The 236,992-nt window shown below is 44.8% G+C and overlaps 3 protein-coding genes across 8 annotated transcripts; all 3 read right to left on the bottom strand.

The window, feature by feature from the left end:
* Nucleotides 1-24,978: 24,978 nt before the first annotated feature.
* On the bottom strand, nucleotides 24,979-59,775 carry IL13RA1 (interleukin 13 receptor subunit alpha 1). 2 transcript variants are annotated; one of them, XM_067548011.1, is made up of 10 exons: nucleotides 59,550-59,775; nucleotides 42,933-43,090; nucleotides 40,891-41,026; nucleotides 38,910-39,030; nucleotides 36,687-36,868; nucleotides 35,098-35,249; nucleotides 30,685-30,820; nucleotides 30,185-30,281; nucleotides 29,482-29,566; nucleotides 24,979-27,478 (listed from the first exon to the last, which is right to left on the bottom strand). In XM_067548011.1, the coding sequence occupies exons 1-10, from the start codon at nucleotides 59,641-59,643 to the stop codon at nucleotides 27,335-27,337; spliced, it is 1,305 nt and encodes a 434-aa protein (XP_067404112.1). In that variant the 5' UTR covers nucleotides 59,644-59,775; the 3' UTR covers nucleotides 24,979-27,334. The 2 variants fall into 2 exon arrangements, with proteins under 2 accessions (XP_067404112.1, XP_067404113.1); XM_067548012.1 differs by lacking the exon at nucleotides 59,550-59,775 and adding an exon at nucleotides 43,261-46,816 and having other exon boundaries at nucleotides 42,890-43,090.
* Nucleotides 59,776-72,721: 12,946 nt separating this feature from the next.
* On the bottom strand, nucleotides 72,722-178,109 carry DOCK11 (dedicator of cytokinesis 11). 4 transcript variants are annotated; one of them, XM_067548009.1, is made up of 53 exons: nucleotides 178,001-178,109; nucleotides 150,544-150,660; nucleotides 150,225-150,314; nucleotides 148,719-148,801; nucleotides 146,387-146,456; nucleotides 144,115-144,210; nucleotides 140,103-140,237; nucleotides 137,516-137,693; nucleotides 137,064-137,143; nucleotides 135,375-135,458; nucleotides 132,825-132,965; nucleotides 131,381-131,596; nucleotides 130,357-130,479; nucleotides 128,805-128,887; nucleotides 126,855-126,977; nucleotides 126,605-126,681; nucleotides 125,350-125,534; nucleotides 125,194-125,259; nucleotides 124,876-124,968; nucleotides 124,349-124,472; nucleotides 123,585-123,706; nucleotides 122,912-122,998; nucleotides 121,208-121,297; nucleotides 118,699-118,817; nucleotides 116,332-116,401; nucleotides 116,118-116,243; nucleotides 115,405-115,476; nucleotides 114,826-114,972; nucleotides 114,304-114,387; nucleotides 113,713-113,824; nucleotides 110,154-110,332; nucleotides 108,825-108,941; nucleotides 107,336-107,411; nucleotides 105,941-106,053; nucleotides 104,320-104,431; nucleotides 103,295-103,361; nucleotides 102,728-102,775; nucleotides 101,975-102,117; nucleotides 101,184-101,299; nucleotides 100,518-100,655; nucleotides 93,384-93,566; nucleotides 92,264-92,377; nucleotides 90,298-90,513; nucleotides 90,147-90,204; nucleotides 87,805-87,911; nucleotides 87,546-87,668; nucleotides 85,721-85,834; nucleotides 84,667-84,813; nucleotides 83,463-83,673; nucleotides 82,760-82,950; nucleotides 81,339-81,439; nucleotides 79,144-79,282; nucleotides 72,722-73,878 (listed from the first exon to the last, which is right to left on the bottom strand). In XM_067548009.1, exons 1-53 carry the CDS (start codon nucleotides 178,100-178,102, stop codon nucleotides 73,756-73,758), a joined length of 6,231 nt encoding a protein of 2,076 aa, XP_067404110.1. In that variant the 5' UTR covers nucleotides 178,103-178,109; the 3' UTR covers nucleotides 72,722-73,755. The 4 variants fall into 4 exon arrangements, with proteins under 4 accessions (XP_067404110.1, XP_067404107.1, XP_067404108.1 ...); XM_067548006.1 differs by lacking the exons at nucleotides 146,387-146,456; nucleotides 148,719-148,801; nucleotides 150,225-150,314; nucleotides 150,544-150,660; nucleotides 178,001-178,109 and having other exon boundaries at nucleotides 122,912-122,995; nucleotides 144,115-144,206; XM_067548007.1 differs by lacking the exons at nucleotides 146,387-146,456; nucleotides 148,719-148,801; nucleotides 150,225-150,314; nucleotides 150,544-150,660; nucleotides 178,001-178,109 and having other exon boundaries at nucleotides 132,858-132,965; nucleotides 144,115-144,206.
* Nucleotides 178,110-182,732: 4,623 nt separating this feature from the next.
* WDR44 (WD repeat domain 44) lies at nucleotides 182,733-234,026 on the bottom strand. Of its 2 annotated transcripts, none has more exons than XM_067548004.1 (20): nucleotides 233,873-234,026; nucleotides 218,682-218,718; nucleotides 212,925-212,999; nucleotides 211,214-211,871; nucleotides 209,641-209,723; nucleotides 208,439-208,534; nucleotides 206,640-206,776; nucleotides 205,470-205,553; nucleotides 204,597-204,703; nucleotides 201,015-201,166; nucleotides 196,606-196,744; nucleotides 196,423-196,487; nucleotides 194,730-194,843; nucleotides 193,195-193,317; nucleotides 192,248-192,439; nucleotides 191,887-191,988; nucleotides 188,163-188,278; nucleotides 185,104-185,231; nucleotides 183,964-184,095; nucleotides 182,733-183,436 (listed from the first exon to the last, which is right to left on the bottom strand). In XM_067548004.1, the coding sequence occupies exons 1-20, from the start codon at nucleotides 233,947-233,949 to the stop codon at nucleotides 183,342-183,344; spliced, it is 2,712 nt and encodes a 903-aa protein (XP_067404105.1). In that variant the 5' UTR covers nucleotides 233,950-234,026; the 3' UTR covers nucleotides 182,733-183,341. The 2 variants fall into 2 exon arrangements, with proteins under 2 accessions (XP_067404105.1, XP_067404106.1); XM_067548005.1 differs by having other exon boundaries at nucleotides 218,682-218,715; nucleotides 233,873-233,996.
* Nucleotides 234,027-236,992: the final 2,966 nt, after the last annotated feature.

The raw sequence follows: 236,992 nt of genomic DNA, 5'->3' as shown, positions 1-236,992 counted from the left end.
TTGTAGAACTTAACATTGCCTGAACTCCACTGTGTCCCCATGCGCAAACACCTGGTCATAGCGACTTTTTTCTTTTTGTAGTTATCCCTTTTATTTATTCCCTAAAATGTAAATTTCTTCTTCCTTAGCAATCATTTCCCCCTCTTGAGGCTGATTTTTCAATTGGTCAGCTCCAGTTACCTCTCTCAGTTGCCACAGAACCTTCTGACCCTACTTTACTTCCATCTTATAAGGGGCTATTCTGCTTCATGTCTGAAGGGATGGAAAAAATAGTACTTCAGATGACATTTCTCTGTACTTAGCACTCTGTGGCCATGTATAGTTATAGGTGAAACCTACTATAGTGCATCCTCAATAGATCTAAAATGCCTTTTTATCCTAAACGGTCATGTCTCCCGTGATGTGTCTGTTGCACTGAAGATTTATTCTGTTGTCTGAAGCCTCCATAATCCAAATGTGCTAAGTGCCTCCTGTGATACAGAGGAATTAAGATTGTTTTGAATTAGACGGTACTTTTTATTTTCAGCTGTGGATCAGGTGTTCTGTTTTTATATAATTACGGGACTGCATAGGATAAAAGTATTAAAATTGGGCCCATCATCCTCATAGAAAGCCCCTATGCAACTGTAGAGACAGAAGGTTAAATCCTGGCCCCGTTGAAGTCAATGGGAATTTAGCCATAGACTTAACTGGGGTCAGGATTATACCCGTAAGAAAACCCTGCATTGAGATGGCAGCCTTTTCACCCATGTAGGCTACCTGGCCTACATTAGGGCAGGGCCATCCCACTCATATGGGAAATCCTTCCCAAAGGGTTTAGATCTCCTCCATGCATCTGTGAAAACTATATGCATTTAAAGTCCTGCTTGCAGAGGAGGCATTTGAACGGTGGTAACGGTTCTCAGGGTCAGTACATTCCCAAGGCCAGGAAACTGTTGACTTCATCCAATGCAAGGGTGTAGGAACCAGGCTGGACTGTTACACACATCAGACCTATCCCAAAATAATTATTTGAAGAGCAGTTCCCTTAGGCAGGATTCATTTGAAGGCAGTTTTTAAAGTGCCTCCCACTTTTTCAACATGAAGCACTGCCAGCTCCATCCACTATGGCACTGAATACAAAACACCTCTGTTTAAGTTAAGGTGGGGCTAAAACCATCTAAAGCCAAGAAATTCACCATTAAGGCAGACATTCCATCCTTAATGAACTGTGGTTTAAAACCAAACAAAACCCCACAATGATGTTAGTTAAGGATAAGACTTGTGACTTAAATTGGAACTTTCTGACTTGTTGGTATGTTAAAATGTTAATGTTAAAATATTTAGATCCCTACCCACCAGTTTAAAAATACATATTTTAAAAGCCCTCTTAGTGGAAGTTATAAAATACATTAGTTACCTGGGAGCCTGTAATGAGTCCAATCTCATGAGTGGATTTCTTAAGGTGGGTAGTTTTTAGGAGGTTGTACTTTATGCCAAGATTCAGAAATTATTTTGGCTGAGTAATGAAACCGTTGAAAAGTGGGAGATTTTGTTAATGAAGGACCTGACCCAACCTTAATAACAGTATACAGCATTTCAATAAATTTTAAAAATGCCCATTTATCAGATGTCTGAATACTGCAGATTCATTCTGCTCATTAATATTTACATTGCCTCTATTTTTATATTTCAGTGGTCCAGTCATAACACATCATGACTTTGGAAAAATCCCAATATTTGTGGTAGGGGTTGAAATTTCTTCAATCTGTTAATTCATTACTGCTCAGCCTCCCTTCTGTTCCTCTTCTAAGTCTGATGTTCACTGCTGATTTTTCTGCACAAGTTGCCCTCCATATTTTCTTTGGAGCCCAAATGGTAGTAGCCCCAGGATGCTTTGGATTTTTCTCCTTTCTCTCACACATTCCCTTCTGAAAGCCACCTTTATATCCCATGCACCCCTTTAATTCAGTGATAATACCAAAATAACCCTTTTACTAAAAAAATTTTTTTTTAAATAAATAAAAATCCACATCTGTTTAGTGGCCACATACTGAGTGAGTCCTTTCGTTTTCTCTTTACACTTAACTACAAATCTTGGAGAAAGCATACAGCTGGACAGAGAGGTTAAGTAAATATCACTACAATATTTGATGCAGGAAGAGAGGAGCTTATTGTGACACTAAAAGAATTACATGCTCTTTGCTATATGAGACTGACACAGAGACAGGAAAGGGTGTCCCTTTTCATTTGGCACAAAACAGGGAAAAGTGACACTCTCATGTCATTTTGAACTTGTCTGCCCTCCCCCCCCCATCTCCACCCCATTTATCTTGTACATGAGAGTAGCAATGCATTAGCTCCGTAGTGCTCAGCACCAAGAACATTGCAGCTATGCAACCTTTCACTAGGAGCTGAGGAATATTGACAAGAAGGGTTTCAAGCGTGGCTATTGAATACTGAAAGAAATAAAGTATGCCAAGTCTTTACACAAAGTGTACATTCTGCATAGAAAGCTGAAATAAAGAGGCAGACTCCATTATATGAGCTGACTGGTTTTCTATGAAGGGAAAACTCAAGTAGCAAAGTATGTTCATAATGATGCACCATCTGGAGATTTTGCCACTTACGATGCCCTGAAAGCTACAGCCTTCGCATCTCCCGTTGCCAATACGTCATTGCAGTCGATGAGTCGTACAGGAATGCACTCTTCACATGTCAAGCTGAAAATCAGTGAAGGTTCACAAAAAATAAATTATAGTGTAGAAACTCACTAAATACTGCTAGTTGGTATGTGATGCCAAAGTCTAAAAACAGGTATTCAGCCTGTATGGTATTACAAGATACAGTGTACCACACTACTATCTGTAGATTCATTGGGAAAGAGCCACTGAAACTTCCAAAGGATGTGGAGTTTGGGTTTTGCAGATGTCAACCCAAAATCTCATTAACAAGGATTAACAAGGATTTTGAACTTCTCTTCTTATATATTCCGGAATATAATATGAAATATTTGGTAACCAACTTCTTGAATGGAAGAATACGAAGTGGAGAAGAGTTAGTTGGGTATGAACGATAAATATATGTTTCATGGTAATTGTATTTGGTCACATGTGGCAGAGTTGTGAGTGTCTGTTGCCGTGACAGGGCTGTAACTAGAAGGTTCGAGCAGAACATAGCAGTAACTCAGTGACATCACATTCAGTTAGAAGACTCCATAACATGAAAGAACTATCCAAGAGGCAGTTGTGTAATGACTGAACTATCAAGCCAGGCTGTGAAGTGAAGGAAGTTTACCAGAAGTATTATTTACCACCCTGTAATTAACTACTACTAGTGCTTTTACTAATTAAGAAGGTTCAGGTGGTCTATTGCTGATGCCACCATATGAAAGGCCTGGTAAGTCTCTATTGTTGTTGTTTCTCCATATGAACTTCTCAAAAACAGGCACTTCACATACAGGACACAATATAAAAAGACCAAGAAAATCCTATAGGAGGATGAGCAGATGAATTTCTGTAAGAGAAGAGCTGCTCTTATGTCCTTGGCCTTAATGAACTTGGCTTTAATTCTCAATCTTTTTCATGCGAGTTTTTTTGTCACACACTATAATCATTTTTAGTAGGAACAAAAAGGTGTGAGTTGACTTTATTCAGGTGTTCTATATTAGATATAAGGAGGAGGGTGGATAGAGAAAAACAGCGGTGAGTCAGTACCATGACTAAGAGTTAGAAACAAACTGAATTACTTGATCAGAAGTTCAAGGTATACTGTTCACCTTCACAAAGATATACGTACTGCAGTGAGTTACATATTTTAATACAGTATCTGGTTTAAACAAGTCAGTCTCCGGTAGATTAAATTCATTATGAAAAGGTCAGAATCGAGATAATCTTGCTGCTGAAAGCACAGTATTAATATCTAGATCTCATTTGCTTCACAGCTTTGGTAAGGAGAGACTGCTCTGAGTGTGATTTGAACAATGAAATAGTCACACCCACTCCGAGCAGAACAGATTGACAAAAGTTTAATCAGTGCTGGCTGGTTTCAAAAGGCTGGTCATAGATGTGAACTGACTACTTTCTTCACAAAATATTGCTGTTAAACAAAACAAAAGAAATTATACAGAAGGTCCAGGATCCAACTTTAACCCACAGAAGTTAACACAACTAGGATTGCTCCACAATAATGGAGTTCTCCAAAATTAATGTGCACCAGGCTATCTGTGCTACCCTTCACTAAAGACGTATCATATCCAAACATCTGAATGAAGTACAAGAGAATGCAAAATATTTACAAAATTCTCAAGGCCTTTTAATATTAAGCCAGAAAAGTCCTTCTTTTTTTTTTTTTTGGCTTATGGTTCCCCTCTGCAATGGTTATACACACAAACTATTTTGCACTGTACTGGAAGCCAAGACGCCATATTTCTGTTCTTGGCTCTACTCCTGACTTGCCATATGGCCTTTGGAAATCACTTAACTTCTCTTTGACACCATATCCTCATCTGTAAAATGAAAAGAATATTTATCTACCTCACAGGGACATTGGAAGTCTTAGTTAATTTAGGCCCAATCCTGTACCATCTACACCAATGGGAGATTAGTTAGTGTTTGTTAGAGAGCTGTCTCGAACGTTTTCATGGATTCACACCTCTGCTAGCACAGTGGTTTATGTTTTTTAAGAGCTCCTTCCCCAGTCTAATTTCTCTTTTAGAAGGAAACTGAAATTTCACTTTAGATGAATAGAATGTAGAATTAGAATATAAAAATAGTGTGAACACAACAGGAGAAGGGGTAAAGGAAGTCAGTGAGAGGCCCTCCCACTGTTCTATCATTCCTCCAGCCCAGTCAGCCTTTTATTTCAGCATATCCATTTCTGTCTTTTATTTTTTTTAATAAAACACATACTGTATTTATAGAATTAAAAAGCATTTCTATATATGGGAGCAAAAACAGGAAGCTGGTCTAAAGAGAATTCCTATGCTAAGAAAGCATCTATTTCAGGAGCATATCAGTACTCAAGTGAATTTTCAAGTGGGATTTGTCCAACATACCATCTCAAGCATACGTCTGGGAGGAGAGAAGTGATGTAATGGCGCTCTGGTCCTTTTTGTGGGCAGATCATCCTTGGCCCACAGAATGGGAATGTTGATCCATACCTGCAAAAAGAAATCAAGAAGACAGATAGGAGCAATTTGGGAAAGAAAGGGTAATGAGAGACAACAGGAGTTAAATGAGAGAGGAAATATAGGAGAAGAGAAAGAAGCAGAAAGGGGAAAAAATGGGAAGAAACTTAGGTAAAAGGAAGGAAGAAAGAAAGATGGAGAAAACTCATCCAGCTATGAGAAACACCTGTTGTCAGGTCCAGATGGGAGACACTCCCTCAAGAAGGGGAGGAAAAAGGGGAGCATGTACCGCCAAATGGTTTAGTATCCTGTTTATATCTCTCTCAATTAGACTAATGCATTTCTGGTCCACCCCAGCTTCAATTCTGTGGTTGCAGCCACAGCAGATTGAGGTATAAGAAAGTGCAAGAGTCCGGGGAAGGGCCAGATTACATGAGCTAAGGCAGGAAAAAGTGTGTGAGGGGTAGGGGAGGCGGGAAGGAAGGCAAAACAAAGAGCTAGGAAAAAGGAAGGGTATTTTTACTTTTCATTAGATATTAAAATGCTGTTAGTTTTTTAAAAAACATTTTGGGTGAGGATCCCCAGATTCCCACCACCCTTACCAAATGTTTGGGCTAAAGAACTTCCCACACCATCAGTTTTCTTTTTCCATTTCTCCGATCTTTTCCACCCCCATTTTCTTCTGATTCCGCTGTAGTGACAGTGCCTACCTCTTGGGCCTTGGCTGTACTTGGCTCCTAGAAAGCAGCATTCACACACGATGGCAGCCTGAGAAAAACGTTGAAAAGGAATTAAGGACATCTCTGTTGAAATAAACATCTGCTCTACGTTCCGTATCGTGGCAACAGTGCTCACAAAAAGTACGGGCAGAACTCCAAGGGCTGCCTGGCAAATCACAGCTATCAGTACCTGTTGAAAACAGGCTGACAAAGCAGTCACTGCATGGGGGGAGTGTGGATAGGGACTCTCAGAAACTAAAACTTTGGCCACACACTAGAAATAAAATTACACTTCACTTGGAAGAAGATTGCTATCCCTTAAGTGATGCAGACAGACCACACAGAGATGACGAGACGACCATAAATAGAATTCTTTCATACTATCGGTGGGGAAGACAAAAGAATACACTTCACACTGAATTGGTGATGGCTATCACCCTTTTAAGATGAGGAAGGGAAATCAGCAGATAGATTAGTTAAGCTGTGCTTCTACTCTGAGAAAGATGGCTAATTACAAATGGGCATCTTCTTACTCAAGTGGTCTGGTCTTTTGGGGCATTCAGTCACCCACTAATAAATCTCTCTCTCTCTCTCTCTCTCTAGTTTGGTGACAAGAGCGTTTCTTGCTTATTATTCCTGTTTCACTATAGAGCCAACATAGCTGAGAGACAGGGAACTAGATTCTATGTCTTCTTGCTCAATAGCAAAAATGCTTATTAAGTTCTGATCAGTTACACCCATTGGAACCAACGTGTTTGCACCAGCATCTCCGAGGGCATCATTTATAAACAGTGGAGTTGCACAGGTATCTCTGAGAGTTTACTTTGTCTTGCATGACTTTTCTTACTGGTGTTGCAGTTCCAGGTGGGAAGAATACAGCTTGGCTTTTAAAGCCCAGCCTAAGTTCACAGGGCTGACCCAGCAAAGGCATCATTTTACGTGCAGTCGGAGCTGAGCATCATTGAGAGACAATAACCATGGAACCTGATAATGCCACTGCTGCAGTCACTTTTCAGAGTAGCACTGCACTTTTCAGAAGGACATTGATACATTCTTGGGATAGGGAGCAGAGAGATTTTGTCCTAGGTGCAATTCACCAATCTTCTTTACAGAGGCGACAATCAAAAGCAGAGCATTCATTCTTCAGGGGTTCAAAAGGAGGCTGCTGTTTTCCCAAAGAACAAATTAAGTTCCCATGGGTGTTAATATGGAACTTGAGCGAAAGACAAACAGAGCAAATCTCAGAAAAATGAGCTGAAGCCTCTGGTTTGTGAGCGTCCTGGTTTAATTTCTGTCCCTCTCAGTCACCAGGCTGGCAGATGGAACGGAGAGCAGCAGATGTACAGATGCTGGCCATGACACAGGGCCTCAAAAGGTGGTGGATGTAGAGCAGTAGACCCTCAAGACTTCATAAAGGGTGAAAAGGTGCTGGAAAGAAATGGGGAAGAATTAAGTGATCCGCAAGAGGGTGAGAAGAGAGGAGTTGACAGACATATTTGCAAATTTGACAACAAAATAGAGAAAACAGAGCAAGCCAGAGGTGGTCAGAGTATTTCAAAATAAGAGATGACAGAGTTAGTACTCCATAAAACACTGCTAGAATACTAGTCTCCACTTGAGCATGTAAGTATTACAACTAACTGACTTCCTTGTCTCCATAAGGACCCAGAGAATAAATCTTCAAAGCAGTGACCTATTCAGGCTGTTAGCAAGAAAGCAACTAGTAAGAGAGAAGTGGGGTCTGAAGAGAGGATCTGCTGTCATAGGCCATATGGGCAGACCCTTGCATGTGCCTGAAGACCCATGGGCTTCAAGGAGACGCCACACATGAGCAAGGTACTACCCTGCCTGGATCAGTATGATTGATGAGCCAATGATTCAGAAGTAAAAGGAAGTACCAAAGTTGGGCATCTGGTCTCTCTTACGCAATGCAAAAGATTTCCTAAATTCACCAGTGAATCAGAGGACAATACAAAGGGCCAAGGCTCCAAGTTTGCTCGCATCTATTTAACGTTATTTTAGCCGTACAGAGTTATCGACATGGAACGCAGAACACGTGTAAGTGGGCACAGTAGGAGGGCCAGGCTAGCATGGAAAGGGGAATCGTTCTGGATGTCAGTCATTTTTCTGTGAATGAAGCTGTACGCTAAAGAGCAGATGATTGTCCCTTTCACATGCTTCACTTCTGACTTTCCTTTGGGAGTTCTCCTCTAGCTGGTCCAGCTGCTACCCGCATTCGAGTCCCTCGCTCTGATGAGGAAGTCAGCCATAAAACCGTGGATCAAGGGCATAAAGCTGCTCGGAAGCCTGTAGCTGCCGGAAAGACGACTACACGGCCTGTGTATTAGAAAACTCTATCAATAAAATATGCAAAGCTTGATGCAACCTCTGTTTGGATTAGTGCCTGAACGTCTTTGTTTCCAGGAAAGGCTGAGCTGTAATTACAATGTATGTAACAATGAGGATGAAATCTAGACAACCACTCTCCTAGGCAGGCAAGTGCTGAGCCCTGAACGCCCAGGCCAGGAACCTGTAATTGCAAAGAGTAAGCTACATGGCAACTATGGAGAGGGGGGCGAGGAAGAGGAGGTAGAGAAAAGAAGACCCCCTATTACAATTCACTGATAATGAGCTGCTGAATACATGGGCCGTTGGTTCCCTCGCTCTGTGTGCGTGAATGAGGAACAGCAGCAAAAACGAATTTACTGGAGAGTGAAAAAGAAAACCCAAGAGATGTATGAAGAGCACACTCCAGAGGCAGCTCTTCATGCTATGACGGAAAAGGCTGCCACAGGGCAACGTTTTTTGCTAGGCTGACTCAGCTATTAATGGGAGTCGAGGGGGAGGTGAGGCAAGTGACAACGAGGCAGCCAGATTAGTGGAGTGGAGTTAAACTTTCACAAAAGGGGAAGTGGGGAAAGCTTGTTTATGAACTCTTATGCCAGGAAGTCCTGAGACTGTTTCACACATGGCAGTTGTGCAGCAGGATTATATTTATTGTTCAGAAGGGAAAACACACAATGAATCCCTCCAAAGATGGGTTTTCCTTTTCTCTGTACGTGTTATAGCAGATTTTTTTAAACTCTCTCTGGCTCCAATCCTGATGTCAGAGTCTTCAGAAGTGCACAGATCCTTCCCTGCAACTGGATTGCGGGCAGGGTGCTAGGATGCCTGTTTCGTAACGCTGATGAAGAAATGAACATAGCCGATCTGGGTGTTCTCGCAAAGGTATATACTCTAGGCTAAAGAAAGAAATTGAATAAACTGTGGTTGCTTCAGCTAGTGCAAGGCTGAATTATGCTATGCGACACAGGACTTAATGAATGCCTTTGCTTTCCCATCCTTTACATACTTTTATTTAAATTGGGCCTCTTGATTTTGAATTTGAGTTGGCGGGGGGGGGGGGGGGGGTAATGATCAGCTTTTTATGGCATCAGACAGCATTTATGGGGCCAACTTATGAAGGAAAGTGGCTCAATTTGCAAAAATGCACATTTTAAAAGGTGCAGTACTTATTTCAGGCTCCCCCCTTCCCCCCCGATCCTGCATAACTTTTCTCAAGCCGCCTATGGAATCCTGCAGCTATAAAAAAACCAGAAGTAGTGTGGGAATTCCAGGTGTCTCAGTTCTCAAGGGAAGGGCGCCTCTCACCACTCTGTGGCCTCTTTGAGGGCACCCCACCCATGTCTTAGGCCTCGAGCTGTCACCTCCTCTCCAAAGTTTTAGGCTGCAGACGCCTGCAATTGGCTGCGATCGCCTTAAAAAGGCTGATGGTAGTTCCAGCCCCTGCAGTCCTCCATTTAGTGGATCAAAAGCCTGGCCTCCTGGAGTGGCGTTTGTGGTGCAGGTCCCGCACCGATTTGGCCATTTGCACCATCTGGCTGTGCAAGCATCCAGCTGAGGGATCAAATGAAGAAGATCTTTATCTGTGGGCAGCAGCCTCATGAACAGAGCATCCTCTCTGCTCCAGCTGGTCAGGCCTGGGCTGGCCTTTTTGGAGATGAGAATCTACGGTGGCTTGTAAGCTCCTTAAGGCAGGACCCAATATCTTCTTTTTATGCCACCCTGAGGATCCTGTTGGGTACAAGGATAAAGAAGTCACTGTCTGTGCTGCCCTGAGATCACCACACAGGGCCTTCCTTCATCCTGGCCTCATTTGCTTAACTGTGAATTCCTCTCTCTGATTTGTGATAAGAGGCACAGTGGACCCATTGTTACGCACAGTGTCTGCTTCAACCTCCAGCAGCGAGTCTACTGATGCAGTTATGAACAAAAAACAAGAGAGCAAGAAACATGCTTGCAAATACAAGGAGGCTCTCTTTGATTATGGCTTCTCCAGAGTTTTGGTCAAGAGTGAAGGAAAGCCAAAAATGCCTGCTATATGACACGGTGTTATCTAGTGGAAGAATGAAATCTAATAAACTTAAAATGACACTTAGAAACCCATCTCAAGGAATGCAGAGGAAAACCATGGTTATTTTTCCAGCACCAGAAAGAAGAACTCTTGCGTCAACAACTGCATTTCAAGAGAGCCATGTCCGTCTCTGAGCAAGCTCAAATGACACCATCCATGGTGAGTTACCACATCCCACAGTCCAAGAAGCCTACACAATTGGAAAGACTTTGTTTTTGCCAGCTGGAATCAACATGGTGAACATAATGTGTGAGGAAACTGAGGCAAACAAGCTCTAGCCATACCACGCTCCCACAACACAGTGAAGTGAAGGATTGAAGTGACAACAGAAGATCAGTAAAACTCATTGGTGGATCATCTGAAAAAACACAGATGCTTTTGTTCTTCAAGTTGAAGTGAGCATTGAGGATCATGATGCACATGTCTTGGCTTGTGAAATATACAAAAGTGCAATTCTCAGAGACATTCTGTTCTGTCTCCCTCTTCCCAGACATGAGGTGGCACAAGGAATGGTCGATGTGCTACATGCAAGACAAAAATATCCTGTGCGATCGCTTGGTGGTCTTTTGCACAGATGGAGCGCCGTCTCTTGCAGACCACAAAGCAGGTCTGTGTGCCTTGCTAAAGAAAGTTCCTCCATCTGCTGTGTGGACTCACTGCGTGATTCACAGAGAACAACCGGCAACTCGAGCTCTGAGTCCAGAGCTAAGTGCAGTTTTGCAGCAGGTCTCATCTACTGTGAACTACGTCAAGAATCAGCCTCCCCACACAGGTCTGTTTGCCAAATGGCGTGAAGAAATGGGGTCTGATGAGGATGTGTTGCTACTGTACCACACTGCAGTTTGCTGGCTCTCGCGAGGAAAAGTACTGGGGTGATTTTTTGGACTGGAAGTTGAGCTGTGTGCCGATGCAATGGACTGCAAAAAGAGTGAATTCATTGGTTTTCTATGGGACCACAGGAAGATGGGCCTTCTTGCCTACGTCACAGACATATCTGGGAAACCGAGGGTATGTACACACTGACGGCGGCTAATTTGCTGCTGTCAGATTGATCTATCCGGATTGATTGAGCGGCAGTGAAGACCCATCAATCGACCCAGAAGTCGATTCAATTAAACCACCTCCTCACAAGGCGTAGCGCTGCGTCGAGAGGAACGCATTTCCCATCGGCGCAGCACAATGGAGATGGTGCGCTACAAGGAAATTAGGAAGTCGACGGGAGTTATGCAGGCTACTCTGCGTAGCTTGCGTAACTCTCATCGACTGCTGCCGAATTTTCTGGTAAGTGTGTACTAAGCCGAAACGAACTGAATACAGGTCTGCAAGGAAAGAACACCCACATCCTTCAGCTGAGTGATCGACGCACAGGATTCATGAAGCAAATTGTTTTCGGGAAGAATAACCTACTGAAGACAAATGATGAATCCTTCCTGCAGCTTTGCAAGTCCCTGGCTGACAATGAAATTGTTCAGCCTCCCACACAAGTGACACTGAGCATCTCGGCTGGCTGGAGGAACAGTTTGCATCTTTTTTTCCCCATGTGGACACGACAAAGTATGATTGTGTGCAAAACCACTTTCCGGGAAAGCCTGATGCCAGCAGCTGAAATTGAATGGCTTATCAAAATCTCCTGCGATGGATTCTTGCAAGGAACATGTGCCCAACTTTCTCCCCCAGAGGTCGGGTTCACGGTCAAGAATGAATCCTGCACTTCTCAATACACGCCTTGGAACTGATGGTGCCATCTGTGAGCATGTATTTGTGCAAAGCTGTATACAGCACACTTGTGTCTGTCAAATCACGGTATCTGTCTACCGTTGATGTCACATCAGAGTGTAGAAGTGCAATTTCTGCCTTGCTGCTAGACTTTGAGAAGCTGTGTCACAACACACAAGCCCATGTGTCACATTAGAGAGCATTAAATAACGTGCTTAATGTGGAAAATCCTTGGATTGCTTGGTTGTTGTCTGGGGTCACAGGAAACAGTAAATTGCAAAATGGTGTCAAGCAAGGAAAAGGTTTGGGAATCCCTGTATTACTGGCGTGCTCCTCTCTGGTTTGGTAGCATCAAGGAAGTAAGGGAATGAAGTGTGAACGACAGAGTTCTTCCAAGTGGCTATCTGCACCATAAGAAGTAATGGAGTGAAATAATTAGAAGACAGAACTTTTCAAGAGAGATTCGAGTTGGTGAATTGAGGCATTTAACTTAGTTAGCTTAACAGATTCTAATCCTACAATAAAAAATATCGCCTCACCCACCTCGTCTCACTAATCCGACAGTGAGGGAGCTATTGTGTAAACCATCTTGTTACTGACTTTCTCTCATCTTGGTTTGCCAGCATAACAAAGTCATCTGATCTAATGAGTTGAAATGCTAGTAGGAAACTCAAAAGTCAATTACCTTTCTGCTAATGTTCGAAATGGACAAAAGAAAAGAAAGAGAGAAACTGTCAGGGCAGATTGGCTTCCCTCTGTTTGCATGTGAGGCAGGTTTGGCAGGATTTTTGGATGCTGACATCAGAGCCTGCGCTGAACAAAAGGCAACATAAACCCAACATGTTAAGTTTGCAGGAAGTGTGGTTTGTGGATGTAAACTTTATTAATAAAATGCAGCTGCTCTCCGCTGAGCGGGGCTTACTGACGGATGCTAAGCACTCTCATTGCTGCATTTACACCCCAAGTTCTGGTCTAAATGTGGTTCTGTCTCTATTTCCCCACCCTATCCTCCTGAAGAGGGCAACTGGCCAAAGTTCACTGCCCAGTTGAGTGTCACTTCTCACCTTTGGCCATTAGATTGCTTGACTGTTTTAATGGAAAAATAACGTCTGTATTTAAAAGTGAGCTGGATCTTCACCTCTGCCTGGGAGACAAGGAGCAAGGGAAGGAGTCAGGGTGGAAATCAAGGGAGATAGCAAAAGCCAGATGTGCAGCAACTGGAGCAATCCTGACTAAAGTTTTGGGGGATTTGTCATAATGTGCTGCAGCTGGTTCAGGCAGCTCAGATACTAGCAGCCAGCAAAGCCACTGGCTTGGCTTTTAACAACCCTTCTACCACAGCTCCCTGTAGCCAGGGCACTGGAATCAGGTGACTCGGGGTCTATGCCCACCTCTGCCACTGACCTGCTGGCAGACCTCCGGCAAGTTGCTTCTCCTCTTTGTGTCTCACCTTCTCCTCCTGCCCTCTGTCTGGCTGGTGTGCTACATCCCTCAGCTCGCTGGCTCCCTCGCTAATCACACACACTGCCCAGCACAAGCGCCACTCTCAGGAGAAAGGAGGGAGCCAACGGGAGGTGCAGGAGATGGCTGGTAACAAGAGCAAAACATCTACAAGTCACAACAATGCCTCGGCAATTGTGAGCAGGATCCTCCTCCTCTCCCCCTGCAGGACCATCTTCCCCACATCCCTTTGCTAGGGGGCAGAGGCCTCCCACTGCTTCCAGAGAGCTGGCCAAGCTCGCCAGGTGATGGCGTTTCTGCGTCGGTAACGCACTGACTTCGGAATGCCGCGCCTGATCAACGCCAGCGCCAGGGGACGTTCAAGAGACGAGGTGCGGGCGGGAATATCTTGCATGGGACCAAGGGCTGCTGGTGAGGGAAACAAGCTTTCGAGCCAGGCGGCGCTCTTCTTCGGGCCGTGGCAAGGCACAGCCCGCGTCACGGCGAAAGGCAACGTTTTAGGCGTTAGGGAGCAAAACCCTGCTGGCTTGGGGGGAAAATCTGAATACATGGATCCTCTGCCCTCTGATTAGCACAGCCACAGCTTCACGCGTCTACAGAACAAACACCTGCTAACGGCACTGGTTAGGCTGGGCCTTCCCATAACAACACGCCTATCTCCACTCTGCCCATCCGCCGAGCAGAGGTTAACTGGTTGACATGCTGAATGACTTTTCCCCAGCTAAACAACGGGAGGGAAAGGGGAACGAGGGGCATGGGGCAAATGGGGAAACACAGAACCCCAGGCAGGGGGAACTGGGGCACCCTGCTATGGGGGGAGACAAAACCCTTAGCAGGGGGAGAGGATGGGAATGGGGCCAGTGGTCCTGTCATGTGATGAAGGGCCAGAAAGAAAGGAAGGGTGCAGGAGGCTCCTGGCATGGGGGAGAAGGGACCCTGGTATAAGCAGAGGGTAGAGGGCACACCCAACTCCTGCAGATTGTTTACCAGTTCAAAGGGCTCCCAAGGACTCTCCCTCCGGCCAGGCATGCTGACTGACGGACGACGGCGTTTTACCGGCTGCGCAAATAATAGTAACTTGAGACATCATGAACGTTATCATCACCGTGCTGTAGAGGTGGACTCCTCAGTAAAAGGGACGTGACAGTTCAGTGCAGTAACCCAGCGCCCCGGCTTGGTGGGAGAATCCTGTCCCCTAGTGTCTCACCGGGACATGTGCAGCTAACACTGTGCAAATCCATTACTTGCTTCCGGCTGCAGCAGCTCATTCCGACCAGTTCACTAGCCTGGAAATTGCCTGCATGGATCAAGGGAAGGTGAGGCTCAGTACACAGTTTAATGGCTCCGCACATACGGCTTTGCGGGTTATTAACACAGCCTCTGATACTATAATTCGTGGTTCTGGGACCTACCTAGAACTGCTGGTTGTGCAGACAGTGCACAGCAAGGAGAGTCAAAACACACGGATGGTTGTCTACAGCCTAACAAATCCCCCTGTATGATCCAAAAATGTGGGCACTTCGTGCACTAATGCCCTCCTTGTCCCACCGCCACACCCTCCTGCTGGCCTCCAGGGGTCGGAAGAATGTAATTATTTTTCCTATTACTCGGTAACACCTGAACCCTTAGATTTCCCTTGAGCACCTGCCCAGAATCTTGCTGTGCCTCAGGCTTCTTAGGGCCAGGTTGCAGCTGGTCCTCAGCTCTCAATTTCCGATGGAATTTTTTGCTGTGACCCCCTCGCTGAAGAGATGCAAACGCAAGGATTCCCAGCTCTCAGTTCGGCTGTGGGCAGCTCCCCCCGTGTTAGCCGCAGCAGACAGAGACGTTCCAATGGCTGCCAGCGTTATCTCCCACTCAGAGCAGGTCTACATACAGGGGCAGGGTTGCCCACTCTTGCATTTTGTTGTACGCCCTGGAGCACAGGATGTTTTTCTGGAAGTACCAGCTCCTGAAGGCAAGTGCTCACAGCAGAATCTTATGTTTTTCTTTTTCAAAAAATGTTTTTAGCCTGCCTGAAAACATGGCCTGAGTGCCCCACAAAGGGTTAGAAAGCTGAAGGCAAAAAAAAAGAATCCAACCTTGGATTTTTTTAAGCCATCTCCTGATTTCTGAATGCCTGGGCTAGGCACTATTGACACAGGGTTAACCATGAAGACGCCAACGTCAGAAGTTTAGGGCTCGCCACAGTGGGAAACTTTTACAACAAGCCCCACTATAGACAGGGCCTTAGAGAATAACCCTTTACCTACGGAAGAACGAATCACAGCACATTCTTTGGGAGGTATTTTTATATTTAGCTAAAATTCTTTACAGATCCTCTGTGTGTCTGCACTGATGTTTCCCGGGTTCCATTAAGGAGCGTACTTCTCTCTCTCCCTTTTTAAATTACATGGAGGCGGCAGCAAGGAGCTGGCTTGTTCTGTTTCACTTTCAGAAGCAGGCTGCAGCGTGAGAGAACGGTTCACAATGGCCTTGTCCCGGCTGAAGGTTCTCAGCCGCTCTCCCCCTTCAATGCCATCGTGATAGACGTGGCCACGTCATTGCTTACCCCAGCCCTTCAACCTCTGCTAGTGCAGGCGCAGCTGAAATGGCACTCGGGTCGGGAGCTGCCGTGAGATTAATCAATCCAGGGAGCATTTCTGGAACCCACTGTATATACACAGCCTTGTGCGGACCTACCAGCTGCGTGCAGTAGCTTATCCTTGAGGAAGTATTGAACACAAACAAAAATATTCATGGTCTGTTAAGTCTTTTCAAGGTACATGCTTCCTCTCTGTGAACAGAAAAAAAAACCACCATCAAGAACAGAAATGGGTGATAAGCCGCTCACCAATTAACTTGCGTTATGGCACTGTTCTCATTCTTTGGGCCGGCAAAGCACATCCGTTGAACGACGGAGGAGACAGAAAAGCAGCATTCAGGGGGAGTTATTTGCCTCGTTAGCTGCATTATTTGAATATGAAAATTCAGAGCCAAATTTTCTGCTGGGGGCAAGTTGGCAAAACTCCACTGCGCCCATTTACACCAGACGAGGGGTCAGCCCTGAGCACATGAAAGCCTCTTTCTCCCACCAAGCTGGCAACATCCCACTTCCCAATGAGCGTAAAGCCGCAGGCAGTAATTCACCAAGACGCCAGAGCTCGCAACCACACGTCTCCCCTGCCCCCCTCCGGTTACAAAAGTCAGGGGTGGCACCATCGGGGCAAAACAAAGCAGGCAAATGTTTTGGCAGGCACAGCTCCCCCCTGTGGTTGTGTGTCCCATGGCCCTAGCAGGAGACAAGTATGAGTTTCAGTCAAACTGGCTACTTTCCATCTCCCTTCCATCACTTCTCTCCTCTACCTTGCTGCCCCACATATGCTTCTCTGCCCCCCGTCTCCTTCTGCTCTGTTCCCCTGTGCACACCCCCTAGTGCTCATCGCTTTCATGCTTTCCAGAGACCCATTCCCTTTCCCCCCAGCCTGCTTCCTTGGACATTTCTCTCCTGCCGGCGGGCTTCTCTTGCACTAGCAGGTGCTGGATGCGGCTGGAGGGCCCACTCCCATGAATGGCTCCGGTTTCCCAACTCCTGGTGCACTCGCCCCAAACAAACGGCCAGCTTGGCTTTGTTTCTCTTTGCTCCCAGCTGCTTACGTTGGGGACCCAGAGAAGCAGCTGGGAAGTGAAAAGAGGAGCTTGTGACCGGGCGATTGATCGGAGTGTAAGAACGTGCACTGTGGTCTAGCTGGCAGCGAGCTGTGTTCTCTGGGTTTGACGGATGGCTGCAGTGCTCTCACCTCTGCACTCGTAGGGACACAGCTCTCAGTGGATTCGCTTTCCAAGCTGCTAGCAGAAAGTGTAAAGGCAGGGAGTTCATTTGGATAAACCTCTCTCTTCTACAGTGAGTTTTAAAACATTCCTAGGTCCCAGGCAGGGTCTCCTCGAGAGAAAGCGAGATTTACTCCAGAACAGCTGAACTAACTCAGGATCATGGACGTCACCTCTGGGGAGACGCCATTTGTTTGTCCTCATTGGCTATCCCTTGATACAAGGATGGTGTTCATAGACTTAAGAAAGCTGAGGAGTCCAATCTGTGCTCTGCGAGTTTTTCTGCATATGTGACAGGGAGTTGCTTGGAGAAAGCCCAGCTGCTGGCCCAGATGCTTCCCTTCCTCCTCGGCCATTTCTCAGCCTCGTGAACAAGACAATTCTCTTCAACACGGGCTAAGGCTTGAGTGTTTAATTGCCAGCCAGCTCTTCCCAATTCATGGGGTCAGTGCCTCCCTCCTTAAGATATACGTTCTTGAAGCGTTTCCTCTGTCCCCCATGGGTCCTCTTACCATGAATACGTTGAGAAAAGAGAATTTGCTTCAGAAGACGAGTATCAGCCGTCCGCAATAGCCAGCCCAGCGAAGTTGATGTTTCATAATCTTTGCCTCAATACTGGTGATGTTCGCTGCTGAGAGAATGATGACATTGGTGCCCGGTCTTCCCTTCTGATACGGAGAGTCTTCTTGAGGCTGCACTGTTGGTACCCTCCCGATGCTTAAGATGGCTTCGATAGGTCCCCCATGTCTCACACCCATAAAGAAGAGTGAGGATGACTACTGCGTTGCAGACCAGGATCTTAGTTTCCAGCTGCAGATCTCTATCAATAAAGACACGACAAAGCAACTTTCTGAAGGATGCGTGCTTGCACAACGGATCTGATATTTGATCTCCCTATCAAGGTTGGCTGTTTGGAAGAGGTGGCTACCGAGGTAAGAGAAATGCCCAATGTTTTCCAGGGGTTTACCGCTGATGACAATTGGTGGGAGAAGTGGGGCAACGTGTGCTGGGGCAGGCTGATGGAGCACCTTAGTCTTCCCAATGTTGTGGGAGAGTCCCAGGCTATGAAAGGTGCCTGAGAAAAGATCCAGGGTGGATTGCACGTCAGCCTGTGTGTGTGTGCGTGAGGATAACACAGTCATCAGCATATTGAAGGTCAGTAATAAACAGTCCTGGTGACCGTAGTTTTAGAATGAAGAGGCCTCAGGTTGAAGAGCTGGTCATCTATGCAATCTCAATCCCAATCCCAGAAGAAAGGTGGTCACAAATAAGAATCAAGATCATGGCAAGATAGATGGAAAAAAGGATTGGAGCGATAATGCAGCTCTCCTTGAACCAGTACAGATGGTGAACAGGTCCATCTCCAACCCAATACAAAGGACAGTGGCAGTCATCCCATCATGAAGTAGCCCAAGAATGCAAATGGCCTTCAACGGAGAATTGAGCCTAGACGGTACCTTCCATAATGCTTCATGATGGATGGAATCAAAGGCCTTAGTTAGATCAATAAATGCCATAAACAATGGCTGGTGTTTTCTCTTGGATCTGTCATGCAACAAAAATCATGTTGATAGCGCCCCAAGACAGCCTGAAGCCACACTGGGATTCCAGAAGGACGTCTTCGACAAGAGGGAGGAGATGGTTCAAAATGATGCAAGCAAGGATCTTCCCAGCAATGGAGATGAGGGGCAATGCCTTGGTAATTCCTGCTCAGTGACTTGTCCCCTTTCTTAAAAGTGGTCACAATATTGGCATTCTTTATGTCAGATGGAATTTCTTCATCATCAACTTCTTGTTAAGATTTAGGTTAAAGTTTTTGCACAAGTGCTATTCCACCAACTTTGAAGACCTCCATGGGGATGCTGTGTAGGCCTGACACCTTGTTGTTCCTAGTCTGAGTGCTGGTACACCAAATTTCTTCAGAAGATGGGTGGTCAGCAAGAGGTTCTATTACTGGATGTTGAGAAAGGGACTTGACTGTGACATCTGAGACTTCAGATTCATAGTTCAGTAGAATCTCAAAGTTCTCCTTCCAGTGTTGCTTGAGGATTACATTATTCTTAAGGAGGGTGGAGCTGTCCAAGGGTCACAGAGGGGTCGTGCCATGTGAACTTGGCCCATAAATGACTTTCATTGCATGAAAAAAGCTTCTCATGCCATGTTGACTGGCAAAGCTCTAGATCTCCACAGCAGATACCTGCTGCCACTGATTCTTGATGTCACATGGCCTCCTTTGAACTACAGCGTTAAGCTGATAAGTCTCTCACTTTTGCTGAATAGAAGGTTCATTTTGCCAAATGCGCTGCTCTTCTGATGAATAAGAGCTAGGATTTCCTCGTTGTTCTTCTCAACCCAATCCTGATGATGGTGAGTGGAGTATCTAATCGATTCAGCACATGCCTTGTGAATAACAGTCTTGAACTCCTCCCAATGTGTTTGGATGTCATTAATGTTGTCAGATAGATCAGAGAGCCTGCTTGGAAGCCTCGCAACTAGCATGATTTTGAAGTGCCTTGATATTAAATCTCTTCCACATTCCTTTCAGTTATTTACAGTGCAAGCCGCATATTCATGATTGAGCTGACTAAATGATGATCTGTCCAGCAATCGTTCATACCTCGTGTGATAGGGACACCATTTACTGTAGTGCCAAAATCACTGACAACCCCGAATCTGCTCAGATGGCACTCTTATAGTAAATTAGAAGCACTGGAAATGCTTAATTTTGAAAAAAAAAGTTACAAAAGTGTTTGTGTGTTAATAGGGTTCTATATGTAGAGTATACATTCTATACCCCTGTTTTGCCCTTCATTTTAGGTCTTAATGGAGTTTAAAGACCACTGTTACTAATCTGAGCCATGTCAGGGTGAGAAATACTTAACACAGACATGGTGTTTTACAATATCCAAACGCTGGTTACGGACATTAATCTGAAAATCTGAGCTCGGTTCTGTAGGTCCCTTGCACACAATTAACTGGCATTAGCCCATCCCCTGTTTTATCTCTCAGTATACACTTCCCATTTTCATCCGGATTCTTGGACAGAAAGAACACCTAGACAACGTGCACTTTCAAGTATCACAGACAGAAGCATCTTTTAAATTATGATGTAAATGTGTGGAAAAGGTAAACAGTACTTTGTAATGTGCTCACTCTTCAGACAAGGCCTTTAAACCATCCTTGAGTGAACTCTAAACAGTTCAGTCCTATCTGTTGTGTATGTACAGAGTGCAGTCTTACCTCTCCCCATATATTCTTGTTCCTAGCACAAGCTTGTTACCATATTTGGTAGAGTAATTTGGACTGAAGACAGGGGAGACAAAAAAACTTGGCTTAGCAGCCACTAGAAAATAAGGCCTGGTTTTGCCGTTACTGTTATATGTGGTCACCGGGCACAGTTACCTGGCTCACTCACCTCTGACCCCTCTCGGCCTCTGAGGTCACCCCCCTCTGAGGTCTCAAGTGGTCCCCTCACTAGGGTGAAATCATGCGACTCTCAGACCAGGCCCCGGGTTGAAGTCCTCCCGGGATTACCCCGGCAGGCCTGACGTCTGTTCAGTGCCGCAGTTCTGTTCCCTCCAGGAGCAAGGGCAGTGCTATCTCGTGACCAGACCGCCTTCTTAAAGCGGTGTGCATTTATTAGCACAGAAGCATTCTGAGAAAACAGACCTAAACCAATAAACCAGTCTTTACAGTGGCCCATCTACCTAGCGCTTACCAGCCCCGACGTTAGCCTGGTAGGCCCAACTTCTTCACGCTCCCTCCTCAGACAGTGCCTCTGGGACTGCCTGCTCCCCAGGACAGCTCCTCAGCGCTCTTGAGAGGGGCTTTTTAACTGTTTAGTGCTCTTTTCATCCCAGCCCTGGCAAAACACCCAGCTGGCTTCAAGACTGAGCTGGGCAAGTTTATGGAGGGGATGTGTAAGCCGGTGGCACGGTCCGGCCGGGGCGTCGCGACCCTTCCTCAGGCCCAGGCTCCAAGGAAGGCCACAGCGCCTTCCTTTAGGGGAATAACCAGTGCCCGTTTACAAGTCATTAGCCCCGCACCCTAGCGGAGCGGGCTAGCAAGTGGTCTGGTGTCCCAGCCCTCAGGTAGGGCGGGGCAGCAAGCAGTCTATAGCCCCCGGCCTTCCCACAGGTGGGGCTAGTAAAATAGTCTGGGGCCCCCGGCCTTGCAGGCAGGCGGGGCAGGTAGAGCTCGGGATCCTCTGTCTGCCGAAGGCAGAGGGTAGCGCTCCCTCCCGGGGTGGCTGGGGAAGGGAGACGCAGGCCCACCCGACTCGCTGCGTCCCAGCCCAGGGCCCTAGCAGTGGCAAGGACGTTTGCCACTGAGTCAGCGGGGCTCCAGCCGCAACACGCTGACGGCCTTGCTACAGGGTGGTATGATGGGATAGCCCAGTTTGGCAATTGACTGACCTTTGACTACTAGCGGTAAACATGCCCAATGCCCTGTGATGGGACGGTTGACAGGGTGGGCTCTGAGTTACTACCGAGAATTCTTTCCGGGTGTCTGGCTGGCGAGTCTTGCCCACATGCTCAGGGTTTAGCTGATCACCATACTTGGGGTCAGGAAGGAATTTTCCCCCAGGGCAGATTGGCAGAGGCCCTGTGGGTTTTCCGCCTTCTTCCACAGCATGGAGCACAAGTCACTTGCTGGTGGATTTTCTGTACGTTGAAGTCTTTAAACCATGATTTGAGGACTTCAGTAACTCAGTCATAGGTTAAAGGTCTATTGCAGAAGTGGGGCGGGTGCAGTTCTGGGGCCTGCATTGTGCAGAAGGTCAGACTAGATGGTCAGAATGGTCCCTTCTGACCTTAAAGTCGATGATTCTATAAAACAGGGCTTGTCACTTCATCGGAGGCAGGATCCCCAAAGCTAACAGCTTTCCCCATTGTCTTCCAAGTGGGTGCTGGGGTGTTCTTGTCTGAGAGCCATTGTGTTGCCTTCCTGCTTGTTTTTCCTCCACCCCCATCATGCTAGAGCAGTGGTTCTCAACCCGTGGGTGGCCTGTGGCCTAATCAGCAGCACACGTCTGTGACCCATGTGACATCCTCACGGCCATACGGACAGTATATATATTGTGTGGATGCAGCCCACAGAATCCAGAGGGAGCTGCATCTGTGGCCCACAATGGTAAATGGTAAATAGGTTGAGAACCCATGGTACCCAATGGTAAATAGGTTGAGAACCCATCTGTGGCCCACAATGGTAAATAGGTTGAGAACCCATTCAGCCAGGGAAGTAATAACTCAGTGTAATTACATAGTAACTTTACTTAACTAAGCGAGGTCTCAGTTACAGATCAGTACTCAGATTACATAGCAGGCCCATATTCACAACAGTCATCACGGCACTGGCCAGCTAACAGGTAGAGGAGTAATTTAACCTAGGTATAGGTAAAATAAGGTCAGCTGGTTAATACCTTACATTCAGATTTGGTGTCATCTAAAAACAAACATGCGAGGATCTCGTTCTCATATGTAACTGACTCTGAAATGGAATTTTGCTTTATCTGCTGGACAGCTATGCGGAGGGGGAAAAATAGCATCCAAAGTGAGACAGAAAAAGGCAGAGACATCTCAGAACGGAAAAACACTAAGTATTAATAAAGGGAAAAATCAATATTGTATTTTAAAATCTTCAACCGAAAAGTTAGAGAGCTGGGTGCCTAAAGTTGGATTCTGCAATAAAATGTCTCAAACTAGAGAGCCCCTGAAGCTTCCACTGACTTCAGATTAAGTGATTTGCCCAGGTGACATAGGAAGCCAACGGCAGTCCAGTCTCCTGGCTTCTAGTCCCATATTGTAGCCCCAGGCCAGTGATTTTTAGCACATCCCTGGTGTGGTTGAACTCACAATACTGTAAAGAATTTTCAAATAAATGATTAAACCTGTATTGTTCAGATTAGGGTTAATTTAAAAAATCACCAACCAACCATCAAGATTTTGGACTTGAGCTAAGCTGAATATAACCTTTTAAAGTCTAGCGCATAAGTGACATACAGTAGGTGCTCAGTTTTCTACTTACTGTTTCTTCAAAGGGAAAAAGACTGCAAAATGAGTGACAGAAATACATTCTTCTGTGGAATTAAAGCTCGTGGAAAACCAGTTATGAATAAACATTAACGAACAGTTCTGTAGTCCTATGCTTTTCAAATTCTCTTCATTCTGGGGGAATGTCTGTACATGAAAGTTATTCTGGAATAAAGTAGGGTGTGAATTTAAAGTAGGATTGCTATTCTGGAATAACTGTGTATGGACCCTCTTAATCCAGGATAAGAATTTCTTTTTTTTTTTTTCCAGTTTATTTTAAATGCACTTCCAAAGTGGATTAAGTTAGTTTGGAAGAAAGGCACTCCTGTTCCACAAGAAAGGGGTCATCAAAAGTCCGGTCATTTAAAGAGCTAAGGAGCACTTTGAAAGAGAGCCTAAATGGCGTTTTCTAAAAGTTCTTGGCACATCTTAACATTTTGCACAAGGAGAAAGGGAGGGTTGGCTGCACTAAAAGTGGGTAGAATGCTCCAGACACAGTATGAATGAAAAATAATTGCACTGCCACCTAGTGCTAGTGTCAAGACGTGACCCTTTTAATCTCAGATCAGAGTAGCATTTCCATGGCTAGACTGCGTCAGAGGGTAAGATGACGACATTTCAAACTGTCCAGGGTTATGTTGCCACATGTGCAGAGAGCTCTAACAGTAACAAAAGCTGATATCTATTTAACCATCTCTAATTATACCTATTATCCAGGATGTCCATTTTATGTACCGATTTCTTTCCAGCCTGCAATATCCAGGTTCTGTCACTTATCATCATAAAAGTTCCAACAACTGCTACATTTATGCTAGTGTCTTTCTTTCTGACCCTTGATTTAAGTCACTCCTAACTTTTGGAAACGTTTCCTTTGCTAGCTTGCAAAAATGTGGCTGAGTTCCAAACAGCGAAGCTAATGTTTCTATTCTCTTCCCCTTGTCTGACAGTGTGCCATACGCAGCCAGGAGAGAAGCTTCCAAATGAGCCAGCGAGGACAAATCGAATCTTGCACCGCTTTGCTATGACCAGTTGGATTTTTTGTGGTGTCAGTTCCTACGCAGCCTGATTTTCTGGCAGAAATTTGCCAGATCCCAGTTGCAGATAATGTCTGTGGTCTAGTTACTGAACTGCAAGCATCAGACTGAGGCTGCATTTTCCTACTTTTCATTATTCTGTTCTCTTCCTCTCACCCCATTGCGTGCTCGCTTGTTTTGCCTAAATAAGAAACATGATCAGACTTTAACAAGTTTGAGACCCAAATTGCTAATATGGGACAATAATAAAACACCCTGTGATTTAAAATTATAGCATCTTAAATCCTACTTGATCCTCTCAACAATGTTACACACGTATTTAGTTTGAAGAAAGCTGTATGATATTCCATTGTATTACTGAGATGCAGCACATGCTGACATAATTACAGACTATTGTAATAGAAACACACGAAAGCTAAGATTCTGTGTGCATCCCCCCTTTGCCTTGTGAAAAATGCCAGCTACTACTGCATTCTCTTAGTTTAGTGTATGAATTAGTTTGTTTACATCAGAAATAGTAAACGGGATTGGCCATTTTGCCTTCTCTCTACCATTCACTATTCTGTATTCCTGCAACATGTCACCTTTAACTTATCTTCTCTCTAAACTTCTCTCATTTTCAATCTCTCGATTTACCCTCTCTCATTAAAATACAAGAGCTATTCAATTAAACTGAAAGGCAATAGTTATTCAAATATATTTTTATTCACCCTTTTAATAAAATTACAATTAAGTCACTGTAATAAAGGAAAACAAACATACATTAGAAGATTCGCATCATTACACAAGCTGAAAAAAAATCCCAAACTTGTCAAGAAGCCTACTAAAAATGGCATACGGACAAAAAAAAAAAAAAATAGCTATTCAAATACAGGATCAAGTGTACACAGAGTGCATCATGGTATGTAAAGTAATAGCCACAAACAATTCATTTACCAGGAAGTATCTCAACTATTCATAGTCTGGAAACAAAACCACAGCATCCTTATCAGGACTTCCATATTCTCCTTCATTAAAAGAGGTTCCTTTTGGCCTATCACTACCCTACTTCTTAAAAACAACAAACCAGAATTATTCACTTTAGTAAGGTTCAGTTTTGCCAGAAACACTATAGAAGTGAACTCAAAAGAAGTTGTGGCAAAGTGCCAATAATTCTCTCTCTTGATTGGTAAGAAATATCCAGCCTTTACAGAAAAGCTATCTATTACCCTCCCTTATACTGCTGTCTTATGTTCCTGGTCACATGGTGATGCCAAAACTAATACCATTCTAGGTGAGGTAGATCATTTTAACTGTGGGAAGATCTGAGAAGTATATGGAATATCTTTAGACTATATAAAGTGAATGTTTGGGGGAAGTGAGGTTTGGAAAGGCAATCAAACAGCCAGGATATTCTTTCAAACTCCTCTCCCTCTGGAAGAACCTAATCTTAATTAGCTGATTTTATATGGTTTTCCAGAGCCTGAGTGTTTTGCTGTACCTTTTATTAAATTCCCTGAGATTGTATCATCATCGATACATGTATGGACAAGATGGCATGACAGGGCTGCCTGGGATAGCAGGGGACTGGATTTAATGACCCAGATGGTCCCTTCCAGTCCTAAGAGCTTCTAATGAAACCTTTGAGGTGGCCTGTTCCAATTTGTTTGGTGCTATGTCCCTTATCCGCTAACTGGAGCGCACTTCGCAGCAGGGGCTGCCGAGGGGCCTGAAAGAAGACAGAAAATCCCTAATCCACCATGTAAGGCCAGCGGATAGGATTTTTTTCTGTAGTTCTTTCTCCACTTTACTCTCCACCATCCTTTAGGAGGCATAATAATGGCCAGGGAGTAATCCTACTTGAAGCATACGAGCACACATTCAAGGTCATGCTTAGAATTTACTGCAGAAAAGCCTTATGCTGAGCTTTGCTGCGGAAAAAACCTTCAAACATAGCTAAGGAGAATATTATGAACAATGAACGAACGATCAAGATGGTCCCTTCTGACCTTGAAGTGGATGATGTACAATTACTACAGATAAATATCAGCAGAGACAGGGTGAAATAAAGTCAGCTCCTACTTCTTTCAAATTGCTTTCAAGTTCTCAGAGGACAAAAACAAGAACAAAATAGCATCACTATATTAAAAGAGCCAGGCTCCCACCCAAGAAACAGGCTTTCACCAGCCTTCTCCCCAGCAATGGAGGGTTAGCTGGAGAGAGCCAGTCCCAGCAGCAGCAGCAGCTGAAAGGAAACACATTTAAACTGAGAAAAGGCAATGTTTTTTAAACAAAGCAAAATTAACCGATGAAACTCACTGTCAACAGATATTAAGAGGCCAACAGCTTTGTATAATGCAAAAAGGATTAAACACTTGTGTGACTAGTGAGAATATCCACTGTCGTGCTAGGAAACTTGTGTATATACATTTATTTTAAAGAAATAAAGGAAGTAAACCTTCCTCCTTGGGTTAAGTAGCCACTAACCCAGACTTCCTTTCTAGACAGATAGTTATTCCATAAATACTCTTGAAGATTTATTGCACCTTCCTCTGAAACATCTGGAACGGTCAGAGACCTGATACCCGACTACATGGTCCATGCTACCTCATGGCAGCTCCTACGTTCCAACAGTGATAAAGACTCTGCTGTAAACAAGTTTGTTTATCATGTTCCTTCTTGCCAAACTGGGCAAGGTGCTTTACAGAAGAACCAGTTCTTGCTCCAAACACCTTACAGCTCCAAACAGCTGACAGCCTAAATGTGAGGCATGACCACAAGCAAGAAGGGCAAGTGGTCAGAAGGGCTGGGCTAAGGCAAGAGGGAAGACCCTGGTGCGGCCAGTCACTTGGTTTATGTACATGCACATCGTGGTGGCTCTGGATAGCATTTTTAGCAGAGGTGGAAGGTGGCAAAGGTTAGTGTCTCATCTTGTGTCACCAGAGAGGTGAGTTTTCAGCAGGGATTTCTTGAATGGAATGTGGGTAATTGCACTGCAGTCCAGTCACGGTCAATATTCAGAAGTCCTCTGAGGTAAACAAAGAGCAACAATGAAGTCTTCCTCACATGGCTTTCACTTGTAAAGCAGGGCATTTCTGGTCCTTGTTTTCTGACGTGGAGCTCTCTGGATTCTCTATGCAAACTAAATAGTGGATTTCTTCCTTATCTGGGATGCAGACGTTCAAAAAGTCATCCCCAGAACAGTTCTGAAAGACAACACAATACATTATCTCACAGCTCTTCAGTGGGTCCTCAGGGCTCAGTCTTACTTTTAGGTTATGGCTACACCGACAGCAGCAAAGTCCCTGCCGTCAGATCGACTTCTCTGGATCGACTGAGTGGTCAGTGAAGGCCCGCTCAGTCGATCCAGAAATCGACATATTAAGACCACCTCCTCCAGTGGTGTAGTGCTGCGTCGACAGTGTAGTGCAGTGCAGCGAAGACGGCGCGCAGAAGAGAAGTCGACGGGAGCTACACAAGTTTTTTGCGTAGCTTGTGTAACTCTGGTCGACTGCCGCCGAATCTCAGAGGTAAGTGAAGACAAGCCCTTAGCTGGCTGTAACAATCCGTTTTACAAGGTACGCTGCAGAGGGGGAAGCAGAGGCAGCTCAGGACTAAGAGCATGTCTCATGGAGGAGTATGTGGGGGTGCAGTTTGGTAGGAGGGGAGCTGCCTCTTCTAGGAAAGTGATGGGGCCTCAGGTGCAACCAAGGGTTGGCCAGAGTCTCAGGAGAGCTCCCCCTGCTGCAGCTGCTTATCTGAGAGGAGCAGGTCTGAGTCCTGGTCCACACTTACTGGCAAATTCGGCGGCAGTCAATGGGAGATAAGCAAGCTACACAGAGTAGCTTCCATATCTCTCGTCGACTTCCTAAAGTCCGTTCTGTGCACCATCTCCACCACACTGCGCCGACCGGAAATGTGTTGATGCAGCGTTACTCTTGTTCTAGAGGTGGTTTTATTAAATCGACTTCCGGATCAAATTGAGCAGGTCTTCACTTCCGCTCAATCGATCTAGATAAATCGATCTGACGGCGGTGAATTTGCTGCCGACAGTGTAGACATACCCTGAGACACCCTTCATCATTCTTTTGTCCTCTATAAAGCTGTCCTGGGTAGCACATTTTCCAGAGGCTGAAGACAGACAATTCACTGCGGTGAGCCGACAGTCCCTCTATAAATTGGGGATGGGCCTCACCAGAAAGGTTCAATGTGCTGTCTCCAACTGCTGGCAGAGAAAAACTATATAGCTAATTGTCTGGACTGGCAAAGAGGACTGAGGAGAGAGAAAGGGATTTGAACACAATTAAATTTAACATAACCAGGACGATAATCCCATAGGTGAAAAGCGCCCCTGACTTCACAGCATCACATAATTAACTCACACACCAATTCACTGTGTGTCTCTAGGACTTGTCAATGAACTTCTCCTCACAGAAGAAATGATAGAAAGTCATATGCATGACATGTGTCAAAAGTTACTGATGGTATTTAGGTCTTTTAGACAAAAATAAAAGCTTAAAAAAGGTTCACAGTGTTAGTACTACATTTACACTCTCGCTGTATTTTCCCTAAGTAAGCCAGCATAATAAGGCTTTAGTTGGCTAAAATAGAAATATGAAGCAGTTAAAGTTAGTGAAGAGGCAAAATATTAGAGTCAGACTGCCAGTCCTTCATCTGTCAAATTTTAATGATCAGATCAGAAGCCAAATTTCATCCTTTGCGACAGAAAGTTAGAAAAATCCAGAGTTCCTGTTCTGACTGCAGTGCAGTAAATCCAAACTTCCCCAAGCCATAGATATAAATTTAGTATTCAAATATATAAATATAATTACATATATATGGTTCTTCAGTCTACAAGAATGTCCCTGAAAAGCAGATTAATTGGGTTGCAAAGAGAACCATTTCATGAAACTGGAAGAGAAAGCACAAGCTCTGTGGAGTTGCATAATGGAATTCAGTAAGCTAGTGAATCAGACAAAGTATATACTGCTTAAGAAAAACTTAACTGAGGACAGAAAACTCTTGGTTTTAGATTGTACTTGGTTTTGTATAATTCTCATTGTCTTAAATGCTTGGTCTACACATAGTGTAAAATTCTCATTAAAATTATTTTCGATTATGTAAAGTAAATACTAATATAGGAGATGGGGATGTAGAGACTTCTTCTAATTCTAAGAGATCACTTGACAGCCATCAGGCAGATACTTACCAGGGAGTCCTCATTTTGCTCTCCAAACATGCGTTTAATAATTTTTCTGGGGTCAGGAATTTGTGGATAAATTAGTATCTTGAGCCTTTAGAACAGAAAAATAAAAGCTTTAGATGAAAACAATTTGTTAATCAAAGGAACAACATTTCAAAGTTGAATTTAGGATGTTATGGTGAAAGTCAGTTGGACTGTCTGTCTTCTCTGACCATCTTTCATCCCCCCAGGCCATGCCCTGTTCTCCCCACCTCCACCTTTGCTTCTCACTTTCATTCAAATTTTGCCTTTGGATCTGTCTAAGCAATTCCCACTGCAGTCAATGGGAGATGCAAGAGTGCACCTGGGGGAAGAGAATGACCCATAATACTATATATACATTTTGGACTGGGACTTCATCTACTTCAAATGCATCTGCAACCTTTGGGCAAGAGAAACTGCCTTGTCTTAGGTAGAAAAACTACATAGCGTTAGTGCAACCAGAGTATATTTGTTCTATAAAAATCATCAACTCAGACTTAACTATAGAGCTTTGACTGGCACCTCCATATTAATGTTGTATATTGAAGTATAAAGGGAAGAAAATCACTGTCAAAAACATACATACCACACCTGAAAGTTAAACTAAAGCAGAGATGGACTGCAACGTAACTCTAAAGATAAGTCAGTAAGTAATAGATTTTAAGATAAAAGTGGTATGGATATTTACCTTTTTAGGTACATTAGTAGAATTACAGTAGCTACTGCTACTATTAATGGAACAGTGAGTATTAAAACAGTGTAGATTGAGAAGTCTGTCTTTTCACCTGGAAAACAAACCAAAAATCACAAAGGACTTGGAAGTGCTTCAAGAATAATGAAAACAAAATTTAATGCAAAGCTTCTTTTCTGGGTGCATGATAGACTCCTAAAAATATTCAACCTCCAAATTCACAAATGCTTTTGTAAGTAATGAAAGTGACCACTAATTTTTCAAAATGTGATAGATGAAATACAACAGCAACAATTATGAAAATTCAAGTAGTAAAGCTAACTATCTTCAAAGAGAAGTTAAGACAGAAGTTGATTTCAGCCTGTATGTAAGTACCTACACAGGAAGAAAGAATCTGACAATTCTGGGGCTCTTTAATCTAGCAGACAAAAGCAGAAGAGGTCTAATGACTGGAAGTTGAAGTTAGAAAAAAATTCTAAAAAAAAGATTGTTCTTACCAATGCTCTTTTCCTCACTCCAGTCACTCCAGAGATTGCTGCTGTAACATACTACTTCAAGCATTGCTCTCACTTTGACGATGTATATAGTGTTAGGATGAACACTGGGAAACTGAAAGTTAGTGGAATGTTTAACCTTAAAATAAAAAAATTAAAGATAGTTACTTTTTACTTTTATCAAGATGCATGACATTGTGTAGCTTTAACATAACCATACTGAAAGTTTTGACTGAAGCCCCATTTGCCTTTTGTATTTTGAACACCATAAAATAAAGTGGTAAAAGATAAGAAATTTAGATTTTCATAGCATGTATTAATTAGCCTTTAACTAAATGATTATCCAAACCGTTGAAGCAAGGACATTCAGAAATCAAGGTTCAAACTAGCTGACCCCAGTGTTCCCCATACACTACTTGACATCGAAGGTTAAACTGAGGCTGAGTGTCCTGGAGAGGTGGTCTACCATCTCCCCAAAATACCTACGAGTTCCACTGCCTTCCCCCTTCATCTATCAAGAGTACAAGTGCTGCTCAAGTACAAGTTCCTGACACAAGAGCCTGTCCCTATCCCACTGAGAAGTGAAATGGAGGCAGATCTGCCTGAGAACCTTCATGCTTATTCTGAGTCCAAAAGACCAATTTCTCCAACGAACATAAGAATGGCCATACTGGGTCAGACCAATGGTTCATCTAGACCAGGATCTTGTCTTCAGACAATGGCCAATGCTGGGGGCTTCAGAGGGAATGAACAGAACAGGTCATCATTGAGTGATCCGTCCCATCGCCCATTCCCAGCCTCTAGCAAACAGCAATCCCTGTCCATCCTGGCTAATAGCCATTGATGAACCTAACATCCATGAACTTATCTAAGATCTTTTTCGAACCTCGTTATAGTCTTGGCCTTCACAACATTCTCTGGCAAGGAGTTCTATAGGTTGACTGTGCCTTGTGTGAAGAAATACTTCCTTTTGTTCATTTTAAACCTTCTGCCTATTAATTTCATTTGGTGACCCCTAGTTCTTGAGTTATGAAAAAGAGTAAACAACACTTCCTTATGTACTTTCTCCACAGCAGTCACGATTTTATAGACCTTTATCATATCCCCCTTAGTCGTCTCTTTTCCAAGCTGAAAAGTCCATTTTATTAATCTCTCCTCATATGGAAGTTTTTCCATACCCCTAATCATTTTTGTTGCCCTTTTCTGTACCCTTCCCAATTCTGATATATCTTTTTTGAGATGGGACAACTGGCTCTGCATGCAGTATTCAAGATTTGGGTATACCATGGATTTATAAAGAGGCAACATGATATTTTCTGTTTTATCTATTCCTTTCCTAATGATTCCTAACATTATTAGCTTCTTTGACTGCTACTGCACATTGAGTGGATATTTTCAGAGAAATATCCACAATGATTCCAAGATCTTTTTCTTGAGTGGTAACAGCTAATTTAGACCCCATCATTTTATATGTATAGTTGGGATTATGTTTTCCAATGTGCATTACTTTGCATTTCTCAATATTGAATTTCATCTGTCAATTTTTTGCCCAGTCACAAAGGAATCTCACAAAACTGGGTAACGCTTCACAGTTTGCTTTGCACTTAACTATCTGGAGTAGTTTTATATCATCTGCAAATTTTGCCACCTCACCGTTTACCCTTTTTTCCAGATCATTTATGAATGTGTTGAACAGTACTGGTCCCAGTACAGAACCCTGGGGGACACCACTATTTACCTCTCTCCATTCTGAAAATTGACCATTTATTCCTATCCTTTGTTTCCTATATTTTAACCAGTTACTGATCCAGGACAAGACCTTCCCTTTTATCCTATGACTGCTTACTTTCCTTAAGAGCCTTTGGGGAGAAACCTTGTGAAAGGCTTTCTGAAAATCTAAGTACACTATATCCGCTAGACCCCCCCTCAAAGAATTCTAGTAGATTGATGAGGCATGATTTCCTTTTACAAAAACCACGTTGCCTCTTCCCTAACAAATCATGTTCATCTGTGTGTCTGATAATTCTGTTCTTTACTACTGTTTCAACCAATTTGCCTGGTACTGAAGTTAGGCTTACCGGCCTGTAATTGCCAGAATCACCTCTGGAGCCTCTCTCAAAAATTGGCATTACATTAGCTATTCTCTAGTCATCTGGGACAGAAGCTGATTTAAATGATAGATTACATACCACAGTTAGTAGTTCTGCAATTTCACATTTGAGTTTCTTCAGAACTCTTGGGTGAATACCATCTGGTCCTGATGACTTATTACTGTTTCATTTATCAATTTGTTCCAAAATCTCCTCTAACACCACCTCAAACTGGGACAGTTCCTCAGATTTGTCACCTAGAAAGAATGGTTCAGGTCTGGGGATCTCCCTTCCACCCTCAGCCATGACGACTGATGCAAAGAATTAATTTAGGGTACATCTACACTGACGTCAGATCGACCTATCTGGATCGCTTGGGCGGTCAGTGTAGACCCGCTCAATTGATCCAGAAGTCGACATTATTAATCCACCCCCTCAAGTGGAGAAAGGGGTCAGAGAGAGAGAGAGACAGGTGAAATCTGGGGCTGTCATAGTTGTCAATTTCACTGTTCAGCTAGGGCGGTGAAATTGAAAAGTTTTATGGGCACTGGGCTTTGAGCCAGGGAGGGGGGTTGCCACCTGGACACCAGCTCAGGAGGTGGGCGACTGCCATCCAATCCGAGCTGGGACAGAGGAGGCTTTCACGCCGGCTGGGACACAGGGATGCAGGCAGGCGGCTGCTACCCGTCTTCAAGCCGGGGCGCTGGAGGCTGTCCCTCAGCTCGGAGCCAGGGCATGGGTGGTTGCCACCCACCTGCAGGCCCAGCTCGCAAGACACAGGAGGCTGCCAGCGGGCTCCCACCTGGCAGCTGGGACTCAGCAGGAAACAGGGGGGCTGCTGCCCACCTCCCCCATAAGCTAGTGGCTGCCGCCTGCCTTCCAGCTGAGAGCTGTGATCGGGTGGGAAGTGGGCTGCTCCTGCCTGCCTCCCCTTCACTCTGTATTTCCCCAGGTACCCCCTGCTTATGTCTCACGTACCCGTTCCACAGGTTGAGAAACTATGATCTAAGGTGTCCAGAAACTTTATTTCTGCATCTCATCCTGAGGTGACATGTATCCAGTCAATATGGGGATAGCTGAAATCCCCCATTATTATTGAGTTTTTTATCTACCTGGTCATTTCACAGTCACTATCACCATCCTGGTCAGGTGGTTGGTAGTATATCCCTACTGCTATATTCTTATTACTCAAGCATGGAATTACTATCCATAGAGATTCGGTGGTACATTTGGTACCATTCCAGTGGTTCATTTAAGATTTTTACTTCATTTGACTCTACGCTTTCTTTCACACATCGTGCCACTCCCCCACCAGTACGATCTATTCTGTCCTTCTGATGTATTTTGTACCCTGGTATTACTGTGTCCCATTGATTATCTTCATTCCACCAAGTTTCTGTGATGTCTATTATGTCAACTTTCCCCCAGCCATTATTTAAAAACTGCTCTACGAAGTTTGATGAAATTGCAGTTTGGGCATTTGTCCTATCCGTTTCTCTCATTTTTCCTAAGAGAGAAATAAAGGGAGGACTGAACAAATTCATCTAGTGCCTTTTTTGGTGTGTGGAGAACTCAATTTTGTTTATAACTTATTGTATACACAGTCCTCAGGAAAAGACTCGTGCTTTGCCAAGTTATAAAGCATTGGAACTACTATATAGCATACTAAGCTGTTTTCCTTACTGATTTGATGGCACACTTAGTTTGGTTACTCAGATATAGGCATGCACAAGCAAGTACATATCTTCACACTGAAATAAATACAGTTGTATTTCTTTCAGTGTGTTATTATTCTCCCCTTTCCCTTAACCTCATCTCCTTGCTTTCTACATGCACACACCCATAAATCAACATGTTCATTTTCTTTGTGATAATCAAGTCACATAACCCAAGTACCCAAGGCAGCAGCAGCAAGCATACATGAATATGAGGATCTGACTGAGAGACAGACAGCATAACTACATTACCCTATGGTATGTTTCTGAAGAGCTATTACTCCGTTCAAAAGTGTACCTGTTTTGCAGAGTACATCACATATGTACCAACACTTTGCTACAGTAAATGGGTAGCATAGGCAAGGTACTCAGAAAATTAGTATTTGTTTCAATGCAGTCTTATTACTTCAACCCATTTCATGAGAGGAAAACCAGTTATGTCCACATATGCAGTTTCAAGTAAGTTAATAAACGTACACATTTCTGTTCTGCATATAATTATAATTCTTAAGTGGTAACACTTGAATTGCTATTAACAATTTGAAGAAGATATTAAAAAACACACATGGCAAATTTCAGTTCCATTGTAAATAATTAATTAAAAAAGTTACTTCATGTTGCTTAGTGGAGTTCGATTTGCTGTCTTTAAGTTCTACTTGGTAAGCTAAGCATGTTGATGGAAAGGTGCTTGGCTTTTGCCATTCTATATTTAGTTCATTATCAATCTTTGATATTGTTACATTCCTTGGAGGGCCAGGTTTTACTGAAATAGAAAAAACATGAGAATTTTTTAACTAAGTTTATTTTTACATTTATAATATGATTAATATATATATATATACAGTTAAAAAAGTCAGTAGATACAGAGGTACTAGGCATAATGCACACACAGCAATTAGGTTATTGAAAAGTGAGGGAAGAGCTGTCTACCAGAACTTGACAGATTCAATATCAGGTGGATCAACAACACTTCTGATAAATCCCCAAATCAAATCTCATGAAAAGTAAGTAGCAGATAAGATGCAATCATTGTATTATTCTGCACTGCATTTTGTATAGCGCACAGAGCAGAAGTTCCAGGTACATGGAAGCATTTGCTGACATGTCAAAGAGAAGTCAACCACTAAAATGATGCATCATTTTTAGGAGATTTTAACATGACTGTAAGATGGCAGTCTTAAAAACTGCATAAGTTTTACAACTACTGAGTAATGTCCAGTCCTTGGTATTTCAAAATACAGTGGGATTTCTCAAGACCTGGAAGTCAAGCTCATGAGAAAATTCTGCCAAGGAACACCATGATGAATGACCTCATTTGCAAAAATGCTTTGCAATAGGATGGAGCCTTTCAGAAGCTAGTCATCACACCCCGAAGGACTCGGATTAGCCACAGTGTTCCAAAATTAGAGAGGGTGCCTGATGATACACCAATGAGTGCCCTTCATTTGTCATCAATAATTGGCAGCTTTACAATAAAATTTACAGGAAGCTGCGTACAAATCCTAGGTCTCGGAGGATTTTCAAATGCCACAGACTGGCAAGAAGGGTGACAGACCAGGTTCCTAAAGGACACGGGGTTGTGTAATTTAAGTGAATGATACCACAAACAAGGGTAAAAACACCCTAAAAACTCCCACTCTTACTGCAAAAATCTGGGACCTGCAACTGAGTCTTAATTGCAAGTTTATAGTTGATTAGATGCATCTGCTGTTCTCTCTAAAGGCCGGCAACTCATACTCAGGGGAATCCAAAACTTTAGGTTCCAGATGGAAGAGAACAGATTTAAATGGCTTCAGTGGTAACCAGATCTACTCTCCCACTCCCAACTCCCAGAAGACCTGAGACAACATGGATAAGTAACAGTGGGGCCAACCCTGTAGATGAAGGGCAAGATCTTTGGCTGGCGTAAAGTGGTTTAGTGCTGAGTTTCATTCAGAGGCATCACTGATACAATTTAATCTTGGTAAGATTATCTGCCTATTACAAGAGAAGCTGGTGTGTTCATACAACACTTTATGAAAGAAAGCTCTTTATTAGAATAGATACAGATCTGTATCCTGGGTTTATACTTGTCAGGTTATACCAGCTGTTCCATTTGCATTGAGCAATACATGGTCAAAACAACTTCCATTCCCTTTTCTTTGACTGATATTTAAATCACACACTTTGCAAAGTTACATAATATGCCTTTTAAACCTACCAATGGTTGTTGGATTTTTATTTATACAGACAGGCCTAATTTCTTCTGAGTTGTCTCTGATCAAAATACTGATACTTGGATACATATATGTGGAATTTGGGATGGAAAAGTTGAAAATACATCCAAAGTCATCTTTATAGATATAATTCTGGCATTGCTGGGGATTTCCCATGCCTTCATACCTAAAAGAATAAAATATAAATATTTTAACTTCGAACACCCTGGCAATGATGATCAAATTTGCTTTTCAACCTGCTTTACAAGATTGTCAAAGCTGGGTTACAGCAATAAGAGACAGGATTAGACTGAATAATATCTATGTCATTTCATTCATACTTCAAGGAATGCCAAAACCTGAAACATGCAGCTTCATACAGAAAAATCAGTAATAGAAGAGAAGCAAGTCATGGGCCCTTTAACTCAAAGCATTAGAGACAACTCTGCTACTGCTATCCTATATTTTAAAATTTTTAAAAGATAAAATATGTGTTCAAAATATTTTTTTCCAGGATGGAGAACATCCCCATGGAAAAATAATTCCACCTCCAATTTGTGCAAAAGGAAAGCATAACCTGTGATTAATTCCTTTTGACTTTCCTCCACCCACGAAAGGGAAGTGAGTCCGCTCGATAATGGGAAGTAGCTAATTCTATTCCTGTAATTTACTAGAAGTTATACAGTCACCCAGATAACCTAATCCAGTCAAGAGTCCCACCCCCACAACCATTTTACTAATCACCACCCTTCCCCAGCTGCCTAAGATAACAGCCATCACTCACAGAGAGGCTACCACGCCTTCCTCCTCCCTGCTTCCATAAGATAAAGAGGGGAAACAATCCCATCAGGGGCCTCCTGGCACTTCCACAGGAGCTGGGGGACTGCTGTGGTAGACGCCTTCCCTCCTGTCCCCCCAGCAGTGCCGGACAGCTAGCACTGCCTCTGGCACCACAACGGAAGTGCTATTTCTGTGCTGCCTGCCCTCATGCATCGGAGGTGGGGAAATTGCTGGCGCATGTGTGAGAGAGGCTGCGTCAGCCCCACGCTCCATACCACACTGCACTATCCACCTCCCTGCTGAGTGCCTCCCACCTACAACCACGGCTGGATTTTCAGGAATTAGCTATATTAATACTGTGCTACTTTCTTCCAGTTGGACTCCATTCTAGCTAGTCACCACTCGGGACTGGTGTGAATTTGTTGCCAGCTAATGGCAACAACCTAGGCAGCTAAGAGGCCTTATATTCACATTCATCCACTACCCCAATATAGGTTGTGCAAGAAAGGATTGCAGGAGCGGGGTGCAAAGTGCTACCCCAAGAAGGTACATAGCCCCTAAAAATATAAATGCTTTTTTCCAGTCAGGCCCAGGGCTAGGTTCCCATTCCTACATGTAAGAGGGGTTGAGATGAATAGTTTTGGACAGGGAAAAGGTCATTTTTCCGTGTGTTTAGGTTAACATGTACCACAACATCCTGCTATTTGCTGTCCAAACACATTTGAAAAAAAAATTGAAGAAAATTTAGGAATCTTAGTAACTACCATTGGCATGTGAAAGAAGACACATTTTATGTAGTCAATAGAAAGTAAGATATAATGTAAATTTAAAACCGAAAAGACATGGAAAGCTTTAAAATAAAACCCTCCCTTTACAACTCTGCAGAAGCAAATGTAGTCTAACATTTCAGGAAAGACATCAATATCGGGGAGTGCGCACTGGTTAGTGTATATAAATATCAGTGCCAAATTCTTCCTCTCTCCACAACTCTGTTGTCTTGTAACAGGAGACTATTTATGGAAGGCAATTGGCAAGTGAGGGGCTGGAGATGCTAAAAAGGTGGCATCTTGCTCCATAATTTTCAGGAATAAATCAATTTCTTAAAGATGGAAGATAAAATCAGATGGTTTTAAAATGGGTTTTTGGGGCAGGCCAAATGCTTCACATAAGCAAATCATCTCCCGAAGAGCCAGCATCAGCAGCCTTCTGAAGCTTCTGCAACTTAGGGTGTGGGTAGTTTTTTTGCTAAATGGGACTCAGTTATAGTCTGTGTATCAGAGCTTTGGGGTCCGTCAAGGCAATGGGTAATAATACAAATAAAAGTAACTGAATGCAAAGTCAGAGGTATACAAAGTGCTTTTAAAGAAGCACAAAAAAAACAACCACCACCAAATAAACAACCCCCACCCCCCAAAAAAACAAAACAAAACCCTCAAATCAATACAAACCAGTAGTACAGAGTGTAGTTAGTACTAGCACTTGCATTCGGTCCAGGAAGCCACGTACAGACTACGTACTCTAAGTTGTGCCAAATGCAATTTATGGCAACAGCATCAGTGCCTGCAGCACCTGGAATATAAGTTTAAAGACACCTTAGAAAGATTTTTTCCATCAGCAAGTGCCTTTCTTTACGAAATATCAGAGCATCCCCCTTTGGTTAGTGAATTTCTTAGCTGTTGCCATTGTTCACCTTCCACTAGCCTGCTTGAAAGGCAGAGCGTGAGCTTCTCAAGCTGCAGTGAATGCCTTTATTACTCAGCAAGTGAAAGTCACTCACGTGTATGCATAGCATGCCTGAAATCCAGGCAAGGCTCCTCCTAAACACAGGTGATCCAGACAGGCATAAACTGTTGTTTTCATTGTGTCTGAACTAGTACTAAGAATAATTTTACATACAGAAAGAGATGGTGAAACAGGAAATACTATTCCATTAAAATGTACGTGCTTTAGAATTAGTTAAAATCCTTGGCAGTTAAAGGAATATTGTTGCAAAGCCATGAAGTGCATTACAGCTGCCGCCATTAGAAACCATCAAGTAACCATGAGAAAATATTGGATATCGCAGTTATTTTCATGTACTTTGAATATGGAAATAACTGGCTCTAAAATACTGTTCAGTGGCAAACATAGGCAAAATGTAAGTTTTAATCATGACTACTTGGAACTTGTTTCTTCTGACAGAGATGACTGAACGGTTTATTACAGGAAAATTAAAATTGTGCTTAGATGCCGAAGTGAGAGGTGCCTATGCAGACAGCTTTTTAAATACAAAAGTCTGTTTAGCCCACTCGGTCCTAATGGTCCACTTTCGTAGTGCATCAGAACAGTCCTTAAACCAAAGGATATGCAGTGCTCCTAGCACACTGAATCACTTTAATCAATGAAAAATTCCAGATCTCAGCTTCTCCCTGCAACCTCACTTTTCTTTTCAGTTAACCTGCAAGCAGCAGTCACCTGCTTTTTTTGCCTTCATTACCGTCACTTGCTTTCTTGTTCACTTCTTCCTGTACCTCTCTACACACCCAACCCTAGCTACTGGACTCTGCCCTTTAGCCTATTATCTGCCAGTCCTCCTTATACCTCTCTTCCCTGACATTACCCAGAAAATGTGTTTCACTCAGCCATTCTCCCCTGACCCAATCACTTGTATTCTCATTTTTTAAAAGATGAATTCAGAGATGAGACGTTTAAGATCCTAATTCACTAGCAGGGCACATAGGGTAGGTTTCACCATTACAGACGCACATGTACTTTAAGGGGGAAAAAAAACAACACATAATAATTATTTCCTAGTTGTATGCAGTACTGTAACTGTGTTGGTCTCAGGATATCAGGGACACAAGGAGGCGGAGGGGATATCTTCTCTTGGACCAACTTCTGTTGGTGAGAGAGACAAGCTTTTGAGCTACACAGTGGGAAATAATTGTGTAATAATTAGTAGTAATAAAAATACTAATAATTGCACGCATCTGTAATTGTAAAACCTACCCTGTGTGCCCTGCTAATGAATTAGGATCTTAAACTTACACAGCGTAAGCACAAAAGCTTCTCTCTCTCACCAACAGATGCTGGTCCACTAAAAGATATTCCCTCTCCCTCCTTGTCTCTAATTATTTGCTAGCTTACTTACCTGCCAGGATTTTGTTTCTCCTGTAAGAGCTAATAATATAAACAATTAACAATCCTGAACGAAGGTCCTGGTAGGCGAGATGTGTACAGTTCACTTTTAAAGTGTAGTGAGGTATGCAAAGATACAGATATTTTCAAATGTATCAGATCCATTTACTTTTCAGATAAGAAAAATAAAACACTTAAAATTTTAAATTTAGATTCAGCTTTCCTGTACGACAACACAGAAAGCAAGATGATAGGTATTTAGTCAGATATAAAGAAGATAACATGCTTAAGGCTAGGTTTTAAAGTGGGTACCTTTTGGTGGAGTAGAAATCTCCACCCAGTCACTTGGTTCACTTATATTTTCAAATGTGCATTCACTTCTCACTTTGAAATGAACCTCCTCATTCAAGGACATGTCTTCCTCACGAAAAAGATTTCTAGTACATTCCTAAATTTAAAGATAAAGAAAACTTTTAAAAGCCCAAATATATTCAACACCTAAAGTACAAGGAGACCACAGTTAATGTAAAAACTTATTGGAACAAATCAAAAGGCTCAAAGCGAGTTCTAGAACTAAAGGAACAATTTGAGGATGCTTAAAAAGTCCAAACCAAAGGCAATGAAATCTGTGTTTCAGCAAAAACAAAAGGTGATGACCTCTCGGCATGCATATACAACACACCATCCAAGAATTTAGTGTCATGGTCTCAATCCAATTCCCTGTGGACATGGACTGACCGGCAACCTACAGAAATCCAGGGTTGTCTGGAGAAGATTTCTTCCTACAGACAGTTTTCCTAGTCTGATAAAGGCAAAGTCAGGTAGTTTATACTGCCCCTGCCTAAACAGGGGACTTAAAAAATATAGGGATGACAATCCAGCACCTTTCACCACTATAGTCACACAAAACATCAGCGAAAAAGGGCACTTAAAGCCCATGTCAGAGAAACAACAGAAGAAAATGTGCATAAAAGCAAACAATCATTGGTAAGGGAACCAAACAGCCATTAATATTCCAAATACAGCAGATAAGAATGCAAAAATTGCAGCCACAAAACACACTTATGAACTGTTTTCCCTTAAAAGGACCAGGATACTCTGGATTTGGCAGGAAGGTCACAGCAGTCACAGCTGGGACCATGCTGTAAACAACAGATCATAAGATCATAACATGTTCAGTAACCACAGAGTGTCTCCATGAGGCATCATCTCAGGCCTGGAGGACTTCCATCACATCAGGTTTGACTGTATCCAAGGAACAGTGACTTGGGGACAGTTCAGGAAAAAGGTAGTTAAGTCATATACTTTAAAATTCTAAAAATCTAAACAAAGATGACCATGGCGGTTTCTCTTCAGGCCTGGAAGCCCTCTTTGAGGGATTCAAAGTCAGGGTACACGGCCCTTGCAGGAAACTCAGTTTTGTGCAGCTTGAAGATGGAGACAGTTGGCACGTATTGGTTAGAGCAGGGGTGGCCAACCCGTGGCTCGTGAGCCTCATGCGGCTCTTTGCATGCGGCTCTTTGCTCTGCGCATCGTGTGGGATGCCAAAGTGAAATTGACAAGCTGCCTCTGAAATGGAGGGATCAGCGCGAATTGGCTCTTTGCAGTATCTATAGCTATTTTTCGGCTCTTCGTCTCTGACTGGTTGGCCACCCCTGGGTTAGAGTATCTTTAAAAAAATACTTCATTTAATGGAGGCAGAAGAGTCTTTTCTCTTGATATTATTATTATGCTGTTTGTGAACTCGAGAGCTAGGTTGGTTGCTGCTTTTGAGCTCTGAATATTCCCCATCCCATCACGGCATCACAACTGCAGTGAGTGAGATTGTTTCAGATCAAAACCGCCTTTTTTCCCCCCCACACCAAAAAAATGCATAGTTGGTCAAACCAAATATTTTATGAATGTGTTTAATTCACCAAACTATTTCAAGGAAAAAATACTCCAAAGAGTCAAAACGTTTCAAATTAAAAAAACAAAACACAACATATTCAGATTCAACTTTTCATTTCCAATTTGCTTCCATTTAATTAAAAAACGAAAAAAACCATAAAAAATTAAGAGTCTGTTCTGGTCAACTGAAATGTTTCGTTCTAAACACTTTCATTTAAAATTGTTTTGTCGAAATTTTGTGTGTGTTTCTAGTCAACTCAAGGTGATTTGGCCACCAAATGGATCCCATTTGGCCACCAAACCTAAACCAGTTCACACAGCCCTGCACATGACATCCAAGAGTGTGGATCCATTATAGTATATACTTTGAGAACAATTACAGGTAATTTTGTTTCCTTTTATTGTAAGAATAAATATTTACTGGATTATTGTGGAAATCAAAGAGCTGGGGGAAAAAAACGTACTCCGTTTCCTCGTGGAATCCCATCAATCAGCATGTCAGTGCAATATTTTAGATCACAGCCACTGCTAATGCCCTCTGGAGGGTTCCATGTCCATTTCAGTTTACAGAGCAGGCCAAATGAATAATGCAGGTTGGATGGAGGTGGCAGAACTTTTCTTCCTATAAAAGCAAAGGAAAAAGTTTTAAATAAATACTTCATGGATGCTGCAAGTATTTTAATTAATGCTCATCAAAAATTTTCCATCAAGACTATTTCAATAGAAAATTAGGTTTTCAACTATATGTAATTTTCCACCGAAAGCAGACACTTTTCTTGAAAAAGTACCCACCTTTTTCGGCCAAAAACGAAAATCAAAAGCTTCCTGCTGAAAATTTCATATTTTGACACCTTCCTCCCCTTCATCAAAATAACGTCTGCTGAAAATAAAACATTTTCTGACCAGCTTTAATTTTTAAGTTTCACGTAGCGAAGCTGAAATCCTAAGAAGCTTATATTACAATGATTTAAAATGATCTTCTTCAGTTTCATTCCTCTACTTAAATAAAGGATAAATAAATAAAACCCAGTATATTTTGTATTTATTTTTTTTTAAACACATTTGATAAAAAGTCCTACCTCCAGAATGATTCAGCCCTGACTGTAAAGCAATGCAACTGAAATATGCGCCTGTTCAATGCTTCCCCTTAACTCCCCAAATCAGAGTACGTCTGATTTTGAGGAGCCAGGGAGTGAGGTGTCACAGAAGACTGACTCACTGGGTGGGCAGGCACACACAAAACCTTCTCCATCAGGAACTAGACTTTTTGTCAGATTTTATCCAGCATCAGAAAAGGGCTTATGGATGGTTGCTGATGCAAGGGTTTGTGCACAGCTGCTGACAGATGAACTATTCTGTCATCATGTGCACTTCTACCACTGCACAGGTCTGCCCATCCCACATAGAAGAATCACAGAAGATTGGAAGGGACCTCAGTTCAAACCCCTGCTCAAAGCAGGACCAACCCCAACTAAATCATCCCAGCCAGGGCTTTGTCAAGACACACCTTAAAAACCTCTAAGGATGGAGATTCCACCACCTCCCTAGGTAACCCATTCCAGTGCTTCACCACATTCCCAGTGAAATTTTTTTTCCTAATATCCAACCTAGACCTCCCCCACTGCAACTTCAGACTATTGCTCCTAGTTCTGTCATCTGCCACCACTGAGAACAGCCTAGCTCCATCCTACCTGGAACCCCGTTTCGAGTAGTTGAAGGCCACTATCAAATCCCATCTCATTCTTCTCTTCTGCAGACTAAACAAGCCTAGTTCCCTCAGCCTCGCCTCATAAGTCATGTGCGCCAGCCCTCTAATCATTTTTGTGGCCCTCTGCTGGACTCTCCAACTTGTCCACATCCTTCCTGTAGTGGGGGGCCCAAAACTGGACACAATACTCCAAATGTGGCCTCATCAGTGCTGAATAGAGGGGAATAATTACTTCCCTCGATCTGCTGGCAATGCTCCTACAAATGCAGCCCAATATGCCATTAGCTTTCTTGGCAACAAGGGCACACTGCTACCACATATACAGCTTCTTATCCACTGTAAACCCCAGGTCCTTTTCTGCAGAACTTCTACTTATCCAGTTGGTCCCCAGTCTGTAGCCGTGCAAGAGATTATTCTGTCCTAAATGCAGGACTCTGCACTTGTCTTGTTAAACCTCATCAGATTTCTTTTGGTCCAATCCTCCAATTTGTCTAGGTCATATTGTATCCTATCCCTACCTCCAGCGTATCTACCACTCCCCCCAGCTTAGTGTCATCTGCAAACTTGCTGAGGGTGCAATCTACCCCATCCTCCAAGATCATTAATGAAGATGTTGAACAAAACTGGCCCCAGCATCGAATCCTGGGGCACTCCTCTTGACACAGCTGTCAACCAGACATCAAGCCGTTGATCACTATCTGTTAAGCCCAACGATCTAGCCAGCTTTCTATCCATCTTATAGTCCATTCATCCAACCCATACTTCTTTAACTAGCTGGCAAAAATACTGTAGGAGACCATATCAAAAACCTTGCTAAAATCAAAGTATATCACGTCCACCACTTTCCCAACATCCACAGAGCCAATTTTCTCATTCTCACCATAGAAGGCAAACAGGTTGGTCGGGCATGACTAGCCCTTGGTGAATCCATGCTGACTGTTCCTGATCACCTTCCTCTCCTCCAACTGCTTCAAAATGGATTCCTTGAGGACCTGCTCCATGATTTTTCTGGGGACTGAGATGAGGCTGACTGATCTGTAATTTCCCAGCTCCTCCTCCTTCCCTTTTTTTAAAGTTGGGCACTATATTTGCTTTTTTCCAATTGTCAGGGATCTCCCCCGATTGCCGTGAGTTTTCAAAGATAATGGCCAATGGTTCTGCAATTACATCAGCCAACTCCCTTAGCATTCTAGGATGCATTGCATCTGGCCTCCTAATTAAGCATTAAACAAAAACAGGAAATTACACAAAGATTTCATTGTGAAGTGTTTACCCTTGCTACATACACATGCCTAACAAGTCTACAAAAGCAAGGAAATGGAAGTTTAAGCCACCTAACAGTATGTACCCTCTTCTACCTTATCCTTCACCTACAAGCACACATCTTTTCATAACCACAACCACCATATGCCACAGCCCACGCTCAGCTACCTTAACTCTATCCCTTAGAGATGCTAACCTGCCATAATCCACTTTGAATGCTCTTCTACAAATAACTCTTGGCCAAATTACCGTCTCCCAACATAACCAACTTCTACACCAAACATCCACAATTACTAGCATGGGACAAAATAATCTGGGAAAGTGCTGTGTACACAGAGGTAAAAGAGCAGCAAAGTTAAGGCTGCAGCGTGCGGCATACAGTAGCTGTCGTAATAAGGGGTGTGCTTGTAGGTGAAGGCAGAGAATGCGTACTGGTAGGTGGCTTATTTTTATTTTGGAGCTTCTGTGAGTTTGTAGCTACCCTAATTGCTTCACTACAAAGCTGTATGTATTAACAGATATCTATCTTGCGTTTACGTTAATCAATACAATTTTTAGAGACATAGCCCAGTTTTTAAAATTTCAAAGAATTAGTCTTTTCAACTACAACCTTTGGGGTGTATAATGGCTTGGACTTCACACCCAACTAAGTGAGTAAGAGTGCATTAAAAACTTCCCCATACATGAACTAATCTGTTCTTTAACTCAAGTGCACACGAAGCAGGATCGAGGTGCGAAACACAGTCATTTACCGCTGGCACAGGCTAGCAGCACATTACCACCCCACAGAAGAACCGTGATACAGAGGACTCTCAAGCCACCTGGGGCTTCTCCTGCCAGGAGCCGGGGTCCAGCCACCTAGGGCTTTTCACTCTGTTTCCAGCTGGTTCTCTTTTCAGTTAAGAATGACATAACTACTGAGGTAAAGAAATGCAGGGTCTACATTGACATTGCGTCGCCCTATCTATGCCGACATAAGCCCTACACCTCTCATTGAAGTGATTATTTTGGCATATCAAGGAAGTTACATCAGTGGGAGGAGCATTTGAATATGTACACCTCCGCTGTTTTGCCAACAAAAGCAGACTTTTGTCAACAAATGTCTCTAGTGTAGACCAGCCCTGAGTGTAAACAGTAACACTAATCTGATCATCGTCTAGTCTTACAGTCAAAGAAACACCCTGGGAAGGAGGAAAGGAAGCAAGAACCAAGAAGAGAAAAACTGGTTTGTTAAGAAAAATGGCTTGGTAGGAGGATAAAGAGTACAAACTATACCAGACCCATGTTCTCAAGTGTTAACAACTCCAGGACTAGCAACTGTCAAAGGGCAAGGAGGTGTTTTTGTTAAAGGCTATTGTTTGTTATATCTAACTGAACAGCCATTAAAAAGGGCCAAATGAGATCAGTTTCTACAATGAGAGTTAGCACTTGTGATGTCCACTGTATAAACAATACCACCACTGAGATGGCTCAGTGGGGAGACACAAACTGGTATCAAAATCAAATGTAAAAAAAAAAAAAAAAAAAAAAAAAGTGACCTTCACCTTTATGCTTTTTGGTGGACGTGCTGCCGAGACTGGAGTTAGGGAAGACAAGAAAGAGGACAGAGTATGAACTGAATGCACAATAGCTATTTTGCACTATACCTCACATGGACAATCTTATTCCACATTGAGAACGCCTTTGTGACGTTTACCATAGAATCATAGACAATGGCTGAAAAGAACCTTGAGAGGTCAGTTAGTCCAGTCTCTGTGCTGAGGAAGGATGAAGAAACCCAGACCATCCCTGACAGGCGTTTGTCCAAAATCCCCGTGAGCCTTTCATGCCTAGAGTAGCCACCTGAAAATGCCAAGGTCAGGGCATGCTTCAAAAGGAGAGCAGATTCTCCCAACGCTGGTGGGTGACACTGAAGTCAGACTTCCCAACCAGCCACAAACAGTGCTTCTGATTCCCCACACTGGTTATCAAGAAGCCAAAATAAAAATATACACAGCCCCCTTTATTGCATTTCAGTCTCTGGCTCCCAATCAGCCACTAGGTCCCGTAAAGAGATCAGTTGTTTAAAACTCTATGCTCTTTACCAAAAAGGTTTCTCCTGACCCCAAAGGGTCAGCCACAGTACCAGATCAATGTAAGTTTAAATCTTACCCAAAATACCACTCTGCCAGCCAATCCTTTAGTAACTAAAACTAAAGGTTTATTATAAAAGGAAAGAAACATACTATAAGAGAAATGTTAAAGGATTAAAGCAATCAGATAAATACAATTGATTTGAAAGTCGATATATATCAGGTTTCTAATAGGTGGTGGAGTTTGCAGGCTTGTATAGTCTCTCTGGTATACTGTTTAATCAGATCTGGATGGGTCTCAGTCCTGTTTCACTGCTTCAGTTCAGTTCAGTTGTAGATGAGTTGATCCAGAGGTAGGTAGATGGCTGAAGACAAAGACTGAAAGACAAAATGGATCTCGGGCAGCTGCCTGTCATGTCCTTTGGTCTTTGCCATGCTGCTTGTGGAATTTTACAGGAATAAGATGGAGTCCAGAGTCACATGAGTAAGTCCTGGTGACTCATCAGGTATATCCCTGGCTTCTCCCCCTGGGCCCCTTGTACCTGTGACTTTCTTAATGGGCCATTAAGCAGTTTAGTACTGCAGCCATCCTGTCTGGGATGTCGCCCAGCCACAGCACAATTTGAAATACAGATATATCAAACATATCCATAACTTCCATTACACATCTAACACATGAACATCATCATCTTACTTAGCACTTTATAGGCTTTCTAACAGTACCTGACACGGCATATCTCACATGAATTATTATGATTTTGACATACTGATGTTAAATATAATAAATGCCCCCCCCCCTCCAATCTAGCCAGCGTGACACCTCCAATGGCAGGGATTCCACAGTCTCCCTTGGAAGCCTATTCCAGTGCATAACCTTAAAGTTTTTCCTAATATCTAACCTAAATCTTCCTTGCGGCAGATTAAGCCCATTACTTCTTGTCCTAACTTCGGAGGATACGAAGAACAATGGATCACCATCCCCTCTTTATAACATCCCTTAACATATTTGAGGACTATTATCAGGTACCACCTCAGTTTTCTTTTCCAGGACTAACCATCCCCAGTTCTTTCCTCATAAATTAGGATTTCTAAATTTATCATTTTTTTGTTCTATTCTGGACTCTCCAATTCATCCACAATTTTCTTAAAATGTGGTGCTCAGAACTAAACATAATACTACAGTGGTGGCCTTACCAGTGCCTTGTACAGTGGGACAATTTCCCCCGCCACGTCTAACATAGGACACTCCTTTTCATACCCTCCAAAATGATATTAGCCTTTTTTTTGCAACTGCATCACATTGTTGACTCTCATTCATGTAGTGATCCACTAGAACCCCCAGATCCTTTTCAGCAGTACTACTGCTTAGTCACTTATTCCCCACTTTGCGTTTGATTTTTTCAGCCTGAGTCTAGTACATGGTGTGATGCTGTCTGGATTAGGAGTGACCATTTAGAATATTATTGATACCAATATTGCAAAATTACAATAATTCGTACGAGATGTACCATGTCAGGTAACACTGGAAAGGTTATAACTGGCTAACTATGATAATTTTGTTTATGTGTATGTGTCATATTTGTATAATAAGTTATGGATATATGTGATATATCTGTATCTAAAAATCTGTGCTGGGTTACTGGGCTATATCCTCCCAGGCAAGTTAGTGTCAGCATTAATGACTCATTGAGGGCCATTTACAATGACCTTTACAATAAACCTAGGGAGAGAACCAGGACAGCACCTGAATCATCAGGACATGTAGGGAGCACACGCCTGTGGGCAGAGGAACTGCAAATACCTTTCCCTGCCCATGCGCTGTGAGCTTGTGTTTGAATTTGAAACAAGCCACACGGCAGACCAGAACTATAAAATGCAAATTCACCATCTCCATCTTGTGTTATTCCTGCTTCCTACCTCTGGATCAACACATCTACAACTGAAGCTGTGAAACAAAGGACTGAGACCCATCCAGAGGAACTGTACAAGCCTGCAAACTCCACAATTCTGCTGAGAATCTGATATATATGGACTTTGAAATCATTTGTCTAGATCTGTTTGCTTTGACCATTTAACATTTCTCTTCTCATTTGTTTCTTTCCTTCTATAATAAACTTTTAGTTTTAGTTACTAAAGGATTGGCTGGCAGAGTGATATTTTGGGTAGAGATGCAAACCTATATGGATTTGATAATGTGGCTGACCCTTGGGGATCAGGAGAACATTTTGGTAAAGGAAATAGAGTTTTAATAACTTATCACTTTACTGGACTCAGTTGCTGACTGGGAACCAGAGACTGAAATGCAATAAAGGGGGCTGTGCATTTCTTGTTGTAGCTTCTTGATAACCAGCGTGGGGGATCAGGAGCACTGTTTGTGATGGGTTGGTGAATTTAACTGCCATGTTAGCCACCATTTTGGGGGAAATCTGCTCTCCTTTTGCAACCTGTCCTGACCTTGGCATTTTCAGAGCTAGCCTAGGCATGACGGGTCACACTTGGCACTTGTCTTTGGAGAATTAGTCTGAAATCAACAAGGTGAAATTCAATCATTTGTCAAGGTTATTTTGAATTCTAATCCTGTCCTCCAAAGTGTTAGCAGCCTCTCCCAGGTTGGTGTCAGCCACAAATTTTATAAGTGAACACCCCATTTCATTATTCAAGTCACCGATTAAAATATTGATGAGTACCAGACTCAGAACAGACCCCTGTATGACCCCACTAGATACAGCCTCCCAGTTTGACACTGAACTGTTGATAACTAATCTTTGAATATGGCCTTTCAACCATTTTTGCACCCACATTTTAGTAATTTAATCTAGACCACATTTCCCTTTGAGTATTATACGGGACTGTATCTAAAGCTTCAAGACAGTTCAAGTCTACAGCTTCTCCCCTATCCTCTAGGCCAGTGTTTTTTCATTTGCGCACCTGTCAAAAATTTCAAATGGAAGCGCGGACCCCTTTGGAAATCTTATACATACTTTGTGGACCCAGCACAGGCTGAAAACCACTGCTCTAGGCCAGTAAATCTGTCCACTTAATCTGTTTATCTTAATCCACTTCCAAAATGGATTAAGCTAAACCTCACAAAGACACTTAGTGCAAAATAAGAGAATGTCCATGCAGACAGGTAGTGAGGAATTGCTACTGAGAAATAGTTATTCTGGGCTAGTTCCCCGTGTACTCAACCCCTCAGCCACTCATTAAATCCTAGGAGATGCCCGAGGCCTTGATTATTGTCACACAATAGCAGCTTTGTTTTGGTTTTTTATCTACTCAGTGAGTACTGCCAATCACATTCACTCCATTGCAAAGAGCATAGTAACACCACCACGCCATTCATTTTTTGTTTAATGTCAATGTGCAGACTCCTACAGTTGAAAAGAAGTGACTAGTATTTTATTTGTTTTTGAACAGTTCTTTTAATATATTCTTATCAGTTTTGAATAAAAAAAACCAAAAAACCCAACTTTCACTATTTGTGCTCTTTTTTCCATTATGCAAAGGTTGTCTTCACCCTGTTGTTTTGAGCACAGCTAAAGTTAAAACAGGACTCTTCTGTTTAACAAGAATACAACCTCCATTTGATACAACAAGGAAGTTACCTGCCTTACTAATGAGCACCACTGCAGGCTTTGGGAATAGTCTTCCTTCACATGTGACAAGTTGATATCTAGATTGCTCAGTCATCTAACTGCTGAATCACTGAGGGTAGCAAAGCATTGCAGTCCATTCTCCAATCTCCTAATTGTGCACTCCCCACCACATTTGACGGACTGCATCGCTGCCCTGCAGTCATGCTGTGAAGACTGGGATAAGCTAAATTTCTGCACTGTGGCAGCTACTCTGGCCATCCACTCAGCAGCCTGTTAACTCTCGTCCAAGATCTGCATCCCAGGTTGCAAACAGGAGGAAGGTAGGACTTCTGAAGTTTGTCAGCATACCCGTCTCTTTCCCCCCAGAGTTGCTGCCACTCTGCAAGGACATAGCTGTCAGTCCTGATAGCCCTTCGTTCATCTGAGACTAGAACTGGACCGGCAACACTGGACATGAATGTATGAATGGCCACCACAAAAGGATTTTGCAAAGTCTTTCATGGCTGTCAGCAGGAACTGCAGGTGTAGGTGTTTTCTTCTGAATGAGGGCAGATCTTCTAGTAGTAACTCTGTATTGCTTATTTACACTTACTGGAACCACCATCTGCTTTGTGTGCAGCATGTTGTTGTCATCCATTATAACCCTACATTCAGTTTTAAGGGTAATGGCATCTTGCTGAAGTTTTGGGGGAGCTATGTAAGCCAACACATATAAATTAGATGTTAATGTGTGGCTAAAGCAACCATTAATGATATAGGTGGCTGTACTCAGCTCCAAATGAATGAGAGGCATATGCTGACTTCTGCCCCAAACTGCTGAACAATATTCTGCTTGAGTGAATACCAGCACCAAGACTGAGGTTTGTAAAACATTTGCTTCTGCTCCCCAGACAGCTTCTGGATCAAGAAAGTGCAGCAGGTGATCTTTTTCTTTAACTATTCTAGATAGGACCAGTATGTTAAACTGCAGTTAAATCTGACTCCTAAGTATGTGAAAACTGGCTGGAAAGGAAGTGGGCGATCCTCACCACAGACTATAAGGGGTTGATTGGCCAGGTGATTGTTCAGCTGGAAGGTTGTGGCCGCCATCTTAGACTCATTTACTGGAAGTCTCCACTGAACAAGGGAAATGGCCAGAGCATTTGTGGTCCTGACTGAGTGACTCTTTGATATGCGGACAGTTACCCATGTCAGCAAAACAGATGGCTTCTACATATACACACTTATGACCAACCAACAGCAAAGGCCAATAAGTATGTAGGTTGAAAAGGAGAGACAGTAGACTGACCCTTGTGAGAGGCTGTTACAGAGATGCCAAAGCCAGTGGTTCTTAGCCCGCGGGCTGCTTGTACAGCTGCAGCCCATGTGACATGCAGGTAGTATATATATTGTGTGGATGTGGCCCACAACATGGAGAGAACTGCATATGCGGCCCACAATGGTAAATAGGCCAGTGCTTCTTCGAAGATGACTGACTTTGTCTCTGGTTTCCAAATTTGTTTCCAAATTGAAGCTCCAATTTGTTACCATTTCCATGACAAACCACACCATGGCCCTACAGGGAATAGTCTACGACAACTTGGTGAATAGCCTCAGATGCCTGGCAGCATCATACAGCTGACTGATCCACCAGAAAGGCACTGCTTTTCTTGTCTTTTTCAAAAGGCATCTTTGCTGTCTTGCATAAGGCAAATGACTTGAGCTTGGGTACCTCCCTCATCTACAGCCAGCCTGAACAGCCAGGGCAGTTGTGGTTCGATAATCTCATTGATTCTGATGCACATCGGTCTCTCCACAAGCTTCTATGTGAGACAAAGGAGAAAGATGGGTTCATCCAGTGGTTCTCCTGGGTTTGTAATAGCTACGGCCTTTGCTCTTACACATTTTAAGGATGCAGTTTTCCTGGAAACATCGGAGGAGGAACCGAAGCAGGCAGTTTTTGGGCCTAGGTGCAGTAGGGACTCCTTTCCTGTTTTTGTAAGTTTCATGGTCTTCTCCAGCTGTCTGAAAAAGGAACCACCACAGAGTCCATCGCTTACCACTGGGCTGGCGCCTCCTCCTGGTCACTCTGTGGATTAGCTCGAGGCAGACACCCCCTTCCAGCTTGCACACGGTTGTTCCAGTTCTCTCTCTCTTCCCTTTCTTGCTCCAGGAACCACAGCATCCTCTTTGTGAGTTAGCCCTCCGGCTAGGTGACTCAGTGTTTTCCCCTTCCAGGGTGCAGTCCTTTGAATCCTTTGTCAGGCAGTCTTCCAGTTCCCTGCCCCACCAGTTTAGGCCACCCCCTTGGTGGCCGATGAGGGCGGGTCTGGGTTCCCCTTTCTCCGGGTTCCAGTTCAGGGATCCTCAATCCAGCAGTTCTAGCTTTCCACTATCTGCTCTCACTGCTCCTTCCTTGGACTGCTTCCTAGCACTCTGCAGCTGCCAAACACTCCTCTCTTTTCCCAAGGAGTGACTGCCTTTACCCAGCAGCCACTCCCTTCTGTTGCCAGCTATCTGGCTTTATAGGCTTTATACGGATGGGACAGCACTGGCAGTGACTTGAAACTCCTCTTTGCTGAGGCTGGAGTCTCCAGAAAGTCTGTTAATGGTCTGCAAGGCTTTCTGACAAGAATGAGCAAGTCTGTCTTTGTAACTCTCTCTCTCTATTGATCATGCCTGGTTGATCCAGCAGTTGAACGACAGCCTTACTCTTTTAGGAATGGATTCCTGTTTGTTACCAGCAGATCTGAATTCCTGGTAAAGCTTAATTGCCTCTGACAAACATCCAGAGATATACTGTCAGTGTCACCCTCGATGGATTATCAGTTGCTTGAACTAGTTTGCAAGAAGTGTGGTAGGAATCGTTTATATTGGCTGGACAACACATCAAGTCCAACTTCAGCTAGTTTGCTTATAGATATATCTACTTCTGCTTGAAAGACCTCTCACTGAGCTTTCAGAAAATTCAACCAGGCCTTCCGTAAGGTGTTTGTTGTTAATATCTGCATGCCTGTGGTGATCAGACAGCAGATGCTGAGACTTCAGAAAAGCTCCAAGTACCTTCTGTTCTGTGACCACTGGAGGCAGCTGCCGGGAAGATGAAAAGGTGATGTCAGGTGAAAGAGCCTGTAGCACATCTGCTACTGTGAGAACTGGGGGCTTGCCTTGGGTCAGAGAGGAGTTGTAGATCAGTGACTGATGCCCACTCCATTAGATTCTCTCCATCTGCGTAGTTTTCAGGGTAGCCCCAACAGACTTGGTGGGAACTGAAGTCTCCATAGTAGATGGAAAGACCTGGAAAGGTGGGCAGACTGGGGGTTGGCCAGTTAACTGATGGAGCTCTATAGATATTAACGAACAAACTCATTCACCTTGATTGCCTGCCATTTATGATGGAATTTGGACCAGATATCGATATAGTGATAGAGGACAGATCTTCTCTAACATAAGGTATCATCCCATACTGCCTGCAATGGTGATGAGCCATGACAGCATAACCCGGAACATCAGTGGTGAAATGCATCTCCTGAAGCAAGATTGTGTGCTTCAAGGTTTGTAAGTAGGTGAAGTTTGTAATTTTGCTGTTCATATCCCCTCGTTACTGAAATGCAGCATCTTGAGAACCGGCCCTAGCACTAGGGTTTGCAATGCTGGCCCTGAAAAGGACTCCTTTGAAATACAGCTCTTTCAGGCTGATTGTTGCTTAGAACATGAGCCTGTATTCCAAATTGTTTGCTTTCACTTCCCTTTCCACTGCTTAAGGGGGATGCCATAAGAAGGTAGTAGATATGCCCTGCTGGGGTCCTATTCTGAAAACACTCACTACTGAGTGCGATCTCACTAAGTCAATTAGTAGTCTCAGTTAAATCTTTCAATACGACTTCCACATTAATATCACGTTTTATAGAAGTATTTGCAGGATTAAGCCCCTAATTATCAGCCACCAGCACATAAAGCATAAGATGTTTTTTGTGGGGCTCCACAAGGTATCTTAAAAAAATGTCAAGCTAAAAACTTTAATAGACACTCCTTTTAAAATTCTACATGCACTTTCCATTTAGTAAACCTTAATTTTAGGTATTTTATGCTCACACAACTATTTCACATTGCATGAAGCGGAAACTGTGTTTGCAAATTATAAACCTTGAATAACTCTTATGAGCATAACAAATTTAACCTAAAATACTTCAAGTAATTTTCAGGTCTCACACTTTTATGTCAACTTCTGGGGATAAAATGGCTTAGATGTAAAAAGCATGTATAGAGTACATCTTCAGTACTCAAGTCCCCCTCAATACTTTTGTTATTAAAATATCAGCCACACAGTGATTTGAACAGCAATTCCCACAATCTTTTCAGCTTTCATGAATTTGGATCCATTCCATGTAAAGTATCGTTAAATACTGATGTAAAATACCTGCATTAACAACAACGTAACTTAGAATTTTCTGACTATGTGCACTTAAACTTCTGGTAGAAGTTGACCAGTGCTCCTTTCCCAAATCTGCATGCTAGTTTGGGATCAGGTACAGTTAGGGCAGTGGCGGAAGGACATAGGGATGGGTGAAAGCTTTACAATCAGTCCCTGGAATTGGGAAGCAAATGTGTTCCTCTCGAATACTAGTATGGTTTTGAAGCTTCCATTTTGGAGCCACATCTCAGAGTTCAGGACATGTGATGGGTGCAAGATTATTGAGAACCCCAGAGACTATGAGTTGTTGGAAAAAACACAGCAGAATGGTTTGCTTAAGAGAAACCTCTGCTTTTAAATTCCGTTCCCATTGCGATGTTTTATTTCTGCATCATTCCAATTAACATAATCAGTCTGATATGCAGATCAGCTATAGCTGAAAGGATCTAAATGGTAAAATAGATATAAATCCATGGCTGGCAACTCTATCCCTTTTTCATGCCCTTTCTGTTCCTATAGATCTCTCTAGCTAAACATCATAATACAAAGTAAAAATAATCACAATCTCTGCAAAACAGTCAGTCAAATTGTTTCTGCTCATAAATTTAATTTGTTCATTTAGAAATAATGATTTAATGAGATTTTGCTTCATTCCTCACTGAAGTGTTAAAAATCAAGTAGAAAATAACCAATCTGATTAAACAGTAATACATATAATTAAATCTATATAGTTAGCACCCAATTTAAGAAGCTTTCTATTTTAATATTAATAAGGTAAGTCATGATTTAAATAAACTTGATAAAATTAAGGTAGTATCTAATTTAAGTAAATTACTATAGCTTTAGAAAAGTTGACAGATAATAGTAGATGAACTGGTAATAGTAGCTCAATACTAATTATGAAAGTGAAAGAGGAAGTAAATCAAAGATAGTACTTATCAATAGCCATGAGGGGATTCCAATTTTTTCTTAAGGAGGACAATACATTACATTTTAAAATATATATTGATTATTCATTATTTCCACTCTTCCAGAGGTGTGTACAGTGATTTAGTGACAATTAAAATGACACTCCTCTGAGCTAAAAAGTTTACAATAATAGGAAAAGAAAATCAATGGTTCAATTCAAAGACCAAGATTTTTTCATTTAAAAAACTTAAAAAGAAAAGTATTTTATTTTTGACCAAGATTTATTATCAGTAAGACCTCCAGAAAGATTAACTGTAGCAGGGATTGATTTACTGATGTACTCTTGTTTACCATTCTTAAATCCCCAATATCAGAAATACTACTATTTATACAAAATACCACATGATTAATTAAATTTCTCCCCTGCACCCCACCAAAATGATCTGTATCTAACATCTAAGGCTCTAATGACTTCAGCTGGGTGCCACTCTAGCATAGGGGTCTGTATTTACAACCAGCTGGCAGAACCGGGACTGGTTAGTACATAGCGTAATCTACATATTAGGCTAACATCCCCCATGGAATACGAGATCTAATTAAGTTATTTAGCACTAAATTATATGACAGAATTTACTCCTGAATTGTATTTCCCAGATATACACACACTTTTCAGACTGGTTTTCCATCTGAATTTTTTTCTTGTTCCTATTAACAAAGATGGGAACGTCACTGAGATTTAACGTAGCCTCTATATACAATTAGGTATGAGATCTTTTGAATCAATATTTACACTCATCCTATATAAACAGGGAAGCCTTTGCTTAATTTTCATTTACATTTAAAATCTAAATTTCAGTCACATTATATTAACAAAGTTTTTCCACTGAATCTTCTTAGTTAAAAAGACAGTCAAAATGAAATCCTAGACACTTAAATAAAAAGCCCCCAACTTAGAAGTCGATTCATACACTTGTTCTCAAGTCTCTTGACAATTTTGTGGGTTTACAGATGTATTTTCCTATTGATTTAAAAAAGAAAAAGCTAAAACAAAAAAAACCCTTGTCTTCGCTGTCACTGTGAGCTCCCCGGCTTCAGAAAAAGCAACGGGAAACTGATTCTACAGAAAGTAATATCAAATGCAAGCAGTAAAGAATAGTGGAGCTGAATATACAGTTTTCAAATCCCCAACTGAAGAAAGTGTTTTTGTTTAATTCTTTAAGTTTTACTAAACTCTGATGGTACTTGCAACAGAACCATGTATGAAATTTTTAGGAAAGTGTGTTTTTTTGTTTTTTAAAAAGGTGGTGGCTGCAGTCACAGGAATTTGAGAAAGATGCAGTTTAAAGCCGCCAGATATGTTTGTGTCCTTTTCAAATGCAATCATAAAGACAGGAAGATCAAAATCTTAAATTGCCCCCCACTAATTTATGATATAGGACAGTGGTTCTCAACCTTTCCAGATTTCTGTACTCCTTTCAGGAGTCTGATTTGTCTTACATACCTGTTTCAGGTCACTTAAAAACTACTTGCTTACAAAATCAGACATAAAAAGTCACAAAAGTGTCACAGAGCACTATTACTGAAAAATGGCTTACTTTCGCATTCTATATGTAAGAATTTTTAGTTAGTACTGACTTCGCTGGTGCTTTTTACGTAGCCTGTAGTAAAACTAGGCAAATATTTAGATGAGCTGATGTACCCTCTGAAAGACCTCTGCGTACCTCCAGGGGTAAGAGTACCCCTGGTTGAGAACCACTGATATAGGAAGCAATGGGTCTGAAATCCTAATTTGAATTGCACATCACTTTCAAATTTTGCACAATCTATAGGCAGTTTAGGCTGAAAAAGTCAAAGTTATATGAACTGAATGTGCAATCTAATGATCACACATTCAAAGAAATAGTTGCTGTTTGCAGGATTAGGCACTATCTTTACAACGGGTTTTTTTTACAAGAGTAAAAATATTTACAGTAGTAAATGTTTGCAGGAGCACACTTGTAGCTGGAAGGATTAAGGGATAAGGAATGGTTGGGCCAGGCTGTACGATTTAAAACACATGCGAATTATGGCCCTGATCCAACCCACATGTGCACTTAATTTAGCTTTATGCACTGTGAAGAATCCCATCAATTTCAGTAGGATTAATCCTGGTGTGTAAAATTAAGCAGGACTGTAAATCCTTGCAGCACCAGCGCGGAAAACAGCCCACAACCCTGAAATGCAGAGGCGAGTGGTGCTACACTTCAGTCCATTGTTAAAGATTTGGGGGGGAGGAATACGGACATATAAAGTGCCAGCGAGTTGATTATTTCAACCCAGCTCTGGGGGGTCTTTTTTGCTGCCATGCCCCGTCTCCTGTTTGCAGAGGGGCAGGGCAGTGGCGTGATGGGGGGCAGCACTTAAAAAAAGACCCACAGTCAAATCGAAATACAGCTTAAAAGTGGGGGGGGAATAGATACAGCAGTGTAGACAAGCGTGAAAGTGTAGACAAGACACATGGGACGCGTCCCCCCCCCCCGTGTGTGTGTGTGTGTGTGTGTGTGTGTCTGTGTGCACAGCAGTGTATACAAGACACATCGAGACGCGTCCCCCCCCCCAGGTGTGTGTGTGTGTGTGTGTGCGCGCACAGCAGTGTAGACGCGACACATGGAGACGCGTCGCCCCCCCGCAGGTGTGTGTGTGTGTGTGTGTGTGTGTGTGTGCGCACAGCAGTGTAGACAAGACACATGGAGACGCGTCCCCCCCCCCCAGGTGTGTGTGTGTGTCTGTGTGCGCACAGCAGTGTAGACAAGACACAGCCCCGACGGCGGGATGTCGGGCACGCTAATGACCGCGATCCCCAGCCACTGGCTCTCCTCAGGGCTGGCACCGCAGCGGGTGAACGGCCCTTGGCCCGGCCGTGGCGGCGGGGCAGAGCGGGGCGGGGAGCCGCTTACCTCTGCCAGAGCCGGTCCGGCCCGGTCCCCCCCAGCTCTGCCCCGCCCCGCCTTCTCCCCTCAGCCGCGGCAGGGAGCCTGGCTGCTACCACCGCCCCGCGGGGCTCCCCCACCGCCTCCCGGGACCGACCTCGGCCCGCTGCAGCCAAAGGAGCCCGCTGCTCAGCGCCGCCCGGCCCCGGCCCGGCCCGGCGCGCTCCGTACCTGGCGCCCGCCCGTCGGGCTGGGCCGCCCCGGCCGCGAGGCAGAGAGTCAGGGCGAGGAGGCGGCGGGCTGCGGCGGGCACAGCGGCGCCCATGGCTCCCGGCTCCGCCACCGGACTCCAGCCGCCGCTCCGGCTCCGGCTGCGGCTCCGACCCCTTCCTGGCGCGGCGGGGCCGGGCCAGACGGGAAGAGGCCCGCCCAGGTAACCCGAGCCGCTTCCCTCCGCCTCCTCAGCCGCGGGTGGGGCCGGGTGGGGCCGGCCGGCGGCGGCCACTGAGCGCCCCTCCCCCGCTACCCCGCCCCCAACCCGAGCCGGGCCCTCGCTCGCCTCAGGGCGTCCCTCAGCCCCACACGCCCGTCCCGTCCCGTCCCGCCCCCTCGGGGCCTCCCGCCCAGGCCACCCTGCCTCGGCCCATCGGGCCCTGGGTCCCCCCCCTGCGAAGCCCCCCGGTTCCCCCCATTTCCCCAGGAGCGGGCGGGTATTAAAAGCTGCCCCGCGCCCTTTGAAAGCGCCCTCAGACGCTGCTCCGCCCTTCGCCGCACCGAGGGGGTGAGCAGTGTCTGGGTCATGGCCTGCTTCCCCCCCGCCCTCTGCTGGGCTCATAGCTGGGGCTGGGGTTGGGGTTCACGGCTGACACCCCCACATCATGACCCTGTGTCTGAGAGAATCCCCCAGCATGCGCCCAATGCTCCGCACCAGCACCCCTGGTCATCTCTGCTTCTACCCGATGGCCACTGTCCTGCCACAGACCCGCTTTTAGACCTCTCCTACCGCAGACCTGTCCAACCAACCTCCCCCAGACCCCAGCATTCGCCTTGGCCACCCACCGGTGCGAATCCAGGTCTGTCCCATAGCCCCATGCCTACTGCTCAGTCACCGTCTACCGCTAACATATCTTCCTTAGACAACAAGCTCTTAGCTCCCGTTTACACAGGGATACTCAGGAAAGGCAAGGAGAATCAACTAACCGTGCAAAGTCAATCCACCTAAATCCAAGCGTCTTAAACCACATGGGTAATCTCCTTCAGAAGTAAATGAGTTAATCGTGCTACTCGTATGACTTCATACCTGTAGCTGATTCCCATTCACTTTCCTGAGTGTCCCTATATAGATGAGGTGTTAGACAGACTTCCTGACTGTCCACCCTCTGCATCAGACCCTACACTACAGCCGCACAGCTACAGCTAATGTGGCTGTAGCACCCTAGCTTAGGTACTTCTTACATCAACAGAAAGGATTTTTCCATCCATGTAATCATCTACCTTTCTGAGGGATGGTCATGGTTCCTAGGCTGACAAGACGACAAAGCCATGACTACATGGTGTTTTAGGTTGACCTAAATGCAGCACTCAAAGCATGTGTAGATTAGGCCATAATTATCGATTTTACAAGCCCCCTGCAATGAGTGGACCCGATTCTATTCTTAGGCATACGGTATGCATACACAACAGTTGCTGCAGCTGTGCCATTGTAGTGCTGTCGTGTAGGTGCTTCCTACACTCAGGGCACGGGTTTTTCCGTTGATGTAGGTAATTCACCTCTCCAAGAGGCAGTAGCTAGGTCGATGGAAGAATCCTTCTATTGATCTAGGAGTGTCTACACTGGAGTGAGGTCAGCCTGTGCTCAGTGCTCAGGGTGCAACATTTTTCACAGCCCTGAGCAATGCAGCTAGGTTGACCTAAGCTTTAGGAATAGCTGAGGCCTTACTTACACCAGTAGCACCAGTATAATTCCACTGACTTCAGCAGAGTTACTCCTGATTTACATCTTGAACATAGATGAGATTGAACTAAGGAGACGATAAACTCGGTGTGGCAAGAATCAATTTTTTTGTGCTGTGTTTGTACAGTAACTAGCACAATGGGCTCCTAGGTGCTACCACAATACAAATAATAATGATAAAAGTCTAGCACATAGAGAACTTTATGTAATACCAGTTTTAAACTGCTGATGGACCTAAGGGTGAATTAGCTAGAATTCATCGTGTTCCTAAACCTATCACACTTTGACATTCTGTAGTCTGATTTACTCAACACTCTGTCTGAAGAGTTTTGCAAGCGTTCGTGATGATTTGTACTTATTTTGGGAAAAGGGAAGCTGACCCTTTTCTGTTAGGGTGGGGAATATCCTGTTTTAAATATTCTATTTTTCCCCCCTCTTTTTGTTTGTTTTTATTGTCGTGGGACGAGAAAAGAAGAGGGTCTAGAGAATTTCCCAGCCTCTGTAAAATAGTATCCAAGACACAAGCAAAACAGAAACACTAGAACTTTAATGTTCCAGTGTGTGTAAACATGAGTCAGGCTTTTACTACTAGGTTTGTGATGGGGGAGTGCCTGCTAGTGCTGAGTTTCTGGAAGTACAGCACAAGGGCTTGATCCTGAGATATAGCGAGTTCTCACAACCACCGTTCTTACTCAGCACTACACTCTATAGTTTCTCACTTTCTGCTTTCTTTTTCATCCTCTCTTTCTCTCAGGAGCAACACCATCACAGATGGATCCAATCCTTGGCACTCTGTGGCTGCCTCCCAGATCTTTGTTGCATCCAGTTTCTCACCCCAGCTCCCAGCCTGTTGCATTCCTCTCTGTTCTAACAACATAACATGCCTTCCTATTCCCCAGTGTATTGGATGAAAGTCACGTCCCTTCCCAAGTTCATTACCCTTTACTATCTGATCCCTGAGACTTCAGATTCCTGGCTCCCTTTGGGTTGAATCCTGTCCAACCTCTTCCTATTCTAATTCCTGGAATAAACCACTTTCCTTCCCAGCCTCCTTCCTTCTCACTGCTGAGTCTTCTTGGACACACGTATAGGCTCTGCTTGAGTCAGAGCTGCTTTTTTGTGAACGGGCAGACTATATTTTTCTTTCGTTTTCTAGCTCTTTTCCCCTCCTCCCTCAGTTTTGACTTTCTGTTGTTAATTTTTCTCTTTTATTTTCTTTGCTCCTGTTTGCTCCTTTGCTTTCCTGCCAGGCACACTGACTTTAATTCATCCCATGTTACTGTATAGTCCTCAGTGGAGTTATACTGGCAATGAATTTGGCTCCATAGTTTCTTTATGTTCTCCTTCCCTGAGGGCCAAAAAGCCCAACAGGTGTTTCAGACCAAGATCAATTGCTGTATTTCATTTCATTATATAGCTATCAACATTGTATGATTGCAAGAACAGGCTGAATTTATAATAATTAGTTTGTAGAATAGAATGTGTGTTACATGGGAAAAAAACATCACCATTCTACTTTAAAAGAATACTATTAAGGTTGCAAAGTCAAGCACCCAAAAGTTAAGAAATGGCAAAGTAAGGTTGCCCATGTAGTCTTAATTCAGCTCCCTTGCTCACATACATTTTGATACAGTCTTCAATTAAGTGATGAGATACTATATTTTCCATAGGACCCTGCCTCATTCAATGAACAGCATGCGCTCTTTCAATGTGCAGCTATTCAATATTTTGTTTCTTCGTTATTCAATGTGTTGTCCCAGGTCTTATTTACTGCATGCTATTCAAATCTTGCTCTGAAGACAGAATTATTAATTTCCTCATGGGTTTCCTGTGGGTCTCATCACTATAGTATTTGAGTGATTCACATCTTGGACTCTTTTGAGGAGTAGTGAGTGAATGCTCTTTGACGTTCTCTGCTCGATGGCCACATCCAGGAACCCTGATTTCAACCTCTGACTCTCACTTCCCTTCTTGTTTGTGTTCGTCTCCCAAATTCAGTTGTGGCCTGGGTTTTGTGGTTCCTCCTCCTCAGATGAAGGGGCAGGCATTTAGCTTGTCACATTACCCACATTAGGTATGCATCTTCCAGCTTCTGCAACTAAAGGAGCAGGGCTCCTATAGGCAATAGTTTTTTACACTACACAACCCTGACCCATCCTCAGAGCAGCTCTGTCTTGTGCACTGAAAGAGGCAGAGGTCCTGCAGGAAAAAAAGATGTGATCCTCTAATTAAAGATTGTATGAAAATGCATACACACACAAAGGGACTGAATTAAATTTGCACAGGCACAAGAAGACAATTCTGGAATCCTAATCCTGCATTGTCTTCAACAGGAGTTTCCCTTTGGTAAGAATGCAGGCCTGGGGGTGTAGGATGTGAGGCATTCACTTATTAAAAAATTAGGATCTGATTGAAGATGTTTAGCCAGTGTTTGCATGCGATACAGGCACACAAAAAATGAATTCGAGCTAATCTCGATAATTTGTTACCGAGTCTGCACATCTCCATTATGACATTTTACTAATTAATGATAATCTCTCACTGCGTCCTTGAGTTGAAGGTAAATACAGATAACTGAATTTCTTAAAATCATAAGAATGGCCATACTGGGTCAGACCAATAATCCATCTAGCCCAGTATCCTGTCTTCCAACAGTGGCCAGATGTTCAAAGGGAATGAACAGAACAGAGTATTCAAGTGATCCATCCCATCATCCATTCCCAGCATCTGGCAGTCAGAGGCTTAGGGACCCCAGAGCATACAGCTGCATCTCTGACCATCTTGGCTAATAGCCAGTGATGGACCTATCCTCCATCAACTTATCTAATTCTCTTGTGAATCCAATTATAGTTTTGTTCTTCATAGCATCCCCTGGCAACAAGTTCCACAGGTTGACAGTTTGTGAAGAAATAATTCCTTCTGTTTATTTTAAACCTGCTGCATATTAATTTCATTGGGTGACCCCTGGTTTGAGTATTATGTGAAGGGATAAATAATATTCCCTTATTCACTTTTTCCACACCAGTCATGATTTTATAGACCACCCCATCATCTTTTTCAAGCTGAATAGTCCCAGTGTTTTTAATCTCTCTTCATATGAAAGCTGTTCCATACCCTTAATGTTTGTTGCCCTTTTCTGTATCTTTTTCTCTTTCTAAGATTTTTTTTTTTTTGAGAAGGGGTGACCAGAACTGCACGCAGTATTCAAGGTGTGAGCATACCATGGATTTATATTGTGACAGTATGAAATTTACTGTCATATCTATTCCTTTCATTTCACAACCTTATTTAAAATGAGTTTTGTTCCCTCTCCCTTCGTATCAGGCAGCTGCCGCCTCCACACTTTCTCAGGGCCAACTCAGGGAGTCATTGAGAGCACATTCCCATGCCAGGTCCTGCCCCAGACAGCAAGCTCTGCTAAGTCCCAGGCTAGGGCATGGCCAGTGCAGATGTAATCACGCGCCCTCCAGTTTCTCTGAGGTGGATATGCGCCGTTGGGATGATACACGTACAGTGTGAGCAGTACAAGGTGCTCTGAGGCGTTGGAGCACAGAATCTTTGGAGATTTTAGCTAAGCCATAGCAAGTCTCTACTGAGAATATAAACCTATGAAAAATTGTAGTTTGCACAACTTGGCCTAATTTGGGTAGATTTTCACACAGCTGACAAAAGGCGTATTCCTGATACAAAAGCCACCTCCTGTCAAATTTTAAATCCCTGCTTCAAAATGGGGGCACTACAACATATAATGGAAAAGATCTCAAGAATATTTTAATGTGTTTTTCACTGGCCCCATTCTCAGGAAGGCCTTAACCATTTTGGTTGAAATTAAATAAGTCAGCCTGAGGCAGACACAGGGGATGGAAAATTTCTCCCCAAATACTTAAAGCTTGACAAAGTTATAAGCAACCCAAACCACGCTCTTATAAGGATAAGCACTGGGCAGCTTTAATAATAGGTGCTGCTACCAGCCCCACCTATAACGTTTCTCCTCATGGTGCCAGGCACATGGTGCAAAGGCAGCATAAATCCTGAAAAGAAAAACTCAGTATGAAAACATTTTGATTTAAATACCCTCATTAAAGTAGCAACACTAAATAGTGTGGCTTTCAGTAAGACTATGATGTTACTGTAGACCAAATTCCACCATTCTGACTCATGCTGAGTAGCACCTTATTTCACTGAAAACAATGTTTTTACATGCAGAGTAAAGTACTACAGCAGGGTGAAGAAGGTAGCAGAATTTGGGGCATGTATGGTTTTGTTTAAGGAAAATCAGGCAGTCTAAGCGGCAGATAGAACAATTTTGTATGCGCCAACTCTATAATTTCACACATTTTCCCCATTGATCTTTCTAGAGGCTCCATCCTGTTCTCCTTACCCAATGAAACAGGAGTTTTGTAAGAGTGCAGAATTATACCGCATGGGTCTTATTCTGTTGCCATGCAATTCAACAGCAAAATTCCTGTGGATTTCAAAGGCATAGATTCATAGATCAAATCTCTGACTCAAGCATTGCATGTGCAGGTTTTGCTGGTGTGGTTTTCAAGTTATGATCCAAGTTTGCATGCACTGAATTACTCAGTAGGGCTATACTCCCCATGTGCTTTGTTGAAGTTTGTAGCCAAGTGGACCCAATCACTAGCCTGGGACAAAAATTCAGCCATGCACAATTCAGTTTGTAGCCCATGTCTCAGGGCTCAGTTGATGCCTCATTACACAAACAAAAAGCAACAATCCTGTTCCTGAGTGAGACTGGGGGGTCCTTCAGTCGCTAAAAGGCCTGATCTTCCCCTAGCCTAACAGGTTTATAGGGGCTGCTTTAGCTTACCCTCTCCCACCCTTCTGCTGTAGCAGTCAGAGACAAGCATCCTATCAGCCCTGTTAGGGAGCTGGGGCTCCTGGATAGTCTACAACTGGCAATCAGTCCCCATCCCTAGATTCTGTACCGCTGAGCTGAGCTGAGCCGACTGATGCGCAACACCTACCTGTTGGGCCTGCTCTCCAGAACGCAGCTGGCTGGCATCTCCCTGGCCCTTAAGGGCATGTCTCTGCTGCCATTAAAAACCCATGGCTGGCCTGTGCAGGGGGCTTCGGCTAAAGGGCTGTTTAATTGTGGGCTAGACATTGAGGTTTGGGCTGGAGCCTGGGCTCTAGGATCCTGCGAGGTGGGGGTCCCAGAGCCGAGGCTACAGCACGAGCTGGAATGTGGACACCATAATTAAGCAGCTCCTTAGCGGAGCCCGCGTCAGCCGGCACGGGCCAGCCACGGGTGTCTAACTGCTGTGTAGACAGACTGCTCTACAACAAAGTTGTAATACACACAGAATTGATTGCACAGTTTAATTCAAGGAAAATTAAGAATACCGTTTAGAGTGTACAAGCTTATAGAATGTCAAACAGTACAAAAACCTGCTAATCTGAGTAAATTGTATTTAAAAATACCAGTTTTACAATTTAAAATGTATCCTGGTAGAAAGCAGCAGAATTTCTGTTCTGGTTGCTACAATAAGTGGTGTGTAAGAGAAAAGAACACAATAGAAACCAGACATGGAATGAGAGTAGAGTTGTTATTATTTAATAGGTTAGGTCCAGATCCTTTAAGGACATGTCTTTGCAGGATAGCGGGAGGGGCTCATAGAGCATATTTCCTACATAGCCTTTTATACTCTATCTAGGTATGGTTTCCAGATGAAAAGTCAATACTATTGAATTCACTAATTTTTCACTAATGCTTGGTAGCTATTATTTGGTACAAATAGCTGGTGCCTTGTCGCGGCCCATGACCATAAACCATACCTAAACAATGGCAGTCTCCTTCCTGAAGAGTTTGCTTGGGTAGGGATCTCGCAAGACTTGGTGAAGTCTCTGTGGAGCCAGTCATAGTCTCTTTCCCTTCTCTGCTGGTGGACAGCAAGAGACCAGACAGGGTGGGAAAGAAAGGAGACAAAGGATAATGGTCTCTCTCCCTTCCTCCCCCCCTTGCTGGTTAAACAGAACTTGAGGAGGTTTATACAGAGGGATGGCATCTGGGGAGCGGTGTGATGACTGTTGGGGCCTAGAGGTCCAGTGGCAATTAGCTGAGGGAATGCCGTTCTTGAGTGCAGGAATGGCACCTAGAGTCCCCCAAACTGACCCAGCTGATGAATGCTCCACAGCAGCTGGAGGCCCAGGAGAGGCAATGTGCTGCCTGAGTGAGGGGTGAAAGAAAGGATTACTGTAGGACGTAAAGTGTTAAATGAGTTTAAACGGGAAAAAAAATACGTTTTTGTGGGTCATGTCAAGTACAGGTTTGTTAGCCATGTGGGGGAAGGCCTTGAAAAAATGTGCCTTATTTGGAAAAACTGGACCAAGGTAATTGATAAAACAGACAGAAGTAGATGCTCCAATTATCAAGGATCATTAATCATAAGAAAGAATGGAGCATTTTAATCAGCAATGACCCCAAACTGGCCAAAAACCTGGTTTTCAGCTGAGTTAGCAACAGGCAGTAAATTCACTTGTTGAATTCAAGTATTCATTGCTAATCCCTGTCTGACCAAGCTGGAGCAGACTACCGTGAGCCTAAATGCCCCTGGGGGTAGCCCGTTTGTAAGTATCTTGGTTATAAATGTTATAAATGCTTATAAATGTTTTGTTACTGTTTGGCTGCAGTATATTGCTTATTATTTAGGCTTCTGAGACATGTTTAGAATGATTGAATAAGTGCCTTTTGGCTTTAGTAAAGGAATTTATGGTTAAATTAGTGTTATGGTTATTCCTTGCAGAAATAATTCCAGCAATTACAGCCAGCAGAACCGTTGCCAGAAGCTTGCTCCAATGGCTGAATGCTGTCCATACTCAGCAAGGCCTGGCAATGTCAGGCTTCCTTTCTTAACCCCATGGCAGCTGGATCTATTTCCCCAGCCACACAGCACAGAAATAGCTATGTCTACATTTTAGCAGCTATTACAAGCTTGCAAGTATCCCACAAGAGTGGGATGTCATTCTGACCTCACCTACACCAAGGTAAAGCCAGGATAACTACGTATGTTTCAGACTTATCCTGGAGTAGCTGAGATCAGAATCTAGCCCCTTAACTTTACAAAACTGAAATGGGCAGTCATGGTAAATCAATTCTGAGACAACAGACTTCTGGGCTCAGAATCTGTAACTTTAAGATGCAGTAAAAATTGGATCACTACCCTACTCAATCTTCTTCAGGAGAAGAGGGATGTCAATTTGCTGTCATCATTTCTTTCTAGGGGAACCAGCCAATATTTCCAGTTAGTCTGGGCTACTGCCTGGTCTTAATCAGGAGGTTTCCTGGTGACTGGTACTTCTGTGATCCTACTAATTGCATGTGTGGCATGCCTGTTCCTTTGGAACTTTCTGAATTAGAGTCAGATTCATCAACCTGCACCCCACAGTAAATGACTTAGTATTATTCATCATTCATTTGGAATGCCTCCACATTGGGGGGCGCGGGCGGGGGGAGGATTGGCATAGTAATCGGGGGTCATGGGCAACGCATTTGGCCTAATTCTGCTCTCACGTTTTACAGTGGTGTAGCTATTAACTTTTAAAAAACAATATTCTGGTTCTACACTGGTATAAACAAGAGCAGAATCAAGCTCAGTATGTAAAAGATTCACTGCCATGTAGAGTGTACCACTGGTTTTTCCTGGCCTCATTCTATAATCCTTTTTGTGAGTCTTAGTGAAATGTCCTCTTTCTGGCTCACCAGAGGTTTGCTCCCAGATCCTGCTCCAAGGAGGAGGAACCAGGAACAGGTAATGTACGTGTTGGAAAGCTAGTTTTTAGAATTCTCTGCCGGTAGCTTTTGTATATTACTAGGCGTCACCATCACATTAGTTAATAATTTAGCTGAACAGGATATGCTATCCCATCATTAAACAGAGAATCAAGATAATAAAATCATAGACATGTCGGGCAAGGAGGGATCTCAAGAGGTCATCTAGTCCAGCCCCAGGACCAAATGAACCTAAACCATCCCTGATGGATGTTTGTTCAACTTGGTCTTAAAAATCTCCAGTGATGGGGATTTTACAACCTCCCTTGGAAGCCTATTCCAGTGTTTAACTACTCTTCTAGTTAGAAGGGTTCTCCTAATATCTAATGTAAATCTTCCTTGCTCTAGATAAAGACCATTACTTTTTGTCCTACCTTCAGTGAACGTGGAGAACAATTGATCGCTGTCCTCTTTAGAGCAGCCCTTAACGTATTCGAAGATTGTGCTGAGCTAGCGTCTGCACAGGTAGGTTTCTGACTGGACCTGGAAATAATGTATGTATGTCTGATGAAGCAGCCACAGCTCATTTTACATTTAATAATGTACTTATATCAAGCTATGGATGAGCCAATGTAATCAATTCTCTAGTGATGTTGGCTGGAGTTTACACTCCTTTTAAAATCAAGATATATCATGTCTACTTCCTCCCCCCATCACCTAGGCCTGTCAGTAATCCTATCAAAGAAAGAAATTAGGTTGGTTTGGCATGATTTCTTCTTCACAACTCCATGTTGGCTATTCCTTATACCCCTGTTATCTTCTAGTTGCGTACAAATTGATAGTTTAATCCTTTGTTCCTAGTCCTGCTGAGACTAACTGGGAGTTACAGGATGTATTACTGAACTGCAAGATCAGTTGGTAGGAGGACTTTTATCAAGGGGTAAGTAGCAGCAGGCGTTAAAGGAGATAGACATCCAGAGCCATACATTTCAAACCCAGCGTACTTGACTCAATAAGTTAGCCTTCCAAAATGGACAAACTCAGTATCATGCCGTTTACTGTATATGGAGAGATCTTTAGAGGTCTGCCCCATGTCATCACCAACATTTTCCTCTTCATGCTTGGGCTTTTTTTTGGGCAGATAATTATCACCTTCTACCTCTGAGATGACTGGTGGTGCTGTATGATAGGGTTGCAGGAGAAGGTCCTTTCTCACGTGGCTTGTCTTACTGAAACCAGTGGGGCTATTTGCACGTGTAAGGATTACAAGAGGTAGGCCCACAGTTTGCAATGTGCCTTGGGATTCTTTGAGATGAAAGGTGCTATGTAGATTATAAAATATATCTGAAACACTGTTATATGCTCCAGAAGCGTCTAGAACAAGGCAAACATCAGAGTGTAGATGTCCTCACTTTCATCCTCTTCCATGTGTCTACATGTCCAATAAACATCTCTCCTACACTTCAAGTGGAAATTTAGGAAACCGCGTAATGTTTGAGAATAAATCTTGGATTCATTGAATCCAGATCAAATAGCTCTTGCTGAAAAGTGTAATTCTGAAGTTAGCTGGCTTGAAAACATTAGTTTCGACACTATCCTCAGACATAGATAGAAAGCCAGTGGTATGTTGCAAGGAGAAGCATGTTGGTATTTGTCTCTTAAGCATCATAATTATAGTCCATGCAGGCATGTAGGAACCTTCTCAAACAAAAGTGCTGGCAGATATGTTTTCTTCCCACATCTCCGTTTTCTTATATGTCTGGCTCACGACACGAAACATGTCTTCGGTTCTGCTGGTTGTTTTTAATGGACAGAAAAGGCCATTTATTGCAGTCACTGATACACATCTTTCTTTTCAAAGCATAATTAGGAAAGGTCCCACTATCTGTCCTTAAATATTCCTCAAAGAAAGCTGATGACCCAGACGGTAGTGACTGTAACTAACCGATCTTCTCTCTCTTCCGCTTTTTGTGAAACTAAATTTGGATCTTGGCTGGAACACAAGCACGTACAACAAGCAGAAACATGATATGTTTGCGAAATAGGCATCTCTATATTTTGCTTACTACTAAAAATAATGGACCTCATAAAATCTCCTTCTCTGGAGACCCTATTAATTTTTGCCATTTGCCACTGTCGTCATTCCAGGCTGACCCGCTGTGCCCCCTTGCAGGTGGACATGAGGGTGTAGGTGAGCCCTTAGTTGATTTTCCCCTCACCCAGAGTATCAACAAGTCCAAACAGACGGTTGAGTGCTAAAGAGCACCTCTTTGTGGAAGGTCTCATTTGTCAACAGCAAAGCCAACAGAGGACATGAACAAAACTTTCACTTCAACATCTCAGCTGGGTGACTAAGTGATTCTTGGTCCATCCATCCCCACCTGCACCCAGTGCTCGCTCTACCCAGGCACATCCCTCGGGGGGGGGGGGGGGGGGCTCGCTCAGTTCCAGTCTCTGCACCTGGTGCTAGGCCTCTGAACTCACTAGCGTGAGATCCGTCTCTGGAGTCAGAGTCCATCCACAGTGACTCTGTTCCAGGGACAGCAGGTGATCCTTGCCAGACTGGGCTTGTGGCCACTGTCCAAGGTCCCCTTGGATGCTGGCTGACTGCAGCCCTCCATAGAGGAGGCGCCCCTCTCTAGGATCATCGCTTACAGAGTCAACATTTTGGTGGGTTCCCCAGAGAGCTCACCCTCCAGGCTCAGCTTCTCCTGGGAGCTCCTCCCCACAGAAGCGTCCTGTTGCCCCTTGGCGCATTCCCTTCTAACTGCGCTTGGAGAACTTTTATTTACTAATCAGCCACTTGGGCCAGTCCTGGGCAGACTAGGCCCTAACTCCCCATAAAGGGCAGCTGCCTCATGACAGTCACCATACATAGCCTGGGGACGATTTGCTATTTAATGGTCACTGATATTCGAGATTTAGCATTTCATAGGGTTGAAGTTGCTTGGCCACCTTGCCCATGTCAAAAACCCGAGCTATAGTCTATCATATATGCATGTTGTTCTGCAGCTGCTGTTATTAATGTCGAAACCCGAGGTAGAGTCTATCGTATATGCATGTTGTTCTGCAGCTGCTGTTATTAATGTCGAAACCCGAGCTGGAGTCTATCGTATATGCATGTTGTTCTGCAGCTGCTGTTATTAATGTCGAAACCCGAGCTAGAGTCTATCGTATATGCATTTTGTTCTGCAGCTGCTGTTATTAATGTCGAAAGTAGGAGCTCTACAGACACGCTTAGACTCATGGAATTGTATTAACAGTAGAAAGGGTTGGAAAATAAAGACATGACATACGTTGTTGGACGAAAGATAACGCATGAAGGAATTGTTGAGTAGTTTGTGACTCCATTTTCCTCTTCCCACATATGAGTAAGTCCCACTGATATGAAAAGGACAGATATGCTGTCTGAGGGTGTGCGGGGTTAAATAAAGAATAAATCCCTTTGTACTTAAATGTCGCCCAACCCCTTGCCAGAAAAAGCAACAGCTTATCTGAAAAATGTTCCGGAAATTGTTTTGAGGGATACAACGCCGGGAGATCAGTCCAGCACATAGGAATGAACAGTGAGGTTTGTCATAAGACGTAAATAAAAGTTATTTCAGTCTGAGAAATTTTCAGTGAAAACCCTTCTTTCTTTAAAATAGATCTTGCACATTAGAATTTTCTGAAGGATGCTAAAGCACTTTAGACTTGCAGACCCGCTTTTAGATGGACCCTAATTATTTATTTATCTCATACATAAAGTGTATAACTCCATCAAACATGGCCTCTCCAGGTGTATTCATGAAGAGGAAGAGGAATACAAACAAAAGATTATATTCTCATAGATCTTGCTTAGTGATAATGAGTCTTTCTCAACCAGACAGTGTAAAATAGGCAAAAATCCAGGTGAGGTAGTCTACCAGAGGCTCAGCCAGGATTCCTTTCAGTTCATTTATCTGAGACAGAGTCTGTCTGTGAACTATGGGGATATATATGAGGAATTTGTTTTGATATATGCAGGATTTAAACTTGGCAAGTCTAGCCACTGTACAGTAATGCCTCTAGGTGCATTGGTAGCATATACAGCCTAAATGGCTTTCTAGCAGGGCAGGATCTTGCATAAGCAGGGACGATTCTGGGGAGGGTGAGCAGGGCTGTTGCTCTGGGCACCAGCTTCCAGGGGATGCTGTACCACTGCACCACTCAGCCTTTGGCTTGGCTGCTGGGGGGGCAGGAGGGAGTGAAAATGTTTTCCACCATGGCCGGCAAAACAGCTAGGGCCTCTCCTGCTCACCAGTGCTCTGCGGGCAGGTTAACTAATACACCGACCTGTAAACCCTATGCCCATGAGAGACTGGGAACATAGCTGCAAATATTGCACAGTGGTAATTTCTAAACCCAGCACTCCACTTTCTACTTACAAAGTAGATTTACACTTTATTCTATTCCAGTTTACAACTTGACATAGTACCATTGCAATTTCAATTCATAATTAAGCAATTCAATACATACTTTGATAAATGCCTTTCAGTGCACTGTATATATTTAACTAAAAAAGTACAAAACAAGCACAGTGGTGCAGTTGTCCGGGCACTTGCAATGTTGCTCAGCAAAATAAGCAAGAACCCTGTTTGAAAGCATGTAAATTTTGGGGGGGAAAAATACTGAATGTATACGAGTCACACATCTGAATTTTAACATCCTTTGCACAGCTCCAAGTATTCCTGAGAAATATCTTAAAGTGTCACTTTTAGTTGTAGATCTCCTTATATTTCGGCAGTGGATCTAAGTGAGCCATAACCTCCGTCACCAGATGTTCCACTGATTGCGCAAAAAACATGTAAGGAGTCGTGCATCCAGGGAGAATGCATTGTGTCTTCTTGGTACATCTAAACAAAAACAAGGTAGTAATTAAGTCACGTTTCAACTCATTCTTCGTTCATGATATTGCTCTTTTAAAAGATACACAAAGCAGAAGTGGCATAGCATTACCCAATCTTGTCTTCAAAGCTGGGTTGCAAAGGCAGCATAACAAAGAAATGAGAAAGAATGGTTATTCAGTAACTACAGTGTGATACATATATATTATCAGGTAGATTGCAGGAGAATAAACAGTACAGCTTAAAGAAAGGCAAGACTCCCTATAAGAATTCCTTACTGCTAAATTTTAACAATAGCTCAGAACAAATGTCCTTCTAGTGGTAATCAGGAGTTTATTACCAAAGAACAGAAAGATGTTGTTCAACCAAAATCAGTATTGTATGGTATGATTTGATGGTAGAAAGATTCCAGGTGCTCAGATCCCATTTTAATAGGTGGGAGTTCTAAGCCTTCCTTACATAACCAAATTGACCATTTGCTGTCAGTGAGGGGTGCTGAATACAGTGTAGTTGCAGGCGCAGAAATGATGAAACTGGTTTTGGTACTCTTCCAGAGAGCATGGCTGTAGAACTCGGCAAATCATTGATTTTTCAGTTTACTGGCAATTTTGAAAAGAAAAAAACTGTTTTGGTCAGACTGAAAATGAAAATTTTGGCAAATTCAAAAGTAAAACAATTTTATTTTGAGTTCAGTGAAATGTTTTGTTTAGATTTTGAGCAGTTTTTTGAATTTTTAAAGGAAGTTTCTGAATGAAAAGTCTGTTTTGAACCAAAAAAAAAGAAAGAAACCGACCAAACAAAACCAGCACAAATTCATAAAATGTTTGTCAACCAATCTGCATTTTTTTGCCAAAACAGTCAGGGCATGATGGGCTCTACAATGTATTACTGTACCTATCTGCTGTGTCTTGATTTCTAAGAGTTCCCCCTGGGGTAGGTAACTGGGTGCTTTACATTCTGTGGTACACTGGTAAACCAAAGGAATTACTCTGGATTTACAGTGATGTAACCGTGCATAGAATCTGGCCCATTTGTGGCCATCCAGCATTCTGCCTCTGCGTCCTTCCAACTGCAGTTCATCTACTTTTGCTCCCACACTTGTCTTCCCCTACTTCTCTCTCCTGCAGCTTCCCTCCCATTACCATCTTAAGTGACCTGAAAGTGGGTCTCAGGGGGCATCTATAAGGTTGCCCTTCTTCCTTCCATATCAAAATAGGATGCAATATTATTTGTTTCTTGGGCTTTTTAAAAACATAGAGCAACCGGTTTGTTTGGGTTTTTTTTAAATTGGGCCCCTAAACTAACCCAGTTTCCTCTTTCTTTAACTAAGGAACTTTGCAGAACAGTTTCCTTATGGTAAAACTGGTAAAGATATTTTGTTGCTATTAAATGCACTCAGGATTCAAAGCCAACCATTATCCACATGTAAAAATCAATACAAACATGAAGATCAGTTCTGTATATATGATGTCTTGGGCCATTCATTTTATACAATGCAAAATGTGGAACCTTCATTAATGAAAAGTGTAATATTCTTAGCTAGCACTTAACCTGAAAACAGCAGATATTGCAGTAATATTTTGCTCCATTCACCAAAAGAGAACAAGGTGGATTTTTAAATGTGTTCAGATATTATGGAGTATATTAACCATGCCTCTCTGTTCTAAGAGCCTCTTTCCTGCTGTAATGCTAAGGTGTGGTGCTAGCTGATTTGCTTTCAATTTGAATATAGCAGAATTTAAAAACCTCAAAAATTCTGGCAGCTGCATGCAAATTAAATGGCTTGGTCAGGTTTACTTGCAAAGAGACTGGAGTAAGCAGGTGCAACTCCTATGAACATCTCTGGGCAAAATTCAGCAGTGAAGTAAACAGGGTTAAGCTGGTAATATGCAGAGAAAACAGCAGAGGGTGGGTGGCAGAAAAAGCAACTAACAAGAAGATGTAAAATAAACTGGGTGCCACCCTTCCTCATTCTCAACATTCCCTGGGCCAAATTCAGCCCCAGCACGAGAGAGGGAAACTCTCATTGACTTGAACCAGTGTTACACCAAGTCAAGGCTCTATTTTGCTCCCACAGATACCAAACTGTTTGCAAATGCCAAATTGGTGCAAGTTATACTTTGCCACTTACACACATTTTCCTGTCAGTTTACACAACCGTTTGAGACCACTGTATCTGACAAAGTATTTTTCAAGAGACCTGACAATGCTGCATATGAATATAAAATGGTACAGTTATAATACAAATGAATTGAACTGTTTAATAAAACAAATATCACTATAGATTGTGTGCGACCTCTTCCCTCATGCTATTTTAAGGTAAAATTGTTTTGATTTACCATGTTGGTTTAAAATTATATTTTGTATTCTAAACTATGAGAGATGAAATTATTGTGGGTAACATGACTAGAAAATTCTGAGATGATCCTTTTCAATCAGAAGTTACAAACACTGAAATACATAGCACAAACACAACTATTCACTTTAGACACCTGACACTGTAGCTTTGTTATATTAACTTTCTTTTATAAATTAAAGATATGATCTCAGAGGTAGAGAGATCACTTCACGGAGCCATCTGGGTTCTGATTCCACACCATGTTAATGGAGGGGTGGAAATTATTTTTCTGCATCTGTTAACACTGTGATCTTATTAATCATAGATTACATCTATACAGCATCTTACACCCAAAAGATTCCCAAAAAATGTGGGCACAGTACATGAATATCTAGTGGTCTCTCTCTCACACACACACACACCCACACACACACTCTTCATTCCCTCCTGGATTTTACATATGCTGTTTAACAGTGCAGACCGTACACTGCTGTTTAGACCAGGAAACAGAGGCCATCTAACAGAAAATGGGCAAGGAATTTATATAGGCAGGATGTAACTAATCAAATTGCCAGCAAGCCAAGACTTATTACTGTACTCTTGCAAAAACTACCGGAGTTTTTCAGGACTATACATGGCCAGGATCCTAGTCATTTGCATCTGCTTAGACTGCACCCTGTGGGCAGTATACTCCGACTCCACAATCAGGCACTGACTCAGAGGTTAGCTTTCTATCTATGTATCACCCACACTTCCATATTCAGGGGCATGGGTTTCCACATGCAGTTAACTAATGAAAGGAAAACTTGAGCCTGTTTCCAAACACAAAGACAAAATCCAGTTCTTTAGGTTCTTGACACACACTATAGCCATGTTGGAGCAGCAGAGTGGGAGCATGTGTAATTCTGTGGCAAAATAAGGATAGGAAGGTAAGGGAGATGTCATTTGATTTGTAAAAGTCTACAGAATCATAATTTCAAAAGGGTCACTCTCTATTGCGTGGCACATACCCTGCTTTCAGCTTGAAGTCCTTTGGTTGGTGGGAATTTTGAAAATATAATGCCACCAGAAACGGGTCGAGTTGGGTGTTATTCGAAGGCCCTTTCTCCCACAAACACAATGGTACCAAACACAGCTTATGAATATAAGCTGACATCATGACTGAAGTGTGTTTCCTAGATAAGTCTGGGGAGTGGCTAAGCCAGTTTCACTAAAACAAAAGGCAAGCTGATGCCTCAGCCAGATGTCAATAAAGCTGATGGGACATCACCTATCAAGTGGCCATTCTTTGGCAAGAAAAGGGAATAGGGACAAAGATCTGCATTTTAGCAAAACACAGCATGAGGTCTCCATCCACCAGGCCCTGTCTCCTGGTTCTCAGCTGGAAAGAGGGGGACTGAAACTATAAATAGAAGAAGCAAACACCCCATGAGACCCCTTCCTCTCTCTCCGTCCACCTCGCTCTTTGCACCTGAGAAGACACAAGAAGCAGCCGTTGAACCCTGGGGAAGGGGTCCTGACCTGAAGGGTTTGGTCAGGAATACTGCTGGAAGCATGTGGTGCGAAACTTTGCTCTGAATCTAATGTAGTTGGTTGAGCTAGGCACTAGAAAGCATTTTATCTTTATTTTTCTTGTAACCATTTCTGACTTTTATGCCTCATTGTTCGTAGACACTTAAAATCTCCCTCTTTCTAGTTAAGGGACTTGTTTCATTGTTTTACCTAATCCAATGTGTTTAAATTGAAATGTCTGGGTAACTCTCTGTGAGGTAACAAGCTAGTATATATTGTTCCCTTAAAGGAATAATGGATTTAACACATTTGAACTGTCCAGGGGAGGGCTGGACAGTACAAGACATACATTTGGGGAAGGAAATCTGGGATTGGCAATTGTTGGGGTTACCCTGCAGAAGCAACCCAAGTGTGACTACACAGACACACCGGGGTGGCTGGCATGCTGGAAGGCTGTTTGTGAGCTGCCCATGGACAACGTGTGGCACCCCAGATTGCAAGGCAAGGGTGACACACCCCTCACTGGTCAGGACTGCACCCCGGTATGTCACAGAGATGCTACCCAAGACTTCTGGAAGAATCTGTTTTTGTGCCTGCTGATGGGAGCAGAATGGCAGCACATCCCTCAGAGATATGCTCCTATCACTCAGACCATTAAAAACTGCCGCTCTGCCCGGTTTCCAAGCCCTTTCAGAATGTGACACTACACAAATGTCCCAGACCAAATTATTTTACTGGAAGGCGTTTGTTTCGGCCTCCAACCCCTCTCTCCCCCCCACTCGCTAATCAAATGCTTGTGTGAAACAACCAGGTGCACACCACCCTGCAAATGTTTGGCCAGCAGCCTTCTTTGTACAGAGAAGTACGAGTGTGATAAGGACAAGGATTAGTGTGACAACATGTCTAGCAGTGATGCCCTAGACGGAGAGGACTTTGATGAATAAATATTTTCAGTCCTACATGTCAAGGATAACTTCCCTAGGATTTCCAAAGATCAATGTCCTTTTTTATGTAAGCAATGCATCCCCGGGTTAGAGTATAATTAAAAAAACAACCCATTGATTTTTCCACATTTTCTCGAATATATAGCTACATAATTGTTCTAGGTTTGCCATGTTTGGTACCATTGTTGAAGAAAGGGTTTGCAAATGATACCCAACTCAACCCATTTCTGAAGAAACACTATTATCAACATTTTCTCCAACCAGAGGATCTGCTGGCAGCTGGGGTGGGGTGGAGGCAGAGAAAAAGGAGAGAGAGTCCTTCCAATGAAAGTCTGACTCTCTATAATTTTTCGAGTCAGACAACAGTTCTCTTACCTTTCCATCACTAACTTCCCCACGGAATGAGATTTTACTGCACTGTGCTCTCACAGACTATAGATAATATTTCAGTGGTGTTTTTGGAGTCTCTTTAATACATGCCTGTTCATGGATGATGTCGGAAAGCTCTTTCACCATGTCTCTGAAGTTTGATTTTAGTCCTTCCTGGTACTCTACTTGGTCTTCCTTAATGAGCTGCTCATTGAGTTCGAGAGCAAGTCCACAGGCCTGTATAAACTTCCTGGGGATGAAAGAAATAGGCACTGGGTATTATGGTTTCTCATTCCGATGTGCAGGTTAGAGCCAAAGAACCAAACAGATGTGTATGACTTTGTTTGCAAAGTCACCCCAGGGGCGAGCACAAGACAACATCTAATCCAAAAAACAACCCGCTCTCTTTGGAGGCACCGAGCAAAGAGAATTTTTGTATTCTTTTCCTGGCTGTTGTTATTACTCCTTGATCAAGTTCTCACTTTCACAGGCCCACTTCTCCCTCTGTTTTAGGCTGCGATGAAATTATAACTGTGAGAGTCTGACTTTCAAAGGCTGTTATGAAAGGGACAGTGTCTGCCGGGACCTCAAGACTGCTCAGCGGAACTAAGGGGTACAAGATGGCTCCCCTCTTTCTTTCGTGGCCAGCATAAGTGTCCGGCAGAGTTGAAAGTGACTCCCTCACAACTTTCCTGGGGTACCCAGCACCCCAAAGGAGACAGAAAAGAAGCGTCTACAACCTGCTCCCCCTGGGCACTGGCCAGCTGTGTGGGGTGTGAGGCAGCCGCAGCCAGTAAAGAGTGCAGCAGCAGCAGCAGCAGGCTGGGTATGCCTTGTTGCTTGAGGAGGAGTTCTAACCACCAAAGGCAGACTAGTGGGAAAGAGGAGAGAGGGAAGGACAAAAGTGGGGGACCTACAATGGCCCTAACTGGAAGCAGGACGGGAAGTTAGGTATTTGGTGTCTTTAATTATCACTCGGGAGGCACTGGGGCACAGAGTCGGGCCCAATTATAAGGATAAGATCGTGTCACAGAGGCCATGGAAGTCACCGATTCTGTGACTTCCAGAGACCTCTGTGACATTTTCTGCTTCAGCCCTGGGGCGGCGGGACCGGGGCGGTCAGCCACTACGGGCGGCAGGGGGGCCAGCAGCTCCGAGCCACCGACCCCGGAGTCGGTCCTGCAAATACGGAGCTCCCAGCTGCTGCGGGAACCCCCTTCAGCTCTGAGCTACCAGCCACACACGGCGGCGGGGGCCCGCAGACCCAGAGCTCCCAGCTGCTGCCCCGCAACAGGGACCCCGGAGCTATCTGTCACAGTAGCAGTAGGTGCAGGACCCTCCAAACCCCAGCAGGGTTTGGGCTCTCATCGTCCAGTCAGCCCCATTTTGTCATGGGTATTTTTTAGTAAAAGTCGGGCAGTTCATGGGTTTCTGTGACCTGTCCCTGACTTCTACTGATAATAACCCTCACAAAATCGTAACCTGAATTGTAAGACCGTGGCGAGAATGACAGGCTGGATAGACAGACACACAGACAAATGCAATTGTTGGAAATCAAGTATCTTTGGAAGTGAGAGCAACGGAATCACATGGACGGTAGATGGAATTGTTTAAATGTTTGAAAGTTCTTTCCAGTTGGGCAGTCACCCTGGAAGAGTCTCTCCTGAAAGATCAGGAAATGAAGCATAATGAACAAACAAAACAAACACACCGAGTCTTTGGTTTTCAGCTAGATTTTTCCCACTGTTAAAGAGGAGATTTGTCTAGATGTGGAGCCACTGAGCTCCCCTCATGTGGCTGGGCACCCGATAGCTTCCAAGAGCTCTAGCTTTAAAAACAGAGTCAGGTTTTGAGTGCACTAACTGCTGGTGTTTATTAATTATTATCAGAGCACCAAGAAGCCCTAGTCATGGACCAGGATCCCACTGTGCCAGGTGCTGTACAAACACAGAACAAAAAGACAGTCCCTGCCCCAAAGAGCTTACAATCTAAGATGAGACACATGGATGGATACAGCCAGACCGAGAGGGAGTATAAAAAACAATGGGACAATATGGGACAGCATGGCGGACAGTGGTCTGAGGCTGAGAAGGCAGACAGGATGTTCTGACTATTGCTAAGCAAGCTAGTCATGGTCAGGATACTTTTGGGCCAGGAAAGTGGAAACCAGTCCCTTTCCAAAATCAGACGCACAGCACCAAATCTTTGAGTTTTTATTTCAAATCTTAACTCTGATCATTAAAAATACAAGAAAAACCACATATCCCATTATGGCCAGCAGGCTAACCACTTACTTAGTAACCTACCTGAACATTTCTTTTAACTCATTCACCTTCTTAGCGGGATATTTGCCGGATTGACTGTCATTCAGGAAAGCCCTCGCATAGGCCAGCGGACCTGCATTGACCTAAAACCCGGAACAGGAGAACTTATTTCCACTGCAGCTCCCAGGTGAATTTCAGAGAGTAATATGTTTGTTTTGCCAGAAACCTTACTTATGATATTACTTCATACCACAGATCTGCATTTCTACATGGTCATGAGATAGCAATGCTACAGTGCTGTTTATGTAAAACGAGGCACCCGTAGTTCAAAATGTTAGGTTTTACTTTTTGGGGGTGGAAACATTTTATTTTCTGATATCCTGGGTCATTTACAAAAAGAGGTTACGATGATATTGTCTTGATGAGTAGATCTTAATACAGAATTAACAGTATTAAGTAACATATTGCATATTGACTATATATTGTTCTATTATTATCATTTCTCTTTTTACTCCAAAATTATTTAAACACATTATATTGTATATATTCCTGGTCTGAATCTCATTTACAGCAGCCAGCAACCCATATACACCTTTCAGTCCCGTTCAAATGCTATTGCTAATATTTGCTTTATTTCTTTTGGGATGTTTATTTATTTATTTATCTATTTAACCATCTAGCAATCCCATATCATGTGTCTGAAAGAGGGACTGGCTGTTTTGCATTTCATGCAGCTATCTGAACTTGCACTTCTTTGTTAATATTAGAGTCTATTCATTGTCTGTATTATCTCATTCCATTATTTTGCTGTTACTTCACATTTACAGTCTCATGAGATTACACATTCCAGACATCATCTTGATTGCTTTCTTTATGAAAAATTACTTTCAGAGACGAAAAGAACCAACAAAACTATTTGAACTAGAAAATTTTACACACAGGTTTGAAGTTTCAGCAATCTATATAAAGTCCTGTTGTGCAGTTTTTTTAGTATATCAGGTACAACGGTTTGATGTAAGGGCTGTGTCACACTTTTCTATTTATGATCTTTACATACAAAAAGATAAATGAAGAAATGGATATTCCTTTATTTTCTTTTCAGGGAGTGATCTCTAACCCACATCGATTCACATGGGCTGTGTCTCGGACTGGGGAGAGGTCAGGATCCATGAAGCTGTTTCTGTCTGTCATTACAGATCAGGCTTTCAAAGGTGTTAAAATAACCAACACCTGTTATAAACAAATAATGGGCAAATACAGATAGGCCTGATCCTGCACACACAACTGGGCATAGTGTACCGAGCCAAACACTACACTCAGTATTGTTGGCAGGACCAAGCCTGTGGTGCTCCAATGAGCTGGTTAATGATTTCTGGAAAGCAAATAAGCTGCTCTGCCAACAGAGTAATGATTTCAAGATGCTGTGTATAAATAAACACCCCTGTGATAATGACAGTCCTTACCTGTACAGAAACACAGCCCTGCAGCTTGAGCTGCAGCTGGATCATGTCAATGTCACCAGAAGAGCAGAGTTTTTGCAGCTCTGCTGTCTTGTCTTTTATCTCATCAGTAGCAACATCAATTGGCTTGAGATTAACCTGGTGTTCGTAATTTACTGGAATTCTCTTCTTCACATATGGAAACGAGTTTGAAGCTATTAAACATATCAAACAGAATGTACAGTCTGAAAAGTCTTCTCACTAGAACAGTTCCAGAGACTCAACAAAGAGATACAGACAGGTTGCTATCCTGAGGATCTCACAAAGCTAAGGGGAAATCCTGGCCGTGCTGAAGCCAATAGTAATTTTGCCACTGAGCTTCAAGAGAGTTCAGGATTTCATCCATATTTTTTAGGCATGACACGATCGCACGCAAGAGGTGGAGGACGGGGTGAGGTTGAATAAATCAGAATTAAAGTCATATAGAGACTCAGCCCAGGTCTCCTAACTAGAGATCCAAGGTTCAATACTGACACTTTAGCTGATGCTTTAAACACTCTGTATGTGGGCATAAAACGTAACCAACCCAAATGAACAATTCTGCATGATTCTAAATAAGTTACAGAGTGTATTCCTGCCATTGTTTGGACTTTAATCAACTGCGTTCTGTGTGTTAAAACAATATTTGCTGATACCGGTTTCCTAACATTTAGAAGGTCATACTCACTAGTTAAAATGGTCCGTCTTTTGCACTGCTCTTCCACACAGCCATGTTTTTTCCCAGATAACGTATAAGGTGTTTCAAATACAAATCTGCTAACGTTCTGATTTCTTTCAAACTCAGTCTTTCTTTCAGAGAGCTCTTTGTCTTCAAAGTAGGGCTTCACGTAAGTCACTTGGATATGAGCATATTTGGGATCAAGATCTTTGACACTGACCTATGATACAAGAGAGTTATTTACTAAAAGAGGAAACGGGCCCAAACTACATTAACAACCAGTTTAGATGTTCGTGTATTGATCCATAATGGGTGTAATTCGCCCTGTGCAGAGAACCAGCATGTATCCTATACACTGCTTTAATCCCACTTAACTCTATTTCAAGGGTTTAAGTGGCACACGGGCTACAAACTGGCCCTGCTGCCTCAAAGAATTCCTTTGGACCTCTGCCAGACAGCATTCAGCTTGTTTATGCACCCAGCGCCTTCACACAGTAGCCCCCGTCCCCACGTAGAGCCGTAAAGATACAGTCACACCCCGGGATGGTGACAGACATTTCAAAGCTACTGCAAGCAGTTACTAACTCTTTTCAGAATACTGGCAGGCTTGTGCTGAGTACACATCACAATTAACTGTTGGAGGGACGTGTGATCACAGCAGAACGTACACGTCCCACGGCGAGGGAGGACCCCCCATGAATTGAAAACATACTAGGGAAATCTCAAGACACCATCCAAGTGAAGGAGAGGAGTTTGCAAAAAGGACAAGGGGCATCTCATCTCAGCCTGGCAGGCGCTGGGGAGCCAAAGGCAATCCTGTCTCCAACCTTCCACTCTGCAACCTGCTCCCTCCCTCTGGCTGCATGGCTGAGTCTGGAGGGGGTGCAGAGCAAGAGTTAATACTTCCTTCACTTTCACTTGGATCCCTCCGGATCCATCTCCCTCCTGGTCTGAGACCAGCCTCCTCCAAACCTCACAGCGCCCCAACTGTGTGATGCTTGCATGGAGAGGGTTCTGTAGGAGTGAGGAGAACCATGTAACCTTGCTGTCCTTCCCTTCTGACAGCCTGACAGAGGGGGTGTTCGAATGGAGTCTCCGTTCCTTTCATCATCCGTGTCCCACAGCCTAGCACACAGCCCAGACTCCCACCGTTCCGAACAGCTGCTTAGCACAGCCATCCTTACTCAGCACACCCCATGCCGTTTAACATCACCTTATTTGAATCCTGGATCATTTTTACATTCTCTGCTCCGAATTTTTCCCCATAAAGTTTAAGAAGCCTCAGGGAGATCTCCGACAGGCCCGTCAGCTTGGGTTCCTTGTAAATGTATTCCTTGCCATCCTCTTCTTCAAAGAAAGTCTAGCATTAATCAGAAAAACACAAGGGGTGAATGGACTGATTTCATGACAGTAAACATTTGATTTTAAACAGCTCCATTTAAAATGGGTTTTAAAAAAGTCTCAGGTCAGATAGGTTTATATCGCAGTAATAGCTAAAAACTTGGTGAAGCTTTCAAAGAGAAAATCTGGGACCTGTACTGGGACTAAGGTTGGATATCATTTAGTCTCACTGCTGGGATCATTCCAACTACATTTACAGTATATAGAAAATGAAAGCCAGTTGTTGCACCTTTTGCATTCTATTAAAAGGGATTCTGTCCTTTCGTTTATAGAAGCCTAAAGTGAGAGACATCAGACTAAGCGCATGGTAGAGATAGCCACTGCCTGAGTGTGTCAAACCCGTAATAACAGTGGGCCATATTGTGCCACCAGTTTTTAAGCAGACCTTCCCACTGAACACACGAGTGCTAATACCCTGAAAAGTCACAATGATTTTCTGCAGAGGAAAATATCCATGGCTCCTATTGGTTCTGTATTGCTTGAGTAATGCAAAGCATTTTTTTTAACTTTATTTGTTAACTCATTACAGTAATACTTACGCAGGGTGGTGTTTTTAAAAGCATCTAAGTCACTTAAGAGGAGAAATTAAAAATCATCAAAAATCAATCAGACTTGTTGTGCTCCTTAACCAGTCAGCTGCTTTTGAGAATCCCAGCCAGTGTCATAAAGCTTTATAACAACACATTAACAAGGCACAGAAGCCCTGTACTGAAGAGTTTAATATATAACAGAGCATGAGTGGGCAAAATACAGAACCACCTTAAAGAAGCAAATGGCCCGTGCAATTACAATGCTTCCTGGATGAGATGCTTTGCGAAGATAGGGTGCTTGGTGCAGGTTACTGGCAGGCTGAACTATGTACTTACTTGTCCATAAAAGGCCACTCGGAAAAAGGTTCCTAGAAGTCTTTTTCTTGTGTGCATCACCTCCAATATTTTAGTGTAAGCTCCATGGAGAGTTCTGTACAACTGAGTCAGTTTCTGGAAAGCATAAAAAGCCATGTGTGTTTCAGCGTTATTGACAAAGAATTATGATAGCAGGAAGTTAGGGTTGATGGTGCAAGGTGCTGAGCACCCTGGCTCTGACTCAGCAAAGCACATAGGCTCCTTTGAAAATCCCAGACTTAAGCACATGCTTACTGCTAAGCACAAGAGCAGTCCAGTTCATTTCAAACGCCCACATGCTTTGCTGGGTTGAGAGCTCAGCACGTTGCAGGACTGAGCCTTTAGAAGCAGAGCTGCTTGAAATCTTTCACACGCTGAGTTTTTCCAGTGAAAACCCACCTTTTTCTGAAAACTGAACTTTTTGTGAAAAACAGATGGCACATTTTAAACTTTCGGTTCTTCCTGAAAGTTTTGGTGACATTTTAATTTCAAATCGGAATATTTATTGAAATAATATTCAAAATCTTTATCCAACATTTTTGTTTACCCAACACCAGGATTCTAGTAAACAAAAATGTTGGATAACCATTCCTAACAAGATTTCAGGAAAAATTTTGGTATGAAAATGTTGATAAAATATTCTAGGATCTTCCAGGAAACGTGGAAAATGGGTCCATTTCAAGCCCTGTGAAAGAGAGCTTTGAAGTCTCCTGAGAAACATTTTTGGATCCACTCGACTTAGAAGCATTCTTTCACTCCTCCACCTTTTCTAAAGTCATAGGAAATGAAAGATGGCCACGCATGTCCCCCGTGACTCACACAAAGAACCAAATTCAGTCCTCAGCCACATAAGGCATTTCTCCCAGTGGGATCATCCTAGGATAGCATGTGGCTCATGGGGTACAGAAAAATTCCTGACATTACTGAAAGCCTGTTGTCAACAATGGCTTCCACAGGCATGCAGGTTCTGATTGTGCACTGCACCTGTTCTCAGGGAAATTAACACGCATAACTGCATGCCGGAATATAGCTCACATTTCTTCTGTTTGGTAACTGATTTTTGGAACGTGCCTGCATGGTACGTTGGGCTGTGAACCAGTAAGATATGCAAGCACTGTGCATTAAACAAGTCAATACACGCTGGAGGTACAGTTTAATTTCTGGTTTCTTACTTGCTTTTAGCGACTCAATTACATAATCTGCAGCGGAGAGTCTGCCGCCGAGCAGCAGACAATTGTATAGGGCATAACTAATTTCTTTTGGCTGGTGTCCTGTTGAGGTGAGCTTGGACACGTTGGGCTGCATTGCATCTTGGAAGAAAGATCAAGGAGCACGGGAGAAACAAGTATCCATCTGGGAACAGAAGGAACTGTCTGCCTAGATGCAACTGAAGCTCTGGTGGAGCTCTGGGCCCCCATTAGTGTCAGTTACCCCCCAGTCAAAGGAAGGAATTCACTCCATTTTAAAAAATCCTAAAAGCTTCAAAGCCTTCCCAAGGGCTTCCCAAGTCTAAGGGCACCCAGAAACAGGGCCTTCTATGGGCATGTGTGATGTGGATGTTGGCTATAATCTTTGCTGAACTGGGTCCCTATTTAAGAGACCTCTGTGTCTGCACCATCTCACGGGAACTAGTAGCCTCCCAGATTCTTGCTTTAACTTGTTTTGTTTAATATTCATCAATAATATAGAGTATACGAAAGAAATGATACAACCAATCACATTTGCTCATCACTCACAAATCAAGAATTTCTTTACTAGGCAATCTGGGGAATTCTCAGCAAGACAAAGCCAAGCACCAAATAGCTACCTCAAACTCACGACGCTTCTCATAGATCGGAATGATCAGTTTGGAAACCTCAGAAATCGTTTCGTAACGTTCTGCCTTCCACAAGCCATCTACACATTGCTCCAACAGCTCCACTAGGACTTCCTGGATGAAGCACAAAGTAATCTTAGGGAGCGGTACTGTTAAAGACATTCGAACATTTCAGCAGCACAACTGCGGGTGACTGATTCTTAAAGAATTATCCTTATTCAATCTGAGCTTCTGCACTTTGGAATCTCACCTCACTGTAGTGAACATCCATCATCCCGGCGTCTTCTTTCATTGCTCCCTCTTCATCAGCATTGGGAGTAATTTTCCTGAAGGCCACGCATCCACTAGGGAACAATTCTGTGGAAGGCAAAAAGAAAAGTCCGTTAGAATTAAAATATTATTGAACAGTTTAACGTGCACAATGGAATACCGTGCTATGGTTACCCAGGCTACATCTTTGTAATGCAGATTCCCCTTGTACTTTAGTGCATTTGTGCTTGAAAAACGAAACTTACTTTCACTTTATCTGGTGTACAGTGGTTTGTGTTTTAGCATAGTTAATATACAACAGCATGACTCAGCATGGGAGGCAGTGTAGCCTAGCAAATAGGGCACGTGTATGAGTGTCAGGAGACCCAGGTTCTATTCCCAGTGCTGCCACTGACCTACTAGGTGACCTTGGGCAAGTCATTTCCCCTCTCTGTACCTCAGTTTCTCCTCCCAACCTTTGTCTGTCTTTTCTCTTTGGACTACTAGATCTTCTGGGCCCAGACGGTTCGTGCATGTACAGCACCTGGCACAAGGCAGCTCCGATCTCAGTTGCGGTCTCTAGGAGCTACTGCAACAAAAATGATAATGTCCAAAAGCACTTCAGGGAAAGAGTCAATTGCAAAGCAAAAGGGACAAGGAAGGTCTCAAGGCTTTGATGACTTTGTATATCAAAAAGCAGGAAAAGAATCAAAATAGATGAACCAGCATGTTAGAGAGCGTGGCCTCCAACCGACCCTTCTGCAGCTGCAAGGAATTAGGGGGAATATCAACTAATCTTTGAGGCATGGACATACATTGCCTCTTGAGTCAGTGATACCATTTAACAAACGCTCAGCCTCCATGTCCTCGGAGAGCCTGGCTTAATCCATCAGCTTGGATCTGTCCGGCAGCAGGGCCAGCTGGCCTGCTTGCCCCACTCCTTCTGATGGAGACCAGCCATTTCCTTCAGGTCCAATTCACTCCTTTCTGTTCCAGAACCTGGCTAGCCTGTTCCATCTGGTTGGGGCCCCACTTCTCGGAACAACACCCTTCTCCACCAACAGCCTTGGCGTGCTCTGCCACAAAGCAATGAATGCACACCCCACTTAGCAATGACTGCCAGACCTGGAACGACTGCCAGCCTGCTGCTCAGAGGTCATCCGAGGGGGCTGCAACGTACAGGAGAAGAGAGAAGGAGCGGAGTGTATTTGTGTTCTGGCTGTGCATGCTGAGTGATGGGCACTGCTGTGTCAGGAGTGCGGGGCAGTGAACATGCAGGGCTCCCTGTTTCTAGTGGCATGGATTCTGAAACTGAGAATGTCTCCTGAGGTGTGGCAAAAGTGTAAGTAATTCTGCTTTCGCTGTCCCGCATCTGTGCTGGATGAGTGAGGCAGCTCAGCGGCGGTGCTAACTCATGCATCGTTTGGAAATTTCCTTTCCTTCTCAGAAGTTCTCCTTTTCCTGCCAGTTTTGGCCTCCCTTTCTCTCAAGTCACGTGAATGGAGAGTATCCAGATTTGCAACGACCCTTCCATTTTAAATCATGTAAGTTTCGTATAAGTAACCAGAAATGTTTCCCATGTACACAAAATACATACTTCTGTGGGACTTCAGCCCGCCAGGGTCTGGCAATATGGAGCCTTCACTCATCTTTGCAAACTATAGCTGAAAACCAGTTTCCTTAGGTATCAGTATCTCTGCTCCCTTCTTCCTAGAGTTGCAGATCAACTGCAGTCAGAGATATTAAAGCTAGTTTCAATTGCATCCTTTTGATTAAAAAGTCTGAGGAAGCTGAGAGGCGGAGTGGAGCACATGAACTGTACGGAGTTATTCAAAAGAAAAAACTTGTTTTTACATGCAAAATGGTGATATTTTAAAACCAACCCGTCTGCCCCGCACTTCCTGTTCTGTAGTTAACCACATTGTCTTCTGTCACCGCTGGCTCTTTATCTAGTTGTACAGTGCGTAGAACAATTCCTCTTTCACTGCACTTAGACGGTACGCCCTTTGCTTACTTTCCTTTAAAAAGGAGCATGCCACTTGAAACTCTATGCAGTGACACCTGTGGTTTGATCAAAATATTGGGGAGCCAGTTTTTAACTTAGTAGGACATTTCAGTCCTGTGTTTGAATACTTAAACAGGCTCTTACATGTGTAAATTCCTAATCTGTAGTTTTCCTTTTAGTTCTATTTTAGAGGACCCCAGTATACCCTAACAGCAATCTTTTACCAAATCAAGTGAATTTTATCTTGAAAACATTTTGATGATCTGTAAATTCAAAGATGAACACAAAAAGGTCTGCAGCATTCCCTCCCCCTTTCCTCCCAGATAGGAAACTCTTACTTTTTCTGTGAAGAAACTCTGCAACAAGGGCTGCTACGTGGACGTAACACATGGCAGCCTGCAAAATACACCAAAACAGGAGCAGTTGAAATGTCAGCTAGAATCTCTGCCTCTCCGCACCACCTGTTTTCAGTTGAATTTGACAGATTACCTCTGAAAAATCTCCATTTTTGACATGGATCTTTGCCATGCTGTCCAGCCAAGTTTTCCTGAGCTCCGGGGTACTGGCATAGGACTTGGCTAAGCTGTACTGTAAATCTATCAACATTTCAGGGTCCTTTTCATGTTCTTTCATTTGAGCAGTAGCCATAAGCACAGTACGGATTCTCTTTGTCAAGTCTTTGACTTCTGAGGGAAAAGCAGTTGCCTGACACAAAACAAATCTAATTAGAAGCAAACAGAGAAATAAAGATGTTCGAGGTTTTGTCAAGATGACAGTCCTTTGACTTACTCAGCATGCAATGGATTGAATCACTCTGAATGCTGGATGTAGTAATTTTCACGTTCAAGATACAGGAGATGATGCTGACTGGGCTTTTGATAACCTATACTGGGGTCATTTTGCTATGCAATCAGTGCACTTCACCTTGGCTCTGCAAATACCCTTCTTCAGGGTCCAATTTTACAACTCTTTCTTGAGTTAGAATCATAGAGTTGGCAGGGACCTCAGGAGGTATCTAGTCCAACCCCCTGCTCAAGGCAGAACTAACCTCAGCTAAATCATCCCAGCCAGGGCTTTGTCAAGCCGCAGCTAAAAACCTCTAAGGATGGAGGTTGAGTAGCATTTGCTCATGTAAACTGTAGCCTAACTGACTTCAGTGGGACTACCTGTGCTTAGGTACCCTACTGGACTGGCCTATGGTTAAGCAAGTGCTACTCATACTGGTACAGAATTGGGCCTTCAATAGTTCCTGAAGTTCTTTTCACTTGAGTCAGCACCTGCCTCACTTCTTCACCCGCTAGTGTGGCTCATCTTTTTCGTAGCTAGTACTAGAAGTGTACACAGTATTATACAGCATGTAAAAACACCAAGTAAAAACTAGGAATAAATAGACAAATGCCCTTCCCTGAAAGGTGAATCATTTAAAGGTCCCCAGCTATAAAATACAGTCAGCAAATAAAGAGTAGCTCTTTGAATCTCAAGGGCAAATAAACATCCCTGTGCAGAACACAGAACCGGATCTTTGTCTGTTACCTACCAATTCCAGAGATCAGTTTCATTCTATCACAAGACATAAGTCTACTTAGGTTCTCCTCCCTCCACCTTTAAATAATATGAACATTATGGTCCTACAAAACATTTCCCAGATTTTTCCTTTCCTAGACTGGCGGTTACACACGGTATAATGTGGCCAGATTGTAAGCATTGTGTATTGATGCTTACTGAAGCAGACAGGATTTATTCATACTTCTTTAGCACTCAGGCAGGCAATTGCTTTCCAAAAAAGGTAAACAGCAAAGCAAAAATAAAATGATGACCATTGCACCTCTTTTACAGAGAAAAAACAACAAGAGTCCTGTAGCACCTTAAAGACTAACACATTTCTGTGGGCATAAGCTTTTGTGCATCTGACGAAGTGGGTTGCAGCCCACGAAAGCTTATGCCCACAGAAATTTGTTGGTCTTTAAGGTGCTACAGGACTCTCCTTGTTTTTGCTGTATCCAGACTAACATGGCTACCCCTCTTTACAAAGAGAGACTGTCTCCATTTTTTATTTTGAATGGCTAGCTTTATTACTTGAGAAATATCAGGTCCTCACTTCCCTCCCTTCACTGGAAGTTCTTGGAAAGATCTTCAGATGATCATAAAGTGATGTTATACAAAGCTGTAACCTCAACTGCAGTTCTCCCTCCTACCCAGCTTCAATAAACATGACAGTTCAACTATTGTCCACTGACACAGCTGTCACAGTAATTGAGAGGCAAAGTTCAAATCGCTGCTGCCATAAAGCTTGTCTGCTCTGACTCTGCAAACACAGTTCAGCAGGTGGTTATAGCAGTAAATAGTATAAATACATTCCATTCGAGCTTTAAATATGATCTCCTTGTGCATTTCCCAGGTCATGTATTTGCGAGTGGTAGTGCCCATTTTTTTTTTTTTAATTAATCAAACTTACCTTCATAGGCCTGTCACTGTTTGCAAAGTTATTAATAATAAATAGCGACTCCTGAAACCTTGATCCTCCACTTAATGCCACATCTGCTATTAGCTGGCTCACTGCAATTATTATCTGTTGGGAAAGAGACGGGTTCTTATACATGTGTTTTGTTGTCACTATTGTATAAAAAGATGTTCATGAATCAAAAAATCTCTCATACGGATTGAATAAATGTAATCATAACCTGTCTCAATTGCCTTCTTTCCTCCATAAAATCTGATGATGATTATTATACCACAGAGCATAGTTCTGCTGTCAGGACAACAAATTCTTAGGACTAGGAACAGAACAATCAGAATGCAAATCCTGGGGCAGGATGTCATGTTATTAGATATCATGTTATAGTTCTCTCTTTTGTGATTTATAACAACTTGCAACCCACCTGCTTCTCTGGCTGCTTTTAACATTACTGAAAAGAGCAATATAACAAAAGCCAGAAGCAAACCCCCCAGAAGAATTCCTCCCCGCAATCCAACAGGCATGTTTTTCCCAGCTGGCCATGGACAATGCCCCCTTTCTCTTCACCCACCTGGGCAAAGAGGCAAGCCCTGCAAGCATCCTCTGAAACTCAATAATCTCTGATTGTTTAACAGCAAACGTATTTCACCCATAAGGACCCTCAGCCAAATCTTGAAATCATGACTTAGACCAAACTCCCTGGGAAATCACTAGAAACAGTGGGATTTCTGACCAAATATGGACTGTAAGATTTAGTTTACTTTAAAAAAAAGAAAAAAACCAACCCCCAAAAAGTCAAATTCCTTCTCAGACTCACTGAAGAATAAATAGGACAGGCGACGGTTGATAAATAGCTAGATCCCATAATACCCAGGACTTCTGTGTTCTTTTCTTGGCCCTGCCGGCTGAGCACCTGTGGGCAAGTCACTGCTCTGCTCAGTGCCTCAGTTTCCCCAGCTGTAAAATGGGTATGATGACACTGACCTCTTTTGTAATGTGCTTTGAGATCTACTGATGACAAGCGCTAGATGACAGCACCATATTGTTGTTAATATTTTAATCTCTCAAAGTTACGCTGGACACAATCCATGTCTTTGCAGGACTGAGACCTTTCACTGACCTGCAGGTGTGTTCTCAGAAAGGTTTTCCTTTTAGTGAACTCAAAGTTGTTCCTCATCAGGAGATACAGGAGGGCAGATGCCTCATTCCTGGTGGAGGCGAGCTTGGAGGTGCAACACTTCAGGACCTCATAGCACAAAGCTGCACACGTGTTCACCCGGCCTTTGAAAAACGCTGAGGGAAACTGAACAAGAAGCGTGCCAATATTAAAAACCACACCTGTAAAACACACCCAGTTCAGCCGTGCATGCGCGGGGCTATGCTGTATACACACGTCTGAATGCAAACTGGCCTCCATTTGGCTACTATAAGCACTTCTGAGAGTGACTTTCAGGGTCTATTTTTTAATTGCTGAATGTTTGTCTGATGCCCAAATTGAGGTGGAGGGGCACAGTGGGGTTTGCGGGAGGATCCGAGCGGAGTAGTTTGCTGAGGGGAGAGCGACTTGTGGGCTCCGTTAAAATTTGTATTCAGTGGCCAGAATTATTGGGCAGAGGTTTGAAAATGTACGCAAATGGCCTGCGGGGCTGCTCTAGAAAGCAACTGATGGGCTGGCCTGGTGGAGCTCCTGGCTTGTTGCTGCTACATGATTCCTGAATAACTTGCCCAGGCTACCAGAGGCTGTTTTGTTAATTTTTAAATTTGATCAAATACATTGTAATCTCAGCTCTATCAGCGACCAGGACTGCATCATGGAATTAACTTGTCAAAGAAGAGCGAACAGCTGAAAGATCATGTATTTCCTTCTCTCCGGACAGACTGAACCATCGGTAGAGGCATTCTCATCTGACTCCTGTGTGTGGGGCAGTTCACTTACGCTGAATTGGTAATACAAATAATAATAAAAATGGCTTGGAATGAGCGAGAAAACAGATAAGCCTTATAATGTATTGTCTTTGGCCAAAATCAACATTTTTAGGAAAAAGAGAAAATAAACATCAGTGGAATAGTAAAAAGCTAACAAAATGTGTACATAGGAAACCAACGATTAAATATTAACTGTTGCTTACTGTAGCATTGTCTTCTTCCAGTAAAAAAGTCAACCACAGTTCAAGCATTTCTATCAAGGCAGTTCCTCTACAATCAAGTTTAGTCAACCGTGGGATGAAACGATTGGTGGGTGATTTATTTATATTCTGTATTTGTTCTGGCACGGAGGCAGAATGTTATTTCACACACAACCCTGAAGCCTGCTGGACTACGCAGTCTTTGTGATTGCCACAAAAAGTTCAGAGATTCTTTCTCACGTCTCTAATACTCATCATTCCTTCAGTGTGTCAGCTGTGGGAGGTCAGCTCTCGGCCATACAAAGAGAAGCCATTCCACAAAAAAGGGATAACTTGGCTGTTCCCATCTATGGGGCAGATCCTCAGTGGGTGCAAATTGTCCTAGAATGATTGTTGAGTCCAGAGGGGCTGCCCCTATGAGTTGTGAGCGTCCATCCAGCTGTTGGCAGAGTGGCGCCTAGATCTTTGTGTCTGGAAGTGCTAACGCAGGGCAAAGGGGCCCCCAGCTCAGCATGCTGTGGGTCCACTGGGGGCCTGCCTTTCAGCACACTGCCCACTGCAGGTTCTTACACCCAGCAATCAGAAGTTCCTTTGATGTGCCCGTCCCTTCACAGCACCCCACTCACAGTTGTTGTCCTTAGTCAGTGCAGACCCAGAGTCCAGAGATGGAGCTACAGAGTTCACTTCCCACCCTGGTTGTGGGAGAGGGGAAGAACGCATCTTGCTCACGCCTCTATCTAGCTGCTCCGCCAGCCACCCTGCTGCCTGCTTTGCCAGTCTCTCTAATCCTCTGGCCGCTCCTGCGACACCTGCTTCTCTCCTCTGCTGGTCATTCTCTTGAGGTTCCTCCCAGTTTCAGCTGACTGCAGACTCTTGACAACTCCCACTGCAAATAGCTCTCACTCTATCTGTAGGAAGCACAGCAATGACCGATCCTGGTGGACGCTAGGAAATGAATCTGCATCTACGTTGCTTCTCCCTGATGGATACCGAATGCTGAACTTGTAGCTAGCCAAGGCAGCCACCCATCTCTGCCCTGTAGCATCCAGCTTAGCACTTGTTAACACATAAGTCAGTGGATTGTTGTCTGTCCATACTTAAAACCGAGCACCAGACAAGTAGTCATAAAACTTCTCAGCGATGGCTCTCTTCAAGACCAAGAACTCCAGCTTGTGGATGGGGTAGCGAGTCTCACTATCAGACAGTCCTCATCTGGCAAAGACCACAGGTTTAAATTAGCCTTCTACTTCCTGGTGTAGGATCACTCCTAAACCCTGTATGTAGGATAAATGGCTAGCTTGGGTCAGCAAAGACTAAGACTGGAGCATGAGTTAGGCAACTAATGATTTCTCGAAAGCCCCTTCACACCCCCCATCCCATTGTGGTCCAAAGGGCTCTTATGGACAACAATGTCTCTGCTCTGGAGGTTTTGGGGACCTCCCCTTATTCTTGGTTTTAGATTTGTTGTTGCTGGACGGGTATCCCCTGGTAAGATTATTCAGAGATTTTACACTGGCAGCATAATTCTTCACAAACCTGTGATAGTAGCCACTAAATCCGAGAAAGGTCTTAATCCCTCTGTAATTACTTGGGCATGGCCATGTAGTGAGTGCTTAGTACTCACACCCTCTTGGGACATGATGTGACCCACATACTTCACTGATATTCTGCAGAATTGGCATTTATCAATTGAAAGCTTCTGTCCATAGGCCTCCAAACGGTCAAGAACTTTAAGAAGTCTTTCTTCATGTTCCTCCAAAGTTTTCCCAAATATAATCAGGTCATCCAAATAAACTAAGACTTGCAGCAAGTTCATGTCTCCCACAACTTTCTCCATGAGATGTTGAAATGTGGCAGGCGCTCCAGTAATCCCTTGAGGCATGTTTTCAAACTGATAAAACCCGAATGGGCAGATGAAGGCTGTCTTCTCCTTATCTTCTGCTCCCAGAGGGATCTGGTAATATCCGCTTTGGAGATCCAATAATGAGAACCAGTGCTCCCCAGCAAACAGTCCAAGGCATCTTGTACTCGAGGCATGGTGTATTGGTCAACTATAGTGTGCCTGTTTAGGGTACAGTAGTCAATACACATCCGGATTTTCCCATACTTTTTACAGATCACCACAATGGGTGAGGTGTACGGTTTGCGGGACTCTGTAATGATGCCAGTCTCAATCGCTCCTGAAGATGATGCCGCACATCTTCCATCTCTGAGAAAGCAATCTTCCGAGACCTCTCCCTAAAGGGTCGGGACTTTTGTAGTCTGATGTTGTGTTCCACTCCTTTTGGACATCTCATGTCCCACTCATGCAGTGAGAATACCTTGGATCTTTCACAAAAAGTTTCTCTCTCAGGCGATCCTTCCATTCCTCAGACAACGGCAAATTTCCAAAGTCAAACTTTACAGGATCTATTGCCAGAACTTCAGTTTCACACTGGGGTCTCACAATGGTTTTGGGCTCAAAGAGGCCCTCTGTCTTCTGCCCTTGCTTCACATCATCATCATGGCTTATTTCATTAGCAATCAGTATAATCCCCTTTTCCTGGGCTTCAGCATGTAGAGTTATAATTCCACTGGAGCCCTCCCTCAGCCAGCTGCTCTACCATGGCTAACATTTCAATACTACCTGTTAGGCAGGTAGTCATGACAATCACCTCCTTTTCCATCAATGCGGCCACCACTAAGGAGGCTGTGCCTGCGTATCTCAGTGTTCCTATTGGTAGATCAGACATCTCCTTCTTAGTGCTCTCAATTTTCCTGTAGGTTTCAGCACAAAGCATATGGATCATTGGGGTGTTTAGGTATTGGTCCCCAGCTCATTGTCTGCAGTAATCAGTGAGTATCTTCAAGAGACTGGAGTTGGTCCCTATCAGCACAGACACATCAGAGATTCCTTTAGGGTCAGGGTATATTGAGGCAGCGGTGTCCACCTCTTCTCTCACCCTGGCAACCTCCTCTGGAAATTCCTGGTGCACTATGACATACCCTTGGTGGGGGTTTCGTCCATGCTGAGACGACACAGGCCAAGCCCTGTCAGTGGCTGTATAGGCAGGTGCCTGAGCATCCGTTGGTAAAATAACTAAATATAATCGTCACTTGAGATCCAGAGTCAAGCACCGCTTTATATTTTGTCCCTTCAATCCTTATCGTGACCTCTGCTCCAGATCCTATCAACCCTAGTGGGATCCCAGCTGGACAGCTCTTTCCAAAGGAGCCTTCACGTCCTGTGGGCCTGGGTGGACCCCTTCCCAAGCCCCTTTGGCAGTTTCTCAATTCCTCCCAACTAGTCCATCAGTTTCCCATACACCAAGGAGGGATTTTCTTCATTACGACACTTGGCAGCACTGTGTCCATCCTGGCCACACCGGTAGCGGATGGATGGTCCTTTCCCCCTTCGCTCGGGTGGGACGGTGACTTTAAATGCTGACTTCTGCATCATCACTGCCAGAGGCTCCTTATGCCTGGAAGTCTTTGCTTGGTCAAAGGTATTGCGTAGCTCAGCTCACTCTTCTCTCAGGTCCTGCATTTGTTGGGCAAACTCCTCTCTGCTGCTCACCATCAGCACACTGGCTGTTCGCAGGATGCTGTGCTGGCTGGCTCAGATGGTTGGGCTTCCCACAACTCACTGGCGGCCTGCCTTTCTTCCTCCTCTCTCACCTCTTATCAGCTGGGAATAACGTGGGGGACGTTCCTGTCGTCCCCTTCACCGGAGATGAAGTAGAGCAGCAACAAGGGCCGGTTCAATATCGAGGCGTTCCTGTCAATGATACAACACCAAACCTGCTCGAGCCTCCAGCCAGTAACCTGGGACAATCACACGCTACCCCTTGGGCATCTCTAGAGGCAACACTTCCCCTCTCGCAAGCACAGAGACTGAATGTAGGAAAAGAACTTTTATTACAAGGGGGAAAGTAACCCGGCATTAACTTGGGAAAATGCCTCAAGCAGGATTCACAAGCATAAACCACAAGCAAAACAGCCACCCCAGAGTACGTTGGGCAGTGTCCTTTCACCTCAGGTTCTTACGTCCAGCAACCAGAAGCTCCTTTGATGTGCCCTTCCCCTCACAGCCCCCACTCACAGCTGTCCTCAGTCAGTGCAGATGCTGAGTTCAGAGATGCAGCTGCAGAGTTCACCTCATACCCTGGCTGAGGGTGAGGAGAAGAAGGCACCTTGCTCACTCTGCTGTCCAGTCACTCCATCAGCAGCCCTGCTGGCCGCTCTGTTCTGCCGGTCGACCCACCTCGCTGACCATTCCGCTCTGCCGGCCACGCTACTCCACTGGCCGCTCCCCCAGCCACCTGCTTCTCTCCTGTGACCTCTGCTGGTGGTTCTCGAGGCTCCTCCCAGCTCCCAGTGACTGTCACCTCTTCCTCGGCAAACCTCAGTGCTGAAGCCGGGCAGGAGCGCTGTCCCACAACAAGTGATTTCAGCTCGAATGATCACTTAACAAAACACCATACTCCTAATGGAGCCTTCATTAGCTCCATCTTTGAACAGTGGGGAGCGGCCGGTTAAACCATGCCTGGGGCTCTGCCTAGGAGTCCCACCGGTCCTCACTCCCTCTGCCATTCGCAGGGCTCTGGCATCTGATCCCCCTGCTTATCAAGTTCAGTTCAGCTGACGGTGACCCGCTCAGTCAGGACAGGCTGAGCACAGTTCTGCTGCCCTTTGCTCACACAATGAGGATAATAACATTTCATTACCACCGTGTTCACGTGAAATGAATTTGTAAAGTCATTTGTAACCCAACACCGGCCAAAGTCGATCACTTTGACAAGACGGCTCTCTCTGCTGGTACCTGTGCAGAGGGGGTGTGTTCATGTAAATACGGTTTGGTCCTTAAGTCTCCCCTGAGGTCGCTCGGCAGGGGGAGCTCATTCAGACCCTGCTTACACACAGGTTTTGACAAAGAAGTTTGGAACTCATGCAGTTACAACTGGCAGAGCAAATCCTTCTTGCAGATACCATCTACTGTATCTCACATTTACAGAAGCAACCTGTTCTATGGGGAAAGGAGAAAACTTAAATAAAATAGTTTTTCAAGTCTGAAAATATATCAGGCCAAATTCAGCACAGCTGTAGATTGTCAGGTGAAGTCAACAAGATGCCCTCATTGACACCTGCAGGGAACTTGGCCCACCATAGTTTTCACTTCGCTTCGGAACCCCCGGGTGTAAGGCCTGAGCTCTGGGGCATGGACTCTTGTAAGGAGAGGCAGCAGGGCCAGCATGGATTTGCCTGTTTGTTTGAACTACATAACAATTGGCTGGGAAGGCGAGGAAGCTGCTGTTTTTAAAACCACTGCCTTGTTGGTTAACTATGGGCCACACTGGGCCTCACTCCTGAGAGGGGCAGGACAGGCACAGGCAGAAAAACCCAGGGATCTGTTTGATTCCGTGGAATAATCACCACACGTTTTTCTAGGTGAATTTTGATGGATTTCAAGTTGTTGCAGCTGTGAAACTGGAGATATCTGATGAAGTTCTGAAGTTGTCCAATGACAATTGACACCAAGTTCTCCCCAGTAACTGGGAACCTGAAAGGTCGTTTTTGTTCAAACAGGAGCTATTTGAATGTTGAAAAAGCTCCAGGAGGAAGTGATAGATACATTCACAGATGCAGCCGGTCCTGAGTTCTAGTCCCACCCCGACAGCTAACTCATTACACAAATGCCTCAAGGAACAGCACCATTTCGGTGGGACTGAAACTGTTTCTCTTACAGGAGCCATGGAATGCCGCTGATGTCAATGGCCTTACTTTGGAGTCACAGCCTTGCACGGTCAGTCAGAGTCGGAACAGTCTCTTTAGCTCCTGGTGATGTCTCTCTTTATTTTACCCAGCCACAACGCGCATTAGTACATTGCTGGCCACTATTTACAGTTAGACGACTTAACTGGGTCTTGCTGTTCGATGATCTACGAATCGCTGTTTTAAAGGCACCTCCAAGCAGTACAGGCCAGCAGTTGTGTGAAGGTTGCAGTGGAGAAGTCCCCGTGTACCCTGCCTGTACAAATTCTAACCAGAACCTTCCCAGAGACGATTCGTAACTGTTGATAGTGGGGTGGGCCATAATTGAAAGCTTGTTGGGAGCATGTGACCACCTCATGCGTCGCCTCTGCACCTACCTTGCTAATGAAAGCTCTCAGCGAAGCGAAGACGTGCTTCAGAGCCGCTTCTGACTGCCCGTTTTTGAGAAAGGCGAGATGAATATCGAATACCTTTTTCATTAGTGGATTATGGCCGTCGTTGTTTAAGAGCTGGTTCTGGAAAGTCAAAAGATATGACCATGTTTGCAGAAGCAATTTCAAAACCTAAGCTTCTTATCTAACTGTTACGACTCTCCTCACAGTTCTTAATTTAAAAAGTTTGTCTCGTTGAGTCCCTTGTACAGTTCTGTAACTCTTTCCACGTGCGGGGATCCGGCCCCAAAGAAGTAGGTGGTAAGGGAGATGTCTTCCCTTATTTGACCAACTGCCCAACGGAAAGGCACTACTGTGCGTGACTTCTTGGCTTTTAGTATGAATTTAGTTTGAATTCTTAAACACACCTCGTAGCTGGAGATATTTATCTATTTTATGAACTAACTGTCAATAAAAGTGCAAGTGATCAAGACTCAGCTTGCAGTTTCTCTGTTTGCGCTATATTTCATCGTGGTGCACCTTTGTGATAATGAGCACAAAGGAAAGGCACATTAACCTGGGAGAGCGTTCAGTCTAACACAGGGTTTGCAAATCGACCTCGTTTTGGGGTTCTGTCGTACCCCAGAGGAAGATGCTGATCTGAGTGCTCACCTTGAAACACTGAGTGAAAAAAGAAATGGTGTCCAGGACCGTTAGGGAAACTTCCGTGGCAGTATTGCCTTCTAGTAAGGCCTGGTGCACAATGTCTGCTTCGGAGGTGCCAGCATCTGGGAACGGGAAGTAAAGGAAAGTGATGGAGCCTTGCCAAACAACGAGCAAGCGTGGAGCTCAGGTACACGCAGGGTTACGATCCCAGCTGTCCTGAGACCTGACGCAGCAGCTGCTCTCCTTGTCCGCCTCTGGACAGGCCAGGGCAGCATCGTCACCACATGGAGGGAAGCTTGTGAGCGTGACTTCCCCGCCCGGTAGCTGCGTCTGCAAGCTGGATTCTTGGAGCCAAAACGCGGCAGACCCTCCCACGGGGGAGGGGTGAAATGCAGCCACATGAAGAGGGGCTAATAAAGCCTATACCCCACTTAAGGCCCGCTGGCATTGGAGATGAGCTGGCAATCTGCCCAGGGGTGAACGCCACCCAGGACGCAGCATTCCTGTCTGCTGCACTCACACACTAAGCCCAGAGCACCGCCCATCCCGACCGGCAGCCAGGAAATGGAGTTAAGACTGGAAGAGGAAAATTCCATCTAAAAACTAACCCGGGGTGATTTTTAACAAATCTGTGGGAATGAAGCCCCTGCACTCCCCTCATTTCTGGGTGCTGCAGGGAAGAGCGGGGATCAGCAAAGCCGTACAGCCTGACGCAATAAATGGGAAGTGACGTCACAAGTGAAAAACGTGCAGTTGTCCAACAGGATACGTTACCGGCCCCATTTCTTGGTACGTACTGTGATTAAGCGTAAATGAACTTTCCAAGCTGCTCAGATGCTGCAGCCGGGCCTGCATCAGGCCAGCTCTGCTGCGAAGGGCAGGCATGGTCTGAGATTTCCTGTCAGCTCCGACGTGCTTTAATAACCAAGCGTCGTGAACCCTGAAACGAGAACCAACATGCACTTTGGGATGGGCCCAGGGCATTGGGCTGGTACCATGCTGTTGGAGAGTCAAGCCGGGAGACCCAACTCTGATCTGCTTGTCAACCTCACGCCAATACCAAGCAGAGCTTAAAGTGGTAACCGGGGCAGACAACAAAGGACAGCCTGGACAGCCAAGGACAGCCTGTGCCTTCTGGTCCAACGAAGCACAATGCCCATTTCCCCCAGCCGCAGGACTGACCGTCAAACTCTAGAATAACCAGCAATGAAGGGGCTTTTTGCAGCGTCTCTGAGAATCAGGCCCCAAGCTGGACTCGTGAACTGAGAGCCACTACAAAATGCGCAGCTTCATGCTAACCGAAAGTTATAGCACTAAATCTCAGTACAGAGCTGGTGGGGTCAGAAAAACGGCTGGGAAATTGAGCTTTATAAGTGAGAGCTGAAGTTGCCCTCTGCTGAGCCGGAGGAAAAGTGTGGCTTCCCCTTCTCTGCTAAAAGCAGAAGGAAGCCCCCCACTTCCTCTCCCCTGGCTGGGTCTGAGTGTTCCCCTCCTTCAGTCTAACTTAACCGCCTTGCGGGAAAAAACCGCTAGCAAGCAGAGTACAATACCTGGCTATATTTCTCTTCCCCACGTATCTGAAGTGGAATAAACAGACTCTAGAAAGAAAAAATGGTAAATGTCAAGCAGGATACAGAGCTGTTTCACTTTAACCAGAACCGGTTTGCAGCCATGCTAGTCTGTGTGCGTGGGTTTGGGTGTCTGTATTTTAACCCTGCACTCAGCCCCTCCTTACACACTCCTATCTACTCAGTCATCTGCTCTACCAGACACAACAGAAAGTGAGACTGCGCTGGTATCTCCGGAGCCTTTGATGTGATCACCGTCTCTCCTATTGCGCAATGGAACTTTCTTTGCCCAGAACCAGTGCCGAGCCCAGTAAACTTGTCAGCGTGGCCTCCCTTACGTAACACTGCTCCTCTGTGGCTACGTGTTACCCGGCAGTCTTCAATGGCTGATCAGAGATTGTCCCTCATAGGACATAATATTATATCAAATCTCTTTTCTACGTCCTGGTGAGCTGCCTGGTATCTTGTGTGTAAAGTGCATGGAATGATGGGTTCATTTTACCTACCTCTATTACATAACACACATAGATGCACTCTCCTGATACTTACTCCAGGAGTACGAGGACATTTATCAGCTCCTGGGGGGATATTTTGTTCCAGTAGGTTAGAAGCGTATCTGAAAATGAAACAAACCCACTAAGAATGTATCGTGGACATTTAAGACCACCAAAGGGCTCTTTGCAGGCTAAATTAGCCGGTGGCCTGTGGAAATCTATCTTTGCAGCCACACAAGCATACGTCCTTTCATACCGGCCACTTGATCCGTCATCTCCCCGGAGACCTTTGCCCCAACCTGCCCTTCCAGGAGCAGCCATGCAGCCCAGCATTTGGCACAGAGCAATGGCGCAGCGACCAGGGGTCAGACGCTCCCCCTTCCCCACTGACGGGTTTTTGAAAGTGCTGAAATAAGACAGAGCTGAGCAAGTCTGGGATCTGTCCGTCTCCGCTCTGATGGGTGCGGTGTACCCATCTGTCCTGTAGTGGGATCTCCTCTCCCTAGCCAGGCTCCCGCGGGGATCCCACCCCTCTCCCCTCAAGGTAGCAGTATGGGAAGGGCAGGGGTTCTAGTCCTAGGCCTCTGCAGCCCCGTTAGCGGTGGGAGACGGATGGGCTTCGCAAGGGGCAGGACAGCCTTCCCCCCACAAATGAGTTCACTTACTGTACCTGTCTGGTAACGCGCGGGCCGGCCCATGAAAACAGAGGGCACGCAACCCGCACCGCCATTTCTGTGACACCCCAACGCAGCCTGCTGCGATATACGGCACGGCCCGCACCTGAGCAGCGGCGCTTTCCCAGACTTTGGGCCCACGCTGGGCTCCGGTGTCCGCGTGGGTGCGAAGGGGGCTTCTAACTCACAGCAGGCTCTCCAGGATCTCTGCAGCACTGGGGACGCCCCTCTCCTGCCCCCCCACACTGCGGCCTGTCAGGGGAGGAAGTGTATGGCTGCTCCTTTCATTGCCCCTGCCGTGAGGGAGATCCCCTCGCCTTTACAGCTGCTATACGCCACGGCATGCGGGGGCCGGTGCGGGAACCAGACCATCCCCCCCCGGCACAGGACGGTATGCATCACTAACCTTCGGAAACCATTTTAATGATGTAGAGGTAGCACATAAGGAGACTCCGGATCTCATGCTGGTCCAGCCTACTGTGGTGGGACACGTTACTCCTCGTGGAGCTTCTCCGGCTCTAACAACCACAAAAATACATGCTAGAAAACCATCACCAAGCAAAGAGAGCCAGGTCCCTGCCTGCAATTCAGCCTAGGCGGCCCCTGGCTTGTGGCTGCTTCCAGCTAGTTGGCGGCGCAGGTGAAATGCTCCCAACATCCCCACATCACCAAAGCCATCGTTGGAATGGGCAGGACCTGACACTTGCCGGGGTCTCAGCTGACTGACTGGGGCTGACGAATGAACGAGCCCACCATGGAGTGAGTGCCGAATGGAAATGCACGCACCCTCTCGACCCCTTGGGCCCTTCAGGCTACACAGGCTGGTTTTTCTAGCTGAGCCCCAAACAGGGCTCATACAGGACAGGCAGACATGTTTACGGCATGATTTATTCTGGAACAGGCTAGGGGTGTGAGTCATCCCACAACGCAGTGACTATTTAAAGTGACCCCTGCACCGTTTGCGTGTGCCTCATCCGAGCGGTTACATCCACACACCACTCAGTTCTGTAAAACAGGAGATGCGCAGGTGGCGTGGGGGAACAACGTACGTCAAGTGGTACATGCGGCTCTGAAGATATGCACCTCTCCTGCTATATAAATGGTCCCAGCATTATCATTAAACCCTTCTCTGGTACACCACATTTATTAACAGAGAACTATTTTCCAGGTCCTGCGAAAAACAACCCTTCTGCCTGGAAGAGGATTTATGGCTAACGAGGGTCCCTTGACAAGAACTGTGCTAAGACCAACAACATTTTCTGCAAAGCACGGTTGGATGTTCTCACCAGTGGGGCTCATGCACGTGTGTAATGCTTGGCTGAACAGGAAAGGTTCAATGCTCAAGTATTTGGCAGAACTGGGGCTTTAGGGCCTTTGCGTGATGAACTGGCTCTTTGTGGGGATCCTGGACCTTCACCAGGCCCCACCTCTCCCACTGAGAAGCTGTGCAGGCTCCCCTTCTGAATCTGCACAGCAGAACTGGGCGCAGCTCTGAGAGGTCACTTCTATTGCCTTTTTAGTCACAGAGGCCCACGTTTGTCAAAGAGCATGGAGCAATTCTGCCTCTGCCCCAGTTACGCGTGCAAAATGCCTGCTGGTCACAGGAAAGCAGGGGCAAATCCCCAATCTCTGTGCGTGCAACTTGGGCCCAGGCAGGGCTCTTAACATTTGGGGCCAGATTTTTCCTGGTTCATTTGACCCTTATGTCCTGCAAACCGAGGTGGTGGCTGCTTATTAAATGGAGCTGCATGTCTTACAGCTATGTCCTCTCAATGTCTTCTCCTCTTAAACTGATGACCACTGGCAGGCAAACGCCATGGTGCTCTGCTTTCAATCCACACACAGAACGCATTATGCCTTGGTCAAATTTGCAGGGACCCATGGAAGGCAATGACAACGTAAGTGAAGACAGGGAATAGAAACATTCCCTATGAATTCTGATTGATCTTTTATAAATAATTCACAGTATTTTAGATGAATAGATTTTAAGGCCAGAAGACACAAGTAGATCAGCTAAGGTGCATTACGTTTTCCCCGGTGTTATGCTGATCGGGAGAACAGGTTGCCCCTTCTGAATTCAGAGATCCTTTCGAATCTTCTCTTTTAATGCTGTGGCCGTTCGGGAGTGCTGTGCTGTAGCCTAAAGAAAAAGAACAAACACAACCACAAAGCCGCAGTTGGCTCCTTCATACCGCAGAGAAGGGGCTTGAGGAAAGATGCCTGAAGGGACGGATGCATGATTTGCAGAGAACAAATGGCAAGTGTATGAGTTCCACTGGAGCAATGACTAATCCAGAAAGAGCTGAGATGGCCATGCAGAGTTTAGACAAAGATGTAAGAGACTGTTTAACCGAACAGAAAGTGTTGTGTTCTGGACGCGATTCTGTTCCCCTTACTTGCACTGAGTAACCCCTGCTTCCACTAGCAGTCCCATTGATTTCAGTCTGAGTAAGGGTACCAGACTCTGCCTTTTGACAATTGATTTGATAACTGGTGTGCTATTTTGCTGCATATTCACAGCGGATCAGTTCCGCCAGCCCTTACTCAGCTCCCACTGAATGTACCTGGGGAAGGACTGCAGAGTTTGGCAGATCACCTATCTCTGGAGTGTAACTAGGGAAATCTATTCTTGTAATACTTGGCACTTCTCATGGCTTCTCCCCAGGTTCCCAAAGTTCTTTATAAACATTTCAGAAAAGTTTTCAACTAGCAATAATCACACCTTGGAATAACGATTGGTTACGATACTGGTGCTTGGGGTCTTGCCCGGCAAACACTGCGGGCACATCTACACTGCAGCTGGAGGAGTGGTCGCAGGTCTGAGAGGCAAAGCTTTAGCTAGCTAGCACAGCTGAAAAGGCCAGAGAAGCTGTGGCAACATTTCAGGGACGGCTGTACAAGCCCGCGGGGACCCTGAGTACACACACACGTTGCTTGCCTCTGCCACCGTTGTCTTCACTGCTATTTTTAGCGGTGCTAGCAAGACTGATGTGCAGGTGGATCTGCATTCCCAAGCAGCATTCACACCTCTCACTGCAGTATAGACAGACCCTTCCTCTACGGAGGGTGGCGCTTGCTACCATGAGCAGTCCTACTGATTTCAAAGAGCTACTCAGCAGAAGAATGGCCAAATTCAGCCCTTGGCAAACTTGAGGACACAAAGCTCCCTCGGATAGGCTGGGCATGCTACTGTGCTGAGCTAGGAATGGAGCAGAATTCTGCCATCTTTAATCATTTAAAACTATGACCCATTGAAGGCCCCCCACAAGCGGACACCCCACATTTGGTTTATTGTTCTCCCGTCTCCTTCCTTCTCTCGCTATGTGTTTTGAATAATAAAAGATAAGTGCTGTCTGGTGCTACCAGCTGCTCTTTCGTTAGCTCTTGTGGTACTTTAATTACAATTTAAATGACTCATTTACCTGTATCTTTCTCCACAATCAGACTCGATCTGTTTGAAGGGGATGTAAAATTACACAAAAACTCATCTCTCGATGCCTGCGAAACAACAGGAGACATGTGTGACTGAAAAGCGTGTCAAAGCGTAACAGAGACTGCCAACATAAAATGCCAACTCGGTCAGCTTTGCAAATTTGGGATGAAAAATATCTAGGGTGAGTAAAAAGAAAAAAAAAATCTGCTCACTCACTTCTGCCAGGATGAGGGTGAATACGCTAGCAGAGTTGTTCAAAGAATGGTAAAACGTTTTTACAAAACATTTTCATATTTTAATCCCCTCCAGGTTTCACCAAGATTTCTGTTGAAATTTTGACCAGCTCTAAAAATCTGGTATTAGACTCGCCAGGCCAAAAAAATTACTTGCCCAGGATAAATGGGCAGGTACAATTTGCAAGGCTGAGCTCAACACTGGGCCAAACTCTGCCCTCAGATATGAATATGCAACTCCCCTGGTAAATCCACGTCTGCCCGAGAGCCTGGTTTGGTCTGACATTAATACACTAGGACACACACACTAATAGGCTCTCCTCAAATGATGATGCTTGCTTAGGTTAGATCTCGAAAGAATATGTTACAAACTGCAAATGAAAGGGCAAAGCAATCTTACCCAGCAGGGCCGAGAGATTTATAGGAGAGGGAAAAAGGCAGGTGAAGTGAATGAAACGAGCAAGATCAAAGTGGGCTATGGAAAAGAGCACACAGATATTTGTTTGTAAAGCAAAACCAAGCCGTCTACTGGCAGGATATACTAAAAACTGCAGGCAGGGTTACAGAGCTAAGGGCACAGGGAGTTGGTCCCTGTGGGTAGACCAAGCCCAGCGCTCCTGCGTCAAAGCAGCTGAGCCAAACTGAGCCACTTCAAGGGGGCAGGGCAACCCCTGGGGCCAGAAAGGCCGTTCAGAGGTCAAGAGGAGAAGAGTGGCTGGGGCAGGTTGTGCCCAGGGAGAGGAACCACGCTGGTGGAGGGTCCCTGGAATAAGAGGCCAGGTGCCCAAGAAGGTAGTGCTAGGGCCAGTCTTCCCGCGGGGAATCAGAGGTGGCTGAGAGCAGAGAACCGGCTCTGGGAAGGGAAATGGGCTAGGACTGGGAAACTGCAAGAGCAGGATTGCCAGAGACGCCTGGAAGGGGAGGCTGTGAAATGCTTGGCCAAAAGGGCAAGCTGAGGAACTGCTTTTGTCTGGACTGAACTTGTGTTTGGACAAATAAACCTACTTCAAGAAGACTGGGTATGGCCGTGAGTGCTTGTGAAGCTGGGGAGAAGCCGTGCTGTCCCCCCTATGGAGGAGAATGGGGGAACCTCACTCGGCCGTGAGTCAAGGGGAAAGTGAGGTAGATCTTTGGTGCCCAGGGAAGAGGGAGAAAACAGGGGCACTCGGATGGTGGCCACTCTATCAGACCTAGAAAGCCCGAGGAAGAGAACTGCAAATCCGAGGTCCACGTAGCGTTACTTACAGAACTAGACATGGCCGTGCAGGAGCATATGGTGTCCCGGCCAGCCACTCGCTGGATATTTTCTAAGAGCAACCCAAGCAGTGGCAGATACAGGTGTGCTATTTTCGCTTGTTGGTTCTGAAAGACAATCAGTGACACAAGTGGTTACGCTAATCACCAAGACTTTCAAACATGAGTGACTGGGTTAAGCTCCTAAACTTCTCAGCGATGATCCCTGCTGATTTCTGTAGCCTAGACAGATTTAGCTACTGTCAGTCACTATCTTTAACATGTTTATTTGCACAACATCCCGGTCAGGTAGGAAATATTAATATCCCTATTTTGTCGAGGGGGAACAGAGGGGCTAAGTGACATGCCCCTCAACACACAGGGCATATGTGGCAGAACACAAAATTGAACTTGGCTCTCCTGAGTCTCCGGCTGCACCTAAGGACTAGGCCATCCTTTTTGTAAATAAATGGTCTGATTTGCAAGAGCGCCGAGTACCCAGTAAGTGCCACTGAACTAACGAATTCTGGCTTTTGCTTCCTTCTCTTGTACTGAGTAGGGACACGGTGCTTTCCTTGATCTCAGTGATTATTACAATATGGCTCGCCAACCACTGAGCACTGTAGCTAAGTGTTTCTAGGTTACAGAAACCAGCAGAGATCAGCGAGAAGCAAAACAAACCCATATACTACTCAGCTATTCAACTGATACCAAATGCTGACTGTCAAATTCTCTATGACAGAGAGAAGAGTTATGCTAGCAGAAATCCAACATCTCAGAAATCCCTGGAAGGAAAGTCCTGGGGAAGCAGAACATTTCCAGCATTTAAAAATGTTTTACCATTGAACTGCTGGAGTAAGAGAGGCGCCATAAACACAACGTGGGCATTTCAAACCAAACCTCCCCCAGAATCCTTTTACCTTAGTGTGAGATTGACTAATTAGAAAAGCATCAAGCTATTTTAGAGTGAGAGAGATTGGTTCTCTCTCCAGATTACAGCATATTAAATACAAGAATATTAAATCAAGTCCTAGTCCTGCAAAGCACGTGCTTAACTTTAAGTAGCCCATTGGCTAAAAACATGTCTAAGTACCTTGTTGGATCAGGGTCTTATTACCTTCATGCTCAGTATGGCTAAAACCAGTGGGAATAACTAACTGAAGATTAAACTATTTGCATCTTGAACTTTTCCCACAACACAGTGACGCTCCTGTCAATTATTCAGAAAGGGCCTTTAAAAAGTAATAAAATACTAACGAACTGTGCAAAACCAAAGGTTTGTTGTGTGTGTTTGCATCAAACTCAAAACCACACTGAACGGCCAATAAAGTCACACCTTACCTTGTGCTGGTATCTATTGTCAAATGCATGCTTTATTAAGAGATTCTTTAAGATAGTGATGGCTGTAAATCTGATATCATGATTGTCCTGCAGGGCAAGAGCTGTTTCCCTCAAGAGCAACCCCACCAAGAAGTGATGCCTGCAATACTCATCGGTTAAATTGTATTCAAGATTTACATCTGCAACAAAGAGCAAAACGCGGAACAGTCCTTGCAATGTTTTGTTTTAGAGAAAGAAAACACAATCGTCATCTATTGGTACTACAGATACCACCCGCCCCCTCTGTAAAGTGTTCTCAGGTTGGTGTGATTCAGTGACTATGAACAACCCCAGGTCTTTTGTAACCATTATTCAATTCAGCAACTTTCTAATGAAGACTGAACTGACCGTAGGTTTTGCCCACCGACTTCAATCACATTCAAGGACGCAGACACCCCCCCGAGCTCTCCCTCTTTTGGTTCAACATTGACATTTGCTTCTCTCTTTCCTCACGATGTTTTGGCAGCCTCTGACCTAACAACCCTCAGAGAGCCCTTGTCAAATTTCCTTCTCTAGGGCCCAGAGTTTTACTGAAGTGCTAGACTCACAGAGAAGGAAGAGACCTGCTAAGACCCAGCATTACTCAGCACTTGGGGACTGGCTTACGTCCCACTGGAGGGGTTCTAACAAGCCATGGCACAACATCTTTCTGGGCCTTTTTATGCCAGTGTGAACTAACAAGCAGTCGAGCAGCTCAAGCCTTGATGTGAATGCAGCAGTCAGGGGGCGATGGCTAATGGGCGGTAGAACGGGAGATGTCTTGGCAGGGATGCCTCATTTCTACAGGCCACGAGGTGCAGCGGCTTGGAAAGGAATCTGCACAGGAAGTCAGGACGCTGGTTGATTTTGCGTCCGCAGTGGAAGTACTGCCTCCTTCAGCCCTGGCCGGACAGCAAGGAAAAGGGGAGAATACTCCAGAGTCCCAATGCGGAGGAGACAGCTTCTTGCCACTCAGTCTAAACAGCACAAGTTCGAGCTGCAGGAAGAGCTAAAACATACGGGCCGCAAATGGGGACACAGCTTCACTGCCCATCTCTTCCCTGCTGCTGCTTTATAACACCCGGCTGCCCAACACGCCCTCGAGGGACGGTGGAGCTAACTGGGCCGGGGTTTTAATGCCCTGCTTGCCAGGAGCTGTCACGGCTTCATCTTTTGCTCTTCTCTGCAGCACAGCCACCAAGGAGCAATGCAGCCCAGCCTTTCACTGCCTAGGTGGTTTAACGTCACCGGGCCCATCTCTTGCTGTGCTCTCCGCACCCACCCAGGGTTTGAATATCCCTGTAAGCGCCCAGCCTCACGGATATGCCACAAGTTGTGTGACCTTTCCCCAGAGCAGACAGCCCCTCTGTTCTCGGCTCAGGTGCCGTTTGGAAATGCACTCAGGTACGTGAGTTTCCCCTTATACTCCCGATTAGGCATGGAGTGTCTAGACAGCTTTGAAAATCCCAGCCTACGGTTTCCAACAGCTTTGCCATGTTGATGACAGAAATAGATATTTGTAAATTCTGCTGATTAACATATTCCAATACAACGTGAATCGAACTGTGAAGTCTTGACTAGGAGAAAACAGAAAGCAAGCAGGAGAAGCAATCTAGCACTGACTGTTAGTTGGTTTAGTAAGTGTCTGTCTCTATACACACAATGGTTATTTCAGTTAGTTGGATGCAAGCTAGTTGATTTGAAGCTGCGTATTTAATTTGACAGAGATGATTCAAGGATCCCAGTCGAACCTACCTACTGAAGTGAACCGTTCCACAGCAAATGAAAAAAAATCTAATTAATATGTAAAAAGAAAAAGGAATAAATAAAAATACAGCAAAACTTAACAGCATTAAATAATCCTGCCCTTGGCCTAGGAGAGGGAGCAGTCTTGATGGTTTTGTTACACGCTGTCAGCACCTCGTAACTTTTGTTTCTACTCATCTATTGTTTAGCTGACAGGCAGCGACCTGCAAAAACCGCCCAGTGTTAGCTCTGATTACAACGACAAATTCTAGCGCCGCTGAAACGCAGACGTCCCCCAGGAAACCTCCAGGGTGGAAACTGACTTCTCAGTATCCCTGCCCCGGAAAGCCGCAAAGAAACAGGGGTGTGGGCTTAACCAGGGATGATCTGCATGCAATGGGTACCTCTTTCCAGCCCTACGCAAACTATTCCTTCTCTAACGGGAACACAGTAGTAAAGGGATGGCGTGAAGGGTCCTTCCCTTGGTTCAGACAACTCCATACATCATGAACTACACCTACGGACTTGCCCACTTCACCCCGGACATGCCCCGTTGTGCTCCTCTTCCCGGGCAGGCAGCAGAGACACGTCAATGCCACATCCCTCACGTGCAGGCGCAATTGTGGAGGGGCTGGGCCAGTTTCTCACATCGGCCAGACCGTGACCCACAGCGCTGATCACGGTGACCCGATTCACACTTGCTAACAGATGGGCATTTTTTTTAAAAGGAAGGAAAACGACTCAAATGGCAGTCACTGGCGGCAGTGAGCTACAGGGCGGCGCTCAGCGGCTTTTAGTTTTTCAGTCTGAATGCTGCAAGTACTGCAAGAGACGTAGGTTAACCAAGGCAAAGCATCCCTGTCCTGTTGTGTTAACAGTAAGCGGTCAGAAGACGTCACAGCGTGTCACATCTCCTCTCTTTCCCAGCCACTTCTAGCAGTGCATGCTGTTACACCTGGCCAGACAGACAGAGGGTGGGACAGAGATTACAGCTCTGGGAAGTAAGTAACGTGAGAAAACAGACAGGGAGATACTTCCAGTGCTCAAGCACTCCGATTTAACGCATTTAGCCTGGGAGTTCCCTGTAAGGTAGGGGAATGCTCCTACCCCATTACAGATGGGGAGTTAAGGGGATAGCTACGCTGCAAAACAAGTCGCAGAGCCACTGACTGGGGCTCGCAGGGCTGACGCCGCAGCGCAACAATGGTGTGCAGCCGTTCCCACGCTGGCTCTGATGTCCAGCAATGGGGGTGGGTCTCAGAACCCAGGCAGGAACGTTTACACGGCTATTTTTTGGGCTGTAGCATTCACTCTGTAGACTGAGCTCTGAGACTCGCTGCCACAGGTCTTTTGGGGTTGGTTTTTTTTTGCGGTGTAGAAATGCTCCCAGGCACAGAGAGACCCCGTCACCCACTGATCCCGCATCACAGCAGGGGATTAAACTAGGTCTCCTGTGTCACCGGCCCTGCCAACGGGAACATCCATCCTCTTTGGGGACGGACTTCGGTGGTTGTGGGAAAGGAGGATTAGATACACTGTATACAAGGTACTTACTGAACATTGTCCATAAAACAGAGCGTTTCTCTAAGGTAGCTCTATGCATCCATTTAAACATGGGAAATATGGGACATGTTGACCAGGAGCCTGTCTGTAGTTACGTGGGCCCAGGAACACAGAGGCATTAAAACTGCATCATTTTCCTGTGGTTAACCGCAGTGGGGCTCACCAGATTCCAGATCCCCTCAAGGCTGATCAATTAGGGCTCTCTAACCAAGTCAGTATGAAAGGGACGTACCTTGAACTCTCTGAAGTTTCGGTTTGGCAAAGGTCATCGGTAAATTTAAAGGAATGTAATGCTCGTGATTGCAAATTGTTTGCAGAAATTCAAACTTGAATTCAACCAGTATCTGGATAAAAAACGTAAGATTTTAGTCTGGCTAGCTCATTGCTAGCTGGTATTCGATGCACTTCTTGTTTACAGCTTGTGGAGTTGGGGCAGGAATGGGGTATGCACTAGAATGGCTTGATCTCAAAATATCTGTAATTGCTCAGGGTTGATTTATACCCCTGCTTTGTTTGTCTCTTCTCCCCAGTCATTCGAAGCCACAGTGGCTTCCTGTCCTCTGCTACCCCGCTTTCTGTCTTCTGTACCCACTCTTGCTACCCTAGGCCTCTGATACTCTCTAGCGCCTCTTGAGTTTGGTTGTTCCAATTCTCTCAGGTAGTACTGGTACTCTTGGAGCACACAGAGATGCTTCTATACTTAGCTGATACTGCAGCAATTGGGTCTATGTGGCAGCCAATTACTGGGCAAAGTAATTATTGCAAAGCTGTGTTTGATGCTGAGAAATATAAGCCCCGCTCCCCCAATAAATCTAACACTCACCTTGGGGTCTTTGCGGCTGAATCCAGATATGTAGTCATTTATCAAGTTAAAAATAAACCCTCTGTCCATAAATGTCAAAGAGCGCTGCAGAAAGCACAGTGAAGTATGTCAGCAATCATTAGAAGGGAACCTAACATCCTAAATCTTCTCTACACCACAAGAGTCAAATCGCCAGTAGCCCAGCCCAGGGTCAAACACTTCCTTTCCAGGGTTACTCACGTCCCATGTGATCTATAAACTTGTTTCTCTGAAACATACTGGATGATCTCACTTCAGTCTCAAGCGGACAAGATAATAAAGTGCACACATTTAATCTCAGTCCTGGCACAGCTGCTAGGCATGATGGCAGGCCCATATTAAATGTTGAGAGTCCTCATGTCTTCTGGTCCACTACAAAAAGCTAACCAGGACAGACAGAGGGACGTGCAGAGATGATGCAGCAAAGCACATCTGTCTGGCTGGTGAATACATGACCTGTTCACAGTATTTATTAAACCTGAGAGGGGGGAGGAAACCACTGACCTTCAGGAAGTTGGCCAAGCTAACGTTGACATTCCTTGACTCCTCGGGGATTTCACTGTAGCGAATAGTCACGTGGGGAATTATAGCAAGAAGCAGTGAGTGTAAAACATGATGGTAGGAGTCAGGAAACCGCTGGGCTCTGGGAAGCTGAAAGCAAACACGCATCACACATCAGGGTGTACAATCAGCTCCGAGAGATGGGAGTCAATGTGCAAGCTCCCTTTCATCGTTCACATAAAGAAATGTTTAGTAACACACTGGAAAATGGTGCATCATGTGCCCCTCAAGAGGCTGGGACACAAGAGGAGAAAAGCCTACTACTGCTACCAACTAATGGAGCTACTCCTTTAGCTCAAGTATTGGAGGTCTGTGTTGCACAGACCATAAGAAAAAGAGTACAAATATTTCCACTAACACAGAATTACACTGGGAAGAGATGAGAAAAAAAAGATATCTGGCTGGGTTTTTTGGGTTTGTTTAGATATTTTTTGAAGATAAATGTTTACAGAATAGCTCTCCTAAAGAGGATTGCATTGTTACATCTCTCTTTTGTGTCGGGTCATGGGCAGTCACGCTTACCTTGATTTTATTTTCATCTAATAGGTACATTGCCATAGACTTCGCCAGAGCTTCGAAGAAAAACCAGGAGTACTAGAACAAACAAATGGAGATCAATTATATCTCCCAGCAAGATTGAATGAGTTGGTCTGAATTAGAAAATGCAATACTGTAATGACTGGAGGAGGAAAATGGATGGTGGTTTTATATTTAAAAGACCGTTTAAACCAAGATCATCCCTTCATGCATGTCTTAAATAAGACTTTCTAAATGAAGCTGAAACACAGTTGTAAGGCACGGCTCCATAAGTAGATTACAGCTTGAAGCTGCAGCTGCAGCCTCCCCCAGCAACCGGATCCAGGCAGGCAAACCTTGAGACTTGGATGGAACCCCCTGAAATCAATGGGTCTCTATCAGGTGCAATGGTCTGCCTGCAGAAGATCCACTTGCAGGACCTAGGGGCTCTCTCGATATACACAGGCACATAGGAAGGGCCAGCTGACGTCACTGGGGTTGGAATGGGGGGTAAATTAGCACATTCCTGGGCCCAAAGAACGTTATGCCCAAGCAGAGGAAGGGCACAGAAAGGGCCGCGTTCCTAGGCCGCAAGAGGCAGAAAGGCCAGGGGAATGCAAAATCAGCACTGTTAGGGATACTCCCCTGGAGCGGAGTCTGGAAAGAAGCGAGCCTTTCTTTTCAGACACTTTACAGCAAATGGTCGGGTACCCCTTTACCTTGAGCAGCTTATTGATGGCTAGAAAATCTGCCGACTGCTTCAATACGGTGGCCATTGCGATGGCCAGGATTTCATGGATCATCTTCGCCTGTGGGGCACTGGGTTTCTCTGCGCGGAAGCCGTACTACAAAGTAACAGAGACAGCATCAGGCCAGTGCTTGCTTGCCCACGGTGAGGAATTTACCAGAGTCAGCGCACCGTCCTTGACTGACCTTTATGAAAGACCGTAAGTAATGATCTAGTCCTTCCTCATGGCACTTGGACACGATGTGCAGAAGAACCCTACAAAAAAACAAGCCCATTGGGGTTCTGCTAAGTACAGCGCATCACCGTGACATGCAAGGGTTAGTTCATCCTGCTCATGAACAGAGAGCAGGCCTGCTCTGTCCTGCTGGCCTCCGCAGCAGCCTGATAGCCAGACGACCACAGCTGGTGTGATCAGACTCGCTTCCTGAAGCACAAGCCCCTTGGCAACGGATGAGGTCCAGTCCAGACACATTCTAGCCTGACTGACCAGTAGGAGGGAGAGACGCCCCTCAAACTCCAGTGCGGGGGGGAGGTGAGAGATAGCGGGGTTAGGGTAGGAGAGAGGCCACTCTCCCCTCTACCCCCAACGTGCGCAAGCTTGAAGTGACACGGTTTGGTTAAAACTCATGGGCCGGATTCTCCTCTCAGGCTGGTGTAAGTCATGAGGCTCTTGTTACACGCAGCGGAGCTGCACCCGTGAAGTTGCACCAGTGGCGTTGTTACGCACAGCGGAGTTGCACCAGCGTGTAACGGTGTGACAAGTGAACCAGGCCCAGAGAGGTTGACCTGTGTTTGGACAGGGCCTCAGATTGCCAGGAGCGAAAGGCGTTTTAAAAATCAATTTGACTATTCACCGCTAGGCCTGGGGGGTCGCCTCTCTGCCTCTGCGGCAAGGGAGAATGGCAGGCTAGCCAGCTGGCCTCTGGCTCCAGCCCCTCGTCCAGTGCTGTAATGTTGGGCTCGCACACACTGCAGGGGAATTTTCAAATGCTAACAAAAGCCAGTTTTCACTGGAGATTTACGAAACCGTGGCAAGATTCCCACTGACGTGGGGGGTTGTCAAACATATTTTTTTCAACATCTAAATCCACCCCGCGGTGTCCCTGGAAGGAGCCAGCCGGCAAGCTAACCAGCACCCACCCTCCTTCCTTTCCCTGCTGCGTCTTCTCCTCCAAGCCCTCCTGCCAGGGATTCTCTCCACTTCTCTACTCCCCAATAATCTCTCCAGACCCTTCCCTCCTTCTGCATCTCGTCCATTTGGATTGGGAGTGCTGCACTAACGGGGAAGGAGGCTTCATACCTGGGCGTGCAGCACCAGGCATGTTCCAGGGGGTCTCGAACCTGGGCCCCCTGGGTGGCCAAGCAACCCTCGTATCCCAGCAACCATCCAGTGGCTTGCTAGCAACGGCTGGACGGAGCAGCTAAGGAAGCCTCGTCCCACCGGAGGCACCGCCCACAGAAGCCCTGATGGAAGGGGCGCCTGGTCCCACCGATTGGCCCAGCTGCATTATTGAAGCCAGAAAAGAGGCGCAGGAAGTTGTCCGTGCCATTGGTGAGCTCCTGGCTGGCTGCTGCATTGGACCCCGCCTTCCAGCCTGGCCTGACTCCTGAGCCCCGCTTCCCTGCATTGTTCCTTCTTCCTGACCGGCTCCCGGTTCCTGCCCCTGTTCTTCTGACTCCAACTCTGACGCTGACCCTCAGCTCGGACTCTGGACTGGCTCTAGCATCCTGCCTTTGACTCTGGTTCTGCCCCTCGGCTCCGTTTCCCCGCTCCTGATTCCTACTCGGACCGCTAGGCCTGACCGCCCACGTCCCAGCCAGGGACGTAGCCAGAACTGATTTTCTGGCAGGGCCTGTGGTTGACACGGGTGGGCACAAGCCTGTGTCACAAAGAAACAGAGGCTGATAAAAACGCAGGATGAATTGCTTAAAATCTGGTTGGGTGGGCGGGCGGGCCATGGCTACGCCTTAGCCTGTAACAATCAGTGCTAGATAAGTGATTTTTAATAATACTAGACAACGACCCAGTTCTAATTCAGGCTAGAGGATATGGCTGGAAGGGACAGTTCAGTGTAGATAAGTGACTCCAGTCTCACTCACACAATGTCAGGATCCCCGAGATTGAAGACAAGTAGGATCAGATTCTGCAACCTTTACTTGCGTTGAGTGACATTTACTCCTGTCCCCAACAGGACGGCTCAGAAGAGCACATCCTACCCGGCAGAGCTCAGGAAGAGCCTGGTCTCCTAACAAAGTTTTGAAGCTGAGAAGTAAAATAACAGAAGAGGGAGAATCGAATTCCCCTGATCTCTGATTTCATCTCCAAACACCTTTAAATAAAGATAGGCTCTTTTGCTAAAGCAAGCCGACTTCCAACTCTGTGGTGGAGATCAGTAAGATCTTTAACAGAAGTATCAGTTGGGGGGATGCTAAGTTTTGGGGGGTTTTTTGGTAATGTAATGTCAGAATTCCTTTGAAAAAAGCACCAGGGAGTTGAATTACAGCTTTATATTTGTAGTGGAAGAAAGCAGCATTGGTTAGCAGACACTTACATGGTGCAGTTCACCGCTACTTCATCCTCTTGGGTCACATTTGTGAGGACTCTGAACAGTTGCATAAGAATTACTGGTAGAAACTGTATCATTACTTGGATCTCCATAGCATGCAAGCACTAAAACAAACATTCAGAAGACACAGCTATGAGTTTGACATGTTACAGATGTCGACCCGTGTTTACTTTGCACAGTAAATTTTGGACCAATGCAGGCATTAAAAAAAAGGCGTGGGCTTCACAGTTCGAAAAAAAGGAGCAGAGCTTGGAATCTCCTCCTATCAGGGAACATAAATCACTCTCTGGACACAAATATTGCTCTCAGATATGCCCCAACAGTTAGTGCTGTCTCGGAATGACTTTCTGAGAAGCCATGTGCTCGCTGCAAAGGTTAAAGCTGAAGTTTTGATCCACCTTCTTTTTATTTGTGATTAGGGGAAATTTTCAAAAGTGACTCTGACACTACAGTGCCTAACTCCCAATGACTCGCAGTGAGACGTAGGAGGCTAAGTGTCTAGGTCCACATTTCCACATGGGACTTCGGTGCTTTTGAAAGTTTGACCCTGTGAGTTTAAATATTAATTCATGGAACACCCTGATTTCATCCGACCATTCCCCAGGGACAAGTCCACATTTAGGGACCTAAATAAAAGTGGCCTGATTTTCAGACGTGCTAAGCCTGGACTCTGACACTGAGCACTGACTCCCTCTATGGCCTTGGCCATGTAACACAACATCCCTGCCTGTTTCCCCACCCGTGAAACAGGGATAACACTCGCTACTTGCCTATCTCAGGGGGCTGAGGCTTCATTAGATTATGTTTGTAAAGTGTTTTGAACATGGAAATGACTATTTAAGTGTTCACCATTATTATTAAAGGCATGATTATTTTTATTCCTTAAAATAATAATTAGATCTATGAAATTTACCCAGTGATTTTTAATGATAAATGATCTATCCCTTTGCTGTAGAATCACACTTGAAGACAAACTGCTATCATGAAGCTGTCAAAAACAGTGAACAGAAAGTTTTTGTCCTGTTCAGAAAATATTATTTAGAAAAACCTGGGGCCTGATCCTGCAACCCACATTCAGATTTCAGCAGGATGTCTCCCTTTAGGATCCTTTTAAAACTAAAATTCAATTCTGAGCTATACTCCTCATGGGCCAAATTTCAGGCTGGCAAAAAAATGCTGTGCCCATATTATACATCCCAGGACATCTAAAGCAGCATGAGAGTATGGGTGTAATATAAAATACCATCACAAGGTTGGAAAATCACTGATGCCAACTAGGATCAACGCCGCAAACCCAGCTGAGATATCAGAAATACTCTGCGATTTATGTGCCAGTCGAGAGAATCACGCCCTTGCTGATGGGAAACCACTGGCGAAGTGTGAACATTTTGATATGAATGGGCACGATTTGTGTCTTCACCACTAGAGGTCGCTCAGAAGCTGCACAAATGCCACTACCGTCCACACCCTCACAAAAACCAGAAGGAAAGCGAAAACAACAGCGAGAATAGCTGAGCAAATCTTGTAACAGGAGAGGAGGGCACACATCAGAAGGAGCAGAACAAGCGGCACGTTAACTCAGGTGATGAAGGGCATTATATTTTAACACACGCTGCTGGGGATCTCCCAAGGAATACAGCAGGTGACCATTTCCTCATTCGAGTCTTTGAGGGTCTGATCCAGTTCCCATTACTGTCCATGTAGTCCCTAAAATGGATGTAAAGAGCAGGGTCCTTTCTAACCGGGGTTCCGCTGGTCCCATGAAAGCCTAAAACCAGACGCTGCTGCAGTGTGTACCAGACAGCTGAGCAAAACCAATTCTCGGTGTCGCACTCCCCCGGCCCCGGCACACGGCTGTCTACAGCTCACAGGTCCCTGCCTGAAGGCGCCTGCCCTATGACGAGACCTGGCAGAGCAGGAAATGACAACAGAAAAGGGGGATTTCCACGAAGTCGGAGAATGACTGGAGGGGTTCGTAACTAACCCAGCACACCACTGCTTTTGGTAAAGATTCTCGCTTTAGCTTCTTTATATTTAATTAAAAAAACCGAGATGCAGTGGCACGTCAGTGCTGGGAAGCAAAGAGAAAGACCAGAAGTTTGCAGCACGCCCAATACACGGTGCTACCAAATAACGCAAACTTCCCAACCGTACGGCGCACATGTGGCAGAATCAGTGCATCGTGTGTTATAGAAACGGGGGAGACATGTTCATGAACTTACAACCATGATATAAATCTCTGACTTTAAACTCCAGTGAGAAGCCGTTTACTTCCTGGGCTATGGTGCTGCTGGCTCATATGTCTCCAGAGGTGTAGATGCACATGCTGTAAAGCATTATTGAGATCAACAGTTCTCTTACTAGACCACACTAACGTTTAAAGCCCCGTTTGCACACTCCACATCGAATACTGAGCTGCAATGGAGTGAGTTGAAAAGGAGTCTGGGCATTCACTGATGGAATGTAAAAAGGGTCAGGGACAAATACTGTTCACCTTTAGATATTTAACAAGCTCTCCTGGAACTTCTTTAGCCCCTGCCTGAACCAGCTGGCAGTACTGGAAGAATTTGTGCAGATGCAAGTCCTGAAAGAGAGATGAAACCAAACAAAATTCAATTAATCAGTCTCAACCTTGCGCAGTCTATCCTACCCCCCATGTCCCATGTCTGCAAATCTACCTGTATCCACCTCTAGAACAGTGCCTGATCTCAGCCCCTGCCAGGAACTCCTGGGGGCACAACGTGGGCATCTGCCCTCCCGCAAAAATCCCAGTCCCCAGTGCAGAGCACTGTTCCCTGACTCTTCAGATGTGCAGAGAAGCACGACTACAGAACCATCCTCTTCAAACTGCTCCTCTGGCTCCCTGTTCATTTCAGGATTAAGCACAAAACTGCTGCCTCAGTAGGTTCATATCAACCTGCATCATGACTGTGTCTTTCTGGCTAGCCCGCCCCTTCCCTCCCCCCACAGAGAGTCTGCTCAGCACTGACCTCCTACGGCCCCTTCTTCCAGTTCCACCACGAGTGGAGCAAAGCTTTCTCCTCCTAGCTCCTGAGATTGAAACAGCCTTGCTGTGTCCCGCTGCCTCACTGATCTGCTCTGAAATCCCTGCCTTTCTCCCTTGCCTAGGTCTCTTCGTTTCTCTCTCCCTCTGATCTGACATTTTATTCCTGGGCTGTTCCCCTCTGAAAAGATTTGGGGGCACAGTTCGTACAAAGGGTGCAGTGCAGGCAGGGCTGTGCTGTTGCTACCAAGACTAGCACACGCCGAAGAGCGAAAAGCATGCTTCAACATTGCTGAAGGCAAGAAACAGCCCAAGCTAAGGTGAGCTAGCTGCACATGTGGGCCTGGTCCAGACTTAAAAACCTTCGATGGACATAGCTACGGCACGCAGGGGTGTGACAGATCTCCACCCCTGACAGCCAGAGCTCTGCTGACCTAACCTCCGGGGTAAACACAGCGAGTCGATGGAAGAAAGCTGCCGCCGCTCGTGGGGAGGTTTTGTCCTACACCGGTGGAAAAGCCCTTTCAACACTAGTCTGCATGCCAGGGTTATGCGGGCACAGCTGTGGTGCTGTAGTCCCAACAATGTAGACGTGGCCTGAGGATGGCCCCACATCCAGCGCAGCTCCGTCAGAACGATGGTCATGCCCTCGGGTATGAAGTACGTTATCACAAATGTGAGCTACTCAGCAGGGCTGGGTGAAAACTCCCCATTTCAACAGCTTCTCTATGGAAAACGGGGCTTTTGACTAACGAAGGTTGGCGCGGAAAGTGCTCTCTGGAGACTCTGTCACAAACCAAAAACTTCTCACTTTGGGATGAAAAGTCAACATTGTCTGCAGGGAAAACCCATTTCCCACCCAGCTCAATGAGTCAGGCTTGGGGAGCAGCTGCAGGTCGTCATGCGACCCGCAAAGGGAAGGCCAGCATGTCTCTGGGCTCTAGCACAGCACCGGCTGCTCATTCTGTTCCCAAGCCAGGAGCAGGGAGATCAGAGCGAACAAGCCGTAACCTGTTATCACACAGCCACTCTCTGTTTTATTCTGCAGAGCACTAATCCCTTTCCCGCTGCACGCACAGGCCAGGAGCAACAGAATAGTTCAAATAAGTGTATTACACACCCTCCACCCTCGTCGTTACAAGACTGTGCGACCACGAACTAGACCCCTGGCGAGGAATGAGACATTCAGCTTACCTGGGTGTAAACCGTTGACTCCAAGTGGATTTTAATCTTGAACAGTGGCTTTGTTCCATCTACCCATTTCACATCGACGCTCGGCTGCTGCGAACAGAAAACATTCAGTGACTTGGCTGCAGCCATTTGCAGATGAGAACAAGCAGCTGGATCTTTACTCAGGCCTGTAGTTAAATGCTCAATGCTTGCACCAAGTCTGATTAAAAGGGCTTTGCATGGGGCAGGAAAATGGAGGCCTCCTCCAACCCTGGGAGCACCCTGCAGCTGCTCTGATCACAGCCAGCAGCAGGGAAAAACGTGGCCTGCTGCATTTCATTAGCCACTAGATCCACATAATACCTGGACTCACTAGCCATGCCCCGTAGCATGCACAACAGCCCCGCCACACTGCAACAGGCAGACACACGGCAATAAAGGCCCAGACAGAGAGAGGGCCACAGCAGCTGGAGTCCCCTGCAAAGCCTTTCCTTGTCTCCCTCCCAGGCAGTAATGCCATGGTGTATTTGGGGTCTTTGACAGCCGCATGAAGGCGGGGTGGCGGGCAGGACTTTCTGAATGGACAGTCGTGGGTCAGAAGAACTGTGGGATGAACACGGCATGGCATGGCGCAGTAACAAACGTAGCTTTCGTCTCCTCTCCCTAGAGGGAAGTGTATTTTAAACACTCTTCCTACCCTTCGCGACTCTGTATCCCCGAGGCTCAGGTAGCCGGGTGGAAGATTGGCTGAAACTGGTAAATGCTGCTCAACGGTGATAATCCGACCATCCTTCAGCAAAGGCAGCCAGGCAAACCCCACTGCAGAAACAGCCAAGGAGCAGAGGTTAACGCACCCGCAGCGGTCTGCGTTCTGCGCCATTTTGCTTAGGCTTAGTGCCCCCTGGCCACAGCTCACTCCCAGGGAAGTGAACCCAGAGGCTGGGAACTGTCCCTTGGCCTCCGCCAGCCTGGGACCCCCCAGTCTAACTCAGACGAAATCCCCACAGCAGAGTCAATGGCTGAAATTCAGCCACAAGCCCATGGCACCAACTGAGACCTTCAGTGGGTCTGACCGGGCAAATAGCCTTTGTGTTGACTTAATGCCCAGGGACAAACTGCCCTCCAGTGAGCTTTGCTTGAGCAAGAACTGCAGGCACAGGGGTGCCCAGTTCAACAGGACTTCAACGTGGAAGGTTACTCAGACGCGTGTGGCAGGATCAGGCTCTAATCCTGCACTAACCTCCCACTTTACTCCCATGGGTTGCCCCGTTGCAGTCAGGGGGCTTCTTATGCAAGCAAAGGTAAGACTCTGCAGAAGAGTTTGCAGGACGGAGGCAGTAGTTTGTACTCTACAAGACTAGTACCTTAAATCGGAGGGCTTTCTGTTTATTCAGGTCTTTACAGTTATTCCCTTCAGAGAGGCTTAGATTTTAATGGCTGTAATTTAAACGGCAAACAAACCTGGAGTTTCAACGGAGTCCTGTTTTTTCATTGTAGCCTTGGTGTTAATCTCACAGCTGACATGACAGAAGGTGAAAAGCAAATGATGCTTTTGATGGAGGTGAATTGGAAGCTCAATTTTAATCTAAAATGATACCAGAACAGATGATGCTGTATTTTTAATTGTCATGTTATATTTTAAGCGCTCTCATTTACTAGAGTTCCATGGTCATTTTCAGAACCACAAATTGCACTGCAGATATTTCTACACATCTTACACCTCGACTGTGTAACATTATCAGCACGTGTGTATTATTTATACACTGTGACTCTAACCTCCCAGTAATCATGCCATGTATTCGGAAAACAAGATACCGGAAAACAAACGGACATTAAAAGCTGAAAATCATTGAGCAGATCAGCCAATGCCTATTTCCCCCCCATTCCATATCCAGCTATACAGAAAGAGGTGCTGAGCATCTCGTTGGCTTTGGTAAACCCCTGAAAGGTTATTATTTCCCACAGCTGTTCGACAGTTGAGTTTTTACCTCATCATAGAATTCTGGACTTTGGTTATGATGCAACACGACGGCATAGGCATTTGGTGTCAGGAGGGGTCCTCCAGGTTTGCCGTAGATACACTGGAATGAAGGCAAGTGACATGTTGGATTAAATGCAGCTGTCACCCAAATTTGCCAACTAGAATAATCAATACATTGGAAATAGAAAATACTGACATTTTTCTAGATTCTCTTCTCCTGCTCGGAGCGACCATCAGACAGGAGATGCTCAGTGTGCTGCCATATTGACCTAATACAGGCCCCAATTCTATACACATTTGTTTCACACATGGATTATAAACCAACCTTTAAAGCCTGGGCATCAGCTTCATCTGAATCCTTGAATTCAATGCAGACAGCAATATTCCTTGCCTGGAATTAGGAAGAATGGGAGAGTAAGCGACAAGTTTTAGATCGGTAACGTAATAAGTGTCTGTATGGCCCATGTTCTGTGCGACTCACCTTTGCAAACGTTTTCTGGCTGTCGTATTTTAAGTGCAAAGGGTACACATAGAGATGATTTTTGTAAATGGTGAAGGGATAACAGTATTTTGCCACTTCTGGGACAAACTCCTCCACTTCAACTGTGATGTTCTCATGGCTCTTTTCAAAAGGCTTTATAGGGATATAAGAGGCAGTAACACAATCTAAAGAGGAATGATATGTTTAGATAAGCAGGTACCTGATAAACATGGGAAAGACAAATACGGAAAAGACAGTAAATGCAACGTGCCCCTTCCCAGTTGAAATTCTGGCTTTGCCATCCCATACTGCGTTCTCACTGCAGTCAGAGAGCCATGCCCCACGGCAGAATTTGGCTCTTCTCTGTCTCATGTTACTGAGCTGATTTCTGTCAATCACATGACAGCAACCCCTGCAATGGATTTGCACCGGTGCGACTGACGGGAATTTGGCCCATCTTTAAGTCAGTATTTTAGGAATCTAACTCATGGAGATATTGACTGATTGAAAATTACGTGCCAGGTAAATAGTGAGTGTAATGCCGGCTTTCACCAAAGCACCTGAGTCCTGATGTGGACAGAAAAGTCATTTTTTATCCTCATAATCAGCTTCAGTAGTATTTCTTGTTCGTTATGTGCCTTCATGTGCAATTCCCACTGATTCCAAGAAGAGTTACACATGTATCTTAGGGGGAGAATTTGTCTCCAATTATCCTTATCTTAGTGTGACTGAGGTGGCTTCTAATACAAACGATACCACCCCCGTGCCCAGAGGCAGCATTGCTTAGTGGCTAGAGCACTGGACTAGGACTCGGAAGACTCATGTCTGTCTACTCCTGGCTTGGCCACTATGCCTGCTGGATGACCTTGGGCAAGTCACATCACTCTCTGCGCCTCAGTTTCCTTATCTGTGAAACAAGGACAATGATACTAACCTCATGAGCAGTGCTACATGTAAGAGCTGCTAGACAGTATCATCAGTATTATACTAAGGCAGACAGAACTGCAGATTTCCTCAAACTTGAAAACAAAAGTGCACCGATGTGTTCCTGAAGAGAAATCTTTGCAGATAGCTCAAGCCTCTCTACAATACCCATAAAAAAGATTTTAAAGTATCAGTTTCACTAAGTAAGTGGCTCATTATTTAACACTTAAATTCTAGATATTCATCATCCATGTTCTAGAGAAACGCACTATAAAATATTAACAGGAAGATCAGCATAGTTAATATTTACTATCAGATTTGCGTCTCTTACTTGAGACTTCCAGAGGGATGCACTCGATGGTAATATTTAAGTGGCCTGGGATAACCTGTAGTTTTGTCTTCTCCGGCCTGTATTAGAAAGCAAGAACAAACTCAGCATTCTTGAAAATTCAAGCACTGAACAAATTAGCCCAAATATTTGATCTCCTCCAGGTGGTTTAGAAGCAATCTCGTGGTCACACGTACTATTTTAAAGAATATTGAATGCCTGCTCGGCCTCTATACCAGTGCCTTACACTCACTTCTTGTACTCTGCTAGCAGCTTCAGCAGATCCTCACTCGAGAGTTTGCTGCTATCTTGTTTATAGAGAGGAGAGAATTTCCCGTTGAGATCCAGGGTGCCCTGAGAGTCTTTGAAAACTGGCCTGCAAAAAAAAAAAAAAAAAAAGTAAGACGCTTTTCCCAAGTATCAGATCCTGGGAGCTGGGCATCAACCCTTGCCAGCCTGAGTCGCACTTAGCTTCTAAGCTCCCAAGTGCGCTTACCGGCAGTGCTGCGCTCGGCATTGCTACTAACAGCGTATGGAGAAGGAAAGGGTCTCATGAAGGAGTCGACCCACAGCCCATCAGTGTCAGACTTCAATGGTCCTGGGACCACGCTCAAAGAGTGAGATTCACTCCCTGTGCAGAGCACACACACAAGGTCTGTGCAACACAAAAACTCAGACCAGGACATAGGTGGTGCCTAGGATTTGTGCTGGCCCTGCACAAGAACGAACAGCATCCTACGAACTGCCTGGAAGCTCTTAGCCTGTCCCTGCAATATGAGAAAACTGCGCAGGGACATACGGGGATGTACCAGCCCCGGCCCAAGCTGACAGTCAAGAATTGTCATTCCCATCTTGTTTCAGGACCAAATAGCAACTTAGCGGTAGGAACTGGAGACGGTGGGATGAATTTACATCAGTGACGTCATCTTCCAGCTTGGCTCGGTGTACTTTACCCTCAACAGAAGAACATCAGGGGAATTAGATCAGGGTCTCCAATCAGCCAAGGAAATATCAATTCAATGGAGATAAAGACAGGCGCTCAGCTAGTCTGCATCGCTTGGGACTCTGCAGCGTTCCAGACTGAACCCCCACCCCCAAAGACCCACCGACTAACGATCCAATCCTGCAGCCCTTGTCACCCGGGCCGAGTCACTGAAGCGGTGAGGACTGCTCATGTGTGTAGAGATGCAGGACTAGACCCTTACGCCCCTTCTTTAAGGGAGAACCTCAGGGACTGCCAGATGGGATCAGGCCAGTGGTCCATCCTATCCAGTGTCCTGACTCTGACAGTGTCCGGGACTAGCTGTTTCACAGGCAAAGGCAAGTCTCTGCCAGAGCAGTTATGGGGTAACTTGCCCAGGGATGATCCCTTCTGACCCCACTAGGCAGAGGTCAGCTCACCCCTAGAAGCAGTCATGTTTATAACTGCAACAGGCTGGAAATGTTTCGCCCGCATGTTTTTGATGAAAAATGCCATTCCTGCTGAAATCCAGACACCTCAACAAACGGGCCGGTTCTGATGAAAATTCCTGTGTGGGAGGGATACACTTTTTTGTTTTGAAATCTTTATTTTGGGGGAAGTTTTGTTTCCGATTTTATTGTACTGGGTTTTTTTTTTCACTTTTTAAAATGATTTTCACATTATTTCATACCATGTCAGCAGCAGTAGTGCATAATACGACATAATCCAAGAGCTGAAATATTCTATTTTATTTTAAGGGCAGACACTACATAGCAGTGATTGAAACATTTTCTTTTCCAGATCAAAGCGTCTACTGTTTGTTACAATGAACAGCCTGACCCTCCTGGTCCTATCACATTATGAAAATGTAAAAATAATAAATATGAAACTGAAAAAAAATTAAATTCAAAACGGAATTTCAGAATTCCAAAATGAAAGTTTTCCAAAACAGAAATTTTACATGAATTCTGTCATGGGAAACGTCAATAGTGTTTGTTCCGATTCAGAACTCCCCAGAACTCTTCTTTATTTTATAATCCCTCCTGTTCTGACTCCAGATATGAGACTCCATCCGATCCAAACACTGGCTCAGCAAAACAATTCGTAGAACCCAAATCTGACCTCCGTTGGGCAGCCTCCCTGTCTTCAGGAATTTGGCCCTTAACCCATCGCCATTTGGCCTGATTTACACAATGCCTAATATTAACGACAACAACTTCTGAAGGACAAGTGAGGACTCACCGGGCAGCCCAAGCAAAGGGCATCCTGTACTGTCCAAGCCGACTACACACCTGCTTGGCCACCTTATGGACCTTCTGAGCAGTCTGGAAAAACAAGAGAAATGATTAACAGGGCGACAATGGGTCCCACCTTCATGGGACAAGAATTAAAATGCGACAGCTCTGGGGAAGGAAAGCTCCCAACCTGCCAGCAACATACAGTCAGGTAACAAGTCAAAGCAGCTAAGCTGACGCCAAGGGCTAAGCCCACGGTCATTGCAACTCACACCCCATCTATTTCCTTGCTGTATGTGATGAGTAGGCCTTTTGGGATGAAGTCACGTTACCAATTAGCTTCTTCCCTCAACAACACATTCACCTGATAGAGATAGGAGGATATCGGTAGGGGAGCGTCCAAATCTGACCTCAGCGATCTTGCACTAACGTATGCTATATGCAAGGAGAGTAGGGAGCCTTTACGCACCCGGGGCCTCACCCAACTCACCCTGAAGTCAACAGGACTCTTTTCACTGAATTCCGGGGAGGGTTCAGGTCCCCGCTGGGATACACACAACTCACAGCAGCTACCACAAGAGGGCCCCCAGATCATACCGCCATTTGCACACGCTGGCCCGCACACTCACTGTGCAACCCACAGAGCCAGCAGAGGAGAAGGAGGTGGAGCTGTGTGCAGAGTGGACGTGGCTAGGAGTGGGCCGTATTCTGCGTGGCTAGCTGGTTGGGAGTGGGGCTGAATCTCTCTTGTGCATAGCAGTTTCCCACCCAGTTGAGACCAATGCGGCATGAGGGCCGCACAGTCCTAATGTGTTGGGGGAAATAATTATCTCATCCTAAAAATCTGCCGCCAATTTCTGAAGAGAATGACCAAGCTCTGTTCCCAGAGCCGAGCTGACGTCAGCCGTGATGCTGGTGCCCAAAGCGAGGCCGGAAACCAGAGGCCACCAGTTAAGTGGCCATCTTAACTGCACAGGGAAAGCCCACGGTTTGCCCAAAAGGACAAGAAACAATGATCCGCGTGTATTTTCATGCGTCTAAGGGCATAGGCGACCGGTAACTGCTGAGATGGGGGGAGGGGGCAGGCACAATGTTGCCCTCACCATGGGCAACTTCCTGGTGACTGCCAAGGCGCCCTCCAGCCACACCCTCTTGATCACGGCGCCCACCGTTGAGGCCGGCCCTGCCATGGTTGCCTTAGGGAAAATGGCACCCTGGGCGAACTTGTATTTTGGTGCCCTGGGCCCTGCTGTCTCCTCCAGCCCCCCAGACCCTGGATGCCTCCCCCGGTCCCCGACTCATCCCCTGCTGCCTCCCTCGGGTGCCTCTAGCCCCCCACCCCTCAGCTCGCTTCCCTGCTCTGGGCCCCCTCTTGTGCGGCTCAGTGGGAGCGCTCGCAGCTCAGTTAGCCCGACTCCCACCCTGGCAGACATCTGGGGGGAATGTGACCCCACATGCCCCTCTCACGCGTGGCCTACACCTAAGAGTATCACAAGCCAACGGAGACTGGCCAGCGTCAGGTTATCAGAGGAGCAGCCAGCAATGCCCTTCTCCTGTACCTTCCCCGGGTCGGAGTTCTTGATGTACGGATCCACACAGTGCGTGATGCTGCCCTGCAACACCTTCTCCACACGGGCGACGAGGAAGATCTCCACATGGGGGTTTGCCACGGAGAAAATTCCCTGAAAGTAAACGAAGAGCAGAGAGTCAGAGGCAATGACTCCTCCCTGGTGACGCAGCCTGGGTAGCCCACAGCTCCAATCTGAGAGGAGCCTGCCACCCTTCATTGCTTCGGTGCCATGCAGACTCGTGGCACGTGTCTGTTTCTGACATGGCTCTGGGGCCACGTGGCGGGTTCCAGCACGGTTTCATGGTCTGAGCGAGGCTGTACCGAAGGCCAACTCCTGAGAGATGCTACTGGGAGGGTGCAGGCGCTCGGTACTTCTCAGGGCTTGGCAGTAGCGGCGGGACTTGGAGGGTTAAATGGCTCATCAGCTCTTTTTTGGAGCCCAAAACGTGGTAAAACTCTGCACATTTGAGCTCACAGCAGAAACGCGGAGCTGGGTGAAAGGGGTTCGATAATGAAATCTTCCCCCTCTCAAAGAAAAACTACAGCGTTTGCTTAAACTATAGCTGGGGAGTGTCAAACAGGGGCCTCCGGGAGTGAGATGCCCAGCTCCCGGGGATGCTCACTGGCTCCTTCGCGAACCCCAGGTGGATACGTTTCAGGCAGAGCCAGGGACATTTCTGGAATTTCAAAATGTTGATTAAAAACAGGAAAAATGTCAAGTAATTTTTTATGCGTGTTTTATCAGCGATCACTTCCGGTAACCAAGGGTCGTGGGCAAGTGAGGGCTGGATAGTCGGGATTGTGCTCTTCAGAGCAGGGACCATCTTTGTGCTGTCTCTGAACACCACCTCGTACACTGGGTCCAGGTCCATGACTAAGGCTCTGAGAGGCTACTGCACTACACATGATAAAGAATGTGCTGCACGTTTGCTGAATAGCTGCAACAACATCAGTGCTTTTGCCTGGCACGCAGAGTTACAGCAAGGAAAGGACGCAGGAAGTCAGTTCTTCACCTGCTTTATGTAGCGCAGATGAGATTCAGCAATTCCGTGAATGAGGCGCTCGCTCGTCGCAGTCCCCTGGGGGTGGCTGTCGCCGGCTGCTTGAGTGGAGCTGTCCAGCAGCATCTCACGTACTGATGGGGGATTCAAGTCCACGTGGAAGTCCGCCGAAATCTTGCAATTGGTTTTCAAGTCAAATAACGCCAGGCTGATGAAAAAAGGCTCAACCTGGGAATTTGAATGAATGTTTTTGTTAAAAAGCATGGTAACATCTACGTGCCCCTGAAATTCACTGCCAGATATGCAAGTGTGATCTCTGTGTCTTTGACTCTCGATTAAACTCTTTGGATGAAATGCACCTAGGCACCACTTACATCCCACTTATGATCTGTGGGGGCCATCTATGCAGGGAATTTCACCATGAAAGGATTATATAAGTAACCAATAGTTTATTTGCTTCTAACTACCTAAAAAGCACTCTCAGACCACAGCTTTGCTGGATCTTCGTGCATTTTTGATTTAGTAAAGACGAGCAGTCCTGTTTTAAAATCACTGCCAAAGTATACAGAAAGAAGTGCAACGGGTTATTTATACAAATAGCGGAATACGAATATCAGGAAGAGGTGAAGACGCTGATCAGTCTGAAGAGCTGTTTGTCCCTTTGGACCAGAAGGGATGTAAGTTTAGTATAAGAATGTGTATTTTTAACATGCTAAAAAAATCACTTCACATCTCAGAAAGCCCCAAATAAACCAGTCCTGAGCTGCCCCACTTCAGCTGTGTTCTAGCAAGAGACTCTAAATATTTCTTGGTCACGACAGGCTGGGTCACACAGAGAAAGCTTCCAGCCTCAACTCACCACCTTTTAATAGCTGTTCTAAGCTGTGCAAAGTGAGTTCCACAATGGGATGTCTACATCAGACCTCGGGCTGGACTTTGTAGCTCCAGGCCTTGACAAGTAGCAACAATTCCATATATTTTTAGTTCAGAAACAGAGCAGAAGACAAAGCTCCCATGTGAAGGTAAGACTGCAGTGTGCCTCCTCCATTACAGCACAATTTGCAGCCTGTACGCCAGCACTGAACAGATCAGTGACTTAAATATCTACTAGCACCAGGCCTGATTCTGCAGTCTAAAATCTTAAACATTCCCAGTAGTCCTGGGTGCTTCAGGACCGAGGTCTCTGTGGACAGCAGTCCCTCCATCCCTCTCTGTTATTGGGGAAATACTGCAATGGTGGTGGATGCAAATTTAGCAGGCCAGGACTGACCTCCGTGCCAGTCGACCCCTGTGTCTGTTCACAGACTACTAGGAGCAGAACTGGGGCCTTCTTTCTTTTCCCAGCTCCACTCACAGTAGGTTTCTGTCACTGATCAGAAGAAAAAAGGACAGTGACTGTATATGTCTAAGCACCGCCACAGTGGAAGTCATGGACCTTTCCAGTGAAAACGCATACGTTTGTGGGTGAGCCTTCGGATCGGTCACATACATGCGCGAGGAGGTTGAAGGTTAAATCGTGACAGTTCACCATAAAGCGCCTGCTGCACTTTTCCTCAAAGGGTTTTATGTCTGGCTCAATTCCGGAGAAGTCCAGCCTCTAGAAAACAGATTATACAAGTTCTTTAAAACAGGAAATGCACAAAAATGTTTCGGGATTACATAATAGCTAATGGTATTTTACCATGGCTTTTTAAAAATAGTACTAAAAGTGCAGCACATTCATACGACGAGGGCAACTGCATTAAGGACAGGAATTCTTAACTCTGTATTGATTTTTAGCAGTCTGGTTTGTACTGCACAGATGATAAATCACAATAAGGCTTCAGTTCTGCTCTCTGCCTTTTAGCTGTAACCTTGAGGATCCACCCAAATGTCAGATGACAGGGAACTTGGAGATGAAAACAGCACAAGTGCAGCAGTGATGCTTGAAGAGTTTCTACCATTGTGCAAGCTTCCACCGGTTTAAGAGACAGCTCACAGCGTTAATAGAGAGTGCTGCCAGACCCAACACCAGCTCACAAAACAGAAGACATTTTTGATGCGCACCAATAACCAGTCTGGTTATAAACAGTCAAGATGGTCTATTGATTTCGGTTTGCTGTTATAAACCCCAAGCCATCTCGAATCCAAGTCACCTCCTTCATAGCCCTTAAAGCCCAATTGGTCCTGTGACTGGTTTGCACCTCCACAGTGACCTTTAATAGACGGGACAGGACATGAAGAAACAAACAAGATGACTTTTAGCCAGATAACAATCTCTTCCCTTCATCAGACCCACCTTACTGTGTGCTGAGGACATAGGGCTCCATCCAGAACATCAAAACAACGTGTGTTGACGGGCTGACATAGATGCTACCATTCCCCCCCGCAGTTACTGAGAAGACCAGTGGTGAGCTCTGTGCGGGCTATTTTTCTCCCATGAGTAATTTAACCAAATATAGGCTGCAGTTATTAACCCATTTTAGAAAACTCTTTCCATCATTTCCGAGGTTCGGATTCTCTTTCTAGCAGCCAGGAAAACGCTTGCCCTCTCTCAGACCCATTGCTGCCATCCCATTATTTCTTCAACCTCACCCTGACAAGTGTGTAAACAAACCACACAAAATTGAACTTGTGTCCATGATCGCAGCCATACCAAGCCCCAGGACACTTTGGGTTTGGTCTGAACCATAATCAACAGGCTTCTTTGTGTATAGAAAAAGGCATGGGGAGTTCAGCTACAGCCCAGCCATTCACAGGGAAAATAAAGAGATCTTAGATGTTGTGTACAGTATTTTCAAGGCTGTTCTTCTTTTTTAATCACATGACTGGTATTTTGGAGAGCTGCCAACGGTCCATTTTTAAAAACAAACCTCATGACTGACACAAGGACCCCAGTGCAATCAATCCAAAGAAGGGCCAAGAGGGAAGTGTGGTTTGGTCAAGAAAGACTCTTGGGGAGACCATACGTTTTTCTGACAAATCAGAATTTTCCCCCTCCCAGACGTTAACAGATCATATTGATTTAAAGCTAGAAAAAATCAGACACTAGGAAATAAATGGAACAGTTTCCTAAAGTCATGTTAACAGCAGCACTTTATTCTGTTTAAATGTCACTTGTGCCTTCAGATCCATGTCACTGGTCTCGGGAACTGAGAAGAAATGATAGCATCCATGCCGAATCTATCAGCGCCTTTTGACATCCTGGGAACAGCCCTGTGCCCTCCTCATTCCATATGGTGGGTTTGCCAGAGCCGGTGAGTCTCTCTCTTGATTCCCAATTCAATCTCCATTTTAAATCCCTTGGGAGTGCAAGATGCTGCCTGTAAAACCCTCCCACGACTGGGTAGTGCAGTGGCTAAAGTTGGCTCTTCAAGTTCCAAAGGTACTGAGTTCAAGCCACATACTCCTTGGGCTTGTATCAACGTTTCTATTAACTCTTTCCTGTCAGCGGGAATAGAGATTAATTCTTGCTACTTTCCCAAGGCCAAAACGTCAACATTGGTCAAGAACAAATGTAGAGATATTAAGACAAGTTCCTTATGAAAAGAGCCTTGTTAAAGAAGGGCCTGCTGTCTGCTATGGTGGGACCAGACTAGGTCCCTGGGAAGGAGCAGTGGAGAAAGACCAAATTCGGCATGCTGCAGCTGGCAGACAGGCGTTATTGCCCTCTTTGAACAGGGAACGGCCTCTATGGTTTGGGAGCTTCCATGAAGACTTTTATGTGAGAGATGTTCCAAGTGCCGGCATCGCCAATTCAAGTTCCTCCACCGGGAACCTGATCGGCTGGTGCACCTGGCGAAGATGCAGCTGACACACCTGCTTGCTGCTTATCTCACCAGCCTGATTGGTAGAGGAGACTTGACTGCCAGTCGTTTTACTGCCTGCCTGCAAGTCCTGCTGCTGCGCGAGCTGGCCACCCTCCCCCCACAGCCACCCAAAGGAGGAAGGAAGCAGGCGACACCAAATGGACTTTTGAGAGTGGGTGAAACCTGAAATACTCTAATGGGGTGGGGTGGGAAATTACCTGGACTTCTGAGTCAAAGGAAAAGAGATTTTGTCGTCCATCATTTCTGCTTAGTTTATTCAGCTGTTCCGTTTCTCTTCCATACTAGGACAAGGAAAGCACGGACATTACTGAGAAGAGCCAGGCCACAAGAGAAGCAAGTGTTTGTCTTTGGGAGGAATGGATGCAAAATGTAATACAAATAAAGAAATCGACTGACGACCGGCGAGATTCTATCACACCGCCCAGCCGCACCAGCGACCACAGCACTGGGAAACAGCGGATAGCTGGAGCTCCACGGCCTTGCTAAGTGACAGGGTGACTCTCAGTTACACAGCCACTTGGCGACCAGATCCCTGCCCCTCAGGCCTGGAGAGATCAGTGACATGTTGTCCCCTCCCTGCCCAAGAGGAGTGAAGCTGTCAGTCTGGCACCACACTGGAGGCCAAGCTCTCCTCCTCCCTCCCTCTGCACTGCACGTCTCTGGGGCGACCTCTTCTCCCTCCCCGATCCCCAGATGGGCCCACTGTCCGTCGCTCTACGCCCTCTCTCCCCAGGGGACTTTACCCTCTTTTGTGGCTCGGGTTGCACCTTTTACCTCCACGACTCAGGCTCATGCCCCATCTTCTGGGATGTTCAACGCGTCCAAACCTGAACTTCTCAGCTTCCTCCCAAATCCCTTCCCTCCCCGCCGGCAACATCTCATCCTCTCAGTCACTCACGTCTACAACCTGGCGGCTGCCTGACTCTCCCGCTCCTGTGCTCATCTCTTCACCTCCAGGCCTTCACCGCATCCAGCAGCTTCTCCCTCCCAGAGCTGCCCCATCCCCACCAACAAAACACTCTTCTCCAAGCCTCGTCACCTCTCCCCAGAACTTCTGCAGCCTCCGCGCCTCTCATCTCGTTCCGCTCCAATATACCCCATGTGCTGCAGCCAAAACTGCCTGCCCTGGCGCTGCTCTGCCCCTGCTCCCCACGGCCCACCCACCCCTCACCAGCTTCTCGCCTCTCTCCCCCCGTGTGGATTTCAGCCTCTTGTCCCTCACTCGGGAGCCTCTCGCACAGCGCTGCTCTTGGAGGCACGTGCCCCTTGTCCCCTACTGTGCTCCCACTTTCTCCCTACCACCTTTCGGGGTCCTCCAGCCCCTCTCCCCCTGTGCCAAGGTGCCAGGCACACGCGTGGTTCTACAGGAACAACAGGCACCGCAAAGACTCCTGCAGTTCTCTCCCCCGCAGAGCTCACAGGCAGGAACCAGAGCCCCAGCTCAACCCAGATTCTCAGACTGTGGCCCTGCCTTCCTCCTGCCTGCAGCTCCTGCCAGGTTCCAGCTCTAGCCTTCTTCTTCCCTGCCACTCCCAAAGACACGGGTCCTCCCCCCACCCTCTCCCGCTTCAGTGTCCCCTTCTCCTATCCCCATTCCCAGCAGCGGGCTCTGGGCAGCAGCAATGGGGCTGGCTCCCGCTGGTGCCGTGCCCGAGTTTGGCAGCTCCTCTCTGAGGTAGCTCCGTGCTTTGAGGCATGCTGGCGGGATCTGGAGGCTGGCACCACACTGCATCCCGTGGCTGCCCAGCTCTCCCCGGAGCGGAGGAACCTCTGCTGTAGAGAACTTGACCTTTGTCACTTAACAGGGTCCAGTGGAAAGTCCCTCTGCCATGGCAGCTGAGAGTTAGCTGTGGGAGCAGAGGAAATGATCGCTGCAAACACAATACCTTCATCAGCTCAGGATGCATGCTTCTCTCCAAGCTCTCCAGGATATTTTCCGATTTTCCTTGGCTGCTCGATTCATCATCTGTCAAGTCATGAAAAGCAGATGTTCAAAACGACAGCGATGGCGCCTTCTAACCTCCCTGGAGCCCCTGACTCCGTTCCTAAGACGCTCGCTTACAATGGCACAGGGACAATTTATTGGGACTCTTGAAATGGTGCCATGGGTTTCCCAGCCAACAGCAGAGTCAAGTTTCAAATCCACGGTTATTCCACAGACTATAGTTTATGTGCTGTTAAGCACGTCTCGGTGCCAGAATTTACTTGCTACAATGCTTATTTTTAATGCAAGAAAAAATGTAAACATGAGTACAGGCATCCTTGCCGCCACGCTGCACCACGAAGATGTCAGCGCAGGAAGGGTGGAAATGAAGTACATGTTTATTTTAAAACTGACCTTGCATAGATTCCACCGTGTCTTTCTTCTCTTGCACCAAACTCTCTGTATTGATCTGAATAATCTTTTTCAAAGTTACCAGCCACTCCTCCATTTCCTGTTCACTTTCAGCTGCCAGATAGTGGCTGTACTTATCTAGCATCTTGAGTTCAAAAGCATAACGGCGCATTTTAGGGCACTGCACAAATAAACAAGAGAGCAGGCTTCGCATGACACTTCATTAATATCGTCTTTGTCTCAGAGCTCAGCTCAGTACGTAACTATTACGATGCGTCTTCCCGATAAATCATACTATACGAAAATAACGGTGACAGAGATTGTGTCACGCCGATACAATCCGACTTTGTCCTACTTTACACAGCACCTTTCATTCTGGAGGATTCCAAAAGGGAATCACAAGCAGCGTACATGCACTACCCAGCCCCACTGACATGCAGCTAGCTCCGGGGTGAAAAGGAGCAAGCAAGCAACAGCCTGTTGTACACTAGTGCAAAGGGAAACTTGAGCCAAAGTCACAAGTCACAAGAGTCACAGTTATAAAAATGTGCCGTGGAATATTTAAAGTCCATCCAGGTGCTTGACTTTAAAGACTCATCCAACCCACCAAGTAAAAACTTCTGCTCGGTGTTATAGTGAGACGCATTAATCAAAAAAACAAATGAACATGTTTTAATGGTATCTTACTTTTCCAACCTCTGCTTGACTAGGAGTAGAATATTCCAATGCAAATATGCAAATCCCAAGATGCAACATGTAAAGTAGAGTCTACATCACAGAGTCATGAAGGCTACAAAGAAATCTACGGAAACTCACTTTGGAGCCTGAGTGTAGTCTTTGCTGTATTCACCTGAGAGTTAGCACAAACACCCACGAAAACATGCACTAAGTAAAAACCACAGAATCATAGAATAATAGGAGTTCTTCTAGTCCAGTCCCCTGCACTCATGGCAGGACCAAGTATTATCTAGACCATCCCTGACAGGTTTCTGTCTAACCTACCCTTAAAAATCTCCAATGATGGAGATTCCACAACCTCTGTATGCAATTTATTCCAGTGTTTAACTACCCTGACAGTTAGGAAGCTTTTCCTAATATCCAACCTAAACCGCCCTCACTGCAATTAAAGCCCTTTGCTTCTTGTTCTGTCCACAGAGGTTAAGAAAACAATTTTTCTCCCTCCTCCTTGAAACAAACTTTTATGTACTTGAAAACTGTTATGTCCCCTCTCAGTCTTCTCTTCTCCAGACTAAACAAACCCAGTTTGTTCAATCTTGCCTCATCAGTCCTATTGTCTAGACCTTTGATCATTTTTGTTGCTCTTCTCTGGACTTTCTCCAATTTGTCCACATCTTTGCTGAAATGTGGCTCCCAGAACTGAGACACAAGTTCAGGAATAAAAACTTTCTCAGGGCTTGTCTACGCTTACCTCCGTGATTTGGCGGCAGTCAACCAGAGTTACGCAAGCTACGCAAAAAACTTGCGTAACTCCCATCGACTTCTCTGCTTCTCTTCTGCGCGCCGTCTTCACTGCACTGCACCGACGGGAACCGCGTTCCTGTTGACGCCGCGCTACGCCACTTGAGAAGGTGGTCTTAATACGTCGATTTCTGATTCGACTGAGCAGGTCTGCACTGACCGCTCAGTCGATCCAGAGAAGTCGATCTGATGGCGGCGAATTTGCCACCGTCAGTGAAGACGTAGCCTCAGTCTTCAGAAGTTGTGTTTTTCCATACACTACTACTAGAGCATGCAACTAATGCCTGATGGGCCTTTCCAAAGCAGGGTTGTTACGTTATCGAAGTACTTGGCTGAAACAGTTTTCCACAAAAGACACCAGGATGTTGCAATTTGGTTACATTTTGCACTGCCACTCGTTACCACTCACCACTCCTCCTCCTCCTCTTTAACAAGAGCTACAGGAAGCAAACACAGCTCGTTTGCATTCTCATGTTGTTTGTACGACAGCAGTCCCCCAGAAAACCACTGTGCTAGATGCTGTACAAACACACAGTAAGAGACTCTACCTGTCCGGAAGGACTTACAGTTTAAGGCCCTGCTGCTGCAAACCCCAGCCCATGTGAGTAACTTTACACGTGTGAGTAGTCCCACTGAATTCTGAGTGTGCTGGATCCAGACCTAATTTAAGACAAGAGGCAACAAGCGGGTGCAGCTAACAAACGGCGAAGAAGGCAGATGAGGGTCACACGGGTATGCACATCGGGCTGCACAGAACAGCTCCTGGCCTCAGTTTTGCACGCACTTAGGCAAGTGGTTCACATCAAGCATGTGTAGCACTGAAGTCAAGGGACCGGGCCCCTGTGTGGGGAACGCCGTACAGTCATGAAGAAAGAGAGCTCATCCAATCTTAGCGTGAGTGACACAGCCAGATGGGGAGCAGGCGGAAGGCGAGGGGGCGGTAAAATGGCCAGGTTTTGCACTGTCAGCAGCAGGCTCTGCTCACCACCTGCTAGCCGAAGCGACGGCACTGCTATGCCACACACGCCAGGTCAGGCAGATGGAACAGGCAGGCTGGTGAAGCACATGTACGAGGATGAAAGCAGGGAGGACTCACCCTGGATAAGCCTACCTGAACAACGTCAATGCAAGCGTCCAGGAAGATGCAGCCTTTGGATTCTTTTGAAATTTTCTCGTCTTTATAGGAATTGAGAATATAGGAGCCATCCGGGAGTTGGGTGAGGTAAAAATAGCGTCTCTTGAATACCTGCAAAAGCATAAGACCATTCTCATACCAGGGTCACTCTGTACCATACGTAGCCAGCAAGACACACGTTTTCAGAATTTGGCTTCTTTGTCACTGTTCAAATACCCCGATAGGAAAAACAGATGGTCTCTCAGCGCTACGCATTCACCCGTTTATCACTAAAACTAAACTAAAGATGTTCTCACACTCTGGTTTTGGGAGCAGGAAAGGGCAGAAAGCATATTTCACAGGTCAGCTCACTCAAAACCAGGGCTGAGATACAATCCCACAAAGCACCTTATTCCAGATTGCTTCCCGAGACCCTCCATCCACCTCCTGCATTTTGAGACAAGTCCCAGACTTTGCACTCAATGCAATCATTCAAAACTCCTCCGTGGTTGGATCCCACGACTAAAGAAGTCCATCTCGTGTTGACAGTATGAGCTGGCACCTACTTCTGTTCCACTGCACCCTCCCCTGAGATAGCTCAGTTCTGCAGCTGATCCAGCAAAGCACTTGAACCTGTCCATATGATTACAGGCTGGGCCTCCCTTCCCCCAATGCAGGGTCTTGCCAATGGGGTACATCGTGTTGCCTGCACACCCTCCCTTCCCCTAGCTCCCGTCCCCTTCAGCTCCAAAAAGAACAACCAAGTGTGGTTCAATTGGGGTCTGAGCCATTCAGCTGAGCCAGCATTCAGGGATTCTGTCCAGCCTATACAAGGTATTTCCAGAGCCCTCCCTGACCACAGTCCTAGCTGCAATCCAATTTTCAGACAGATGTTGTCACCACAGCTCAGCCAGCTGTTCAGTGACAGAATATGAATGTGATCCACACAACCGGCTGAGTTTCTTTTTGGAAAAGAGAGCAACTTTTATGGACCAGCCTTGGGTTAGTTTCCTGATCCGTTCACTTATCACTAACTGCAGTAAGTCTGTCTTAAGTGTTTCCATACCTGATCTATGAATGCATACATACAGTACATAGAGGACCACTGTTAAAAAATGCCCTCCCATGCTCCAGATGCAATCTTGTGCTGCAATTCAATGGGAGCATAAGATTGTACACAAATTAGTTGCATCTGAAACGGTTTTCCTCCCACCACACTGGAGGCCCAATTAAGGCTTAGTTGGAAAACAGGATGTTTGTGATCCGACCACTATGTACAGGGAGTTATGGAGACACATCGAAGATGAGACAAATGTGCTCCTGCCCTAACTAGCAGTCACAAAAAACACCTTTCGTGGAGGTTGCTTACGAGTACATACTGGTACATAAGGCATTTCAGCGTTGGAAAAGTATCCTCGCATGTTCTCAGGTTTGCTACGAATCAGAAACATTCTTGCCAGAGATCATGATTAAAAGGAGCATGAGAGAAGGTAGGTCACAGCAGGTCAGGACAGGGAGAAAGAAACACCACTTGCACTCCCATGTTGAGAATTTGAAAATATTCTCATTGTAGTGAGGGCCTGGAACAAATATGGATTAATGCAGCATTCGAACAACACAGATCAGGTTCAAGAAGTAATTTCATGCCTCCGTAAATAGTGAATCCATCACTTCTTTGATCAGGCCATTCACTTATTGCACAGACTAGGCAGGGTGAATTAAATCTTATCCATTAAGACGTAACACCGAGTGAGTGTTCCACCGAGTACCAGATGTGAGCTCCGAGGACTTTATACGGCTGAATTTCAGGTTTAGAGGAAAGTATAAGCACTTTGGCTCTGACGCAACAAAGCACTTAGCACGTGTGAACTTAAACAGAAGCTCAAAGTTAAGCACTGCTTAAGCACTTTGCTGAACTGGGGCCATAGATTGTTCAGTTCTGGGTGCTGCAGAAAATCTTAGATTAAATAGATGTGTATTTAACCCATGTTCGGAAGACAGGAGAATAAATCTGACAAGGTTCCTCTCATGGGATGTTTGATTTCAAGCAAAGCGTTTGAAACATTTAACATCCTTCCAATGGAAAGTGCAGGCGACACACACAAATATGCCGCATTATTTAGATGACTGGTTCCTTTACAGGGCTGCTGTTGCAAAGAACTGTCAGAATGCTGCGTCGATTCTGGAATGAATTGCAGGAACCTAGGAACAAAGCGATCACCGTATCAGACCAGGCCACTGACACAGACGGTCCAGTGTTCCACCTTCGACAGAGGGTCCGTTGTGAAAGCTTCAGTTGTGAAGCAAAAAACAACAACAAAAAATGCTACTAGCCAATTGCACAGGGCTAGCCAGAGATCTGGGGAGGTCCAGAAAAAAAAAAAAAGAGTCCTGACACAGTGATTGCCATGAGCTAAACTGGATTGGTTTGCATCAGAATCCCAGCTGGAGAGCGTGTCTGCAAGGAAGTGCACTGCAAGGAAAAAGGTTACACTGAAGCAAATGCAGTCAGCTGTAGCCTAATTAAGTTTTGCTCATAAGCTGGCTCACCATGAAAAACATTCTGTACACGCTTAGCAACAGCCAGCAGCATTCATTGCCTAGCACATCACTGTAATGAAAAAACTCGGAACTGAGATCACGGCAAATCTCCTTTGGCGACACGGGAATGATGCGTCAGTATGCCAGCATGGATGGCTGGAGACAGTCCAGGTGCTGCTGCTTTCTCATAACTCTCGCAACAGACGTTAGGGAAGTCTTCTGCAAGGAAGAGCAGTGATCACAGCCAAAGTTTTCAAAAACAGCCACGGGTTTTGGGTCCCTTGATTTCGGAGTCGATTTTGAGATCCGCTGTGCACCCACACCTCCAGATACGTCACTGGGATTGCAGCTGCTCAACATCTGGGAAAATCAGGCCTGAGATGTCTCTAGTGGAGCGGTTCGGCTCCCAGTGCAGCAACGTCCTTAAGCATGTGCCTCCCGTCATAGGCTGTATGTTGCTCTGCTCTAGCACACAGAGAAGTCACGGGGGTCATGCAGAAATTACCGGGATGACGCAGGCCTTCAGACTAGATGAGCCCTTAAAATCGATGACTCCAAGCACATGAGCAGTCGTGTTGGAGTCAAATTAAAGTGAGGCATGAAAGTTCTCCCATGGACTTCCATGGGGGTGCCCAGGTTTAAAGTCAGGCATGTGTTTCTGCACCTTGCTGAATCGAGGCATCAGACTAAGAAACCCACTGAACACGTTTGAGAGTATCCCAACGGGGGCCAAAGAACATAACACTTTCCCCCTTGAGTTGTGCTGCCACTGTTATTTCGATACCCATCCGAGTTTTATCCCCGATCAGTCTCTTTTCTCGAGGAACAAAGCAACTGGTTGCTGAAATAACAAACAGATCACTGGCTGAGCAAAACCCACTACGCAACGAGTTTGAGCATCTGTAGCAAAGCCTGCGCTGCGCAATGCTGTGCTGCCTATGGTCCAGAGAAGAGCTGAATAGGTAGCTGCTGCCCAGACGGTCAGTGATACTCATACTGTATCGTCTTAGTGACTTCAGCCTGGCTTTAAGCACAGACACTTGTTATTTAGCTTGTAAAAGCTTGGTCCTGTGCATATTCTCCTTCAAAAGCCTTTTGAAAAAAAATTTTTTAAGGCCACTGTTTTGCTTAATTCAATTGTCCCCCGTTTCTGGGCCTCAGATTCTGATTCAGAAGGCAGTCATGGGTTTGCTTTCACATGCTTCACCTCTCTGCTTAGCCTGCCCTTCGTGATTCAACGCGATTAAGTCTTCTGAGCTGCTTATTAGGATTCAGCAAAAACCTCCCTGCAGAAAGGGATGCTTCCCGTCCAGCTCAGAGAGGGTTCTGTACGACAGTTACAGTGGATCCGAGAGCCAGACGTTGAAGCCTGGACCTGAACAGAGAGACTCAGCTACATGGCTACACACTGTAAAGGGGAAGCCCTCTGTCACGGCTCGGGTACAAACACGACTGGAATTAAGCTCACCTTCATGGTGACAGTGATGGTGCTATTGACATTAGCTTTGTACAGCCAGCCTTGTTTGGTGATTCCACCCTTCTGAGAGCATAGCGAGGAGGAGTCCTGGAATAAAACAGAAGATTAGTGCCAGCATCACCGTTTTCTAATTAAGTCCCAACCCTGCCACTCTGTCACATGCAAAAATCCCCTGGAAGTCGATGGGAGCCTTCAGGCTCATTTACACTAGGAAGTTACACCGAATTAACTCTACCAGTCTCGTTCAAGTGGTATTACCCCCCCCCCCACACACACACACCCGTGGACGCGGTTATACTGATATTCAGGTGCTTTGTAATGGTACCACTACTCCTGTACAGGAAGGGGAATATCTGTCCTGGTACTGGTCGCCTTTATACAGGTATAACTGCATCCACTCCAGAGCTTTTACTGGTATAATAGTGCGACTTTTAAAAAACCACACCCCTCCCCGAAATAGTTATACGGTAAAACTTTTCAGTGTAAACCAGTCCTTAGCCTCTGACCAGCTCCTGATACTTAGCGTCTTTCCATACGATGAGCTCACAGCGGTCGATGAGGGGGGCACGCATAATTACCCCAATTTCACAGGCAGGGAAGCAACTTGCTAATTGTTTCAGTCAGTCAGTGGCAGAGCTGGGGACAGAACCTAGGCCTCCGGGCCCCCATAGCAACCGGGCCACATTGCCCCAGCCTTAGCGAGTGGCTACTGGGCCTCCCCATTTAAGAATCGACTGTGACTACGTAAATATTCTAAGTGCTTTACTGCTGTGACTGAAGTTCAGGATCTCTCTTTGCTGACAGCTCACCCTTTTCTGCAAACACATTTCTTCCCATTACGTTTCCTTTACCTAATCCTGATGGAAAAGCTCTATTGGAAGATTACAAAGAGCACAGTCCACATTTGGTCAGACACAAGGCAAGACAAAAAAGTACAGCTCAGCTGGACACACTCCTGCAAATTACTTCAGTATTTTCACTGGAATATTTTATTTGGGGAACTGCTTAAAAGAAGACAATTCTATTATATTTGAGGGTTTATTTTTGTCCTTTTCTTTTGGAAAAGCACACCGTGTAACTTCCTGTACAGTGCCACACCTAGGTAGAGTGAGATGCTATTAAGTGAAAGAGCTACGCACAGCTAATGTTAAGGCTGTGACACAAGCCAACAAAACAACTAGAAATTCAAGGTTGAGCCCAACAATCCATTTTCAGCTCTAAAGCGCCATCCCAGACACCTCTAAAAGGTATGTCCAGGACGGTATGTAGTCACTAAAATGCACATGAAATATCACTTTCAGCTCTTCAGCCTTGGTAAAACACACTCTGCCTTTTTTCTTTAGCAAATCCATCAGCCGTGGTGCCTCACTGCATGTTAAATGTAAACACATTTCGGCTGAAGTGTCCAACCATGTTAGTCTAACACTTAGTAACAGCTTCCATCTGAGGCTCTCACGGTCTTTATCAAGCACTCACAAGCTTCTCAAGACACTTGACAGCTAGGCCAATGTTCTCGCTGTTTTGCTGATGGGGCGATCCGAGGCAGGGCAGTGAAGATGCCCATGTTCAGAAGTGACCACTAATTCTGGGTGCTCATCTCGGGGCAGCTAAGGCCTGATTTTCCCAGTCTCAACTCCAAGTGCCATCCGTGGACAAGCATTGGGAGGGGCTCAGCACCCCGGAAACATGGGGAGCACACAGACCCTGGCCGCCAGAAGCAATGGACGCTTTAGAACAGTTGAGATCGGATTGTAGGATCAGGATGTCAGAATGGCAGCGTTTCACACTCTTGTGAGCGGCGTAAGTGACCACACAAATCACAAGGCAGAGGAAAGTCAGACTCTGTGCCTTTAAACAAACTACAACACCATTTTGCAAGATTACTTTACCCGTGCAAAAGCTACCCGTCCACTTTTGATTGACGTCGATTTAATGAAAACCTTTACCCAAAGAATTGCTTAGTAATTTTCTTGGCCTCTCTGTTTTACACGGCTGCTCTTTTATACTAATACCAGATAAGAGCCGAAGAAAGCATCCAGGGAAAACATTCCGGTTAGCAGAAAGGAGGCACGTGCCTACTAATTCATAAGCTTCTTGGCTCTAAGAGATTATCTTGTAACACCGGCAGACGTAGAACTGCTCTGAAAAGGCAAACTGCTCAGTGTACGATTCCTGCAACAGCAGTCCAGATGGGCACTTTGCTTCGTGGGAACTGCTCCAGCCTCACCGCACAATGCCGCAGATACATTTATCTTCCCCTTACCTCATCTTTCTCAAAGTCTTCATCAACTTCAAAGATATGGCTTGGAATCTTCTCCGGTCTAAAGGATTTGCTGAAAATAAAATACAGTACGTAACATAGCCACACAAAAGGGAAGAATTCAGGACAATGGTAAAGAAAGGGAACTTGTCCTCCGGGAATGTACAAGCATATGATGGAATGAGTAGACTCCTCAATAGAAATTATTTGCAAAACTGATGTGGCTGAGTAGGGAGGGTGAGACAATGGAAGACATACATATGCGCATATGGCACTGACCTGTCAAGAACGCATGTTCTCCTAAAAGATATGCCTGAGCTCCTCAAGCAGAAGTTACTGAACTTGGAGGAATCCCTAAGAGAAATTCTCAGGCCTGTGCTATGCAGAAAGTTAGACTAGATCATCAGAATGGTTCCCGTCAGGCCTTAAAATCTATGGATCTCATTGCTTCTCTAGGGGAAAACGATATCAATTTGCAGAGGTCTCAATTTAAGCTTGTACACAAACCTCCCCACACGCACACCAAAGTTGGGCCCTACACTGAACGGACACTTCACTGCCAGTGAAACCACAGGAACTGGTGCCTTAATGTACACTGACCACCAAAGAGATCTGTACATTTAAAAATCCTCCAACTCAGTCTGATTTTCAGACCAAATGCAGTCCACGGGTGGGTGGCCAATGATCTTGCTCTACCAGTAGAATGCCTATAGTATTTATAGGGCCAAACCCTGCTTGCCTTACTCATGCGAGTAATCCCATTTACTTCGCTGGCACTTCTTGTGCGAGCAAGGCAAGCAGTGTTTTATCCACAGGGCCTGGGTTCTTTTTTCTTTTTCTTTTTCTTTTTTTTATACTTCTGTAACTTCACCCACTTCAGTGCAGTTACTGCTGGTTTGCCTCAGCAGGACCGAATCAAGGAGCAGGCCCATCATTTATTTTGCAAAACCCAACACAGAGCAGTTAGCAAGAGCATCTGCAAACATCATGTAATTCAAGTACAAATGACAGCCTCTTGTGTGTGGCTCTCATGCCAGCTGCCTGAAGCAGGCCTCTTATACCTGGAGCTGGTCGGGATTTTGTTGACATAATGTTTTTTTTAATTGAAAAATGCTGATTTGTGGAAACCAAAACTGTTTTCCAAACAGAGCCCTTTTCGACGAACCTCCTGATCAGAAGCAATTTTTCAAAAAAGTGTTGAAATTGTCAAAACCTCTCATTTTGACATTTTTCAAAAGAAAAATTCCATTTTTCCAGTTCAGAATGACTTTTTGTTTCAAAATGTAAGTCAATTAGACTGAAAAAGGTCCAAAAAAAAAAAAAAAAAGAGGTAGAAATTGAAACAAAACATTCACAATTATTGACATGAAACATTTTGATCCATCTGAGTCACTTTTTTTTCCCAGGTCTTTTTTTGGTTCACCAAAATGTCCAGATTTTGCTTTTTTGTCTCCATTCAGGACAGCAAAACATTTCAAACTCAAAAACATTCACAGCACAGGCAAGCCCATCGTTCCCCCAGCTCTTACTGCCTGCCTCCCAAGAGGAGCCAATAGACAAGAAAAGGCTGTCAGCATACCATGAGAGCTTTGTCCGAAACACAGCCTGAGAACGGGGGGGACGCGGAGGAAGAGAAGCTGGCGCTAATCACCGATCAATCATATATACATGTGCTTGTTTGAAGATGGAGGCACTAAACGAGACTAGCCTTTGGCTGGAATCACTCACATGGCTGGTATTTTAATGCACAAAGCATTATTCCCACAGGACTGGGATGCTAAAGCCATTTCCCCAATGCGTTAGGCACAAACAGGAGTGACCTGACAAAGGAACACGCTGTATAGTGCACTGTGAACATCAGTGTTCGGAGACAAAGGGGTTCCTGATTCAGGATGAGCAGACTGTGCTGAAGCTACTTATTCTGCCATATGCCCTGAAGTTAGTCTCTTCCTATCATATCGGCTGATGGAAAGAGGATGTTTGCACATTAACTGATACAATGTGAAGTAACGAATGAACCCCTGGGTAATGTCTCCTGCAGAGCTCTGACACAGTCTGAGTGACACGGATGTGCTGCACAGGCCTCTGATTTGCAAACCCTAAATTAAGTTTTAAACCTGCTGCCTAATAATTTCATTGGGTGCCCCCCTGGGTGAAGGGGTAACTAACACTTCCCTGTTCACTTTCTCCACACCAGTCATGATTTTATAGACCTCTAGCCTCTCCGCCTGGAGTCATCTATTTTCTAAGCTGAAATTGGGGCCTGATCAAATCACAGTCTGGCAAGGTTATTAAGAGTTCCTAGTACTCCAGATTATTAGAGAATGACACTTACCATGGCAACATTCGAAAGTCACCCGAGTATTCCTCATATTTATAGTTCACCACGTGCCAGTCTGAGTGGTAGGTTTTAATGCACTGTAAGGAGAATGATGCGTGTTATTTTAAATCACGTCAAGCTAAGCAAAAACATGCACAACTCTTGAAAATTCAGCGCTACTGGTGAGAAGTTGAGACTGGCATTAAGGTAACAATTGTAAACAATAGAGTGGACAAAGAGACTTCATTTAACCTGGCCTGGGCAAACTAAACAATACAGACTTCCACAATGAATCCTTTGAGATATACACACCCGGGATAGGATGGCTGCTTCCAGAGTGTCCCCTCATGAGGCCCCCTGCCTCAATTTCTCTCTTCCCAGGGGACGATCACCTACACACATTCTCCACCATGTCACAAGGTGAGCCCTTCATGGGCTGCTCTTCTGTGGCAGGCCCTGGCACAACCGGTGTGGCTGCCTCAGTTTCTCCTTCCTCCTGGAGTCACCAGTATCCCCACAAAGCTTTCAGAGTATAAACGGCCCGTTGGGGGATTCATTTATTACAGAAGTCCCACAGCCCTCATCCAGAATTCCCCAGCACAGCCCAAGCAGTAGAGTCAATCTCTCAAGACCCAACAGTCCACAAACACAGGATGGCGCTCTTCCTCTGAGCTCTCAGTCCCTGGACTCGTGCTGGGCCAGCCCCCGTTTATAACTACCAAAGGTAGCCCCGCCCTCCTCGTTACACCAAGCTGGGGGCACATGGACTGGACGGGAGAGCTGGGCCCGACTGCGTCGAAGGAACCAGTTACCCGGTGACCGCGTACATAGGGCCTCTCGCCAGCTGCACAGAGGTGGGAATCTGTATTTCCACAGGCCGAGGCAGCGGATGTGACTGGTGACGCTGAGACACCTTTGTGGAACCTGGCATCCGGACAGCGCCGAGAACCTGCCTCCATGAGTCGGGCTCCTTTTAAAGGCGTCTGAAAACGGTCACCCCGGCCGTGGCTCCCTCCCCGGCTCTGGCATCACAGGAGCTGGGGTCTCTCCCAGTCCCCACGAACCATCCTCAAGGGCACATCTGCAGCTGCCAAGGGGAGTCGCTGCCGGCTCAACAGCAAACCACGACGCAATTTCCATTTGGCATCTCTCTTTCCCATTCCGTGCCTGCCCACGCACACACAGGGGCCTCTCCGGCCATGCTGAGGCGTGACAGGCAGAAGCAGAGAAGCCCTTGCCTTCCCCTGCTCTCATTTAAAGCTGTGGGGGTGCATATTGCTCCCCCACCAACCCACACGGCTGGGGGCAGCAGGAGGCTCATAAACTGCATCTGCCAGATAACAGAAAAAAAGAGTTGTTCCCCCAACCCGGAAGTCACAGCTCCTTGGTGTCACAGATGAGGCCAGCAAAGTAATTTGCAACCTTATTGGCCACTGGCTGCAGAGCGGCGCATTTCCCCTAAAGGACACAGCACTGAAACGCCACTTGTTGGCCACAGTCAACAGGCCCTTTGCACTCTACCTCTTTGACAAAGAGACTCTGAGCCTTCCTCTCAGCATCTTCTGGCACCGTAGACTGGACAGTCCTCTGCTGGCGACCTATGACCGAGATCTGCGGGGAGGCGGATAGAAAAAGAGATTTCATAGTTAACTGGGCCCTTATAAATGGACAGTGAAAAAAATAAATACTATGGGCCCGATTCAAGGTCCGGTCACTCCAGTCTGATTTGGCTGTAACTCCGTTGAAATCAGCGTAGACGTGAACACTGAAATCAAAGGTGTTTCCCCAGCATGAGAGTGGGTCAGGCCTTGAATGGGAGAAGTAGCCAGAACAAACTCACAGACACATCCTCCATCGGAAACATGAGCAGATCGCGGAGAGGATCGCTGAGAATCTGGGCTTTCCTTTGAAGGACCACATTCTCGTAGTCCAGGGGTTCAACCACTTTTGTTTTTTCCTGCAGGAAAAATAAAAGCAGAGCAACAAAAAAGATTATGAAGAAAATTACAGATTTTGCATCGTTTGCTCCCTACCAAGAACTCCGATTCACTTCCTCAGCAAGTCATTAGTTCCACTTCTGTCCCACAGCCGGGTGCTACCGAATACAGGTTGTGCTGGGAGCGCTTTACAAACCACTGCCGTGACTGACAGCACTCTGCACTCACTCAGTGACCTTCACGTGAGGATTTCAAAGCACAGCTCCAATTAATTGCTCATTACATCAGCCTTACAATCCTCCCGCCAGGTAGGCGAACATTACTAAGCACAGCCTACAGGGAGGAAAACGAGCGGCTTGGTGACATGCCCATGGTCACACCAGGCACTACAGAAACAATCCAAACATCCAGGCTGCTCTAACCACTAGCCAGCCTGGTCCACGTTCCTTCTCCCCTTCTAGTGTGGAAAACGAGCTGCCCAGATCGGTTCTGTGTTGTGGCTTTAAAGCTGCTGCCAGACTCTGTATTTACCATTAGTAGTAGTTCATCTGCACTAGTCCAAAACAACCATGCTTGAATGACACTCTGACACTCAACCTTGCTTGAGCCTTCGCTGTTTGAGGCTTGTTATGTGATGCGAGCTGACAGGCTTTACACGGCCGCTGGAAACCTGCCATTTGGCAAGAGGAAAGCAAACCAGCTGTTAAGAGCTCTAACCAGGAATCTTGCAGGATGGAAAGGAGTATCAACACAATAACCCCTTTCAACACTTGAAAACCAAATGCCTAGCAATAAATCACATCTCCAGACACACTGTGAGACAATTTGTTTTTTTTTGCAAGAGTGATTGTAGAATCTTTAGGCCTGATTTTGCTCTCCCTTCGACTACGGGTTTGTCTGCACTACAGCGGCACTACTACGGCAGCTAGGAGCACCCTAGCATAGACACTTGCTACTGCGATGGAAGGGGTTTTTCCTTCAACACAGTTAATCCACCCTCGCAGAGGTGGCAGCTCGGTTGACAGAATTCTTCCATTGACCTAGCAGTGTCCACACCAGGGCTGAGGTCAGCTTAACTCTCTCTCTCTCTCTCTCAGGGATGTGAATTTTTCACAGCTGAGCGATGTAGCTAAGTTTTAGGTGTAGACCCAGGCTACAGTCAACCAGGAATCACGCCACTAAAACCTGTGGAGTCACACCAGGTAAAACTGGCGAGCCAACGAGCAGAATCAAGCTCTTTATAAACCACTGACAAATATCCCTCCCTAACAATGACTGTCCCACATTTGTCCATACAGATCTGCCATCACCTCATTCATAACAGCTTCACGTTCAATCAGTGACGCTATTGTTACGTAAATACTAAATTACTCTATCCCAACCATACCGCTTTACAATTTACTGCCTGCAAGTTAAGGCCAACCCTCTCCCTTTTTTCCCCTTCTTCAGATGATTGCTGGTGCTGAAGAGAAAACCAAGTTATTATTTCATCCTTGCCAAGATTTTTGTATTTGGCCCCTTTGGCAGAGAGCTGTGGGAGTGTTAGGTAAACACTTTTCCCTTTGTGCAAGAAAATGTGTTGGCCCCCAGTGTTGCTTTGGAGGTACTGTGAAACCCGTGGTGCTATTCACTGCTTTTCCTTTCTGCAGCTGATATTAGAGCATCAAAAATGAATAAAGACCAACCCCCCCCCCCCCCCCCCGAAAAAGCAATAAATAGGAAAATTAACTCCAGCCATTTCCATCTCACAAGCAACTATTAGACACTTATCACAGGAGCTTTGAAAAAAAAAAAAGAAAAGAGTCTCTGTGTTGGGGAAGGATCAGTCTATCTATTCGCTTTGCCTTGCGCGTGGGTTAGGCGAACAGTGTGACACTAACCAGCCCAGTAGCCACATGTTGCTCGTCCACTTTATCCTTAGCACATCAGCCAGAGGCCCCAGGAATGGCTACAAACTACCTCGAAGAGGCTTTCTGGAAACAGTGCTTTTGAGAGGCAGGAATACCAGCCCTGTTAGAGTCTGATGGACTGTGGGGGGAGGAGGGGACAGGCCGCCAGGCACCAGCCAGGACCTTCACGATGTGCAGGGGGTGAGGGGCGCAGGAGGCTCTGAGGGGTGGCTGGATGGAGCCCAGAGACAGGCGGGGGGCAGGAAGCTGTGGGTAAGCAGGAAGAGGAACTCTCCCCACCCCCCGCTACCCTCTGGTGTGGGCCGCCCCACCCCGTAGAGAGAGCCGGAGTTAGACTGATTGCACTGTGGGGCTGGAGCGGGAGAAGCAGGCGCCGTGTGGTGGGAAAGTGTGGGGGGGCGGCGGAGCAGGAGCCACCGCCATGAATGCCAGAAAGTCCCCGGGGTGCAGGAGGAAGAAAGCAGCATGTGTTCCCGCCCAGTAGATACAGATCCCCCTTCCCCAGGGCATGCTGTCTGGTGGAAGACGAGGACCACTCCTGCCCTGCGCAGGGGCCACATGAGGCCTGGGGGAGAAGGGGGTGCAAATGCAAGCATGGGCGCCCGGGCACCAGAGACCCACGGCATATCATTTGCCAGCTAAGATCGTTGGCACTCGCCAGTGAGTGCTGGACATGACTCAGAATGAGAGTGGGGTGCAAAGTCAGCGTTCAACTCCCCTGGCACTTGCACGATCCTGGGTCACCCTGTGCTGGACTGATTCCCCAGCACGAGCTAGAGCCAGAGCAGCCTGAAAGATGGGAACTTTAACTCTACTCTGATACCCATTGGGGCCTGGTCCTGGGAGACCTTGAGCACCTCCGGAGGTTTGCTGAACCCTGCCAGAGGGCACTCAGCCCTTGGGACGGTCGAGACCTCAAGGAGTCTGCTGATCTCACAGAAGCCATGGAAGGAAGACGGTGATAGCCTCCATGCTCAAAGGCTTCCCAGCACAGCATTTCCCACTTGCTCAGGGTGTGGCATTCTCCAAATTCTTATGGAGAATTAATCTGCAGAAACTGAAGGATTTGCTTGTAAGTTAAAACCCCGTCATTGCTCTAGATACAAAGTTGTTACAAGCAGTCACCACCACGCCGTCACGTTACACTGAGGCAGAGTTATGTAATCACCAAAACCAGGCTCTCCTGATTCCCTTTGGCAGACAGATCTAATGAAGATGAATAGTAGGTAAACATTTGTACATGCCGTTATTTATTCTTTAGAATAAACATGCTCATGTTAAGATTTGGGAGAGATGCCGCGATACAGGAAGACGCAGAGCTAAAGCAAACGCCCAGGTCTCTGACGAGACTGCACTGAAGTATCCAACACCACTATATCTGTGCGAGTTCTCGGGCCAATACTGCCCTATGCTGGTCTATGCAGGGTTTTGTCCTCATGTCCGTAAGGCAGCAGCCACATTAGTAATAAAAAGCCAACTTCTGCCATCTCTACTCAAGCAAAACGCCTACTGAGCTCAATGGGAATCTTGTATGAGTAAAGACCAATGAATTTGGCCCAGAATTCCAGTTGTTTCTGGCCTCAGTCTACGGTGGAAGGAGAGGCTGCCTATCTCTGTGTCTCTTTTGGTTCTTATACTGCACCCATCTCCATGGTTTCTGAGATACCATTTCCATTTGGCCTGTGACAGCCGAGTATGTACTTCCCTGGGATCTCGTGGAGTCATGCTGCTGACACTGTGAGAGGGAATGTAGCTTTATGCCGTGGAGTGTAATTTTCTTTCAGCAGGTACAGCAGGTCTATCAGCAAACAAAAGGATACTTCCCCAAAACTGCAACCAAAGAGGCAGCGATGCCATTTTGTCTAAGAAACATGCTCCAGTGCCACTGCTTAAGCACGAAAGAAGGAAGTTGTACCATGTGAGTCAAACTGAAATATACACGATGTGATTTGCATATTTGCTGTAGAAAGCTCTTTTGCTAGCAGTGGTACTAGATACTAGGTACTAGATAGACCACTCCCTTTATAAACAGAAATATTAGGAAACTTATTTTCTTTAACCTTTCTCTATGGTCTTATACATTAAATACCTCTGATTATCCTGTTTTAAAGATAAAATTGCTATTATTTATGTTTTTTCTTTACTCCTTTTTAACCAACTTCTATCAATAAAATCTCACCAGCTTGAATACAAGGAGGTATTATTTCCTTTTAACACCTACAGATAACTCCAGTTCAGATTACTGGACGGTCCATGTGTCCAGTAAGATGAAAACAGATCTCTCAATTTGTTCTTGTAGAGTTGCAGTCAAAAAGAATAGTCAATAAATTCAGTGGCCTAGGGCAGTAATACCAATTTATCTTAAGTGGCACTAATTTTTAAGGTGAGATTTTGCAGTGTAAAACAGGGTTTATTATGTATATAAAACAAGGCTATAAAATACTGTTTTTACATTGCCTTTTCTTCTTTTTTGGTCAATTTATGAACGGGCTGCTGCTACCTTACATCGTGCGTTGTAAACAAAAATGAGATGACCTATTCTGAACAACTAGTCTGGGTAGGGTGACCAGATAGGAAATGAGAAAAATTGGGACAGGAGGTGGGGGGTAACAGGCACTTATACTGAAAAATATCGGGACTGGCCCTATAAAATCAGGATATCTGGTCACTGTAAGTCTAGATATTCAAACAGAAGAATTTTAAATATCCAGCTTGCCTTGTTCATTGTTCCTTCCTCACTTCTTTATTTTTCCCACTGTGGACGACTGAAATCAATTAATGCCTTTCACATTGGTTTAAAGTTGGTTTCATTTTCAAGGGCTGCAATATCCCCAGGAGGTTTTGCATGTGATTAAACACAACTGTTTCCATTCAATTTTAAAAACAAAACAAAAGAGGGAGACGTTACTACCCGTCCCCGATTTGCTTTCACACATGGCACATTTGGGGCCAAGTTGCGGCTGACTTTACAGCTGTGAGAGGATGAAAGTCGCCCATTGGACAGGCTGTTCTAGGGTCTGGGGAAGGTGCAGTCAGGAAGTTCTTTGGGATTAATTTGAATGTGATAAGTAACAATCAATGAGATCTTAACATTTCTCACAGCACTTTAAAAATACCCACCTTTGACACACACACTTGAAGCAGCCGCCTTGGTGAGAGTTGTGAAAAATCTGCGTCCAACTGCCCCACCTGATTTTCCATTCAGAGTTCTTTTTAGGCAGCGCAGAGCAGTAATGCCAGCATAGATTAGCTCAAATCTGCAACGGTGCCATCAAAATCCCTGTCTGGAAAAGGGGTCTCAGCCCTAACACAATCCTCAGTGACTTCCAGCAAGTTCCAGCAGTGTGCAGATGCCAGCTAGACTCCTTAGATGTAGACATGATGAGTCGACCAGACCAACTACCAACTTGGAAAACAAGAGGCATTTGCCAGAGAGTCTGAGGACTCTCTCAGGTGGATAACTTCTGAGAATTACATAGGACGGGTTACACTACATGAATCACAACCACATGGAGGATCTAATTCTGGAGACTTCCCAAGATAGGTCAACTGGCCCAGGCGCCATCAGCGTAAATGGGCTGGTGCAGGTCCGGGAGACCACCTTTGGGCAATGTGCTCCAACACGGATGCTCAACAGCTTCTGTGGACTGTAGCAGTGGTTTCTGTGCAGCTTCCCCTAATGAGGCAGGAATCTGTGAAGCCACCGTGGCCGTGTTAAAGCGCTGCCAACTCCTCTGATTTTATCACAAGTCTTGTGATAGCTTGGTGCTTTTCGTAAGACCCGTGCTCCTGGAGCCATGGGATTATGTGAGCATCTCAGTTATCGTTTTTATTTTTTGGTTTTTTAAAAAAAAAAGTTTCCAGCTTTCATGACTGCAGAGAAGAGACTGAAAATGTGACCCTGCCCCCCATGCTGCAAAGCAAGGCAGCGAATAAAAAGAACCTGATATTTATGATTTTAATGTCTCGTGGTTTTCACGCCAATCTCCTGATTTCTGATTGCTTGGGTTTAAAGCCAGGCTGAGGGGATGGAAGCCAACCCCTCCTTCTTACCCCTCTGGCAGTCCCGTGCTGTCATGGCCTTCCACACTCACAGCAGTGTGACGAGAGCTGAACTGGACTTCACCTACGGATGGCGACAGCCCAGCCACAGTCCTCACCCAGATGTCATTGCCTGAGCTGGGACGGAGCAACAATGCCAGCAAGTGGCCCTTGAAAGTGGTGTGGGCCTGTCTCTGGTTAGCGTCCCCGGACAGCTCGCTTATTTCAGTCTAACTGAATGCACTTTGAAAACTTGCCAAACACGTGCTAGTGGTTAGCAGAAACCTCCTAAACGTCACTCTCCTGACTTGCAGCTTTATATCCTGTATGCACAAAAATAGAGTCAGCCTCTCTCTGGGCCACGCTGCTTTCTGCACAAACCAGGCCTTAAACACGTTGGTCTGATAACGCCTCGATCACACAACATTGGCTCCAGCACCAATAAACCAGTAAATCTGACACTAAATAAAAGTCTTGAGCCTGAATTCCCAGTCACACGAAGGGCTGTTCTGCTGCCCACTTTAAGACTCTTTTATACTGCAAAAGCAGTGCAAAGGGGCCGCGTGCCCATGAGAATTCAGGCTTTAGGGTTTGCTGGGTTATGTTTTTGTTTTTAATCCTTCCGTATTTTTGAAGCAGGGATTCAGTTCGAGTCAAAAGGAGAATAATCCTGGAAATGGACTGGATTCCCAAACTATTTCCAAACCGCCCCCTCTTACAATAGCCTAATTCTTTTCTCCCTGTCACGTGGCTGGCTACAAATTAGCAACCGGAGATTGTAAAGCACATCCCAGCCCAGGCATCTTTACAGGAACTGTTGTCGATTGAATTATAAAGGCTCCAAGGTCTAAAAACAAACCCAAGTCCTTCCTCCTACAGAAGGCTTTTATGCCTCCACAACATTAGCAATTGGTGTTATTGAGCTTCTAAAAATAACCCAGCATTTCCTCAATTTGTCTGCTCCAAAGGATCTCTTCCGATTTTAATGACACTCAACAAGGCATCTGGTGTAACACATCCTCTTACTTATAGCACCTGGAGGCAGGGCTCCCACAGGGACATGGGGCTCAGTCCTGCAAGGAAGCTTCAGAGAGAGTTGAGGAAACCCAGCACCTTTCAGGAACAGAACCTCAGTATGTGGTGTGTGAGGGGAAATGTCACAGACAGACAGACCAGAGCCCTTAGCCATCTAGTCCAGTCACCTGCACATGTGCAAAATACTCACAAGGGTTTGCTAGGTCGGTCTTTGTGGTACCAAGAGCCAAGGTCGTTTAACGTTACTTGTTTTCCAAGAAGTACGAAGTGTGATCCCTTAACCAGCAGACTCTGCAATGCCCAGCCATGCAGGGAGATCGCCCAGGTAATCTATCTTTTCCAGAAGATAGGGCTAAGCCATTCTAGTTTGCTCTTAGCCTCTCCAGAATGCCTGGATGGAAGCTGCCCACCCACCCACATGCATGAAACTGACACAAAATCACCATTTTGGAGGCCAGTTTACTTTTTTCCAGCGAAGGATAACACCACATCATTTGTGAGGGCGTCGAATCACTCGCCATCCACTCCTGCCTGTCTTCCCTGTATCAGCTGTAGCCCATATTGGTCCAGGAACCCCTATTGCTGAATAACATCTCGTTCGTTTTACTTATCACCAAAACACAGTACGGGGGGGGCTGCCACAAGCGGTAGGATGGTTTAGAGCAGTGCCTCCGAAGTGAAACTGGAAGAGGGAGGTCGAGAGTTTGTCAACACACTCGAGGTGCTAACGGAAGGAAGGCTGTTCGTGTTAGCCCACAGCGCAGCTAAATTACCAGTTGTCACCCAAGGAGAGAGGAGAATTTTTATGTGCCTGATTCAAATTAAAACTGCAAACTGTGAGGATGGCAAGTCAGACATCAAAATACCTCTTTGCTCTACGACACATCTCAGTGCATGCTGCTCTGGCAGGGCCCGAGAGAAAGCTTTAAGCCTTGAAAGAGGATTTCAGAAGTCTCCATTTCTTCCCTGAGCTCTGTTAAACTGCAGAGCACAGACACCTATTGGTGCAAATGACTCATCCTCTCGCTGTTACCTCGGCAGATGGCAGTCACCAAGATAATTGTGAAAGTAGAGGAAAAGCAATTGCATTAAAGCAATTATACAACTAGAAGCCACAAATTCCTCTCCAGAGTCAGCCAACATTGTAACAAAAAGGAACTCAGCTACCACAGCAACAAAACCACTGCTTTCTCCCAGGGAAAACGAAGAAAGTCCCACAGCAAGAGTGAGGTGGCTCACGGTCAGAGACGAGGCAGGTGTTTGCACTGGACTGCATTACATTTACAAACGTGCACACGTTGCTCCATGGAGTAGTTTCCCAACCCTGTCTACAACACTCATTCCGTGCAGATGATGAGGTGAAGCGTCTTCCCATTAATGGGTCTAGACCCATCCCACAGCCTCCACCAGAGAGAGCAAACCACAGGCGCTGGAAGTGTGGAGGCGGGTTGCAACATCCCGTGGCATGAAGCCGTTTCCATCATATCTGGGGGTTTACAGTTTGGTTCAATGGCTCGCAGCTCCCTCATGATAAAAATTGTTCCAGCCCCCTTGGAGTAAACCATAAAGCTCAGCAATTTTCTACATCGGTGGCCCCTTGTGCCCAAGAAATTCAGTGCTGCTTATCTCTTTGCCATATCAGAAGGGGAACAACTTCCCAGAGAGGTAACTAACCTGGAAACAAGTGTTTATAAGAACCACAGAGATCACATCTCAGATTTTGTTCATGCAATTTGTTAGTAAATGAAGGAGTTTACATAGACTCCAGAGCTGGGGAAATCTACCTCTAAACAAGTACAGTATGGAAAAGTGAGGAATTTTGACCATAACAGAAGAAAAGTATCTCCAGCACCAAACATTCAAATCATGAATCAGGCTTCATAAAATTCATGGGATGAGATTAAAAATCATGGTTTGTTTGTTTTTTTAAACAAAAATACTATGTTTTGGGTTCTTTTTATTTGCCTTCTGCTTTCTGCTTTGGGTCAGTCTAGTCACATTTTCAAGCTTTTCACTGAAGCCATTAGAGCTAAAACTTTAATTACCAAAAAAAACCAAAAACAAAACCACCACCACCAAGTTGAGATTCTCATATAATTCCTGATTCCAGGAGCTGGGGCTTAAAGAAAAACACCAACTCTCATGCGAGGTGGTATGCAATGCTTGGAGGACAGCGTCATTCTTCCTACAAAGGGCTTATACGTTCTGGGAGATGAAACTGGGATTCAGAAGTAGTGATCCACTTGGAATAGGCACAGCCACATCCTTTGCACACTCCAGGTGTTTTAATGGACCCCCGGAAAACGATAAAAGACAAAAACACCCTATCACCTGTGGGTGCACACTTTTCACAAAGCCATCACTCTATATTTGACCTATCAGTCCTCGTCCTCAAAGGAAACCTACACCACACCTTTGAAAGACAAGCCTGGGAGTGTAAATTCATTACTCTGCTAGACAAAAAAATCGTGGACGGAACAGACACGCTGCATTTGTGGTTTTTATTACAACAATCTGTAACCCACCCCTAACCGCCTCTTTTTGTCCTATGACTGCAGAGGTGTTAACAGGCCACTCTACCTTGAATGGTGCCTTAGAATAAGTGCTAACTGCATATACTAAACACTCTGGTCCACCTTGCATTTTGCTGGGATGCTGGGAGTTCCTTTGCCAGACCGGAAGGAAAGCGCTGGTCTCTCTCACCCTCAAATATTGGTCCAATAAAAGATATTCCCTCCTGCCCTTGTCCCCCCGAAGCACTGTCATTTAGCAATACTTAATGACACCAAAGAACCCTAAGAACACGAAACAAGTATACACACCACTCTACAGAGCAGGGCCTCAGAAGCAATGGCCATTGCAACCAGCTATCAAATGTGGGGGCACCAGTTTTTTGCTCTATTTCTATCTCCCCTCCAAACCTGCAGAGTGGCCCTGCCCATGGGCCTTACACAGATTACGTGTATTCTGGGCAGGGTGGTCTCCAGAGGCGTGAAAGAGGGTGCAAGGGGCTGCAGAGCGCTTGGAACGCGGGCACGCATTCATTTCGCTTTCACAGCAGACCCCTGTGACTCCTCTGGCAGCATGTCCACAGGGCAGCAAACTTGGCTCTGGGGATCAAACTTTCTGCGGCTCAAGCAAAAGCAGCCAAGGGTGCTGGGAAAGTATCTCTCTCCTCTGTCACCATTAGGGGACTCTTCCCACAAAGTACCATATAAACCTAGTCCTCCCTTGGGCAGGACATAGGAACATGGCAAATATTCCTCTGTGTTCAAGGCTTTACACCATGCCCATCACTGTGGTATCTGACCTGGGCACCCCTTAGCCATCTGCAGGGCTTCTCCCAAGACTCTGAACGCAAAAGACGCCCCCCAGCCCATTTCTCCACATCAGGCTGTCATCTCCACTCAGTCGCAGGGTTGCCAACCTTGCATTTTAGTTTTTACTGACATGAAGATCTGAAGTTAATTTTTTTTACTGACATCACTAAAAATACCATAAACAACACAATAATGTCACAGAAGCGTGCACTCACTCGCGATATTCTGTACACGGGAATTCGGAATTACGCATTTGTTTCAGATGTAATTAATTGATCAATCGGGTTCCTTCGGTGTGTGCAATAATGGAAAACAGGGAATTGATAAAGTCCTGCTCAGTGTAGTTCAATGATACAAGAAGTGATTCTGAACAATGACAATCAATGTCAAATTACAACATGTTTTATTTCTACCCAATTTCACGGACATTTTCATTTACTTACAGGTTTACGGACAGGGTTAAAATTGTACATTTTTGTACGGATTGCCACGCCCGGACACGAATGCTTGCCCATTCGCCTGCGAGCGCTCCTGGGGGACGGTGCGAGTGGCTGGGTCCTCCAGGAGGATGGAAGATGGGACGAGAGAGGCAGGTGGGACTGGGGCAGCTTTAGAGAATTTGCACAGTGATGCCACTAGGTTCTAGCGTGCCGCAGCCCCGCCAGGCACACGCTGGCTAAAAGGAGTCGATCCCCCCCTCACACCGGAGTCCACTTGGAAATCCTCTCCATGGATCCATTCAGAAAGCACCATCCACATAGCTCCCAGTTCAGGTTTGAGGGGAGTCAGGGCATTTTTCACCCCAGCCTGACCCTTCCGACTGCCTCTTTTCTAGCATATGCATAGAGCCGGATGCCTGCCAGGATGTGGCCCACAGCCTGTGACCACAAGTTGCATTCAGTTTTCACAAAGACAGTTTTTCACTGGCAACACCCTAGTCTACTTCCCGGGCCAAGGCAGAACAGAGCTGTGCAGGAACACCCAGCCTGAGCCAGCCTGAAAAACAACCCACAAACAACCAGCCAGCCTAGCCCCGCTAAGGACCACACCCCAAAGGGGGATTTTAGAAACTGGACCTTTTCCATTCCTGTAACGACAAGGCCGTTTTCTCTAATTATCCAGTGAGGGCTTGCTGGAGCACACATAGTCTCCCGCCGCGGGGTTAGTCTTAGTTTGGGTCACTGGCTTTAGGAGCCATGCAGAGATCGTGATACGCCTGCACGGCGCGCGCGGGAAACTGGCACAGCAATGTCTAAGGAGTGGTGCCTTTCAGCTAAGGCAAAGCCGCAGTTTTCTCTGGGAGTCCTTTTTTGGAAAAGCACTTTACTGCCGTGAGTATGCGCCGAGCATCAGAGATTGCCGCTGCAGCTGGCAGAACTCGGAGTTGCATCCATTGTGGGATGGATGATCTCGCCCTGCCTCGCACTCCAACGGGTCTGCACTGCTGCAGTGATACAGAGCAGTCAAAGCCAGCCAGCTTCCTGGGCATTCCCCTTGCCCCAGGGGAACAAGTGGATGGCAGAGTCCCTGAGGTTTAACAGCCACCGCATGTCATTTGAATCACCCACTGCCTGCACATACTCTGGCTTGCAACAGAATCCCTGTCCCACAGCATGTGGGGAAGAGATTTCTCCTGGCTTGTCAATTTGGGTCGACCCACATTTCCGATCTAACTTTTCCCAGATTAACTTTTAAAAACATTGCTTCCCCAGAGGGGTAGTGGGGCCCAGACACTAACTGAATCAATCCCAAGCCAGTGAGTTCAGTTATGGGAGGATCAGAGCCAGAGTTTGAGCCCAAAGTACCCGCACAAAAAATGTATAAGAACTTTTCAATGTTGAATCCATGGGGATTTAACTGCGGTGTGGACATACCCCAAGAGGCTGATTCTGCCCCCTGTATGCTGCCCTGGTGGCATAAAAGAACGGTCAGGAAGCCACTTTCTCCTTCCCAAGGCAGAGGAGCAGCAAATAGCTGACATAAACAGCCCCGGAGTAAGAGGAGGGGCAGTGTAAATGCCACTGATCAGATCCCGCTTGCTAGGACATCGGAGCTAACAAGAGCCCAGAGTTCGAAGGACAGGCGGGGACGGCAAAAATGGATGATTTTTTTTTTAATTTAAATCAGATTTCTTTGATTTTGTCATTTAAATTGTAAGAAGTTATTCTTTTTTTAAAAATAAACCTGTTTGAAATTAAATCTGAATTTAATACAAATTATGTTAAGCCCTAAATTTATTATAATCTCTTGAGACATTCCAATAAAAGATAAACATGCGGAATGCATGAGCCTCTTTGAGTTAACTCTGAGTTCAGGGCTGCTTTTGTATATACAGAAAAAAATCAGGGGAAAACATCTAATTTTTTCGCTCAAGCGTTATAAATATGGCACAATTGGTTATTACAGGATTGTTTGTTTAATAAAAATAAATTGTATATGCTTTTCTCTGTTTAATTAAATTCCAGTTACCATGCTAGCTAATACAGGTTGACACAAATCAGGAGCAAAGTTAGCTATCTAGTAAACACGCAATACAGCATTCACGATTTTCTAACACACTGAAAAGGTACAATTAATAAGAAACTGAATGTATTAAGCAATATTATTGCTTAAATTAACATACATAGCTATAGTGTGCTCTGCTAGGTAGCAAAAAGATGTTCCAAATGGAGCGTAATGACCCGAGTTGTGAACCAACATGCTTTAACGTTTCTATCAACCAAGGAGAATGCAGCATCTCTCTTTAGAAAATAACTGAAGTTCAAATTGATTTTAATCAACTTTTCTATTATTTCAGCTGAGGTTTCCCACTTGGTCATTTAAATCCTGGTTTAAATTGCTGACAGAAATCGCCTCCATGGAAATCAATCTACCCTCCAGGCAGCACTGCTGACAGAGATGTGAATTACACAGCCTTTGGATATAATGCTCAACGGGAACTGGCCAAAAAAAATAAAAGCCACCCCTACACTGCAGCATTCAAGCCGGTCTTTAAAATCGCTCAAAGCCTTTATTTTACCCAAGATATGCAGAGTGGGAACAGAAACTGCCTTCAGTCGCTTCCCAATCTCAGCAAACGTACAGCTGAGATGAGTGGTGACGTGAGTGTGGGTGACACGACTGCAATCTATCTGAGAGATGGGGTTTCCGGCAGGGACCTGCCAACGGACTCTGGTTCTGCACAGCTTGAGAGTGGAGAAGAATGAAACCAGGGTTAGCAAGGGTTCCAGTGGAACACTCCCTCCTTCCTCTGAAGCCTTCACCCCGGAACCTTTCTCTGTCGTTAATTTCAGAAACAGATCTCTGCCTGGAAGCAGCAAATCCAGCAGTACACCAGGAGCATGTGGCAATACTCCTCAAGACCCATTTCCGCCAGGATGCTTTTAAAAAACAAAACAAAACACACCAATCAGGTGCAGATCTGATTCATTCAGGTCTTGTCTACACAGGGGACCTGCTCTGATTACCGCCATTCGTGGCAGAGACTATGTAACCTCCCAGTGCAGCCCAGAGCGCAATCATGTACCTACTCCGGTTCTAGGCAGGGCTAAGCTCCTCCACTGCAAATAACCACTTTGCCCATCAACACGAGGACCCTGACTCTGTCGCCTTCCACCTTGTGTGACTGTTTACACCAGAAGTCAGGCTAACCCCAGGCATTTGAACATCACAACTCAGGCTTCACAACACCCTGAGTCAGGCTTAAAGTCATGAGATTTAAAAATAACAAGACATTTTATTTTCCTTCTGATTAGGGTGGTCTCTTCCGCAACCAGGAAGGCTGGAACCTCACTTTTTTTGTTTTTGAATGAAAGCAGAGTTTCTAGGCTAATCACTTGACTCCCGGAGCTGGGGCTTTAAGAAAACACAACAAATAACGAGTGACACATGATAAAATGGCAAGAGCTGGGCATGCTGCGAGCAGGGCAAAGTGAGTTACAATGCCCCGGCGCTGATTTAGTTGCATTTAACACCCGCTTTGCACCGATGAAAATGACTACACAAGAGGAATGGCGAACCAGGCCTAGGTTAGGTTCGGTTCAAACCGGCATCACCATGCTGATGGCTACCCGCCAGCGCTGGAATCATGGCACCTCCCTGGCACAGACAAGGTCTTGGTTTTAAATGTGTCACCGAGAGGATGTGGTACCTCCAGCTGTCCAACAGCTCAGCAGTGTAACCACATGATCTTACTCCTGTTTCCCTCATCCTCTTGTTTATTGCACTCGCTTGTTCTTCCCCGCCCACCTGTGCGTTTGTGCCAGGCTCAGCGCCATGCGGGCCAGATCCCAGGCAGGGTTCCTGGATGCACCGGCATCACTCGTAACAATGATCGATAGGCACCAGTTGCTATGACATCTTCGGCTCTTGCACACAACGTCTGGCTCCCAATAGTACTGTGTGCACACATCCCAGGGTAGGATCTGGCCCCAAGCTAAACCAAATGTGGCTTTCCTACTTGTATACGTTAAAGACACAGGGGCAGAGCCGGAGCTGGTTAAAACCAGTGCATCTCCACTGACTGGAATGGAGCTGTATCTATTTCCAGCCAAGAGGGATGTAAACAAAACACTGTTTTGATTTTCTCCTCTGGAAGGCGTGGGATCAAGATTAGAAACTGGCAAATGACTATTTGTTTCCATTGGACACGTGGATCTCTGGCAGGGCTGACTTCTCAGTCTATTTCTGTACACATCAGCATGCTATGTAAGGGAATTCATGAATAATACTACTTTGCACTTATGTAAGTTCTTCCAGCTGAGGATCCCAAAGTGCGTTACAGATGTTAATGACACCTCATCGTTTATTGATACGGTTTGGAATTTATATTTAGCATCCAGCTCCAAAGCACCTGGGCTCCAGACCTCGTAAAACCATCAATTACACATCGACCCTCTGCTTGCTAACAGGAAAACCCCATTTCTCCATCAAGAAGCTGCTCAAGAAGCTGGGCCAAACAAACTGCCCGGAAGCTCTCCAAAGTAGCTGAATGCTGCTGGGAGATAGATGAAATGCTATAGCTCTACTGGACAGCTGTGAATTGACTTCCCAAGGTTAGACATGAGTCTGCGCAGACGCAAGGAAACATACACCCACATGTGGATTGCCATAACAAGATGCTTAACGTCTATGAAACCGTAGAACCAAAGTAAGATTTCAGAGAAGTGACAGCAATTTACCCAGCTTCAGGAAACTGCTCATGCCAGCTGCTGCTTGGCCTGTGTGCAGGCCAAATTAACTGAACCCAGCTGCAGACTCAATACTGTTGCAATCATGTTTTTCTCTGCCCACAGAAGTAAAAAATCAAACCAAAACAGCAGCCCAGAACTGGAGCGTGAGCGGCAAATATCCCCAATACAGCGAGGACCCAGCTGACCACACCCTCTGTGTATTGTCAGCAATGCACAGCGGGCCATGCCTGGGTTCCAGTGTGTCTGGTTTAATTGCCCTCCTAACAGCAGGGATGAAGAGAAGCTTTTGGAAGCAAGATACCAGGCCTGGCTGACTTGCATTACAAGAAGTGCTAGAGACGATGTTCCTGCCGCCAGCTTACTCCAGTTTCAGACCATTCCAGTTTACAAAATCTCGGCTTATCAGGAATGTCCAAAAGCCACGTTCTCCCCAGCGGAATCACAGCTTGACCCAGCAGCAAACCATAGACTGGGAGCTCTCAGGGGCAGTGACCGGCTCTTTGTGCTTTGTCTGGACAGCACATAGCACATTGGGGCCATGACCTTTGACTGGGGCCGTAGGCTTGACCGTCTTCCTCTGGAGAGTAGCTCCTCTGAGACAATACCAGAGATGGACAAGCAGGGTTTGAAAGGTCTCTTGTGTCTCGGTTTCTTCAGCTATAAAAGGAGATAATAAAACTTGCCTACTCCAGCTGGACGGCATGAGTACCGAAAAAGGGAAGCCCTATTACAGTATCGGGGGGTTTACACAGCGTGGTTTAGGCTGTCTGCTTTGGTAATGCCCCGTTACTGTCACTGCATTTTACCGGCTATTTTTAAACGCAGACCATGAGTTTTAAAATCTAGATTCTCATGACCTGCCATGGACAGCTCTCCCAGAGACCCTCCTCATGCCGGTCCAACAGCGCCAGCTCACCTCCACGTACAGCAATTTCCCCAATCGCTTGTGATGGCTCATTTCCCCAGTTATCTCTGGCCCACTCCTGCCGCCACTGACTTTAGGGGCGTTTTCTCATTCACTTTAATGGCAAAAAATCAGCGGCTTGAATCTCTAATGGAATTTGTTTGAATGGGCCAGAAAATCATGAGCTAATTCTGTTCCTGAAGACACGTAATTTATAAGAGTTAATGTTACTATCAGCTCAAGCCTGAGGCATCAGCCCGCAGGGATCTTGTATCCTTGTCATACCAGTCTTGATAGCTCAGTGGGCCACAGTCAGTCATGGTTTGCCACTCACTGTTTCAATTTACTCATTATTTTAACTCCGGGGAAGGAGTTGCCCACCAAAAGGTTGCATTCCAGGCAGGTCTAGCTGAGCCAGACAACCGCCAAGTTTTCCAGCAGACAAAGGGGAAGGATCAATGACGGCTTACTTCCAGCGGGTTCCCCGTTGTTATTTATTGCTGTTTATTTTATGGTGCCAAAGGCGTTGGGGGGCACTTCACAAACGCTGCCAAAAGACACAGCCCCACCCTGAAGAGTCTGCAATCCTCAGCGTGGAGCTGACCCAACCAGACGCAGGGACGGGACGGAGCAAGGGAAGGCCAGGAAAAGCAAGAGCAGCAGAAGGCAGCTGGGTTTAACATGCACACAGCTCCCTGTTCTGTGAGGTTTATGAGGGAGATAAAGATACGGTGCAGTTCTGTGCTGCGAAGCTGCTGGAGCCAAGGGGGCATGGGACCAGCCTGGTGTAAACCCGTGGCTCTCAACCAGGGTACGCGCACCCCTGCAGGTGCGCAGAGATCTTCCAGGGGCTACTCAACTCACCTAGATATTTGCCTAGTTCTACAGCAGGCAACATAAGAAGCACCGGCGAAGTCAGCACAAACTAAAATGTCATACAATGACTTGTTTATAGTGCTCTATACACTGAAATGTAAGTGCAATATTTATATCCCAGTTGGTTTATTTTATAATTAGATGGTAACGAATGAGAAAGGAAGCCATTTTTCAGTAACAGAGCGCTGTGACACTTGTATTTTTATGTCTGATTTTGTGAGCAAGTCGTTTTTAAGTGAGGTGAAACTTGGACAAGACAAATCAAACTGCTCAAAGGGGTCCAGCAGCCTGCAAAGGTTCAGAGCCACCGGTCTAAAGCACTTTAACAACCCCTGGCAAAGTGACGGAGCTCAGGACAAAAGGGGAGAGCCTCTTTGGAAACTGTTCAAGTCATTTCCACACAGGCTGGCTGCAAGAGTCTGTATCTGTCTGGCTGATCTAAGGAAGATCTGCAGCTGGAGAGCAAATGGCTTAAACTGGGCTGGTTTTGCTGCTATTTCACCTCCCTCTCTGTCCCAATCCATACGAGTGGCTGTATATGTCGCAGCATTCCCTGATGGTGAACAAAGAGGCAGATCCCCCGGACTGGCAGTGGGTGCAGGCCAAGGGAGCAGTAAATTGTTCTGAATTGACAGCCGCTTGCACCCACTTTGCACCGGGGTAAGTGATTACCAGGGTACCAGGGAGTGGAGAACTGGACCCAAACGCGGTCAGTAGTAAGTCACTTCCCTTGTAAACCATCCCTCCACAGCAGGGGTGTCAAAGTTATCTGGCCACAAGGACCATTTAAGACAAAACTGTTCACTTGGCGGGTTGCACTGTAAACAAACAAAAAGAGATGAAAGGGGCAGCACAAAGGCGCAGCTTTCACCACTCACTTTCATACCTGCTTAATACGGTATTGTACTTTCAACTGACATACGTGCTGTAAAGCAGATTTCAGAGCACATAATGCATTACCACATTTCAACACAAATTAAGTTAGACCGGGTGAAAATGCAAATTAAATGGACCTTAATACGACTTCTGCCCGGAAACCTGACACTTCTTCTCTGGCGCCAGGGTGGGCCGGCGGTGTTCTGGGGGCTGGGAGTGGAAAGCTCCGGCCGGCAGTGCTCTGGGAGCTGGGGCGGACCGGCCTGCCTGGGGGCGAGGTGGACCGGCGCTCGGCGCTGGACTGGGTTGGCACTGGGGCGCCAGGCAGACCAGCAGCGCTCCAGGGGCCGTGCGCACTTAGACAACACGGGTCACAAAAATTAACCCGGCGGGCCGTATGTTTGACACCCCTGCTCCACTGACACCTCCATTTTCAGCTGATCACAACCTTCTCCAAGAAACTCAGCCCTTCTGAATAAACCAACTGTGCGCTTCTCCGCTAACCCAGGGACCCCGGCCAATTCCCAGGAAAGCCAAGGGACGTCGTTGCCTCCCACCCCCCGAGTGCCCAAGCCACTGGGCTCAGACAACGTGAGCGTTGAAAATCGCCTGGCTGCCGGGCGGCTGTTTGCTCCTGCCCGAGGCATGTCAAGGACTGACTCTCACGTGGGCTTTGCGTTTGTTTCCTTTGCTCTGGAGCAGAGCGCCAGGGTTTATGGGCAGGACTTGATGGATCAGCCTGGGGCTGGTTCCATGGAGGCTGTGGCAGATGTGCCCGAAGCAGCTGCAGCTCTGGGACGTGGCGAGCAGAACAGGAGAGAGTAAATGGGAGGCTGCTGCCCTGAGCTCTGTGCAACAGCTGCCCTGGAAGAGAGACAATCTCTCTTCCCACTGCAGTTAGTCCCCAGAGAAACCCCCATAGCTCTGTTATTGAATCATCGCTAGCGCAGCAAGAAATTCATAGGACCAGAGACAAAGCTGCTTCTCGCAGCACCAGGAGAGGAGTGAGAGAGGGCAGGCAAGAAGGGATTAGAACCAGCAGAGGAACAGCTGGGGCCAGGCGATGGTGTGAAGACCAGACGGAGCTGTGAGCAGGGACCCAGCCACCCGGAAGAGAGGGTTGCTTTGTGTTTTTAAGGTAATGAAAGAATGAAGCCAGAGAGGACACAGAGGGAGGCCACTGCAGGGAAACAGAGAATTCCCAGCATGTCTGGAAAGGCAGCAGGGCCCAGGAAGGCATGTGCGTTTGCTCTTCTGCCTGGAGAGAATGGGAACACGGAGACTGATTAAACACGGGATTTGAACACACTCGCACTTTCAAACTAGTCGCTGTCCAAAGGATTTGTCTGCCTGGGACTTGCACTCCGCAGCAACGCAGAGTTTAAAAGCTTCTCACTCTTTGGCCAAGATGTTTTCCAGTAACAATAACAATGAGATAATTTTACAACCCTGCTAGGGATAATGAAGCAGCACGTCAGGGTTTAAAGGAAACTCGGAAAAAGCGACCAAGACTTACATTAGAACTGAGCCCGCGGGATCTGAGCACCCTCCGTCTTTGGGGGATTCCACAAATAGCCCCACTTTCTACAATGGGCTGAACCAGCCTCCCAGATCCAAACGCCTCCCTGGCTTTTTGGGTGCTTCAAATCCAGCCCAGAGATTGTCAGTCTGAGCCCATTTCCCATCAGTGCCCGGTCCAGTCACCAGCATCTCCATAAGCAAGGAGACGCATCGGACCATTAGCCTCTTCCTTTCCTTAACAGCAATAGTCTGTTCAGACCCTGTTAGTAGCAATTCACAGAGGCGCTGCTGGGCGTGCGCCCCACAATCTGGATCTCTCTGATAAAGCCTCTGACACAGGGTAAATCACTCAGCCACTCAAAACACGGTGGGATGCAGCCGTGTCGCCATCCATCTTGGGGGGCAAAACACGATGGGATGTGTACGTGCAGAGGGGCGGGGCGGGGAAGGAAGGGCCGATGCCCTGCTCCCTCCTGTCCCCAGGCGCAAGAGAACGAGGAACTGCAGCCAACAAGAATCCTGTGACGAGAGACTCTGGTCTGGCTCCGGGCCCTGCTGGCTTCCAGGAATGCAGCTAGCAGAGAGAAGAAAAGCCCACGCTCCTATCCCACGTACACCCGTCACATCCAGCCGCTGGCTGTGCTGGGGCGACCTCTGCTCCACACCCAGGTTGCAGTGGCAGAGAGGGGTGGCGATCCCACAGACAGGCCGGAGCTGTGAGCCAGCACCGCCCCAGAAGGGAGGAGAGGGTCGGGGAAGGTGGCTGCAGCAGAGAGGGGCTTTGCCAATTTGGCAGATTTGGGGGGCTGGTGTTTTGCTCTTTCTAGGACTTGTTCCTGGTGGGGCACAAGCAGAACAACACCAGGCGGACGGGTTGTTAGCAGCACGAGCTCACATCTGTGCCGTGGTTCCGACAGCCCTTCTACCGCCACCCTGCTCGGACTGGATGGGGGAGGCCGGAACAAAACTGCGTATCCTGGTTGTGTAAATCGCCTGGTGCCACGCAGCGGCGAGTGCCTAACGCGGGGCCGTTCTCTGATCCCCGAACTCACCGGGGCCCTGAGCCAGGAGAGCACTGATTAACTTTCAGCGTGTGTGCCCGTGTCTTCCTGAATGAGGGCCACGGGGTAGCCCTTTCCTCTGGGACGGACTGCATGGAAGTCAGTGGGACCAAGGTGACACGCAGGGTGAGTAAAGGTGACAAAATCTGGCCCCTAGTTATTTTGGGGTGGGGTTGGGGGGAGGTGAAATCCTGACCACGCTGATGTGGATGGCAAAACTCCCACTGATTTCAATGGGCCCAGGATTTCACCCCTTGTCTGTAACGCACCTTCGGCTGTCAATATTATACCGATCTAGTGACTGTTCAAACTGTAGATCCTTCAGCGCAGGCTCCAGAGTCTGCCTGTACCACACCTAGGACACAGTCAGCACCGTCTAAGAAATCGTCATTTTGCTCACAGTGGGTTTAGTTTATTACAACAAGGGATTATGCAGTTGGAAGGATGTTTTCTTTGCAGAGGCACTCTCCTGTGCTGTATAACGAGTGTAAATCCTGCAGCGACTAACACAGATTAAACTGAAAGAGACACACAAAGAAAAAATAAAACAGTTTCTGCCTCCAGTCAAAGCCTCTCTAATACCATCATTAGGGATCCTTTCTGTCTCCTACTTTGATTCTGTTGGAAACTGAGCCACATGGACAAGCCCAGCCCAGACTGCATCAAATGAAAACGACCTTCTTTTGGCTGTCTGCCAGTTCTCTAATAGCAAGGTACCAGGGAGCACATCTCAGTCAGCACTGTAGCACCGGAGAGAGGAGATGCATTATTTTAATATGGCAAAAAACCCACGCACGCAACCCTCTGCCAACAGAGATCTTCACAAACTCTGGAACCACTCTGTGTGTGTGCGTGCGTGCGTGCGTGCGTGCACGTGTGCATGGCCATCCAGGCTTGTGCAGGTAATGTACTGCACCGGTAATGAGGCCGGCTGAAGTCTCTGAACATATTGGTGCAGGCGGCAGGTTTTCAGCTATGATCCTGTATTAAACCCATGACCCACTTACTTTGTAAACCCGCAAAGTAACGAATTCAATGCATCTGCCCTTCGTTCTGGGCTAGAACGACGTAAAGAAAAGTAGGAGTAACACTGTCAGAGCTAAAACTGCCACCAGATGACTGGTTTTGGCAGGATTGTGGGGCACAGCTTGCAATATTTGCTCTGATTCCTACTTTCCGGACCTAAACGCGTCTTCTACTGCACTGCTCTGTCACGGCCCAGGGGACAGCGCCTCTGGGAAACATCCACTCCCTCCACAGTAATGCAATGGCAGAGGCTCTGCTCCTTCAGACTGCGTTAGTTCTCACACGGGGAATGAGATGCAGGATGGCCTTGCTTTCACGGAGAGAAGCCAATGACCGGGGCGTGGCTGATTTGGTTTCCTCAGACAGAGCTCTGTAACTTGCTGCCTAACCCACCCGATACAGCAGGCAGGATCCTAGTCCGACTGGGGACTTTTACATTATTAAACTAAGCGGAAGGCTCTTTGCAATGGCCGGCGCTATCTCTGTGGTGAAGCCAAGACTCGTGTGATCCAAAAGGGCAAGGAGATGCACACAGAGGCCGCTGCCAGGTCAGGACGCGTATACGCAAGAACCTGCCGGCAGCCCAGGCTCATCGAGCCTGAGCCATGTCTCCTGATGCTGCCAAACTCTATCCTGGGATCCCACTGCTGCCTGCAGGTCATCTTGTGTGATTTCTGCAGAGCACTGAGCAGAGCTGGGCTCCGTCCTTCCCTACTGGATGGGAGACTTTCCCATTAATGGTAAGTTACATCCTGGGCATAGAGGCAAGAGACACTAGACAGCACCTAGGATTTGTAGAACAAATAAGCGCCGGCGAAACAACCTTTGCCCATACGAGACCAAGGCTTCCCCTAGCAGCTCTCACTGTGTCCAGGCTAGGATTTCCCGCATGAGGCTCTCGCTTTACATCCTGGCTGTGAAGCTGCAGTTCCGAATGCCACATTATACTTTTTGGTGCCCCAAGATTTATTTCGTTTGGTTAAGAGGGATTTAAACCACTGAGCACTTCACTCCGACTCTGCCGTGCCCTAAGCAGCCGTGTATTTCCATTGCGCTGTCTGCCATTGCATGCCACTCACACCACAGACTGACCGCGTAATGCAGTGGCTAGATTTATTCAAATAGTGACATTGTTTATAAGTTATCCAGCCAAGACTCCAGCCACTAATGAGGCAAACACAGGAACTATTAAAGGCTTTACTGATACAATCTAGTCCTACAGCAGTGTGAAAAACCTCAAGTGTGCAGAAAGAATGAAGGCTCCAGGATCTCTTCACGGCCCAGAGTATCCAGGGCTCTTTTGATTTTGTTCTTAAGGATTCTAGCTTGCTTCTGGGGGTTTTCCCTCCTGACTCTTTTTCTCATTCCTCCACCGATGGCTGTTTTCCTCTCTTATGTGGTGTGTGAGACACAGAAAGCCGGAATGATAGAGGGGGAGATGCTGCTTCCAAATGCTGGGAAAGGGTGAGAGGCGGCGAAATGGTGTGGAATGAGAGTTCTGGTCCGTCTTTTCCTAGCCTCCAAGATTATGAATGTCCCAGACTGTGCCCCAGGCAGCCCTTTCACCTCCAGAGACGGGGTATATTTCTCAGCGGTCCCTGTCAAGTTGGAGTTGTGTTGTCCGCAGAGCAGCGTTATTCCTCAATAGAAACAGGCTGTTTTCCTGCTGCTAAAAGCTCTGTAACCCGCAGGAAGATGTTTGCACTTCAACCTCTTTGCAGAAGCTACGTTACAAAGGAGCATGCGCCAAGTGCTGGTGGCTCTCTCTGGGGCAGCCATGCGGGCGGGAGGGGGGGAGGATAAATGTAACTCTAAGGCAGAGTGTATTTCCTATTCCTGGCCCTGATCCACGCCCACTGGAAAGACTCCTGTCCACTTCAGTGGACAATGGACCAAGTCCTTATGTATGACTGTCCTTTATGCACTCATAAGGCGGCCAGTGAAAGTACTACAGATCTGAAGAGGCTCAGACCAGCGAGGGAGGGCAGTGGTTCAGAGACTGCATTATCCACGGGCTCACACCAGAAATTCTCCAAAGGAAGCATCTCCCTGGCGCTTGGTCAGCCAGGCCTAGGGTTATACAGTCTTTGAGGTGCCCGCCCAGCCCTGGACTGGCCAAGCCAGGCACGTTCACAGGGCTGTGTGGGGAAGCAGACACTGCCCCAGCCCACGCTGGACCTACTCGGTGCTGCAAGAGAGCAGCTCAGTCCTGTCACCACTGCACCTTGTAACGAGACCCGCAGGCTCTTCACAAAGCGAAGCGCGGCCTAGTCCCTCAGGCTTCCTGAGCGTCTCCTGCCCCTCTGAGCCCACGCTTACAACCTCTTCGGAAAGTCCTTCAGCTGGCCAGAGCTGGAGGCGGCCTGCGGGGGGTAGGGGAGGAACACGCCAGGTAAGTGTGTTCACACCAGGGTGTGCCTAGCGGCAGGACAGCTCCACACTGCGCTTTGCTTTTACACGTCAGCACCCAGGTGATTCGATGGCTCCCCTGGCCTGTCAGCCGCTCCTCAGCCCCGAGACCCACCCTTCGGTCTTTCCCCAGCCATTCCCCACTGCCACTTTCTGCCGCACTCCTCCTCCTGACTGCTATGGTCAGCGCCGGGAGGGCAGGGACAGCCCCTCCCAAGCCAGGTGAGAGCTGGAAGAGAGGGGAACAGTCTCTTCCCTAGAGTAACCCAGTGCCTTCCTCCCAGCCAGAAGCAGAGTGTGAAGACCCAGGTTGAACTTAGGACAGTCCCATAAGCGGAAGCCGCCATCCCACCGGGCCTGACGGCTGAACAAGTCAGCAAGCGGCAGGGCAGCAGGCCCCCAACAGGAGACCCACCGTCCAGATCTGTTTATCCCTTGCTGCTCAGCTGCCAAGAGCTGGGGTCTCTGCAGAGTCAGCACATCCGAGCCCCGTGGAATGGGGCCGCCTGCTGCCTCTGCGTGTGGCTGTGAACTCTCCAACCAGTCCAGAAGATGCACTAATGGGCTCTGGGGCACGTGTGTGTGAAAGACAGAGACAGAGAGGTGAGCCGGGGGCTGGGACAAACAAAGAACAGGCCAGATGGGTGCTGAACATCAGCAGTGGCTCTGGGACCTGGGTTTTCTGCATCTCATCTCCCATCCATTGTCTGTTTTGCTTGTAAGCCCCCGAGCGCAGGGACTGGCTGCCAGGCAGCTAGCGGACAAGCAGCTCTCTAGGTAATCACACTAGTGACGAGAAAGGTTCTCTCAGCATCAATAAAGCATTTGTACATCGACATTGTGGATGAAAAACACTGAGCAAAACAAAGGGGAACCTGCTTAAGCAACCGAGATTAAACATGACATCGGAGTGGCTGGGTGAAATTCTTTGGCCCACGTTCGGCTGGAAGGTCGGCGAGGTTATTGTAACGAAGGGTAAGGGTCTGTCACAGGTATTTCTAGTAACAGTGAGGGACAGGTCGCGGGGAATAAACAAAAATTTGTGGAAGCCGCGACCTGACCCCCCCTTTTACTAAAAGTACCCCAGGGGAAGGGGGAGAACGGAGCTGCTGGGGCTGACAGCTGCTCCAGCCCGGCCCCAGAAGTCCCAGAAAGTCCCAGAATCCGTGACCAAATTGTAGCCTTGATTACAATGGCCCCTTCTGGCCCTAAAATCTGAGAGTCTGAGCAGAACATTGCTCATTTGCGGGATCTGAACCTTGGCAGCCTTGTTTTTAAAAGGGTTGTTGAAAATTCTTCATTTATCCAGCAGATGTTGTCTGTCAGTTTAGGGTTAGTAGAAACAATCTGTGCTGAGGCGTGCCAGCACAAACGGCGTTAGCATTGTTGTACGTAGGATCGACGAACGTTCTGCCAACTTCAGGGTCAAACCTGATTCTCTCCTCATCTCATTCCATGAGGAACCGGGCAGCAAATCACATTAAGGCCCAGAGAAGCTGATCCTCATGTCAAACCTAATGTGACTCTCCCAGGGCCCTGCTGTTAAAAGTTCAGCCCACAGCCTACACGCCTAGTGAGTACAATAGAGATACCTGGTGAGGACGTCCTGCTCCCCAGAGAGCCAGAGTCTGGGAGATCTAAGATGAGCACAGCATTCTTCTAATTATTTTCTAGAACTTAAAAGGGGACAAAAACTGCTGGCCCTCTCCCTTTGTTTGCACCACTGCTGCGTATTGCCGAGGTCCTAGAAAGACTGTGCGCCCTCTGCGGCAGGGCCTGCCACCGGGTAATCTCTGCGCCCGGGGCCCCGTGCAACGAGGCCCCGCGTCTTGTGGGGGCTGCCCGTCGACATAGCCATTCACAATCCTGGGGGGAATAGGTCACAAGGGTGACCCTGGCGCAGGCTAACACGCCGGGTCTGCTCCAGCGTGGCGGGGTGCTGCAAATCGGGACGGAGATGGGGCGTGAGCGTTCAGTCAGTCTCTGACTGCCGGGGCTGCAGTGGGCTGGGGCCTAGCCGTTTAGCGCAGGAGTGATGGGCGAGAGTCAGGACTCCCCGATTCTCCCCCCCAGCTCGGGGAGGGGAGCGGGGGTCTAATGCGTCAGAGCCGGCAGGGGACGCTGGGAGCCAGGATTCCTGGGCTCTGTCTGTGAGTCTGACAGTGCGATGCACACACGCGCACACCTGTGTGCACACACGCAGTCCACTGGAAAGCCGTGACGGATCGAAGGGTGACACCCCTAACCAGCTCCCTAGCAGCAGCCTCCATCCCGAGGGACAAACAGCCCCACATGGACAAACACCCAGCCCTGCAACAACTACCCCGGCGTCACCGGGGAGAGCCGGCCGGGTGGCGGTGAGCGGGGACGGGTGTGAACACACGGACAGGCGGGTGGACCTGCTCTGGATCCGACGGGAACCCCAGCCGGGCACAAGTTGGGCGCCAGGCCAGACCGGACGGTCACAGCGCTGCCTGCCGGCTTCGGGACCTCCTCGGCTACCCGGGGGCGGATCACCCCACTTCCGCCGGGCCGGGGCGTCCCGCACCTTCCTCTGCCGCCCCTGGCCAGGAGCAGAGCAGAGCCGAGCCCCGGGGGTGGCAGGACGGAGCGGGCCAGGCTGGCCAGTCCTGTGCTCCTGTGCCAGAGGGGTCCAGGCGGGCAGGGCAGGGCAGGGCTGAACTGAGCCCCAGGCCAGCCTTGGGAAAACCGGCCCAGCCCAGCCACGGCGGCAGAGCCAGGCTCCTCGCCCCGGCCGGCGGCGGGCTCGCCCCCAGGCGGTCTGGGGACAGTCGCCCCAAGGGCCCAGTGCCCAGCTCAGGGCAAGTCCCCCAGGGGGGCCCGGCCCCGGGGGGCTGCGGCTGCTTAGCCGGGGGGCCGGCACCGGCTGTGCCCGGGATGGCTACCGACAGCCGCGTTCCCCGCGGGGCACAGGGGGCCGGGCACGGGCACGGGGGGTCACCGCGAAGGGCGGGCCGGGCCGGGCCGGGCCGGGCGGAGGCCGGCTGAGAGGATGACAGTTGGGCGCGGCCCTTCCCCTCACACCCGCGGGGCGCGGCCCCGGCCCCGGCCCGCGGCGCCTCAGACCTGCCCCCGCGGCGGCCCCGCTCCCCGGGGGGCTGCAGGGCCCGGTGCCCCCCCGGCCCCCGCGTCCCTGGCCCGCCCCCGGCCCGGCCCGGCCCGGCTCACCAGCAGCAGCGAGCAGCGCACCGCCTCCGAGACGCTCTGGCGGAGCTCGGCCGCCGTGCCCGGCTTGCTGAGCCGCTTGGTGAATTTCCGCACTTCGGCCATGCTGCCCGCCCGGCTCCGGCTCCGGCTCCAGCGGCAGCAGCGACCCGCCCCGCCCCGGCCCTGCCCTGCGCTCCCGCCGCCGGCCCCTCCCCGGCACGGGCGGAGCTGGAGGGCGGCGGCTGCTGGCGGGGAAGGGGGGGGCCGGCGCAGAGCGGGCCCGGCTTTCCTGGCCTCTCTCGCTGGCCGGGGTGACGGGCTCCATTGTCTGCAGCCAGGCCCTGGCACAGGCGGGTTTGTGCCCATCCCTCAGCCAGACAAACCCCGGCCGGCTCTCCATCAACCATTCCTAACGCTACACTACCCAGCTGGGGCGGTGACACCACTGGACAGAGCCAGGCGGGTACCAGAAGTCACCTACCCCAGGACAGACCCAACAGAGACCACAACAGAACCCCACCGGCCGTCGCCGACAGCCCCCAGCTCACATCTCTCCAGCACATCCTTCAGGATCTACGACCTGTCCTGGCAGATGATCCCTCCTGGCTCACAGCTGTGGGAGGCAGACCCCTCCTGGCTTACAGACAGCCCCCCACCCTGCAGCAAACACTCACCAACCACTGTACACCCTACAACAAGAACACTAACCCAGGGACCGATCCCTGCAACAAACCCCGTTGTCAGCTCTGCCCGCACCTCGACTCTAGTGACACCATCACAGGTCCTAACCGCATCAGCCACACCCTCAGGAGCTCATTGACCTGCACATCTACTAATGTAACATATGCCATCATGTGCCAGCAATACCCCTCTGCCATGTGCATTGGCCACACCGGGCTGTCACTGCACAAACCAATAAATGGACACAAATCAGACACAGAAATGGTAACATCCATAAACCAGTCGGAGAGCACTTCCGTCTCCCAGGACATGCTGTAGCTGACTTGAAAGTTGCCATGCTTCTACAAAAAAACTTCAGACTTCAGCAAGAAACTGCAGAGCTGGAACAATCAGACTGGGTCTGGACAGGGACGTGGAATGGTTCTCTCATGACAAGAAGTAATTGTCACAGTTCACACATTCTCACCTTCTAATCAATGCTTGTGACTAGGCCTCATCTACTCTAACTGAATGGGCTTTGCTAACAACTTCCCTCCCCATTGTTGTTCCTTACCCTTGGATGTATATATACACCCCCTATCTGATTTCTGTTTCTTGCATCTGACGAAGCCGGCTGCAGCCCAAGAAAGCTGGTGCCTGCAGAAATTCAATTTGGTAGTCTTTAAAGTGCTACAGGGCTCTGGTTGATAAAGCTCTTTGTTCCTTCCCTACCTAGCAACCAATCCAACCCTTGCCGGTGCAATCAGGGGAGAAATGGGTAGCATCTTTATTGCAGATTCTGAGCACACAGCGCGCTCTACTGGAAACAAGCTTTATTTCTTTAGTAAGTCTCACGCACAGTAGCTACTGCTGCTCACCATCTGTACAGAATCCATACAGGGTGCGGGCCATGCAGGTTACCTAGTCACACCTGCTAGTCAATATTCTTTTTATGTTTATGTCCAAACCTAACCAGTGCGGTTTTTTTTAAAAGAAAAACAATGAAACTTGCCAAATAATGTAAATATTATTCAACCATCAGCATTAATGCTAAATGGCCAATGATTTGACTATGCCAAGTTTCATGAAGTTTCTCTACTAATTATGCAGATTCACCTCCACCTTGTACCACTAATTAATATGCACAAAAATATACACATTTCAAACAAATTCTGAGTAAAATATTCACCAGTAATTAATTATCTGGCTCTGAACCTCACCTGTGAATATCACTTAAATAGGTGACCCAGAAACATGCAGCCAAAGTCTGCTTTCCTCCTTCTGCAAGACCCACAATAAATCAAAAGGCAAATAGATACAGGTCTTTGGTGTCTCTAGTCACAGTATCAGACTGAATGTTTTCCCTTGTATTTTTAAATATATTGCTGCTGAGACTGTGACCTCTTTGATGCAGGAACCTAGTTGTCATGCTCCCTGCATTGTGAATATTACTGTGATGCAAATAAGAAGTCATGGCAACATGTCTGAAGTTCCACAGGTGTCACCAAAAGCTGGTGCAGCCTAGCAGACAACATAGCTGCCATAGTGTCTCGGGGCAGTGTGTGCAGACATAAGGGGCTGTAGCTTTCTTGGATTGTGCTCATACACCCTGCAGTGCACAAACCCCGCAAGGGATAACATTATAGGCCCGGCCAGGTAACACACCAGATTGATTTTGCTAGCCTTTAAACTGACAGGGAAATGTCAGAGTCAGAGCACCTGACCAAGACATGTATGCATGGGGCTTCAGAAATCAGACTGGGCTGGTGCTTGGAGAGCTGGCATCATGGAAAAAGCAGAGTCCTACTATTCGTCACTGATACAGCAGCCCAACTTGGGGCCCTATTCCACATTTGCTCAGGAGAAGGGCAGTGTTTGGACAAACCGATCACCTGACGCACATTCAAAGTTGTGTACATATGCCACTGTGGAGAGAGTTTAGTCTCAGCTACTAAGAGTTTAGGACAAGTTTGTGTTTACATTGATTTTTTTTTTCCTGCGTGTTTCTTTAGGCAAAGAGTTTCCTTGTTACATTGTCTCATTGTTTTCTTGTACTTCCCAGCTGTTATCACCCATCTTGGACTGTAAGCTCCCTGGGGCAGGGACTGTCATTTTATTCTGTTTGTACAGTGCCTGGCAGAATGGGGTTCTGGGGCTACTGTAACACAAATCAGATTGTGTACAGACCATTCCTTTGCTTTACCATCCCCACGTTGAGAGTATAAATTATTTATTTAAAAGGAAAGAACAGCATGTTCCCATCCAGCTTTGAACATCTGGGAAGCAAGTGGATGGTGGTTGCAGAAAGCAGTAATTTCCTTTCCAGGAATTGCCTGATTACAGGTACATGCTGTTGTTGAAGAGGCACCCATGGCTACTGAATGTTCACTAGTGTAACATGCATTTCACTATAGCTAAGTTAGGATCTGCTCATTCTAGTGGAAGCAGCAAGGGCTTCTGTCGTCAAAGGCTGCGAAAACCCAACTGCCTCTCCAAGCTCCGCTTTTAGAACAGCGTTCAAACGTCATGAATCCTTTTATCTGACACTATGCTTGTTGGGAGTGATTGTGGAAGCTGAAAGACACCAGAAGTGTCAGAGAAACACATGCCTTTCCTACAGACTTTGGCAACTGCCTCCCAAGAAGGCAGGCTTTATGCAGTAACTAAAGTCCATGGTCTAAAGGCAGGAGCTGGCTGCAGCACAGATAGAGGGATTTGGAGGGATGTATTGTTCCGGAATCTGTGATCATGCTGGCTTGTTCTACTGATTCTCAGCTAGTTCTTTCCTTGCAGGTATTTCCTCTGAGCAGGAATTATTCCTTCCTACAAGGATGATTCCTCTCCACTTCTGTTCATTTCTTGGGATTTGTTTGGCTTGGCAGGGAGGGGCTGAGAGTTGCCATATTTTAGGTGGGATTTTGTCTGCACAGCCATTAATGGTGATTCCCACTGATGAAAAGAAACGAGTTAGTCTGTTAGAAGAGATGTATGCCATGGGAGGAAGACCTCAGGAATGACAGGAAATGCCTCCTTTTAAGTGTCTCACATCCCTCTGAGAAACCCCCACGCAGCTGAGCCAGGTCTGATTCCTTCAGCCGCAGATGTCCATGGGTCATATCTGACCTCCTGGGAACAGCTGGTACACTCCACAGCTCTGTGGTGCTGAGGTAGGGCGCAGAGGCCTGAACGGACAAAACTGTAGGTTGTTTTCATGTGGTTTGTTGTAGCCAAGTATTCAATGATCCACCAACTTCAGGCGGAGTGAAGATGATGTTTATTACTTCTCTGATAGTAGCACCTTCATGCAGGATCAGGGCACCACTGTGCCAAGCACTGTACAGAATAGGCTAGGCCAATCTCTGAAAAGTTGTCTAGTTTAAGATGCAACTATGGGTATGGAGTAGGAAGGAGCAAGAGACTAAGGGAAATAACAGTGGCACGATGCATAAGCAGACTGGCTGTGGGCACAGCTCACTGGTAACAAGGTGTGTGGTTTTTTGTTTTTTTTTTATACCGAGGTATCTAAACTGTTGAATCACAACATAGTTCAGAAACCATGAGAGCTGAAAGTACCAGTTTTACTTAACGTAGATATATAGCAATGAATGCAGAGCTAAAACGTGTTTGGTGTATAAGACTGTCTCGATCAGAAATAGTCTGAAAATGAATGATATTTTCCAAGTGTCTGTGACCAATTTTTAATGATACATCTTTGTTCTCTGAAATGATTTTAACCATCAATAACATTTCATGGGTTATGTTGCCCAGAATGTTATTTCATTGGTACATTATATGAATATTTACAAAGACTTGCAAATTCAGTAGCTCTAAATGAACAAAAAGACAACTTAAAACTTTTTAAATTACAATGCTTAAAAAAAATATGTAAACAGTTTATTTTACATTGTTGTAAAATATAAGAATTGTTTCTAATGCAGCTTCATTTTTTTTAGGTGAGCATTGCATGGTGCTCATGAATAAGGAATGAAAGAATTCTTTACATAGAAATATTGTGCTCCAGTGTGCAAAATATATATATATATATATATAAAGGAACCTAAATGCACAATTAAAAGACAACAAAAATTTTCACGTCCTGAAAGTTGACAAATTTATAAAAACGATTAACACATTGTTATTGACCCATCAGAAACTTGCATAACTTAGATATTCTGAATTACAACTACCACAAATTCAAAATATATCACCTTCCTTAGAAATGGAATTTTGTGCAAAGAGACTGCATTTTTTTTTCAAGCTAGACCATTTAGCATTTTTTTAAATTTATTTTCCCCTCCCCCATTTAGTGGCCACAAGCACCACTAAATAAATTAACTCTTGATATATGTTCAACGTAGTGCATGTAACCAAGAAGGCACACACATGTGTGAATATATTAACATATTTTCATGCAGAAATCTGTGCATGTTCACAATTATGTAGCAAAACAATGGCATTTAGAAAATGTAGAGCCTATTTGTTTGGCATGGTTATTATTATACATTTCTTTCTATTCTACAAGCCCAGGTGTTAATAGGTTGACTACTTCCCAAGAGGTCTGATAACTGAATAACTTTACAATAAAGATTTAAAAGTAAATCAGCCTGGGATGCTATTACGTTAGATACTTTGCTTCTGTCCATGTCATCTATGGAATTTTACTCCCAGAGTACCAGATTTTAATGCTATCAGCTACAAATAATTAAGATACATTTTTCTTTTTGTTAATGAAGACTTTGATTGCTCCAGTAAAGTCAGCCGATAAAAGCACTTCTGTGTGATCTGTCTTCAAAGCACCTTAGTAAAGGAAAAGAAAGAATTTAGTTGATTTTAAAAGAAAACTGCTTATTAAAACTAAGCTACCAACTGCAATGGAAGGTCCAGTTTTCGACTGACGACGAGGTACAACATACCTTGTCCTCTCCATATTCCTGACCATGTTATGGTCAGTAGTTACCTCATTATTTGACAACACCATAAGCTATCTTTGGGTGAAGAACACTCTTTTTATTATGGGTTTTCAATGAGGCGCTCACTGGCCTGTCTGAATGGAAAAATATACATCTTCCTGATGAGGACTGGATGTCAGTGATATGTTCCTAAAGAGAAACTTGGGATTCCCCTCATTTGCACATTTCTAAACAATTTCTACAGAGTAATCGTTGGGTGTTTTTGTATCTTTTAAAGCACCTCATTAAAAAATGCCCACACTAACTGATGACCTACACTTTTCCTCTCAAGAGCATTATTTACACACTATGGCTCAAATCTTGCCTCTGACCTTTTCAGCTGGTACCAAACACAGGTGGACATCAGCAACCTACCAGAAGGTATAGTGTCTGATGCTTCAGGATCGTCTCCCTTGCTTTCAGCTTCTTGTTTTTCAGAGGTTTCCAATGATACCATCAAACTGGGGTTTGGAGCAAAAATTGCTGATGTGACAACTGCATTGTGTGCTAAAGAAAGATGGGAAAAATCCATTTTAAGATTAATTCATTTCAAGAAACACCAATTTTCTAAAATATAGCATGTTTAAATACAGAAAAAAAAACCCAAGAATTTCAGTGCCAAAGTAGCTTAATGTAAACAAAACATCACCACCTGCATTTTCAGGGAATTCTGGCAGAGTTTGGGGCTAGGCGGGGAGTATTGTTGCTATCTTCAAAATTTGAGGAAATACATAAAGGGTCTCTACAACCACCCATCCCATTAATTAAGATACATACTAGGACCAACCGCCCAGACAGAACAAAAATTATACAAGAAACTCCTCTTACTTTAGCTCCCTTCCCCACTAGAAGTCAGGTGTGTGTGTGTGCGTGTGCGTAAATGGGTGTTTGCTGCTCTTGTTTTCTTTATACTGATGTCATGTTTTCTTATTTTAAGGAGAGGCAAGTTACAAAGCTTAAAATTTAAGCAATTCATTTAGTTTTTCAGAGTCAACTTGCTCTTTCCATACAACAGAAACCTCTGGGATTTTGATATAGTAACTTTTTAAATAAATTAGACACCAATCAACATACGCTTCAATATTTATGGCCTTAGTTCCACGACTGAGCTAACAGCTCTACTGACCTGCATGAATTACAGTGCACACAGAAACCTAGAGTTCCAACCCTGACTGAAGTTGGACTGATCTCGATGGATTATTTGAAAACTTTAAGTCCGTCTCTTATCATCCCACTTATTCAGTTGTACATAGTCAAAAATTCTGGAGGATCTCTTCAGCTCTTCAAATGAAAAGTTTCATTATGAGCAAAGCTCAAAGTTATATATTACACCTTGCTTCTACAAACTTAATGCTTGTTTATATAAGGTTTATGAATCTGTGGGATTTTCCTTACAGTTTTTAATTGTTGCTGGCAAAGTAAAAGCCAAAAGACATCAAAAACATTCAATCCCTAAAACTGTACAAGCTTAGATAAAAACCAAAAGATATACAAGATCAAGTAAACAGAATTTACCTTTAATGCCTTCCCAGAAGTCATTACGGTCTCTCCTTACCGAAGTAAACTTGCTTAAGTCATGGTAGGTGCTCCAGATATAAACATATTTATCTTCTGAGCCACTTACAATGTAAGTAAAATCATGGCTGAAGATACAAAAGAGAAAGACTTATTACCTTAATCTTTTGGCTCTTCCTCTCAGCACACTGCATTGCTTTCCTTAAAAGGACATGAAATCACAGAAAAGCACACACCTGCTGTTTAAAACTTAAAGAACAGAAATAGGAAATTATTCCACCACCATACAGAAAGACTATTACCAGTCAAATAAATGCCTCGTATCAGCAGCTAGAATGTAATAAAGGTGATTAGATCTGAAACCAGAAAAGGATTTGGACACTAGAACAGTAAGGAATCAATGTAAGCAATTGTGGAGAAACACGAGATACCATCAAAGTATTGTAGCTCCTTTACTTCAGTGGCAGCAAAACCGCCACTTAAAACAAGAAACCCAGAGTCTAAAGACAGATCTATACCACAAACAAATTGGTATAACTACGTCGCTCGGGGCGTGAAAAAATCCACCCCTGAGCGATGCAGTTATATTGACTTAACCCTCGGAGCAGACAGTGCTATGTTGACGGGAGAGCTGTTCCTTTGACATACTTACTGCCTCTTGGAGAGGTGGATTAAGTAGTAGTAGTAGTAGTAGTGTCTTCACTAAAGCACTACAGTGGTGTAGCTGCACTGATAAAAAGCTACAGCAGCACAGCTGTAAGTGTAGATCTGCCCTAAAATGAGCAGTCCACTTAGCTTAGGTGCACAACGGCAGATGTCTAGCCACCCTCCTCTGCACAAAATGCTCCCCAACAACTGAAAATGATAGCTGTGAAGCCCAACTTTGTGCCACTGCAAAGAAGTTACTGTCCTGCTGCTACTGCAACTGGAAGGGATTACACTATCCTAGTTTACTACTCTCAGTGACAAGTAAATCACTTTCATATGAAAGCACTGTGCTGTTTTTCTGCTGCTTCTGGCTGCAACCTGAAATAAGCACCTTGCAAGATACAAGTGACAGTGCAGCTTACCATACAATATAGATATTTATGGTCTGTCAAACAGACCAGTACCTAAAAGCACAAACTTTGTGTATGAAAGGCGGCAAAAATTACAGCCATTTGAGAAATAGTCTGTGATCATATGATGACAGACTGCCATAATGCATATACAGGAGCACAGTCAAGGTAGTACATGCAATTCCTAAACTGAGAACCTAACTATGCTACCCCTATATTCTTGCTGCATTGTTTGGTTTTTAAATGTAAGCATATTTGAACTTTACACAACATACAGACCTATTGGCGTAAACATCTCCCCCGCTACCACCACCACCTCTCCCACAGAGATACCTGGAATTTTTGTACACTTGTTCCTCTTTGGCAGCTGAGTGTGAGAAAAGAATCCCAGTGCAGATTTTGGGTTAAGCAGCCATAACGTAAGAACGGCCACACTGGGTCAGACCAATGGTCCGTCTAGCCCAGTGTCCTGTCTGCCGACAGTGGCTGTTATCGGATGCTTCAAGGAGAATGAACAGAACAGGGCAACCATCAAGTGATCGTTCCCTTGTCGTCTAGTCCCAGAATCTGGCCGTCAGAGGTAAGGGCTGTGTCTGGCCTGACTACCATGTATGGCGGTGGTTCCCAACTTGCAGCCCGCAGGGTCTTTCAAAGTGGCCTGCTGCTCCCCTCCCGCTGGCGGCAGAAGGGAGCCGCTGCCTAAGGACCCAGGCAGAGCACGTTGCCGTGGGGCTACAAGACCTGTGCAGTTTCCCTGCTGCAGCCAGGGGCACAGGAGATCAGCAAGGAGGCAGCCTCCTCGCTGAACTCCATCCATCTGGCTGTGAGGGGGTTAGGGGAAGGCGCTGCTGGCGGAGCAGACAAGACCCACCATGCTTGAGGAGGGGCAGGACCCTACAAATCAGTGCCTTGTGGTTTGGTCTGCACTTGGGCAGGTCACCCACCGTTGACTCAGCTGCCAGGCCATGTGCTTCAGTGTGTAGTGACAGTTCCTCATCTACACTAGTGCTTTGTCTGTGAGTGCATGACATACTGAGAGTGATTTGTGGGTGTAAAATAGTGAATGTAAAAATGAGCACAGTAGCATCAAAACGTTTACTTTAAATATGGAATGATTCGTAGTCCTTAACGCTGCATACGTCAATACATTTTTTATTAGCTGATAGACAGGTGGCCCTTCAGAGTTCTAAAAACAATATTTGTGGCCCTCGAGCCAAAAAGGTTGGGAACCCCTGAGGTATGGTATGTGTAAAAAGGGCCCCCCTTCTTCCTGCAGGCTCCCCAGGTTTTCAGTAGGAAGCTGACACCTCCATGCCTGACTGGAGTCAGAAGCTCAAAGGAGCTTAGTCAGGGAGAGTATATTATGCTTACTGGGCCAAACATTTCTCCCCTCACCAATGAGCTTTTGGTGGGTGAAGAATTCCTCCCACTCAGAAATGCAGGCAACTTGCTGATGGTGGTGGCATTAGCAGCGGTCAAGAGCCCTTTGCTTCCCTACAACAGATGGGGAAGGAAGAACCAAGACATCAGCAGCCTCAAAGACATGTTCTTCATTAAAGGAAGAAACCTCAGAGAACTTTTCTTTCTCCTCACCCTCGCAACTAAGTACAGAGCTTATTCCATCCCTAGAGCTTCACCAGCATCCCTAGAGCTTCACCCTTCTGAGAGGGGCTTGGAGCCTGTGCGGTGCCAGCTGTGGATTAATGATGGAACACGACTCAAGAACTGGGAGTAATGGTGCTGGTGAGGGACAGAGATAAACCATGAGAGCTCTCTCTGAGCAGCTCTGCCACGCCTGCCTGCAGCGTGGGTTTGTATTCTCCCCTTCCACACAACTCCCGTGGGATTTCTAGCAAACCAGCATTCAGGCTGCTCCGTATCATATTAGGTTACATACAGATATCCTCCAACCAGAGGATTCTGTACATTACCCATAACAGAGTTCTAGGAGATCCACGAAGTGTGTTGCTGTAACACATTCTACATATTTCCACTTCTTACCTGAAGCTGGCTTTGATTTGGCTGCTGCTGTTGACATAACCTTTGTATTTCATGGACAAGGACAAATCTCTTAGGTCATACAGTCTGATTCTGGAGTCATTTGATGTCACAAGTATCTAGAAGTGAAACAAAAATGTTGCAGACATTTAGAAACAGCTTTCAAATTTAAAATTCATATAAAAAGGCAAATTACACTAAGCACAAACCTTTAGCAAACGATGCAGCATACACAACAGATCATCATAGCTCATTCAAACCACAAAGCAGCAGAATTTCCAGGTACTTAAGGAGGAAAGTAAGTGCCAGTCTGTTTATCACATACATCTGTCCCAGAAAAACTGGTACGATGACATTTCCACGTTTTTGTCATATCAAACAAGAGATACATGACCTCCTCACCCAAGTTGGTTAGGGACCAAGCCAAATAAATAGTGTTACTTTAGTGCCTAGGAGTCCCAGTCATGGACTAGGACCCCATTGAGCTAGGTGCTGTACAAACACAGGACAGAGAGAAAACCCTTGCTTTAAGGAGCTTTCAATTTAAGTATAAGACAAGAGTCAACAGATGGGGGGAGCACAAGGAAGCAATGAGTCAGTATTGGTCCGCATGATAGGCAGCAGTCTCAGCACACCAGTGGCCTAACCACTATCAAGTTTTTTGTTGGATCACGTCAAAGGAGAGTTTTAAGGAGGGATCTGTAGGGGGTTAACGAGGTAGCTCTGCAAATGTTTACAGGAGTAGGAGGAATTTTTATAGGACTGGCTCTTCCCAAGCGTGATGGGCAGCATGGGAGAAAGCACAAAGGCGCCTGATTGAAAATCTGAACAAGTGGGAGATGGAGGCTGGCAACCTCGGCTGACTGGAGGTGGGAGTCAACTGCTCAGTAGTAAGAGGTAAGTAGGGTGAGGACTGACCATGAAGGGCCTTGAAAGCGAAGACAAGTAATTTATGTTTGATCAGATAGAGAGCGGGGAGCCAGTGAAGATGTTTAAAGAGAGGAGTGATATGGCCAAAACAACGGGCTATGAAAATGGTCTCTAACAGCATTCTGAATGGATATGAACAAGGCAAGATTGCATGTGTCATGGCCAGAGAAGGATGCTGTTATTGAGACGTGAGATGAGAGCCAGAACATGCGCTTTGGCTCTGCAGATAGATAGGAAAAGCTGTATTGTAAAGATGTTATGCAGGAGGAATCTGCAAGATTTAGACACAGCCTGGGTGTGAGGACTGAATCAAAGATGGCACCCACCCAGGTTATGGGCCTGAGTGACAGGCAGAATGGTGGTATTGACCGCAGTGATTGAGAAAGGAGGAAGTGGAGAAGCCTGAGGGAGGGAGGCAATTCAGCACTCTATTAACCATTATATCAGCAACTGAGCACGTGTGTCTGGCCTGTGAGTTTCCTCTCACCATACAACGTGGCAGTTAAAAAGGGGAACTTGAATGAGATGAGTTCCCACAGGAAGCCATGTTTACTTTAGCTTTGTGACTGGGTGCTCTTCTATTCTCCGTCTCTCATGCTTTTAAAGCATCCAAGTAACATGCTCAGATCTGGAACCCTTCAGGCATAGTGCAAGATGCAGCTGTTTAATCTGGTTTCTTGCTGATTGGCATCAATAGGTAACTCGGCAGAATTTCCATAGCTACCATTTTGATATCTGTGAAGTATGCTGTTCGCTCAAGTCACGTGGTATTGTTTCTGCTCCCTGACCGGAAAACCTAACTGTTATAAACAAGTTCTTGAACAAACCATTCAGGCTTGGACTGTCTCAAGAAAACGTGGGAGAGAATGACACCAAATTACTAACAAACAGACCTAGGGAATTTAAGGACATTTTTCAAAAAAAATTTCCTTTATTATTTTGTACCAGGGCAGTATATTTAGCTACTTGTATTGACTCCAGATTTCAGAAAGCCTAGTTCCCTCCTTACTGAAGGATAGATTAAGCCAGATTTACTGGCTGGTTAGTGGTATTCATATTTACTTTTTCTCTTGCCCCTTCATGCAAAGTACAGATAAACTCCAATTAACTGAACCCTGATTTTTAAATTCAGATATGTCCTTTGCATCTAATGTTAATGTAGGAATACATTTTGTTTGATATTCAGATTATCCAAATGTTATCTCTGGGATATTTGAATAATTGGGATTTAACCTGTAAATAAGTAAATGTGTATGTAAATAAGATTTCGTTACTTTACAGGACATTAAAGTTGACAAGTACAGCTCATACAGATCTATGTACGGCAGACCAAAGGACATTGCATTACTTGGTACGGGAGATTTTGGAAACTTGCTAGGTATCCTACAACAACAAGGAGATGGCTGTTCAGTAATTATGGTCCCTCCGAAAAGCAGAGTCATGCCATTCACATGACATAGCTGGAAGAACAGGAGTAACTCCAAGTAAGACTGGCCAATTATTGACAACGTAAGTGATTTAATGTTGTTTACTTGCTCATGAGATTGTTTTGCACCTTCACTGTCACACTTTTCAAGATCAAGGATTTAAGTGCACATTTAAAAAGGAAATATTAGAAAAGATACATGGGAAAGCAACTACTAAAAAGAGGACAGAAACAAGTTCAACTCACTAGCACCTTCACACCATCATGGAAATTAGCAGGATCTGCAGTGTAGCAATAAGCCACAATGAGATGTTGAAAAAGTGGGTACACCACTGGACCCTTGGTGCGCACCGTGAAGTAGAAGTGGTCAACTACCAATCAGTGCAAACAAATTGTAACAGTCCTTGGTGTGATTTATTGCTATTACCATATGTTTATTGGGTTTCCTTATTCTGGTTTTAATTTAATTGTATAAAGTTCATTTGGAGTGGGTGTTACATATTATATCCTTAAACTACAGAGGGAAGATATTTCTTGAAGGACAGAAACACCCCTCATATGAGCAGGTCATCTTTAACATAATGGGCAGAGGGACTCACCATCTCTAGATAAGGTTCCACCTGTGCTCTTCTGGAAGCTCATGCATAGCTCACCACCACCACAAAAACCCAACTGATTAACCAGAGCATGACACTGTACAATCCAGATCCAAAGACGTCTGACGTTTCTGCACTCCCTTACAGCATTGTACCCTAGATCCAGACCAATCACATTAGCTGGTGATCTACAGTTACGCCAGAGCCAGTTCATCCAGCATAACATCAGAGCCTTGGCAGAGCAGAAGTTACTGGCAGCTGAGAATTTTCTGTCGGTTTGAGATCAGTATGTTGTAGTATAATATTGCAAGACATTGATTCATGATAGTTTGTCCCCTAACTCCAGTTTTGACTTTGTGCATATTTCTCTCTTATGATGAACAAGGGGACCCACTATGGAAACACTGAAAGTAAATTATTCTCTATAACAGCAACTTCTGAGTCATGTGTAACAACGTTTCCAGGTAAAGTGTATAAAATCATATGTACAATCAGCAAATTTTCCAAAAATAAACCCAATTAATAGGAAACAAGCTAGATACACCGCTGTGATTGTGGTACCATATCATCATCTGAACTATATCTTAGCAAATGTTTATATCACAGTAGTGCCCAGAGAGTGTTATTCACAAGTCAGTGGGGGCAGAGTGTGTCCAGGACCTCTGAAAAAAAAACCTTTTAGCATAGGCCCATGGAAGAATTCTGAGTATCTGAGACTAACACCGTGCTGAAGATGCAAGTGAAAGGTTGTCTGGACTATATATTATTACAATACCTTATTTTCCCCAGGCAAGGGCTCAATGCCAGTAATTTTTCTTCCAACTCTGTTCCGTCCTCTGGTAGAACGCACATGTATCTGCGTATGATACTTCAAGTGCTAGAGAGAAGTTAAACAGATTCTTAATTATTGGAAAGTATTATGTAAAACTGCAGGCAGCATCAATAAGACTGCTAGAATTGGAAAAATATTAACTGTTTAGAAAGCTTATGTTTCTGTAAATGAATGGTAGGAAAGGCTTTAAACTAAGTTGTTTACACCTAATACAATGCAAGTTAGAAGTGAAACTGTCCTATCAATAAATGGAAGCCATGTCTGTAATATTTATCAACTCAGTAAACAAAACAGAACTTTTTACCTCTGTGTCATAGAAAATACATCTGCCATCATATGTGCCAATCACCGCATATTTGCCATTCTGACAGAAGTTTGCTGCTGTGATCAATTTTGTTTGCCCATCAACTTCATTCCATAATGCCACTTTTTTGTCAGGAATGTTCCAAAGTCGGAGTTTCCCATCTAGTGAGCCACTTAAAAAGTACCTGTCATCCTAAAAGGGCAGATACCATATGCTGTAGAGTAAAAGGATTTGTATGCTCTGAATACATCCTGGAAACCCCACCCCAATCTTTCATCCCAAACAGTTCACTGACAAATCAATTAACAGAATTAAGACACAAATACTATTTGAAACATCATTTAATGTACAATGCAACACCTCTAGCATTTTTTAAATTTAGCAACATCATCAATATCTTCTATTCAAAGATGGTCTAAGTAATTCAGAGTCCCTCTTAGAGGTGCAATGTTGGCCCCATTCTTTACTCTGATCATCCCCTATTAAGGACTAATGTTTTTATGGCTGGTTGGACACAGCTCCTTCTGGATGAAGCTCATAAGCTGCTAGGATGAGTTTCCAGAAGGTGCTGCAAGTTGTTCCCTCTCAGTTGTCAACATTAGGAAACTTTATCATGTTTCATGTTTGTTTTTAAAAAAAAAAAAGCCAAAAAGTCAAATTAGCTAATGCAATACTGGCCATATATTTGTGGTCAGTGCAGACAAGAACAATTCATTTTCTGCATCATGTCAGCCAGTCATGGTTATACTCTCCAGGGACCAGGGTTTAGCAATAACTAGTGTTCAGGACAAAATTTTAAGGACACGGGGAATATTTTCAAGAGGCACAAAGAGCACTCATGCCAACTTTGAGTCAATTTTTAAGTCTGAAAGTTAATAAGTGGTGCCTAAATGCCCTTTAAAAAAATCTTCCCCTCTATTCATATGGAAGAGTAGACTGTTACTTACTCTTGGATGGAAAGCTATCGCAGTGACAAAGTCTATATGCTGGAAACAGCAGAGACACTCTCTTCTGGATATGTGCCATAATCTGACTGTTTTATCCATTGAGGAAGAAAGCAAGAAGTAGTTCTGTGGAAGAAATTGCATGAAATAATTCAAAGGTTTATAAAATATACTGCTACACAGCACAAATGCAGTTTGGTATCTAACATTTCCTGATCAGATTATAACACTGATTTCCAGGTAACAGCACTCCAGTAGAAACTCAGTGTCAATGAAAAGCTTACCCCCCACAAAATGCTAATGCTCAAACATTGTTACTTTAATACTTTTTTTTTGGCTGAAAAGACAATAGTTGCAGCAACTAGCTTACTAAATGGAATAATTAGCAGAGGCACCTACCAACTACAATTATTTTCTTAAGTATCCTACATTTCTTGGAGAATTTTGAAAATCATTTGCAAACCATTTCTATATCATACACTGTTTCATTCATGATCTAAAACTGAAGGTAGGGTAATGCTCTCATTTTAACTGTAGACATACAGCAGTGGCTTCGAGGACTATACAATTTGCACAAGATCAGTGGAATGTACTGAAGACAAAAATAGCAACAATGCAGAAACCACATCACAGATCAGTGGAAATTCCCCTTCTCTCCCACCCCAAATTCATTTTTTTTCCAAAGTTATTTCAGTACTGAATACATAACTCACCTAGTTCTATTTAGGACATTTTTTTCAACTGCAAGAATTTAAAACTTGATTTTTATCAGCTGTCATAACTATATTCATTCAACCAATGCAAGTCAACCTCTGAAAAATAGTAACAATCATTCCTGACTCCTCTCTGTGTAGACTAAGTTCTTCAGTGACTAGGCTAAAAGGTTTGAAATAACCAGTTTTCAAGTTTCTTTATTTTTTAAAAATATAGGAGACTGAGGAAGAGCAACAACATTTTCAAATAATCGAACTGCAGTCAGTAGAGGCAGGACATTAAGTACCATATGAAAGATGGAAAGCTACAAATGGACTCCGCTTCCTGTAAATACAGACCGTGTCATAATATGTTTTAAAAGCATGCAATAAGCCCTTCACAGACCACCAGCTAAGATTACATTTTAGATATGACAGACAGACAACACAGCTAGAACTCACAGAGATGGCCAATCTGAAGGCATCGGATATTCTGTGATTGGATCCTCATCTAGAGCGAGCCAGCACAGCTTCACTGACTCCAATGACACTATGCCAATTTACACCAGCTCAGAATCTGGCCCCCTAAACACTACAGCAGGACTAGAATGAGAGACTGTGTTCTTACGCTGTACACTCTATTTGAGAAAAGAAGAAACCAGCTACAAAGCATGTTAGACTTTTATCAGCCAATTCATGGATGGGCCATGCCTGTATCTATAGAGTAATAATCAATTGTTTCACTGATTAGATACAAAGTGCCAGTGGCAAGTGCAAGAAAAGGAATACAGCAAAACAGGGGAAAAAATGGGAAGTTCAATATAGTCTGCACCAAAGGTGTCTTACTTTAGACCATGAGAGATCTAGGAGATCTGCTGTATGCCCTTTATATTTGCAAAATGGCCGCTGCCGAAATGGGGTATTTTTATCATCAGGGTCTTCATCAGCTCCACTGCAGATCTATCAGATATAAATATACCAAAATCAATCAATGCAGCAAAAAAACCCAACAAAACACCAAGGTAATGGAACACACAGCTACTGCTTTCTGATATGCAGACGTGCCCCTGATATCTGAGCATACATACAAAACTTAAGCACCAAGCATTAGAGAAGAAAATGATTCATGTCAGTTACTTGAACAACATTCAAAGTAAATTACATGGCACTATAAGCAATGTATTGAATTTACAGGTACACTGTTCTAAAAGCACAACATTCTGCTGTCTCTCTCAAATGTTCAATTATACTAAAAGATATTGCAGTGTCGAACACTGCAGTGCTTTTCATGACAGCTGGGGAATAGGGCAGGTAAGCAATTCCATGAATCAAAACTTTTCTAGGATGCATAACCTGGGTTTTAGATGTTGTGTTTTAACAACATTAACTGGCTTTACAATTTCATCCCCCCCGCCATTAAAAAAAAAGTTCTAAATAAAAAACATGAAGGTTCCTAGTGCTTATTGGGAATGAGTGTTTAGAAACCACAGTGACACATGAGCTTTCCAAGCAATAAACAAACAAAAAAGAAAAGAAAAATAGTTGGCTTCTGCATAGGACCTTTTAATAAAAAAAGTAGGCCTCAGAACTAACGTCCACATGAGCACTGACGTCGTCTATGATGCTGGTCTGAATTTACCTAAAGATGACATTCCAGTTTCTTTTTTTAACTAGCATACATTTTCAGAAAAGATTTTACACATTCTCAATGCAGTTATAGACAAAACGTGAAACGGAGCATTAACGAATGTGACTGCAGTGTACCTGGTTACTAACTGCGGTAGAAACTCAATTGTCAATCACAAGATTTTAATGCCTACTATTGTACACTTGACTGATTTGAATAGCTTAAAAATGCCATTGTCTAAATACATACTGCATATTTAAGACAGGTCAATTCTCTGATTTACTGGATAAGCAGTATTCAGTTTATGTAACTGTATAAATAAATGGAACAGCATGTATATGCACACACACTTGTTATAAATATACACCATTCTTAAACTCGCCTGTGTTTTTTGTCCCCCCCCCCCCCCCATCAATGAGAATTAAGGACACAGCATGAGATTCATTTTTAAATAAGGTTGTGAAAGAAATTGCCAGGTGAGGAAATTCAAAGTTATCTGTATTTAATCACTTTCAGCATTCAGCTCAAAGACCCACTGAGGGATTAGCTTTAATTAACAACATATCAGAATGAAGATGTGCAGACTGTAACTAGTTACCTAGTTTTACTCTAATTTATTTCTTGCCTGTATCACATGCACACACACTGGCTAAACATCTTCATTCAGATCCTAGCTTTTGACTGAATGAATACATGTTTGAGTTATATCCCATAGGACCTAATCCTGCATTTTTACTGAGAGGAAACTCCCTAGGAAGGCAACAGAATTAGATTGCAGAATTGAGTTTTCAGAGTTTGAACTCCCCCAGAGCTGGGGCATATCTTTTGAATTAAAGCAGTGCAAATCTATAGCATTACAGAAACAGGGAAAACACATTGCTTAAAAAACCCTGCAATATTTGGTACACATACCCCTGCATCAGTATCAGACTTGGAAGAATTCAGGCTCTCTTGAGATGGGGAGGGGGAGACACGACCTACAATACAGATTAAAACCCAGAAAGTTAGAAACTAAGAACTTCCTTTTTTAAATACAAGAGAAACCTCTATATATTTCTAATGTTCTTAAAGTGCCAGTGACATATGAAAAGGTACCTTCTGTATTGTATTTTAGTCGCATGTTATTGAAATAGTCAAAAGCATTCTTTAAAACCCATATTCTCACTACATTGTCCTGTCCGGCTGATGCAAGCAGTCGGCCGCAGTGAGAAAATTTCATTGTCCAAACAGCACCCTGTGAAAACAAAGAAGAGTTCACAACAAAACAATGAAAGTACTCTTTTCCATGCCAGAAGCATTGACGAGAATATTAATTGACATAGAATCACAGGGCTGGAAGGGACCTCGAGAGGTCATCTAGTCCAGCCCCCTGCACTCATGGCAGGACTAAGTGATATCTAGACCATCCCTGACAGGTGTTTGTCTAAGCTGCTCTTAAAAATTCCAGTGATGGGGATTCCACAGCCTCCTTAGGCAACTTCTTCCAGTGATTAACCACCCTGACAGTTAGGAAGTTTTTCCTAATGTCCAACCTAAACCTCCCTTGCTGCAGTTTAAGCCCATTGCTTCTTATCCTGTCCCCAGAGGTTAAGAAGAACAATTTTTCTCCCTCCTCCTTGTAACAACCTTTTATGTACTTGAGAGCTGTTGTCATGTACCCTCTCAGTCTTCTCTTCTCCAGGCTAAACAAACCCAGTTCTTTCAGTCTTGCCTCATAGGTCATGTTTTCTAGACCTTTAATCATTTTGGTTGCTTTTCTCTGGACTTCCTCCAATTTGTCCACATCTTTCCTGAAATGTGGTGTCCAGAACTGGACTCAATACTCCAGTTGAGGCCTAATGAGCATGGAGTAGAGCGGAAGAATTACTACTTGTGTCTTACTTACAACACTCCTGCTAATAAGATCCCAGAATCATGTTCGCTTTTTTTTGCAACAGCATTACACTTACTACACACGACACCATGTTAAAAGAACATTCTATTAAGGTTGTGAAGTCAAGCACCCAAAAGTTAGGAAATACCAGAATTAAGGTTGTCCACTTTTTCCACCGGACCCCTTCTTCATTCAGTGCACAGGATGGCCAGTGCTCACTTACAGTGCAGCTATTCAATATATTTCTTTCTCCTCATTATTCAATATGTGGCCCCATGTCTTATGTACTGCACACTATTCAAACCCCACGAAGACGACAGAATTATTAACTTCCTCATCAGCTTGTCTGTGGCACTTATCACAAACATCAGAGTGCTTCACAAGCAATAGTGAAAATGTTATACCCTTGTGAGGTGAGTGGGTATCATCCCCATTTTACAGAGGCACAGAGAGATTAACGCCAAAAGCTCTTTGGGTGCCCCATTTGAGATACCTGCAACTTGATTTTTCAGAATACTTAGTATTATATAGCACTTCGTATGTTGAAAGCACAGCTCCTAGCTACCTCAGTGGCAGTGAAGTGCACAGCACTTCTGCAACTCAGACCCCAGGATCTCAAGTCAGGCACCCAGAAAATGAAGATCACACACTTAGTGACTCCTTGTGAAAAGTCTAGTTTAGGTGACTTGACTTGTACCACACAGGAACTCTGTGGCAGTGGCAGGGATTGAATCCAATTCTCCAGGGCACCATTTTACTGCCTTATGAGACCTGCCTTTCTCTTTCTATAGTCCCCTGCCCTGTGCACTACACTTCTGTAACAAATCAAGCAGAGGTCCTGCAGACAACAGCCCCCTCCACTAGACAATCCTGATTAATCTCCAGAGCAGTTCCATCCCGTGCACTGAATGAGACAGGGGTCCTGTGGGGAAAAAATAGTATTTGGTCGCACAATTAGAGGTCGTATCATAATGCACGTGCATGGGGGACTGAATTCAGGTTGAGTACCTAATCTTAATTCTGACAGTTTCTAACTTTTGAAGCTCGACTTTGCAATCTTAATAATGCTCTTGTAACATAGTTTGCATGCAACTTTCCTAGGTTTTTAAAAAAGTAAACTGAGAGAACAATTCCATTATGTGGCATCATACTGACATCCACATGACTCATCAGCAGGCACATGGCATCTTTAGATCCACTGCACAGACCTCTGCTGCTTGAGCTAATGGAGTAATTGAGAACAAAGTAGGTTCTTATCCCTGGGTAATCCTGACACACACTTTGCCAGTGGGTTTTACAAACATTTATTGACAGCAGTGGCATGGTGAGACTTGGGAATCTTGGGTTCCATGCCAGGCTCTGGAGGGGAGGCAGATCTAGTGGGCAGACTCTTCTACTCATTCCTCATCACCGAAGATTGACCTCCTCTGCACCATCTCCTGCTCACCCCAGCCTCCTCATCCCAATTCCTTTCTCCTTGCCTAGGGAGTCCCCATCTCCACTCCTGAAGCTTCTCATCCCAGTCCCAGTAAATCCTAGTCTCACCCCTCCAGAATTCCCCATCCCAGTCTCCTTGGCCAACCATACCCAGTTCTGCCCACATGCCTTCAGCTCCTTCCCTCCAGTCTCTTTACGCAGGCAGTACCGGGCTCCCCTCATCCAATGACTTCTAGGATCCCACTTCCCCCTGCTACCAGACCCAGTCTCCCGCACCTTCCTGCCAGCCTCCAGTCTCAGTTTAAGGCCAGAAGGGACCATGATCATCTAGTCTGACCTCCCACACATCACAGGCCACAGAACCTGACCCACCCACTCCTATAATAAGCCCATAACCTCTGGCTGAGTTACTGAAGTCCTCAAGTCTTGATTTAAATACGTCAAGTTACAGAGAATTCACCATTTACTCTTGTTCAAACCAGCAAGCGACCCGCTCCCCATGCTGCAGAGGAAGGTGAAAACCCCCCAGAGTCTCTGCTGATCTGACCTAAGGGAAGTTCCTTCCTGACCCCAAATATGGTGATCAGTCAGACCATAAGCATGTGGATGAGACCCATGGTCAGACATCTGGAAAAGAATTCTCCGAGCCCTCCCCACCCAGTGTTCCACCTCATGCCACTGGAGACATTTGCTAATAGCAGACATGGATGGGCCATATTGCCACTGCAGGCAGCCTCATCACACCTTCCCCTCCAAACACTTAGCAAGCTCAGTCTTAAAACAAGTTAGGTTATTTGTCCCCACTACTCCTCTTATAAGGCTGCTCCAGAACTTTGGTTTTATTTCAAGCCTAAACCTATTGATGGTCAACACTGGTCCTTAACTTTAATGATTCCTCTCCTTGTCTGGTGTTTATCCCTTTGATGTATGTAGAGAGCAATCATATCTCCCTTCAGTCTGCGTTTTGTAAGTCAAGCTCTGCAAGTCTCCTCTCCTAAGGTAGGTTCTCCATTCCTCTGAGCATCCGACTAGCCTGTTCCCACTCTATTCCTCTCTACCACGGTCAAGATTTTCTCTCTTCTACATCTGAATCAGACAGCTTCCTCCTCCATGCTCCCTGGGTGCCTATTTAGGGTGATATGTCACTGAAAGCACAGCAAGACAGGTTCCCTGCTCAGTTCCAGTCCCAGACCCAACCTCCGTCTGCAGCAGCCCAAGGCTGCAATTACAGGGAAAGTTCTGCTTAGCCTTGGGCTGGAGCATGCCTAGTATGGTACTTAGCTGAGAAGTGCTAGCAAATCTTCACCGAACGTGTGCATGCTGCAAGTTTTCAAAGGCTTATATTATAACTTGGCCAAATTCGGGTGGATTTTCAGTGATGGCAAAAGGCACATCCCTGACAGGAAGGCCACCCCTGCCAAATGTCAAGTCCCTGCTCCAAAGCATGGGGGTGCCAGAGTTTCTCAAAAAAAATGGGGGGAGAGGTGTCAAAATTTTAACATGGGCAAAACATTTTTCTCTAGCTGCTTTCTAGGAAACGACCATTTTGGCTGAATTTAAACAAACAAACCAACCAACCAAAAAAAAAACCCCACGATGCAGGCACCAAGCATGGAAAATTTCAGCCCAACCAGTTAAAGTTGGGCAAAGTTATAAGCACCTGAAAACAGGGTCTGTTAAAAGGAAGTGCTGCCCCCAGTCATTATGCTACAATATGCACACTAGAAGAACCAGGCCAGTACCAATGCATTGCAGTGCTAGGTTGAAGACTTAATTCAATGCCACTAGCACACAAGTAGGACGCTGACCTCAGGCACTAAGGCTCTCCAAGAAAGTTGGAAGGGAGGAAGGGATTCTTGCTTTCCAGTTCCCCCAGGAACACTCAAGTCAAGAGTATAAGAAAGCAGCATAGCACTCTTCCAACTGGAGGAATGGCACTGCATTAATGGCTGCATAGGGCTATGTCCTGCAAATAGTTCCTTGGGGGTGTAGGGATGAGTCCAGGCAAATTCATTTGCAGGATCTCATCCATAAATAAGACAGAAAAAATTAGTCTTAATGATTCTATGAAATAACAGAACAGGGAAAAAATAGGACAATATACTTGGATTTCAGACTGACCTCACTCAGCAAGCGAAAACATTCTCTTCATTTAAATCAAAGTGGAATTCGATATCAAAATGATGAAACTTACCATGTGTTCACCACTAAGATCCTGCACTACTTTTATTTGTTCAAAGTCAAAAGGTCCCTTGAAGCCGTGTGCTGCTTTGAATTTAACTGGTCGTGTATATGGCATTCCTTCATCATCACTTGAAGAGGGATCATCCTGATCAGCATGGAACACTAAACACAAGACAACGTAGCTGCGTACATTAGTCAGTCATTGGCTCCAGCAGTATGCATTTCTCAATGATTTTGCTTGGAACAGATGATTATTTTGGTTTTGAATTCATTGTGATTCTTTTAGTAATGAGTTCTGAAGATCTTACAAAACTGGACAAGGTTATTGCATTAGTATGTCTAAATCTAATCTGAAAGGAAGAACACTGATGCAGCATGGAAGATTTCTATGACAAAAACAATCAAGGAAGTAATAAAAATCTGACAAGGGAATATTCTAGCGAGAACTCAGCTACAGGAAAATATCATAATACAGAAGTTAATCAACAGCAATTATTGGAAAAGATTCCTAATGAATCTAATAGGAGAGATGAGAGCATTCTGATGGGTGCAATGGAACTTTGTGCTGTCAGCACAGTATCTCCATTACCACTCAAGGCATCTTTTGGCAGGAATCTATTTTCAAAACTTCAATTTGAATCTATCAGGAAGTTGTGGTTGCAGTAACTTCCTTCGGTGGCTGTTCAATAGGATAGCTGAAAGATGAATTTCTCAGCTAATCCTCTCCCTCATAAGAGACTATAGGGGGTGAATCCTGACATTCTAAAAGTGCTTGCTAAGGTACCTAGGCATTGCCTTGTGGGAGATATATCTATTATAAACACACAACATATGTTACTCACCTGTAACTGGAGGTTCTTCAAGATGTGTGGTGTCTCTCTGAATTCCACACATGGGTACTCATGTGCTCCATGCGCCTAAGACAAGAGCTTTGTAGCAAAGAGTGTCAGTTGCTCTCCACATGCTCCAAATGGAGGGCATAAAGGGTAGAGTGTCTCTCCAGTTTCATCTCTTACCGCAATCCAGAGAGATTGGAAGCAGCGGGGGAGGAGGATGGGTATTGGAATACAGACAGGGACTACACATCTGAAAGAACCTCCAGTTACAGGTAAGCAACCTCCATTTTTTCTTTGAGTGCTGCTCCCTGTGTGTGTTCCATAAGTGGGTGATTAGTGAGCAGTATTCAAAGAGGAGGAGCATGTTAGGATGCAGTTGATATGGATATCTAACACTGCAATCCCCACAGCTGTGTCTGCAGAAGATGACTGGCCTACGGCATAACACTTCATAATAGTGTGGATGGAGCTCCAGTATCGAAACTTCTCCAAGTTATGCCATTGAAATTGCTTGTACAGACTTGTAGAGTGGGCCCTCACCCTGCCCATGAGGAATACGTGCCAACTGAGAACAGAATGATGCATCCAGAAATCCACTTAGAGTCCTGTGCCGATAAGGCTTGTCCTCACAATCAATCTGCAATAGCAACCAACAGTCTCAGTGTTTCCCAAGTGGTTTAATTATTTGCAGATAAAAAAGCCATGGTGTTTCCTCTTTGGGGCCAGGGTGTAAATAACCAAAGAGCAGAGGGTTTTCCTAGAATCCTTGAGAGAGTGTAGTGACATATTGGTCTTCTCACTGTAGAGATTAGACTCAAAGGACAAGTCCTCGATGGTATTCTGGACCTCCATGGGGAATCCTGAAGAGTGAAGCCACAATTTATGCCTCATGACTGTGGCTGTGGAGATGGCTCTAGACACAATTTTAGCTGCATCCACAGCTGCTTGGAATGATGTTTTATTCACCAACCTGTGTTCATCAATGAGGGCTTGCAACTGAGCTCTGTCTTCTTCAGGATGTTTATCTCTGAATTCCAGAAATTCAGAATAATGTAGGAAATTGTACTTTGCTAACAGTGCTTGATAGTTGTGTGATAGGGTGTGCTTGTCTGGAGATTCTGATCCATCTGTTGAAAAGGCTGGCTTCTGTTCTACGAACGGTGCCAGTGGGAGAATACGGAGACTTGTGGTTTCAGTAGGGGAAGATCTTCTTCTCGAGCTGGTTTCTTCTGGTGTTGAAATGTCTCTAAGGAGGACCAGGCCTGACAGAAGAGGAGATTGTGGATCAGGCAGAGTGAAAATATCTTCTGGCGAGGTAAAGGTTTCAGTCCTACCTGGCGTTCCTAAGATGGGAACTGACCGATCCAGGGCATCTACTGGTTTGGTAATCCGAGGATCCCGCCTGGAGGGTGCTGGAACTGTCGAATGGGGTCCTGCATGTAGTTCCCAGGCTGGGCCGGCGGAGTGTGCTGATCTTTTGGCTTGTGGACCAGAGCCAGTGCTAGTTAGATCCATCTTCAGTCATGCCTTTCCTTCTTGGACAGAAGGTTTTGGAGCATTTAATTCCTTATGATCTGCACACAAGGACTCACCCGACTTGGACCGGGATGGGAAGGTATCCTTTCTCTTCGAAGCAGATGTGGATGGGGATCTGTCCTTATGCCGGCGGTCAGACCCTCTCACAAGAGTGGGGGATTTCTTAGGCTTAACTGATTTGGCATCTACTCCAGAGTAATGCTGCTGGCAGTCTGAGGCCCCTATAGGAGGGACGACTCTGCAGCCTGGATCTGCACGGGGTCTCACGGCTGTCTCAATGAGGTGCTTCCACACATGGAGCTCCCATCCCTCACAGGCTCAAGGAGGAAAAGAAAAGTATGGCAGATGCTGCACTGAGCCCCCCAGCACTGTAAAGACAGCACTGGTGTTCATTGCCAATGGAGAAGGAACAGGGGAAGGAGACATGGTCCTTAAACCTCGGGACTCTTGGCACAGTCCTTCACCACAGGGAGAAAATCCCCAAGGTGAGGAGAACTAAACAAAGTATACTAGCCATAAAAACACTACATCTAAACTTCCTAACGCATTTATAATATATACTTATAGATATTGATAGTAGAGGAAGATTGTAGCAGACACAGAATTCTGACTCAGGCTGTGTGGTGGTAAGAAGGAACTGCAACGGCATTGGTCCATGCTGCTCTTTATGCCCAGAGTTTGGAGCATGGAGAAAGCAACGGTGCATACACAGATCAAAGAACACTATTTGCTACAAATCTATAGTCTCAGGCACATGCGTACCCAGGTGTGGAATAAACATGGGGACCAGCACTCGAAGAACCACGCACAGTTCATTCTGTTTTTATTAAGTCTATATATTAAATGTTTTACAATCCCATACATTTCCTGTACATCTAGACAAGTTTTTATGCTACACTTAAAATGGTTATTCATCTCCCACCATCCTCCACACAGCTTTTCCTGCTGCTCATACTGTGTAAGAAACACCACCACCACAAAGGAAGCAATAAAAACAAACAAACCATCCTTGAAGTATTCGTCTGTCATGTCATACAGTCAACAGCAAGACAGACCTTAATCCTGAGAACCCGCATTATGTTGAATATATTTGGTGGGAGCTTCATTCATTTTTAATTTTCCCCTCAAAGGAAGATCCCAGATTCGCTCGTACAGCTGGCTTTTGGTCCCAAAAATACACAAGACTCGACCCTATTAGAAAATGATTCCATTGCACTGACCTTCATCTCGAACACTTTTAACTTTATTCACAGCACGTTCACCATATTCTTCAGCAAGATGCTTTGCCCTCTTTACTGATTTGCCCAAGAACTTTTTCAGCTGAGTCCTTAAAAAGCAAGAATATTTTTTCACTACCCATGTCATGCAAAGAAAACCAATCACATACAGTATTTGCAATCTGTCACCCAAGAACACTGTGGGTTTGAAATAAAGTGTTATTTCTTTCCATTTGCATTTTTACATCTTAACATAAGAATGGCCATAACAGATGAGACCAATGGCCCATCTAGCCCAGTATCCTGTCTTCTGACAATGGCTGGTGTCAGATGCTTCAGAAGGAATGAACAGAACAGGGCAAGTATCTAGTGATCCATCCTCTGTTTTCCAGTCCCAGCTTCTGGCAGTCAGAAGCTTAGGGACATTAGGAGCATGGGGTTGCATCCCTGACCATCTTGGCTGACAGCCATTGATGGATCCATCTTCCATGAACTAACCTCATTCTTTTTTTGAACCCAGTTATACTTTTGTCCTTCACAACATCCCATGGCAATGAGTAACACAGGTTGTCTGTGCATTGTGTGAAACAGTACTTCCTTTTGTTTGTTTTAAATCTGCTACCTATCACTATGGTTCAGCTTTTTTGCTTGCAAGCATCAGTAATCTAATTAGGGTAAAATATAGCTGCCTATTTTAAGTATTTAGTAGTAGATATAATTGATTTCAGATCCATGTGCTGGAGTCATTCTTAAACAGGAAAGGGGGGACAAGTTGTGACCAGAGAGCAGATCATTAAATAAAAACAAAAATTTGTACTTCTAAAGATACTGGTAGTTTACATAAAACATACTGAAACAAGAAGCCTGAAGTCTTACGTTTTTTGTTTTAACCTTCCTCCATCAGAATCAGTTTGCTGTGTTTGCATTTTGTCTTCATCATCAGATTGTGCCGCATCATTGCTGTGAAATATACAATGGTCATCACTGTTGTATGCAAAATACCGTAACAGCTCCTACCACAAATTAACGTGCTATCATTAAACCATATCTTTAAAATACAGATGAGAAAGAATGTCTGCAGCAGACAAAATACAGCAGTTGGCTAACAAATTATTTCTACATATAACATGTCATTGTTTCATAACAAGTTATGGATACTTCTGTCCATTATGACACTTTATTTCCAATTGTAGATATTAAGCAAATATGTATCTAAGAAAGTCAACAATGAAGACAGAAATAATGCTAATTAACTTCTATGTCAAATTTTACTTTATGTGGCTGTCTGAAAATTATTTTGTCAATGCTATACGTATTTATAAACAGTACAAAAAATTCCTGTCTGACATTTATGCTAAGGGCCTAAAGATCTCTGCATTAAAACATGACTTACTGATCTGCGTTAAGTATTTACAATAGTCTACATAAGATCAACTGACAACAATCTCCAAATGTATTCAAGGAAAAATACTCAAAAGAGAAACTATAAACCTGCTTAAATAGAATGGAGACTGTAAAATATTCAACTATAATGGTGGCTGTAGAATTTCAAAGCATGAATGACCTCAAATTACACAACGTTTTAATGTTTACTCTTCCATAAATGTATTTTAATTACTTCTTAGGCACCCATCAATGTGATATAGTAAAATACGTTCAGTTCAGGTCAGAAGCGACACGACATTAAGCATATTTACTGCTCTTGGTTTGGAGTTAGGGCTGATTTTCAGAGATGCTGAACACCTGCAGATCCAGTCAGACATTTATTGTCCAACAGTCAGTTTTCCTAAAAATACAGTATTTCAGTAGACACGTTTTGTTACCTAATTAAATAAGTTAATATCAGAGAGAACCAGGTAACAGCATTCAAATAAAACTCAGCAAAAATGGATGAATGGATTGAAACATGCTTCCTTACTTCCATTAAAAAAGGCTTTAAGCAAAATAATGAGCCCAGAAACAAAAAAACAATATTATAGCAAGGGACCACAGCAATGCATCACAAGCTATCAGAGATGAGCAGCTGGAAGCTGCTTTCACTCATACCTGACATATTCCTTAGTTCTCCTCATGATATGTAACGTCAGAGGGTTAATGCCAGTTGGCAATTTTTCTTCTGCCAAGCTCAATGGTATTTCTTCACCTGTATCCAGGTTCTTTATCATTACACTCGCTAGAATTTCCTGCAGTGAAAAAAAATATAAAGAATCTGACATTAATGAGGCTTCCTTAAGTTCTGAGATGTAAAACAAAGATTTGAGAGGATTCTAAAGAAAAAAGGACGCCTTATGTACTGGAATATTTTATTTGTTTTAGTGGGAAATTCTGCAGTATGCTCTATCCTTTACAATACTTTATTATAGGAACAATTCTTGAAAAAAATTGTCTTGATTCCGACAATACATGTAGCATGCAAATGACAGCATTTCAAAAAAAGACACAATTAACTGGATTATATGGGTAAAGTTACACATTTCTGATGTGTGAAGGGAAGCATTCAATCAACATGACCTCTGCAGAACACAGACCTAACTTGTCTTCTGTTTTACAACAAGCAAACTCAACTATCTTCAGTTTCTGAATCGGTATTTGGTAACTGATACTGCCCTATTTAATAGCCAACAGCACCACCATACAATTAGAAAACTAGACAAGAGAAGTAAGATGCAGATTCCAGGATTCTGAAATCCTTCTCTTCAAACTTTACTTTAGGTTTATGTACTAATGGAAAAGAGAAAGTTGCATCTTATCTGCCTACTGCCAACCTCTATTCACCTGGGGACACTGTGGGTTAGAATGGTTGAGTCCTTGTCAGGGCAAAACAAGGACGGCTTTTGAAAGGCAGTTTAACCTACTGATATCCCCCAATCATCAACATGGTCTGCCATCCCACAATAGCAATGATTAAGTCCTAGGTTGGCTTATTCATGCCACTATTCATTTCTTTAGTTTATTAATAAGCCATCTTTCTGAACAACACTAGGAAGGTGTACACTCCATCTGAAGAAAGGTTTTCCTCCATCCTTTTTAGATGCATGCAAGAAGCTAAACTTGCTGGAATTCCCATTCATAATGATATTTAGTGTAAGAATGGAGTGGGGGAAAGCAACCCAAGAAAGAATAATTTTAAAGACAGGTCCACCAATCATTATTAGCCAAGATGGTCAGGGATTCAACCCCATGCTCTGGGGGTCCCTAAACCTTGGACTACCAGAAGCAGGGACTGGATGACAGAGGATGAATCTCAATATATTGCCCTGTTCTATTCATTTTCTCTGAAGCAACCGGCACTGACTACTATCAGAAGACAGGAAGAAAACATTTAAGGGTGCTGTTGCCAAAATTTTGCAGAAATAACTAGTACCAATTTAAAATACTGTAATGAAACAAGAGATATGCAAGTGAAAAAGTGAAGAAAACACTGAAAATAAACAGTGTTATTCCAACAGTAAGATAGTCAGTGTATATTTATGAGGGGAGGGAATCCTGTAATGACAGAATGACCAAGAATATACTCAAGAATTTAAGTCATAGGTATAACAGAAAACACTATTTTCTAACATACAGGCAGCCAAACACTCTTGGAATTCCAGTACACTCAACACACAGGCATTTAAACACTTTGTGAGCATTCACGGCCTTTATGAGCCTTGACTCAATGAACACCTAACTTGTGCAGAAAAGTAGTGTTGCCCCACACCATTCCCCACTACGCCTTCCTTTTCCCACCACAGTATGTCATGGTTCAACAGTGCATAAGTAGGGGTGATGAAATATGACTATTCTAACCCATCTCTCAAAAAAATCACGCACAAGAAAGAACTGTGTACAAGTCCTAGTAATACCTCATCTGTGAGTTCTCTTCCGGAGTTAGATCTGGGTCTTCGCGGTCCAAGCACTTCATTTGGTATTATTTGTCCATCAGCTGCTTTTCCATTTTCCTGCAGTTGTGTGTGAGCATATATATATATATATTAATATATGTATTTACTTCAAACATTCTTTAAGTACATTCGTTTCACTATAATTCCAGAAGTGTAAATTGGCAATGATATTACATATGAGATGCACTACCAAATACACAATAGTTTAAACTTGTAGGCTTGATATTTGCAAGTGCTGAGCACCTGCAGTTCCAACTCATTTCTGTTAAAGAGTTGCGGGTGCTAAACACGTGTGAAGACTGGGCCCTAAAATCTATTTCCTGTCTTTGCACATGCTCTACATAGCTTCCCCTGACTTTATCCCAATCAAGGATAATTGTGCTTATATTTAAGTATCTTTCCGGTTATCTCATTTTCTCTTGCTACATCCTGTGGTGAACGTACAGGGTCAGACAAATCCATGAATAACTTCACTGGCGATAATGGATTTAATCCCCGAGGTGAATTTGGCCACAATAATTTCCACTGCAACAAGTTTGCAACTTGTCAAACTCTACTGTACAATCAAACAAAAGGTGGATTGGGAGACAGAACATTATTCAGACAAAAAATATTCATTGGCAAGAGAAGTACTGAAAAATACTGACAAAGTAAATGTATTTTCTATTGTAATGGGCTCTACCCAACCATGACAAGTTGGAATACAGGTGGGTGGGGTTAGAGAGAACCTGGAGAAGGAAGGGAAAGCATTTAAGCACGCTGTCGCCTGTAGTCAGCTCTAAGAGACAGGCACTTGTGGGAGGCTCTCCCTGCATTGAAGGACTGTCAAGAATTAAAGGCAACATGCAATCACTATTATTTGCATTCTCCTCTTGCTGCACTGTATTTTATACATTAGCTGCTACACATAGGTACACGTTTGGTTTCTCCAAGTTTGTTATGATGTGAAAGTGCCTATTTAAATGAACCCATTCGATAAAACTTCTAAATACTTTAAGGTAGTCCAAAGGTTTTACTTCATTTGTAAGCTCGTTGAGACAAGGACTACCTTTTCATTTTGTCTGTTTGCACACCTATATAGTGCCTAGCACAACGGGGCCGATACATGAATGTGGACTCCAGATAACCGCAACACAGAATAATAATACAATAGTTTCACTAACCTGTGCAGTTACTATTTTATCTCCACTGGTTGCACTTGCCAGATCCAAAGAAGGTTGAGAATCTTTGGTCATGCATTCTGTCACTGTATTTTAAAACAAAGAGACCACCAGTCGTAAAATTCTCTCTAGGAACTATAAAGCAACTGCAGGATAGGAAATGGTGCTTCATGATATTATATGCCCTAGAAATTCTATTAAATTACAATACCAAAATACAGATCATTTGGTCAAAGTTACATTGGTAAACCACATTTTTCAAAATGAAATAAATATAAAAACACTATTAGTAATCTATATTGCCAGTTAGATTTCTTATGCACACAAACCCAACCCCATAGTTAAGGGGATCATTTAAGCCTGAAAATAAGTTTTGCTATTAACCTGTACTCCATTCAGAAAGTGTTTATTTTGCTGGTTTTTCTCTCCTAGTGCCACAGCAACACTGGTTTTTGTTTACTTCTGTGTATTTATTAACATGGAGATATAGATTATACATGCTTCAGCAGCAATTTGCACAACTCTGGGAAGCCTACCATATATTACCAAGCCACGGAACACCCTATCCATTGTTCTGTTCCTTGTATGTGACTTTGTTAGTTAACTACTTCTACTGAGCAGAACAGCCCAGCTCAGACAGGCAGTACAGATACTGTTCTTTGGTGAAACAATAATGTAGTAGCTTGTGTGTGTGTGATAGAGAAATATTTATAGTTCAGAGGATATTTCCATAGGCCTACAATCGGACATTAAGATGTTTATAGTAAAAGTTGATTTAAATGTCACTAGTAGCAGTGGGGTGACCTTTTCCCTTTTATTTGCTGTTGGAGCGATTTAAACATTTTCCAACATGCCCATCTATAGCAGCGCTGTATTCAGGCCACAAGGGCAGAATGTGGCTCTGTGTTTTCTTGCCGTATGTCTTATTTCAAGATACTTCTTTAAAAGTATCATTGGCAGAGAATAAGACGACACCTACATGGTGGCAAAAATCATAACTAAAAGTAATAAAAGAATGATTTTTAAAAGTCCAATATGAATACCAAACACTGCTTCTAGCCAGTTAAATAAAACGTGACTGAGTCACATCCAATCTGTGGCTTTATAATCACTTTCTATTTTTTAAAAACATTTAGTCTCCTATTGATGTGCAGAAGAAACAAGCAGGGAAAAGAGAAAGGAACAGTGAAAATGATCATAAAATGGTGCCAATACAGAAAGTAAAGACGACAGAAAATATTTCCATTACTCTCTCTTGCTCACTTGTTTCAGGGTGTTATGAAATTCATCAGGTGAAAAATCTGACAGAAGTATGGAATGGCATTTTCAAAAGACAATGCAAGTTAACAGCACAAATCCTGTTAACTTTCAAAGGGACTCTGGCTTCGAACTGAAAATCCATGTGATTGTTCAGTCGATTGCATCTCTCTAGTTCAAGGGTAGCTAGCCAAAAGAAAGACATGAGGCTCAGTAACTTTCAGCTTGAGTGGAAAGCAGAAAAACGGCATCTCTCTATTGACAGGAAGTTGGTGCACTAATCTGAAGAGAACACTTTAGGGGCAAAGCATATACTTGCCTTCTAAACCGGATAATTTTTGCACCTCAAAATCTGATTCACTCTTTTTCTTCCGTGGTGGTGGAGCAGGCCGTGCAGGTGGCGGTGGTCTAGGAGGAGGAACATTTGCTGGAGGCGGTGGGCGTGCTGGAACAGATTTCTTAGTGCTAGCAACTATATCAGGTTCTACACTAAGTTGCCTTGGGGGCTTAGCTGGAGGCAGTTCTTCTGTTGTAAGATCTTTGGTAGGTAAGAAATCTGAAGCCACCTGTTCTAAAATATCTGTCTGCTTCACTTCTGTTATTTCCTCATTTTTAGATGTTTCTTTTGGTGCTTCAGTTTCAGTGATTTTAAGCTCTTCAGTTGCATTTATTATTTCTGCTAATTTAGTAATGGTTTCACCTTTCTGATGCTCAACTGCATGGTCAGATGGAAAAAAAAGCTTTCTGGATTCTAATTCAGCCTCCTTACATGTACTCTGAGCCACAGGTTCTTGAGTATCTTCTTGTAATGCTGATTCTGTAGCTAGTAGTTCAGGAATATTACTAAGGATATCTGCACCAGGAATCCAAATATTTGTATCTGAAGTTTGATCAGCTAGTTCTTTTTCTTTGGAAGCCAAAGGATCATCTTCTAGCTGTTGTACCTTTTGGCTTTCTTCTATAATACTGTCAATAATCTATAAAAAACAAACATATTTTTGCTATGGCATACAAATATAGGTAGAAAGAGTTCTTAGAGCACACTTGTCGGCCAGTCAATGCCACAGCACAGGATAGAATCAAAGAACACTAGAGTTGGCAGGGACCTCAGGAGGTCATCTAGTCCAACCCCCTGCTCAAAGCAGGACTAACCTCAGCTAAATCATCCCAGCAAGGGCTTTCTCAAGCCGCAGCTTAAAAACCTCTAAAGATGGAGATTCCACCACCTCCCTAGGTAACCCATTCCAATGCTTCATCACCTCCTAGTGAAAAACATTTTCCTAATATCCAACCGAGACCTCCCCCACTGCAACTTGAGACCATTGCTCCTTGTTCTGTCATCTACTACCACTGAGAACAGCCTAGCTCCATCCTCCCTGGAACCCCCTTTCAGGTAGTTAAAGGCTGCTATCAAATTCCCCCTCAATCTTCTCTTTTGCAGGATAAGTCTCAGCTCCTGTGGAAAAGTTACTTAGCTTTCATAATGAAAACAAAGACACAAGATCAATAAATATTACCTCAAGCATTTTTTAAACAAAATTATGGGGCGTAGCAGGTAGGTACAGAAATACATCCACTTGAGTTGTACTGGGGGCAAGTGACTTAAGAAAATGTAGACTGAATTTTCTTGCATTTTAGTGTGGTTTATATATTTTTTTAAAAAGATATGATTATAACAAAAAACAGGAAATCAAATTTGATTAAATTTTTGGACATTGAACATTCCCTCACTCTCCTTATTTTTATACTGTAAAATAGCCAAATGATTTAGTGTCCACAAATCCTAAATCTGTTTTGAACATACTTAGCTGATTTCCACCCCCTCCCCTGACTTAGATGAACAGCATTTGGATTGTTTGGAATAATTAAAACTATTTCTAAAACTTTGTATTAAAGTAACTGTAAACCTTTTACTAATTCAAATTTCATATATTGCTAGAAATTAATTTTAAAAAGATTTTAATACAGCTAGGAAAGTTTCAAACAGAGAGTAGACATTTTACATACTGCTAAACAGATGTTTAACCAACCTCTTTAGAGTCATCTTGTTTTACTTCCTGTATCAGGGTCTCATTTGAAACTGTGTGTATATTGCTGTCTGTTTCCTGTAAAAAAACCAAAAACCCATCAATAACGAAGTAAGGAAAGGAATAAGAAATTCCTCACTCAGAAAGGTAGTTTAACAAAGGTACGAATTAAATGGCAAAGCAGCAAAATACGACATGAAGTCACACATTCCACTATATTTGAATGCTGGTTTATTGCTGTCATACTAAGAAGCTTAAGTAGTAGTTCATAGAGCAAACTGGAAAAGGTATATCACACTGTGGTAATCATGGAAATAGCAACACACACTACACTGAACAATACATAAGTAATTCAATGTCAGTAATTTTCTATTCTCTTGCTATTTGAGGAGATTGCTTGCCTATCAAAAGATAACCTCCTTCCATCTAAATAATCCTGCACAGAAATTAGAATCTCATGCTTATGGAACCCAGAATATTTTCCCATTGAAATGTCACAAAAACAATATTTGACTTCATTGCTAACATAACTCAACATTACCTTCAATTTGGTTATGTGAAATAAATAAATGCAAGTAATTTGCAACAAAGGAAAATTAGGAGAAATTAAATATTTATAAGAAAGACAAGATAGGTAAGGTAATATCTTTTACTGCACCACCTTCTGCTGGTGGAAGGAAGCAGCTTTTGAATTACACAAACTTCTTCTTCAGGACTAAGGTAAGAAATCAAGAGTGGGACAGATAGCGAAGCACAGGGCGTAACAGGTTGTAGATCATTTGAGATGAGTGGGCAATAAGGGTTAGATTGTTATGCAAAAGGGGTTTGAAGTGGACCATTAACGGTGAGCAGGCAGACCTGTTACAGACTTGTTGTAATGAGTCATGAACCCAGTGTCCCTGTTAGGTTCATGTTTTTTAGGGTCTCGCAGTGTTATTTAAGTTCCCAGGCTTGCTTTTTGAAAGTGTTGTGCAGGTGTCCTTCGAGGATGAGGACTGAGAGGTCAGATATAAAGCCATCACTTTGTGAAGTGTTTGTCCATGGATGAGACAGTATTTTTGTCTTATTTTTCTGAGAGAGTTCATTTGCAAGTGCAGTGTTTGTCTTGTTTCACATAGCTGTTGTTGGGGCATTTAATGCACCGGATGAGGTACATCACTTGTTGTGACAGGCATGTATAGGATCCATGAATCTTGAAAGATGCATTGTGGGAGGGGTGGGGGGGTGGTATTTATCATCATTGCAGTGGAGATATGTCTGGAGGTTTTGTATCCATTGTTCTGGCAGGTTCTGGTGCCATTTTTATTTGATGTGTCCTGGTCCATGAGGAGCTTGCTAAAGTTGTGGGGTTGTCTGAAGGCCAGAGAAGGGGGCTCAGGAAAGATTTTTTTCAGGCTGTAGTCCCCATCAAATGTGGATAGTTTGATGATACCCCATATGAGTTGGTAGGTGACAACTAGGGGTGTCCCCCCAGCACTGAAGCAGGTTCTCCTGGGCTATCTGGGAGGCCCTTTCCATGATGCAATCTACTTCTCTGGTGGGGTGCCCTTGCTTGGTGAAGGCAGTTCTAAGTGTTTAGGTGTGTATATCCTGGACTTTCTTGGACGTAAGTTCTGTGGTATCTGAGCGCCTGCCTGTAGTTAACAGATTTTTTGATGTGTCTGGGATTTTTGCTGGACCTGTGAAGGTAAATTTAGTGATCCACGGATTTCTTGTATATAGTCATTTGTAGGGTTGCTTCAATAAGAGATACTACCTTACCACTTCATGTTTCTCTTATCCTGGGACTAACACTGCTATAAACACTGCAAACAACTATAAAAATGTATAGTAGTTTACATAAAATTTACATAAAGTATGTCTTGATTATGCAAAACTAGCTCACTACAAGTGATCTTTAGGTACCTGCAGTATTTTCACATTTTTAAAACCTAGGACCTACCATCACCCACAATAGCAAGTGTAATGTGATTAGCAGTTGCCAGGTTAAATCAAGATAGTCCCATTGGGCAGAGTCAAAAATAGGTCTCTGAGCTCTTGAAAATTCACCACCTCTATTCTGTCCTAATAATAACTTCCTAACACCTGGTATAGCAATGCTGGCTAATACAATTAAATACAAAATATGTTCACTCAGATGCTTTTGGAATCTAATGAAATTGCAGTACAGTACATTAAACACATTTCAGTAAGAGGTTTAATGAACACAAACAAGAAAATACTTAAGCAATTGTTTACCACTCTGTAGCCAGTCAAAACTGCTCCACCCTAAAGTGGAAGTCACTACGTGTGATATTTACAAGATATTTGTTCATTACAAAAATAAATGTTGGGGTTAGAAAATAGTTTCACATTCAGGGCAGTTTGAATCTTACACCATTAATTTGAATAGTATTTCCACTGATTATATTTTAAGTTTAGGAGCAAGTTTTAAACGTACAATGCAACAGCCACACATTTAAGATCAGCTTCTACAAAAAAAGGAAGTGTCATCTTATTAGGCTGACATATGGAGCACTTTTAGCCAAGAAAGAACAATGAAGCATAAATTTTAGCAAGTTTGCATAGCAGGAGCCCCAGCAAAGCAGTGTAACTGACACAGTGAAGGTTTATATTAAATACATGGTAAGACCTAAAGCAAACTTTTGGAACCCAATTCTAAAACGTTAGCCATTATTTAAGTCAAGTAACTAAACTTAATTCTGAACATTTTAGAAGTTCTGTAAAGACTTACAATTGCATGTTAAAAGTGTGGACGCTTAATACAGTGACAAAAAAGATGTCCAAAGAAGGAAAATATTTCCTTAACTGAGAGATTGAAATATCTATTCAGGCTACATTTATATCCATTGCTCTTTGAACAGCATTTCTAAGTAGTTTACTGGCTGTACTACTGTGCTATTCTGTGTAGTATTTTCAGAAGACCCCCACTAAATTTGTTCAAGCTTAACCCAGGGAACAAAAATGAACATTTTTCAGGAATAGAAAAAAGTTATAATGGAAAACTGATGTCGCTTTAATCAGTGAAAATGTTCCTTACATATCATCCATTGCAATTTACTTATTAAGAACTTCACTCTCTCCTCTTCAACCCGCTGCTGTTAAAGGGACAAAAAAGCTAGTTTTCATTTGAGCGGATAGAATATTGACCATCAGCTGGCCAGTAAGCGTTTAGATACTCTGCTACACACGTACTGTATGGCTTACAGTGGTGTGGGGAAAAAAAGAGTGGCACTTAGAGCCGAAACCCACAGGCAAAGGACAGTATTAGCTATTCTTACACAGAAGAGAGAAATCCTGGCTCATGACTGGATAAGAGGAGTCATCTGACAAGCCATTATTTTAATGATTAACCGGTGAAGAGGTAAAACCAAGGCAAAGGTTCACACAAACTCAGATGCAGCCAATACTATTCTACACCTCTGGCCTGATGATACATGCAAATCTCTGCTTCCTGATTTGCCATGAGTTAAACCACCCTCCCTTCCTGTCCCCATCCAGACCTCTTATTTCATTAAGCCTTCAAACTGTTTAGTTTTTATCTGAAATTCATAGCCAAAGTGAAAAGATTTCTGACATTTCATATATAAATACCTACATGCACTTTGCATTTTACAACACCTCAAGATTTATTGTTTCTTGAAGGAGGCAGAGGCCTTTAATTTTCAGACTGCTGTATCTTAATAGAGATTTTAAATGACAACCATTCTAGTATGAATTTGCAAGCAGCTTCGGTCTATTTTTATAGATCTTTTAGTAACCTAGTAATATCAAGTTTGTCAAAATAGTGTAATATCAGACCAAATTTTTAACTATTGAATGGGATCCAGTTTAGTCTACATTTAAACCTCTTAACTAATCACAGTTAAAAATCAGAAGTCAACATTTTTATGGCCTGAGAAGGAACAGAAGAATGGTCTATAACACACTCCAACCATTAGAATTGAAAAGTTAGAAAGTAAGGGCAAGTTCTTGAGAAGTAGGAGCCTAATTTCAGGCACCTAAATCCATATTCAGGCATCTAAACCTGTAGTCTGATTTTTAACTGAGCTGAGCACCCACCAGTTACCAGTGACTTCAGTGGAAGTCAGATGACTTGAGAGCCTAACTTTAGACACACACTTTTGTAAGTCTTGGCCCGGAAATGTACACTATTAGCATGTATTAGAGAAGCACTGAAGTTATTCTATCAGAGAACTAATTAATGAGCAAAGTTACTCAACAGGAGAGTAGATAGGCATTTCCCCATAACAGAAATTTGTATATTTGCATGTACTTTCTTCTAATTACTCTTAGTGACAAGTCATTATATAATAAGTTCCTACAACATTTTAATTTAGACTATTCTTCAAAGGCATACTGACAAGAAGCAAACACATTCTGACACAAATACATCCCACTGTAGTCAGTGCCTCAACAAGCTTGCTATATTCATTTCCACGTTTGTTGATATTAACACATTAGACTTTGGACTTATGAAAGATCCCAAACTCCTCCAATTGTACGGTTAGTCACAAGTTTAACTAACTGATAATGGTACCAAGCAGTGAAGCTGATAGCGTGCTGTTATACGCGGCTGATTTTTGAAGGTGAAAGGATTTAGGAAGATAATCCTTAATGAAAATTAGTGACATAATGAGGGCCCCATAAATAAACAGTAGTGCCCAGCCACTGCATATACTTAATTTATAGCCAAAAATTCTCACTCAAAGCTCAGCCCGCAATACATAGAATCCAGTTCAATCCATCTCCACATACTATTTGCTGTCAGGATTAAATGGAACTACATTTACTGAAAAGTTTAGACATTTAATACCAGATTGTCAAGGAGACGTTGAAATTAAAGCAGGATACCAGGGGAGACATCTATAAATTTAATAACAGAATTAAATTGCTGACTTTTCTAAATCTTTCCTCCTAAATCACATCACGGCTGTTAACTGTGGGCACTATGTTATGACTTATTTTCTATCACGGTTGATTAATCAAAATATTGCTATTTTCACTCCTGATTACCCAGCACTTCTGGAACAGAAAAGGCCAACCCTCCTTTACTCCACCTAAGAGATTATTGCATGGCATCACCCTTGGCCCTTCTCCCAACCCATATAATTAATTGCATCTGTACATATACCAATTCCTGGTCTACTTAATAAATGCCAGAGGTTCAGCTGCACTGTCATTACACATAGAAGCAGCATACTAATTACCTGCGTGGGAAGTGGTGATGCTGCCTCGATAAGCTAAATTTAGAGTTTTGCTTTCATGTAACCTGAAGTAATAGCTTTTGAAGTATAAACACTTTACTGCCTTCTGTCACCAAAATACGAATTGAAATTTTAGGGAAGTCAATGATTTGAAATAAAACAAAATAATCTAGGTGACCAAAACTGACATACTCCTGTATATGAATATAAAAAAAAGATGGGTCCAGTACTATATACAGCTTGAGTAATTAAAAACTCTGCAAATTTAAGGATATCATTTATTAGCTCTTTGGTCAAAGCATGCTGGCCCACTTTTCTTTTCAAAGCCAGAGATCTCAGAAAAGTTTAATCTTTAAAAAAAAAAAAAGTGAAAACACAAAAAGGCAACAAACTCACAACAAGGAAAGTCTGATTTGGGGAAAAAGCTTCATCCTTAGTTTACCATTTTCTGCGTAAGCATGCAGCTATATAATATAACAACCCTAAGGTCAGGCATGTTACATAAGGATTTGTCAAATCACAAACATTTAAACTTGTATAAAGAGAGACGCACCTTTAACACATGGGATGCAACTTTTGTCGGCGACCTGCTAGGAAAAAAAAAAAAAAAGAAAAAAGATTTAGATGAAAATATGCAAAAGAATCCAAAGCTCCAAAAATGAATCCTTCCATTTATTATTTAAAGGAAGTTTCACATTATACAAAAATGACAGTGACAAAAGTCTCCTCTAAAGTGGTGGTTTACTTTGAATTTTCAGTTTAAAAATATTGTGTCTGCCTCTTCTACAGGAAGATGAGCGATTGTACCACAGGTTCCTCAACACTTAACAGTGAAGATTTTTCAGAAGAACTGAAGGGAGTTAAATGCTCCATTGTCACTGAAATTTAACAGGAGATGGGAAAATAACTCCCTAAATCTCCTTTGAAAATCCCCGCCAAACGCAAATAGGATTTGCCTCCCCGCCCCCCCATAAAGCTAATGCTATTCCATCTCTGTGGCCATTTAACATTTCTAATCGGAGGGATTTTAAGACAGTTATTGCTCATGAAAGGTGCCAGAAAGCCATCACTAAAAACTGAAGCCCTCATTGAAAGGAGAAGTAGGGCAAACTCCGAGACAGCACAGCTGAATACTTCAGCCCTGACCTAGAGCGTCATCTCTAGCATGTCCATTCAATCTTCAGTCTCTCCATGAAGACCGCAACAAAGAGTTCCAAGTTCCAACTAGCAGGGACTGTGATAAGGACACCTACACACTAGCAACTGGAATGAGACAAGCAGCTTGTACATTTGGCCTTCAGAAATTTAAGTTCAAAGCTAGAGAGCTACGCTAGCATCCATTCTGAAGTGCAACTTCTTGTAAACCTAATTAGAGAAAAACTAGATGCCTCAAGGGATTGATGTCACCAGGGAGCTATTCATATCCAAGTCACTGGTTTAAGGATACTTTAGGCTGACAGCAATGGCAAATTCACTGGCTTATCTGACTTCTGCAATGTACACAAATTCCAGAACCTGTTCTCGATTTTTGGTGTTCCACAAGATACCCTTGTACTGAACTGTGCTGCTTGTTTCAACTGTGGGCCCCTTAAAGTTATTGACATTCAAAAAACCCCACCACGACCTCTGCCTATTGTTTGCTTCCACAGATGTGAGTACCAAAGTCTGAAGCTATGTTAAACAGACGGCACAAGCATATTAACTGGCTGAAGAGTTCAGTGACAATCACACACCTTTGATGAACCACAGTCAAGTCTTTGCTTCCTAATTGACTTAGGCCTACTCTACACTTAAGTTTTGCCAGCCTACTTACATCAGTTAGGAGTGTGAAAAAAATAATCACATCCCTAACCAACACAGCTGTGCCAGCAAAAGCCCCATTGTAAACAGTTATACCTGCAAAAGCGTTCTTTTGCATAATAGCTTATTTAATTTAGGAAACTGGGCTAATAGCAGCAAAAAAACTCTTGCCAGTATAAGATGCAACTCCATTAGAAGGATTTGCTGGCACTGCTATCTGCACCTGTAAAGCTATACCAGCAAACCCTTTCTAGTGTAGACAAGGCCTAAGAGAACAGCTTTTTTCCAGAATGACAGTTTCAAAGGACAATATCAACCTGAAAAACAAGTCATTTCCATCTGTTTGTTTTTAAAAAGACTACCATTGTTACACCTCAGAGACAACTAAAAAAAATAAACTGAAAGGTTAGAGAAAAATATTTACTCCATTTACTTCATGAACAAAAGCAAAAACTTGATGACTGAAGGCCCTATACAAAGACTGGAGTGGAATTTCTGGTCTGGTCTGGTTTTTGGGGCTTTTTTTTTTTGTTTGGTTTTTTTTTTTTTTTTTTTGTAAGTAACGTGCAGTATCCAAAACTATTTTCAGCTGTTTTTAAAAAGTTGACCAGATCTCAAGTTGACAGCATCTCTTTAATAGGAAAAAAAAACATAAGCTTTTGAACTTCATCACCACATTGGAGAGAGATTTCCAAGTGTTTCTGCCTGAGATACACAAGATATTTGTAATAATATAGAAAGTAACTTATTTCAGTAATTATGATGTACAATTCCCAAAAGTAAGTGTTGACCAAAGTGTGCAGGTCAATAAATCATTACTTAACTCAAAAATCAGTACTTCTCTCATTGCTATTCTTAATATATTGTTTGGGAAGATGACCTACCACTCCCTTCCTCTCCTCCCCACACCAGCAGCTACCCAGAACCACTTTATATTTCCAGTTACCAGGCCTTTGTACTATAACCCTATGATTTTAAGTTGAAAAGGAGAGAAGAGCATTGAAGCCACTATAGCCACAAAGCTTAGAAGCATTTTATTCCTTAGTATTATTATTAATCATGTTTATTCCGGACAAACCAAGGGCCACTGTGCTAACCACTGTACAAACACAACAATAGATAGTCCCTCCCCTCGGAGGAACTTACAATCTAAATAACCAAAGATATTTCGGACACCCTACCTGTCACAAAGCAATATTAAAAGTAAGAAGTTATATGTGTATGTACCTACCAGTGCTGACATTGGCTATTTCTAATCAAGGAAACGCACAAGGGAAACACCCCTCACATTCCTTCACTAGTTATATAAAGTAAGTAATATAGTATGCCAATTTACTACTTCTTCCAATCTTCTATGGGTAAATTTTTTAGATTCAAAATAGTTTTCCTGAGAAACTGCAATTAATTAACAAGTTTAATTTAATTATTTTCCACTTCTGATGTATTACTGACGTGTACAGAATGCCTACAAAGAGAATACTGAGAACAATACAATAAGAATGTCAAGGGTACCACAAGATAGGCCACACCACAGGTATTTGATAAGGCTGTTGAATAAGAGTCAGGAAAAGTTTTTTTTTTTTTTGGTTGCTGTGGCATCTATTCAAAATAATAGGGCATTCACATTATCTGCCATAATTCTTGTTGGTTGTGGTGGCATAATTCTCTTAGACCAATCTGTGGTGCACAAAGAATTAAAAAAACCCTGTTCATTAGGCTTGTGTGTATTTCATTTCAATTATTCATAAATGTCACTACTTGTCCCTCCAAAGCATGAGTAGTTTGCATTTTTGTATGCCTTTATAAACTCAGGATAACAAGTACATCACAAAAAAAACTTGCTACTAGGCTCTTTTACCAAGAAGAGTGTTGGTTAATATTGTTCTGTAACGGTCTCCTCTTCATTCCCAGCTCCCTAAAATCATCTATCAGTTATATTTCATCAGACACTGATTTTATAAATACTGCATCTGAACAGCGGTTTGTTTCATACATAAGTGTACATACATTTGGTACAAAGATGAATCAATTATAGAAGTTTGAGCCTGCATGGAAAATTCAATTAGAAAGTCTCTGTGCTATATGAACAATGAAATGTAAAAATGTACTAAACAAAATCTTAAGGATAATGAAGATGCTAGATGTGGTTTATTAGTTATGAATGTACTGTTGAATATAATCTGATATTTATCCAGGAAATAATCCCATTATCTCCTTACTGGCAATGAGAGGATCATCCCTGCATAATGGATTTCATCAAAATCCTTTCCAGCAAAACTGATTTTCAGTTAAATGCAGATGAAATGTTTAGAGAGTAGATTGTTTAGGTTATTATATCAGTGCCATTGTCATTGCGCCTGAACAAAAGGGGTTTAAGATTATTACAGGCAAAGCAGGAGTCAAAGAATGAGTCAGTGGGACAGCCACAGGCATAACCATCTTACTGAAGATCAGTTTACTGAAACGGACATACCAGCAGCCTCCTGCAGAACCTGCTCCTATCTACCTATTCATCCTAAAACTGAGCAGGCTATAAAAGGCCTCCTCCTCCCTGTTTCCCCTTATTGGGCAGCTACAAGTTGGAAGATTGTCAAGCAAGAGTGGAGACTTCATGAATATCAATGTCTTCATCACCGAACAGCTTCTTGCCAAATTCAGTGCAAGTGAAAACAGGAGACATTTAGGCCTGCATTGTCAATCAATGATTGAATTCAACCTGATTTTTTAGACAAAGAAAATGCAGTAGATCTAAATTACTTGGATTTCAGTAAGGTATTTGATACAGTTCCATATGGAAAATTATTAGTTAAATTGGAGCTGAGGAGGATTAATATGAGAACTGAAAGGTGGATAAGGAAGTGATTAAAGGGAAGAATACAATGGATCATACTGAGAGGTGAACTGTCAGGCTGGAGGGAGATCACTAGTGGAGTTCCTCAGGGATCAGTCTTGGGACCAATCTTATGTAACATTTTTATTACTGACTTTGGCACAAAAAGTGGGAGTGCGCTAATAACATTTGCATGATGACACAATGTTGGGAGGTATTGCCAATATAGATGAGGACTGGAATATCATAAAGATGATCTGGATGACCTTGTAAACTGGATTAATAGAAATGGGATGAAATGTAATAGTGCAGAGTAATGCATTTAGGGGTTAACAACAAGAATTTTTGCTATAAACTGGGGATATATCAGTTGGAAGTGATAGAGAAGGAGAAAGACCTGGGTGGACTGGTTGATCGCAGAATGACTATGAGCTTCCAATGGGATGTGGCTGTGAAAAATGTTAATGCAGTCCTAGGATGCATCAGGCAAGGTATTTCCAGTGGCGATAGGGAAGTATTAGTATCATTATACAAGGCAATGGTGAAACCTCATCTGGAATACCATTTGCAGTTCGAGTCTCCCATGTTTAAGAAAGATGAATTCAAACTGGAACAGGTGCAGAGAAGGGCTACTAGGATGATCCAAGGAATGGAAAACCTGCCTTATGAGAGTAGACTCAAAGAGCCTGGCTTGTTTAGCCTAACTAAAAGAAGGTTGAGGAAGATACAATTGCTTTCTATAAATACATCAGAGGGATACATACCAGGGAGAGAGGAGTTAAAGTGGAGCACCAATGCGGACACAAGAACAAATGGATATAAACTGGCCATCAACAAGTTTAGGTTTGAAATTAAGCGAAGGTTTCTAACCATCAGAGGAGTAAAGTTCTGGAACAGCCTTCCAAGAGGAGCAATGGGGAGCAAAACACTCCTAACTGGCTTCAAGATTGAGCTTGAGTCACTTATGGAGGAGATGGTATGATGAGACTGCCTACAATGAGAGGTAGCAAATATCTCCAACAACTGGTGAGAGAACAATAGATGGGGAAGGCTCTGTGTTACTACATAGAATTCTTTCCCAGGTGTCTGCCTGGTGAGTCTGGCCGACATGCTCAGAGTCTAACTGATCCCCAGATTTGGGGTTGGGAAGGAATTTTTTCTCAGGTCAGATTGGCAGAGACCGTGGGATTTTTTCACCTTCCTCTGCAGCATGGGGCACGGGTCACTTGCAGGTTTAAACTAGTGTAAATGATGGATTCTCTGTAACTTGAAGTCTTTAAATCATGATTTAAGGACTTCAGTACCAGGCAGAGGTTAGGGGTCTATTACAGGAGTGAGTGAGTGAGGCTCTGTGGCCTGCAATGTGCAGGAGGTCAGACTAAATGATCATGATGTTCCCTTCTGACCTTAAAGTCTATGAATGACAGAGATCTTCTGTCAAATCCCCTAACTGTAATCTCCTTGCTTTCCTGGGATAAAGGAACAAGTGGGAAGCAAACTGGCTTAGGTTCAGGCTGGGTAAGAGGAAGATGAGGCTGACAGGAAGCGGGAAACTGAGGACTGCACAGAAGTCACAAGACCATCTTGTACAAAAGGTGTATGTTTGACCTTGGTCAGCTCAATCCAGTCTAGTCACCATATCCACTGCTGCTCTTTGATTTCCAGGTGACAGCAATGACAGCCAATGTTTTCCTCCTGCCTTTGACCGGTGGAGGCTGCAATTATTCCTATCCGCAGGTCTCACTTCAGTAGTCTACACCTTCATAATCACAAGGTTACATCACTCCTATGCACTGTGCTTGGGCTACCCTTGGAAAGCATTTGGAAACTTCAACTGATAGAGAATGCAGAAACTTGTCTCAGGAGGGGTGGGCCATTACAGGGATACAATTAACACTCCATACACTGCACTAGCTACCTATTCACTCTGAGTGCAGTTTTGGATGTTGGTTAAAGTAAATATCGGAGCAAAGGAATCATTATACACATCACATCAGCGTCTTATTTAGTCTCTAATAATGGCCAGTACTTGATGTTTCGAGGTTTAAAACTCCTCTGCCTCAATTTCCTGTAACAAGAAGTTCCAAGGTTTCATGTGTGTGATTCACAGTGTCCCCTTATCAGTATTAAGGCTGCTACTGTTTCATTTCACAGGTCCTTGTGGCATGAGAAAGAGTAAATACACAGCTACAAGTGACCTTATCTATACAATTCATTCTCTACCATCTCACTTCTTACTTGCCTCTTCTCTGAGCTGAAGAGCCAGAATCACTCTCCTTCCTGAAAGTCTTCATGCCTCTATTAAGCTTCACTGCCATTCTCTGGACCCCTTCTATCACTACACACTCTTTGAAATGGGGTGACCAAACCTGAAAACAGTAGTCTAGCTACGGGCATTTCACCAGTTTATAAGGCTATTATAAATATTTCAGTTTTATTCTCTATTAATACAGCCTATCATCCAGGATGTATTTTGGACTCTAGCCACACACTGAGCAGATGTTCTTATTGATCAGTCCATAACAACACCTGAGTTATGTTCCTCAGTGATGTACAGGAAATTAAATAAGGCGTTCGTGGTCCAGAACCCAGCTTCCTGAGAGAATGAGTCTCTCCATGTGTCCTGTCACAAACACAGCGAAAGAAGATATACTCCAGCAACGAAGCATACAGGCTCAGGCAGATGGTATGCCTTAGCTCCCTAAATATCTGATATAGAATATTTCATTTTAATGAAGGCCCCAATCCAGGAAGGCCAGCACAGCCCTTAACCCTCAGGATAAACTGTGTCCTATGCAGTTACTTATATGGATTTTTATCCATATTAAACATTTATATAGCACTCTAGTTTTGCATGATGCTTCCTGAAGGAGTTGAGGCTGTGATTGTCAAAGGAACTGTAAGCATCCAACTCCTATTGACTTTCAATGGGAGTTGGGAGCCCATCTCCTTTGAAAATTTCAGTCTTAAAATAGAATTTAGGCCACAACTAATTGATAGACAAAGGGAGGGGCAAGGGAAAGGTGAGGCAAAGGTTAAAAGAAAAAAGGTATAATTTTTGTAATGTAAAATTATATAGCAAGCAAATGATAAATTCTGATACACTTGGGATGCCATTCCTGACATACGGAGCAGCATGTCAAGAAGCACAATAGCAAGAGTGAGAAGGCGATAAACGGAGTGACAAGGCATGACAAGTGTGCAGAACACAGCAGGAGATGTTGGGATGTGAAACAGATCTTTGTCTCTGAGACAAAGGACTCTCAAACTACTACACACACTTCACATATAGAATATAGACCAGACACTTCCAAGCTCATCTCAATAGATTTCTCACACAGGGAATTAGCAATTTTACATCCATTTTAACCCATTAGTTGCCACAGTAGTTGAGTTTCCTGAGGCTGCAGATATCAAACCCACTCTGTCCTTACTGTTAGGTTACTATACTCTGCCGCATAAACCACAGTGGATATTAAGATATTCACAGCTGCATGCGAAGCAAGAAATGAGGTTTAATATGTCCCCAGCCGAGTGTTAGACAATATGGTGCTTAAAACAGTAGCAATTGCATTCCCCAAAGTTGCTAGCATCAGAAGAACTGAACCACTATCATCAATGGAGGGAAATTTTTGAGATATTCCTATGCAGACAGGGTCTTAGTGCTATTAGAGTAGACACATTTCTTTAAGGATATGTCTTAATATTTGGCTGCAATCAAAGGGCTTTGCTTGAAGTTGAGTAAAACAGAAACTCAAGTTTTAAAGACATGAGTCATGATATTCTTTTAAGAGTGACAAGTAGGGTTTTCAAGTAGTAACACTGCAACTTAGATCGTATGCAGCTCGTAAGTGTGATTCAACTGATTCTAAGCACAATAATGTACGGATACAAAATCCTCGTTGCTATAGAGCACTGTGGCTCCTGTTAAAATCACTTATGTCTTTACTATGAATATCACTATGCAACAGATCAAAATAGTGATGGGATTTGGTAGTTTTAAGAGCTTCCTGTGTAATGATGGCCAGCCATACTCAGAACCCTCTTGTATTTCTGCTTTCTCTGAAATGCTGGCTTAGTGCTCAGAGTCACGCATCCTAATTACTGGTTTTTGTGGAATGCTAGCTGCTCCTCCCAAATTATAAGTGAAGACATCTGCAGAAAAGTTGGCCTATCCAGCAGCAGCAGCATGGGGTGTTTAAACACAGTCTTCAACAAGTTCTCCATCCTCCAAAATACAAACTACACCTATATAGTGCTACAATAAGACGCTCAACAGCTTCTTAAACAAATAGCAATAAAATAACTAATCAGATATTTTCAGCAATAAAACAGCAACTTTGTGCTATTCCTCAAAGATATTCTGTTTATACCTTACTTGAGACCGTTTCTGAAAAAGCTACGAGGCATTCTAGGCAACACAACAGCCCTTCCATTCCAGTAGGATTTAGCGCCCCAAAACAGAAATTAATGTACAAAGCAAGTTCACAAGTGAAAAACAGATAGCTTGAACTCATCTTTATTAAGTTATTAAACTTAAAGGACTCTAGATTAGCAGCATGACTTAAATCACAAGTAGGACTGGGGTATTTTTCCCCCACCAGCATCAAAACCTGAAGGGTTATCAAACACCAATGATTGTCCCTGGACTAATTTTCAATAGTAATGACATAAATTAACGTCAAAGTTAATATGAGTAGCGGAGCCGTGCTAAAGTCACTGCTCTCTAAGGCCTACCAAACTGAGGGAAGGAGCTGGTTGTGAAACAATCAAATGTTAAGTTTATCAATCTACACTTATTTTCCCGCTGCTGTCCAAGTTTGAGCTGCACACTTACACGTGTGGACACCCTTGCAAACAATGAAAAACCTATCCTGTGGCTATTACGGCAATCTGACCAAACCAAACTTTTGCAGAGAGACTGCTCTGCAAGCCCTCAGCAACAAGAACTGTCAAGTGACTAGCGGGGTGTGGGATCCACACAGGTGTGAAACTGAAAATGTTGTTGGAACTGATGCTCAATTTATAACACTTCTTCCCTAGGGAGCTTTTACCCCTCTTTCACGTTGAGCACTGGGGTCCAAACGAAGAATAATGGGATTAAATTAAGAAAAAAGAATTAGTTTTAGGAAAACTTCTAAAGATCAGCCTCCCTAACGATGTGATGGAAACCACATTGCTTGAGCTATTTCTAATTAGTCTGGAAAAAGCCCTGAGAATATACACATTGGGAAAGTCTTATTCAGGCATTGGGGAAGGAAGTAGGTGAACTAAATTTTTTTCCACCTCTAACATCACTTATTTTGCTGACATGTTCAGAAGTGAAATTGTTAATGATGACATTTAAACCATCTTTAAACTTCAGAGTCAATATTCAACTGAGGTAAGTGGTGCAGTCTGCATATGTGAGCTACTGTTTGACCTTCTGTCTGCTGTCTGAACAAGACAGCACAACAGTGGTTCATGGTCAGAAGATATTCTTGTAATCATGAACATGGACTTTTTTTTAAAATGAAAGCACAAATCCTGCATTTAAACTGACGGGTCCCCCACAGCAGCACTGGAATACTACCCAGACTTTGAGCCTGTGGTTTGAATTCACATGTACGTATGAATGAATATGCAGCTAAGCAGACCAAGTCATGCTCCTTAAGTACAACTCCAATTCCCTTCATTTTATTCCTACTCTTGGCAGAAACAGAACATGAGGGAGCTGTGAGAGGGGCTGTCTCAGTGTCAATGTCAATATAGACTACTTTGGGGTGGGAGGTTAAGTCATTTCTTCCCTGAGATTCTGAAGATATTGCCCTTACATTCTGAATTCTACTGACAGGCTATTAAAAACTAGAACATGAAAGTATACAGCCACTCTCTCTTGTTGCATATCACATTATTTACCTAGCTCTGTTACACTTACACAGTATTTAAACAATTTTTAAAAACAGTCATGTAAGCAAGATGTAAATAAAGGTGTCCATCAAATTGACAAATTACATTAGGTCATATAAAACTTAAGGTCAATATGTCAACTTGATATGGCTTGTTATTGATGACTTGTATAGTAAATTTATCCAATGCTGATGTGCTATTTGATAAGAAGGCTGAAAAGCAAAAAAGTTTTATTGCAAAGGCAATAAAAACACAAAGCTCTGCACAGCTTTACAAAATGATTTAAATAAAGTTCTCAGAGCCAAGTCAGTGGCATTAAAACATTGCCATTTGTACAAAGGTGAATTTTCTGCTTCCATTAAACCTCTATTTTGTTAAATGGTTAAATTCACACGCGTTTTCAAGCCAGACTCAACCGTGAGCATTTAATTTGTTGTTTACTTGTCCATTTATGATGTTTACACCAAGCCTAACTTTATGCCATATTTGACTTTATAAGCATGGAAAGTTGTATTAGTAACAAAAATTTTAAAAATTCAGGTGACTCATTTAAGTTAAGTACATATACACACACCACGCTGAAGGATATACGCATTTAGATCATATATACCTCTAATGCACTGAAGAATATTCTTCAGTGCAAGTGTGATAAAGTTCTTTCCAAGAATCAAATGAACTATACTTCCCTCATGACTGTCAGCAGAAATTAAAAGAAAAATACTCTGAAGTACCAGTCTTCAGAGGCTGTCACAAGACTCATTATGCTGAGCAGAGAACTCCAACGAAGCTTTGGAGAACTACCCGAGTGTCATATGTTTATTGAATGGCTCTGCTAACCTCCTCTTCCGTGGCAAACTGCTATTGTTAGGTTCCAACTCAAGCAGAGCTAGTGCATGGATGTTTACCTGCACCAGGAATCACAACTTTTAACTGCTATGTAGACATACCCTGCGTGGGAAAAGCCTCCAATAAGTTCTTACTCTCCAATGGCATTTTTCTTTTGGTGGATCTCAATTCAAATACTGTTCCTCTCACATGCACAGAAGCTTCCAAGAGCAATAAGGACAGCAGAGCATGGCCTCGAACAAAGAAAGCGTCTCTAACCTCAGAAGTATATGAAGGTAAGTTCATGGAGGATAAGTCCATCAATAGCCATTAGCCAGGATGGGCAGGATGCAAAACCATGCTCTGAAGTGTCTCTTGCCTCTGTTTGCCAGAAGCTGGGAATGGGCGACAGGGATGGATTATTTGATGATTACCTGTTCTGTTCATTCCCTCTGAAGCTCCTGGCACTGGCCACTGTTAGGGGACAGGATACTGGGCTAGATGGACCATTGGTCTGACTCGGTATGGCCATTCTTATGTTCTTAAGCATATAGGTGGCAACAAAAAATACTACCTGAGCCAGATGGCGTGGGCACAAATTCAAAAGATGTTACATTTAATTCTAAATTATTTGTGCCCAAAGAGAGTCAAACATAATGGCAGGCACTTTGACCGCTGAATACAGTGGGAATATCACTTAAAAATTCAGCTAACTAACAGATTACACTTTGGTTTTGCTAGTAATAATACTTAGCACTTTAAAGGTTAATGATTTAAAACAGTCTTCACAACATTCCTGTGATGTGGGCAAGCAGCACAATCCCTCATTTTCAGACAGTGAAACAGAAAGTTGTGAGACTTGTCCAAGGCCAGAGGTTTCCATGTGATGGCAAGTGTAAATCTGAATAAAAAGTTAGTTCACCTAACAACAGTGTCATTTAGAAGACTGCTTCTATGTTTTATGTTTCAACATTCTTATCTCCACAATATTATCTATGCTCAAGTACCTTTAGTTTTTCAGCCCAATAGAATTTCACACACTATTAGCACCGTCAGCGCAGCCCTTTTATAAGTAAAACCAGTTAAAATATTTTATTTATATATGAACTATTAGTATTGGAATAAAATAGATTTCTAATTACTTTAGTTCCAATATGCAGAATTTTGAGTGTTCAAATATGTACAAACAAAACAGAAAACAAATCCTAATTTTTGGTTGGATGTATTGTGTTTCTTGCAAACATCATGGCTTGGGTACAGCTGAAATTCCATGTTGCTAATTAGATATCAACCATAATATTACATTACAAAACTACAACCTACGAGTTTAACCCTAAGTACCACCAAAGTGCCTGGAAGTCTCAGTGAAGGCAGCTCTCAAGAATCCTGAAAACCAACTTGAAAGAAATTCTCCAATGAGGAAACCAGCATTTCAGACTCAAATTAGGTGAAGCCATATCCTTAAATATAAGTGATCAGCATTCTACTGACAGACTATTTACAACGAAATACAGTCATGCTTGCAGATTACACTAAAACCATCCAAAAACCCACATGTATGTTAGCAATGAAAAATTAAATCCAAATATTAATGACAGATAATAGAAATTATGTGATAAATCATATTTCTGCTTAATTTCACTGTTTTGCATGTTCCATATTGAATGGCAGAGATAGAATTAGAGCTGGGTGGGAAACGTTCCACAAGTCATGACATTTTTCAAGAATTCATAATTCTGCACTGGGATGAACCCAACACCTTTCAAAGTTATTTGCAAAAAATTGGAGCCAAGGACTTGAACCTGGGTCTACCACATTCCAGGTGAGTGCCCTAACTACCAGGCAATGGGCTAGTTGGGGCTGTAAATCAGTCAGTCTCTCTTGAAGCTACTCTGGGGCTAGAGAAATCTTCCCAATGAAAATTTAATCAGAACTGCTAGGTTACTTAAAAAACCCCACAAGTCTTAATTTTAACAAATCAGCATTTCCAATGAAAACCTGTTTTGTCAAAAATTTTCCAACCAGCTCTAGATGGAAATCATACAGCAACTGAAGTTACTACATTAGCTGCCAGATGAAGTAATAACAACAATTCCCTTGGTCTCTCAGTTATTCTATAGGGGCTTCCTGAAGGTGGCCACTAAATCTTACATCCACCCTAGGCATGATCAAGGTGAGTGACATTAGAAAAATCACATACTGGGTCTAGTGACCCTAACATACATCTTTGTGACATTAAGATAGCCCAGTAGAGTGTGTGGGTAAAAAGCTGATAGTGCAGAATATACTAGGCTTTGATAAAAGTGTATGAGGGAAAGGTGCAGACAGAGGACTCAGTATCTATTGCTTTGCTCTGGACACTGGCTGCTTGTTAATATACAGATTGTTAAAACTAAAATCCTAACTCAAAGTTTTAAAAATGGAATGGATCCCATAACCCATGTTTTACTGCTCTTTCAACAAGCTACATACAGTTTCCCACTGCAAGGACAAACTGAGCATGGCTTTTGGTTCAGACTGTGCACAAAACAGAACTGATACATCCAATAACTATTTAAAATATACAGTTAGAAAGAAAGGTAGTAAATGTTATAAGAGTTTGTGTGACTAAAGCCACAGCTAGCCCCACTACACATAATTCATTTCATTTTCAGATGGTCATTTTATGATTTTACATTGAAATAAAGTTTTCTGTCAAAAACTTCATTTAATCCATAAAATGTTTTATAATACCTGAACAGAATTATACCAGTTTATAGAAAGTTTTGGCATACAACAATGGTATGAAGCACCATACACATAGTTTGCACAGGGTAACAACTTCATAAAACGCCTGATTTTGCCATTCTTCTGTGGTTCACTGATGTAGGTTTCTAGTTTATATCTAGAAATTATGTCTACCACCAACTTCTATTGAATGTAATAAAATATTTCTGTTTTTATTTAAAATAATGCATTATTTGTCAGGGCACACAAATATGATTTTATAAAGACAAGTTTCTCAATATATATGTAAAAATGTGTAATGGCTACAGTATTAAGAATAGGTTTGGAGTTTTCTGCTTTCCCATTTGTCACCTGTTTTTGATATTTTCTCCCCAACAGCCATTATGTAATCAAGTGTAGCCAATTAAAGAGCTTTTATATTCAAGATAAAAATGAAAACTTTAAATACTTGTGTTCTACCACAACCCATAATTAGTTTTCAGTAACAGAGAATTGTTTGTTTCTGAAGCACAGCGAACACAGGAGACCTACGCTATTCAAATAGTCTGCAGCTGCAGCAATTTTTAAAAAACTGCAATACAGACAGTCACAAGTGTAGACAACCTGGCCTTACTACACAGTACTGTTTGAACTAACGTTGATAATAGTACCCTCTTTAATTCAAGACAACAGAAAGTGAACTAGCGTTAGCAAGAGTATATCCTCTGGCAAAAGTCACCAGATGAGGTAGCACAAATATTCTAGAATGAAAGGTGACATCATGTCACTGCAGTCTCGTGTGGCGTGGCAGTAGCACAGGCACACTCAAACTGCCAGCTCAATGTAAAACAAGAGGACAGCAACATCGAAGTACAAAACGGGATTCTGAAGCAGATCTACAAAACCTGTAGATCGCCTGAAGAATTCTGTGTTTCCTGGGTCTAGGCTTCCTTCTGACAAACATGAAACGGTTCTCCCTCTCTGCAGCTCAGCTCAGGAGGCCTTAAACTGAACCCTAGCCGGTCAACGATCACGCCTGTAAAATGAACACCCCCGTTATTCATTCTCGCACGGTTACGAACACTTCCAGGACATGTACGCGGGTCTCATTTGCTTTGCCTAGGCAGAGTCTCTGCGTTTGGACCCTGAATACGGAGCTGTCAGGGCCATCGCCGGGAGCGCAGGTTCCGGCCCCACGCCGCCAGGTCCGACTGGCAAACACCGCACGGCGTGTCCGGTGCGTTTACACGGCCCTGATTGCGGATCGTGTTTGTTTTCTCTCGCGGGAAGCCATCGCTGCCGGTGGTCACCGCTGCACGCTTCTGAATGACCGGGGCGAACACGAACACGAACAGCTCCGCGCGGAGCCCGGCACCCCCGGGCAGCGGCTGCGGTGCGGGAGGGGAAGGCGGAGAGCTCGGCGCAGGGCGATCGCTGGAGACGGCTGCACCGGGCCCGGAGACCGCCCGGCGGGGACCTGCACTCCGAGAGGCGGGCGCCCCCGACAGACGGACGGAACGGGGGGCTGCTCCCCGCCACACAGACAGACAGACGGACGGACAGACTCCCAGCCCCTCAGGCACCGCACCTCAGGCCTCCCGCCCGCCGGCCGGGGCGGTGGGGGGAGCTGGGGGGTGGGTGGGGTGGGGGGAGCAGCCGAGGGGCCGGGTGTGGGGGGAGGGGCCGGTACTCACGGCGCGGGGGAGGCGCCCCCCGGGGGCACGTCCTCGGGCGCGTCGTAGAACTCCTCGGTGTCGCTGTCGGACGCCATGGGCCGGGCCGGGCCGGGCCGGGCCGCTGCAGGCGAAGCGGCGGCGGCAGCGGGCGGGGGCTGCACAGCGCAAGTCTCGCGAGGAGAGCGGCGGTGACGCTGGCGCCGCCCACTGGCGGGGCGGGGCGGGGCGGGGCCAGGCCTCGGCGGGCGGGGCGGAGTGCGGCTGCGCACAAGAGGCGCTCGGCAGGGAGGCGCCCGCCGCCGCGGATAGGGGGCGCTGCGCGGTGCCAGGCGCTGTACAGGCGTCCAGGGGAGAGCGGCATGCCCTGGGCCGCTGACAGCGCAGAGGGCGGGGGGTAATGAAGCTGCCCCATCTATTGCCCGCCTCTGCCTCCCTGCCCCCAGCCCGGCCTGCTGCCCTGCTCCATGCCCCCTCGGGTTCCCCCCGTGACCCCCCCCCACACACCTGTTCCCCTTTCCCCTTAGTTGTCCCCATGCTTAGTTGAGTCCTGGGCCCGGTGACTCCGCCCCTTCGGCTTCGGCTGGGGGAGGGGCCTGTAGCAGTGGGCCAGCCAAGCCAGAAGGCAATAGGACGGGACCAGCCCGCGTCTCCCCACCGCCACCCCCTGCCAGGGCAGCTAGTGCAGCACTGCACGTCCAGGTGCAGGCTGCAGCGCTGTCCGCTCTCTTTGAAAATTACTAGCACGTTCAGCTGGGTCCTCACCCGCACAGGTGGCCCGCCCAGTCACATAAAACCATCTCACAACCGCCGCTCCCCCTCACAGGCCTGTGCACACCCTGCACCTAGAGAAATACACGAAGGATCGTGTAAGAAATCCCCACTCAGCCTAGACGGATTAAAGCCTGTGGCTCTATAACCCGTACCTGGGGTTGGTTATGCAGGAGGAGGGTGGAGCTAGGTGGGTTGTGAAGAAAGGAAAGTAGGTAGCAATGGCTGAAATGAGAACTGAAGCGTGTAGTGCAATTAATAAATGGAAGTGTTGAATGAATCAGCCACTTGTTTCTTTGCTTTTGGTGGGTTGCTTGGGTGGCTTGGTTATACAGCTTTTATAGGATGGTGATTACATAGAGAAGATCCACAGAACTCTGTCTCTGAGTAGCCATGATCCTGAGTTACATGACAGAGGGACAAACTGATAAATCGTAATAAGGCACCAGGACTAGATAGTATTCACCCAAGTGTTCTGGAGGAGCTCAAATACGTGATTGCAGAACTAACCACTGTGGTACGTAACCTATTGCTTAAATCAAGTTCTGTACCTGATGACTTGTGTACATACTTAATTTGATGCACTGTGAGTATTCCCATAGTCTTCAACGGGATTACTCTCAGTACTTCAAACTAAGCACGGGCATGAGTCTCTGCAGAATAAAGGGCTTAAATGGGACTCCGCTTTATGGAGGATTTTCCTGCTAAAATATATTGCCGGTCCAGGAACAAGCTGAATTAGAATCATCGTTAGGAGTCAACTTTCTCAAGAAGATTCCTTTCAACAATTGTTTGAAAGCCTGGGGTGATGTTATCTGGGTCTGTGTCACATGGCCTGGTCAGTACAACTTGCTGTAAGACCACGGTCTGATATTTAAATTTTGTTGTGTACAACAGGAAAAAAAATGAGATGCCAAAAATGAAGCTGTGACACTATTAGAGACACGCAGCACTGCAAGTTCTAGGTAACTGTATAAATGCACTTAAACGCAGAGAGCTGCCAACACATTCAAAATCACCTCTGTGGAAATCTCTTTGGCAACACATCGGAAGAGACAGATTTCTTCTAATGAGCTTCAGGCACTCAAGAATGTAGTTACAACTTGACTGTAATTCATCACGCAGTGGGAAAGATTGTGTGGGGAAAGCACAGACACCAGTTTTCAGAAACAAAAGGTTACTAAGAACAAGAGGCTAGAAGCTGAAATCAGAGGATGAAAGACGAGTGCTCTACATAGCGTGTGGGTTTGGGCCAGTCTACACAGGAGGCTACATGGCACGGTCACAGCAGACATTGAGAGGAAGGTCTGGGCCTTCTGCTCCAAAAGCAAATCTCTACCACTGGAGCCAAAGGACACTCCTCGTAGGTTCCCATTCTCTCTGCACGTGCCAGTGAGTACAGGGTGACATCACGCACAAAAAGGCAGTCATGGGTGAAGAGTAGCAGCCAAGCTGGTGGTGATGGTTGAGTGGGGAGGATAAGGAAGGAGGCAGGTTTTGTACTTCCTCTAATAAAAAGGTGAGGTGGGGCTTGGCTGACGCCTTGCACTTTTATGTAGGAAACAATAGGGCAAAATATCACATGCAGCAAATGACTGACTAATGGTTCAATGTTTGAACATAGCCCGTGTTCCTATTCTGGCAGTCAGCCTGACACACAGATCCCATTAAAGACAATAGAGTGGTCTCTGCATTATTAAAACTAATGATGTAATCTTAATTGGAAAGACAGACCTCTCTAGAAATTGAAAGGGCTTCTTGAATTGTTTGGTACTTTGCCATAGGGGACTGAAATTGTAAGGCTGAGTGTATTGTGACACAGAGGAAATGACAGCACTAACATCAGCACCTTAAAGAACTCCATTTCATCCTGCTTTGTACAAGTGTGAGTACAGATTGGAATCAAGCCCAGTTTCCTGTATGTGATGATCTTTGCCCTCCCATTCTGAAAACTCTCACCCTGCAGAGTCTCAGCAATTGTTAGACCCTTTAGGAAGTCAGTAGGATTATTACGCCAGTTCGAACAATCAGCAGCCCAAACTTCCTTTATCAGGTTAGACAACGATAGTGTTGCATATTATGAAGAATTTTTGTAGAGGTGCCATTAAGCATCAGCATATCTGTTTGTCGATAGGACGAGGCTAGACAGGAAGGTGTGCACACAAGATCTGGCAGCCACAGTGCTGTGTTTCAGCCAAGTTCATAGAAGCAAAACAGAAGCATGTCTTCCACAGTTGTAATCTCATTCATCTTTCTTCAGAGTGCGGTGAGGTGTTTCCAGCGTGTATTAAATATTGTTAGCTTTCCTGTTCCCAATCAACCAGAACAGCCCAGTTTGGGTGTAGCAGGAACACAGATTCCAGAGATACA

The sequence above is a fragment of the Emydura macquarii genome, unplaced genomic scaffold (genome assembly GCF_026122565.2).
Source record: "Emydura macquarii macquarii isolate MOO-44397 ecotype Brisbane River unplaced genomic scaffold, CSIRO-AGI_Emac_v2 contig_1253, whole genome shotgun sequence".
NCBI classification, from domain to species: Eukaryota; Metazoa; Chordata; order Testudines; family Chelidae; genus Emydura; species Emydura macquarii.
The sequence above is the reverse complement of the archived record's forward strand: the minus strand, read 5'-3'. Positions and strand labels throughout refer to the sequence as shown.

Coding starts and splice junctions, on each gene's coding strand:
- IL13RA1 (XM_067548011.1), bottom strand. CDS start 59,643: ATGGGCGCCGCTGTGCCCGCCGCAGCCCGCCGCCTCCTCGCCCTGACT. Junction 43,091..59,549: donor GCCCGACGGGCGGGCGCCAG/GTACGGAGCGCG, acceptor TTGCTTTTATAG/GAAGAAAAGTTCTGCCACCT. Junction 35,250..36,686: donor TAAAAATCCAACAACCATTG/GTAGGTTTAAAA, acceptor TTTCTATTTCAG/TAAAACCTGGCCCTCCAAGG.
- DOCK11 (XM_067548009.1), bottom strand. CDS start 178,102: ATGGCCGAAGTGCGGAAATTCACCAAGCGGCTCAGCAAGCCGGGCACG. Junction 135,459..137,063: donor TGCATCCTGAGCTGATGAAG/GTATTGTGTTTG, acceptor TCCTTGTCCTAG/TATGGAAGAGAAACGGAACA. Junction 125,260..125,349: donor GCCAGAAAACGTTTGCAAAG/GTGAGTCGCACA, acceptor TCCTAATTCCAG/GCAAGGAATATTGCTGTCTG.
- WDR44 (XM_067548004.1), bottom strand. CDS start 233,949: ATGGCGTCCGACAGCGACACCGAGGAGTTCTACGACGCGCCCGAGGAC. Junction 205,554..206,639: donor AGAACTAAGGAATATGTCAG/GTATGAGTGAAA, acceptor TATATTTCACAG/CAATGATGCGGCACAATCTG. Junction 196,488..196,605: donor ACTAAAATACAATACAGAAG/GTACCTTTTCAT, acceptor TCTGTATTGTAG/GTCGTGTCTCCCCCTCCCCA.